Source organism: Pongo abelii, chromosome 21 (assembly GCF_028885655.2).
Source record: "Pongo abelii isolate AG06213 chromosome 21, NHGRI_mPonAbe1-v2.0_pri, whole genome shotgun sequence".
Classification (NCBI taxonomy): Eukaryota; Metazoa; Chordata; class Mammalia; order Primates; family Hominidae; genus Pongo; species Pongo abelii.
Window position 1 is genome coordinate 37321002 of NC_072006.2, and position 286044 is coordinate 37607045.

Consider the following 286044-nt stretch of genomic DNA (forward strand, 5'->3'; position numbering starts at 1 on the left):
AGTCAGTTTGAGGAGAAAGCCAAGTCAAGTCATGGAAAGAAACAGAGGCCTGGAGATTTCTTTTGAGCACCTAGATTCAGCCATGCCTGAAATCCGTTTGCCTGCTAGTTACATGAGCCAATGACTCTCTTTCACATCTAAGTCAGTTTGGGTTGTGTTTTCAATTACAAATATAACCCAAAGAATCCCGACAAATGCAACTGACAAACATTTCAGTTTATTGGCAAGCCATAGTGGGAAACCAGAGATGAACCCCCGAGTGAACTTGGCCTCCTGGAGTTGACAATGGAGGAGAGACAGCTGTGGGTGTGTAGGCAAGGAAGACACCTGTTCAAAAATGACAAGGCAGAACGTGAGAAAAGGTCAGCTGGGTGGCTCAATGAAGGCTTTATATAAGAGGTGCTTGCAGGATGGGGAGAATTTGCAGGGGGGTGACATCCTCAGACCTGGCCCTTGGCACTGAGAAGAGCTGATGCAAAGAAATTCTGAGAGGCCAGAGAGGAGGCTTTGGGAATTGTCCAGCAGAAACAGAGAAGTCTGACAGAGGTGGTAAGCCAAGACCCCACAGACACAAGTCCTTCAAGGGTCCCAGAAGAAAACACAAAGAGCTATGGTACTCCTCCCACGGTTTTGGTTTTTTTGTTTTTTTGAGACGGGGTCTCGTTCCGTCGCCTAGGCTGGAGTACAATGGTGAGATCTTGGCTCACTTCAACCTCTGCTTCCTGGGTTCAAGTGATTCCCCTGCCTCAGCCTCCTGAGTAGTTGGGACTACAGGCACCTGCCACCACGCCCGGCTAATTTTTGTATTTTTAGTAGAGACGGGATTTCAACATGTTGGCCAGGCTGGTCTCGAACTCCTGACCTCCGGTGATCTACCCGCCTCGGCCTCCCAAAGTGCTGGAATGACAGGCGTGAGCCTCTGTGCCCAGCCTCTCCCATGGTTTTTATTCCCCCTTTTGATTGAGTGGCCACCACACGATGCTCCAGGATTCTGCATTCCCCCTTTTATTTAATGCCTCCCCAGTCCCTACTGGCCAGGATTAGCATCGATTTTAGAGAGCAGAAGACACTGTCTCAGACAGCGGCCGTGCCTTGCCTAACATCACACAGCTGGCCAGTGGCGGAGTCTGGAATGAGGCTCTGCCCTCTTTCCCACCCTTAATCCTGCCGCTGGGCACGGTACTTGAGTTATCTTTACTGAGCACTTATGATGTGCCCGACACTGGGCTAACTCTTTTCCAGGCTTAAGTCCCAGATCAGCTATGTCAGGCAGATGATCATGGTCACCATTTTGCAAATGAGGAAATGGAGGCCCAGAGAGGCAATGTCACTTTTCCAGAGTCACACGGCTAGAAAGCAGCAGGGTTAGGACCCAAACTGAGGTCTGGCTGGTTACCCAAAGCCCCTGCAAGACAAATATACCCAGACTTAGCCACGTTTTGGGATCCTCCCATCATTTGTCTTCTATATGATCTGTCTCCGCCTACCCCACAGTGTCATAGCACTTCCTCTTTCAACTCCCAAAGTGCTCAGTTCGACCCCATTCAGTGCTGAAAGGAAGGACCTTCACCAGGGCTGGGCACTGTGCCAGGGACAGCAGCTCCCCATTTGCTTGGGGCCATCAATGCACAGAAAATTTGCAAGAACTGTACCTGCTTTGTGGAAAGTGATTGTCAGTATGCATGTTGGCCTCTACCCCTGCCGGTGGGGTCTGAGGGTGGACACATGTGGGGGTGCTCTGTGGGGCCCAGAGCCCCACATAGGACAGGACCCAGGTGAGACACTCTGTAAGTGTGTGATGAATGAATGAATGACAGGATGGGTGGGTGGAGGGAAGGAAGGACTCTTCTTGCTGATTCTGGGTCTCATCTCCTACATTCATCTATTCAGTCTGTGGATTAACTTGCTTTTTTCACTTTAATTAATTGTGGTATTTATTGGGATCCACCAAAAGCCAGGCCCCAGGCTGGCTGCTGAGGACACACAGATGGCAGAGTCATGGTCCCCAACCTTAAGGAGCCCCAGTCCAGCGGAGGAGAAAGGGCTAACCCACATCCCTTCAACCAATAAGCTTTTATGAAGGGATTTCTCTGATACAGGCTTGGGGCTGGGGTTGCTAGCGCAATGGAGATGAATCGGAAGGATCCACATAGCCCTGGGGGGATTCCGACGATTAGAATATAAATGGCAGTGCTGCCGGGCACGGTGGCTCATGCCTGTAATCCCAGCACTTTGGGAGGCTAAAGTGGGCGGATTACTTGAAGTCAGGAGTTTGAGACCAGCCTGGCCAAAAGGTAAAACTCCGTCTCTACTAAAAATGCAAAAATTAGCAGGGCGTGGTGGTGCACGCTTGTAATCCCAGCTACTCAGGTGGCTGAGGCAGGAGACTCACTTGAACCCGGGAGGTGGAGGTTGCAGTGAGCCGAGATGGACTTTGTTTAAAAAAAATATATATATATGTATAGTATAAATGGCAGTGCACTGTGAGTAGCTCAGAGCATGGACTCCGGAGCCAGGCCTTCTGAGTTGAAGTCCCAGCTCTGCCACTTACTAGGTGTGTGACCTTAGGCAATACACATTACCTCTCTGTGCCTCAGTTTCCTTGTTTATAAAATGGGAATAAGACAGTCCCTGCCTCTGGTTGCTGGGAGGAGTAAATGGAGAGACTATGCCTTCTTGCCAGACATGGGCTGATTGAATCAGCTCACCTACTGCCCTGGAGTTGGCCTGTCTCTGGGACAAGGACTGAGCTTCAGACATCTTTGACTCCATCACAGGGCTTGGGGTGCCCGCTAAAGGGCTGTCAAAAGCATGAGTGGCTCCAGCAGAAAATAATTTGCACTTGTAAAGTGAATGAACAATAAATAAATGGACAGATGACTAGGTACAGGGCCAGGCCCACTTTAGCAGGGAGGATCTGGAAGATGAGACAGGGCACAGACAGACTGAGGGGTCAAATTCCAGGAAGTGAGGTGAGAACAGGGAGGTACCCAGAGAGCTCGCTCGTGTCAAGAGGCCCACCCACCTGGGGAAGACAGACAGTCAATGCCCATGAGGGGAACCAGACCCTGTGCTGGGTACTGGGACCTCGGAGATGGTGTGGTCTTGCCCTCAGAGAGTGGGACTGGTGAGACGTGGCTGGCCTCCCTCCCTCCCTTCTTCTCTTCCTCTTCTCCTCCCTCTCTTCTTCTCTCTCCACATCCCCTCTCTTTCTTTCTTCCTTCCCTCTCTCCTTTCCTGGCTTTCTTCCCTCCCTCCTTCCCTCTCTTTCCTTCTTCTTTCCCTCCCTCTCTTTTTCCTTCCTCTCTCTTTTTTCCTACTTCTCTCTCTCTCTTTTTCCTTTCTTTCGCCCTTCTTTCCAGCCACAAACATCATTTGACTCCTGCTGTAGACCAGACCCTGTGCCAGCTCTGGGGGAACGAAGGTGAACGAAGACAAGGTGCCCAGACTTCAAAGGACCCAGGGGAGGACTCTGACCTGGTGAAAACTCCTTTAAATTTTCTCTGGGAGTGTTGGATGAAGCATTCAGGGAACATTCCATGGGACAGGAGGAAGAAGACTCCAGCCTGCAGTGGGGCAAGGCCTCCTCCATCAGTCAGTCCATAGGAAGTGGCTCTCCATATTCTAGGGGCAGGACCTGAGTGGGGTCTATTAGTGTCCAGATGTGGAATCTGGGACTTAAGGAAATACTTGAGAGCTGAAAGAATGAAATGTGTCACCTCCAAAATCAGAAGAAAACCCGGCAAATTCAAAATTACTAAAAGTTGAATTGAAGGTCTTCAGACTGTAACATTGTGACAACTTTATTAATTGCTCTATTTAGCAGTCACAGGAAGGACAGTAACGTGTGAACATGTTTTGTTGCTTTGATCTTTCTTATTTGCCCAGAATTCCTGAGTAGGCAGTTCAAGTGTGAGAAACTAGGACTTACTAGAAATTGGATGGATGATTCGTACTTGACTGATTTCACAGGCAAAATGGTGACAAGCCTTTCAGCAATTTTACTAGCAAAATAAGGCAATTACCTTTGATGGGTGCAATGGGAGTGCACAGCTGTGTGTTTGTTATCTGGAGAAGGGGTGGGGGCTGCTTCTGTCCACGGGGAGAAGGAAGGTCAGTGGGGCAGTCTGGTCAGCTGAGCACGCCCCAGCCTGGCTGGCCCCTTGTGCAACCCCAGCCCTGTCACTCGCTTTCTCTGGTCTCAGTAGGCTGCATGACCTCTTAGGCTGTTTCTAGCCAGGGCACTGAGCCAGGTATGGAAAAAGATACCAGCTTGGAGCTTAAGCCTGGGCCAGTGGGACCAGGAAGCTGCCCCAGCTGGGGATTAGCAGTCACGCTGGGGGTAGGATGTCCTAGTCTTGGCACAGCTAATCTTTAATGCCTCGCTGGGAATTTTCAATAAGAAATTCATCTCGCGACCCTCATGGCTGGGGCCTTTGTCCCTAAGAGGCAAACATCTTCCATGTGAGAAGACTTTGTGTAACCTGGAGAGGGAAGAAGAGGAGGAGGAGGAGCACACAGGAGGAGTTGTCACTGCTTCTCTTTCCGGAATGACTCAGACCAGCCAGCCTGAACCTCGGGTGACCTCTGAGGATCCCAACCTCCCCACCCACCAAGGACCCTATATTATATATTATATAATATTAATCTTATGACAGATGCTCCTCATTTTATTTTATTTTTGTTTGTTTTGTTTGGGACAGAGTTTCGCTCTTTTGCCCAGGCTAGAGTGAAGTAGCACAATCTTGGGTCACTGCAACATCCATCCCCTGGGTTCAAGTGATTCTCCTGCTTCAGCCTCCAGAATAGCTGGGATTACAGATGCCTGCCCCCACATCCGACTAGATTTTGTATTTTTAGTAGAGACGGGGTTTCACCATGTTGGCCAGGCTGGTCTCGAACTCCTGACCTCAGGTCATCTGCCTGCCTCAGCCTCCCAAAGTGCTGGGATTACAGGCGTGAACCACCATGCCTGGCCATATGGTCCTCATTTTATAATGGGTTGTGTCCCAATAAACCCTTAGTAAAGTTGAAATATTGAAGTCAAACCATCGTAAGCCAGGACCATATGTGCACATATTCATCAGCATCATCTTTGCCATCTTTGCTGCTGCCGTGCATCAAGGGCCTACCCTATGCTAAGCCTTCATGGGTATTACACTACTTGGACCTCACAGCATGCCTTTGAGGTAAGCACTGTTCTTAGTCCCATTTCACAGATAAAGAGCCTGAGGCTCAGCAAGGTGCAGTCTCTGGCCCAGGTCACACGGCCAGCAACCAGCAGAGAGCGAGTATTCAAGCCCAGGACAGCCAAGCCCAGTGCCAGGCTCTGAGCACTGCCCTCAAAGCCCCTCACCATCGTTTTGATTTCCTAGGTCCTTGCCTGTCCACCATGCCTCTGAGATCCAGGAACAGGGTGTTTACCCATTTTACAGATGAGGCAACTGAGGCCTGGGCCAACACCAGGTCTCGAGGTCACTGCATCATGCTCAGCACCCTGGGCTGTGTTCCTGGGCTGGGACAAATTGCCTTCACAAGATTTCAGCACAGCCCTTGGCTCTGTGCTTCACAACTGGGGGAAGAGCGGGGCTCAGACGTTTGCAGAACCCAGTGTCAGGCAGCCAGGGAAGGAGGTGTGACAACCATTCAAGACCACAGGCAAGACCCCAGCAGGGGTCTAATGGTCTGGGCTCTTGGGGCCTGGCCATCACCTTCTCCCTGCAGCCGCCCAGCTCTGTGCTGTAACAGCGGAGCCGTGGTCAGCGTAGGAACAGCCAGCTCCTGGAGCCACTGGTCTTGTCCCACCCTTTGCTTGGTTGCATCATTTTGAGGACAGGCCCCCCAGGTCCTTGCTGAATTGCAGGTGGGTGAGCAGAAGGGCAGAGACCCATGGTGACCCTGAGCTCTGTGCCAGTCCTTCCCAGCCTGAGGCCAATTGGGCATCCACCCGAGTTTCCTGTGCTGTTCCGGGTTGACACAGGCCCAATGCAGCAGGCGTTACAACCAACCCAAACATCAGTGGCCAAAGCAAAAACAGGATATTCAGGCCCGGGGACTCTCCCTCTCTGCTAACTGACCTCAGCCTGATATGGGTGGAAGGGTCTTCCCTGGTAGCCCAAATGCCTGGTTCCTGTCCTTGCAAGTATGGACAAGCCACCTCCCTCTCTGAACTTCAGCTTTCTCAACTGGAAAATGGAGCTCTGAAAACCTGCCTTACAGAGTTTTCATAAAGACTAACAGAAAAGTGCATCTAAAGTGCCCTTTAGGGACACCAAGCCCAGTGTCAGCACAAGCAGCTGCCAGGTATCTGCTGCACCTGCCGGGTGCAGACCCCTGGGGTCAGGACGCTGTGCACTGGGAGGCTGTCTGACTCCTTGTGGGCCACAATTCTAGACCCATCTCTGTCCCTGTCTTGCTGAATGACCCCAGGCTGGTGGCTTCCCCTCTCTGAGCCTCAGTTTCCAAATGATGACGGAGTTAGACTGGATGGTCATTATGGGTCCTCCTGCCAGGACAGTCTCCAATTCATTCATTCTCAGTCTTCTCCCCAGTCCTCACCCACAAGGACCAAGAACCACCACCTTGGTAGCTGCAGGCTCCATGAGGACCTGGTCTTAGTCTTGGCGGAAAGCCCTCTCCATAGCCATCCATTTCAATTCAAGCATCCTGGGTGACCTTTGAGTTGGAAATCTCTCTCTCTGCTCATCCTGGAGAGGGGTTATTTTCCTTGGAGTGTCCTTGGATGATCCCAGAACCAAGGCTTGCTTCTGTGGGCAGCCTTCCATCCCATCTCCGCCATATAAGAGCCGCCACCATTCAGCAGAATCCCAGCAGACTGTGCAGGGGGGCAAGGATTTCATGAGCATCCTCCTCTAAACCTGTGAGTGGCGTGCTTCCCCCAGTGGCACCACACATGGTGGTCTTCAGAAGGTTTTGGGGGCAAGAGGCAGAGGGGTGGGATTGCTTGGGTTAGCTAATATTTTGAATACAGCAGAGATAATCAGTATATCTCTAAATTTGCTCTAAATAGCAAGTTAGTGATGAGTACTCACTAAAGATTCCATTTCTCTCTGGGCAATTCTTACTCCTGTTCTTCCCATGACTGTCCGGGTGTCAAGACAAATAGCAAATCAGAGCAAATTTAGAGAGCTATAGATTGTATTAAAATAAGTGTCAAACTAATGAACAACGCAGGATCATGAGGTGGTCTCCATTGATTTGTTCATACTTTTATTCAACAAATGTTTATTGGTTTACTGTACTGTACTAGGTGCAGGCTTTTTACTGGCGCCTGAGGATTCGACAGTGAAATAAGTCACAGTCCTTCCTCTAAGGAGTTCACAGCCTGGTAGGAAAGGTGGTCAAATCATCAGGGAAGTGTTACCCAGGACCTTGATCAGGATAATGAAGGCAGCAAGGTGGGACTCCCCAACCTAGAATCTGGAGAGGGGCCTACAGTAGGCTTCACAGAGGGCATGATGTAGGAATTGACCTAAGTGGAAAAGCAAAGAAGAAAAATATTTTAGGCAGAGAAGACAGCGTATGAAAAGGAACTTTGTGTCAAGAGTATGGGCTTGGAGTCAAGTCCGACTTTTCAAATCCCAGCTCCTCTGCTCACTAGCTGTGTGTCTCCGGGCAAGTTGCTGTAGCTTTCTGAACTTGGCTGCCCATTTGTAAAATAGGAAGTAACCACATCTATCTTAATGGAATGCTAAATGTTAAGAGTGATGGGAACTCACTGAAGAGTCCATTTCCCTCTGGGCAGTTCTCACTCCTGTTCTTCCCATGACTGTCCAGGTGTCAAGACAAAAGATGCTTCAGCTTTGGAAACTTGTTCTCCTGTGCGGTGTGCTCACTGGGACCTCAGAGTCTCTTCTTGACAATCTTGGCAATGACCTAAGCAATGTCGTGGATAAGCTGGAACCTGTTCTTCACGATGGACTTGAGGCAGTTGACAATACTCTTAAAGGTAAGTCAACAAGGGTGATGAACAGTGTCACCTAAATTAGCCTCCTAAACACTATGCCTGCATTACCAGAGGCTGCCACCAGGGGCTACTCTTCATGGGTGGTTTACTGAGAAAAGTGGCTATTCAATTCCTGTCTCATTCGTTTATCTTTCTAGAAACAAGCAATGCCACAATGAATATCCTTTTACGTATTATACCTGATAAACGTGCATAAGATAAATTCCTACAAGTGGGATTTCAAAAGTTCAAAAACTATGCTGTTGACAAATAATCTCCTATGTTAACACTTTCTCCAACAGTCTATGAGAGTGCCTTTTTTCCCCACTCCTTTTCCAGCACTGGGTATGGACAATTTTAAATATTCTGCCTGTCTCACAGATGAAAAGCTATAACTTATTTCACTTTGCATTCCTCTAATTATGAAGGAGCCCTCTTCTTTTTTCATATATTTACTATGTACTTACATATTTTAACTTGAGGATTTTGTCTATATTCTTAGCATATTTTTCTTTTGGGTTATTTAATATTCTTTTATTGACTTGTGTTAATTCAGTGAAAATTAAGGAAATTATCCCTACCTAGCCTTGGTATCTGTAAAGCTACCTACCTTTATATTTATTTATACCTCCTTTTTATGTTAACCTATTAAAATAACTTGGCTTTCTTTTTGTTTTATGGAAACATTAGCAGCACATCAAAAACAGTTTTTGTAGGAGGAGGTAACTTCTGCAAATGGCTGCCTTTCAAACCTTGTCAAGGGCTTAGGTAACTTTCAAAGATGCAGAAAGGACTCACACTCTAATTTCACAGTTGAGAAAACTGAGGCCCAGAGACAGAAATGTCTAAACCAAAGTCACCTCGTGAATTATACGATCAGATGTAGTTATATCACCAATTTTATTTAAAGTGTCATTCTCTGAATCATTATAACTAGGTAGATATTGTCCATTACAGAGCCAAGTTACAATATTATGATTACATCTCTTTTCTTATATGATATAGTCTTTTGTTTTTCCTTAAGTTAGTAATTGCCCTGTTGTTTCTCACTTGAATTATTTTCTTCTCATATATACTTAATTATTTTCATGAGCATCATCCTGTATCTATCATGACATTTATTATTTTTTGAGACAAGGTCTCACTCTGTCACCCAAGCTAGAGTACACTGCCAGCCTCAACCTCCTGGGCTCAACAGATCCTCCCACCTCAGCCTCCCCAGTAGCCAGGACTACAGGTGCACACCACCACACCTGGCTAAGTTTTACATTTTTTGTAGCAATGGAGTCTCACCATTTTTCCCAGGCTGGTCTCGAACTCCCGGCCTCAAGTGATCCTCCTGCCTTGGCCTCCCGAAGTACTGGGATTACAGGCGTGAGCCACCACACCCAGTCATGACATTTATTCTCATCCCTTTGTTCTCCAGAGACCTATCATAAAGACACTTTGTCCTCTCCTCCTGTAAGAATTATTGCTTTCTTTTGGTGCAATTGCTTTTGGTGTCATGAAGTCTTTGCCCATACCTATGTCCTGAATGGTATTGCCTAGGTTTTTTATGGTTTTGGGTTTTACATTTAAGTATTAAACCATCTTGAGTTAATTTTTTAATAAGGTATAAAGAAGGGATCCGGTTCCAGTTTTCTGTACACGTCTAGCCAGTTCTCCCAGCACCATTTATTAAGTACAGAATCCTTTCCCCACTGCTTGTTTTTGTCAAGTTTGTTGAAGATCAGATTGTTGTAGACATGTGGTGTTATTTCTGAAGTCTCTGTTCTGTTCCATTGGTCTATATGTCTGTTTTGGTACCAGTACCATGCTGTTTTGCTTACTGTATCCTCATAGTAGAGTTTGAAGCCAGATAGCATGATGCCTCCAGATTTGTTCTTTTTGCTTAGGATTGTCTTGCTATACGTGCTCTTTTTTTGGTTCCATATGAAATTTAAAGTAGTTTTTTTTTTTTCTAATTCTGTGAAGAAAGTCAATGGTAGTTTGATGGGAATAGCAATGAATCTATAAATTACTTTGGGCAGTATGGCCATTTTCACAATATTGTTTCTTCCTATCCATGAGCATGGAAAATTGACAAATGGGATCTAATTAAACTGAAAAGCTTCTGCACAGCAAAAGAAACTAGCATTAGAGTGAACAGGCAACCTACAGAATGGGAGAACATTTTTGCAATCTATCTATCTGACAAAGGTCTAATATCCGCAATCTACAAGGAACTTAAACAAATTTACAAGAAAAAAACAAACAACCCTATCAGAAAGTGTGCAAAGGATATGAACAGACACTTCTCAAAAGAAGACATTTATGTGGCCAACAAACATATGAAAAAAAGCTCATCATCACTGATCATTAGAGAAATGCAAATCAAAACCACAATGAGATGCCATCTCACACCAGTAAGAATGGCAATTATTAAAAAGTCAGGAAACAATAGATGTTGGCAAGGCTGTGGAGAAATAGGAACACTTTTGCCCTATTGGTGGGACTGTAAATTAGTTCAACCATTGAGGAAGACAGTGTGGTGATTCCTCAAGGATCTAGAACCAGAAATACCATTTGACCCAGCAATCCCATTACTGGGTATATCCCCAAAGGAATATAAATCATTCTACTATAAAGACACATGTACACATATGTTTATTGCAGCACTATTTACAATAGCAAAGACATGGAACCAACCCAAATGCCCATCAGTGATAGACTGGATAAAGAAAATGTGGTACATATACACCATGGAATACTATGCAGCCATAAAAAAGAATGAGATCATGTCCTCTGCAGGGACATGGATGAAGCCAGAAGCCATCATCCTCAGCAAACTAACACAGGAACAGAAAACCAAACACTGCATGTTCTCATTCATAAGTGGGAGTTTAATGATGAGAACACATGGATGCAAGGAGGCGAACAACACACACTGGGGCCATTTGGGGGCTTGTGGGCAAGGGGAGGGAGACAATTAGGACAAATACCTAATGCATGTGGGGCTTAAAACCTAGATGACAGGTTGATAGGTGCAGCAAACTACCATGGCACATGTATACCTATGTAACAAACCTGCACATTCTGCACGTGTATCCCGGAACTTAAAGTTAAAAAAATAATAATTATTATTATTGCTTTGTGGGCCTGCTGCAAAGCTGTCATTCTGGGACTCTCATTTGCCAGTTTCATGGATTGGAGCCATTTTTTCTCCTTGATTCTAGATTTTTCATTTCTTGAGTGTATTCTCTCATTCTTTCTAGTTTTTCAAACTCACATGAGCATCTCACTTAGCACAATAGACCCCTAAGTCACTCCTAGACACTGGTGTGCAATCAATATCAATTGCCTGGCCAATTGGTTGATTGCACTGTTGATAAATAATCAGTATATATTATTAATAGTACGGAGGCAGCATGGAGGAAACAAGAGTTCCCTGGCTGTGTGGCTAGACACATTTCTTAACCTTCTAGAGCCTTTATTTCCTTAGCTATAAAAAAAAAGACAATGACAATATCTACTTCACTGAGTTGTTATAAAGATTAAATGAAATAACATAGGCAAACAGTCTTACCCGGTACCTGGAGCATCGTAGCTACTTCGTAAGTGGTGCATGACACAAAATGGCGTTTGTTTTTGGCAGGCATCCTTGAGAAACTGAAGGTCGACCTAGGGGTGCTTCAGAAATCCAGTGCTTGGCAACTGGCCAAGCAGAAGGCCCAGGAAGCTGAGAAATTGCTGAACAATGTCATTTCTAAGCTGCTTCCAACTAATACGGACATTTTTGGGTGAGTTGGTGCTTCAGGGTGGAGATCTTTGCTCTAAGAAAAGGGAACACATATCTTCGAGGAGGTAAGTTTAAGATGAAAGACAGAGGGACAAGCCTCATTCCCCTCCCACAGAGCCAAGGTGGTCTGAGTGAGGTCAGACCTACCAGAGCTTGAGTAAATTAGAGGCAGGGCTACAGGGTCAATCTGGGCATCTTACGGGTTCGGGCTTCCGTGTTCTTTAATTTCAGGGTCAGGGTGAAGGTTATATTCATCCTTACCTCTACCTGTTTGCTGGTACGCAAAGTCCCTTTCCAAGGAATAAAACTTTTCTTTTCCATATATAACGGGGGTAAAAGCCCAGATCCCCTTAGAGGAAGGGAAACTGGAGTCTTCACCACATAACCCCAGGCAGTGGATCCACTCATATACTTTTATTATTATTATTGTTATTATTATTATTTTTTGAGATAGAGTTTCACTCTTCTTGCCCAGGCTGGAGTGCAATGGCACGATCTTGGCTCACTGCAGCCTCGCCTCCCGGGTTCAAGTGATTCTCCTGCCTCAGCCTCCTGAGTAGATGGGATTAGAGGCATGCACCACCACACCCGGCTAATTTTGTATATTTAGTAGAGACGGGGTTTCTCCATGTTGGTCAGGCTGGTCTCGAACTCCCGACCTCAGGAGATCCGCCTGCCTCAGCCTCCCAAAGTGCTGGGATTACAGGTGTGAGTCACCGTGCCCGACCCCACTCATGAACTTTTACAGTCAGACAGTTCTGGCCTCAAAATCTGCCTCTGGCACTTACTCCCCTAGGAATCTGGGGGAAAATCACACCAGCCTGAGCCTCAATGTGCTGTGCCATAAAATGGAGAGAATCAAACCTCTGAACAGGGCTATAGTAAAGACTAAAGAAGGCAAGGCTGATGAGACCCAAACGCTCAGCTCGAGGCTGGCCCAGGGAAGTGCTTGGCAAGTGGCTGTCATGAGGAGTGACGAGGGTGAATTGTGGGTTTCACACAGGTTGAAAATCAGCAACTCCCTCATCTTGGATGTCAAAGCTGAACCGATCGATGATGGCAAAGGCCTTGACCTGAGCTTCCCTGTCACCGCGAATGTCACTGTGGCCGGGTGAGTATGCGCTAGAATCTGAGATTTGGGAAAGGCAGTGCAACCTGGCCGATGGATGCCCAACCTGGGAATCAGGCACCTCCTCCCGCTGCTGGGTGACCTTGGGCCTCAGTTTCCCAATCTGTGAGTGACAGAACCCTTCTGGGTCTAAGATCTCAACCCTTAAAATGTTCTAGAGAACTCTGGCCATAACCAAGTATCTTTTAAAAACAATGCTCCATTGAATATAGTTTTGAAATCATGACATTTATCTGGTTTTAAAATTTGAAAAGTTGAGAAAACAAACATTTATCATTCTTTGGCAAAATGCAAAATTTCCTCCAGCATTATTTTGTCTCTCAAGATTCTCTCTAAGTTGCAGTGACCATTACAGAAAAATTCATATATTAATACACAGTGTACAATAAAGTGTGTATGTGCAAAATATAAGTTTAAACTCTTTTAAGTTTAGCTGGGAGTGGTGGCTTATACCTGTAATCCCAGCAATTTGAGAAACTGAGGTGTGAGGATTGCTTGAGCTCAGGAGTTCGTGACCAGCCAGGACAATATGGCAAAACCCTGTGTCTACAAAAAATACAAAAATTAACCAGGTGTGGCAGCACACACCTGTAGTCCAAGCTACTTGGGAGGCTGAGGCAAGAGGATTGCTTGAGCCGGAGAGGTCGAGGCTGCAGTGAGCCCTGATTGCACCACTGCATTCCAGCCTGGGTGACAGAGTGAGATCCTGTCTCACAAAAAATAAAAAATTTTAATTTTAAAGGAGATAGACAAGAAATGAGCATGTGTGAAAGCACTTCTGTAAACTACATGCACTAATGATGCCACCCATTATTTAGCTATGAGATCTTGGGATAGTTACTTAACCTCTCTGTACCAAGGTTTCCTCATTCAGAAAATAGGGATAGTAATAAATGAATCCAGGTAAAATACTTTTTTAAAGTATCTACACATAAATTGTTGTCAATAAATGTTAACTATTATTATTTTACCTATTAGTGTAATGTTGTATAAAAAATTCATATGAGCTAAACCCAAGTGGCCAGGAGAAGAAGCCCCTAATATAAACATGTAAATCTCACAGAGGATATGGACCATGTTGATATTACCTGGGCCATGTTGACATTACACATAGACATTCTGACTCATGTCCACACAGGTGGAGGAACCCAACTGGGCAACAGACAGGAACTTCTAGACTTTGTTCACTGTGCATCTTACTTCCTGCAGGCCCATCACTGGCCAGATTATCAACCTGAAAGCCTCCTTGGACCTCCTGACCGCAGTCACAATTGAAACTGATCCCCAGACACACCAGCCTGTTGCCGTCCTGGGAGAATGTGCCAGTGACCCAACCAGCATCTCACTTTCCTTGCTGGACAAGTAAGTCCCATTCATCTTAGCAGAGCTGGGCTCTCAGGGAACTTGAGGACCCCTAATTTCAGCTCTAGTCCTCTACCTAAGAGGAGGCCTAGTGGTGAAAGTGTTCAGGCTCTGGAGTCATGTTGACCTTGGTTTAGACATCAGCTCTGCCACTAACTTGTAACTTTATCACCAACTTGACCCAAGCCTGTTTTCACATCTGTAAACTGGGGGTGTTCATAATAACTACTCATAGGCTTCTGAGATGACCAGATGAGAAAATACAAATATTTAGCACACAGCCTAGAACATGCTGCCTCTCTGCCTGCTGGTTCTCTCTATCACTGAGACTGGAGTGTTGAGCTCCCCACCATAATCATGGATTTGTTCATTTCGCCTTTCAACTCTGTCAGTTTCTGCTTCATACCCTTTGGAGCTCTGTTGTTAGGTGCACGCACATTAGGATTGTTATGACTTCTTGGAGAATTGTCCCCTTTATTGTGATGTAATGTCCCTCAATAATAATAATAATAATAACGATAAAATTATATTTACCTTCTTGCCTCCAGTTGGGAGGGAGAGGGGAGAGTAAGTGCCTGCCACGGGCTCTAATTTCAGATTGTCCCCAAATCGTCCTCCACCCAGTGGAAATTTCCTGAAAGGAGATCTTGAAAACTTAATCCTCTCCATTTGACTTATTGATCCCTTTTAATCCACAAAATCTACATCTTAAGCTCTGTGCTTGAAAGAGCAGGTTTGACTCAGGCAAGAGGGTGGAAGGAGAAAGAGTGATGCTGGCCGATGGCTGGGAGAGGATGAATGACCCAGAAGCTGAGGGCTGGGGCCACTTGGCCTTGGCTGGGAGCAAGGCTGGGTCCTCAGCTCTCAGCCCCAGTGGCCATGAGCAGAGGACACTCCACTCGCCCTGCACTGAGGGATCTGAACACAGGTTGCTCAAAGACCCCTGAAAACCAAAGAAAGTTTCCATAGCCTGATGTGAGTTGCAAAGGCCGGGGTGTAAATTCAGAGGCCGGAGCCTGGCTGGGTGCTACCTTCCCAAGTAGCCTCAGGGACTCCATCCTGCTGCACTGGATCTGTGCCCACATCTGTGAGATGGCACCACTCTGCGGCTCCAGATCCTCCCAGGGCCTTTCTTTGCACTTGTGGTTCAATCCCAAGTGCTCCCCATGGTCATGAAGGCTCTGTTTGATCTGGCCCCACCCTTGTATCCCTGCACTCTCCCCTTACTCACTGTGCCCAGATACAGTGGCCTTTGTGCCGTGTCTCAGATAGGCTCTTTCCCAGCTTAAGACCTTTGCATGGGGTGCTCTGGCTACCTAGAGCACCTTCTTCTCACTCCACTTTGATGGACTTTTGCATCCTTCAGCGCCTTCACAGGGCTTCTCCTATTCTCTCTCGTAAGAGTCTAACTCTTGCCTTTAAAGCACTTGTCACAAGTTCTCAATATATATTTAATTGTATGTTCACTTCTTTCATTCTTTCAGCCAAAAATGTATTGAGGCTGGGCACAGTGGCTCCACACCGGTAATCCCAGCAGTTTGAGAGGCTGTGGTGGGCAGATCACTTGAGGTCAGAAGTTCAAGACCAGCTTAGCCAACATGGCAAAATCCTGTCTCTACTAAAAATACAAAAATTAGCCGGGGGTGGTGGCGGGAGCCTGTAATCCCAGCTACTCAGGATGCTGAGGCACAAGCATTACTTGAACCCAGGAGGCAGAGGTTGCAGTGAGCCGAGATCGTGCCACTGCACTCCAGTCTGGGTGACAGAGCAAAGCATTGTCTCAAAAAAAAAAAAAAAAAAAAACTGTATTGAGCACCTGCTATGTGCCAGGCAGGCACCATTCTGGGCTCTGGAGAACTGATTGGTGATGACAGACAAGGTCCCTGTTCTTGCAGAGCTTACCCAAGGGAAAGCTAAGCTGCCGTGGATCTGTGTCCACATCTGTGAAATGACACCACTCTACAGCTCCAAATCCTCTCAGGGCTTTTCTTTGCACTTTGGATCCAATCCAACCCAAATTCAGTCCATCAGTAAAGAACGCTCCAGGAAAATATGAGTCCTGCACAAAGCATTACCCTTAACTGGGCACTGTGATAGCAAAGCTCTCTCTTAGGTAAGCAGTCAGGGAGGGGTGCCCTGAGGAGGTGGCAATTATACTAAGAGTTGAAGGTGGGAGGAGCCAACTTTGGCAAGATTTGTTTAGGTACCACATTAGGGTATGTTTGGATCCTTAATGTTTAGGTACCAGGTTAGGGGATGTTTGTACTTTACTTATTCGGTATCTTCAGGGCCCAGCTAGGTTCCTGGTGCATAGTTGGTGCTCTGTAAATATGGGTTGAATGAATGAACGAATAAGGTCTCTGTGCTGAGAATCTCATGAGGCACTGGAGTGAACCACTGGTCAGATGTGGGATTCTAAATGATGATCCATGTGGATGGGAGGCTCTGTCTGTAGTTAGAAAAGTGCCTCCATGTCCCTGGGGTTTATCTGACTCCACAGTATTTCCCCCCTGCAACTTCTTGGCAGTTCCCCCATCTCTTGCCCACTTGACCAGACTTTAACAGTTCCCTGTGTTTTCCAGACACAGCCAAATCATCAACAAGTTCGTGAATAGCGTGATCAACACGCTGAAAAGCACCGTATCCTCCCTGGTGCAGAAGGAGGCGAGTCTCCCACTCCTTGGGGCCCAGATCCAGGCCTGGTGGGGGCAGGTGGGGGAATTTGCAGGCCTGGCTGTATCCTCTGAGCACTTTTCCTTCGGAGGAGAAAGCTTCCCCTTAGGAGGTCAGCTGGAGCTTCCTCCCCTACTAATCAGCCTGGCAGGTAGCAGGGGAGGGCAGAGGCCTGACATTAGCTGAAATTGCCAGCTCCCAAACTTGAGCGTCTCACCATATCCACGCACTACCAATATGCTTTTGTAGCTAACATCTTCAACACCATTTTACTTAAATATGTTTCTTTAGAAGCATTTATTTTAAAAAAAATTATATCCCTATCATAAATAGAAAATTAATATCACATATCATACAATCAATGGACTTATAAAATAGTTTTAATTTTTTTTCCATCTGTGCATCACCCAAAACCATAGGTACCATGTGCAGGATTACTAGGCCCAAAGTTGCAGAGATTCTAAATCAGTCATTCTGGAAGGGGACCCAGGAATGTGGGTTTATAAAAGAAAAATCCTCCAGATGGCTCTGTGACCCGCTGAACCGGAGTTTAGTTATATTCCAAAAGCGATCCTCCACCAGCTTCAGCCTCAGCTGGGCGCTTGATAGGAATGCGAAATCTCAGGCCCCATCCCAGACCTGCTGAATTGCAATCTGCGGGGAACTGTGCACACACAAGAGCATGAGATACTCTGCTCTACAACCTCAGGGCAAATGCCTCAGGGCACCATTTGACCCTTTAAAATTCCAGGGTTCCAAAGTTCAACATGGGGATGTTAACAATCTAGAATGTAGATTTTTGAGGTCCTAGAATTCTAGTGTTCTAAGGTGTTAGGATTCTAACACCCTAGGGTTTCCAGATGTAAGACTGCTGGAATCCCATTGTTCTAAAATCCTAAATTTCAGGTCAGGCGCGGTGGCTTATGCCTGTAATCCCAGCTCTTTTGAAGGTCAAGGTGGGCAGATCACTTGAGGTCAGGAGTTCAAGACCAGCCTGGCCAACATGGTGAAACTCTGTCTCTACTAAAAATACAAAAATTAGCCAGGCATGGTGGCAGGTGCCTGTAAACCCAGTTTCTTGAGAGGCTGAGGCAGGAGAATCACTTGAACCTGGGAGGCGGAGGTTGCAGTGAGCAGAGATCGTACCACTGTACTCTAGCCTGGGCAAGACAGTGAGATTCTGTCTCAAAAAAAAAAAAAAATACAATAAAACAAAATAAAATCCTAAGGTTCAAAGGTTCTAAGATCCCTAGAAATGAGCTCATCTGTGGGTGGCAAGTAATTTGTTCCCAGCTGAGAAGAATGATCTGTTCTTCCTCCTCTTGACCCTCCTCTTCCTCCTCTCTCCGGCTGTCAGATATGCCCACTGATCCGCATCTTCATCCACTCCCTGGATGTGAATGTCATTCAGCAGGTCATCGGTAAGTCAATGGGGAAGTGGGGACCTTCTGAGGCAGGCATGGAGCTCTGTGCCCACCCCATAAGCAGTTCTGGTCAGGGGACCCTGGAGAAGCAGAAGGACCCACTGTCCTAAGCAAATTGGGAGCCATGGCTTCCCCTCCACAGGCACCTGGGGGCTCCCTTTGGTTTTTGGGTCTACAGGCATGGCTGGGGTTGCTGGGGAGAAATGGAGTAAGTAAAGCTGTCAAGACCCTGGAGGTGACCCTTCTATGAAAATAGCCACAAGTCAGCCAGGAGCAGTGGCTCACACCTGTAATCCTAGCACTTTGGGAGGCTGAGGTGGGCAGACCACTTGAGTTCAGGAGTTTGAGACCAGCCTGGGTGACATGGTGAAACCCCATCTCTACTAAAAAATACAAAATTAGCCAGGCGTGGTGGCATGCACCTGGAGTCCCAGCTACTCAGGAGGCTGAGGCGGGAGGATTGCTTGAGCCCAGGAGGCGGACATTGCAGTGAGCCGACATCATGCCACTGCACTCCAGCCTGGGTGACAGAGTGAGACCCCCATCTCAAAAAAAGAAAAAAAAAAAAAAAGAAGAAGAAGAAAGGAAATAGCCACAAGTCCAGTCCCTTAAGCAGTCACTTTGTGCTCTGTACACACTATCTCACTGGATCCTTGCAACAACCCTGTGGGGTGGGTACTGTCATTGTACCCACTTTACAGGTGAACAAACTGAAGCTCAGAGAGGTGGAGCAACATCCCTGGGGTCCCACAACTGTCAGGTTACCGGCTGGAGAGCGGCATCTTTTGGAGTCTGGTCTGTATTCAATTCCAGTGGCAGAGACTAAGGCCTGCTATTGATTTTGTTTCTTCAGATAATCTTCAGCACAAAACCCAGCTGCAAACCCTCATCTGAAGAGGATGAATGAGGAGGACCACTGTGGTGCATGCTGGTGAGGAGCCAGGCTCTGTGTCCCAATGCACAGGTGCCTATGGTGAAGCAAAAGTCAAACGTGGCTTCCCTTCTTTTTGTGTTAGAAGACTGTGCCTTCATCTCAGTCATAGACTGAGCCCTGGCCCTCATCCCAGGCTAGGCCCTGATTCTGGTCACACTCTGAACACTGAGCCTTAATTACTGAACTCTGATTCTGGCCCCAGACTGAGCCTGGATCCTAGTCACAGACTAAGCTTTGATGCCAGTTATTGACTGAGCCTTAGTCTTGGTCACAGACTGAGCCCCAAACTTGGTCTCAAATGGATCCATGATTCTGATCACATATTGGGCCCTGAACCTGGCTCCAGTGGTGGCCTCCAATCAATCTTTTCACATCTGCCATTGTTCTGAAGGAGGGTGAGGGGAATGAAGATGAGTCAGTGCCAGGTGCCAATGAAAGACCCCAAACCACAGGTGCCAGTTTCTTCTTCCCAGGACTTAAACCACATGGGGTATTGTGGGAAAGAGCTGGGACACTGGAGCCAGGTCAACTTGGGTCCCATCAAGTGCCCAGTGGATGACTGACAGCTGGGTGTAAGGGCAGCCTAGCTGCAAATGTCCTAACCCCCTGTGGTCTCATTCCAGATTGGTTCCCAGTGGCTTGCCCCACCCCCTTATAGCATCTCCCTCCGGGAAGCTGCTGCCACCACCTAACCAGCATGAAAGCCTGAGTCCCACCAGAAGGACCTTCCCAGATACCCCTTCTCCTCACAGTCAGAACAACAGCCTCTACACATGTTCTCCTGCCCCTGCCAATAAAGGTCCATTTCTGCACCCTCTGTGTGGCTTGTTGCGTTACCTCCATTTGGGATTTGTTGGTGGGAACTGGGGAGGGAGGTTGGGGGCTGCAACTAGGATGGGAGAGACCTGGATCCAGAGCTAGAAGGCTCAGTGGGAATATCCAGCCCCATCTCCTGGTTCTATAAAGGGGGCCACTGAGACACAGAGAGGGCAACAAACTAGCCCAAGTCACACAGCCAGTCTGTGGCAATAGCAGACCCCTGATCTATCCATTCATGCGTTCAACAGGTATGTAGTGAACACCTACTCTGTGCCAGACAGGCAATGGGAACTGGAAAGTCACATTCTGGGGACAGCCCCCACCCAGCGCTTTCCTCCATTCCTCTCCAGGGGCCCTGAGGATTCTTGGAGAATCAGGGGACACCTAGCCTAACTGGAGTCAGGAGTATAAGGCAGAGTGATGCAGGGTCAGAGGCCTGTGACCCCATCTCCACATGCCCTGTTAGCCCTGCTGCCCTCTAGGGGTCCCACTGGAGCAGCGATGTCTTTTCCAGGTGGTGCTGAGAGTTCTCAGTCTGTAGCACCCTCACCCACCCCTCCCATCACCTGACAGCCTGTGCACCCACCTGCCAGGCTGCCTGGAGGCCCAGCCTCCCTAGTAAGGTCCAGAACCCTGGGATGCTCACCTATCCTATGGAGACCAGCTTCTCCCTCCACCCAAGGGCTCTCCATCCACACCCCAGAATGCAGCTTGGCCCATGCTGCACCAGGCTGTGGCAGAGACAGCATCACGCTGCTCACGGCAACACATCATGGGGGACTGCCTTTGTGCCGCACGTGGGCTCCATTGATTCCTTACCACTATGCACCAGGAGAACCATTATCATACCCATTTGACAGAGGAGGACTCTGAGGCTGAAGGAGGCAAAGTGACTCCTCCGGGTCACACAGTGAGCAACGGGCAGAGCCAAGCTTTGAATCCACAGCTGTAGGACCCCTGAATTTACTACAAATGAAGACACTGAGGCACAAAGAGGGCCCAGGGTCAGAGAGGTGACATCCTGGCTTCCGGGCACTTTGGCCGCTACTCTTGCCAGCCTCCAGCAGGCTCTACTTCCCTGGCCCAGGACAGATGAGGTGCTCGGGTGCTGTTCTTCTCCCCCATGTGTAGACCCTCTTCTCTTCCTTTGCTCTAGAAGGGGCAGGACACTGCCCGTTCCCTACAGTCGCATTGGCCTCAGCTGAGATGCAACACGGGCCACACACTAATGCGTGCCATCGCCTCAGGATCCCAGCAGCCTCCCCTTTCCAGTAGGGAACCCAGCCCCGGGAACCTTTGCCGATTTTGCCAAGCAGCCATCTCATTACTCTGCACAACTCTAGGAGGCAGGGACGGCTCTTGTCCCCACGAAAAACTCAAACTCAGAGAGGCCAAGGACACACAGAAGCCTGCATCCAGCTGCTAATTCCCTCGAGGGCCTCCTCTCTGAGGAAGGCAGCCTCACGGAGTCAGGTGACCTACAGGGTCCTTTGATTCCTTGAAGTGGCCTAGAGAGCCTTGGACCAGCAAGCTGAATCCTCTCCTGAGCCCCTCTGCTGAAGACCTCAGCTCTGGTTATGACTATGAGTTGCTTGACACAGGGTAAAACTGAGGACTTAGGCAGATCTGAGCTCGAGTCAGTCCCTGCCACTTTCTAGCAGTGTGATCTAGGGCAAGTTACTTAACCTCAGCTTTCTTACCTGTCAAATGGAATTAATAGTAAAATCTCCCTCACTGGGCTTGTGAGGATTAAATGAAGAGTCAGTGAGTGGAAAGTGTTTAACCAGGGCCTCACATCAAGTAAGCACAGGATAAATGTTGGCCTCTACACACTGAAACTACTGTTATGACTGCCATACTCAGGTTTGTTGATTGACTGATAAAAACACTAATATGGTAAAAGAATCGTGGCCCAAGGAGATCTTGAGTTTCTACCTTGTCTCTCTGAGGGAGGACTGCTAACTAACTCTCACTGTGCATTCTTCTCTCCCCAAGTTTTGGCTAGACACACGGACCCCAGCCAGAGACCACATCTCCCAGCCTCCCTTGCAGCTAACTGTGGCCATGTGACTAAGGTCTGGCCAATGGCATATAAGCAGAACTAATTATGCAAATTCCACTTTGGGCTTTAAAAGGAAGGGGATTCCCTTAACTTCCTCCTGGCATTCTCCCTCCTCTGCAGTTAGAAATGCGAGCAACTGGAGCAACTGCCCTGGACCCAGAGGTGGAAGCTCTGTGTTGAGTACAGCACAGCTGCTCCAGCAGCCCTAGACCACTCAGCCCTGGGCTCCTAAGGGAGAAAGGAATGAACTTGCTTATTTAAACCACTATGTTGGGGTCTTTTTGCTAAGTCTGCTTTGTCTACATTGTACCTAACTCATTCTGCCAATCTCATGCTGTGTGACCATTAGGCAGCCAACTTCCCCTCTCAGACCCCTGTTTCCATATCCCTGAAGGTTCTTCCTACTCTGACAGGACAGAAATTAATGTTTCTTCCATAACCGAAGAGGGAAGGAAAGAATAGACATTTATTAAGTTTCTACTACATGCCAGACACTGTATTAGACTGATGATGACTTTGCCTTCCAGGGAACGTTTGGTAATGTCTGGTATGAACCCCGAAAATTTGAGACAGGTCTCAGTTAATTTAGAAAGTTTATTTTACCAATGTTGAGGATGTGCGCCCATGACAGCCTCAGGAAGTCCTGAAGACATGTGCCGAAGGTGATCGGGGCACAGCTTGGTTTTACACATTTTAGGGATATATGAGACATCAACTGATATATGTAAAAAGTACATTGGTTCTGTCCAGAAACCTGGGGACAACTCAAAGCAAGGAAGGGGCTTCCAGGTCACAGGTAGGTGAGACAAATGGTTCCATTCTTTCGAGTTTCTGATAAGCCTTTCCAAAGGAGACACTCACAATATGCATCTATTTCAGTGAGCAGAGGGATGACTTTGAATAGAATGGGAGGCAGGTTTGCCCTGCATAGTTTCCAAGTAGAATTTTCCTTTTAGCTTAGTGATTTGGGGGGCCCAAGATGTTTTCCTTTCACACTGGCAATATTTTTAGTTGTCACAAATGGATGAGGTGTGTGCTACTCCAGGAGAGCATGTGAGTAGAGGCCAGGGGTGGTGCTAACCATTCCATAATACACAGGACAGCCCCTCACAACAGAAGCATCCAACCTAAAATGTCACTAGTGTTAAGAAACCCTAGGCTGGGCACGGTGGCTCACGCCTGTAATCCCAGCACTTTGGGAGGCCGAGGCAGGTGGATCATGAGGTCAGGAGATCGAGACCATCCTGGATAACATGGTGAAACCCTGTATCTACTAAAAATACAAAAAAAAAAATTAACCGGGCGTAGTGGCAGGCGCCTGTAGTCCCAGCTAGTCGGGAGGCTGAGGCAGGAGAATGGCATGAACCCGGGAGGCAGAGCTTGCAGTGAGCCGAGATCATGCCACTGCACTCCAGCCTGGGCGACAGAGCGAGACTCCGTCTCAAAAAAAAAAAAAAAAAATGACAGGACCCACTCACCTCACCCACCCCTCTAAGCCACTAGCAAAGGCAAAACTAGGTCATGAAAAGTGCTCAAAGAGGCAAGGTTTTAGACTCAGTTAGCTTCACTTCCAGGAATCTGTCCAAAAAACCTAAGTACAGATACATTTAAGCACAAAGACATAGGGGTATTCATGATGGGAATTTAAAAAACAAAAAACCTGAAACAAAAAGCAAATAATTAAACCAAGTACAAGATTAGAAATGCTGACAACATTTGTAATGGTGAGAGAGTGAGACTCCATCTCAAAAAAAAAAAAGAAACCCTGTAGTAGGCAACTGGTATTGACTGAGGACAGTGAGGGCCAGGACCCTGGGGCGCAGCCTCAGGATTCCCCACGCTTGCAGCTGGGGAGCCTGGGGTAGGCAATTTGTGGGTGAACATGTCTGCGAAGGACTTTGCCATCTGTGTTTTCAGACCTGGGGAGAAAGAACCCCGTCCCCTACCCCTCCTCCACCATTTTAGATACCCCAGAGGGACTCATTTTGGGGTTCCCACTGATGTCCAGGAAGGACACAAACCCTTCTCTGACCCCAGCCAGCTCGAGTGGCCACCTGTCTTTGCCACAGTGACCCTGCTCCCATGACCCTGCGGTGTCTTGAGCCCTCCAGGAATGGCAGGGAAAGGACGCAGAGCCAGCGGGGATACCACAGCGTCGCTGAGGAGCTGTGCCCGAAGGTGGTGCGTGTCTGGCAAGGCCCTGCAGGAGCTCCCACAGGATGGTACTGGGGAAATATGTCCACGGAGCCAAAGAGAAATTAAAAGAGGCACCAGAAGGAACTTCCTTGATTAGAGATAGCTCCCATTCAGACGACCTACTAACAATATCTGTTAAAACATCAGCTGGACCAACTAATCTTCCAATCGAATACCAAGATGGTAAATTCAGGTTGCACTCTGTCCTATGTGGCAAGTGTGGTTTCATCTGATTGACTGCTATGTTCAGATGTGCAAGGATGAGCAGACGGGCGGAAAGGCCCCAGAACAGCACTGCTCACCTTTACTGACCAAATCACTCTACCCATCAGCACTGATGAAGCAGGAAAATAGGGTCTGGAGGCAGGGAACATAAGGCCAATTCACATTTCAGCTATGACAGGAAATGTCCTCTCCATAGGGCCTACACTGAGTAAATGACTTTGTAACTTTACTTCATCCTCTTCATTTACACAGGGCATTACCCCAAGTACAGGGTATTTAAACTCACAAAAACTCTGTAACAGGGCCTTTGAGCCCCTGTGTTCGGCCCTGCTCCCACACTGTGGAGTGCACTTTCTTTTCAATAAATCTCTTCATTCCTTTCTTGCTTCGTTTGTGCGTTTTGTCCAATTCTTTGTTCAAGACGCCGAGAACCTGGACACTCTCTACCGGAAACACCATCTCTGCAGCATCTCTGTGAACCCACTGCTAACAGGCAGTGATATCTGGGAACGGCCTTTACCAACAAGACTAAAAGTTAATTGGAAGAATATCAGTTCCCGGTGTAAGTGGATTGTGTGTGTGTGTGTGTGTGTTTTTTTGTTTTTTTTTTTTTTTTGAGACTAGAGTCTTGCTCTGTTGCCCAGACTGGAGTGCAGGGTGTGATCTCAGCTCACTGCAACCTTCACCTCCCACATTCAAGCAATTCTCCTGCCTCAGCCTCCCAAGTAGCTGGGATTACAGGTGCCTGCCTCCACACCCAGCTAATTTTTTGTATTTTTAGTGGAGACAGGGTTTTGCCATGTTGGCCAGACTGGTCTCGAACTCCTGACCTCAAGTGATCCACCTGCCTCGGCCTCCCAAAGTGCTGGGATTACAGGCCTGAGCCACCGCGCCCGGCCGTGTTTCTCTTTTCCTAAACATGCCTCACATAGAGTATCTCCAAATGCAGCTATGTAAAAGAGAACCAAAACTTGAGTGACTGCTCTGAATAGCTATGCGGAATTCTTTGTAAGAACTGCTAAAGTCAGTCTGATTAAAATGCGCGAAGAGGCGGCTAGGTATTTAAAGTTTCTCCAGATATTTTCACCTAAGTGATACCTCCCTTCCCAAGGCTGACCAAGGCCAGTTGATCCTTTTAAATTAAAAATAAAATGTCCCGTGTAAAGGCTGGAGGAGTGTTTTATCAGAATGCTTTGCCTTTCTGAGGTTCCTTTCTATTAGGTCAAAGGTCTATGCTCCGGGAGGAGAGAAAGACCCCCTCATAGGAATGCTGAAGGGATGGCAGGAACTGAGCTGATCCCAGGTTTCACTGCAATTTTATAAGCCTGTTCATCAGTCTTTTTTAGGGCATTCTATATTTTGCATTCTGATGTACCTAGGAGTTAAACAGTTGTTAAACAGATCATGCTTGTGAGTATTTCTCTCTCATTTTCTACAATTAACCAAATAAACAAACAAAAAAAAAGCCCACGAAGCCCTGTATTTGTCTTTTTTTTTTTTTTTTTTGAAATGGAGTCTTGCTCTGTCACCAGACTGGAACTGGAGTGCAGGGGCGCGATCTCAGCTCACTGCAACCTCTGCCTCCCAGGTTCAAGTCATTCTCCTGCCTCAGCCTCCTGAGTAGCTGGGATTACAGGCACATGCCACCACACCCAGCTAATTTTTGTACTTTTAGTAGAGATAGGGTTTCACCATGTTGTCCAGGATGGCCTCAATCTCATGACCTCGTGATCCACCTGCCTTGACCTCCCAAAGTGCTGGGATTACAGGTGTAAGCCACCGCGCCTGGCCTGTATTTGTCTTTTTACTACATGGATGAACTCTGTCATATGAGTAAGTACTGTACTAATCCATTTTAAAGGAGCCTTATTTTGGAAATATTTCAAACTGGTGCAAATGGAAAAGGCTTTTTTCTTTTACAGCTAAAGACAAGATGTCATGCTATACAGGTACAATTTGATCTCTGTTAATAAAAACCAATGTAGATATAGACATTTTGCCATTTGAAGTAGCTGTGTCCCAACCTGTTGCCATTGATTTTTTGGAAATGGCTTTAGAAATGTCCAAGTTGGGCTGGATGCAGTGGCTCATTCCTGTAATCCCAGCACTTTGGGGGGCCAAGGCGGGCAGATCACTTGAAGCTAGGAGTTCGAGACCAGCCTGGCCAACATGGTGAAACCCGGTCTCTACTAAAAATACAAAAACTAGCCGGGCGTGGTGGCACATGCCTGTAATCCCAGCTACTTGGGAGGCTGAGGCAGGAGGATCACTTGAACCCGGGAGGCAGAGGTTGCAGTGAACTGAGATCACGCCACTGCACTCCAGCCTGGGTGAGAGTGAGACTGCGCCTCAAAAAAAAAAAAAGAAAAAGAAAAAAGAAAAAAAAAGAAATTTCCAAGATGTCCTTGAATTGTCTAACCATGGACATTGGCAGTTCTCCCTTCTATCATGTAGAATACTTCGACTTAATATTCTTCCAGATACAGAGGGATACTTGCTTGTTTTTCAAAGTGTTTATTTACTGCTGCTACTGTTTGATTACAACGTATTAAATTTTAAAACCTGTGGGAGTGGCGAGGTGGGGAAGAAATCCTGTAGTGGACCTCATACACGTTTATCTCATTGAATTCGGATTTTTTCTGAGTGATCCAGTGAATGAGTCTTTGGATAGGTGTGGCAACTCAGGGTCAGAGTGGTGAAGTGACTTGCCTGAGGCCACATGGCTGGTCAGAGGCAAAATTGCATTTAATCTGAAGTTCATCTCCTCCATAACTTTCCCCACTAGCCAAACGTGAAGGATGTGAATTTTCCTTGCTGGTTATAATTTGTGGCAATCCCACCTCCCACAGAAAATACACAAGGAGGTGCTCAAAATTTGGGGCTTCTTTCGGGCAGTAACTAACTCGGGCCGGTGCCAAGACTTAGTCTATGCTGTCCCAGCCACCTAGGACACCTTTCCTTCTCCCTCACCTGCTGGTTAAATCCTCCTCAACCTTCCAGACTCACGGCTCAGGAGTCACCGCCGAGCTAAGTGGGGACTTCTCCTTAATGTTTCCAAAAATGAGACACTGTATTTCTCGACTTTCAGGTCTAACCAAGCTACCTTGTCACCAGCGTCCAATGCAGAGAGAACACTCAAAAGTCATCAGCTTTCAATAATGTGGCTTCCACTTTTCTCATTCACCCCTCTGCCCATCTGCCTGAGGGCAGGTGCTTCACTCTTCAACAGCTCTAGTGCCTAGCAAAGGTGCAAGCAAATAACCCATGATGAATGAGTGAATGAATGAGCAAATAAATGAATGAAACTCTTCTTGACTGTACACAGACACCATCTCTGGAGCAGCTGAATGGGTGAGTAAGCAGGAAAATTCTAGCAAACCAGGATTAGGGGGTATAGGAGACCTGCATTATTTTCTGTTAACCAGAGACAGATAATGGAGGACAAAATTGATGGACTATGGGCCAAACGCATAGCTCCTAGGTGCATGACTCCAGGCTGTGGAGGGGGTAGGGCCAAGATCACCAGGACCCACTGAAGACTGATGTGGCCAATGTGGGGTGGGGGGGGGTTCCCCTCTGTGAGCCTTCCTGGGACCAGCTCTGGCTTCTTTTTCACCAAGCCCAGAACGTAAAAGTGGGGATGTGGTGAGGGCTTCCTGGGGGTGGTGATGTCCCATGAAGGAGGCTTTGGGGAAGAGGAGGATGCTTTGGGAGGGAGAGGGACATCTACCATAAGGGGATATGTGGGAAGAATCAAGGCAAAACCTAAGTGGACATGAGGTTATCCAGAGAGTAAAGCACTCAACTCTAGTGCAGGCTCTTTTGAAGCCTTTGTTCAGTTAGATCAATGCTGCCCATTCATATGGATCTTTCCAATGTTTGCCTGATTTATATAGGATAACATTTCAGGATCCAAATTGTCAACTCTATGCCTTGGAACATTTTGTTACCCCAGGAACACATCATGAAATATTTACCAAACTGGATCTTTCTGTTTACACTACAATGATAGCGTGTACATATTTCACTACATCTTTGCCAGCAGATGGAAACCTTTATTGTAAATATTTCCTCTGTGAATGGGAGTAGAATAAATTTCATAACACTGGAAAAGCCAAAGTTCTCAAATTAGGGGAGTTAATTGTTATACCAACTGGACAGACTGTTTTCTGAGCATTCTTAAAAATGGAAAAATAGCTGTAGTTTCCAGCTGGGCGGAAATACAGATCTAAGAATTTGCTTAGCTGAAATCACAATGATGCAAAAAAGTGGAACTGAGAAAAAACTGAAAAGGGATGCCAAAATTTGACAGAAGTTTATTTGTTAGACATGACTCTTATTTCTGTGTTAGCGCATGCAAGAAAAAAAATGCATTTTCAAAAAAAATATATAGGAAGGTTGTTGAGTATCTAGCTGAGCCAAGCCTGTGCTGAGCAATTCAGAGGTGACCTAAGCAGTGCCTCTCCAACCTCAGCATGCAAGGAATATGTTCCTGCTACACCTGTTGCAGGGGCTGGAGGGACTGAGAGGGGAAGAGGGCTAGACTTGTTCCCACCATCAAGAAAGTACAGCCTCTTCCTGCTGCAATAACAAAATATCTTAGACTGAGTAATTTATAAATAATAGAAGTTTACGTCTCACAGTTCTGGAGGCTGGAAGTCCAAGATCAAAGTGCCAGCAGACTTGGTGTCTGGTAAAGGCTTTCTCTCCGCTTCCAAGATGACACCTTCTCACTGCAATCACAAGAGAGAAAGGATGGAAGGGCAAAAAGGGACAAATGCTGTGTCCTCATATGGCAGAAGAGAAGTGGAGGGGCCAGGCAGCTATCTGAGGCCACCTTTATAAGGACACTGTCCTATTCATGAGTACAGAACCCTTATGACTTAATTGATTCCCAACAGGCCCCACCTCTTAATACCACTACTTTGGGGTTTAAGTTCCAACATATGAATTTTGGAGGGACACATGCATTCAAACCATGCGCTTGTTTTAAGACATCTTTGCAATTAAGGCTTTAGTGAGGTCCTAACCTTTCAAATGGTTGAGCACATCTGTTCTGAAGTCTTCAAGGAACAAACATCTTCAGTGAGATAGAGAACAGTTACCCCTACCCTGCAAGGAAACCACAGCTCTGCTTTAAATGGAGGAAATTGTGATGTAGTGTGAAGGTTACAAGCTTTCGTAGAAGGTAGAACTAGATTCAAATCCTGATTCTATTATACACTAGTTCTAGGACCTTGGGCAAGATTTGTCTTCTCTTGAGTCTTAGTTTCCTCATCTGTAAAACCAGGCGAATTAGTTCTTAGATGATGAGGATGCATTTGTGAAAATTGCCTGTCAATATGAGCTACTATTATTATAGATGGAGAGACAGAGACCATGAAAGGGCTTGGGAGCTGTCCAGCATCAAACAGCAAGAAATGGGCAGCGCCATGCTAGAACTCAAGGGTCTGGGACCACAGACCAGTAAACTGAAGCTAGGACACCCTCTGCCTCCCCACTCACAGAATACCGAGTGACTTCCTTCCTCGGAGTCACCAGGCCCATCTCGCTTATTGTACAGATGAGAAAAGCATCTCAGAGCGGAGCAGGGATGTGAATGTGACTCCTGCACACCATCTTCCCACTTGCAGCCCCCCTCGGTGCTCTCCACACTCTCTGCACCTCTCCATTTGATGGCATTTGTGATGTACAGATTCAAATATGTTGTTGACATTCCCCCGGGCCTTCCAGGCAGGAATGTTTGCTTTGGAGGTATTGGATAGATGTGGTAAAATCAAGGGCTTTCCATCAGCTTCCTAGCTGTCCATCACCCAGTGCCACGTCTCCCCCAGCAATGGGATCACTTGCCATTTATATAGTCTGCCCCCCTACAGAGTCATCGGGAATCAACCTACAGAAGCCACAGTGTCTCAACAGCACACCAGAGAAATCCAGGTAAGCACAAGGCAATGGCACTCTCCAACCTGCCTCTTCATCAGATGCTGAACCAGACTAAAGCTTTTGATACATGTTACCAGTTATTACCAATTGTGTTTGGTTCTAGCACAGAACATGAAAAATCGTGGCTTCAATCATGATGAGAAGCCCAGAGTTAGGCTGGCAGAGCCTGCTATCTCCTTCCTTGGCTACCCCTAGGATGTGGCTTTCATCAGATAACTGCTGGGCTCCAGTCGTCATGTCTTATATGTAATCGGGAAAAAGCAGGAGAGGAAAACAAAAGCATGCAATTTGCAGCTGGGTCAGCCACTCTAGAGAAGTTTTTAAGAAGCCCCAACCTACAATTTCCATTTAAAACTCATTGATCATGCCTGGTTGCAAAGAAGGTTGGGAAAGATAATTTCTTTGTTAAGCACATCTCTTCCCTCAAAAATAAAAGGATTCTGTAAATAAAAAGGGAAGAATGGGCATGTGCCCTCAGCTCTCCAAGCTTCCGTTTCCTGCTCTGTAAAGGAAGCATGTCAATAACTGTCTCATAGGATTGGGATGTTGTAAGGAATTGGGGCACTCCTCCAACACCCAGCAGGAAAGATGCTCCCTGGCCACCCTCCCCTCCTTCAGACTGTCTGTGAGTCTTCCAAGGGTACTCACTGTCAGAACCAGGGAGGGATAAAAAGGAACTTTAATTTGCAAGTCCAAAATTAACTTCTATTTAGTGGCACTAGGCTAAACAATTTTCAAAATGCTTCCTGAATTCTCCTAGTAACCTTTTTGAGTGAGATGCAGATTAAAGTATAAAAAACTAAAAGACAGGAGAGCCAGGTGCTAGCCACTAACTACAACTGGACTTAGGAAAACTTAACCCTGATCGGAGCCTCAGTGTCCCATCTGTAAAATGGGTATTGGGCCAGGTGCGGTGTCTCATGCCTGTAATCCCAGCACTTTGGGAGGCCGAGGTGGGAGGATCACGAAGTCAGCAGTTTGAGATCAGCCTGGCCAATATGGTGAAACCTGTCTCTACTAAAAATACAAAAAGTAGCTGGGCATGATGGCAAGCACCTGTAGTCCCAGCTACTAGGGAAGTTGAGGCAGAAGAATCGCTTGAACCCGGGGGGTGGAGGTTGCAGTGAACTGAGATCGTGCCACTGACTCCAGCCTGGGTGACAGAGCAAGACTCCATCTCAAAAAAAAAAAAAATGGGTGTTGGGTGGGTAGGAATGAGTCCAAATGACTCCTTTGTTTCCCCCCATCTCCTTTAGCTTCATAGAGAACCTCTCAGAGTGACCCTGAAGCTGACTCTACTTACCTGGTATCCCACGGGTACTGCCCCAAGATGCTGAAGATCTCGGGCCTCCTTATCCTCTGTTGGTTTCTTGCCCTGTTGTCTGCTCAATATTTGAATATTTAACTTGCCTGTGGGTTTATTATATTGTATATTTTAATTTCTTGGCCTTTAGTCCCTTGGTCATTTTTTAAGCATGCACGCCTTGTAAATTTTTATCGGATGCTGAATATGGTGATGAAATGACATTATCTTTTTTCCAGAAACAAAGATGGCAGAAAGATAGAGCAGAAATGGATCATGACCCTACCTAGGCTTAGCTTTGTGTTTTATTAAGTAGAACTATTTTGGTCTTGTTCTTACGTTTAGAGGGAGACTATTTCTAAGGTGTGGCCCTTTCTCCTAGAGCACAGTGCTTTATGTCTTCACTGAGAGCTTAAGATGTGTACCAAGGTTCCTCCCATCAAAGAGGCCCCACCTCCAACCAGCGCTTCCTTCCCCAGCATCACACAGTGGATGTGCTGATGTCTCTGTTCAGCTTTTTAACTTTCAGCTGCTGTTTTCTGCCACATGCCTGAGGATCCCACACTGCAAGGGTGCAGCTTAAAAAGCTGAGATTTCAAGGCTCCTTCCCTGGGGAACTTCCTCTTTGGGATTTTGCCCCTCAAGTCCCAGCCACTCTGGTAGCCCCGAATTCCAACTTCTGTCTCCTCATCCCTGTAAGATTAGCTCTTTTTGCTTGGACCCTGGTTGACATGTTGGAAAATGACCTCAGGCAAAAGCTGGGGTGAATATGGAGCCCGCCTTGAATGATGCCTCTTTCTCAAGAATCACAGGGTTTCAAATTGTGCCCATGTAGTTGCTCATGGATGTCCTCCTTTGTTTTTACAGATTTCCATCTCTTATAGTTGACTTTAATTGGGAGTGTTAGTCTGATGCAAGATACTCTGTTGTGATCAAAACCAGAACTCTGCAGATGGAACTTGAACTTAGATTTCATAGGGACTGTGCAACCCCTCATTTGGGGTTCAGGGATAGGGTGAGAAGGATGAACACAGAGAATGCTTCAATACTTATAAAAACAGGCTGGGCACGGTGGCTCACGCCTGTAATCCCGGTACTTTGGGAGGCTGACGCGGGCAGATTACCTGAGTTTAGGAGATCATGACCAGCCTGGGCAACACGGTGAAACCCTGTCTCTACTAAAATAAAATAAAAAAAAAAATTAGCCGGGTGTGGTGGCTTGCACAGAGGTTGCAGTGAGCTGAGGTTGCAGTGAGCTGAGATTGCGCCACTGCACTCCAGCCTCGGTGACAGAGCGAAACTCCATCTCAAAAACAAAACAAAACAAGACACCACACACACACACACACACAAACACACAAAACAAACAAACAAAACACACAAACAAACAAAAAGAACTTCAGGGTTGGTTATTCCTAGAAAATGCTTCACGGGTTATAATGTGGCAGGTAAACGCAGAAAAACACCTAAGGATATTCCTGCCGGTGCCATCTGGGGTAAAAACATGAAAATAGCCCAAAAGAGGAGACATTCCATGAACATCAGTCAATACGTACCTTAGAAAATTCTGCAGACAAGGAGGTAGACAGTCCTGATGTGCTGTCACCTGAATAAATGCTTCTGTAGAAGCATGACAGGCCAATCCTTGTTCTCATCATGTTACATGAATGCACACCTATGGAAAGAAAAACTTCCGAAAAAAGATACAACAGAAGTTATCTCTGTGAACTGATTTTTATTTACTTTTTTCTCTTTGTACATACCTTTATTTTCTAATTTTTCTACTTGCCTAAAAACAGATCACCCAAATTAAAATGTTAAACCAGGCCAGGTGCTGTGGCTCACGCCTATAATCCTAGCACTTTGGGAGGCCAAGTCGGATGGATCACCTGACGTCAGGAGTTCGAAACCAGCCTGGCCAACATGGTGAAACCCCATCTCTACCAAAAATATGAAAAAATTAGCTGAGCGTGGTGGCGGGTGCCTGTGATCCCAGCTACTTGGGAGGCTGAGGCAGGAGAATTGCTTGATCCCAAGAGGAGGAGATTGCAGTGAGCCAAGATCACACCATATCGCACTCCAGCCTGGGCAACAGAGTGAAGCTCTGTCTCAAAAAAAATAAATAAAAATAAATAAAATAAAATGCTAAACCAAATGGGTTACGAATTTACATGAGAATAGTGACCAGGGACTGGGCTGAGAGTCTCCTTGGAATCTGTCAAGTGTCTAAGGAGAGAATCGGTCCCTACCAGCCTCTACCTGTTAGTCTCAGGTCCCAATGGGACCATTTGCACTGGCATTTGGTTGAAGTCCCAGGAAGCCACACAAACACCTTCATGCACCTCCTTTCTAGGAGGTGTGGAGGATGTGTCAAGATCTCGAGGGCCACTCCTAGCCCAGGGAGTGTGCCATTCAAGCGGGCACAGTAAATGGGCCTGCAGTGTCCACATACTCCAGCCCTGGTCCCTCAGCCTGGGCCCTTCTTGTCTGTGCTGAGGAGCCTACTCTCTCCCACCAGTTCAGGGAGGTAAGCCCTTGAAAATGTCAAGTGAAAATCATGATCATAATGATGCATCAGTACAGTGGTGACCATTTGTGAAGCACTTACAATGTGCAAGGTACTGTGCTAAGTGCTTACGACAAGAGCAAGAGGAAGGTATGAGTTTGGATCCTCTGCATTTTCCATATGAGGAAAGCCTAAGGTATCCAGCAAGTAGGTGGCAGAGCTGGGATTCCATCCCAGGTCTGTCTGTCTCTGAAGCCAGGGCATATCACCACCACCATTTTGCTGTAAAATGAAGATAGTGTGTCCTGCATAACATCGTGTGGTGAAGCAACTTGAGCTAAATCCCACAATCCCACAGCTGCTAACAGGTGGGGGTCTTCAGAGACCATTGTCATAAGTCTAACATTATGCAGCCTCTCGCAGCAGCCATGAGCAGCCCTGCTGGGGAAGGCAGTGTCCCTGCGGGAAAAACTATATGTCCTGCTTTTGGGTGTAAATACAGGTTGTGTGGCCTTGGGCAAGTGACTTCATCTCTTGGACCCTCCCTTTCTTGCTCTAAACTATGAGGAAAAGCAGGTCCCTCCCTGAGCCTCAGTAGACCCATCTGTAAAATGGACATAGGTGAATGGGTCCATATGAGTTCTGTGGCCACTTCAGATCTAAGCTCTGGGAAGACCCTCTGAGAAAGTGTCCTTGCAAATGACCTCTTTGCCCTGATCCTCCACAGGGACCTGAGCCAAGATGCTGAATGTCTCTCGCCTCTTTGTTCTCCTCTGTGGGCTGCTTGCCTCATCCTCTGCACAGGAGGTCCTGGCTGGAGTTTCTTCCCAGCTCCTTAATGGTGAGACTGTCCTGCTTTGGGGCATGCAGAACCCTGAGCCAATGCCAGTTAAGTTCTCATTAGCAAAGTGCCTGGGACACAATTAACACTATTAATTGTTAGCCGTCCTGACTGCAACATCGTTTAATCCTCATTTTCCGAGCACTCCCTCTTTCCTGTCTCTTTGCTGTGCTTTATCTATCAAGACCCACCATCAAAGGAACCAGCTCTACATGGACTGGTCCCTGTCCCAGCCTTTGTACCTGCTGTTTCCTCTGCCTGGAACACTCTTCCCCTGCCTGTCAACATAGCTGCCTCCCTTCCTTCAGGTCTCTGCTCAAATGCCACATTTGCAGAAAGCCCTTCCTTGACCTCCTGCGTAAATGAATCCCTCACCCTGCCTTTTATTTTTTCGTCATAGGATGGACTGATATTCAGCGGCATGGTCATCGTGGTTAAAACATTGAAATTTTGGGGTATACTATTTGTGAAATATTTCCTGCTTAGAGACTCTCTAGGTGCCCGCCATTGCCCCAACCATCCCAGCTTCACCCCCAGAACTCTAGCTTCCCCATGAACGAAACAACTGTGGAGTTAACACCTGGCACAGCCCGGGGAGCCCAGGACCTGGATCCAGAGCTATGGCCAGTGCCCCTGTTGAGCTCACTGCTTGCTAAATACTTTGAAACCAACCCCTTCACAGCACTTGTTTGCACCGGAATCCTGCCTGTTCTTTTATTCTCCACTTTTTCATCTGTCTCTCCTTAGTCCCGTAAGAATGCCAGCTCCATCAGGGTGGTGCCCAGGGTGGTGAACAGACTGGGTGCATGGCCCGGGTGCATAGTAGGCCCCTGTGAATATTTGCTGGATGATTATGTCTAGAACTTGGCCCAGAGTCCAGCAAGCCAGAAATAGCTGAACTACAAGTCAGAGCCACATAGGGGACATGCTCGGAGGTCAAGGTTGTATCTGAGGATCTTCAGCATCTAAATGTCTACTTGGGTTTGGGGGTGGGGCATTCTTTACAGATTTGACTCAAGGACTCCTCAGGTCAGACTTTCTTCCCAGCCTGCAGACAATTGGCCTCCAGAAATCATTGAGTAGTGCCTTCGATGGTGTATCAGGCCTCCTGGACATCTTTGGGCCTCCACTCACCAATGAGATCGACACTGTTAGGTGAGTGGTCTCTGATCACCAACCACCCCCAGTCCAGGCTGTCCTGGTTTGTTGGATTGCTAGAGTTCTCCCCACATTTCCTGACCTTGCAGAGGCCCTTCCCTTGCAAAGAACCTTTCCAACTCTGATGGCCTGAGATCCCCTGGTTGGGAGAAACTCCCACGGTGGGAGGCTAGGGGAGGGGCTAAAGACACAGAAGTTCAGTCCCCTTGTCTGGGAAGAGGATGGCTGCTCACCAGCTGTGACAGCATCACCAATCTCCCCCTTTCTCTGAGCCTCAACATCTGCCCTGTTCAATGGGGAATAATAGCTTCTACCCTCAAGGGGCTGTCGTGAACATTAAGTGAAATAGTATGTGTAAAATGTTTGCACATCTTCCTCTCCTCAGTAAGCATCCAATCACAGGTAATAAACAACAACAACAAGAATGTGGTAATCCTAACACTAGGTGATGCTGGGCTTTAGGGTTAGACTGGCCACCAGAATATAGAAGACCTGGGTCCCTTGTCTCACAAGCATCCTAAACTCAACATGTCCAAAACTCAACTGCTGACTCCCACCTTCATCCCTGCCCCAACCTATGCCTCCCTCTGCCCAGCCCATCTTACCTAATGGCAACTCCATCCATCCAGTTGCTCTGGCCAAAAATCATGATGTCCTCCCTGGCTCCTCTGTCTCCTTTGTACCTGCCTCCAGCCTGTTGCCAAACCCTCCCTGTCACTTCTGCCTTTAAATCATACCCAGGCATCTCACCACTTTTTTTTTCCACCTCTGATGGTCTGAGCCACCATCATCACCTCACTTGACTTACAGCCCCAGGTTATCCCGCTTCCACCCACCAGCACTCATCTCCTCCATTCTGTTCTGCCAGTATCCAGAAAAATCTTTCTAAGAAGTGGAGCCGACCCTGTAACTCCCTTGTCCCAACCCTCCAATGTCTTCTCTTTGCCCTCAGAACCAAGCCCAAAGATCTTACCACTGGCGCTCAAGGCTCCCCGCAATCTGGCCCTGGCTACCTCGCTCACCTCTTCTACTAGTCTCGCCTCACTCTCTGCCTGCTAGCCACATGAAACCTGTTGCTCTTCCTCAAACACACCAGCCACATTTCAGCCTCAGGGATTTTGCGCTTGCTCTGTCTTCTTTATTTTTACTATTAATATTGTTTTGAGATAGGGTCTCACTCTGTCTCCCAGGCTGGAGTTCAGTGAGTGGTGTGACCACAGCTCACCGCAGCCTCAACCCTGGGCTCAAGCCATCCTCCTGCCTTAGCCTTCCGAATAGCTGGGACCACAGACACATGCCACCATGCCCAGCTAATTTTTTGTTTGGCTGGTTGATTTTTTGTTTTGCTTTGTTTTGTTTTCGAGACAAGGTCTCGCTCTGTCACCCAGGCTGGAGTGCAATGGCACAATCACGGCTCACCGCAGCCTTGACTTCTAGGCTTAATTGATCCTCCTGCCTTGGCCTCCCAAAGTGCTGGGATTACAGGCGTGAGCCACTGCATCCAGCCTTGCTCTGTCTTAAGCCTGTCCTTTCCTTCTCCTGGCTATCGCATGACTCATTCTCACTTCATTCATGACTCTGCCCAAACGTCACCTCCTATGATAAAACTTCCCTGACTACCCTGTCTGAAATTCCACTCTTCCCAATATCACCTTCCATCTTCCTGATCCTGTAGGGCCTTTTTTTTTCACCGTGCCTATCACTTTCTATATGTATTTATTTACTGGATTTATTCTCCTATACACACATACCTGCTCCAGCATCTGCTGTATATGGCTTTCAGTCTTATTCACTCATTGATTCCAGCCTGCTTGGTGCTGGGCAAAGTGCTGAATGTGATTATTCTGAGCTACATTAAGGTAAGAGCTTCTTTTTGCTCAGGGATATATTCCCTGTACTTATAACACATAGTAGCTTTGCAATAAACTACCTGGTTAATGAATGAGTAACCATCTTTGCATATATTCAGCTTCTTTTCTGCAAGGGACCTGCCATTGCACAAAGTGAGGTCCACCTGCAGCAGGAGCCACAGCCTCCCTGTGTTGTGCTATTTCTTCACCCAGGATACAGGTGAAAAATCCTCAACTCCTCCAAGTCTCCATTGAGAGCACCCCTCAAAGAAAGGAGGCCACTGTACGAGTACCATTCACGTCTGAGTTGATTGTGCAGTAAGTCACAGCTATAGGTCTCACAGGCTCCATCGGCTTTTGCACAGGAGTCAGGGGATGTGGGCAGAGCCCTAACCAAAGGGCTCAGCAACAGACTCTCTGTGTGGTTAGAGCAAAACATCCACCCTCTCTGGGCCTGAGTCACCCGGTGTGTAGAATGAGAGGCCTGCAGAATACTTGAGTGCTCCAAGCTTGGGGCCTCTCTGGGGAAAGCAGAAGAGTTGAGCAGATTTCCTCTCCCTGCCTCATCCAGACAGCCCCCACCTTCATTTATTTGGACTTCATTAGTCTACTTAGTTCTGATTGAATGTAACCGAAGACAAGAACACAGAATCACCTCTGGACCCAATTCCGTGGCACTATTGCCTAGAGATCACCCCAGGGGCTGCATCTGACCCACTGATATATTTTGTCTGGTTTGCATGGTGCATCTGCAGAGGCCAGGCATTCTCCAGTTCACCACAGCCTTTACCGCTCCCTGTGAAACTAATTGCCCATCTACTTCATTCATTTCCATTTCAAGCCTGGCCATCAAGGCAATGGAGTTTGAGACCTCTAGAAAAGGACTTTCCAAGGTCAGATGCAGTTTCCCAGTTTTGATAAGATGTCATACTTAGAATCAACATTTTCCTTCTTAACTGTCCCCAGAGCCAGAGGTAGCAAGTATTAGTTAGACTCCCTGAGTGCAGAACCCTCTGACTTAGCCACTGGCTGGATGCGTGACTTGGAGAAGCCATTCCCATTCTCCAGAACTGAATGGCCTCTTTTGAAAAATGAGAAAATGACCTTAACAGGGTGGTTTTGAATAACCCTAGTTCTAGAAACAAATGAGGATGTGCTAAGCTCTGAGCTTCTCTCCCACTTGCCTTACCTCTTCCCTCCTACAGGCTCCTGACCATGAAGCCCTTCACAGCTAATATCCAGTCAGATATAAAAGTCCAGATTCGTTTGGAGAAGAATGTAGGTGGCAGATATGAACTTGCCTTTGGGAACTGCAGGCTCTTGCCTGAGGCAATTTGGATCCAAACTGGAGTCCAGTGAGTTCTCAATCTGTCTTTCTCTGTGTCCAGCTGGTTATGATGACGTCCCCAGTGAGGTTTCACCTGAAAGATGTCATCAGAAAAACAATACCCTACAAAATTAGGCTTTTGTGTGTATGGTGATGTGTGTATAATAAATAGGACTTTCTGTGTCTTTAAAATTTTGTTTTTTACAAGAGTAATAATTCTATCGACACGAAAAGAGACTTACCAAATAGTACTAAGCAAAAAAAAAAGAAAGATTGCTTGGCCATTTGTTGATAGGTTATTTCTAAACTTTTTGGGCCTAACCAGGTGGCTCATGCCTATAATCTCAGTACTTTGGGAGGCCAAGGCAGGTGGATAGCTTGAGCCCAGGAGTTCAAGACCAGCCTGGGCAACATGGCAAAACCCTGTCTATACAAAAAATACAAAAATTAGCCAGGTGTGGTGGCGGGCGCCTATAGTCTCAGCTACTAGGGAGGCTGAGGTGGGAGGATCACTTGAGCCCAGGAGATTGAGGCTGCAGTGAGCCATAAGCATGCCACTGCACTCCAGCTGGGGCAACAAGCAAGACCCTGTCTCAAAAAAATTAAATTAATTAAAAAGATAAACCTTTTTCTAACATAAATAACCCAGAACATTTTGATACAGGAAACTTTTCCAAAATAGAATTATTTTCTTATTGTAGATTTTTAAGATTATTCCAAAAGTATACACAGTTCTACAACTTCTAAGTTTTAAGGCACTGCCAAACCACTCACCAAATGCCTTACCAATGGAACTGAACCAAGTGGCATGTCTGTAGCTGACACTGGGCAGTTTTGTCCCATATACAATCAATCCCAATTATTCTCTTTTTCACAACATTTATTCTTTTATACATACATACCTTCCCCAAGCATCTGCGATAGATGGCTCTCAGTCTTACTCACTCATTTATTTCAGCCTGCTTGGTGCTGGGAAAAGTGCTGAATATGATTATTCTGAGGTACGTTAAGACAAGATCTTCTTTTCACTAGGAGGAAAATCCCACAAATGCTATTATTTTCATTACTTTTACTACCAGTAGAAAAGGATTTCACCATTTCTTAGTCTCTGGTATTTCCTCTTCAGAGAAACTGTCTTCAGAGGTTTTGCCCTTTTATTAACTAGACTTTTAGTGTTTACTTCTAAATTTATAATCTCTTTTTAAAAATCTTCTTTTTAAATATTTTTTTTGAAACGGGATTTCACTCAGTTGCCCAAGCTGAAGTGCAATGGTGGTGCAATCTCGGCTCACTGCAAGCTCCGCCTCCCCAACTCAGGGATTCCTCCCATCTAGGCCTCCTGAATAGCTGAGATTACAAGCGCAGGCCACCATGCCCAGCTAATTTTTGTGTTTTTTGTAGAGACAGAGTTTCACCACGTCTCCCAGGCTGGTCTCAAACTCCTGCACCCAACTGATCTACCTGCCTCAGCCTCTCAAAGTGCTGGGATTATAGGCATGAACCACCACACCTAGCCCTTTTTAAAGTTTTTTTTTTTTTTAATTAAGGCTGATATCCACATTTAGCTGAATCCAGTGGTCATCACCAGTCCATTTTCTATCCTGTCTTCTTCTTATTTTGATTCATCTCAGTTGCTCACTGTTTCAGGAAAGATCTGGGTGTGGAATGCTTTCTGCACCCTTGCACACCTGGTCCTGTCCTCCTGACATGCTCAAACATAAGTGAGAACCAGACCAGATTCACAGCCCAACTCCCCTTCTGAAAACTCTGCAAATACCTCTCTCTCCCGTGATATACTAAAGAAAACATGTCCCTCTTTTGTGAGGAATTTGAGACCTCAGGCTGGAAGCAGTAGATCATAGCTGATTTCTATGCAAACTCTTTAAGAAATAAAGACATAAACCCTTTGACTGAGAATAAAACAGATTTACCCTCACCTGTTAAGGGTTAAGGACTGAGTCAGGAACACAGAACACAAGGACACCTTTATGCTATTTCCTGCTTCTTTCTCCTTTCTCCCAATTAAAGAACGATGTTACACTGTTCCTTCCATGAAAGCATTGGCCCTCTGGCAGAGGAGATAAGTTCTACTGTAGTATCAGGTAATCAGAGAAATGGGAAAGTGAGAAGGAAGGAGAGAACTCAGAATTGGCTAGGATGGTCAAGAAGAGCTTTCTGGAGGAAACCAGTTGGCTGGGCCTAACAAAGTGATAGAATTTGAAGAAGGCATCTCCAGAGGGAGATGCAAAATAGTCACAGAAAAGATAATGGTGAGTAACAATGATAAGGGCAAGGTGATTTAAATTGGAAGATTAATTTTAAAGAACCCTAGAGTGTGGATTGGAGCGGTAGGACACAGCTGGGTGATGGAATGCCATGAAAACAAGGAGTAGACTTGAAGAAGTTCACGGGCATTGAGCAAAGAAGTGATGGGGATAAAGGAGAGTCTGAGAGAAGTTAATCTGTTCTGCATATTTTCTGCCTTTTCATTTAGACTCGCCCCAGCAGCAAAATTTGTTGTGGCAAACATAGAGAGAAACCTGAAAAACATAGTAGCCCATGATCTGGGACAAAAAGTAAGTATGCAAACCCAGATTACTTCCATTTTTGAGCTGAGACTCAGAGCATTGGGGGGTTGGATCTTCTTAATGAAGTGGGAAGAAATCTTCCAGGAAGGAAAGTTAGGGAGAGATGGAGTGGCATCTATTAAGTTCCCATTCTGCAATCAGGCACTGGTAAAGTATTTTACAGACATTATTTAATTATTCAGGTCAAAATCAGCATCCATGTGACCAGAAGTAAGTAGATAAATCTCCCCAAAACTCAGTTTCCTTATCTGTAAGATGGAGATAAGTAATCACAAAATTAACATTCACTAAGCACGCAAACACTGCGCTAAGTATCTGAAACGAATTTTCTTATCTCATCCTCCAAACAATCTCATACTCCAGGTAACAATATCATCTTCATTTTCCAGATTTAAGTTGCAGAGAAGTCCAATGACTTACTCAAGTCTTAGAGCTACCAAGTGGCCGAGCTGGCTTGTGACCCTAGGGCAGTCTGCCCCCAAAACCCATCTACTTGGTTGTCCCCAGAATAGGTTGGCTTAGGAGGACTTGCCTTGCTCACTCCCATTTAGGTGTTATTAGTGGAGCCCTCCTCCTGATTTTTGCCTATTTCCTTGTCTTTCAGGTGTGTTCTGTGATTAATAAATGGCTCTACAACCTGGACCAGCATGTGGTTAAAGAGTTGATTAGTAAGTGCTGGAGGTGGGAAGGGACAGAAACACTCCGGAAGAAAGCTCAGAACCCTCCCTCACCCTTTGTATTTCATTTCCCCTTACCTCACTCTGGCACTTCTCCTAGACCAAAAATCTCTTTCCTGCTGAAGTAGAATGGTCCCTAATAATAACAATCTTAATAATAAACTCAGCTGACATTTACTGAGGGAGCCCAGTGTGCCAACATGAAGCACTGTGCCTGCACTAGCAATTGAACGTGCACCTTTAGCTAAGGACATGCTGGTTTCAATTCTATTCTTGTCCCCAAAGCCTAGAGCAGCTGAGATGTGAATGGAAACTTCTCCAGGGGAGAAAATCTTCCCAAATCTCCCTTTGTCCTCCTCTAAAACTGTATGATGTTAAATGATGGGCAGAAAATTAGTCTGTTTTCAACCCAGACAAACACTGCCTCCTTTCAGTAGTCCCTACCTCAAACATCCAAAGTTTTCATATCTGCCAGAACTCAAAGCAAAAAATGCAAGATTGAATCTCAGCAGCTCAGGCTCCCAGCAGGACTCCAAACTTCCTCCACAAAAAAAAAAAAAAAAAAAGGCTGAATAGAAAGATATATGCCTTCACTCACTGAATATTCACTAGTCCTGCCGAGTGCTAGATGCCAGAGTTTCTAAAATTCCTTGAGTGGCTCTCCCAGCAAGCAATTTTCTGACCTCCGCTTATTCCATTGACTGGAAAGTCACTACTTTTTTTTTTTTTTTTTTTTTTTTGTGAGATAGAATCTCACTCTATTGCCCAGGCTGGAGTGCAGTGGTGCAATCTCAGCTCACTGCAACCTCTGCCTCCAGAGTTCAAGCGATTCTTCTGCCTCAGCCTCCCAAGTAGCTGGGATTACAGGCAGGCATCACCACCCCTGGCTAATTTTTGTGTTTTTAGTAGAGATGGGGTTTCATTGTGTTGGCCAGGCTGGCCTTGAACTCCTGACTTCAAGTGATCCACCCACCTCAGCCTCCTAAAGTGCTGGGATTACAGGTGTGAGCCATCACCAGTGAGCCCGGCCAGAACTTACTACTTATGAGGTAGGAAGCTTGAGGCAACTAATGTGGGTGAGCCTAAAAACTCCCAAAGCTTGTGTTTCCAGGCCCACTCAAATGAATGAATGGGACAGCTCAACCAACACCTTCGCTCTACTATGGGCCATCACTTCAGAGAGACGGCCAGGTGACTGGAGACTCCAGCTGCAGTAATGGCACCTTTCTCCACCGTCTCATTCCAGTTTAGGAGCTCTTAAGTGATTAGCTTGGGAGGAAGTTGTTGTTCCTAATCTGTAGATAAGGAAACCAAGATCCAAGAACTTTAAGCAATTTGTCCAAGATTACTTAGTAAAAAATAATAACAATAAAAGCTAAATGTATATTAAGTGCTTTACTATGTGCCAGGCTCTTTGCAGACTTTATATATGTTAATTTAATCAGTCCACACAATTCTGTGAACTAGGTATTATCACTATCTGCGTTTTAAAGATGAGGAAACAGAAACAAAGGAAGATCAAAATGTTTGCCCATATTTCCATGGAAGAAAATGTCAGAGCCAGAGTGAACCCACATCCTCCAGCTACAGAGCCCACGCTGGTAGTCATTGTAGTGCGTGGATAAAGAACTGTCAGTTAAGTCATCCAAGACAGCCAGTGGCAAATAAGAGCTTCCAGCCTCAGCCTTCTGTCTCCACACCTTGGGCTCATTTCTCATCCCCATTCTGCTCCCAGTGCTGCTCCAAGGGGGAAACTTCCCTGGCCTCTCTGATATTCCTCCACCTCCACTGTCTGAGGTATCTCTTTTGCATTCTAGATCTGGTCCTGCTGCAGGAAAAGTACCAAGTCACCATCTAAATGTCCCCAAAGTGAAGAAGCTATGTTTGTATCAATCCGGTAAGAAACCAGAGCATGTTTCCATTTCCTAGTGATGTCCTTTGGCCTTTAGGGTCATTATAAGTGTGTTAATCATTCATTTGTTAAATTTTAGTTAAGCCTCTACTATATGCTAGACTCTATTCCACATGTTAGGAATACAGCAGTGAACAAGATGGACAAGGAATCTGGTTTCCTGGAGCTTGTATTCTAGTTGGGAATACTAACAGTGAACAAGGAAATAAATACATAGTCAACTAAATTCCAGAGGATGGTGGATATTCAGAAGAAAACAAAGCAGGAGGATGTGGGCAAAAGTAACTGGGGTGGGGGCGAAGAGAGAGAGATCAAATTAATATAGTCAGACAGAGGCTCTTTGGGGAGCAGACATTTCGGCTGAGCCCCGAATGATAAGGCAGAAGGACTTGTGCCAAGGCCCAGGAAAAAAGTATCACAAGCAAGAGGATGAACATGTGCAAAGTCCCTGAGGCAGGAATGAATGAACTTGCCTTTTTGAAGTAAAGAAAGGAGGCCGACGTGGGCTGGAGTGTGTAGGGAGCTCAGTTGTAGGAGACATCTTTACAAGAGTAATATTTGGCAGAGAAAAGGAAGGGAGTTTCTATAAAAGGAGATGTCATTATTCATTCATTTATCATGTATATATTTGCAACTGTTCGGTGCTGAATACACTCTGCTCTGGTGTCACCATCTCAAGTCTCTCAAAAATGGCACATCCATCACTCTCTTCCCTGCTTTACTTTTCTTCATACCACTCATTATTATCTGACTTCCTACTATATTATTTGCATCTTTTCTCTCCGCCTCTTAAAAGAATGTAGACCTCATGAAGTCAGGGACTTCATCTATTCCCTGTTTTATCCCAAGTTCCAGGATTACAAAAATGAATCACACTTGGCCCCTGACCTCAAGAGCTCCCAGCCTAGCAAGAGATAAAACAAATAAATCAGCAATTTCATGTGCATTGAGGTGCTCAGTTGAGGTTCTATGGAAGTAGAGAGGCAAGACCCAGTAGCCAGGGGACTTCCAGGAGTCTTTGCAGAAAAGGCAAGATTTAAACTGGGTATTGAAAAATGATAAAGACTCACTTTGTGGGAAAAGACATTATAAGCAGAGGATACCACATGTGCAAGTACACAGAAGCAGGAAAAGGTCTGATGCTCTGGGCAATGGGGAGAAGCTCTGGGTGACTGCCCATAGGAATCATGAGGGACAGAGGTATCCTCCCCTAAGGAGTAAGGATAAGCATGTAATAAGCTATGCTGTACACATGCTTTGTGAGAACAAAGTCACATGAGATGAATCAGGCTGTAAGAAGGTACAGTCCATGACAGGGGACATAAAAAATTAAGTGCCCAACACCATAATGGAATCTACATTCTTGAGTTAATTAGCTTAGTTATGTAATACTCTAAATCAATGTTATCCAATAGAAATATAACAGGAGACACACAAGCAATTTTGAATTTTCTAGCAAGGCCATCTTTAAAAGGAAAAAGGAATAGATTATATTAACCTTACTAGTTTATATTTACCCACCATATCCAAAATATTATCATTTTAACATGGAATCAATATAAAAGTAATAAAATATTTTACATTCTATTTTTGCAGTAAGTCTTTGGTGTGATGTGTATTTTATACTTACAGCACATTTCGATGTGGACTAGCTGCATTTCAAATGCTGATATCCATGAGTGACTAGTGGCTACCATATTGGACAATGCAGCTCTCTCTAAGTAAATTGGCTGGCAGTTTCAAAACCTTGAAAACCCTAGGGCATCTCATGTATTCCTGCCAATATATCTAGGCTGCCACTTAGCACAGAAATCCCAAATCTGTGACCCCCCCCCCATATTATATTCGGCTCACAGACATGTTTGGTTTAGCCTATAAAGTGTTTTATACATGTGACTGAGTTGCCAATATTAAAAGTAAGAAATATGTCTTTTGATTAACTAGGTCACCTGGTGATATTTTGTATTATTGTGTTGTGAAGTAGGCCAAGGCGACGAGGAAGAGCCACCTTAATTGATGAGAGGAAGTCCAGGGAAACAATGAGAAAACGTTATCCAGAGAGAGGCAGTGGATGGGTGTCCCGACAGGAATAGACTGCAGCACCACGGACAGCAGTCATGCCAGTGCGGAGGGAGAGGGCAGAAGCGGGAAAGGCTGTCAGTTCTGACCGGAAGAACGGGTGTGAAATTTACTAATACCTGGATTATCTCACACAGAATCAGCTTCTGCATCCTAGTCTCCTTCCCGGAATGTCCTCCACACTCCAGGACACCACCTGCGTAGATCGTGTTGATTATTCAGCTGATGCCTGGAATTGCATGACCCACCCTGGACCAAAAGATCCCCTGCTTCTCCGGGTATGGAGGTTATTTCCCTGTAAATCCTGACCAGAACCCATGTGCTGATTCCCTGTAATCTTCCCACAATAAATTTTTAGCAGCTCTGAACTGCAAACTGTCCAGCTTCTACAGCGCCATGTGGATGGGGGCAACATAGCCAGAGATGGTGGTGGGTCTGGTCATGATAACGAAAGTCTGGAAAGCAGGGGAGGATACTTGGGTTGATTTATCCATTATCTCATAAATATCTGAACACTCTGGCATGATGTTTCCCAAAGGCTAATTAAAATTTTAAAAAGGTTTCCTGTCTTGTCTGGGATGTTTTCTGAACTAATTTTGTGACCTTGGGTGGCTCCATCCTCTTGGCCACAGTCTCCTCACTGTGCAGTGGGAATGTTGATCTCATCTTCCCAGCGCTCTCAGGCAGGAACAGCCTACAAATTTGTGATTTATGGGAGAAACCTTATCCTGGCCCTGGTAACTCCATTTTTCTTCCCTGTATCACCAAACTTCCCAAAACATATGCTGCTATTCACTGCTTCTCCTTCCTCACCTTCAATCCCTGCTCAGTTTTTTTTTTTTTAAGATGGAGTTTTGCTCTGTCATCCAGGCTGGAGTGCAGTAGTGTAATCTCGGATCACTGCAACCTCCGCCTTCTGGGTTCAAGAAATTCTCCTACCTCAGCCTCCTGAGTAGCTCAGACTACAGGCGTGTGCCACCACGCCCAGCAAATCTTCGTATTTTTAGTAAAGATGGGGTTTCACCATGTCGGCCAGGCTGGTCTTGAACTCCTGGACTCAAGTGATCCACCTGCCTCAGCCTCTCAAAATGCTGGGATTACAGACGTGAGCCACTGCAACGGGCCATCATTTTTTTTTTTTTAACAATATGGCTTCCTTCTTCAAAGTATTATTCTAATTTAATTCTCATGATAAACCTAAGAAGTAACTGTTGTTTTCTCTTGAATAGGTGAGAAAACTGAGGCTCAAAGAGGTGCAGTGATGTGTGCAAGCTGCACCTCTAATAATGAGAGAGTCAGGACTCAAACCTATGTCTGCCTTAGAATGAAAGTTTGGGTCCTCACTGGGCCTGTGGGCACACTGTTCGTGTCCATATTCATGTTCCTGACCCCGTCCCCACCACTCTCACCTTGTCTCACTTGCTCTGGTCACACTGGGTTTCTCGTGCTGCCTCCTCAGCTTGTTCCGACCTCAGGGCTGAACACTGGACTGGATTTTTAACTGTCCTGTTCACTGTTTGGCACATGGAGGGGCTCAGTGAAACCTGCCAACTCCCTGATAAATGCTCCCTCCTGGGAGCTGCCACACACTGCATAATAGCATGGAGAATGTTGCCCTCAGAGTCACACAATCCCTCTCCCAAAGACAGTTCCCCAATTCCCAGAGGATCCAGGTGAAGAAATTTAGTGCTGCAGCTATCTCCAGCAACCATGAGAATTTAGGATCAGCTAAAGCAAAATGAGCAAATATTGGGTGACACATATTTGAGAAAATTAATAAAACGGGGATTGGGATCCAAAAGCGGAAAATGGAAGAAGAGAGAAAGCAAGTTTGGTCCCTTTGAGAAAGGCAGCAGGAAGCAGAAGAGAAGCCAAGTTGCTTGAAGAATAAAATTAATGATCAAACAGGTTGAATGTGCATTTTTAAAAGAAGGGCCCATGCCCGTTTCCTCTTCCTACTGGCTGACATTTAAGGGCAGGTGAGGCTGTGCCTGGCTGGTTATCCTTAATGACCTGCCTTCCTCCTTTCCTCCTGAGAACACTCCTGCTAGGTAAGCCCCGGGGCTTGACAGGTTGGTTCCTGCCCTCTTGTGGTCCAGAGTGTTCATGGTTATGGTGAGACCTGCAGTCTTCAGTCCATCTGGTGGATCAACTCTCTGAAATTGTTGGTATTTGCCAAGTGTGTCCCACAGAATCTTAGTGGCCTCTGCAGTATATAAGAGGAAATGCAGCTGGACAGAACAGGCTTGCAGACCCCTGCGGGGGAAGGTCAAGGGTTTTAAGTGAATTTATCCAGAAACAAGGTACAGCCTGTCAGAGCTAGGTGGCCCAAGTTCAAATCCTAGCTCCACATTTACCAGCTGTGTATCCTTAGACAAGTGACTCCAGAGTCAGGGCTCAACATCCATCTGCCCTTATTATTCTTCCTGCCTCTCCTTGCAATGTTTGCAGCTGGGGGAATGGGGCCTGAGGATCATGTTGGGCAGCAGAATGGGGTGTGGGATGAAGCAGTTGGTGGGGAATGAGCAACAGCTCCTCTGAGCTCCCTCCTGCAGGCCAGGCTACCTGGCTCCCATCCGAGCCCCACCCCTCCCCAGCTGGGTGGATTTGGGGATTTTACTTAACATTTCTGTGCCTCTGCAAAAGGAGGCCAATAATAACAGTACCTACTGCAAAGGGTTGTGTTGAGAATTCAATAAGTCATTACAGGTAAAGCACTTAGCTTGCCCCTAGAGCTCAGTTAGCACTCAATAACTGTTAGCTGGTATCACTGTTATTATTTCAGCTAAGTGATGTTCACACACCGTGTGCATCAGAATTGTCCAGAAGCTTATTCCCAGGCTCCCCCTCACAGAGCCTGACTCAATTCATCAGAAGTGACCTAAGAATCTGCATTTTTACAAGTCCCATCTCTCCCTTCAAAATTCGGTGATGCTCCCCTGGAAATTCCAGCTTTTCCATTTTCCCTTTGTCCTCTCCAGGCCGCCCTCAGAACCCAGAAAAGGTCAACTCTTCTTTTGTCAAACCCAATATGCCATTCAGAAACGGTCCCCACTCTCTCTTCCCCTGCCATTTTAAGGAAATTCGCCTTTGGATTAAAGTTCTAGCCCCTAGTTCTGTGTAGTTGTTAAGCATATGTATGTTAAACATATATATATAAAGAATGGAACGAATGAATGACTAGATAAATAATGAATTCCATTCCTTAGAAGAGTAACTCTCAAAGTATGGACCGAACCCCCTGCATCATCTCCCTAGGGTGTTCATTCCAAAGGCAACTCCCAGAACCTCCCCCCCAGCCCCTACTAAATCAGATTCAGGAATCTGCATTTAATGCTTCTGCCTTCTCTGCTGTTCCCTGGAGTTTGGGGACCTCTGCCTTTTGCTAGAGACTGGAATTTCCTTAGAGCCCCAAGGAGGGGAAGTGGCCACCCCAATTGGCCGTTGGAGATCACAGGTGTGCATAAGCCTTCTTGGCCCAGAGTTCTGCCAACGGAGGTTCCTGCCTCCTTGTCCCACTGGACAGCTCTTCCTGCAGCCAGGGATGTGAGACACGCCCTCTCCCTGGGCACATGGGTACAGACTTCTCATCCCATAGACAGCCACTGCTGTCTTCCTTTCTTCCTCCAACCTGCCAAGCCCTTTCCCACCTGAGGGCCTTTGCCCTCATGGTTCCCGCTGCCTGGCTCACCTTCCAAATTTTTATACTCAAGCCTGGCTCCATCTCCTCCTCTCCTCCTGGGCTCTGCTCGAATGTCACCTGAGACCTTCCCTAACCCTGGTCTAATGTGGCCTCCTTGCTATTTCCAATCTCACACTAAGCTTTTTCCCCTTAATACAATTTATGGTTATTTGGTTTCTTGTTTATTTCACCTTGTTCTGATTCCCTCACCAGCTGATAAGCTGCTGGGGAATAGGGTGACTGTTATTCCGTAGAGTCAAGCACAGTGCCTGGCGCACAGTTGGCCCACAGTAAATAATGGTTGGGTGGATGGATAAATGAATTTTTTTCAAAGTCAAACTCCTTGAAAGCCAATTTCCCAGGAGAGCAAGGGTTTTACCATTGAACCCATGGACATGCCTTAAGAGGTCCATGGCAATCCTGGTACTGTGTGCAACATTTTTTAGCTTGGTGTGTTTTTTTTCCTAAAAGACAAACCAAAGCTTCCAGTGCATTTTCAAAATGTCCCCCAAGAAGGTAAAGAAGCTTGTTTTAAGGAAAGCTATTTGGAATAGTGGAGGAGGCTGCTAATGTGTGAGGCTCAGTGGTGTTCCACAGCTCCAGTGTCCAAGGAAAACAGTGTCTGAGGCAGTCCTGGGGAAGGCAAGAGAGCCCACTGGGATGCCAGCTCAGCCTCTTCCTGGCTGGGAGCTTAGGCAGCCGCTGGGTTTCTCTGGGTCCCCGTCTCCTCACCTTTGTGGCATGAGGGCGGAATGAGACAGACCACAGAGCAGGCTTCACACAGGGAACGGGTCCCAAAGGAGAAACGCAAGCCCCGTCAGCCTCCAGGTAGTTGCTCATTAAGGAGCAGTCCTCAATCCACCACCATCCTCCCTGAGAGCACCAGCGTCGGGTGCCCAGCCAATCCGGGCTTTTTCCCTTGAATGTCAGCTAAAGAAACTCCACCTCCTCAGGGAGGTCTTTTCCCTGACATCCCTTTTCCCCCATTGGCCAGGTATCCCCTCCCTGTGCCCTCCCACGGTACCTCCCACCTCCTTCACCACTGGGCCATACTTCATAATCACATGCTCAGTTGCAGGGATAATGGAAGACTGTGTGTCTCCCCACTGGTATGTGCTATGTCCTCCATGAGGACAAGGACCCTGCCTGACCACTCTCTGTGGGATCCCAAGAGCCCACAGCTCCTGACACTCAGTGTTCAATGACTTTAGTGGTTTTATTCATTGAATGAATGACAGCAAAGCACACCATCTGAACAGCCACGTGCAAGCTCACTCCAGGACCATCACACCCTCACTGCTGTCTCAGCCTCTCTATCATTCCTGCCTGCCTTCTGGAGTTGCATTTCATTCGTGAAAGTACTTGATAGAGGTGGCTCCTGCATTCATTGCGCACGTGTCCCAGGAACCATCTCAGGATTCTTATGCTCCATGTCACTGACTCCATCAGCTTCCCTGGTTTACAGGTGAGGAAGGCTCAGAGGGGTAAGGACAAGGAGGAGGATCATCATAATAACATGGTTTTGGAGAACTGGCCCAAGCATGATTCGCTTTAATCCTCACTATAGCTCTGAGGTCTGCACTGTGATCCTTTTACAGACCTGGGAGCTGACTCCGCCAAGAGACAGAGTCAGGAGTTGAACCCTGGTCTGCGTGACCCCAAAGCACATGCTCTGGACTGCATGTGATCCTGCACCAAGTTGGCTTCAAATCCAGTCCCCAGCCCCTGAGCAGGGCCCTCTCATCCCTCCAAATCTGCTCTCTCTTGTCATGCATCAAGCTCTGAAAATCTATACCCTCCACGCTGTCCTTTCATTAGGCTCTGTGGCCCTGAGAACCACAGCCTGTGATGAGGTAGGACCAACAGCTCCCACGCCGTGTTAAGATGTCCAAAGAGCCAAGGACAACAGATTTGTTCCTCCCGACAATGCCCACTCTTCTCTGTTTTCTTGACAATAAATAACAAAATTCCAACCACTTACATAAAACCAGGAAGGCTAGAAAAATACATTTCAAAGTAAGTGATATTCTACAAACATCCCCAAGGGGAGCATGAACTCTGAGAAAGGACCTCAAATAAGGAAAGCCAACACCCTGAACCAAGGCTTTCTCAGTACAATCTCTTACAAAACCAGAATGAATTGCCCAAGAATAGCCCCAAGGCTTCTGTGAAATTTGCAAAGGATGTTCCCATCCCTCATCCACATGGGACCCTCTACGTCCCCCATAGTATGGGGAAACAGCACAGGGACAGTGACAAATGCCTTTGTCTCAGAGCTCACAGCAATGGCATGGTGGGGCCCAGACCCCCGAGACCTGTGCTGCTGCAGTGGAGTGGGGAAGAAAGAGCTGCAGGCAGTGAGGTCCAAGAGGATGCAGGGACCCTCCTGGGCCTGGGAGGTGTTGTGTGGAATGTGGCTTTTGCTCTGTGTGCAGTAGGAAATGCTGGAGGGTTTTGAGCAGAGGAGTGGCATGGTCTACCTTACTTTTTTTTTTTTTTTTGAGTTGGAGTCTTCCTCTGTTGCCAGGCTAGAGTGCAGTGTGGTGTGATCTCGGCTCACTGCAACCTCCGCCTCCCAGGTTCAAGCAATTCTCCTGCCTCAGCCTCCCGAATAGCTGGGACTACAGGCGTGTACCACCACTCCCGGCTAATTTTTGTATTTTTAGTAGAGATGGGGTTTCACCATGTTGGCCAGGCTGGTCTTGAACTCCTGACCTCATGATACGCCCGCTTTAGCCTCCCAAAGTGCTGGGATTACAGGCATGAGCCACCGCGCCCGGCCTACCTTACATCTTAAAATGACTGTTCAGGCTACTGCGTGGAAGAGATTGTAGGTGGGCACAGTTAAAAGCTGGGAAACCAGCTGGGACCCACTGGCAATAATTCAGACCAAGTTGATGGTGGTTGAGGAGTAGTTGTTAGATGAGGTCATGTTCTGGAAGTGTCAGCAAGATCTCCTGACAGATGGGTTGTGGGAGATGGGAAAAGGGGAGGAAAGGGCAGCTCCACGGGCTGGGACTGGAAAAACTAGATGGACTTGGCACCATTTCCTGAGAGTGAGGACAGGGGACTTAAACTGAATTCTCTCTGAATCCCAACCCCAGGGCTCCAAGGTCAACCTGATGCTTTGGCTTCAAGACTGTGTAAATCTTATCCAGAAAGATAAGATCCATCCATTCAGTTATTCATTCATTTGTAGCATTAACAAACATTCACCAGTACTTACCATGTGGCAAACATGGGAGGCACTGTAGACATGAGGATTAATTAGACTCATATCCTGCCCTCAAGAAACTCATAATTTGGAGGAGATTCAGAGATCAACCATCTCCACTCATCAATTCAGTCGTTTGGTCACTCAACAAACATTCATTAGCACTCAATTTCTGACAAGCAAGTATCGTGGTAGGGATTGAAGTGGTTGGTCTTGCCCTTAAGAAAGTCCTAGCCCAGTTGGAGAGCCTGGGGTTAGCCATCCTCACTCAAATGTATTCATTCGTTGGTTCACTAAAGAGTCACCAACATCCAGCCTGTGCCAGGGTCTGGGAGAGGACTCCTGTTGGATGACCCAACAATAGACTCTGGTGAGTGTCTCCAAGCAACAAGGCCTTCCTCTGGAGCCCTGGCCACCCCGCCCAGGGTTCCACCTGTTGCTCTCCCGATGTGAGCAAGCCCTGGTGGCAGCTGCCAGGGTCCAGTGCAGCCCCTCCCCACAGCATGCTGGGGGCTAATTCTGATGTCATCTTTCTGCAGAAAACCATGAGCCCATCCCTCCAGACTGCCACCCTCAAAGCCATCTGCCCAGGCCCCATCTGACACTCTTGACATCTGCAGGTCCCAGACCCTATGATGTGTCCACTCTGGAGGCTCCTCATCCTCCTCGGTTTGCTGGCCTTGCCCTTGGCACCACACAAGCAGCCTTGGCCTGGCCTGGCCAAAGCCCACAGAGACAACAAATCCACCCTGGCAAGAAGTAAGCTAAGCCCCAGGCTCTGCCTGCTGCCCACGGGGTTGGGGAGGTGGGAAGGTGCCATCTGGGCTCCACTGCTAACCTGCTGGGTGACTTCAGGTTAGTCACTTACCCTCTTCTCTTTTTCTTAGACCTCAAGTGCAGAAAATTGAGGTTGTGTTGATCATATGCCAATTTCTAGCACATCCTCATTGGCACAAATCACTGCAAGGTCCCCCTTTTGTTTTATTTTCTTATTTTCCCCCTTTATGCCTTATTCTCACTCCCATATCCCTACTGCCTTGGCAGGCATTGCAGTGTGTTTAATGGATGTATTTAAATATGCCTGTGTCCTTGTATGTACAGTACTTTAATTTACATAAATTGTATTGCCATATATATCCCATTCTGGTTTTTTACGGGTTTCACTCAACACTATGCTGTTGACATCTATGTTGCTTCAGCTGGTGCAGAAAGAGCCATAAGATTCATCCACCTCAATTTATCTGGCTGTTCCCCTCTGAATGGACATGCAGGTTGTCTCTAACTCTCCACGATTATAAACTACACTGAGATGAACCTCCTTGCAAGTGTCCCTGTTACAGCCTGTGGGAGAATTTCTCTGGGATATACCCAGAAGGAGAGTGGCTGGGTCCTGAGGTAGAGGTAAAGTCAATTTAACCAAAACTGCCAGAATCCTCTCTAGAATGGCTGTGTGGTCTACATGTGCTCCAGAAAGAAATGAGCATACCTGTCTCCCCATGTTCCCCAGCACTGCCGAGTACTGAGCTGTATCAGTCAACTAGGGCTGTCCTCATAAGACACCACAGACTGGGAATTAAACAACACATATTCATTTTCTCATAGTTCTGGAGGCTGGAAGTCCAGGATCAAGATGGAAATAGGGTTGGTTTCTGGTGAGGCCTGTCTTGCTGGCTTGCAGATGGACACCTTCTCGATGTCTCCATATAGCCTTTTCTCTGTGCATGCAGAGAAAGAGATCTCTTCTATTTCTTCTTATGAGGACACCAATCCCATCAGTTTAGGGCCACACCCTAATGACCTCGTTTAACCTTAATTAGCTCTTTAAACGCCCTATCTCCAAAGACAATCACACTGGGGGAGGAGAGGACACAATTTGATCTATGACACTATTTTTATACTTTTTTTTTTTTTTTTGGCCAGTTTGATGTGTAGTTGAGTGATAGCTACTTGTTTTAGCTTGACTTTATCTGGTGAGTGGGAAGTTTGAGCATCTTATACTTTTGTTAACCAATTTGACTTTTTTTCTTGGAGACACAGTCTCACTCTGTCACCCAGGCTGCAGTGCAGTGGCATGATTTGGCTAACTGAAACGTCCACCTCCCAGGTTCAAGCAATTCTCCTGCCTCAGCCTCCTGAGTAGCTGAGATTACAGGTGCATGCCACCATGCCCGGCTAATTTTTGTATATTTAGTGGCGATGGGGTTTCATCATGTTGGCCAGGTGGTCTCGAACCCCTAACCTCAAGTGATCTACCCACCTCGGCCTCCCAAATTGCTGGCATTACAAGTGTAAGCCACTGTGCCCGGCCCCATTTTGACTTCTTTGAATTCCCTGTTCTTACCTTTTATCCATTTTTAAATTTGCTTTTCTGGGTTTTTTTAATCCTCTTTGATTTGAAGAGACATTACTTAATTCTCAACATTAGCCCTTTGTCAGATTCATGCATTGTGAATATTTCTCCCAAACTGTCATCTGTTAACTTTGTAGGTCCTTCAATGAACAGGAATATTTTCAAATTCATCAATATTTTGTTTTATAGTTTGTGTTTGGAGAGTCTTAAGACCTTGCTCCTACCTCAGACATATTCTACTTTGTTTTTTTCTAATAGCTTTATAGTTTTACCTTTCACATTTAAGATTTTAATCCATCTCTGGAGGCTATCTTTATGCATGCCTGTGTATGTAAGGCAGAGATTCAGCTTCGCTTCTCTCCATATGACTCAGTTTCCCCAACTCATCTACTAAATGATCAAATTCCCAAAAATGAGGATTCACTGCTGAACTCCCTATGCTGTATCTGTACATCTGTTTTACACCAATAACATAATATTGTGAATACAACGTCTTTGTAAAATGCTGCTTTATCTGACAGACCTATATTCTTCCAAATTAATTTTAGAGTGTGTCAAGTTCCTTTAAAAAATTCATCTGGCCGAGCATGGTGGCTCCCTAACACTTTAAGAAGCTGAGGTGGGAGATTGCTCGAGCCTAGGAATTCAAGACCAGCCTGGGCAACATATCAAGATCCTGTCTCTACAAAAATAAAATTAGAAAATTAGCCAGGCATGGTGGCATACACCTGTAGTCCCAGCTACTTGGGAGGCTGAGGTGGGAGGATCACTTGTGCCCAGGTGTTTGAGACTGCAATGAGTTATAATTGTGCCACTGCACTCCAGCCTGGGCAACAAAGACCCTGTCTCCTAAAAAAAAAAAAAAAAAAGAAAATCAGGCTGGGCGCAGTGGCTCACGCCTGTAATCCCAGCACTTTGGGAGGCTAAAGCGGGCGTATCACGAGGTCAGGAGTTCAAGACCAGCCTGGCCAACACGGTGAAATCCCGTCTCTACTAAAAATACAAAAAATTAGCCGGGCGTGGTGGCCAGGGCCTGTAGTCCCAGCTACTCCGGAGGCCGAGGTAGGAGAATGACGTGAACCCAGGAGGCGGAGCTTGCAGTGAGTGAAGATCATGCCACTGCACTCCAGCCTGGGGGACAGAGCAAGACTCCGTCTAAAAAAAAAAAAAAAAAAAAGTCTGGAAATTTGATTGGAGTTAAAATGAATTTGTTAATTTAAAGAGAGTTGATATTTTAGACTTCCCAATCATAAACTTAGTGTATCTTTCCATTTATTCAGATTTTACTATATATCCCATAAGAAAATTTTAAAGTCCTGTCAATGTATTGAGCATGATTTATTAACGTGATTCCTAGAGAATTTATAGTTTGCCATAGTAAATGCTACCTAATCTTCTATTATATTTTCTAGTTGGAATTGCAGGTACAGATGGAAGGAAAGCTGTTGACTTCTTCTGATATTCAAAAGCCTTGCTGACCTCTTATAATTTTATTGTTTTATTTATTCTGTAGGTTTTTCTATTTAGAGGATTATATCGTCCGTAAGTAGTAATAGCTTTATCTTTTCTCTTCTAAGCCTTACACTTCCTGTGCCTTTTTCTTATCTTGCATTGTAGCCAGAGCCTTCTACAGGAATGGAAATGAATCCAGAATTCCCCTCCAAGTATATTTTCTGTAGGTTTTTGGAATATAGTGTTTATCACATTAAGCCTGTTCCTTATGCCCCTAGCTTTATGAATTTTTCTTACTCATAAGTCAGTATTGACCTTTAACAAATGTTCCTCTGCATCTAAAAGTTAATCACTTTTTTCCTCCAACCTACTAAATGATAAATTGTATTAATAGATTTTTCTGCTATTGAACCTTCCTAACACTTCTAAAATGAACGTTTCTATGATGTACTATTAGATTTTTTTTTTTTCGATGGAGTCTTGCTCTGTCACCCAGGCTGGAGTACAGTGGTGGGATCTCAGCTCACTGAAACCTCCACCTCCCAGCCTGGGTTCAAATGATTCTCCTGCCTCAGCCTCCCGAGTAGCTGGGATTACAGATGCCCCCACTACCACGCCCTACTGATTTATGTACTTTTAGTAGAGACAGGGTTTCACCATGTTGGCCAGGCTGGTCTCAAACTCCAGACCTCAGGTGATCTGCCCACCTTGGCCTCCCAAAATGTTGGGATTACAGGCGTGAGCCACTGCGTCTGGCCAAGATTTCATTAGCTAATAATTTGTTTAGGATCTTAGCAAACTTTTCATACATAAAACTGATACGTAACTTTCTTTTCTTGGTACTGTCCTTGAGGCTAGGAAAGTTATACTAACCTCAGAGAATGAATTTAACATCTTTCTGTTTTTCTATTTTCTTTCACAGTTATTTCTTTATAAAAGTTTGATAAAACTCTGCGTAAAATCTTCTAGGTTAGAAACTCTTGGAGAATGAGATCTTCAATCACCATTTTTATTTGTTAAGAAATTTCTTAATTTCTTTGGTTATGAATGTTTTCTATTTTTTCTCATCAAAACTTGGCATTTTGTGGTTTGTCATAAATGTATCCTTTTCATTTAGGTTATTGAATATATTGGTGTATAATTCTGAACCCAGGTAACCTCATTTATACAATAAGTGTGGTTAGAATGTTAGTTCATGAAGCTGCTTTTCAAACTTAAATGCTGGAAAGTATGTGAAAAGTGCTTTGACTGTGCATATGTTTATTGCTATGACAAGTAGCAGCTTCTTTGCAGTAGCCCAGAGTTCTCAGCGTAGGGCCTGATCTCAGGTAGGGTCAAGGCAGTGAAATTATATTATCAGTTAGAGTACTTAGCTGCAGGCAACAGAAAACCCAACTCAACCTGGCTTACACAATAAAAAAAGTTGTCATTTTACATAACTGAAAGTCAGAGGTAGGACAAGCTCCAGGTTTGGTTCAGTCATGAGTTCAAAGCTTACCTCCAGACTAGATTTTGTCTATTTCTCAGCTCTGCTATCATCATGGTTTTATCCTCATGCTGGTTCCCAGTGTGGTAGGAAAATTGTGACGCATGGCCATTGGCGCTATAGGCTGTCTTGCTTCTTTCCGATAGGAGAAAGAGAAAGGAATTTTCCCCTCTTGTTTGGTCTGATAGAGCCAACTGGGTCATGTGCCAACTTTGAACCCCAAAAGAGTCAGTGAGGGTGAGGCATACCTGATGGTTCAGATAATCAACAGCCTCATGTAGACCAGGAATTTAAGGGAGTACTTGAATCAAATCAGGGTTCAGATGAGGAGGATAGAATGAATAAATGGATAAATGGATGGATAGATGGACAGATGGATGGATGGATGGATGGATGGATGGATGGATGGTTGGTTGGATGGATGAATGGATGGACGGATGAGTGGATGGATGGATGAATGGATGGATGGATGGGTAGATGAATATTAGACTGGCAACCACTGGTGTCTGCTGCTCACAAATTCCCAAGCACCACTATAATCATGAACCAAGAACTACTAAGAGTTCTGGGCATACCTATAGGTTCACTCTATCCTTGAAACTATTTGTTTAATATATATCTCTCCTAGTAAACATAAAACTGGTTTGTACTCTCAGTGCCCAGCTTGGGGCCTGACACCCAGTAGATGCTCAATAAATATTTGTTGGATGAATGAATGAATGGTCTTAATATTCCTCACAAGAATCCTGTGAGGTACTGCCCCTGTTATACAGATGAAGAAGCCAAGACCCAGGGAGATGATAGAGCCAGGACTTGAATCAAGATCTGCTACTTCAGACACATTCTTGTTTGTAAGCCACAGAAACAAACGTTGCTGAAACAAACAACTCCAAGGTGCTGTCTTGGAGGAGGGAGATGGGGCATGACAAAGGTTTCTGCTGCTCTGCAGTAACCCAGAGTTCTCAGTGTGGGACCTGATCTCAGGACAGGTCAAACCAGTGAAATAATGTGCCCTGTGGTACACTCTGAGGTTCATCAGAGCTAGGTCCTCACCCCAGGCAGGAGGGTCTAGAGACAAAATAGGCAGGACTTAAGCATCTCCATAGCTTTAAAAATTTCTTCCTTTGGGAGATTTATTCTTTTCTGGTGGAAGCTCCACTGGGTCCTGCAATTTATTCTAGACATAGTGTGGAGCAATTTACATCTATTCTCTCTGCACCTACCCATTTAATTTTCTCTTCAACCAGCATTGACTCTGGTCTACATTCCATATGTTAGCTCCATGCTCCAGACTGAAATACAGTGTTGGGTGAACTTTCAACCAGAATACCCCCCTTTGAGCAGCTGTTGCCTGCCAGACCCTCTGCAGGTGTTTTTCTTTGTTTCTCACATCAATCTTGCAAAGCATAATTTCATAGATGAAGAAGGTAGATCTCCATGGGGAGGTGGTGACATGCACCACTCACTAAGCAATCAGAGCTTGCACCAGCCTGCAACCCAGGTCTCCGAATCCCAAGCCCCCCACCTTTTCCATGACACTGTGCAAAATCGGTGGTCCTTGTGCATTTCCAGTTATTGCTCAGGGTCTCATAAAGCACAACGCAGAAAGCCGAATCCAGAACATCCACTTTGGGGACAGACTGAATGCCTCAGCACAAGTGGCCCCAGGGATGGTGGGCTGGCTAATCAGCAGCAGGAAACACCAGCAGCAGCAAGAGAGCAGGTGAGACCCTGAGTTCCATCCGTGGCCCTGGAACTCTTTATAGAGCTCTAGATCGAAGGGTAGAGTTGATGGGGGGCTGGGGAGGTGCAAGGCCTGTGAAGAGGGAAGGTAGGAAGATTGAAAGAAGAGAAGGTGGAAGGCCCACACAAGGAAGAGTGGGGGCCCAGCTGCACAAATCAAAACGGTGTGGCACTGTTAGGGCCACTCTGGGGCAGCTTGCAGTCCAGGGCTCCCGCACCTGACTCTTGCCCTCAGAGCATCTGTAAAAGAATCACACTCCAAATCCCATTGCCAGGCCCTCTTTATAGTTGGGACAGCCTTGTTAGCAGGAAACCTTACCTGTTCTGAGGTCTCTCACCCTTGCGGGGCCTCTGCTCTTTCCTTGTGCAGCATCAACATCACCAACATTCAGCTGGACTATGGCGGGATCCAGATGTCATTCCATAAGGAGTGGTTCTCGGCAAACATCTCACTTGAATTTGACCTTGAATTGAGACCGTGAGTCATACAGAAGCAGCATCTGAGAGTTGCTGGCCCTCCTCGCAGGGAATCTGGGAAATTCAGATCTTTCTGATCCCAACCTAAATTCAAATCCTGGCTTCCAAAGCCACTTGCTGTGTGACCTTGGGCAAGTCACTTCACCTCTCTGAGCCTTGGTTTCGTCACCTGAAATATGGATGACAATCATTAGTCAGTGGAAGGAAGTCATTTGCTCATTCAAACCTATGAGAGATCACAACAACTGGGCTTGATTAAAGAGAGAAAGGGAGAACTGCTGTAATCATCTCATCACCCCTGCTCACCATCCTCCTGTTCAAACTATCCTTTGACATCCACTGCCCCCAAGAAAGGGAGGATGCAGCTAAATGGGAAAGATTTTTGACACAGAGATTAATTCTCAACATTTGAATTTCCAAAGGCCTATTTAAGGGGTTTTCAAAGTCACTCTGGCTACAGCTGTTTTCTCTTTAATCACTGACTTCAGGATTTAACTGGGCCTAGTTTGTTGAAAGGACTCAGAGTGCCAGGGGAAGCCCTGACGGTAGATAGTGCCCATCTTTGCCAATATGGAGATTTCTACTCTTTCTCTACCTCCTCCCCTTGCACTTCCTCCTCTTCCTCTCTCATCTGCAGGTCCTTCGATAACAACATCATAAAGATGTGTGCACACATGAGCATCGTTGTGGAGTTCTGGCTGGAGAAAGATGAGTTTGGCAGGAGGGATCTGGTGATAGGCAAATGCGATGCAGAGCCCAGCAGTGTCCACGTGGCCGTCCTCACAGAGTAAGACCTCAGCTGCCCCTCCCCAGAGCTGGGCCTCCTCCCTGATGAGCCCCAGCTGCAGCGTCACTTCCTGACCATCTCCTAAATTAGTCCAAAGCAGATTTCATCCTTCCCCCAGAATCTGCTCCTCCTCCCATGTTCCCATCCGTGATGACCCTACCACCCTCCCAGAAGCCAGACTCTTCTCCCTCCTCACTCCTCAGGCCCTTCATCACCAGTTCCCATCAATGACTTGCTAGTAGCCCTCAGCTTCTCTTATCTCCATCTCCTACTCCACTACCTGGAGCACTACAGGAACCTCCTCCTGGCTTTCCCTGGCCCGGATCTCCCCTCCTACACTCCATTCCCCATCCTGCAGCAGAAATAACTTTCTAACACAGAAATCTGGCAATGCCCAACACCCTGCTCCAAAGCCTCCAGTGGTTCCCAGTGCCCTCTGGATAAAGAGCAACTCCCAAATTTCACTCAAGGCCCTGCTTGTCCTCTCCCCTGCAATCTTTTGTGCCCTTTGTCCTCCACCAGACACCGTACATTTTCACACCACTGTGCCTTTGCACATGCTGATCTTCTTGCCTGGAATGTCCGTCCCATCTTCTCTGAAGCTCCTCCTTATCCCTCATTCATTCATATATTTCCAAAAAACCTACTGTATGCCAGCACCACACCTGATGCTAGGGATACAGTGGTGAACAAGACACAAAATACAGCTTTAATAAAGCTCCATAGACTGGCTGACCAAGTCTTTCAATTTCAACTGACTGTAAGTCCCTTGAAGGCAAGACTTGTGCCTGATTTATCTCTGTAATTCCGGAATGCTGAAAGCAATGAAGACCTCAGTGGATGTCTGTTCATTTATTCATCAGATATTCATTGAGCACCTAGATTGTACCAGACTTTCATGGGAGGACAGTGTAAGGGAAAAACTCTGGAATCTGGTGCTCTGTTGCCATGTTTCTAATATAACCAGCATTTATTAGCTGTGTGACCTTGGGCAAAGTCTGAGCTACCCCTTTGACGATCGCTGACAATGATACTTCCGGCATGGGGCTGAGTGAGGATTAAAAGACTGTGGAAGGTGTACTCAACACATACCTCCTGGCTTTAATATTGCCTGGATTGCTCTGTTCTGTTCTGTACCTCTACCTTTCTTTCTAGGGCTATCCCACCAAAGATGAATCAGTTTCTCTACAACCTCAAAGAGGACCTGCAAAAAGTTCTCCCACACCTGGTAGAAAGTCAGGTAAGCTTAGAAAAAACTTTGCATCTTGAGCATCCTTGAGTCTGAGGGTTAAGGCATATCCACTGGCAATTTAGCAAAGGATTTCAAACATTGGGTTTTAGAGCTTGAAAAGTCTCAATTTAAAATTTCAGTTTGGCCATGAGTTTTGCCAGCCTATCCTTGAGCAAGAGACTTTGCCTCCCTGAGCCTCAGTGTTCCTACCTGTAGCATGGGAACCACCATAGTCCCTATCTTATATGATGAGGATTTGTGGAGACAAAGCGTGGAAGTGTTGTGCATGACACTGAGCAGGTAGTTGGCGCCCACGGCAAGGGAGCTGCCCTGGCCACGATTCCTACTGGAAAAATCCCATGGAGTTGAAGTTTCCTGCTATAGGCACTTCAGTTTTCCTTTTCCAGCCCCTGGCCTGATCCTTCTCTCTGTGCTGATGGTCCAGGTATGTCCTCTGATCGGTGAAATCCTCGGACAGCTGGATGTGAAACTGTTGAAAAGCCTCATAGGTGAGTGTCTGGTCCATCCAGTGAGGACTCCTTAGGACTGGCAAGTGGCTGAAAGAGGTACCCCCAGCCCTGGAGCCCCCAGGGAGGCCTGCTAAGGGGCGTCTGCATGTGCTGTGAGAACACTTTAGAGGTGACCATATTATGATGACCACACTATCCCCCAAGAGAGCTGGGACAGCAGAACGTGCCCCTACCAAGCAGGCTGTGCCCTGCCAAGTCACTGAAGTCATCAGGTTACCAGAGATTCTAGCTGCTTCCAAGATCTCCACCCAATCCAGTAGGGAGCACTGGCCCCACCCCAAACCTGAGACCATCTCTACTCCAGTTACCGATAAACAGTTACAGTTCCCATATAGAGCTCATAGACTAGTGAAGTGAAGACACCAAGAAGCAAATAATTCAGCATCATTTGGGGAGGGTTTTCACGTGAACGCTCCCAGCACCTGCCTTTGGTCACCATGGATGGATGAGGGTTTCCCTTCGGTGTGGGAGTTGGGAGGTGGGCACGCTGGTGACAGATGCTACCTCTTCTCCTTACAGAACAGGAGGCTGCTCATGAACCAACCCACAATGAATCCAGCCAACCCTCTGCATGCCAGGCTGGAGAGTCCCCCAGCTGACTACTGCTGATCAGAAGGAAAGTCCACATCTTGGGACCTTAAGTCTCCCTTAGAGTGGGGCTTCTGCTACCCTAAGAACTTTACCCCAGGCCTTGTGGACACCCCATCCTCTCCTACAATAAACTCTAGCTCTGAAGGGTGCACAGGTCCCTCCCACCTGGGCCCCGGGGTTTAGGTCTAGAAGTCAGACCTGATGAAGTATCCTCCTGAGAACAAATATCCCTATGGTTGCTCATTAGCCCAGAAATACCAGGACAAAAAAAAATGCAGGGAGGGTCCTGTTGAGATTTCTCATTCTCTCATTCTTTCATTCCATATTTACTGAGCACCTAATATGTGTCAAGAATACTGCTGGGCTCCAAGGGGGTGTAGAGAAAGGGCGAGAGAGTGGAAAAGTGAAACCATGGGCACTAAACACATCTGAGCTCACCTTCAATTCAGCCCAACTGGCAGTTCCATGAGGGTGTAGGTGCCATGCACCATGGTGACCCATGAATCCCAGCCCCAGCATACAGCTGGCACAGAGTGCATGCTCAGTAAATATTTGTGGCTCAATGAGTGGATGGATTCTAGTCTTAGGATCCACTAGCTGCATTTGGGACAAAGCTTGTTACCTTTCGGTCTTCATCATTTGCAAAATGGGAATAGAAATCTTGCAAGATGTGGCGCAACAGAAGCCATCCCATGCTGCTGGTGGGAAATAAATTCTACCACCACTTTGTAAAGCATCTCCTAAAGTTAAACACAGGCTTGCTTTACAACTCAGCAATTCCACTACCTAGTGTATTCTCAACAAAAACACATGCACGTGTGGAGCAAAAGGCAAGGAAGTTCATAGCAGCAATGTCCATCATAACCCCAAACTCAACATCCCCCCATGCCCATCAAAAGAATGAATAAATAGAATGGGCAGAGCACCCACTGGAATCTCTATAGTGATGGAAATGACCTACAATTGCACACAGCACGTGGATGAATCTCATAAACAGAATGTTACATGACAGAAGCCATACGCAAAAGGGCATGTGTTGCATCTCCCATTTATGTGAGTCCAAAAACAGAAAAACTAATCCGTGCCGCCAGAGATAAGATAGTGGTTACCTTGGGGCAAGGGTTAGGTGCTAGGAGGGCATTGAAGGGGGCTTCTGGAGAGCTCATAGCAGTCTGTTTCCTGATCTAGGTGCTGGGTATGGGAAGGGACGTTTGGTTTCTGAAAACTCATTGAGGTATTTACATATACGCATTTTTCTTATGTGTAATGTACTTTAACAATTTTGACAATAAAAATACTGGTCGGTTGTGATGGCTCACACCTGTAATCCCAACATTTTGGGAGGCTGAGGATGGAGGATTGCTTGAGGCCAGGAGTTCGAGACCAGCCTAGGCAACGCAGCAAGACCCTATGTCTACGAAAAGCTTGAAAAATTAGCTGGAGGTAGTGGCACACACCTGTAGTCCCAGTTACTTGGGAGGCTAAGGCAGGAGGATTGCTTGAGCCTAGGAGTTCAAGGTTACAGTGAGCTATGATTGCAACACTGTACTCCAGCCTGGATGATAGAGCAAGACCTTGTCTCTCTAAAAAGTCCATATATGTATTTATAATGCAGGATGCTTTTAAGGAGTAAAGCCATGAAAAACCATTTGCAGTATATTTCACATGTGATGGGTTCATGGGAAATGCTTATTAAATGTCACTTAATCCAGCCAGGCACGGTGGCTCATACCTGTAATCCCAGCACTTTGGGAGGCCAAGGTGGGTGGATCATTTGAGCTCAGGAGTTTGAGACCAGCCTGGCCAACATGGTGAAACCCCATCTCTACTAAAAACACAAAAATTAGCTAGGCGTGGTGGCAGGTGCCTGTAATTCCAGCTACTCAGGAAGCTGAGGCAGGAGAATTGCCTGAACCCAGGAGGCAGAGGTTCAGTGAGCCAAGTTCGTTCCACTGCACTCCAGTCTGGGCAACAGAGTGAGACTCCATCTCAAAAAAAAAAAAATGTCAATTAATCCATTGTTAATGATTTGACTGTTGACTATTCAATTATTAAATATGGATTCCCACTCTCCTCCAACCAAGAGTTGAAAAAGCAACCTGAGAAATCAAGGGAAAATAACACACACATATTAATTACAGTAGCACACACATTAAGCACTTGTTACATACAGAGCTTCTTGGTGCTCAGAGCTTACATCCAGCATCTTATCAATGCCTCCCAGCAACCCCACCAGATACAAAATTTCAGCTCACTTTATGCATGAGAAGCCTGAGGCTCGGAGAAATAAAGTCACTTGTCTAAGGTCACACAGTAAGGAAATGGCCAAAATGACTGCACTCAGGCAGCCAGCTCTAGAGCCCACACTCTAAACCACTGTGAATCCTCCCTCCCGGTCTTCCCTTCCTTCCTTCCAACACCCCTCACCCCACCACACACACACACACATGCACACACACAAGCGGGGGCTGATGAAATATGTGTTCAGTGGGACTGACAAGCTCAAATAAGGAAATGTCAACAGCTCAGAGATGAGAATAGGGCGGGAGAATCTCGCGTCTCTGTCTTTCAATTCAAGCTCCCTAATCCGAAATGCTTCATCGGGGATTTGCAACCCTAAATGCTAGTGTTCTCCTTGCCAGCTGTGAGCTTGTGGGGTTCTTCCTGCTCATGATTCAAAGAGCAAACACAGGAGGGCCAGGCCTGGTCCCCAACAAGGCTGCCTGGTTCACTGGTGAAGGCAGCTTTTGTCTGCCTTCCTCCTGACCTTCCTGGGCTGGTGCAGGAATTCCTGTAGGGACCTCCTTGGGTTTCTGACATTCTGTTTTCATTTTAAGGTTCATGGAGCATGGACTCATTACATTTCCTCCCAGAAGAGCTTGTTGGACAATGGACCTCTATTAGGATACTGGGGTTCACACTGGGGGACGGTTTAAGGCCCAAATGCAGCCCCAAATGTTCAGAAACTCAGTCCTGGCTCTGCCCCTCTGAGCTTTATAACTTCCATGCCCTCCCACTACTGGGCACTGACTCTGTGCCAGGTATTGGGCTGGGAGCTACATGTGTTTTTTCCCCAAATTGTAGCCCTCCCACAGCCCTAGGAGGTGGAGGTCGTTAGCTCCATGACATAAGCAAGGACACTGAGGCTCAAAGAGGGGGTGCAACAAAGCATTTCTAGAGATCTGTCGTATCACATCATGCCTACAGTTAACAATGCTGTATTGTACACTTAAAACTTTGTTAAGGCCAGGCGCGGTGGCTCACGCCTGTAAATCCCAACACTTTGGGAGGCTGAGGTGGGCGGATCACCTGAGGTCAGGAGTTTGAGGCCAGTCTGATCAACCTGGTGAAACCCCATCTCTACCAAAAATATTAATACAAAAATTAGCTGGGTGTGGTGGCACACACCTATAATCCCAGCTACTCGGGAGGCTGAGGCACGAGGAATCACTTGAGCCTGAGAGGCAGAAGTTATAGTGAGCCGAGATCATGCCACTGCACTCCTGCTTGGGAGACAGAGCAAGACAAAGAAGGAAGGAAGGAAGGAAGGAAGGAAGGAAGGAAGGAAGGAAGGAAGGAAAGAAAGAAACTGTTAAAAAGAAAAAAAAAAAAAACCTCGGTGGATCTCATGTTAAGTGTTCTTACTACAATAAAAATTTTTTAAGGCCATGCACGGTGGCTTACACCTGTAATCCCAGCACTTTGGGCAGCCAAGGCAGGTAGACCACTTGAGCCCAGGAGTTCGGGCGAGCCTATGCAACATGGCAAAACCCTGTCTCTACAAAAACATGAAAATTAGCCAGGTGTAGTGGTGCATACCTGCAGTCCCAGCTACCCAGAAGGCTGAAGTGAGAGGATCACCTGAGCTCAAGAGGTCGAGGCTGCAGTGAACTGTGATGGCGCCACTACGGTTCAGCCTAGGTGACAGAGCGAAACTGTCTCAAAAGAAAAAAAAGGGGGGGTTGGCAGGGGAAGCTCTCCATCAACAGGAGGGCTCCAGGGAAGATGGGCAGGTGCTTTCTGAACTGAAAACTGTGATGCAAACTTGCACTTGAAGTAGGAGCACTGAAACCCCAGATGACAGTCTGACTTCACCTCTTCCCAGCTGAGATGACCCTGGGCAGGTCACAGCCCTCCTTGAGCCTCAGTTTCCCCACAGGCTTGTTACAGGTGGCATAAAGCTCTAGTGTCTCACAAAAGGTTGTTCATCATTAGTAGTAGTATTTTTTTTTTTTTGCACTTTAAAAGCAAGTGCAAAGATTAATCTCAAAAGCAAGGGGAGTTTGCCTGAAGCAAACCCTACTTGAGAATATATATTTTTTTCATCTAAGTTGGGGTTCCTGGCTCTCTGGGAATGCTCTGGAGCTTCCAAGGCCATCTGAAGACCCTCTCTAACTCAGTCCCCATCCTGAACTTTCTCCTGGGGAGCAGATCCCGCATCCCATTCTCACATTCTGGAGAACAGACCTTGCATAGGTCAGAGCCCTTTGAAAAATCAAACCAATTCTGCCCTTTAGAAATGGATCTTTTTTTTTTTTTTTTTTTTTGAGACAGAGTCTCACTCTGTCACCCAGACTGGAGTGCAGTAGCTCGATCTCAGCTCACTGTAACCTCTGCCTCCCAGGCTCAAGCAGTTCTCCTGCCTCAGCCTCCCAAGTAGCTGGGTTTACAGGTGCGCGCAACTAATGCCCACCTAATTTTTGTATTTTTAGTAGAGATGGGATTTCGCCATGTTGGCCAGGCTGGTCTTGAACTCCTGACCTCAAATGATCCACCCGCCTGGGCCTCCCAAAGTGCTGAGATTACAGATGTGAGCCACCACACCCGGCCAGAAATGGATCTCTTGATTGACAAAACAACCTGAGCAAAGGCTTCCAAACACAATTGCAATCTGAGAAGCAGGAAGGAAAGGCACCACCTACAGTTTCTGAGAAACACATGGAGAGGGTATTGACATCACCAGAGTGGGGAAAACCTCTTGAAATGTTCGTGGTGTGTCCTTCCACTTGTTTCCTGGTGCCCTGAGACCTTTCCCCTGTTCAGGGCAGGGAGCATGCCATCCCTGTGGCCACAAGGAAGGGCAGTTTCAACAGAAGCAGAAACAAGGCTCTTGACTTTCAAGAGCCTGGGTTTTTGATAAAGTGGTAGTGACAGAAAACAAACAGGTGGTTGCCAGCAGATGGGGGCAGGGTGTGACTGTAAAGGGACCCATGAGAGTGCTTTTTGGGAGGATGGAACTGTTCTTTACCCTGATTATAATGGTGGCTGGCTATACATGTGGTAAGACTCAAAGGACCATACCACTAAAAGAAGTCAATTTTACTGTAAGTTTTTTTGTTTTTATAGTCTTGGCTTTTGACTTGTTAAACTCAGGGCATAGGAGAGTCTGAGAACAGCACACACACAATGAAGCTGAAGCAAGTCTTTCTGCCCACAAGACTAGAAAATGCCCTATGTTGGGTTGGTGAAGTGTGAGGGTCCAGGAGAACTGGAAGGAGCATAGTTCTGGTGGGTTCTGATGGTGCCTCTGTCCCTTGCTGCTCCCAGGCAGACCTGAGCATGGGATGAAGGGAACAGAATCCCAAGCACATGTATGGGATCCAGAGACAGAGGGCGTCTGTGTCCATGCTCCCTCCCAGAGCCAGAAGAGGGCATGAGACCCCAGGGAGAGAAGGGTAATGGGAGGGTCTAGGTGGATCCAGGCAGGTGGGCTTGGGCAGCCCCTCACAGTCCTGTATCAGGCCCAAGGAACTGGTGAACAGCAGAACAATTCTGTGTCTTACAAAGGAGTTGAAAGTAAATGCTAAATCCGAAGGGACCTTTCACCAGGAGGGAAGTACAGTGTCTCTGCAATCTAGGGGCAGATGGCACATGGCTGTCTCCTGCATTGCCAGCCAAAAACAGGGAAAGGCAGCCTCCTTGGTACAAACAAAGTCCCTAGCACAGACATGAAACCCCAGGGGGAAATGGGGACATTTCTGTTCCTGAGCAAAATGGCATTTGAAATGGTAAAGTATAGATAAATCAGAAAGATGTGTGGATGCCTGAGTTTATGAACTGTGATTCATACCAGCTCCCCAGACATCATCTCCCCATAGCCCTGTGAGGCAGATTTTATTCTACCCATTTTACAGGTGAGGAAACTGAATGAAGTTCAGGGAACTGGACTGACTTGCCCAGGGTCGTAGGATTTGAACCAGGGCTGTTTGAGCCCAAATTCACCCACTTTCTGCTGCAATACAGACACAGCCTCCTGGCCTCAAACCAGAGGGTGTAAGCTTTCATTAACTAGCTGCACAAACTCTACTAATTCCTTGCCTTATCTGCCTCAGTTTCCCCCACAAAGATAGTAGCAACCTGACCCAACCCACAAGAGTTATACGATGGGACCACTGTGAGGATGACTGCCATGTCCAAGATACGGGCAGAGTCCAGCAAGTACCTTGAATGGATAATTAAGTTCAAAGCCACGGCCCCAAACCCTTGGAGGCACCACCCAGACTCTGGAGAGCAGTGGAGCAGGCCGGTGAAGGCCTAGTGTGAAGGAGGCAGTGTGGCCCACTGATTACCAGGGACTCAGACAGACACGGAGGGTGGCGGGGTCAATTGACTCCAACACTCCCTCGCTGTGTGTCCCCAGGAAGCAGTCACCCTTTCTGATCCTCAGCCTCCTCATCCAATGTATGAGAGACAACAATACCAACCACTCCTGAAGAAGATGAGGTTCAAATATGGAGAGCACCTGGCATGCAGTCAGTGCTTAATAAATGCACATTTCTTCCTTCTCTCTCCACTTTTGCTTATAAGGTGTTAGGTTTTGCAGGGTAAGAGCTGCGCTCACTGGTCCAGGACCTTGGGCTTCCTGTGTCTTCATTTTTTCATCTGCTAAACAGACTCCAAGGGCCCCAGTGGTGGGGTTAAATGCCTGATTACTCCATTTAGGGAAAGGTAGAAGAAAGGGTAGGATAGAGACCAGGATGCCAAAGGATCCCTCAGGCCTGGGAACCTGGAGAGACTTTTCCAGGATGTAAAAGAGAAGTGGCCGGGCGCTGTGGCTCACGCCTGTAATCCCAGCACTTTGGGAGGCCGAGGTAGGTGGATCACCTGAGGTCAGGAGTTCGAGGCCAGCCTGACCAACATGGTGAAACCCCGTCTCTACTAAAAATACAAAAACTTTGCCAGGCATGGTGGCACTCGCCTATAGTCCCAGCTACTCAGGAGGCTGAGGCAGGAGAATCGCTTGAACCCGGGAGGTGGAGGTTGTCATGAGCCGAGATCATACCACTGCACTCTAGCCGGGGAGACAGAGTAAGACTGTCTCAAAAAATAAAATAAAAATTAAGTGAAATTTTAAAAAATAAAAAGGGAAGCATGAAAGCGTAAAGTTCACAGGTGGGGAAATCAAAATGGCCAGCAAGTGTGGGGAGGCACCTTCATCTCTCAGCGCAGTGATTCAGGGAAAGGACCCGAGTGTGAATGTCTCACCCCAGGCCAGCAGTGCGTCTCTGGACAGCTCGCCTCACACTCAGCCTCAGTTTCCCCCTTATAGAATAGGAGTACGGGGTTGTGAGGATTTTGTGAGATGCTGCATGTGAACACCACGGCAGGCCAGGCATACAGCAGGAGCTCGGCCAGTGTCTGCTGTTGGCGTTGATTTTGTTGTTTCCGTTGTTTTCATTCTCCGGTGAGTTGCGTTCTAACTCTGCTGCACCCTCTCTGGGTCTTTGGGCACTTGTCCCCACTGGATCTCAGTTTCCTCCTCTATAAAAGAGGAGCAGTAAACTCTGCCTCTCAGGGTTCTTATGAGGACAGAGAGCTCCTGACGTGCAATAGGGGCTCTGAAAACAGGAGACCTATGCCGTGGAATGGAGACATACCCCAGAATTAGGATGCAGTGTGACTCTTTCGACATTTTAGGAGAAAGAATCCTCCAATTGGAGCAAAAAAATTAAAGCAGGAGAGGAAAAGGGCCAAGAGATGAGACTGAGGTCCCTTCCTGGGCTCTATCTGGCTGTCTATCTGGCTGCTCCTTTCAATGCTCCAGGCTACCTTGGGAGCATGGGTCCCCAACCTTGGCTCTGCTCAGGAAACCATAAAGTCTTGAGTAACATCCCATCTCAGATTTTTCTCTGTTTATCTTGTCGACCAAATAGCTTAACTGTCTCACCTGCTAATGTGATTGGCAATTATTTACTTTGGAGAGCCCTGAAAGACACTGCCAGATTGCAGAATTCTCAATTATTTAGAAACCCATCACCCAACACACGCTTCCTGGTCCCCATACTATAAAAGAGGCTGCCTCCTCGGCAGAAGTGAGTGGGGGAGAGAGAGGAGACCAGGACAGCTGCTGAGACCTCTAAGAAGTCCAGGTAAGAGCCATCCATTCTGCAGCCCCTCTGCTACCCTTGACAGCAGGGATCTCAGGCTCCTCACTGTGGGGCAGGCAGACCGTACTCAAGATCACTCACTGGGGGCCGTGCAAGAGAAACAGACCTGGCCGATGTCAGGGATGTGGGGATGGCCATTTGCTCTGCTGTCATAAGAGACCAGTAACATTGATATAGAAATGAGCACTATTAATGCCCTAAATGAAAGCCTCTAAGACATAAGTTTTAGCTTGAGGTTACCAATGTGGATACAGATGATCCAGAAACCTCCTAAAATTCTTCACCCAATTTTATACATTTTGATGCATTTTTCTGAGACTAGGATCTTTAGCTTCCATTGGATTCATAAAGGGTCTGTTGCCCAAAAGAGATTCAGAGGCTGTGGTCAAAATTACCTCCCTAAGAAGGGCACAACTGGCTCTTTGGACCAAAAGACCTTTCATTTCCAGCCTTCCACCACAAGGATGGAGCTTTAGCTGAGTCAGTCAATAGATGGAATTTTGCACAAAGCTGCCAGTTGTCTCCAAATTGTAGGTACTAGTGCTGGCTCTGGACAACTTTGCTGGCTGCCAAATAGACCTGTGAGAGGTCTGCAAGCCAAACCTCGGGGTTGACCAGAATTCCATCCAGGGCAGCTTGAAGGAGAAGAGAAAGGTGTGAAAATGATAGAATACATGTTTGTGTGTTGGGTGAGGGGCGGGTTGGGAGACCTGCCTTCAACCACAGCTCTGCCATCAATTTATTGTATGACCTTGGGAAAGTCACTACCCCTCTTTGGTCCCCTGGTTCTTTGTATGCAGTGAAGGCTTTGATGGCCCCAGGAATTCCCCAACACAGGTCTGCATGAGATGGTGGCTGTGGCCATGCAACTCCTGTATTGTGTGCCTTTCAAGGGCATCCACCAACCATCATGGCCTGAGCTCAGGCCAAAGGACTGAACAGGGATGATCTAAAACAGCTCAATTCTTTAGCACTTGCATGTTTAACGCTTCTCATTTGCTTTGTCTGAAGAGCAGCAATGATTCAAACCATTGAAGCCAGCCCGATTGGAGAATAAATCTGATGGTTACTTAATTTAACAGAGGGTTCACCTGGCTCTAGCTTCTAATCCTCTGTCCACTATGTACTTGTGACCTTGGTGAAAGTTACCCACACTCCGTAGTACATGAGTGGGTTTCAAGAAGGGATGGGAGTCTATTTGAAACTCCCAACTGCAAACTCACTTGACATCTGTGAGCCTTGGTTTCTCCTACTGGAAAATCAGACAAGTGAACTGTGGGCAAGATGGAGTGAGGTGAGGCTGGGATTCTTGGCAAGAAGGAAAAAAACCCTCTTCTTTGGAATGTGGTGGAGTGGGGCTGTCTCCTTTTTAGGCCCCTGATCAGTGGTCCTCACCTGTGCAATGCAGGTAACAGGTGCCCATGTCTTAGGGTTGTGATGAAGATGAAATTGTGTAAAGCAGTCAGCCTGTTGCCTGGCAAGCAGAAATTGTTCAGCAGTGTTAGCTATTACTAGTGACCTCCTGGTGTTCTGGGGAGCAAACAACTCCACCCCCAGGTGTCAGGGGCAGGTGGTAGATAAATTCCTCTCTGATGCCCATGCCATGTTGGACTTGTCATTCTGGCCACAGATACTAAGAGCAAAGATGTTTCAAACTGGGGGCCTCATTGTCTTCTACGGGCTGTTAGCCCAGACCATGGCCCAGTTTGAAGGCCTGCCCGTGCCCCTGGACCAGACCCTGCCCTTGAATGTAAATCCAGCCCGGCCCTGGCCTGTGAAACCAGCCCTGCCCTTGAGTCCCATAGGTCTTGCAGGAAGCTTGACAAATGGTGAGTATGTGACAACCTCTTTCAGGTATGTGTATGTACGTGTGTGTGTGTGTGTGCATGTGTGTGTCCAACCCTGCAAAGTGGAGAGGGACAGGGCTGGATGGGGGAGGGGGCCTGAGGATCTGGAATTGTCAGATCTGACCCCCAGAGACCCTTACACCCATTTCCAGCCCTCAGCAATGGCTTGCTCTCTGGGGGCCTGTTGGGCATTCTGGAAAACCTTCCACTCCTGGACATCCTGAAGCCTGGAGGAGGTATTTCCGGCGGCCTCCTTGGGGGACTGCTTGGAAAAGTGACGTCAGTGATCCCTGGCCTGAACAACATCATTGAGTGAGTTGTCCTAAAATAGAGCTTTGGTCTCTGCCAGGGAACCCCAGGTGAAGATCTGCCAGCCCCAGGCAGTGACCCTGAAGCAGTGAGGGAGAGGCCTGAAGATGGAGCCAGGACTCAGTTCTGAGACCCATCTCCAGTCTGGCAGGGACACCAATCCTCCCCAAACCAGCAATGCCCTCAGTTCTAGGCATGTCCTGAGGCCCTAGCATCATCTGTAATCCTCACCACAACCCTTTGAGGTCGGTTTAATAATCTCCAGTTTGCAAATGGGAAAACCAAAGCACAGAGGTGCCTGTGTTCATGCTGCTAGAGTGATGCCAAGTGAGTAAGGCTCTCACTCTACTATCCTAACTCCAAAGCCAAGGCTATTCCCACTACACTGTGGTCATTTTGTTCTCTGCATCTGTGAAATCCCTTAGAACACAGACAGCCTTTGATGTAAGCGAGAGTGTAACCTTCCCACCTTGATGATATCAATGTGATGAAGAACAGTGTGATGTCCATGAAAAGGTCCAACATGGTGCTTCCCATGAGACACCCAAGACCTCGCAAAGCAAAAAGCAAGAATGGAAGCTCGATGCCAGTGAGCCGGGAGAGCCTAGTTCCTGGATAGGACTGCATCAAAGCCATTTCCAAAATCCTAGCCACCCAGGGTCTCGCTCCCTGACTTGGAGACAGACAGACTTCTTGACTTCGATTTTCAAATATACTTGTTGGATGACCTGGGACAGGACACCCTGTCTCTCTGTGCTTGGTTTCTCCATCTGTAAAATATAGATTATAGAACCCGCAGAGAAAGTGTACTGGGAGGACTGGAAAAGGTGTAAATCACCTGGCATAGTGGCTGGCTCAGTGAATGGCCTCACCCATCAAATTGCCTCCCTGCTTGATGGGTGAGGTCATAGGGCTGGCTTCTCCTGGAGACAACAGGGTGTGATGATGGATGGATGGTTGGAAAGATAGGACAATGGGAGAATGGCTTCCTTCCACCCTTTCTGCACTCTCCCTGACTTCCTGCTCTGCAATCCCCATGATAAACATTGGTGATCGGCCACCTGACAGGGTGGGTGATTCTTACCCATAAATGTTTGTGCAGATTTACTTCCAGTTGCACCTGCATCATCCATTCATCCACTGACCAATCCATCATCCAGTTACCCATCCTTCTACCTAATCACTTACTCTTCCATCCATGCACCCACATATCCACTACCCACCTTCCCATCAATCCAGTCAACTAATATGAAGTAGCCACTTTCTTTGTAAGGCTCTTAGCTGGCATACAGGATGCAAATATAATCCAGACACAGTTGCTGTCCTGAATACCTCATAGACTGGAGGTGAGGAAATGGCCCTGTGTGTGTGTCAGATCTGTTCCAGGGCAGAGGCTGGAAAAGACCTGGTGTGTGACTCAGAACCCACGTGGCTTAGGCTGCAAGACTCCCCTCCCATCTCCCTATCCTGGGTGGGAAGCTCTACCTCTGGGATGGGTACTGTTAGGTTAAAGATGGTTTCTGGGTTTGGAGCTAGAGGAGCTGATGTTTCCCCCTCCAATATTACTCCCTGGACAGCATAAAGGTCACTGACCCCCAGCTGCTGGAACTTGGCCTTGTGCAGAGCCCTGATGGCCACCGTCTCTATGTCACCATCCCTCTCGGCATAAAGCTCCAAGTGAATACGTGAGTGGGTCCCAAGAGGGGGTGAGAGGATGGCTTACCAAGGGAGACCCTGGTGACCATGGGTAACCATAGCGGGGGTATTGGAGTCTAACAGACCTGAGCCTCCAACTTCAGCTCATTTGCTGCTATGCTAAGTGGCCTTGGGTCACTTGGGAAACTCACTTGACCTCTTGAGCCTTTGTCTCTCCTGCTAGAAAATGAGATAAGTACAACTGTGGGCAAGATGGAGTGAGGTAAGGCTAGCATTCTTGGCAAGGAGAAAATAATCCTCTTCCTTGGAATGTGATGGAGCTAGATACCAGTGGGGCTGTCTCCTTTGCAGGCCCCTGGTTGGTGCAAGTCTGTTGAGGCTGGCTGTGAAGCTGAACATCACTGCAGAAATCTTAGCTGTGAGAGATAAGCAGGAGAGGATCCACCTGGTCCTTGGTGACTGCATCCATTCCCCTGGAAGCCTGCAAATTTCTCTGCTTGATGGGTGAGGCCAGAGGAGCAGCTTCTCCTGCCCAGAGATGACAGGGTGTGATGCTGGATGGATGATTGGAAAGCTGGGACAATGACAGAATAGATGAGTGAGAGGCTGAAAGGGTGGGAAAATGGATGGGAAGGAGGGAGCTTGGAAAGATGGATGGATGGATGGATGGATGGATGGATGGATGGACAGAGATGGTTAGATGGTTAGGTTGATGGAGAGAAGGATGAATAGATGGATGGATGGATAGATAGATAGATAGATAGATAGATAGATGATAGATAGATAGATAGATAGATAGATAGATAGATAGATAGATAGATGATAGAGATAGATAAGTAGTACTTATTCCTTCTTAGACCAAGCTAACCAATTTTATGCTGGATCTAGCAACAAGAAATTGGAGTTTAAGCCCTGCATATTACAGAGGAATGGGGATAGAGGGCTTCCTGTGTGAACCTGAGTAGTGCTTCTCCAATTTAGTTCTAAGCTTACTTATCTGCAATATGGAACTGCACTGGAGTTATTGATAGAATCTACCAAGATAATAGGTGTGAAAGTGCTTTGTCCCAGTAAGGGGTAAAATAGACATGGATCCCAACTAGGTTATTTATTTCAGTTACCTGTCACATAGGGAGACTGTGTCAAACCTACTACGCAAAAGTTGCCCACGTGGTTAACTTTTAATGAACACATACATTGGGGTTCACATGTGTCATCTCATTGGATCATAATGACAACTACATACTAAGTAGTATCCATTCATTTATAGACTCTGCAAAGCCTTATTGGCACCTGCTTTTTCTGAGAACCATGTGTTTATCCTACACATACCTGTGTGTTCACTGCTGTACACAAATGTAACTCTCTTTCAATAGGACCCTTGCTGTTGGCCTGCACATGGGTGTAGATAGACAAGGCTTGGCTTTAGTGACTGAGTGTTGAGACTGTGGGGTTCACAGTGGCCCCCTCTGGAGCCTTCTCCACACTATCTCCAGGTCCCTGCATCACCCATGACTTTTCTCTTTCAGACTTGGCCCCCTCCCCATTCAAGGTCTTCTGGACAGCCTCACAGGGATCTTGAATAAAGTCCTGCCTGAGTTGGTTCAGGGCAACGTAAGTGGGCAAGGTGGGGATCCCCTGATCCTCAGGTTTTAGAGCTTCTTGCACTAAAACAAAGCCCTGAGCTGAGTGGGTCCGAGTCCCTCAATTTGATAAGCAACTTCCATTCATCAATCTATTTGTCCATTGATCCATCTGTCCATGTTTCTTCTTTACATCTTTCCAAATGCATTGATGAGTCTCTGCTCTAGGCCAGGCGCTGCCTGTCCACACTGAAGCTGAAATGGATTGGCCCCTGTTCTGAGAAATTGGAGAAGTTCCCTGTCCAGCCTTCTATGGCCACAGACAGTCTTCCAACCTATGCTTAGGTGTCTCCTATAACCAGGGCACTCCACTCCACTTAGAATCAGATGTGATGTCACAGGGTGAACACTGGGCTTGTTGTGTGATTTGGGGCCCTTCACAACATCCCTCATGCCTCCAGTTTCTCCTCGGGCATGTGTGACCATTGATCTGTGGAACTGCTTAGAATCACTTTTACACAGAAAAACGACAGGAAATTTCCCCCAGAGAACCCCCACTAGGGATTCTGCTGCTCCAGGGTGCCACTCTGCCTAACTCCCCTCTCTGCCCCTGGCCAGGTGTGCCCTCTGGTCAATGAGGTTCTCAGTGGCTTGGACATCACCCTGGTGCATGACATTGTCAGTAAGTACCTGCTTTCAAGCCCTCTGTCCCTCTCTGCAGGAGCAGCAACTTCCCCAAAGAGTTTTTTCCCTGCACACCCTAGGATACTAGGTCCCTCTGGCCTCAACTCTCTCTATTTTGGGCTTCATTTTCCCCCGAATAATCCAGATAATTTTGAGATAGACACCGTGCCTCCTGCCTCAGCCCTGACACTGAGGACAGCTGGGCTGGTTGGTAGAAGGAGGCCTGGCTTCCTCCAAGCATGCTGAACACAGTCGGATCTCCAGAGGCCTCCATTCCCTGGCCCCCCACCTTGAGGAATGTGGATTCCTTCACGCTGAGATCATGACTTTCGTCTGTTTTTTTATTGTTTGTTTGTTTGTTTGTTTAGACATGCTGATCCATGGACTACAGTTTGTCATCAAGGTCTAAGCCTTCCAGGAAGAGGCCTGGCCTCTGCTGAGCTGGTAAGTGCCCCTCCCCACACCCCAGGATTTTGGGGGCTGGCTGTTCTTCTCCTGGTAGAAGGCAGACGGGAGCTTGAGACAGTGACATCCAAAGAAAGAGACAAACATCTACAGAGGTATACACAGGGATACACAAAGAAATCCACAGAAAAGCTGACAGAGGTGGAAGGATGCAGGCAGCACAGCAACACAGCTACCAAGAGAAACACACATACAAATGCCCAGACACATTGCCACTGATACAGATGCACACAGTCTCACACCAGCACACTCACACATATGCACACATCAGTGGACTCACCACACACAAGTACACGTGGATACACAGACACACACTCACTCAAACACATGCTCACAGAGCCCTGACTCCAGGCCTGATGCCTTGCCCAGGGTCTCAGCCTCCTCCTGTCCCTCTGGGGCATGAGTTTGACGATGAGTCAATACCAGTAACACTCACTGACCTTGAGTCTCCATCCTGATTAGGGTCTTCCCCCAACAGAACTATTTCTTGCTGCTCAATCCATTCCCTCTAGCCCAGCTTCCCAGTGCTCACAGATGGCTGGCCCATGTGCTGGAAGATGACACAGTTGCCTTCTCTCCAAGGAACCTGCTCCCTCTCCTTTCCCACCAGGCGTGTGTAGCATCCCACGTGCCTCACCTAATAAAATGGCTCTTCTTCTGCATCAGGGGCCTTGTCATCCTTCACCATCCCTTGAGGGCTCATGGGTTGGAAACAGCCCTGGCCTGGGTGGTTGGGGCCATAGCACAGAGTTTGGTGCCTATTTTGTAAATCTGAATAGTCTTGAGCAGGTCAGGGAGATGTTCAAGTGTGTGTGGATTTCAGAAGGCTTTCCCAGGTGTCCTTAGAAAGGGCGGATAAGGCATTCAGCGTAGATATAATACTCCAGGTACGGTTAATGACGTACAAGTTTGCCACACCAGGAATGAAAATGGCAGATTTGTATTAGGGAAATGCAAATTAAAACTACAATGAAGTCCAGGTGCCGTGACTCACATCTGTAATCCCAGCACTTTGGGAGGCCAAGACAGGCGGATCACTTAAGGGCAGAAGTTCAAGACCAGCCTGACTGACATGTCAAAACCCTATCTCTACTAAAAATACAAAAATTCGCCAAGGGTGGTGAAAAATTACCACAGTAGCCTGTGGTCCCAGCTACTCGAGAGGCTGAGGTGGGAGAATTGCTTGAGCCCAGGAGGTGGAGGTTGCAGTGAGCCAAGATCGTGCCACTGCACTCCAGTCTGGGTGAGAAAGTGAGACCCTGTCAAAAAAAATTTTAATTTAATTTTTAAAAACACCCAATAAGATACCATCTCACACCAGTCAGAACAGCTATTGTTAAAAGGTCAAAAAATAGCAGGTGCCAACGAGGTTGCAGAGAAAAGGAATGCTTATACTGCTGGTGGGAAAGTAAATTAGCTCAGCCACTGTGGAAAGCAGTCGGGAGATTTTTTAAAGAACTTAAAACGGAGCTACCATTCCACCAAGCAATCCCATTACTGGGCGTATACCCAAAGGAATATAAATCCTTCTACCAAAAAGACACACACACATTCATTGCAGCACTATTCACAATAGCAAAGACATAGAATCAACCTAGATGTCCATCAATGGTGGATTGGGTAAAGAAAATATGGTACATATACACCATGGAATACTATACAGTTGCTAAAAACTGAGATCATGGCCTTTGCAGCAACATGGATGCAGCTGGAGGCAATTATCCTAAGTGAATCAACGAAGAAACAGAAAACCAAGTATCTTGTGTTCTCACTTACAAGTGGGAGCTAAACATTGAGTACACATGGACACAAAGAAGGAAGTAATACACACCGGACCTATCTGAGGGTAGAAGGTGGGAGGAGAGTGAGGACTGAAAAACTACCTATGGGTACTATGCTGATTATCCGGATGACACAATTATCTGTACAACAAACCCCCACAACACACAGTTTACCCATGTAACATGTACCCCTTGAATCTAAAATAAAAGTTGGAAAGAAAAGAAGAAAATGGCAGATTTGAGAGATGTTCAGGAGGTGGATCTGGAAGGATGTGGGCAAGGGTGTAGGTGAGGTGCATGTCCAGGTGTCAGGCTGAGGAGCCAAGGCTACCTGGGGATCTGGGAGGATGAACTGATTCCAGCAGACAAAGTATTCCCTTAGCTGTGGCTACTCTGTGTGGAAATGCCTGGGACACCCGGAGGATCCATCCAGGAAGCCGACGGTACACAAGTCACTTACCGCCGATCTTTTGCTTCATTGTATGCAGTCATACTGACCTGTTGTCAATTCTCTGAGTAAGAGGAGGACAAAAAATGACCGAGGACGAAATGGAAAGGACAAAATGGTGCAAAGTGTTCACTGCTGGGGCTTTGAGAAAGATAAAACTAGAGCTGTAAGTAAGCAGCAGCTTCTTGATATCCTGGGTTGGAGTCATATTGTTGGAGGAAGAAGCCTGAGTTTAAGGAACTGAGAAGAGGAGGGGAGGTGAGGAAGTTGAGTCTGTGTATGCAGATAAGATTTATGAGGCCAGGCGCAGTGGTTCATGCCTGTAATCCTAGCACTTTGGGAAGCCGAAGTGGGTGAGTCACTTGAGCTCAGGAGTTTGAGATCAGCCTGGGCAACATAAGGAGATCCTATCTCTACAAAAAAAAAAAAAAAGAGAGAGAGAGAGAGAGAGAAAGAAATTAGCCAGGTATGGTGACATGTGACTGTAGTCCCAGCTACTTGAGGGGCTGAGGCAGGAGGATCGCTTGAGCCCTGGAGGTCAAGAGTGCAGTGAGCCATGTTCACGCCACTGCACTCCAGCCTGGGTGACAAAGCAAGACCCTGTCTCAAAAAAAAGAAAAAAAGAAAGAAAAGAAAAGATTTATGAAATACTGGCTGTGAGAAGGAAAAAGAATGGGGCTACCCAGACTGAAGGACTCTGACCCCCCTCAAATAAAAAGTACATACGCTCTGATTGTTGAGGTCTTCAGGGACTAGTCCAATCCTTTCATTACACAGATGAGATACTGAGGCCTTGGGGTTGTGCGAATGACTTGCCCAAGGCCACGGGGAGACAAAAGGGCCAATCAAAGACTGGAAACATCCCAGACTTTACAGAAAACCATGTCCCTTGCTCTTTGGAGACCTTGTTGAGCTCGTGAGAATGAGCAGATTCAAGTTCATGTTTCTCAAATCTCTGATTCTAAGGGTAATAAACCAGGGACCTACCCATTCCTCAACCCCTGTCAAACATCAATCATCAAGTCCAGACCTGCCACTATCTCCACCTACTGTTGCCTCCAATCAACATGGCATCATAGAAGGACAGTCGCATAGCTCAGACTTCGAGATTTGTTGTGTGACACCATCATGTGTCTTCAGGGAGAATTTAAGAAAGGAAGCATATTCCTTCCTTAGCATATTTAAGAAAGGAGTCAGAAGGTAAGGAAGTTCCCTCTTCCTTAACCCTATAAGGAAAGTAACTTTGAGATGATCAATCTATTTTTTGTCCCCTGCTTCTGCTTCTTTTATACCTATAAAGCCCATCTCTGCTCAGCTCACAGGAGCTCACAGGAGCCTTTCTAAATCTTTAGATGGGATGCTGCCTAATTTGCTAATCTCTAAGAAAAGCCCATTAGAACATATTCCTATGTTTAAGGTAAACTTTGTGAACAGGGTATTCAGTACCTGTGGATCTGAACCCATACTGAGGGTCACTCTCCTACTGGGGCCCCCATCAGATTGGCAACACGTCACATGTAGACTATTCATGCCTGGAGGGAAAGCTCCAAGTACACTGGTGGCAGGTCCAAAGTGCTTTAAATCCCCACCTACAGATGCCACTGCTAATCTTCACCAGTGAGTTGTCAATCTAGGCACTACTAGGTACTCTAATGAAACAAAGGGGAAAGATTTGTTTCCCCATCCTCTACCCTCTTCTCATACTTTGTGGCTGGAGGTGTTTCTGTCTATTACATGGGGTGCTGGCTGTCCAGGTATTACACCCCAGGCTGTGTGTCCCCATCCTGAGACCACCTCTGTGGACACCCATTGCCCTTCCTGCTTGACCCAGAACTTTTAGCCTCAATTGTCCAGTCCAGGAAGGGAGATCACATACTGCACAAATTTAACAGGTCTGATAATGTTGCCCACCTGAGTGGAAGGATCAGATGTCCCTGGAGCCACTAGTGGGACCCTAACATCCTGGTACTGCTTGGTCTCATCCACTCCCCCTTGGACTCCCATAAAAGAGAGGTGCCCAGGGGAAGCATCACCACCAGATTAGAGTTAGGGGGGCCCATCTAGGGTATTATGACAGCCTGAACCACAAGCTACCCCAGAGACGTGCACTCCATAGGGAAAAGGAAAAAAAGAATTGTTGAGAACACTGAGACCGGAATTTCACAGGCACAGCCTAATCAAGCACTGCCTGGTCCATGTCCACCTCAAGCCCCACCAAACACAGTGTTTCCCAGTATGTGCTGCAGTGTTTACTGTGCATCCTGCCCTAATCAGGCAGGGGTACCAGCCCATTAGCAGACCACCTTAATGTCCTTTCTTCAGTTGCTACTTGAGTCAGCCACTCCATCATTCACTGGCTCCATTGGCCTGCAGGTGATATGAGCTCAAACTCATATTCCATGAGTTTGAGTTCATTGTTGTGTTGCTTGGGCAGTAAAATATATTCTTTGGTCAGAGCGAAGTCCCACAGGGTATCCAAAAACATGACATAGTTCTTTTCAAGAGCATCTATGGTAGTTTCACAGTTCACATGTTGGTCTAGAATGGCAATAGCACAGCCTGAGTAGGTGTCAATGGCATTGAGGACATGAGTGCCCATGGCGGGAGGCCAGAGGCCCATTGTGGTCAGTCTGCCACACCAGGGCAGTTTCTAGCCCTTAGTTAATGTATCCCAATTCCTCTCTTTGAACAATTTGTGCCCCTTGGCAAAAATCACAAGGTTGTACTGTGTCCCTAGTCTCGGCATCTTCCAGGATGCTCGTTCTTGCATCTGAGGCAGATGTCTTAGTCCATTTTGTGCTGCTATAAGGAAATACCTGAGGCTGGGTAGTTTCTAAAGAAAAGAGGTTTATCTGGCTCACAGTTCTGCAGGGTGTACAAGAAACATGGTGCCAGCATCTGCTCAGCTTCTGGAGAGGTCTTTTGTGTGGTGACACAACTTGGCAGAGAAGACCAAAGGGGAAGCAGGCACGTGCTGAGAAGGGCCAAACTTGAGGGGTGTCCTGACTTTATAACAACCCTCTCCCATGGGTGCTAATACATCCTCCCAGAACCAATCCAGTCCTGTGAGAGCAAGAACTCCATCACTACCGGGAGAATGACACTAAGTCATCAGTGAGAGATCCACCCCCATGACCCAAACACCTCCCACTGGGCCCCACCTCCCAACACCATCACTTCCGGCGATCAAACAAATGATATCCAAACCACAGCAGTGGACTTTCAGTGGTCGATTGTTGCTAGCTGTGGGGCACAAGCTTAACTGGCACAAGACTTCCATCCATATTCCATTTTAAAAGGTCCTTTGCTGTGAGTATCCACAGGAGTGACAAACATTTATCCCTTCCCGGCAGCAAGCTGCTGTCATAGTTTTTGTTCCCACACAGGGGATCCTGTGATGGTTCAGTCACTCAGTCACCATTCTCCTGATCAGGTGGCTAGGCTGTTGGCAATGGCCCTCGAGTCAGTGAAAATGTAACAAGATATGGTGGTAGGAATGGCCTCCACAGCTGTCATCACTGCACATAATTCAGCTCATTAGGCAGAATGTCCAATTCCAATCCCAGCCAAAAGATGGCCGTCTGCTGGCCGGGGAGCAACTGCAGCCCAGTGGACCCCGTTTGCCTTTAGTTTTGCAGAGCCATCAGTAAACCAGGTCATACTGTCAGTAGGCACATCTTTGAATCTTGGGTCCCAGGTAGCCACAGGAGGGTTCAGAGCATCCCCCTGTGGGTTGCTTGGTGTTTCTGGGAAGCTGGCTATTTGTTCATGGAGGCTACTGGTCCTAGTTGACTTGGATGTACCATTTCCATTTAATGATTGAGCTCTGTTGAGCTTGTACGCTTTTGTTGGTGGGATTTGTAAGCACCCCAGTACATGTCACAGCATCACAGGTGGCACACCTGCCATAAAATGCTCAGTCTCCTCTAGTGCCCGATAGCAAGCAAGGAGTTGCCCTTCAAAAGGGGTGTATCTGGTGGCCACCACAGGCAAGTCATGTATCCAATAGCCAAGAGGCTGGTATACCCCAGTGGCAGTTTCCTGTTGCCACAGATTCCAATCAGCATGCTTGGCGGTCATGGACGCGTGCAGTCTCATTGAGCTAGCAGGCTCCAAAGGCAGTACTTGAGCCATGGCTTGTTGAACTGCTTCCAAGTCCTGCTGCTGCAAGGGGCCCCATTCAAAATTGGTGGTTTTGTGGGTCACCTTGACTAAGAAGGCCAAAAGAACACCCAGATAGGGCATATGCTGTCTCCTGTACACAAATAGGCCTATCAGCTATTGGGCCTCCCGTTTATTCGTGGGTGTCACCAGAGCCAACAATTGTACTGGGGATACTTTTTTGGCTTCCTATACAAGTGACCCCTAGGACTTACACCTGTCGTGCCGAGTCCTGGACTTTATCTGGATTTATAGTCCAGCCAACACAAGTTATTGTATCAATGGCCTGTTTTTCAGTAAGCCCTACTATCAGGATGTCATTTATGCAATGGATGACTAAATCTTCTATGAGGACTTGGGCTTGTTGAGGGTCAAGCCCCACCCACTAGTGGCATATCGCAGGGGAATTGAGGTATCCCTGTGGAAGAATAGTGAAAGTATTATGCAGGCAGTTCCTTGTGAATGCAAATTGGTCACAAGGGGATTGAGTAAAAGCACTAACCAAGTTAATAACAGCATGCTAATCTCCAGTAAGGGTTCCCACTGTCCCAGTGACAGTGATGACATCTGACACCTCATGGGCCCAGGGCAAACCCCAACATTCAGCCTGCATTCTGTCTACCATCAGCCACCATACCCTGGAGGCTTTTCAATCAGCCAGACTGAGCTGTTACATTGACAGGGTAGTTTGCAACATTCCTGCAGGAGCGCATCCCAAATTCGCAGAGTAATATCCTGTTCTCCACTTGGTATGCAGTACTGTATTAGTGGAATAATCCACTGAGGCTTGGGGAATTTAGATGGCAGGTAGAGTGGACACACCTCACTGTTATAGCTCAAATTCTCAGCTGTGAGGGGAAATACCCCCTCAGACAGTGGGATGTTCTGTGCTACAAGCAGCCAAAATATCAATGTCTGTAATGCACTCAGCACAAGGAACCATGGTCACCAGCACTCAAAATGGCTCAAAGAGCCTTATTTGCAAGCACATAAGTACCACAAGCAGGTAAGCACCATGGATCACCATGTTAACCCCCAAACCATCCAATGTCATCAGTTTAATTTTTCCCCTAAGGAAATCCAGAAATACTGTCATATGGGCACAAGTATCCAGGAGCCCCAGAAAAGTCTGAATCTCTTTCTTTTCCCATTTATCTTGACAGGGGTATAAGATCACTGGTCTCCAGTGGGAAGCCAGGGGCCTTGGCCCCATTCCTAACTGTGCCATTCAGCCTGAGACATTTGAGTCTGCAATATCCCTTTATCAAACAAACACACCATCCAGGCTGTATAAGACTTTCTGGCTTTTGTCCACATCTTCCCTTTTATTGTCTGATGTCCTCTTCAGAGAATGACCTCATTTCAATAGTCTAGTTTTCAGCAATGCCTTCTGTTGTTCAGCACTTTTTGGAAACAGGCCTTACTTGAGGCCTGCAAGCAACCTGGACCAGGCAGGATTCCCTGCACAGGATCCCCCATTCCCCCCAGACATCATCTGTGGCCCCTGGGACACCATGGGAGTTGACATTATGTTCCATTTATCCCTGGGCAGCGAGCACCTCAGTCAGTCTATGACCCCTCAGAGGAGCTGGTACCACCCTTGGGCAATGGGGCTGACAAGCCCTTGCCTTTCCACCATGTGATGGTCTATTTCCTTGGCAACCCTGCACACTGTGTCAAACTGTTAAGCTGAACATCCTGCACCAGTGACCAGTCCCAGGGGAGAGGGACACCATGCACAGGTTACCAACCCCAGGAGAGGGCTCCAAACACTTCTGCCCATTTCGTCTTGGTATGGGAGTCACCAAGGAAAACACAACACTTTACTTATGTAGAGAAGAGACAAAGCAAAATCAGCTTCAATCGTATGCATTTGTCTCCCATGCCAGCAGATCCCCCCAACAGCCAATGCAAGGCAATTGGCTATGGACACCCCTCTCATGCCACGGATGGACTCTGACTCCTCTCCTGTGGAGTTGGAAATACCAAAAGCTGGGAGCATATCTGAGGGCCATTGACATACACATTTAAGCAGGACAAAGGGGCACACATTCAGTCTAAAACAGGGAAATATATTCCCATGCAGGACCTGGAACAGGCCACATGAGCCCTTTATCTCTTGGTAAGGAAGTGTTCCAAGCCCAAGACCCATTCTTATTTGGCTGAGTGGGGGTCGAAAGGCTGCATGCACGAGACTGGTTTTCCCAACACAATCATTAGCTGACCAGTAAGCTAACTAAGCAGACACTGCAGTAGCCACACATGACAAAGAATACAGACTTTACAGAATTCATTCAGAAAAATCAATAAACAAACAACTACAAGAACAAGTAACAATCAAAAACTCTGGAGAGGAGGGAGAATCCAATTTCTGAAACTGCCATGTTATATTATTTAAAATACCAGTGTTCAACAACAACAAAAAAATGAGATACGCAAAGAAAGAAGGAGTATGACTTCCCAAGTATGACAGCCATAGAAGCTATCTCTGAAGAATCTCAGACATTGAACTTACTAGAAAAAGACTTTAAATCAGCAATTTAAAATATGTTCAAAGAACATATGTCTAAGAAACCATGCCTTAGAACTAAAGGAAAATATCAAAATGATGTCTCACAAATAGAGAATATCAGTAAAATTACAGAAATTGTTTTAAAGAACCAAATAAAAAACTGAAGTTTAGAAGCATAATAACAAATAAAAAATTCACTAGAGGGGCTAACCAGCAGATTTTAGCAGGCTGAATAAACAGAAAACTTTTTTTTTTTTTTTTGAGATGGAGTCTAGCTCTGTTGCCCAGGCTGGAGTGCAGTGGCGCGATCTTGGCTCACTGCAAGCTCCGCCTTCCGGGTTCACGCCATTCTCCTGCCTCAGCCTACCAAGCAGCTGGGACTACAGGTGCCCGCCACCACGCCCGGCTAATTTTGTTGTATTTTTTTTTAGTAGAGATGGGGTTTCACCATGTTAGCCAGGATAGTCTCGATCTCCTGACCTCAAGTGATCTGCCTGCCTTGGCCTCCCAAAGTGCTGGGATTACAGGCGTGAGCCACCGCGCCCGGCCCAGAAAACTTGTTTTAATTTTTTATTTTAATTTTTGTAGGTACATAATAGGTACTATATATCTACATATAGTATATATAGTATATACATATATATACTATACACACACACATATATATTTATATGTATATATATGGTACATGAAATCAATTTTGGTTTTTTGGTTTTTGTTTTTTTGATATGGAGTCTCTCTCTATCACCCAGGTTGGAGTGCAGTGGCACAATCTCAGTTCACTGCAACCTCCATGTCCCAGGTTCAAGCAATTCTCCTGCTTCAGCCTCCCTAGTAGCTAGGACTACAGGTATGCACCACCACACCTGGCTTATTTTTTGCATTTTTAGTAGAGATGAGGTTTCACCATGTTGGCCAGGCTGGTCTCAAACAGCTGACCTCAGGTGATCCACCCACCTCAGCCTCCCAAAGTACTGGGATTACAGGCATAAGCCACCAAGCCCAGCCATGGAATGTTTTAATACAGGCACACAATGCTTAATAACCACATCATATAAAATGGAGTATCCATCCCCTCAAGGATTTATCCTTTGTGTTACAAACAATCTAATTATACTCTTTTAGTTATTTTTAAATGTATAATTAAATTATTATTGACTATAGTCAACCTGTTATGCTATCAAATGCTGGGTCTTATTCATTCTTTCTAACTATTTTTTGGTCCTCATTAACCATCCCCACCTGCCCCCATCCTTGCATTACCCTTCCTAGCCTCTGGTAACCATCCTGCTGCTCTCTATGACCATGAGTTTAATTGTTTTGATTTTTAGATCCCACAAGTCAGTGAGAATACACAATGTTTGTCTTTCTGTGCCTGGCTTACTTCACTTAGCATAATGACCTTTAGTTTCATCCATGTTGTTGCAAATGACAGGATCTTATCCTTTTTATGGATGAATAGTACTCCATTGTGAATAAGTACCATTGTGAATAATATCCATTCATCTGTTGATGGAAACTTAGGTTGCTTCTAAATTTTGGCTATTATGAACAGTGCTGTGACAAATTTGAGAGTGCAGGTGTCTCTCCAATATACTGAGAATCAGAAAACTTGAAGGTTAGTCAATTGGGTTTATCCAGTCTGAGGAACAGAAATTTAAAAATAGAATGAAGAAAATAAAAACAGTGTGTCAAAAGACTGTGGCCACCATAAGCATGCTAACATACATATCATAGGAATTCCAGAAGAAAAGGAGATAGAGATGGGGATGGAGGGAGAACATTTGAAAAAAAATACTGGGCCAGGTATGGTGGCTCACACCTGTAATCCCAGAACTTTGGGAGGCCATGTGGATGGATCATGTGAGGTCAGGAGTTCAAGACCAGCCTGGCCAACATGGTGAAACCTTGCCTCTACTAAAAAAATAGCCAGGCATGGTGATGCACACCTGTAGTCCCAGCTACTAGGGAGGTTGAGGCATGAGAATAACTTGAACCCAGGAGGCAGAGGTTGCAGTGAGCCAAGATCACATCACTGTATTCCAGCCTGAGTGACAGAGTGAGACTCTGTCTCCAAACAAAAAGAAAGAAATAAAGAAAGAGTGGCTGAAATTTCCCCAAATTTTATGAAAAACCTTAATCTATACATCCAAGAAGTTCAACAAAATCCAAGTAGGATAAACTCAAAGAAATCTACATTTAGACACATAATAATCAAACTGTCAAGAGACAAGGACAGAAAGAATCTTAAAAGCAGCAAGAGAGAAGTGACTCGCCAAGTACATTAAAGCCTCAATAAGATTAACAGTTGATTTCTTATCAGAAACAATGGTGGTAAGAAGGCAGTTGCATAACGTTCAAAGTTCTGAAAGAAAAAAAGACTGTCAACAAAAAATTCTATATCCAGAAAAACTAATATTCAAAAATGAAGGAAAAATTAAGGGATTCCTACATCAACAAAAACTGAGAGAATCTGACACTAATAAACATGGCTTAAAGGAAGTCCTTCAGGCTGAAATGAAAGAGTACTAGTCAACAATTTAAATCTAAAGGAAGAAGTAAAGAACATCAGTACCAATAACTACATAGTTAAATATAAAAGACAATATAAATGTATTTTTTGTTTGTAACTCTTTTTGTTCACCTGACTAAAAGACAACTATATAAAACAATACTTAGATGTGTCAACGAGCATACAAATGTATAAATATGTAATCTGTATGGCAATACCAGCATAAAGAAAAGGGGTAACAGAGGTATATAGGAACAAGATTCCTATATACCATTGAAATTAAATTCACATTAATTGAAATAGACTGTTCTATGTTAACTATAATTCCTAGGGCAACTATTGAGAAAATAACTAAAAATATATAGTAAAAGAAATGACAAGAGAATTAAAGTGGGACACTAGAAAATATCTATTTAGATAACAAGAAGTAATAATTGAGGCATAGAGCTACACATAAGACATAAAACATATAAAAAACAAATAGCAAAATGCTATGAGTAAATCCTATTCTTTTCTATCAGTAATTTAATTAAATGTAAATGGATTAAACTTGCCAATTGAAACCAGATATTGGCAGAATGGATTTTAAAAACATAATCCAGTTATATTCTTTCTACAAGAGACACATTTTAGTGTCAAAGATAAAAACAGATTGAAAGCAAAAGAATGAAAAAAAAGGTATGCCATGCAAACAGTGACCAAAAGAAGGCTGGAGCGGCTATACTAACGTCAGATAAAGTAGACTTTATGACGAACACAGTTACGTGATACAAAGAACATTTATAACGATAAAGGGGTCAATCCCTCGAGAAGATATAACAAGTATAAACATGTATGCAACTAACGAGAGAGCCCCAAAATACATGAAACCAAAATTGTCAAAATTAAAGGAAAAAATTAAAAATTCAACAAAAATAGCAAGAAACTTAAACACTCAATTTTCAATAATAGATAGAACAACTAGACAGAGGATCAACCAGAGATGGAAGATTTGAACAGCACTACAAAACCACCTAGAGCTAACAGACATCTATAGAACACTTTTTCCAACAATAGCAGAATGTACATTCTTGCCAAGCACACATGGAGCATTCTCCTATCAGAATAGAACATATGTTAGGCCATAAAACAGTTTCAATACCTCTAAAAAGATGGAAATCATACAAAGTATGTTATCTGACCACAATGGAATGAAATTAGAAATTAATAACAGAAGGAAATTTGGTAAATTTACAAATATGTGGAGATTAAAAACACTGTTGGCTGAGCCAGCTTTAAAGATGGGCTGGATGCAAAATGTGACTATCAGTTTCAGACTTCTGTAATAGAAATCATCCTAGCTGGGTTGCTAAGCATGAGATGAAGTTCTTGGTCAGGTGCAGTGGCTCATGCCTGTAATTCCAACACTTTGGGAGGCCAAGGCAGGGGTTACCTGCAAAGGAAGTAAAACCAGGTTGGCCCCAGGTTTTTTTCCTACAAGATATTAGAAGACAAGAGTTCTCAATGGAGATGGGAAGAAGGCTGAGAGTAAAGGATTCAGATCAATAGTGTTTTCATATTGCTTATGAAAGTAATAAACAAGAATAAGCTATCTACTTAAGTGTTCAAGGAATCAAAAATGATCCTATACATCTGTCCATTTTTAAAAAGCAAGCAACTGGGAAATGAGTCTAACTTAACTTGTGATAGGAAGAGATACAGAATAAAAATGACCAATGATGGTTTTGGGAACTGGTTAAAACCTAACATATTTTAAAACTCCCTAAATTTGGGACACTACTACATGCCTAATTGGATGACCCAAAAAAAGAAAAAAAGAAAAAAAAGAAAGAAAAAGAAACCTGACAATACTGAGTGAGGTGAAAACACAGAGCCAGTGAAACTCTCATACATTCCTGGTGGGAATGAAAAACAGTGTGGCCCCTCTGGAAGATGGTATGGTAGTTTCTTAAAATGTTAAGCCGATAAGAGGTGGACACACCAATATCTCCCCTTGGAGGCCATGGAAAGTGAGTCATGGACTCAGGTCATGTGGCAGCAGCTCTACTATCACCTTGCCCAGCTTCCCAAGGGTCAGCCTAGGGCCCATCTCCGCAGAAGATCACAGCCCCTGCATGGCACTGCAGCCACCACAGGCCTCTGCCCAGTAACCATGGATCCCACAGCCACAGCAAAAACCAAAGAACACCCCAACATTCCACATGGAACCCAGGTATTAACTGGAAGCCTGGATTGGTCTCTTTTATGGTCAGTTAGAAAAGAAAATTTAGGCTGGGCGCAGTGGCTCATGCCTGTATTCCCAGCACTTTGGGAGGCCAAGGCGGGCGGATCATCTGAGGTCAGGGATTCGAGACCAGCCTGGCCAACATGGTGAAACCACATCTTTACTAAAAATACAAAAATTAGCCGGACGTAGTGGTGGGCGCCTGTAATCCCAGCTACTCGGGAGGCTGAGGCAGGAGAATCGCTTGAACCCAGGAGGAGGAATTCCTCAGTTGTAGTGAGCTGAAATCATGCCATTGCACTCCAGCCTGGGTGACAACAGTGAAACTTTGTCTCAAAAAAAAAAAAAGGAAAGGAAAGAAGAAAATTTATAAATAAAATACGTTTTGTCCATTACTGCTAATGATCATTCTTCTTTTCCTTTCTCACTGTTTTTGTAACTATATAAAATTAAAATGTAGTAAAATGTGCACATGTTAAATGCATGGCTTTATAGAGTTTTAAACTTTATATTCCTTATAGTATACCACACCCTTATCAATATATAGATCATGTCTATTAACACATAAAATATTTCCTTGTGGCCAGGTGCTGTGGCGCATGCTTGTAATCCCAGAGCTTTGGGAGGCTGAGGTGGGCAGGTCACTTGAGGTCAGGAGTTCAAGACCAGCCTGGCCAACATGGCAAAACCCCATCACTGCTAAAAATACAAAAATTAGCCAAGCATGGTGGCAAATGCTTGTAGTCCCAGCTACTCTGGAGGCTGAGGCACAAGAATCACTTGAACCTAGGAGGCAGACGCTGCAGTGAGCTGAGATTGCACCACTGCACTCCAGCCTGGGTGACACAGTGAGACTGTCACCAAAAAAAAAGAAAAAGAAAAAAAAATCTCCTTGTAACTTTTTAACCAATACCCACTCATTCTACCATATGCAGCCCCTGTTTTGATTTCTAGTAACATACATTATTTTAGCCATTTCTTCAACTCCATAAAAATTAATCACAATGTATACTTGGAAAAAAATGTTAAACACACACTTAACATATGACCCAGCAACCCTACTTCTAGATTTTTAGGCTAGAGGAATGAAATATGCTCACACCAAAACCTGTTCCTTCATGTTTGGGGATTTTTTTTTTGGCGGGGCGGGGCGGGGAGTGGGGGTGGCATTTGGTTTTGTGTGTGTGTGTGTGTGTGTGTGTGTGTGTGTGTCAGAGTCTCACTCTGTTGCCCAGGCTGGAGTGCAGTGGCATGATCTTGGCTCACTGCAACCTCTGCCTCCCAGGTTCAAGTGATTCTCATGCCTCAGCCTCCCGAGTAGCTGGAATTACAGATGCACGCGACCATAGCCAGCTAATTCTTCTGTATTTTTAGTAGAGACAGGGTTTCACTATGTTGGCCAGGCTGGTCTTAAACTCCTGACCTCAAGTGATCTACCCACCGTGGCCTCCCAAAGTGCTGGGATTACAAGCGTGAGCCAACGTACCTAAGCCCTGTTCCTTAATGTTTATAGCAACTTCGTTCACAATATCCCAAAACTGGAAACAACCCAAATGCCTTTCATTCGGTGAATAAACAAACTTCAGTACATCTATACCACAGAATACTACTTGGCAATGAAGAGGAATAGATATTGGTTTACACAACAACTTGAATGAAGTTAGGAAGAGGATCTGAATTCTAATTGTCTGCCTGAGGGATGATTTGATAGGTATCAAAGGTCAAGACATGCCACTATAAAGCAGGAAAAAGATATGAACTTTTATTTGTTTAAAGCTCAAGTTTGTGATGCAGATAAATTCTGAAAAATATAAGACGAATAAAAACCCAGGAAACTCACTTATAGATCATTCATACTTTAAATTATGACTTCCTTCCGAATTTCCCTGCCACTATTGTTTTCAGAACCCTCAGAGAGCTTCCTCATTCACTGTGTCCAGGGTTTTTGTTTCATTCAGCAGGAAATACAGGGTGGAGCGGCTTACTCCATCCATTTCCACTCTCCCATTTGTAAAACCAGCTGGATTACGGCAGATGAGGGTGGACCTCCAGAAATTTGACACAGTGCCCTGACTGTTGTAGTATCTTTACTGGAACAGCCCAGTGCAGCCTTAGGTACTTAGTATGGAGCTATTAACCTGGAAAATGTGTTCTTTTCAATACTCAAGGTAACAAGCTCAGAAGCAAATTGCACTCACTTGGGATAAATAACAGTACACACTCAGTCTTGCCCCTGCTCACTCTTGCTCTTAAAACAAGTTATCCATGGCTAGGCACAGTGGCTCTCACCTGTAATCCCAGCACTTTGGGAGGCTGAGGTGGGTTGATCGCTTTGAGCTCAGGAGTTTGAGACCAGCCTGGGCAACATAATGAAACCTCGTCTCTACTAAAAATACAAAAATTAGCTGGGCGTGGTCCTAGCTACTCAGGAAGCTGAGGCATGAGAATTGCTTGAACCCAGGAGGCGGAGTTTGCAGTGAGCCGAGATCGCACCACTGCACTCAAGCCTAGGTGACAGAGTGAGACCCTGTCTCAAAAAAAAAAAAAAAAAAAAAAAAATTGCTGATTTCTTTAGGGCATTGTCTCCATAAACTTTTCATAAAGCATCAATGATTTCACTGTTCAGCCATCCAAGTTTCACCATAAATTTGATGTGTATTCTTGCTTCAATTTTAGCAGGATTCACGCGGCTTTGACAGGGTTTTTTTTTTAAGTGATGTCTTATCCTTCTTAGTGCCTCAAACTAGATCCCGTTCAACACGTTATAACAAATTAGTTCAAGTTTATTTTGGTGCAAAAGGAATTTGGAAATGCAGGCATAGTTTCTTCATAATATGCATTTTCCATAAGCTTTTTGGAGACCTTCATAGGATAAGAGATCTATTGTAGAGATTTGATCTTACAGAACCGTGGGAGTGGGTTAAATAGTCCTTGTTAGGCTGTCGTTTTGCATCTGGTGCTGGAGCTTCAAGCCAGCAGGGCGGGTAGACAGGAAGAGGAGATGGATGTGAAGTGAGGAAGAACAAAGAAAAACTGAAACCTGCTTTAGGTTCTCTGCACCTCCAAGTCCACAGATGCAGGGGCACAAGGAAGGTTTCCTGCTCCTTCAGTGAACACATTTGAGAGTCTGGGCGTTGGGTAAGGCCGTGGAATAGGAGCCAGAGACGGGGTGCTAGTCCAGACACTGCCCCCACTGTGTGTGACCCTGAATGCAAAGTAGCCAAGACCAGTCACAATCCCACAGCCCTCTTTTTTTTTTTTTTTTTTTTTTCTTGAAATGGAGTCTTGCCCTGTTGCCCAGGCTGGAGTGCAGTGGTGCGATCTTGGCTCACTGCAAGCTCCACCTCCTGGGTTCATACCATTCTCCTGCCTCAGCCTCCTGAGTAGCTGGGACTACAAGCACCCGCCACCACACCCGGCTAATTTTTTGTATTTTTAGCAGAGACAGGGTTTCACCGTGTTAGCCAGGATGGTCTCGATCTCCTGACCTCGTGATCTGCCCACCTCGGCCTCCCAAAGTTCTCAGATTCCCACGGCCCTCTTGAGTATGAACAGCAGCGCAACTGCAGAACTCATTGCACGACATCCTCCTCTTTGGGGCTCAGTCTTCCAAGGTAAGAAATGGGAAGCTTTTAGCTGTCGGGTCTTTGCTTCAGATGAAACTCTGTCCCCAGGAAGATCACCACTTGACGTATGCTAAAGCTAAACGTAGCTCCCTTAGTTTCTCCCTTGTATTAGTTATCTATCACTAATACATAACAAGGTATCCCAAAACTTCGTGGCTTAAAATAACATGTATTATCTCACAGTTTCTGTGGGTCAGGAATATAGAAACTGCTTAGCTGGGTGGCTCTGGCTCTTGCGAGGCTGGAGTCAGGATGTTTGCCACGATCATCCAAAGGCTTGACTAGAGCCCCAGAGAATACAAGACGGTTCATATACATGGCTGTGGCTGGAGAATTCTCAGTTCCTGGCCACCAGAATCTCTGCGCTGGGCTGCTTGAGTGTCCTCACAACATGGCAGCCGGCTTCCCCAAAACACGTGATCCAAGAGAGCAAGAGAGAGAAAGAAGGAAGCTGCAGTACCTCTTTTTGACCTCACCTCAGAAGTCACACACCATCACTTTGTGCCATAACCTATTCACTAGAAGTGAGTAAATCCACCACACATGCAAGGAGAGGAGAACGAGGCTCTCCCTCTTAAGAGGGAGCATCAAAGAATTGTGGATATATTATAAACAACTATATTCCCCTCCATTCCGGATGTTACCCTGGGCATATCCTTCAATGGCCAAAGTCCCAGGAGCAGGCTTTCTTAAATAAATGAGTCTTTCCTCCTTAGGTAAATTCTTCAATCTCCCTTGAAAGTGCAAATGGCTATAGTCCAGGGTTTTTGTTTTCTATTCTTTTGATTATTCATTTAATGGTAATTTTTCCTTCCTGCTTCATTCAGACCAGATAAAAACAGAAATACTCTAGTGGAAGTGGGGGTGAGGGGAACAGTTTCAACATCTCTGCCATCTGTCATGTCTCCTCCAGTGTTGGCAGGCATGAGATGACTTAGATGGTTCCCAGATACAGCATGAAACAACCTTGAGTCACTAAGGGGAAATGTTTCTGTTCCTTTTATAATTCTTCTTTCCTTATTCTGATTGCAACTAGGAAAGAGTGTCAGTTGGGAGCTAGCCTGTCTTGAATGCTCTGGGTGATGCGGCCGCAACCTCTTTTTTATGAAAGAGAGAGGAAAAGAGGGAGAGAGAGAGAGAGAGAGAGAGAGAGAGAGAGAGAGAGAGAGAGAGAGTGAGAGAGCTGGACTCCAGTTCTTCTTCTCACCACATTATCCAGGAAAACTTAATAACATTTTTCTCTTCCATTTGCATCTATTTAGCAGTTACCCTGTATTTCAAGAAGTTAATGGTGAAACTTAAAATATGTAAAATTTCCTGTTATATTATACTAGATTTCTTTAAAAATAGGAAGACACCCAAAAGGAAAATATTAAGTAAATAAAAGTAATGGTTGCCTGTATATGGCACAAGTCGCAGAGGTGATATGTGAACGACTGGAATTCGGGGAGCTTAGGGACCATGCCTCCAATGCCTGACCAGCCTGGCTACTGGATTTCCTGAAGCCAAGCTCTCCAGGCCCCTAACCTTGCGCCAGCGCTCACACTGTATGTCCTGTGGCCACTAGAGGAAGCTGTTGCACATATATGTACTTCCCAGCTACCACTCTGGGGATGAACACTAACATCTATGTAGCAGTAACTCCTTTAAGGATCGCATCTAATCTTCCCAGAGATGGGGTCTCTAAGGCCCAAAGTCACAGAGCTTGTGAGCAGCTGATCCAGAATCCAAATCCCAGCAGTCAGACTCTGGAGCTCAGGCTATTTGTCATAGGTTGAAAACTAATGAGCTCCAGCCAAATCTGATGCATTGTTATTTTTTTAGATTTTGCTTTGAATGCTTGATTGTTCTCCAGTTGGATGCTAAATACAAATGCACTCATCATATCCCCCAACTAGCATACCAAGTTGTCTTACATTAACTGTTTAGCTCCTAAAGCAGATTTTCAGATTTACCAGTAAAAATACAGGACACCCAGTAAAATTTACATTTCAAATCAATGACAAATAATTTCTAGTGTAAGTATGTCCCAAATATTTCATGGGACATACTTACACTAAAAAAAAATTCATCATGTATCTGAAGTTTAAATATAACTGGGCTTTCTATATTTTACCTGTCAACCTTACTGATATGGTTTGGCTGTGTCCCTACCCAAATCTCATCTCTGTAGTTCCCATAATCCCCACAGATCATAGGAGGCACCAGGTGGAGATAATTGAATCATGGGGGCAGTTTCCCCCATCCTGTTCTTGTGATAGCAAGTTAGTTCTCATGAGAGCTGATGGTTTTCTGAGGGGCTTCCCCCTTCACTGGGCACTCATGCTCTCTCCTGCCGCCTTGTGAAGAGGTGCCTTCTGCCATGATTGTAAGTTTCCTAAGGCCTCCCCAGCTGTGCAGAACCATGAGTCAATTAAACCTCTTTCTTTATAAATTACCCAGTCTTGGGTATTTCTTCATAGCAACGTGAGAACTTACGCTTACTCTAAAAGCATCTTTGCATTTGAAACTCCTGCTCTGTCCCTCATTCCCCCACAAAGGGGAATATTTATAGAGAATCTACTATGTGCTAGTTTTGAGTGGGATGCAGAGAAACAAAAGGCTCTGCAGCAGGCTGCAAACAGCCCTGATGCTTCAGCTATGTGGTGGTCAGGCAGACCCCCCCATGGTACTGAAACTCTCTGGGTTCTATAAAGATGCCATGTGGACTTTCTGGCAAGCCCCACTGAGGGAGTCACAGACTGCTAGATTTCTGGAGCAAAGCCATGCTGCCTTCAGCAGGGAACTGTATACCATGAGAAAAACAGCTTCTGACATGCTACAGGGCCCTGGTCAGGAAGGGGCACCTGATCACAGGGCATCAGTAACCATGAGGCCAGAAGTGCCCATCAGGAACTGGTCACTGTCATCCACCAAGTCATCAGGTCAGCAGGACCAATAGCAATCCTTCATCAGGCAGAAGTGATGTCTGATCTAGTGGGGGCTCAAAAAGGTCCAGGGGTCACAAGTAAGCTACTCAGACCTTCGCGTCACCTACTAGTGTTGCACCCAGCTTCTCCTTGGGTACACACCCATGGCCCCATAGATGTTCCCGAGGATCAGCTGATGGAGAAGGAAAAATTCTAAGCTTGATTCATGAGTAGGTCAGCTCAGTATGTTAGAGGAAGCCACAAATGGACGATGTTTCACACCCTCAGGAGTGACCCTGAAAGACAGCAACCTGAGGAAATATCCCCAGGAGTAAAGCTTCAGGCTGTGTACTTGCTCATCCACTTTCACAAAAGAAACAACTGGAGGTAAGATTTATAGGCCAGGTGCGGTGGCTCATACCTATAATCCCAGCACTTTGGGAGGCCAAGGTGGGAGATCACCTGAGCCCAGGGGTTTGAGACCAACCTGGGCAATGTGACAAAACCCTCTCTCTACAAAATATAAAAAATGAGCCAGGCAAGGTGGTGTACGCCTGTAGTCCCAGCTACTCAGGAGGCTGAGGTGGGAGAATCACTTGAGCCTGGGAAGCTGAAGCTGTAGTGGGTCATGATTATGCCACTAAACTTCAGCATGGGTGACAGAGAGATGCAGTCACAAAAAAAAAAAATTTACAGACACTTGGGCTGGGGAAAATGGTTTAATTGTTTAGTCAGGGACCTGGAAGAAACAAGATTGCAAGACTGGGGACACCAAGGCTGATCTAGTAACTGCCAGTGAGTGTATGACCTGTCAACCACAGACAAACACTGACCTCCTCCTATGGTAACAACCATTCAAGAGCTCAACCAGCCAGTCTGTGGCAAGTTGATTACAATAGACCCCTTCAGTCCTGGAAAAGGTATTGATCCACCCTGACTAGGACTGGCGTATATTTTCAGAAAGGGTTTGCCTTTCCTACCTGCTAAGCCTAAACAGCCATCACTAAACAAGGGCTGACAGAATGTCTGATTCACTGACACCAGGTCCCACACATCATCACCTTGGACCAATGGAGCCACTTCAGCAAAGGCATTGTGAAGTGGGCACGTGGTTGTGAGATCCACTGATTTTACTATGTATCACACCATCCAGAAGCTGCCAGTCTGGTAGAATGATGGGAAGGCTCTTGAAGAGGCACAATCTTGTGGGTGATACACTGCAAGGATGCAATATGGTACTGTCTACTGCTGTGTAACAAATTATCCCAAACTCAGGACTCTAAAATAATAAACGTTTGTTATTTAATGGTTTTTTTGAATCAAGAATTTGGGAGCTGCTGGACTGGGCATTCTGGCTCTGAGTCTGTTATGAGGTTGCAGTTGAGTTGTTGGCTGGCACTGCAGTTTCATCTGAAGGCTCGACTGAGTGAACCTGCTTTCAAGTTTACTCAAGCGGTTGTTGGTCTTCCTCAGTTCCTCACCGGCCATTGACCAGAGGCCTTTCCTCACCATGTGAGCCTCTCCACAGGTGGCATTGTCCTAATAGTATGGTGGCTGGCTTTCCCTAGAGTATGTGATCCAAGAGCTCAACATGGAACCCACAGTCTTATAACCTAATCTCAGAAATGACATAGTACAACTTCTGCCATATTCTATTGGTCACACAGACTACCCTGGTACAGAGTGAAAGGGGACAACACAAGGGTGTGGATACCAGGAGGTGGGGAATTGGAGGCAACCTTGCAGGCTGGCTGCCATGGGCATTATCCCTTAGGATGTGACATACACCTTAAACCCTGGGCTATTTTATGATGCTGGGTACTCGGTACATAGAATGCATTGGTCTAGAAATCAAGTACAAGTATATCCCATTCATCATCACCTCCAGTGACTCACATGGAGACTTTGAACTTTCCATTCCCAGAACTTTAGTCTCTGTGAGCCTAGAGTCTCTGGTTTGCAGAGCCAGAAGGATCCTTTCTCTAGGGAACTCAATGAGGATCTCACTAAACTTCAAGCTACCACTGTCATTGGGTTGCTTTGGGCTTTTCATGCCAGTAGACCAGCAGATGAAGAAGGAGTTTTCATGACTGCAGGGGTAATAAACCCTGAGGACGCAGGTGGCTGGGGAAAAGGAGGAATGTGTTTGAAACTCAGGTCATCCATGGGATGTCTCCCATAGTCCCATGCCCAGCTTGGACTCTAAAGAGACAAGGATAATAACCACAGCTTGATGACCAGGGTGCTCAGATCCTTCAGATATGAGGTCCCGATCACCCCACCAAGACAAGCCACCTGGACAACAGGATTGCTGAGGATGAGGGCAATTTGGAATGCATAGTAGAGGAGGGAGACTGTGAGTATCTGCGCAGTCTTATCATCAATTGCAACATTAGAGACTCTTGTTGGTCTCGAAAGTTTCCCGTGAATTATGACTGGATTAGTCTACACAGGCTGCCATGACAAAATACCACAGACTGGGTGGCTTAGACAACAGAAATTTATTTTCTCATGGTTTTGGAGGCTGGAAGTCCAAGATCAAGGTGCCAGCAGGACTGATTACCCCCGAGACCTCTCCTCTTTGGCTTGCAGATGGCCACTGCTATGGTTTGAATATGTCCCCCTGCCCCACCAAAATTCATGTGTTGAAACTTAATAGCCAATGTGATAGTATTAACAAGTGAGGCTCTTAAGAGGTGATTAGGTTTGAAGGCTCCTCTTTCATGAATGGGATCAGTGCCCATATAAAACAGCCTGATGGAGAAAGCCCCTTTTTGCCCTTCTGCCTTCCACCACGTGAGCACACAGTGTTCCTTCACTCAAGAGGATACAGCACTCGAGGCACCACCTTGGAAGCAGAGACCAGCCCTCACCACATAATGAACCTGCTGGTACCTTGATCTTGGACTTCCTGGCACCCAGAACTGTGAGAAATGGATTTCTGATCTTGATAAATTACCTAGTCTCAGGTAATGTTATAATGTTATAGCAGCACAAATGGACTAAAATAACTGCCCTCTTGCTGCCTCTTCACATGGCCATACCTTGTGGCTCTCTGTGTGTCCTAACCTCCTCTTCTCATAAGGACACTCGTCAGATTAAATTAAGGCCTGCCCTAAGGCCAGTCGCGGTGGCTCATGCCTGTAATCCCAGCACTTTGGGAGGCCAAGGCAGGAGGATCACTTGAGGTCAGGGGCTCAAGACCAGCCTGGGCAACATGGTGAAACCCCCATCTCTACAAAAAATACAAAAATTAACCGGGTGTGGTGTCATGTGTCTGTAGTCCTAGCTACTCGGGAGGCTGATGTAAGAGAATCTCTTGAGTCCAGGAGGCTGAGGCTGCAATGAGCTGTGTTCATGCCGCTGCACTCCAGCCTGGGTGACAAAGTGAGACCCTCTCTCAAAAAATAAAATAAAATAAGGGTGGCCCTAACAGCCTCATTTTAACTTGATCAGCTCTTTAACAGCCCCTATGTCCAAATACAGTCCCATTCTGAGATACTGGGAGTTAGGGTTCAACATATGAATTTGGGAGATACAATTCAGTCCATAACAGTGACCAAGCAGAATCCTGGAGCACCTGTGCCTGAAGAGAGTGAATTTGATGTGTAAGAGGTGGACTGTAGACACCGGCATTGCCCTACAGATCCCCTGCACTGGGCACTAACCCCCAGCTGCTGTCAGTGAGGGCTAACAACCCACAGCTTCCTCCCTCTCTAGGGAAGTGCCATCAACTGACAGGAGGGCACCTCTAAGTTAGGCTCATCCCCTTAAGGGACAGCCCACAGCCAATGACTGACTAAGAGTGAAGAAGGCTATCTCCCTTGCTGCAAGATGGAGCAACTCTCTTGTGAGCTATCTGCGCCAGAGCCCCCAATACCAGATGTCCCTGAGACCACATGTTGCTCTGCTCCTCCGCCACCCCACCCTGCTTCCTTCCCTCCCTTATAACTTTTCACAGAAGAGCATTCCCCCAGTAAATCACATTCCCCAGGATCCCCATTCCAGGCTCCACCTCTCAGGAACATGATCCAAAACAGGTATGAGCAGGTAGTTCACAGAAAAGAAAACCTGAATGCCCAATCATCATAGGCAAAAGCGCTCAGACATATCTGTAATCTAAGAAGTCTGGCTAGGCGCGGTAGCTCACGCCTGTAATCCCAACAATTTGGGAGGCTGAGGTGGGCAGACCACTTGAGGTTAGGAGTTCGAGAACAGCCTGGCCAACATGGTGAAACTCCTTCTCTACTAAAAATACAAAAATTAGCCAGGCGTGGTGGTGCATGCCTGTAATCCCAGCCACTCAGGAGGCTGAGGCAAGAGATTTGCTTGAACCCGGGAGGCAGAGATTGCAGTGAGCTGAGATTGTGCCACTGCAACTCCAGCCTGGGTGACAGAGAGATACTTCGTCTCAAAACAAACAAACAAACAAACAAACAAATCCAAAGCAAGGCAGGGTGGGTGGCTCACACCTGTAATCCCAGCACTTTGGGAGGCCAAGAGAGGAGGATTGCTTGAGCCCAGGAGTTCAAGACCAGCCTGGGCAACCCCAGGCTCTACTAAAGAGACCCCGTCTCTACTAAAATTTTTAAAAAATTAGCCAGGCATGGTGGCCACATGCCTGTGGTCCCAGCTATTCAGGAGGCTGAGGTGAGAGGATTGTTTGAGTCCAGGAGGTCAAGGCTGCAGTGAGCTGTGATTGTGCCACTGCACTCCAGCCTGGGCAACAGAGCAAGACCCTGCCTCAAAAAAAAAAAAAAGAAAAGAAAAAGAAAGAAATTCAAAGTACGTCAATAAATTAGACTATTAACGTTACACATTAGCCAGGGGCGCAGGCACTCTCAGGGCTTATCAATAGAAATAGTCACCAAGGATGGCAATTTGCCAGTATCTAAAACTAAAACGTGAGTGACCTTAAACCCAGCAACCCCACACCCAGGAACTCGCCCTGACACGTGCCCAAGGCTGACGGAGAAATAGGAAACCCCTTTACAGAACAGGCAATCAGAGCTACAGTTGAAATAGTGGAAGGTATCGCTGGGGCACTGAGGAGGAAGTGACTTCATGTGAGCAAGGTGCATATTATTGGAGACAAGGGGGAAAGTGATGGTATGATACAGCCTGTGAAATGAAATATTAAAACTATATGTGCCAATATGGGAAAACTTCCAAAACATGTTCATGAACGAGACGGGGAACAAGGTGCAAAACCTAATATCCAGTTTGATCCTCCAACAATGATTGTAAAAGAACAAGTCCTTTCTGGAAGGACAGGCAAGAAAGGGTTTACAATGATTAAACTACAGGGAGCAGAGTGGGCTGGGGTAAGGAGCTCGTATGTCTTGCTTCACTCACTATCCTTCTGCACTGGTAGAATTTTCATCCTGTCCATGAATCACTTTTCCCGAAACATTTTATTATGAAAATATTCATACATGCAGAAAATTTAAAATAATTGTTTAGTAAGCACCCATATACCCACTAACTAGATTCTATAATTAATATTTTGCTATACTTGCCTTATATATCTGCCTATCTATCCATCCTTCCATCCAGCCTTCCGTCTAACCAACTCATTTTTCGATGCATTTCAAGTAAATTAAAAGTGGCAATTTACTTTATCACTAAATATTTCAGGATGCTGGCCAGGCATGGTGGCTCAGGCCTGTAATCCCAGCAGTTTGGGAGGCTGAGGCAGGTGGATCACCTCTGGTCAGGAGTTCAAGACCAGCCTGGCCAACATGGTGAAACCTCCTGTCTACTAAAAATACAAAAATTAGCCAGGCATGATGGTGCACACCTGTAATCCCAGCTACTCAGGAGGCTGAGGCAGGAGAATTGCTTGAACCTGTGAGGCAGATGTTGCAGTGAGCTGAGATCACACCATTGCACTTTAGCCTACGCAACGAGAGTGGAAAAAAGAGTGAAGGAGAGAGAGAGAGAGAGAGAGAGAGAAAATATATTTTTTTTTTCAAGATGCATTCCATTAACAAGAGTTTAATATTTGTTTCTTTTTTAACTTCAAGATAAAAATCTTTCAGTGTATCTATTTCTAACTTTTATACTTTATATCTGGTTTAGTTTGGTTTGGTTTGGATTTGGTTTTAGAAATGTGGTCTCACTCTGTCACCGAGGCTGGAGTGCAGTGGTGCAATCTTGGCTCACTGGGCTCAAGCGAGTCTCCTACTTCAGCTGCTAGAGTAGCTGGGACTGCAAGCACATACTGCCAGGCCCAGTTAATTTTGTTATTGTTGTTGGAGAGACGAGGTCTTGCTATGTTGCCCAGGCTTGCCTTGAACTCCTGGCCTCAAGTGATCCTCCTGCCTCGGCCTCCCAAAGTACTGGGATAACAAGTGTGAGCCACTGAGCCAGCCTTTAATTTTTTTTTAAAGACTGCAGGTATAGGTTCATTGCTTCACTTTCCACTAGCACTTATTGAGCTCCTACTGTGTGCCATACAGTGTGGCAATGTGCTGGGGCAGCAGAGTGGATATGAGCTGATGTTTCTGAGAGCTTACCATTCAGGGAAGGGGGCAAGGGAGGCAGATGATAAGCACATAAACACAAACATAAATAAGATCATTGCAGGCTGCGATGGGAGCTGCAAAGGCCATAAAGTGGGAAGAAGTAAGAGAGAAAGATTGTAGGGCTGGAGACAGGGAGTGCAGGAAGAAAATGTAAGATCCAGCAGATCCCTGATGGATGAGAAGATCCAGGGTGCATTCCATTGTCAACACATGCTGGCTATTCCTTAGAGAAAGCCTCTTTGTCTCTCTGACCCTCAGTTTCCGCATCTCTGTTTCAGGGATAACATCTCTTCCTCATGGGTTGTCATGGGGATTAAATGAAGGTGTTGATGTGCTTCACACGGGGCCCAGCACACATGAGCATGCAGCGAACATCAGCAGCCATCACAGTTGCCACTGCTGCCACTGTCCATGCTGTTAAATCCATCGCAAGCTGGAGACGCAGGCATAGATCTGATGGGTGCCTTCCTCATGGAGTTTACAGTCCAGAGGCTGAGACAGTTACAGAACAAGGTGGTCACAGCTGCAGGAGAACTTGCTGGAAAGTGGCACTAAGGAGGGAATGACTTGAGTGAGATATCCAGGAAGACTTCCTGCAGGAGGCGACACCTAAGCTCAGGCTAAAAAAATAAATAAATAACTGGTACATCACCAGATGGGCAAGGGCAGGAGCACATCCTAAACTGAAAAACCAGCCCATGTAAAAGCAGAGAAAAATGAACAGACCTGATGCATGCAGGAGAAATCACTGGAGTCAATGTAGTAGGAAAATTAAATGGGAGAAGGTGAGGCTGGAGAGACAAGGGCCGGACAGTGGAGGGCTTGAATACGAAGCTTTGAGCTGGACTTTCTACTAAGAGCCGTAGGAAGCCAGCAGACTGAAATTAAAAAGACTCACAGTGCCAAACATTGGTAATGGAGTGAAGCAACCAGAGCTCCCATACACTACAGGTGGGAGTATAAAGTGATGCAGCCACTTTGGGGAAAGTTCTGGTGGTTTCTTACAAAACGAATCATACACCTACCCTAGGAGCTGGCAATCCCACTTCAAGAGAAATGATAACATGTATTCACAAAAAGACTTGTACAAGACTGTTCATAGAAACTGTATTCAGAATAGCCCCAAACCGGAAGCAACCCAAGTGTCCATCAACAGGATGAAAATGACTAAACACATTGTGGTATATCCACACAATGGGATACTGTGTTTCTATAAAAAGGCATAAACTACCAAGAGCTGCAGCAATGTGAATGAATATCAAAAGCATTGTGCTGGGTGAAAGAAGGCAGACACAAAATAGTACATATTGTATGTTCCATTTATATGGAATCTTAGACAAAACTAATCCATAGTGGGGAAAAAAATGAGAACGTCACCCTCACTGTGGAGGAAGAGTGGGGATTGGTTGGGAAGGGGCGAACAGAACTTTCCGGGTCGATGGGGAGATTGTGAATCTTGATGGGGTTTGGGTTACACAGGTGCATACATCTGTCGAAACTCTGCAAATGGGCACTTAGGATCTGCGCTTTTTGTTGCGTATTGAGATATTTTCCTTTGTAGTTCTTAATGACTCCAGAGAGTTCTCTGGCTAACGATTGGTCCCGCCTATGTTGGCAATGTTGACGATCTCTTCAACAGTTACATGTCCACTGTGCTTAATGTGCTTCTGTTTTTCTCTGTCTCTGAGTGGTCCTTTGACAGCTTTGATGGTCTAGGCAGAGGCAGAAGGTACTGCTTCAGTCTGGGCCTGTCTGTCCCAAATGATCAGTTTCCCTGTAATCCTTAAACGCTTCCTGACACCAATTGCCTTGGTGATATCATCACCAACCATTTTTTAGGAGACAGCCCCAGGGTGCCCATCTTGGTGGCCAGGGCAGATGTGGCACAACTTCCCCACCAGTGCACATCAGGTACAAGACTCTGATTTCCTTGGGGTTGAACTTGGGCCGTGTGAAGGACGTGGCTGGTGTCGCTTGAACCCGGATGCTGAGTGCTCAAAGAAAGTTGCACCTTGTTCTCCTCTGAGCAGAAAACCCAACTGTAAACAAATATTGAACTTTAGGCTGAAGTACCTAGAAGGGAGGGTACAGATGTCTACAACTTACTTCGAAATGCATCAGATAAGATGGACAAATGGATAGATATTTAAAGAAGTGCCATAAAAGGTAAATGGTAGAATTTAGGTGTTGGATATAGTGTTCTCTGTAAAACTAACTTTTCTCTATTTTGAAATTTTTCATTGTAAACTATTGGAGGGAGGAAAGATGGTGCTGGCTACAGTGATGGAAAATGAATTTGAGGGGCCCAGATGAGATTCAGGGAAGCCAGTGAGGAGACTGTGGCGATTTTCCCAGGCAAGAAATGAGGAGGCCTGGGGGGAGAACAGGGTAGTGGGGTAGAGAGGAGGGAGGGCCAGAGGCATCGTTTCTTGGGAGACTCAGGAGACGAGGGGCGCAGTGAGAAATGAGGGGAGACAGATCAGAAGTCAGGCCTAGCCTGCAAGGAAACCCAGGAGTGGCCTCTCTCAGGAGCAGCAGATGCTGAAAGTGCAGAAAGGTGAGGGGGGCTGGGGAAAGCAGCGGTCCCGAATGCTCCTTTCCAATGCTAAGGAAAACAGTGAATGAGCATCTGTGATGCCCCTACCTTTCAGTGGGCATCCTCACTCACCCACTCCATGGGGCTGGGCTCCTAGTTGCCTCTTTCTCCTCTCCTGGGAGACTTGCTGATTACGTGAGTAAATGTTAGCACAGGAACCCAACCCCTGTGCACAACTTCAAGGGAGGTGCCCTGTGGTTGCCCCATGCTTCCCTTCTGGCCACCAGGAATCAGGACAAGCAAAGAACATGACATTCACAGTCCAGGGAGGTCACGCAATCCGGAAAAGGTACAAAGGGTTTGGAGAACTCGCTTCATTTGGTTTGGGAGCCTCCACAGGTGGACACGGTAAGAGATCTTAATCTGACTCACATGCTCTCAAAAAGAGAGCAAAGGCATTTCTTGATGCATCCTAGAGAGCTTGGTTGAGGGTTGCCTGGAAGTGTGGGCTGCCTACCATGCCATTGGTGGTGGTGGGAAAATGATTCACCTTCCTACTCTCTCTCAGTTGTTCTGAAGATATCACAGAGAAAGGCTCGGCACAGGGCTGAAATGTCTTCAATGCCTCTCCAACCACTCGCTACCTTTCCCTTTAGAAAAAAAGCAGGCAACATTTGCTAGCCAGAGTTCAACAAAATGCTTCTATTTGTTTTCACTGTGACTTTGGAAAGGGCATTTCACCTCTGTAAACAACATCACTTGCCATAAACAGTCAGTGATGATGGGACTATAGTGATGATGATAAGGGCGACAAGTTTAATGAGTACTTATCACGTGCCAAGTGCTCTTGGGAGTAAAAGAGAACCTGGCACGTGATAAGTAATCATTAAGCTTCATCGCCACCCTTATTATGGTCACTATAGTCCCGTCACCACTGGCTATTTATGGCAAGTGATATTGTTTTTTTCACTTTGGGTAGCATACACAGTTTTCTGTTAGAAATAGATCTAATTGGCCGGGCACAGTGGCTCACACCTGTAATCCCAGCACTTTGTGAGGCCGAGGCAGGCGGATCATCTGAAGTCGGGAGTTTGAGACTAGCCTGACCAACATGGAGAAACCCCATCTCTACTAAAAATACAAAATTAGCCAGGCGTGTTGGCGCATGCTTGTAATCCCAGCTACTCGGGAGGCTGAGGCAGGAGAATCGCTTGAACCTGGGAGGCGGAGGTTGCGGTGAGCCAAGATCACACCATTGCACTCCAGCCTGGGCAACAAGAGCGAAACTCCGTATAAAAAAAGAAAGAAAGAAAGAAAGAGAGAGAGAGAAAGAAAGGGAGAGAGAGAGAGAAAGAAAGAAAGAAAGAAAGAAAGAAAGAAAGAAAGAAAGAAAGAAAGAAAGAAAGAAAGAAAGAAAAGAGAAATAGATCAAATTTATTTGAGTTTTCAAAAGTGATTTCATTTACCAAGATACATGCTAAGTCCATAAAAACCCAGGCATTGGCAGATATGGAGAAGCTAAAGGTAGTTGTCAGGGGTAGATGAGGACAGTATATAAATGACAGGTGCTTGGGAGATGCTGGCCTGAGGTGAAGAGCATGGGCTTTGCAGTCAGATAGACCTGAGTTTATATCCTGGCTTTTTGTCACAGTAGCTGTGTGACCTCAAGCAAGTTACCAGGCCTTTCTGTATCTCCGTTTCCCTCTCTGTGCCATAGGGGATAACAGTGAACCTGCAGGTCTGAGGCTCAGCTAGGCCGGTAGCGAGCACTCAGGAATGGGAGGGCCATTGGCCGGGCACGGTGGCTCACGCCTGTAATCCCAGCACTTTGGGAGGCCGAGGCAGGTGGATCACTTGAGACCAGGAGTTCGAGACCAACCTTCCCAACGTGGTGAAACCCTGTCTCCATTAAAAATATAAAAATTAGCCTGGCGTCATGGCACACGCCTGTAATCTCAGCTACTCAGGAGGCTGAGGCAGGAGAATCACTTGAACCCGGAAAGCAGAGGTTGCAGTGAGCTGAGATCACGCCACTGCACTCCAAAACAGAGCAAGACTCTGTCTCAAAAAGAAAAGAAAAGAAAAGAAAAAATAAATAGTAGGGCTATTTATAGTCTATATTTCATAAAACTCCCTTCCTTTCATACATTGTTGGCCCCCAAAACTGTGTTCCAAAGTCAAATGCATGGAAGATGAATAGAGGGAGGGTCACGTGTGTGTGTGTGTGCGTGTGTGTGTGTGTGTGTGTGTGTGGCGGGGGTGTTGGGTGTTGGTTGGGGGAGGGCATCCAGGGTGTTCCCAGGAGGCTGAAACCTCTCATGAGCCTCTGATGGTCTCGTTTCAGGATCCTACATATGTTCTTATTTTTGTTCCGCATCCCCATGACTGAGATAATCGCACACTGTGACTGTATATTTATTTGTCTGTTTCTTGCTCTCCCTCTGTCTCTGTCTCCCCAGGATACTGTGAGCCCCAGGAGGGCAGGGGCTGATCTGTGGGCTCCCTACTATATCCAAGGCACCCAGCTCTGTGTCCACACAGAGGGTGTGTAAGGTGTGTTTGCTGACTGACTAACTGACCTGCTAGCTGACTGTCTCTGTCTCTGCCACCAGTCTTGAATTATTAAAGAAAATGAGAGGGTTGGGAGAGAAATACTGGGGAACTGACCCCTAAAATCATACAAGCCCTGCAACATAGCAAAGTCTTAGGCTCTAGCCTGCTCCAGCCTCTCTGGCCCTGCCCTGGGCTGCTAGTGGAACCTCTCCCGCCCTCCTGACCTGGAGAGACTGGAGATGGGGTGGGGGTGGGGGCTGCCCCAAGAATCTATCTCCAAGCATGGCCATTTGAGGGAAGATGAGGCTAAACCTCCAAGCACTCCAAACTGAGGCTCCCAACTTGAGGGATTCAGCTGCCCCCAGAGGCCTGGTCCAGTGATTCCCCCATCTCCCAGGGTCCTGCCCATTTCCCAAGCCCCCCACTCACATAGCCACACCATTTTCAAGGACAGGTAGCCACTGGTATGTGAGAGTTCTCACAACAGCTGAACTTTGTAAGCCACACCTTCCTGTCTTCCTTTATCTAGTTACAGCTAAACAATATGACACGATATCAATCAGAGCAACTGCAATACCAGTCATAGAAATCCCAGTGTCAAGAGCTCCTTCTGGGGTTCCCTGCTCTGCTTTAAGTGAGCATGCTGTGAGTATGTCCCAGCTCCTGTTCCCTGCAGCACCGCTGTTGTGAAGGCGAAGTGAGTTAACACCACGCTCAGAGCAGGGGCTGGAAAGAGGACCTGCTCATCTGATTGGGTGGTTTCCATGTCAAGGCCAGGCACAGCACAGGCCGACAGCTGGGGCCCAGAGCCCCTTTTGCCAGGCACAGACTGCAGGCACAGAGAGGTGAGGACATTTGCCTGAGGCCACACAGTAGGGGCGGGTCACCACGTAGTATGTCCAGGTGCACTCTCCACAGGCCCCACAGCTCCCTCCTGAGCTTCGGAAAGCACCCAAGAGATGGGCAGAGAGAGGAGAGAGAGAGTGGGTAAGAGAGAGACGGGGCAGGGACAGGCCGAGGACGAGGGAAGGAGAGACAGAAAGAGAAGGGGATGGCAAGAGCAAGACAGAGACCTCTGGGAAAGCCAGAGAGTGAAGACAAGCAGGCTACCCGAGGCCTGGTTTTGAGGATCTGAGCACACTGTCCCCTGCCTGGGGGGAGGCTCCATGCAGTCCACAGCGTTCTGGGAGGCACTGAGGGCCTCAGGACCCCAGCCCTGCTTGTGCTCCATTCCCATCCCCAATCCCATCTCACCTCCAGCCCCTGGTTCTGGTTCCTCATGAGAACATCCCCAGCTCACGTTCCCTGCCACCCACCCCACTTCCTTCCCCTCCAGCCCACCTTCCCTGCCACCCACCCCACTCCCTTCCCCTTCAAGCGACTCAGGCAAGCTACCAGACACTCTTTCCAAAACTCACCCTCCTTCCTTTGCCCCTGAAAGGCTCCCACCCTGGAACGCCCTGCCCTCTTAACACATCCCTGTCCCTTAAGCCCAGATCAAATGTCACCTCTTCCAGGAAGCCTTCTGTGAATTATTCCCCAGGGAAGCATTGTGATGCCATTGCTGATAGCAGCAACAAAAGCCCAGTCATGCCAGTTCCACAACCACCAGGAAAGAAAGAAAGAAATCATTTTTCCCCTCCCCAATCAGGCAGGGTATCCCCTTCTGGGCCCCACCGAGCTGGCAGCGACTGTCACACACGAGGCAGGTGCCAGCCTCCCTCTCTCTCAGTGCTGACCACACCATCTGTGTGTTTGCCCCTGTTCTACTGTTTGACATACTTGACCTGTGCTGGCCTTATTAAGCCCAGCCTGTCTGCACCCTGGCATTTGTATTGCTCGTCTGGCCCTAATAACAATCCCTGTGTCACCTCTATCCTGGTACTTTGCACACTTGGTCAAGGCTCACGGCAGTGAAAGCAACACATCACCCTGCCTGGGTTCCCGTTCCTAGAGCTCTGAGCCCACGCACATGCTGCCCACGTGGATGAAAATCCCAGCACTCAGCCTGCTGCCTGCATCCACCTCTGTTGGGTCACCCAACACACCTTCATCAACTGGACTGTGGGCCCCACGAGGGCAGAGATCTGGTCTTTGTCTCCCCCCAAGAGCTAGGACAGCTTCTGACTTAGCCAGGGTTCGTTTGCACTGAATTTAATCTATTCCTGTCCCACAAAAGAGGGATTATGTTGTGAGGTTCCAGTAATGATTTCTTTATTTCTTTCCCGGTGATTCCGGGACCGGCATGACTGGGCTTTTGTTGCTGCTAACAGCGATGGCATCACAATAATTCCTCAGAGTCCCAGGTTGGTGGGGGCTGTGGGTCGGGCATTGGGAAAGGAATGAGGTTTCCTCCACTCCCTTGTCCTGCGCCCAACCTTTATTGACTCATTTGCAAGCCATTTAGTGGGGTTGTTTACATATCCAATGCATATATTTAGTGTAAACATTTTTTTTAATTCTGAAAAATACCAAGAAGATGGTGAAAGTGACCTGTGATCACACCACCAAGAAACATGTACTGTTGATGCATTTCCTTCCAGTATTTTTTTCTAGATTAAAAAAATTTTTGTTGTTGTTAAAAAATAGAAGAAACAGTTTCCCTTTTCACTTACTTCCGTTGGTTGGTCTACATTGTTTTGTGATGGCTGCCTGGTGGCCCACGGTTTATTTAATAAATCCCATTGCTGGACGTTAAGGCGGGTCCTACTTTAGGGCTATTCCAGGTAAGGCTGCAGTGAGCATCCTCACAGTTCTCTGTGCTCAAACCACTGGCCAGTTCCCTTGGCAGAACCTCCACTGACCCTGGGTCAATGGATTTGATCTTCATAACAACATACTTGACCTCAGAAACAGCCCAGTTCTCATTGCATAAGAACTGAGCCCCTTCCACTATAAGCAAAGGTCATCACAGCCAGCCTGGCCACAGCATCGTGGAGCCCAACATCTTTATTCTACAGCTGGGGAGACCGAGGCCCAGAGAGTACTGACTTATCCAAAACCAGCCCAAAGGTAGTGGCAAACTCCATGTCATCTAGGGATTTTCTCCCCACTCCATTATATTCAATATTTTGCAAGAAAATCCATAATCTCTAACAAGGATGCTGGTGGGATGTAGCAAGGATGAAGCATCTGTGTCTGCTCATGGCCGACATTGTTAATCAATCACCACATTCTCTTCTGCTGAGCCCAGACCCTTGAGAGCTTCAAGAGCCATCACCAGGCAGCTGAAATTGGTACAAGAGCAAAATGCTTCTACCATGCTGGTGGAGCATCTTTGGTGGCAACAATTGAGGACCTGAGCTTCTTTAGGAGTGACTTGAATTCTTGCTTTCCTTCTTTCTTTCGAGCCAGTGACAGTTGGCAAGGCATCTGATTTCCATCTGTCCACGTCATCAGAAACCCTCTGGTTTTCCGCATGACTGCAATCTTCCCAAGAGAGCTTGGCCCTCGTTCCGGCTGGAGGTGGTAGGGCAGGCTGGGTCAGTGAGTGGAGCATGGGCTCTCAATTCAGACGGAAATGGGTCCCAATCCTGGCCCTCTGCTTTATGGTTGTGGGACCTTAGGCAAGTCAATTCCCTTCTCCAAGATCCTACTTCATCTGGAAAATGGGAGGATAAAAACCCTTATTTTCTCCTCTCATGGCCTCAGTTTGGTGATCTGTAGAACGGAGATGATCTTTTCCACTCTGCCATCTTGCTGTGTCTGAGCATCCAGCTTTGATTTAACATCAGATTATCTCCCCACCCCTAACCAAGTCTTCTGTGGATCAGCTTGGTGGGAAAGGGGAGAAGAGGTGTGTGTTCCCTCCCTGCACTTCCCTCTCCTTCTCTCTCTCTCTCTCTCTCTCTCCATCCAGAAGGAAGAAAAGAGGCAGGAGAATTTTCCTTTGACTGATATTGTTGCCAGGTAGTTCCCAACTCTCTGGGGAGCCCAAAAAGTGTTGAGAGCCAAGTCTTGTCGGCACCTTTGAGGAGGTAGTCTTACCTCCCTGTGGGGCTTACTGAGCTGCACCCCCCACACCAGGGCAGAGCCCCTTTGATGGCTAACTGTCCCGCAGGCCACCCCAGCCACTCCCAGCCCCTGGTTCTCTAGCGTCCTCTCCAGGTGGTGATACTAGGAAGGACTTCAAGCAGCCCTAGACCGATCTCCGTCTCGCAGGGTCCACACCCGGCCCTGGGAAAACACACACACACATGCGCTTTGACCCTGCCCAGAGGGAACAGAGAGCAGTAATTTTCCACTTACGGAAGTCACTTTGCCCAACATGACTTCAACGCATCAGGAGACACAACCCAGTCCATTGCAAGCTCCAACTCCAGGGGACACAAACCTCAAGCCCCCAAGTGGTCCCTGAAAAGGTCCCTCCTGCTAGGCCTGCATTGAGGTCCAAACACCTCCTGCCCTCCTCCCTGGGAGAGGAGGAGGGACCACAGCTGTCTCCCAAGAAATACCTCTGCCATCTTCTTCCTGTCCCTTCTTGGACCTTTTGTTGCCTTAATCTGGGTCAGGGCCCCCTGCATGAGAGACCCAGGAGCTGTGCAACTGGTTTTTAGCCACGGCTTGAGCTGTGGCCCAGGCCCTCTCCTTGGTATACAGCATCTGGGAAATCATGGTGCCTAGAACAACACTCAAGTTTTCAGACCCAGTTCCAGTAAATGCTAGTAAGGACACCCTCAGTGTGCAGCAAAAAGAGCCCTACCTTAGAAAGGGTGGTCCCCTTGTCCCCTGCCCCCCCACCCCACCCCAGGAGGCAACACTGAAGCTGAGACTTGGTGAAAAAGAAGAAGCCAGAACGAGAGCTGGAAGGAGAGTGCTCCTAGGATAAGACCAGCATGTGCACAGGCCCTGGGGTGGGAGTGAGAGGAGCGAGGGATGAAGTAAAGAGAGGTGAGGGCTGAAAGGTGGCCAGCAGCCAAACATGCTGGGAAGAAGACATCCGGGCCAGGTGGAGCAGCAGTCAGGCAGCTTTATGCAGATGTCGCGTTCTTTTTTGTGTGTGTGAGACAGTCTTGCTCTGTTGCCCGGGCGGGAGTGCTGTGGTGCGATCTTGGCTCACTGCAACCTCCGCCTCCTGGGTTCGAGTGGTTCCCCTGCCTCAGCCTTCTGAGTAACTGGGTCTACAGGCGCGTGCCACCTGAAAACCATGCCCGTCTAATTTTTTTATTTTTTATTTTTTATTTTTATTAGAGACAGGGTTTCAGCATGTTGACCAGGCTGATCTCAAACTCCTGACCTCAGGTGATCCACCAGTATTTGCCTCCCAAAGTGCTGGTATTACAGGTGTGAATTTACCACTTGCTGAATTCTCTGATGTTTCAAGCGTTTCTCATGACCTTACGAGACCCTCAAAATAGTCCCATTTCACAAAGGAGGAAACAGTCTCATAGAGAAGAAGCAATTTTCCCAAGGCTGACAGCTATCAGTACAGGAGCAGGAATCTGAGCCACGTCTGTCGGCCTCCACAGGCTTCCTCCTGCACTCCTGCGCTTCTTCCCAGACAGGGCACAATTAGGTTTTCAGGGAGGTGAAGGGGGTACTCCAGAAAGAGGACACGGCACAAAAAGGCCTAGGAGCTGAAGAGATGTGGAGCCAAGGCCAAGAGACCCCAGCAGCCTGAGGAGGGGCCACGCAGTACTGAGGGCAGGTGTGGGGTCTGGGGACCATGGGCCTGCAGAGATGCAGCCAGCCTTGCTGTCCCAGAATGTGGCAGGAAGCAGGAGCTGATGTGGCCCCAGGTCCTGGCATTGGGCCCCAGCATCCCACAGAGGGGCATTGTCCATGGGCAGTGGGCATGGCCAGCTGGGAAGCCAAGCAGGGGCATTTGCCTCTCTGGAGATGTGCCCAAGGGATTGGCAGGGTCCTCCCAGGAGCTCTCTCGAAACACCTCACCTTTAGGTATTCAGGGCTTTTGGTGTGTTTGCAAACATGGCAGGACAGCAAACGCTCTTCACCTTGTTCGTCTTGTCAAAAAGCAGGAAGAAGAGACCAGCCGGGGCCTGGCCACATACTTTGTGACCTCAGAACACTTACTGCCCCTATCTTGTCCACTGAAGATGGAGACAGGATTCAACAATGGCCATCCCAGCTCTAAACCACAATTCCATTCTTCTAGACCAAAACCGGGTAGCAAGGATAATTCCCCAGATGACATCAAAAGACCATGTCGGTGTCACCACCACCTCCAGTGCTAAGTTGAAGTCTCTGGGGAAGGACAGTGTGGCAGTTAAGAGGGTCTGGTCTAGACTGATGATCAGGCTCAGGTCCTAAAGCTGGAATCCCTGGTCATGTGACCTTGAGCAAGTCACTCGCCTCTCTGAGCCTCAGGTGCCCTCTGTAACATTAAGGCTGCTGATGCCCACCTCTGGGTGACTGTGCAGGCTGTGTGAGCCAAGGCCTGGGCCCAGGTGGTGGATGACAGGGTCCTGCTGGGCTCCGACATTCGTCCTTTGGGTTCATGGTCATCCCTCCTTATCCTTTTGGTCCGCAAGTGCTCATGGAGATTCCTAAAGATGCAGACAAGGTAGAGCAGGTTTTAATTGCTGCAGAAGAATGAATGAATGAAATGAAAGCCCATGCTAAGCACTGTGTAGGCATGTACTTCAACTCATGCTCTTAACAACCTATGAGGAGGAGCTACTATTATCCCCATACTATAGATGAGGTCATTGGGGCCCAGAGAGGTGAAGTACCTTGCCCAAGGGCACACAGCAAAGCAGTGGCAAAAATAGGATTCAAATCTGTTCTCCTGGGTGAATTAATTGATGGGATGTGTATCCCTGATGCATTTAGGAATAAGGGGTGGGAAAGGCTACTCCTTCCTTTTCCCAAATTGATTATCTGGGCTAAACAATTGTTGTAATCCCTCTACAAAGGCTCATCCTATTATAAGCAATAATAATATTAATGGCAACAGCCACTCACATTTATGGAGTGTTTATTCTGCTATATGCACTGTGCTTCTCTCAGCCTGGACCTTCCTTTCTCCAAATCTCAGGAAGCTGGAGTCCCAAGGCTGCCTCCGGGCGGGGCTGTGGTTCACCAGAAGCCACAAATATTTACCTTGGAGGCCTCAGCCTGGTCTGAGGCCTCTGCCCAAAGACAAAGCCTGTGCTGGGGTGTGCAGGATATAAGGTTGGACTTCCAGACCCACTGCCCGGGAGAAGAGAGGAGCGGGCCGAGGACTCCAGCGTGCCCAGGTAAAAGTAGGGAAGGGGCTGAAAGCCAAGGTTGCCAGGAAGGTTCTGAGCTAGAGATGCCTGTTGGGGTCAGGTCAGGAGCACAGGGGAGGCTCGCCCTCAGGGAAGGGCCCTCGGTGAGTCAGGATCCGCTGAGGGTCAGGGCCAGGTGTAGAGAGATGCCCAGCTCCCTCGCCCAGAGGACCAAAGGGCAGTGACGAAGGGATGGGGCTGGCTGAGTGTTTTCCTGACCTCGTCCTAGTGACATAAACCCACTCTGCACATACCAGTTGCTCTGTCCCAGCTGTGCTGCGGCGGTGCTGGGACAAAAGAAGCATGAGACGCAGACTCTGTCCCTCAAAGAACTCCCAGTGTAGGACAATGTGGTGCCCAAGGAAGACCCAGGGACATGGGAGTGGAGGACAGTCAAAGAAGGGTTCCTGGAAGAGGTGACGTGTTGGTTGCAAAGCCGAGTAGAAGGCGATTGGGCAAAGGAGGAGAGAAAGATATTCCACGAACGGGAACTAGCAGAAGCAAAGGCCGGGAAAGGAGGTGCCATATGACAGGGGCGTGTGGGGTGCCTGGATCTGGGGGAGGAAAGTCTTTTCCACAGGAGGGAAACAGGGATGCTACCATCCTCATGGGTCCCTGGGTTCCTCTGATCCAAAGAGGACTGAGCAGTGTGTACAGATAATGCAGGACAGACAGAGTCAAGGTATTTGCAAGAAAAATATGGAGTGGGGCCACAGGGGCACCTGGATGCCAGGGTTCAGCTCTGTCTTCTGGCTTTGGCTGCAATGTGTCTCCTTCTGACTCCAATATTAGTAATGGTACCTGTCATAATCATCGTGGAAGCTACCATCTACTGAACTCTTGGCCATGCCAGGGCACAAATAGATTGTCTCATTTAATCTTCCCAAAAAGCCTGTGACATAAGTACTATAATTATTCCCCATTTTATAGATGAGAAAATGGAGGCTCAGAAAGGGTAAGTCACTTGTCAAAGATCACAGAGCAAGTGGTAGAGGCAGGCCTCCAACTAGGGTTCATCTGGCTGCCAAGCCAATAATATTTTCCCCTCCACCCTCAGGCCTCCTAATGCTAACCTTTTCAGCTTAGCAGTCTCAGATTTCCAATTTTTTGGGGCTTCCAGAGGCTATGCATTTATTCGGCAGCCATTTATTAAGCACCTGCTCTATGCCAAACACTATACTGGATGCCAGGGACACAGCAGGGAGCAGGCAGACCTATCCCTCCCTCCCAGAGCTCACAGCTGGGTCAGGGAGGCAGAGGCTGAATCATTACTGCAAGGGTCTCAGAAGAGCTCACACCGCTTCAGGGCACAGGAGACACATGTCATCCGGATGCCACATTTGTCTTTGGCAACAAGAAACCCACATGCTAAACCAAGCGAGGGGCTCAGATCTCTGCAGCGTCTCCCCTCCCTCCAAGCAGGACAATCCACAGGGGCAGGAGCTTCCATGGGGGGCTGGCAGGCAGAGCCAGGGTGCGAGTTGGAGAGCTCGGGACTGGATTACAGGTGTTGATGCCACACCCCTGTGGAGGGAGGGGACAGTGCAGCCAAGGGGCCAGAATACCCCCAAGCTCCTCTCCCTGGCATGAGCCACAGGGCCCTTTCTCTCTCTCTCTCTCTCTCTCTCTCTCTCTCTCTCTCTGCCCTTCTTTTCCTGGCTCCAAGAAGCCATTCAGTCCCTCCCCAGCCCCCTTAGTATTGCAGATTAAGCAAACAGCTTTTTCACAACTTTGAGTCCTACCTGGCTCCTCATTTCCTTCCTGCCTCCAACCTTCATGTCTTGGGCCCCAGGACAACATTTCTCCAAGTGTGGTCCAGGTTCCCTGTCTGCAGGACAGGGGAAGCTTTATAGGGAAAGTGAAAAATCTTGGCAGGGTTTTAAAGGATGAATAGGAGTTCATCAGGGAGATATGGGAGGAGAAAAGCATTCCAGGAAGGAAGGAAGAGCAAGAGCAAAGGCATGGACACAGGAGAGAACAGAGTATGTTCTGAGACCTTCCAACTGCTTGGAACTTGCTAGAACAAGGGGAGAGAAAGCAGGAGGTGAGGTCAGCAGAGGGTGAACCATAGAGGGTTTTAAGTGTCAGACTGAGGGGTGGCAGACACGGGAAGCAGAAGTTCTTTGTTCTGAGCATTGTTGCTGGATTTTCTGTAAGAAAATAGCTAATACAGGCTGGGCGCAGTGGCTCACACTTGTAATCCCAGCATTTTGGGAGGCCAAGGTGGGCGGATCACGAGGTCAGGAGATGGAGACCATCCTGGCTAACATGGTGAAACCCCGTCTCTACTAAAAATACAAAAAAAAAAAATTAGCTTGGCGCGGTGGTGGGTGTCTGTAGTCCCAACTACTCAGGAGGCTGAGGCAGGAGAATGGCATGAACCCAGGAGGCGGAGCTTGCAGTGAGCCAAGATGGCACCACTGCACTCCAGCCTGGGTGACAGAGCGAGACACTGTCTCAAAAAAAAAAAAAGAAAATAGCTAATACATTCCAAGTTCTTACCATGTGAAGGACACTTTGCTAAATGCTTTCCAGATATTAACTCATTTAATCCCTCAACTCTGGGAAGCTGGGGTCATTATCCCCATTTGTCTGATAAGAAAACTGAGGCACAAAGAGGTTAAGTTGATTGCCTAAGGCTACACAGCTAGCCCAAGCAGTTAAACACTGCACTAAACAGCCTCTCTTGGACACCGTGCCCCAGGTCACCGGGCATCATGGGCCTGCCCTTGGCCCCTCTGCCTCAGGGCCCTCTGTGCTCACCCCAGGTCTGGCATCCTGCACTTCTGCTCTCTGACACCTGGGAAGATGGTCGGCCGGTGGACCTTCACCCTTCTCTGTGGTTTGCTGGCAGCCACCTTGATCCAAGCCACCCTCAGTCCCACTGCAGTTCTCATCCTCGGCCCAAAAGTCATCAAAGAAAGTAAGTTTTGTCCCTCTGGACCTGGCTGCCATCAGACAAGGGGGTAGGTGGAGCAGCTTCCCAAAGGAGAGAGAGAGTTCCTCATCACGAGGGATGTGCGTGGCTGAGATCCCAGAACGTGAGTGAACATGGGTGGGGGTTTGTAAAGGTCTGGAGAGTCTGTGATCTCAAGAGTCCACGATTCCAAGAACCCCTTCTTAAATTCCACAATTCCCAAAACCCTGAGTTTCCACAGCCTCCAGAAGGGGCATGCGGCCACTGCGTGCAGTGATGCAGCTGCCTCTCCCACTGCCTTCACCTGAAATCCCATCATCAGAGCACCCCGTCTTAGTTAGACCCAGTGTGCTCCTCCTCCCCAGAGCAGAGACCCTTCACTGCAAGTGTGGCAGCCTGGGTCCCAGGCACAGTGTATCACTTTCCAGCTCTGGGGCACTGGGCCAGTCCCTGAGCCTCAGCTTCCACCTCGGGACACAAATAAGAGGGCCTTCCTCACTGGGTCGTTGGAATTGACTAGAGCTTTATGAATGCTATGACCATGCTTCTCAACCTCAGCACTTCTGATGCTGTGGACCAAACAACTATTTATTATGGGGGTGGGTGTTCTGGGCACTTTAGGATGTTTAACAGCATCCCTAATCCAACTGTGACAACCAAAAAGCTCTCCAGACACTGACAAATGTCTCTCAGGGGACAAAATCATCTCAGTGGAGAACGACTGTTCTAAAGTCTCATCCCCTTAGAGGGGACTCACCTGTCAGCTCTGGAGGCCACTTGAGCACTTAGAGGACCAGACCTCTGCATTCAGGGTGACTAGGGGCCTGGGTCATGGCCAGAGGGGCAGGGGCAGGTCCTGTGGGATCAACAGGCTCTGTAGCCAGAGGATGGATTCCCAATTAAAGATGGGAAGCAGAGAGCTCTGAGAGGTTGGAGGGAGGCAGAGGTGGCCTGGATCCACACTGTGAAGCTCAAGCATGTGGAATTTCAGCCAGAAGGAGCTTAGAGATGAACAACCATGCTTTAGGCTCTCCTATAAGGAGTTGTGTACAAGTGGTTGGTTTTGAAGGTGATCCCAGAAACACCTACAGGAGTGTGGGGAGGCAAGGCAGGAAAGGGAAGACATCCCATGAGGGGTGCATGTCCAAGCCAGTTACCACTGTGGCGACTGGAGCTCAGTCCTGCCTAGCAACTGCATCTGTTAGGGCCATTCAGGAGACAGAAACCACACAGTAATCCCAACAGGTAAGTTTAATGTAAAGAAGTATTACCAGGGGATTGGAGGAATGAGGAATTGGCTAAGAGGGAAAAAAGACAGAGCTCTAAAGGATAACCTAGGGATGGAGGGGGTAGCCAAGGACAGAGCAAGCTCAGAGGTAGAGAATCCTCCCCAGCCCTCATTGTAGAGGGTGCGGTTGAAGCCCACTGTGTGGTGGAGAAGTTTGCTGGCTTGTCCCAGGCCAGAGCTGGTCCACAGTTGGCAATCTGAGGCTAGTGGGTAGAGAACTACCTTCCAGGGAGCCAATAAAATTCTCTGGGAAGCTGCCCCTGGAGGAAGGGGGCTGCTGTTAACTCACGGGGAAGCTGTCTCTGGGGAACTGCCTAGAAGCTAGCCAGGGTGCCTGCAGAACTCACTCAGCAAAAGCCACTGGGCAGTGACACCATAGGAACCTGGCAAGAGGAGCACACCAGAGCCATGAAGGGAATCCTCTTCCTCCCCCATGCCCCTCCAGAGTCTCCACTGAAAGGGCTTAACACTGTGCCAAATGGCAAAAAAGAAATATTCACTGGGCCCAGTTCCATTACCAAAGAGCAGGCAAAGTGGGTGGATTTGCAGCTGAGAGGCCATAACCCAGGAGCTCTGATACACAATGAGAGACACACATCTGAGCCATCCTGCCTGAGGGGTGAGGGAGCTGGGGTATTGATACACCAACTCTCACCAATCACTGGTTGAAGTCTGCTCCTGGGGCATCAGCTCTCCAGCACTTCTGACCTGCTCTGCACATGAGCCGGATGGGCTCTAGCTGCTCACAAAAAGCCAGCTAGGACAAGAACCCAGGGCTCCTGACCCCTACACCTCTGTCCTGGTTCCTCCTTCCTCTGCTCAGCACCTGAGGCTTTTTGGACAACACATCCATAGGATATGGATGCCAGACAATTGTTAACAAGTGTGCTTTGGCAGCAAAACAGCCCCAAACAGAGTTTTGAGGGTTCCCTGCCTGTTGGACCTAGAAGTGCTTGCAACTGGCTCAGGGGACGAGTGCAGGTCCAGGTGCTGAGTGCAGGTCCAGGTGCTGAGTGCAGTGGCCGACACTCCCCACAGAGGCTGGCAATGCTCAGGGGTGTGAATGGTCCCAGCCTCACTCCTGATGTGAAAACGACCCATCTGGGCTACTGTTCTCAAGGCTACATCTATACAGTAGGGACTGGCAGGCTGGTCCTGACCTCTACCACAGTAGAGGTCTACACCCTCGCCCTACCTCAGGGAGCCTCGAGTGATACCCCTCCCCAGCCTGGAGCCCCCACCAAGCCTTCCTTCTTGCCCCTCCTCCTGGGCCCTAACCCTGGGGTCTGCTTCCAGAGCTGACACAGGAGCTGAAGGACCACAACGCCACCAGCATCCTGCAGCAGCTGCCGCTGCTCAGTGCCATGCGGGAAAAGCCAGCCGGAGGCATCCCTGTGCTGGGCAGCCTGGTGAACACAATCCTGAAGCACATCATCTGGTGAGTGGAGTGGGACCACACCAAGAGCTAGCCCCTTCCCACACCTTTGCCCAGGACACACTTTGCATGCTCAGTCAACCAGTCTGCAAGCATCGACTTGTGTCGGATCACAAAGAGTGGATCAAACAAAGCCCCTCCATCAAAAAGTTCCCAGAATAGTTAACAAGAACCATAAGACAGTGACACAGGAACCCTAATACAACAACCCCAGAGCAAGGCCGGGGACAGTGGCTCAAGCCTGTAATCCCAGCACTTTGGGAGGCCAAGGTGGGCAGATCACCTGAGGTTAGGAGTTCGAGACCAGCCTAGCCAACATGGCAAAACCCCATCTCTACTAAAAATACAAAAATTAGCTGGGCATGGTGGCAGAAGCCTGTAATCCTAGCTACTCAGGAGGCTGAGGCAGGAGAATCACTTGAACCTGGGAAGTGGAAGTTGCAGTGAGCCAAGATGGCGCCATTGCACTCCAACCTGGGTGACAAGAGTGAGACTCTGTCTCAAAAAAAAAAAAACAACCCCAGAGCAAGGTTGTCTGGGGTGGCACAGGGAAGGGATGAGGTGATGCTTCTCACTGGAGGTGACAGTGGAGCCGATGACTCAATGCTCACCAGGAGACAAGAAGCAAATGGCATCCAGGTAGAAGAATCAGCCTGGGCAAAGGCATGGAGAAGTGACAGTCGGTCAGAATGGTTAGAGCTCAAACCTCAAGGCAAGGAGTAAGGGATCAGCAGTGTCAGGTCACAGAGGGTCTTATGAGTCAGCTCAAGGAGCTGGGAGTCACCACCTAGAAGAGAAGGCACCATGATAGCATTGTGAGCAGGAGTGGAGGGGAGGGATGGAGGCAAGACCATCTGGAGAGGAGTCGGTGGGCAGGGCCAGGGTCCCGCTGCTGCCTAGGCACCCCAGGGAGATGGAAAAGAGAGAGAGAGTGGATTTGGGAACAATGAGCGGGAGGCATGATTCTGATCTCTCTAAACCTCATCCAGGCTGAAGGTCACCACAGCTAACATCCTCCAGCTGCAGGTGAAGCCCTCGGCCAATGATCACGAGCTGCTAGTCAAGATCCCCCTGGACATGGTGGCCGGACTCAACACGTGAGTGACCCCTCCAACAAGTACAGTAGGCTTGATAGGCTCATCTGCTCGTTCCCCCTCCCTCGCCCCCACCATGCGGGTGTCTGGAAAAGAGAGTTCCAAGCAGAGAGAAGAGCAAGTGCAGAGGCCCTGCAGCAGCAGTGTACTTGCCTTGCTCAAAGGATGGCAAAGACAGGGGAAAGAGAGCGGGGGCATGGTGGGAGATAAGGCCAGCAGGCAGCCAAGGCCAGATCATGCAAGGCATCTTGGGAGAAGATAAGGACTGGCTTTTGCTGAGTAAGACATGAGCCAGGGAGGATTCTGAGCAGAGGAGGGATATGCTATGCTTTAACATTTTTAAAGACTCCTGGCTGCTGGGGGGAAAAAAGACTTTCTGGGGGCAAGAGTGGAGACAGGAAGGCTATCCCAAAGCTACTGCAACAATTCAGGAGGAGATAATGATGGCTTAGACCAGGGTTTGGGGCAGGGAGGTGCTGAGAAGTTGATTGGATCCTGGATATGTTTTGGAGGTAGGCAGGGACACCAGGATATCCCGGGGAACTGAATATGTGTGCGTATTCAGGGGGAAAGAGAGAGAAGTCAAGGATGACTCCAAGAGTTCTGCCTGCATCACTGGCAGGATGGAGTGGTCAGTAACCAAGACAGGCAAGGCCCTGAGAGGAGCAGTTCTGGGGAAGAGCCAGTCCAGTGTTGCATGCGCTAAACTTGAGAAGCCCGTGAGACATCGGAGTAGGGGGCTGGGGGTAAGTTTGGAAGATGTCAGCAGATGAAAGAAGTTTCAACCAAACAGGACTCTGAAAACTAAGCCTGGGACATGCTGGGGTGAAGCTGGGTGGAGATGAGGAAAAACCAGCAAAGGAGACTGAGGAAGGAGGTGAGGGCTGGAAGACAGAGATGGACGGCAGGGTTGCTCCAGCCCGAGCTTGCCTGGTGCTCACATGGTCAGGTGCCTCCACCCGCTAGGCCCCTGGTCAAGACCATCGTGGAGTTCCACATGACGACTGAGGCCCAAGCTATCGTCCACATGGACACCAGTGCAAGTGGCCCCACCCGCCCGGTCCTCAGTGACTGTGCCACCAGCCATGGGAGCCTGCGCATCCAACTGCTGCATAAGTGAGTGTCACTGGCTGCCAGCCGGGCTCCCATCCTGCCTGGAAGGAACGCCAGGCAGTGGACTTCCCCCATTTTACAAATGGAGAACGCTGAGGCCTAGAGAAAGAAAGGGACTTATCCCCTCCTGATTCCTGATCTGGGGCTCCTTCCAGGGAATCTGTGATGCCAAGAGAAGTTCAGGACATCAAGGTCGGAAGCAACCATCGTGGGTTTCAGGCATGACACCGGGAGGTGGGGCAAATCTTTGAAGCGGGAGGCCTAGAAGCTCCTCCTCCAAACACCAGGGCAGGCGTAGGTGGAGCCAGGGGCAAAAACACAGGCTTTGGGTCAGGCCAACACCTTATCTTCATTTGCTCTCCGGGTGATGGTGGCTAAGTGGCCACCCTGTGTCTCACTTTCCTCAGCTGTAAAGTGCAGGTAATGACACCTTCCAGGCAGTGGTGAGAAAACTGATCAGACAACAGCCATCAAGCACTCAGAACGGTGCATGCGCACGGTGGTGCCAAAAAACATGGCGCCCCCCCCTTCCCTTCTTAGCAGGAGGACAGGGAGAAAAGCCAGCTCCCATCATCCCAATGCCCAGCATAAAGTTCCAATAACAACACCCAGCCGCTGCTCTCTGATAACTCTTTGCCACTGCCTACACCTGGCTCAGAGGCTACTCCCAGCCCCGTCTCTAACACATCCTGTGACCTTGGGCAGGTTCCTTCCTCCCCTAGACTCAGCTTCCCCCTCTGTAAAATAGAGGAGGGGGTGATCATCCCTGACCCTTCCTAATGTCTCTCGTGCTCTCTTCCCTGAAAGGCTCTCCTTCCTGGTGAACGCCTTAGCTAAGCAGGTCATGAACCTCCTAGTGCCAGCCCTGCCCAATCTAGTGAAAAACCAGGTGAGTGGAATCAGGGCCTCTCTGGCCTGTGGACATTGCGCCCCCTGTGGGGCTTGCGCGGAACTGCAAGTTGGTGCTAAGTGACTGAAGTCTCCTTGGGTGGGCTGTGCTGAAAGAATTATCTGGGGCTGGATAGCAAAGAGTCATGGAGTGGGGTGGGCCATTGACCCAGGCAGACAGTTGAGGTCAAGGTCATGGGACTGCTAAAAGTCAGCCAGGAGCCCTTGAACAGTGATGTGCTGATAAATTTTTAGCAATGGTCTCTGGAGGGGTTGTTCAGGGGAGGCAACCCTGATTTGTAGCTTTTGCGGATTTCCCTGGTGGAAATACTCCCTTTGGGGCCAATGTTAGGCGACCAGTGTGATGTCACTGAACAGAGTTGGGAAAAGATGTACAATAGCGCACGATTGTATATTTCCACTAAACAGTTACATAAACATGACCTCAGGAGTAATAGTAGTAAAATACAGCAAAATAATTATGAAGCAATGCGTTTTAAATTTTTATTAAATTTGTTTTAATATAATTTATTTAATTGTAAGTTTATATGTCTAATTTGTAACAATGTCTGGGCTTAGCACCCAGCTCAGAAATTTGTGGCAATTTAACAATTGGTTCTCAAAAGCTAGTACAAGCTGGCTCTAGCATGGCACTGTCACACATCAATCTGGCTGTGGTATTCAGGGCTGCACCACCCACCAGGTCCTGTTGGATTTTTCTTCTGAGTCAGTAAACACAGGTGACTCTCACTTTAGTTGCCCCTATTTGTCACAGGTATACTAAAACTTTGTAAATTGAATTCATCCACATTAATCAGTGATTTCCACTGTAAATTCCAAGATGTGTTCCTAACAATGGGCCACCTGATCTAGGGTCAAAACACCTTGTCAAATAGCTAATATTTCTTGGAATAAGACTTTTTTCTTTGATTTTTGTTTTTGTTTGTTTGTTTTGAGACAGAGTCTTGCGCTGTCGCCCAGGCGGGAGTGCAGTCGCGTAATCTCAGCTCACTGCAACCTCCGCCTCTCAGGTTCAAGCAATTCTTGTGCCTCAGCCTCCCAAGTGGCTGGGATTACAGACGAGCACCACCAGGCATGGCTAATTTTTATATTTTTAGTAGAGACAAGGTTTTCACCATGTTGGCCAGGCTGGTCTCAAACCCCTGACCTCAGGTGATCCGCCTGCCTCAGCCTCTCAAAGTGCTGGGATTATAGGCATGAGCCACTGTGCCTGGCGACTTTTTTCTTTGAAAAGATGATGTAGTAACTGAAAAAATTGGGGGAAAAAATCCATAATCCTTTTACTTTCATCCAGGAGCGCTTTAATCTCTTGCAGATTGCCTTCCCACCTCCATCCACATGCACTAGTATTTTTAAGAGGCTGCTCTTGGTGTCAGCCTTTAAATCAGATCTACGTTTCGAAGTCATTATACAATACTTGTGATTATTAAATAGGTATATTGTATTTAATAATTTATGAAAACATTCCAGGAAATCCTTTTTAAAATAACGTGATTTTATTAAGAGCACTTTAAAATGGCAGTAGCAATATTTAAAACAGTATTTTAGGCCAGGGCCAGTGGCTCACGCCTGTAATCTCAGCACTTTGGCAGGTCGAGGCGGGAGGATCACCTGAGCCCAGGAGTTTGAGACTTGCCTGGGAAACATAGAGAAACCCCATCTCTACAAAAAAATAAAAAATTACAATAGCTGGGCATGATGGTGTGTCCCTATGGTCCCACCGCACTCCAGCCTGGGCGACAGAGAGAAACTCTATCTCAAAAAAAAAAAAAATTAATTAAAAATAAATAAATAAATAAAATGGGGATGATGGAATGACTTGCTTTATATTATCGTGAGTATTCCATAAGATGCATGAAAAAAATCTGGCTAGGCTGGTCATGGTGGCTTACTCCTGTAATCCCAGCACTTTGGGAGGCCAAGGCAGGAGGATTCCCTGAGATCAGGAGCTTGAGACCAGCCTGGCCAACATGGTGAAACCCCATCTCTACTAAAAATACAAAAATTAGCCGGACATGGTGGTGGGTGCCTGTAATCCCAGTTACTCGGGAGGATGAGGCAGGAGAATTGGAGAGGATGAGGCAGGAGAATCGCTTGAACCCGGGAGGTGGAGGTTGCAGTGAGCCGAGATTGCACCACTGCACTCCAGCCTGGGTGACAGAGTGAGACTCGAAAGCAGAAAGAGAAAGAAAGAAAAGAAAGAAAAGAAAGAAAAGAAAGAAAGAAAGGAAGGAAGGAAGGAAGGAAGGAAGAAGGAAAGAAAGGGGGAAAGAAGGAAGGAGGGAAGGAAGGAAGGAAGGAAGGAAAGAGAGGAAAGGAAGGGAGGGAGGGAAGGAGGAAGGAAGAAAGGAAGGAAAAAGAGAGAGGGAAGGAAGGAAGGAAAGAGAGAGAGAGAGAGAGAAGGAAGGAAGGGGAAGGGAAGGAAGGAAGGAGGGAAAAAGAGAGAGAGGGAAGGAAGGAAGAAAGGAAGGAAGGAAGGGGAAGGGAAGGAAGGAAGGAGGGAAAAAGAGAGAGAGAGGGAAGGAAGGAAGGAGGGAAAGAGAGAGAGAGAGGGAAGGAAGGGAGGGAGGGAGGAAGGGAAAATGTGGAAATCTTTTTCAGTGTAAATCCATGGGTCTCAACCCTCGTTGCACATCAGAGCCATCAGAATCTCAGAAACCTTTAAAAAATACTAATGGCTAGGCCCTACCCCAGATTCAGAAGTAACTGGTCTGGGTGAGTCCTATATCCCAGAGGACTCTACTGTGTAGCCAGGGTTGAGACCTGCTGATAGAAATGAAGGATGGGGAATTGTGGGATAAAATGCAGAGGTTCCCCGGGACACCTTTCCGGTGAGAAACAGGCTCCCCTGGCAGTGCCTGCTGGGAGTCTCTGAGCCGAGAGTCTTCCATCCTCTCTAGGCTCTAGATCAGCAATGCAGCCAGGAGCAGGGAACGGTTATTCATAGGAGTTAACATTTCTCAGATGCATTGTCATTCCTCAAGAGTATTAAGGGGTGGTCAACAAGACAAAAATGTCCTCAATAATCTTGGAGCACTGCCCTGAAAAGTGAGTCAAATGTTTGACCTTCTCCCTAAGCAGAACAGCTCAGTTCAGGGTTAGGTTAGGTCAGAGTTTCTCAACCTTGGTGGTACTGACATTTTGGGCTGGATAATTCTTTGTCTGGGGGCTGTCCTATGCACAGTAGGATGTTTAGCTGCATCCCTGGCCTCTACCCACTAGATGCCAGTAACACCCTCATCCCTTCCAAGTTGTGACAACTAAAAATGTCTCTAGAAATTTCCAATTGTCTCCTTGGGGACAAAATCGCCCCCTGTTGAGGACTGCTGGCAATTTTAGGAAGAGAAGTGCCTGGTGAGCAAAGGGATGTGTTGGGCTAGAAAGCCACAAAGGGCACAAAGAGATTGCCCAGGAGTCTGGTCGGGTCTGCCTTGCTGGCCTCTGTTCCAGAGTCTGACAAGTGGAAAGAAATCAGTAGCAACTTGCTGTATGAATAAACAAATTCTCCATTTAACTTTTTTTTTTTCTTTTAAAGTAGAGTCTTGCTCTGTCACCCAGGCTGGAGTGCAGTGGCACGATTCCAGCTCACTGCAACCTCCACCTCCCAGGTTCAAGCAATTCTTGTGCTTCAGCCAACCAAGTAGCTGGGATTACAGGAGTGCACCACCATGCCTGGCTTTTTGTATCTTTAGTAGAGATGAGGTTTCACCACGCTGGCCAGGCTGGTCTCAAACTCCTGGCCTCAAGCAATCCACCCACCTTGGCCTCCCAAAGTGCTGGGATTACAGGCATGAGCCATTGCGCCCGGCCTCCATTTCACTCTCATGGAAAACATAGACACCTGTGAGCAAGACAAGAAGTCAGAGAGGGAGGGCTGCTGGCAGGCCAAGCACACCCTGGGCACAGGGCAAGGGACAAACCACTGCAAAAGTTCCCAGGTGGCCCTGCAGGCTGGGGTGAACACATGAATGAATCCTCAACCCATGGATGGAAACTGGCTGGCCGTGGGCACAGCAGTAGGACTCAGGCCAGGTGGGCCAGGCACAGGTTCCTGTGGGGCTGCATTCTGGCCCCTCCCTGATGGAGCCCCTTGCTTATGCTGTTGCAGCTGTGTCCCGTGATCGAGGCTTCCTTCAATGGCATGTATGCAGACCTCCTGCAGCTGGTGAAGGGTAGGTGCTCTGCTCTCTCTCCCACTTTTTCCTTTACTATGGAGCTGGCCTCCAGACCCTGACTCCACCAAGGGAAGGCCTCCCCAAGTCAGGCCTGAGCTGCAACTCAGGCCCAGAAGCAGGTGAGACAAGCACCAGTTGATCTCTGCTCAAGATGAGCAGACAGAAATTCGCCACGACTAGGACTTCATGAGCTCTTACTATTTGTGCAGTTGTCAGGTCAGCGGATGCCCCAAGTTCAAATCCCAGCTCTGCCCCGACTTGCTCCATGACTTTGGGAAAGCTACTTTACCTCCTCATCCTCGGTTTCCTCATCCATAAAATGGGGCTTAACCATCCCTACATCATAGGATTGTTAGTGAGGAATAAAAGTTTACAGGAAAGTTCTGGGCACATAGCAGGTGTTCCCCTTGGCACAGAGAAGCACTTACAAATGCATGCTAAATGGATGGATGGATGGATGGATGGACAGACAGAAGATGCTAAGACTACAAGCATGAGCCATCACATGCAGCCCCTGGACTAGTTTTTACGGATACTTTGGAAAACTGCAGCATCAAATAGTTCTATCCATCTCGTTGCAGTTTTAAATTTTCCCTCCATCCAAAGGGTTTGAGGTATCTGAGAAGTTAAAGCATGGGTTAAAAACTGAGATATCTGGTTTAAAAAATAAAAATCAGAGATGATTTGAAGGGCAAAGATGGAAGGAAGTCATTTCTCCCTCCCCCAGCATAGCAGATACGGGAGGGCACAGGCTCCTGCCCCCACATCAGAACTCTGCCTTGCTCAGGCCCTCAGAGTGGAAACTGGCAGGGAAGAAGAAAAGTCTACCAACTGCTGTTTGGGATCAGAAGAGGCTCATTCCAAGGGCGACCATAGAGGAGAAGGGAGAGCAGCATGCACTGAGGACCACAGGGCATCTACCATGGGCCCCCCTCCCGCTGGGTGTTTTGTAGGCACGTCTCACTGACTTCTCAGACAACTCCATGAGGTAGCAGTCATGACCCCCCTTCACTGTGATGAAACCGGCTCCGAGCAATTAAGTCACTGTCCAAGTTCACAGAGGCAGTTGGTGATAGAGGAAGACTTGAGTTCCGAGCGAGTGTCATTCGGATTGAGCCGTTACTAGGTGCCAGTTCTATACATGAAGCAGGAATTACTATTCTACCGCCGTTTCTTTCCTTTTTTTTTCTTTTTTTAAAGTAATTTTTACAGGAGTCATGCTCATCGTCTCTATGTCCTTCCGATTTTAGTACATGTGCTGCCCTGGCGGGCACTATACCCTCATTTTAAGACAAGGAAACAGATTCAGAGGCGAGAAGAGACCAGACAAGGTCACTGGGGCTCAAACCGAAGTCCAGCTGGCTCCTCCGCTGCCCCGAGGACGGGCCCGGAGGTCTCCCTGGAGCGGTAGGCGGCCGGTCCCTGGCCCTCCAACACTCCCCATTCTCGGCCACACACCCGGGCAGGTGACACGCCACCGCCACCTGGCGGCCAAGTGGGGAATTCTGACGTGAACACGAGACCTTTGGGGGAGCAGAGGAGCCAGTTTGGATTTCGGAGTAGATGTTACCAGGCCTCTGGCTTCCAGCCTAAGCTTCCTTGAGATCCAGCTGCTCATAGGGTGTCCAGACCCAGAACCTTCTGCGTGGGGGATGCGGCTTTCAGTCTGGTAGGGGCGGTGGAGTGTTCCAAACAATAGTTCAGTTCCGTTCCAAACCGGGACTTTGGCATAAAACCGACTGGGTTCCCATGCTCTCATAGTATGGCTTTGAACAGGTCATTTCCCTTTCCTCAGCCTTGGTTTCCCCACCTGTAAAAGGGGGTAATAATAAGACCTACTTCCCAACGTTATCATGCAGATGAACCAGCTAACATGCAGAGGCCTGGCACTTAGTGGATACTCGATAAATGTCACCGTCATCACTGTTTGCATCATTATTATCAACATCATTATTACCTGCTCCTCCCTAGCTGCCTCCCATGCAACAGTACAGCTCCACCTGGAAGCAGCCCCCCAACTTCCCCCTCCAGTACTGCCCTCCACCCTCACAGAACTTTCTTCTTGTCCTTGAGCAGTGCCCATTTCCCTCAGCATTGACCGTCTGGAGTTTGACCTTCTGTATCCTGCCATCAAGGGTGACACCATTCAGCTCTACCTGGGGGTGAGTGTCCCAGGACCTTGAGGGTGAAGTGGGGACATTGCTGCCCTTCTCTGACCACCAGGAGTCAGATAGCATGGGCCTGTAAATCCTGGTCACCATTAGGGCACACGGGCTGATCTAGAAAAATCATTGCAGGCTGAATAAGTCCCATGCAAGTTTGTTTCGTTTTGTTTTTTTGAGACTGAGTCTCACTCTGTCACCCAGAGTGACATGGGGGGGCCAGAGTGGGGACACTGAGCCCTCAGCCTTTCTCTCAGGCAAGTCCCTGCCAATCCCCAAACCTATGACAACCTTGAAACAAAAGCCAAGGATCAAGAAACACAGACCTAAGTTTCTCTCCCAGCTCTATGACTCCCTGGCTATGTGACTTTGGGCAAGTTCCTTCACCTCCCTGAGCCTCAGTTTCCTTGTCTGCAAAATGTCAGTAATAATGGCCACTGAGGAGAGGATGAAATGAGACCACACCGTGCCTGGCAGACCGGAAGTGCCCAGTAACTGTCAGCTCCCTGTCCAATGTGGAGCTGCACAGCCATGCTGTGGCTGGACGCCCTGAAGGGCCAGACCATCCTGGTAGCATGAATCCCAGACTAGGTTTGTTTTGTTTTGTTTTTTTGAAACTGAGTCTCACTCTGTCACCCAGGCTGAAGTGGAGTGGTGCCATCACAGCTCACTGCAGCCTTGACCTCCTGGGCTCAAGCGATCCTCTCACCTCAACCTCCTGAGTAGCTGGGACTGCAGGCACTCGCCACCACGCCCAGCTAATTTTTTGTATTTTTTGTAAAGATGGGGTTCCACCATGTTGCCCAGGCTGGTCTCAAACTCCTGGGCTCAAATGATCCTCCCACTTCAGCCTCCCAAAATGCTAAGATTACAAGCATGAGCCACACGCCTGGCCCCTGGACTTAGTTTCTATGGATCCTTTGGAAAACTGCAGCATCAAATAGTTTCTTCCATTTTGTTGTAGTTTTTAATTTTCCCTCCATCCAAAGGGTTTGAGGTATCTGAGAAGTTGAAGCATGGGGGAAAAAACTAAGATATCTGGTATAAAAAATAAAAGCCAGAGATTATCCGAGGGGCAAAGATGGAGCAGATGTTGCCAGGCACCTGAGTTCCAGGCTAAGCTTCCTGGCAACAAATGCAAAAAAAGGAAACAGGCTGAATGGTGTCATTTCCTTCTAGGTTGTTATTGGGTAAGCTGCAGAGTTAAAATTCTTAGCCGACTCCCTGCTTTGTCTCCTCAGGCCAAGTTGTTGGACTCACAGGGAAAGGTGACCAAGTGGTTCAATAACTCTGCAGCTTCGCTGACAATGCCCACCCTGGACAACACCCCATTCAGCCTCATCCTGAGTCAGGATGTGGTGAAAGCTGCAGTGGCTGCTGCTCTCACTCCAGAAGAATTCATGGTCCTGTTGGACTCTGTGGTAAACCTCAGCACAAGACAGAGAATAGGGCCGCCCAGGCTGCATCATAGGAATTTCCTGAACACAGGGTGCCCCTAAGCAGGAATCCTCCATCGGGCTCAGTTTAATGGAGATCTCACTCCCTCCCCTAATAGACCCTGCCTCTGACATAGCTCTAAACCTAAAATCCTCCGTGTAACATCCAGCCCCAGTTATGGTTCTGCGCTCTAGAATCTGATGCAAATGTTTCCTCTACCAAATAACAGTCTTGTGAAATCAAAAGGCATCTTAGATATGCAGTAGTCCAGGGGTGATAAATACATCTCAGATAGTGAGTAGTCCAGGGATGGCGACTGTGCCACTGCTCACCACTATGACACTCATGGCAGACATCACTAATCTATCAGGGCTCTCCTTCCTACTGAGTCTGGATGCTGACACAACCTTGGAATCCTTATTAACAGGGCACAGCCGATAACCACCACCAGTCAACTACGTTGTGCCACCTCCTCCCGGGTGACTGATGGGGAAATTGAGGTCCAGAGGGGGAAAGGGTTGGTCCAACGTTATGGGAGGATGGCAGGACTTCAGGGCAGCTGACAGACAACCAATAACCAAGCTCTCAGGGGACTGGGATGGCGAGAAAATAGGGAGTGGTCACCAACTAGCACATTCATGATTGCAGTAAGAATGAAATCACCTCTCTATGTCCTCTGAGATCAGGAAGCTGCCCCCAGACCCACAACCATCACCAGCCCACAGTAAAAGTCTAGGCCAGCAGGACCCCATGCCCCATAGAAGCTGACCTAGGGACTGTTTTTCCACCAATGACAGACACATGGCTTGGGTCACTGGGCCCACCCAGCTTTTCTGGGGTCCTGGAAAACCTTCTTCCTAGCAGTGGGGCGCAGGAGATGTGCCTCCCTGTGCCCTCCAACTGACCTTCTCTGGCTCCTCTCACCCTCAGCTTCCTGAGATTGCCCACCGGCTGAAGTCAAGCATCGGGCTGATCAATGAAGAGGTTGGTCCGTTTGCCATCCGCAGCTTGAGGGGTCTTTGCTGTGGTCTGGACACAGGCCTTTGGGGAGGAGAATCTGGTGGGACTAGTGTTTCATTCCAGCACTGGGACACTCAAACCACATCCCTGTCTGCACAGAGATTTCAGTCTAGCAGGCCAGTTTGAGTGAAGCAAATCATCACATGGATAGTATTTCCATTACAGGTGCAAGTAACACAGGACAGGTTCTAGGGGCCATGAGAATACTCTGGGCCCCTGATATAGTCTGGGACATCAGGGAGGCCTCCCTGAAGGGAAGGGTATTCCAGATAGAGGAAACAGGAGACCAAAGGCTGCCAGGTAGGGAGAACAACACAACATTCAAGGATCTGCAAGAAGGACAGGGTGGCTGGAGCACGAGAGGGAGCAGGGAGCCCAGGAAGGCAGGCAGGGGCCGGGCCACACAGGGCCTGTGGGCCGTGGTTGGCACTTGGGAGGCCACATGTGGGTCTGATCTCCTTCCAGGCTGCAGATAAGCTGAGGTCTACCCAGATCGTGAAGATCCTAACTCAGGACACTCCCGAGTTTTTTATAGACCAAGGCCATGCCAAGGTGGCCCAACTGATCGTGCTGGAAGTATTTCCCTCCAGTGAAGCCCTCCGCCCTTTGTTCACCCTGGGCATCGTGAGTTCAGTTGTCTGCGATATTGGCAGCAACCAGGGGGACCCTTCTGTCTACTTTTCCTGTTCGCCCTCTTGCTTTGTTAAACATTTCCACCACTCTCATCACTTAGCAGGGACAGGGGACAGAGAGCTCTGAACCAAGAGCCAGGAGCTTTGTGGGTCCAATTCTAACCTGTGACCTTATTAGTCAGGAATCTCTGGACAGAAACGCAACTCATATGCACAAAAGGAATTGTATTAGCTCCTATAACCAAAAAGTCTAGATGCTATTGGCTTCAGGAATAGCTGGACCCAGGTGCTCAAACAATATCCTCTTCATTCTCCTCTCTCCCACCTAGCAGCCTTGTTTTCCTCTGTGCTGCCTTCATCCTCAGGCAAGCTATTCCCTCATGGAAGTGCCCCAGGCTGCATTAGGCTCATATCCTATCAGCTTGGCAATCATAGCAGGAAGAACCTATCTTTCCAATAGTTCCGGCAAACATCTCAGGGCTGACTCTCACTGAATGAGCCTGAGTCGGTTGCCCATTCTTGAGCCAATCAGTGTGTCCAGAAAAATGGAATATGAAAACTTCCTGAGCTGGGCCACCTACACACTAGGGTAAGGGAGTGAGGGCTCTATGAATAGTGGCTGCTTTCATCGTCGTCATCATCATCATCATCATTCCCCACAGCAAGCCTAGATTGTCATCTGTTAAATGGGGAGTGGATGCAAGTACTATCATCTCATTTAACAGATGAGAAAGGTGAGGCCCAGAGAGGTCAAACCCTTTGCCAAGGTCACAGAGCCAGGAACTGAGATTCAGACCCCAGAGCCTCTCTGCACAACCCCTAACTCCACACTCGGATCCTCTTAAGAACAATGGGGCCTGGGCTTCTCTTGTTGCAGGAAGCCAGCTCGGAAGCTCAGTTTTACACCAAAGGTGACCAACTTATACTCAACTTGAATAACATCAGGTAAACACACAAATCATCGTGAAGATTCTGCTGATGGAAATGAGTCCCGCCCGGTGACCATGGGTTTCTTTAAACACCGACTGTGTGGCTGCCAGGTGAAGGCGGCTCTGGGGTGGGCAGGGAGGTCCTTCCCGGATGCTCCTGCTGACAAGGACCGCATGTGACAGAATGGGGAGGAAAATGAAGCGGGCTTTGCAGCAGCCACAGCACAGGCAAACCCTGGCCACAGGCAGCCCGCTCTGGACACCTCCCAGGCCGTGGCAGTGACAGTCACCCGGCACAGAAGGGCAGGGCTCCAGCTGCCTCCTGCACCCCGCCTATTCTCCCTCCCCACCACTTTCCGGTGGCCCCAGAGTGAGTGCAGGGGCTGCCAGCTGGAGCCTCTGGGGACAAGTCAGGCCCAGGGCTCTTTTGATCAGCCCACATAGGGCTGGGCTGTTTAATATAAATCGGTTGTGCACATATCAAATCAGACTATCTGGCTGCCCTGTGCCCACAATCCTACATAGCAACAAACTGTTGAGCCAGGAATTGGGGCGCCCTTTGAAGGGGCTTGGGCCTCCTTGTCCACCACAGCCCTGACTCCTGAGGTTGATTTTTCTGCTCATTGGACTGCTATTTGTTTTCTGTGTCCCCTCTATACCCCCCACGCCACCCCTGCCATTGGAATGCAAGCTCCACGAGGCAAGGACTTTATGTGGTTCACTGGAGCCCGCACTGTGCCTGGCACATAATAGGTGCTCAATAAATCGCTGTTGAATGAGTGGATAGTGAATGAGTGGGACTCCAGGGGCCGCTCTCACAGGCATCTTCCATTGCAGCTCTGATCGGATCCAGCTGATGAACTCTGGGATTGGCTGGTTCCAAGTAAGTGTTAACAGGTGGTGCCTGAGGGCACAGGGGATGGCCTGGAACGGTCCACTCTCAAAAGAGACACTGCCCAGGATTTGCTTCAAACAAGGTCCCCACAGAAGCACCATGGAGGGCTGGCCGGTCTCCACCAAAGTCCAACTTCCCGGCTCGAGTGTTTACAGAGAACCCACCGTGTGTCAGACACAGCTGAGAACACACACGCACACACAAATACACTCACAGATACACACTTTCTTTCAGTGACGTTTTGATCCTGAATTAGAACCCAAGTGCCCTTGACTCACAATCTCATTCTGCGCACGTAGACGCGCCTCAGTGCCCCTAGACATCCCCTTCCTGCTGGGAGTCAGACCAAACCCCAATACCTCAGTCTGACGTGTTTTCTCTGGTTTTTGTGATTTGTTTTTCACTATTTTTGACTTTTTTTTTTTTTTTTTTTTTGAGATGGAGTCTCGCTCTGTCACCCAGGCTGGAGTGCAATGGTGCAATCTCGGCTCACTGCAACCTCCACCTCCCTGGTTCAAGCAATTCTCCTGCCTCAGCTTCCCGAGTAGCTGGGACTACAGGCGCGCGCCACCATGCCTGGCTAATTTTTTGTATTTTTAATAGAGACAGGGTTTCACCGTGTTAGCCAGGATGGTCTCGATCTCCTGACCTCATGATCTGCCCGCCTCGGCTTCCCAAAGTGCTGGGATTACAGGTGTGAGCCACCACGCCCGGCGACAATATTTTAAAACAAGGAGAGTTCCACATGCAAATCAGGATTTCTGGCTTCCCTCCAGAAGTCAGAAGTTCAGGCAATGCAGGGCAAAATTCCCTCAGGGCAAATTCAGCTGCAACAGAGTGGTGGGGCCCCTGAGGATGGGGCATCCTCCAATGCACCCCAATCCCCCCATCTACCAGGCCCCAGGGGCGGCTGAGTTCATGCCCCAACCCAGCCCATCTGGTCCCTGGGAGCCCCCACAGCTCTGATCAGCAGGGGACTTGGAATTCCTACATGTCCACCAGCCACCTCACCCATGGGGAGGAGCCACGCCCACGCGGAATGACGGGGGGATCTTCGGATGCTCAGCCAGGGTGACAGTGCCCCTTCTCTCTCATACAGCCTGATGTTCTAAAAAACATCATCACTGAGATCATCCTCTCCATCCTGCTGCCGAACCAGAATGGTGCGTACCTCTGCCATCTGTGCCGCCTCTCTCCCCAGGGCTTGGCTTTACTTCCCCTGCCCTCATCTCCATGAATGGGGCCCCTTTCATTCATCTCCCAGCCATTCCTCAGAGCCTACTTCAAAATCTGCCTCCTCCCAAGAACCTTCTCAGCCCCGTTCCTTTGCTAGTGCCAGAGGCTGGGCTTGTAAAGATGAACCAAGCAGTGGGCTAGCCTTGCAGGGCTGGAAGGAGACAGAGGTGTAAGCAGACAATGAGAGCAACGAGAGAGGTGTAAGAGACAACTGGAGGTGCCTCAGCAGACCCTGTTCCCCCCTCTTGCTAGTGCCTGGCCTAGGTCAAGCTGCACGATCCTTCTGAGCCTCAGTTTCTCCATCTGTAAAATGGGGACATAGAAGTACCTTCTTCAGAGGCACAAATCAGGAGGTGCCTGGCACAGTCAGTGCCCAACACTCTAGTTCAGCCCCAGGTTGAATGAGGGGTGGGAAGAGTTTGTAACCTATACCAGCTCCACCTTTTTAATTTCTTTATTTTATTAGACTGGAAAATCTCAAAGTATAGAAACTTCTGCTGGGGATAATGGGAGCCCCTGATGGTTCTTGAGCAAGAGTGTAAGAGAATGTGAGGACTGCATTTTGTGAGGGTCCAGAAGCCAGTGCCAGAGGCAAAGGGAGGGTAGATGAGGCTGGGTTGATGCTGGGGCCAGAGAACAGGCAAGCAGAGGCAGAGGGGGCTGTCTGATCAGGCCTGCCAGGCTGGGGCTCCCCTTCAGGAACCCTGAGCCTGCCCCTGGCTGCCCAGTCTCACCCCAGGCCCATCAGTTTCTGACTATGTTTGTTATTTCAGGCAAATTAAGATCTGGGGTCCCAGTGTCATTGGTGAAGGCCTTGGGATTCGAGGCAGCTGAGTCCTCACTGACCAAGGTGAGTGGGTGTGGCCCTAAACATCCTGCCCCAGGGAGGGCACAGCCACTGAGAGCCCTGGCTGGGAGGTGGGGCCTGCACTCCAACCCCAGCCTGCAGGTGACCTTGGGCAAGTCCCTTCCCCTCTCAGGGCCTCACCTCCTCATCTGCAAGTGAGAAGGTTGGCTGTGCTGAGGATGGGACCCTCCTAGCCTGGGATCAGTACACTTTTTCCACCCCCTTGTCATTCATTCATTCATTCATTCATTTAGTAAATATTTTTCGAGGGTCTTCTACACGCAAGGCATGCCTCTGAGTGCTTGAGGCCACTGAAATGAACTAATGGAAAACACTCCCATTTTTTTCAAGCCTACCTTCTAGCAGAAGAGGCAGACACACAAGCCCTAAAGATATAACATCAGGCTGAGTGGAGGAAGGCTGAGAAGAAAAGTAAAGCAGGCTCAGGAGGAGAGAGTGATGTCAGGGAAGGGGGTGCTGTTTCAGATGGGGTGGTCAGGGAGGGCCTCTCTGAGGAGGTAACATTTGAGCCAATACCTGAGGAGGTGAGGGGTGAGCCCTGTGGGTAGCTGGGAGGAGTGTCCTGTCAGAGGGACAGGGTATTAGGCCGTTCTCTCACTGCTATAAAGAAATACCTGAGGCCGGGGTCAGTGGCTTGTGCCTATAATCCCAGCACTTTGGGAGGCCAAGGTGGGCAGATTGTCTGAGGTCAAGAGTTCAAGACCAGCCTGGCCAACATGGCAAAACCCAGTCTCTACTAAAAATACAAAAATTAGCTGGGCATGATGGCGGACACCTGTAATCCCAGCTACTCGGGAGGCTGAGGCAGGAGAATTGCTTGAACCCAGGAGGCGGAGGTTGCAGTGAGCCGAGATGACGCCATTGCACTCCAGCCTGGGCAATAAGAGCAAAACTCCATCTCAAAAAAAAAAAAAAGAAAGAAAGAAAATAAATAAATACTTGAGACTGGGTAATTCATAAAGAAAAGAGGTTTAATTGGCTCACAGTTCTGCAGGCTGTATAGGAAACATGCTGGCATCTGCTCGGCTTCTGGGAAGGCCTCAGGAAGCTTCCAATCATGGCAGAAGGCGAAGGGGAAGCTTGCACATCACATGGCCCAAGCAGGAGCAAGGGGTGGGAGGCACTACACACTTTAATAAAACAACCAGATCTCACGAGAACACACCATCACAAGAACAGCACCAAGGGGATGGCGCTAAACCATTCACAAGAAACCAGCCCCATGATCCAATCAGCTTAGGCCCCACCTCTAACATCGGGTGCCACAGTTCTACATGAGATTTGGGCAGGGACAGAGATCCAAACCATATCAGATGTGCAAAGGCCCTGAGGCAGGGATTGTTGGTGTTCCAGGAAAGATGAGGAAGGAGGCCCAGGATCTGAGGCAGCATCCAGGGCAGGTACCTCATAGGCCTGAGATGCACATGCACACACACACACACATACATACACAAACACACACCTTTATACACCTATGCACATACATGCATACACATATGCACACCTTTATACACCTATACACATACATACACACACATACACATACACACACACACACCTTTATATACCTATACACGTACATACACACACACATATACACTGCACACATACACATATACACACACATACACACCACACACACACTACACACACACATATACACACACATAATACACCACACACATATACACTACACACACATACACATATACACACACACCACACACATACACACGTAAACACACATACACACATACATACACAGAGATGCACATGTACACATATACACACATATACACACTACACATGCACATACACATACACACACACACTCACCATGTAGCCAGATGGTCTCAGCTCAAGGCCAGGATCATGTCCATCTTGTCCATGGCTCTGTCCCCGGTGCTCAGCATGGCCTGGCACACAGTAGGTGTTCAATAAATGCTTGGTGAGCAAATGACTCTCCGTGGCATCTGCTGGGGAGAGGATCTATGGCAGTGTCACCCTCGCTCCCAAATACTACCCTTAAGAAGAACAGCCCACAGTCACTGTGTGCCAGGCTCTGGGGCATCTCTCCCCCTCTAGAGTGGAGCCAAAACTCCAAGAAGGCAGGGGTTTCTGTCTGCTTTGTTCTCCGTTGTGATCAGTGGCTGCACACAATAGGTGTTTAGTAAATGCCTGCTAACTGAGATGGGCACCTTACTGTCATTAGCTCATGCAGAGGAGGGGCCCAAAGCAGTGGGTGATCAAGGCAGGTGCTGAATGCAAATCCCACTTCTGCCACCTACTGAGTGCGTGACTTTGGAAAGGGGCTTTTGCCATCTTCAAGTCTCAGTGTCCCCATCTGCAAAATGGAGATGACATCAGGACCTGGTGTGGCATTAATGTTCACACACAGACCCTCCACCCCTGACCCTTCCAAGAATTCTGTATTTGTGGGTTCAGGGTCATGGTCCCCCAATGCCAGCAGTCACCTTATGGAGGACAAAACCAGCATAAACCACAAGGCAAAAGGTTAAAGAAACCTGTTTTCTGACTTTTCGCCTCCAATTCCAGGATGCCCTTGTGCTTACTCCAGCCTCCTTGGGGAAAACCACCTCGCCTGTCTCCCAGTGAAGACTTGGATGGCGGCCATCAGGGAAGGCTGGGTCCCAGCTGGGAGTATGGGTGTGAGCTCTATAGACCATCCCTCTCTGCAATCAATAAACACTTCTCTGTGATGCCTGCAGTCTGGAGTTTCTTTGTCCCGGCACAGGAGTCATTTTGCCCCTGGCAGGCTTGGGGACTGGATGGCTGAGCCACACCCGGGTCACGTTCAGGCACATCTGAGCCAATCTGGGTGATGTCTGGGCCACATGTGGATGATGTCCACAGTCTTGAGCACCTCCCTGTGCTTCAGGAATCAGAAAGCCAGCTCTTCCCACCTGCCTTCATGTCAGCCTCACGACCGTCTTCAGTGAGATGGCTTTTAGGGTGGGGGACATATGTTTTGTTTATCTTGGCAGTGTGGTGGACAGAGGACCCTCTGAAAAATGTGAATCTGGGGGCAGATGAACTAGGCTTGGAGCTCTGGCCTGGCCTCTTAATGCTTCTTTGACTCTGGGATGTAGTTTCCCCTCTGTGGGCCTCAGTTTCCTTCTCCATAAAATGGGGATAGTCATTGTCTCTGCGTTGGAGGGCTTTGATGAGGAGTAAATAAGAGAACAGTTCCAGGTATATGGTAGGTACTCAGACAATGTCATCTATGGGTGAAGTCATTACTGCTGTTGCCTGGCCTCTGGAGTGTTCAGCCTTATCACCAAAGCACCATCCTGCTCAGACAGTGCATGACTGCCTTGTCTTTCTGGCCTCCCTGATGTCAGGATGCTTGGGACAGACAATAGGGTCCCTGTTCTCCAGACCTCAGGCCTGCCCAGTACCTTCAGTTACACGAGGGCCTTGCAGGAAGGGATAGGGTAGGCATCCCAGGAAAATGCATTGCTCATCATGAGAGTGCAAACAGGCATAAGAACAGCTCACAGCCCAGAAGGGCAGCCAGGGACATTGGCCAGGCCAAGAGGGACACAGAGGGGCCAGGCCACAGCCTTGCGCAAGGTGCTTACGCCATTGTCAATGACCACTTACCCAACAGCTGCCGAGTGCCAGGGCTGTGTGGAAGCTCCCCACGCATCCCAGCTCCCAGCCGAACAGTTGCCCAGTGCCAGGGCTATGTGGAAGCTCCCCACGCATCCCAGATCCCAGCCACACTTTGGGTAGGATTTTGTTCCCCACGCATCACATTCCATTATTTTTCTAAATCATATTAAATCTGCATTTGAACTCCCATTCACAAAGGAAGCGACAAAGTTCATCTTCATCTTGCCCAGGGTTGGACTCTTCTGGCTCCCTAGGGTCATAAAGGATCTTTTGGGGGCTTCCAGGGAGCCTAGAGGATGGGGTAGCCCCTCTAGTCCGAGTCCCACCTGGTCCCGATGAAGGGATCCCTGTCCCAGTCCACGTGACCCTGTCAGAGGCAAGTAGCTCCTCCACCCCAGCCAAGCGGGGCACAGGGATCCTTCTCCAAAACAGCCCAAGCCGTGTATCCTCCAGGTTCCGTCACCCACATCCTCTGGGGCTTCCTGGGGGTCAGCAGATAAATAACCCTGGCTTCCTCACCCTTTGAGGGAGGGAACAACTCTAGGACACCTGCTGTAGACAGGCTCCCAGCTCCCCAGCGAGACTGGGCCCCAGCTGCCCATGCTGGTAACCAGGGTGCTGACATAGTTGTTTTTTTTTGGGGGGGGGTGGTTTTGGGTTTTGTTTTGTTTTGTTTTTTGAGACAAGGTCTTGCTCTGTTGCCCAGGCTGGAGTACAATGACACAATCTCAGTTTACTGCAGCCTCAAACTCCTAGATTCAAGTTATCTTCCCGCCTCAACATTCCAAGTAGCTTGAATTATAGGTGTGCACCACCATGCCCGGCCCAATATGCTCTTTATAGGTTGCCTCACCTCCCCACCTCATTTCCCCACTCCCTTACCAGTGTTCCCTGGGTTCATCTCCCAAATCAACTACCTGCACTCCAGTCCTGTTCTCAGGGTCTGCTTCTGGTGAACCTGAATCAAGACAGCCATTTGCTCCAGGCAGGCACCATTCTAAGGATCTTCCAGACCTTCGCTCACACCACCTTCCCCAGCGCCTGTGGCACAGGCTCCCCTCACACCTGCACCTGACAAATGAAGAAACCAAGGCTCTGACAACTCTGCACCACTCCCAAGCAGCCCCTAACTATTACCCCACACCGCCTCCTTCTTCTCTCTGCTCCTTTATCACCTACCCACTTGGGTTTCCACCTCCCCCCCCAAAAAAAGAGGGGTTGTTCTCCTGTGCCAGCCTCCTGATTTGGGCCTTGAAACACAACCACCCTCCATGAACTGCTGAGGCTCCCCCAGACTGGGAATTCCACGACTCCACTGCCTTGCTGGGCTGCAGGAGGAAAACTCCTCAATTTCCTGCTGTGTTAGCAGCAGCAGCAAAGAGAAAACACCAAGAGATCTCATTAAATCATCATGCCTTGCAGGAATTAGTACTGTGTTTGTCTTACAGATGGGAGATGAAGTAACAAACAGCTGGTGACGTGATGGGGCTGGGGCGGGAACCCAGGCCTCACCCACTTTGCCCTGAGCCTCCCAGCTGAATCAACAGCAGGTTACAGATCCAATTTTCTTTCTTTATTTCTTTCTTTTCTTTTTTTTTTTTTTTTTTGAGACAGAGTCTCACCCTGTCGCCCAGGCTAAAGTACAGTGGTGCAATCTCTGCTCACTGCAAACTCCGCATTCCCGGGCTCAAGCAATTCTCCTGCTTCAGACTGCCGAGTAGCTGGGATTACAAGCATGCGCCATCACGCCCGGCTGATTTTTGTGTTATTAGTAGAGACGGGGTTTCACCAGGCTGGTCTCGAACTCCTGACCTCAAGTGATCCACCTGTCTCGGCCTCCCAAAGTGCTGGGATTACAGGCATGAGCCACCGCGCCCGGCCCCAGTTTTCTTATTCTTCAAAATAACGGTAACAACCAGCAGCCTCTGCTCCCAGCACAGTGTTATCTACTTCCTGTGAGGTGAGCATTCCCCTTTTACAGATCAATAAACTGAGGCTCAGAGAGAGGCAGTAACAGTGTCTTGCCCATCTCCGTGTCCTGCCTAGGGGTTCCCTTTTGTGGAAGACACGCCCATGAAACCTCCCATCTCTCAGCAGAGATTAGTCAATGAGGTAAGCATATGGAGGCCATGGGGCTCCGGTCTTTTTCATTTACAGACCAGATTTGGGAAGGAAAGAAGACCTCAGTGCTTCCACTAACATCCTGCACCTTCCTGGTGACTCAGGTGAGCAATTAACCCAAGAGCCTTTCTCTGCCCTTGGCAGGAGGAAGACAGCCCTTCACAATAATATTGAGACCCAGTTTGCAGAAATGAAGGGGACTTGTCAACTCTTAAAGCATCTTCTAACCCAAAAAATCTGAGATTCTAAAATAAGAATATCCCATCTAATCTATGCTGCCAAATCATATTAGGTTAATGCAGCAACCTAATACTGACACTAGCCCTTTGCTTTTGACATTAGCCAAAATGAGAACTTCAGAGCTGCCATTGCCCTTGTGCTTCCTGCACAGCTGCTGTCTTCTAGACCCCACCCTTCAGGCCAGGCGCGGTGGCTCATGCCTGTAATCCCAGCACTTTGGGAGGCTGAGGCAGGCAGATCATGAGGTCAAGAGATCAAGACCAGCCTGGCCAACATGGTGAAACCCCATCTCTATTAAAAATACAAAAATTAGCCAGACGTGGTGGCATGCACCTGCAGTCCCAGCTGCTCAGGAGGCTGAGGCAGGAGAATCGCTTGAACTCGGGAGGCGGAGGTTGCAGTGAGCCGAGATCATGCCACTGCGCTCTAGCTTGGGCGACAGAGCGAGACTCCATCTCAAAAAAAGAAAAAAAAAAAAAAAAAGAACTTGCCCTTCCACTGTCAGCTTCTCTGTCCTAGGTCTCCAGCCAAAGAACACAGTTTAACACCTGCTCTGTCCATGCCTCTGAGTTGTGAAAGGGAAAGACATTAACCCCAGGAGGAAGCCCTATGAGAAATCTAAAAGCCACCTAGAGATGAGTCACACCTGCCATTGGGGTGACCATACTAGACAGCAGTTAATGAAGCCGTCAATGCTGACACAGCCAGCTGTGCACACTCACAGTGGGGATGCCAGGATTCCCACATCAAAGGACCCTGGCCCAGCAGTTTGGTTGGGAGCTAGGTCTCCTAGTCTTGGAGCTGCGTGGCATAGTGACACCAAATTTCTCTTTCACTGAGTGGTCAGACCACTCTCTGGGCCCTGATTTCAAATCCCAGCTTTATCATGGACATGCTGTGTGACCCAGAGCAAGGTACTTAATGTCTCTGAGTCTCAGTTTTCTCACCTATAAAATGGAAGTTAAAAGAAATAACTTTTTGAACACTTCCTATATGCTAGGCCCTGTACTAAGTTGCCTCAACGAACCTTCACCATACCCAAAAGACATAAATGGATCTATCATTCCCATGTTACAGACATGAAAAGTGAGGCTCAGAAGAGAAAGCCACTTGCCCACAGTCACACAGCTCCTGATTGAAGGTGGCGGTTTGAACCCAGGCCTGTCTGGCTGCAGAGACCATGCCATTGGTGACCACGTCATAGTAAAAACTGATGGCATGGACAACCTAGACAGAAAGGGCATAGGTCCTGAGACTCGGCAGAGCTTGAAAGTAATTTTAAAATTAAAAAAATTTTTAAAAGACTATAGAGAATGGCTACCAGAAGTTGGACCCTAGAGCCTCCCTGCCTGGCCCTTGCCACCCACCTACTCTCTTCCCTTTGCCTCACCCCCACACAATCACTCCCGTGGGTTCTATGACTGCCACATCCTGTACTAGGAGCCCCCTCAGGGCCCCTCCCGAGAGCTGGGGACCCTGCCAGGGCTCCACAGCTCCAATGATGTTCCAAAGGGAAATTACCCACCCTCAAAGCCACAGGGCCCCACCCGCCTCCTCCCTAAAGCCTGTTGGTCCAGGGCTCAGGGCCTGCCCCTCAAGCCTCAGTTTTGGCCAGAAGCCCCTTGCCACCCAGTGCCAAAAGGACCTCTCCCTCCACTGAAGAGCTCCTCTGAGCCGCAAGCCCGGCCAAGGGGCTGGACTTCCTGCCTGGTTACCCACCCGCCTGGGCTTCCGAGCTCAGGTTAAAAAAGTTGTCTTTCTGGGAAGCTGGAGACAGAGGCCAAGGAGAGATTCCAGATAACCACATTCTTGGAGATGTACGGCCAAGGAGGTCAACGGGGCATTTCTCAAATATTTCCTGAGCACCTATAAAAATGTTGTGAAGTGGCACATAGATTTTTTAGCACCAGGAGAGCCTGGGCCGGAATGCCGGCTCTGCCACTAACTACCTGTGTCACCTTGGGTAAGTTATTTCTCCATTCTTAGCCTCAGTTTCATCATCTGTATCTTGGGCCTGATATCAATGATCTGAGACCATTGGGGCGAGGACTCAATGATGCGATGAAGCTTGTGCAGCTCTCAGCATGGTGCCTGGCACATAGTATGGACTCCAGAAGTCAGGGCTGGTATGGCTGGCTCAACCCAGGATGTGGAGAGGGTGGAAAGATGAGTGTGCTGTGCTGAGGGCAATGGGGGAAAGAGATCTGACTTGAGTGAACTGATAGAGAAAAGTGTCTGACACGGAGACTGACTAAGTGCTGGTTGGATGAATAGTGGATGCATTTGACGTCAGCTTGGAAGAGCAAATGCCACAAGCACAAATTTCACAGCCCAATACAAAGCAGTTTGTATATGCAAACAAACACAAAACCATTCTCTTTCTGTTATCCGATTTGGTCACTGTTTTGAACTCCTGTGCCACCAAGTAGCAAAAAACTGGATACTCAAGGCAATGCCAGGACATTCTAAGGTACTCCAGCGTAGGCTTAGCCACTTCAGGGGTCTCCTCGCCTTGCTCAAGGGCAGCGTCTACCCTCTGGGTGGCTTCTTCATGGGCATGGCATGGAGGGCAATGGTAGTTCCTCTGCGGGCCCTGTTTACACTGACATCTGCCCTAGAGATGTCTGCATTTTGGCTGGTCCCTGCCTTGCAGTTCCAGAAGCTTTGTTTCCTAGTGGAATGCTCCTGCACACCCAGACAGCCCCTGCCTGCAGATTCTGGAGTCCCAGCTATGCCCTTTCAGACACGTGGCAGGGCTGAGGTTCTGCTGGTACGAACTGGTACAAATGCAGTGTTTGGAATATTTCCCTGCTAGCTGGTAAAGATCTGTAGCTTTAAGCCCCCCAGGTGCCTACCCCTACCACTTCTCTGACACCTCCCCCAGAACCCCTATCCCATAGCATCCTCAAGATCCAGAAGCCTCCAGTGTTAAAAGAGAGTGCTAGGCTATGAGGAATGACTCACACTTGTAATCGCGGCACTTTGGGAGGCCAACGAAGGAGGATCGCTTGAGTCCAAGGATTCGAGACCAAACTGGGCAACACAGTGAAATCTCGCCTCTACTAAAAATACAAAAATTAGCTGTGCATAGTGGCACGCTCCTGTAGTCTCAGCTACTTGGAGGCTGAGGCAGGAGGATTCCTTGAGTCTGGGAAGTCGAGGCTGCAGTGAGCCAAGACTGTGCCACTACACTCCAGCCTGGGTGACAAGGCAAGACCCTGTCTCAAAAAAAAGGGGGAAGTGATACATCCTTTAACCTCTCACAATGTCATCCAGCCATATGAACAGCTGTTGGGCACTCACTGCTTGCTAAGTGCTTTGCACATATTATGGAACATATTCCTCACAACGACCTAGAATTGTCCCCATTTTACAGATGAGAAAACTGAGGCATGGTGAGGTGCTGTGACTTGCTCAGGTCCCACCCTCAGGAAGTGACAGGGCCCAGCTTTGAAGCCAGCCCACACTCGAGAAGGGCACTCCAGGCTGAGGGATCCACAAGCACCAATGTACAGTGGCAGGAAGTGCAGGCTGTGTTCGAGGACTAGCAGATCTGGAGCTGGGGGCAGAGGCAAGGGAAGGAAAGCTGGAGAGATGGTCCTAGGAGAGGCAGAGCTGGGAGATACACAGTGACAGGGCCCCAGTGAGGACGTCAAGGTTCCCACCTCTGTGTCTGCAGGTCCTGGCCAAGAGGATGCTGCTGCTCTGGATGTCACTGCTTGCTGGACGCTGCTGCCCCAGGCCCAGGGGAAGGCCCAGCACCTACTCTGCCTGCGGAGCCACTAGAATCAGCGGGAAACAGGTAAATGTTAAGGGGTGAGCATCAGAGGCAGGAACTCAGGAAAGGCCAGGGGTGGCAGACAGCACCACCTCCCTGCTCAACGCTTCTCTACAGGCCTCCCCCTTGCCACAGAATGCACCTTCCCTCACCCAGAGCTGATCCTGTCTCTGCCCTGCTCTAACACTTGCCATGGCTCCTCAGTGCCCTCAGGAGAACCTCTGACCCCCTTATCCTGGCATTCAAGGCCCTGCGTCTCCAGCCTCTTCCACTGCCTCCTTCCCTGACCGCCCCCACAGACTTCACAGGTCCCTCCTGTGCTAGGCTGTTCCTCTGGCCTGAAATGTCTTTCCCTCCTGCTCAACCTGGTGCATCTGGGCCCATGCTTGAAGGCAAAGTTCTAACCACCTCCTCTGGGAATGCCTCTCTGTTTCCCCAGGCAAAAGGGATCTCTCCTTCCTCTGAGTTCCCACAGCAGCCCTTTGGTGAAGCCTCCTCTGCGGCCTTATCCAAGTGTGCTGCACCTGCTGTCCCATCTGTCTGTAGGGCTGGTTGCCTCTGTCCCTAACTCCTGACTGAGCTGTTTGTCATCCATCCAGCCCCATCCCCGCTCACCACGCTGTAGCCTCACTTATCTTTCTGTTTCCTACCATGCCAGGCTCACCAGCACCTCAGGGCCTTTGCACGTTCTGTTCCCTCTGCCGCCATGGCTCTCCCCGAGATCAGCCTGCATGATGGATTCCTCCACCTCACTCAGGCCTCAGCTCAGAGGCCTCCTCCTCAGAGAGGCCCTTCCTTTTCACCCCATCAGAAACAGATCTTCACCCGTCATGCTCCGACTCCACTGTAGTTTTTCTTTTTGCAGCACAGATCACTCTGGAATATTGCCTTGCTTGCTGATCTGAGTGCTCGGCTTTTGTCTCTCTCCCTACCAGGAAGTAAACTCTATGAGGGCAGAAGCCACACTGCTTCCGTCCCCTGAGCCCAGGAGAGAGTAAGAGCTCAGTAAGTGCTGGCTGCCAAATGACTGAGTGAATTTGGTGAAAGGCTGAATGAACGGTACAGCCCCACACTGAAGCGGGGCTTGCATCCTCAGACAGTTTAGACCTGTTCTCAGAGCACTGCATCCTGGACTGCACGCTCAGCCTGCCTATGACAGGGGCCAGGAGCAAAGGTGTTGCTGTCCTGGACCACCTGCCCTTTGTATGCAAACGCCTCTCCAAGAAGAGCAGTGGGCTGGACCTGTCACAGGTCAGTCGGGGACCTGCTTTCAGGGAAGAGCCTCCCCCTGCTGTGGGAGCTACTCCAGGCAGGTGGATAAGTGGAGGGCTAGGACTGCCTCTGGCCTTTCCTGGTACCCTGAGCGACTGTGTTCTCAGCACGGTGTCTTTGGAGGTTCTCTATAGCCTGGAAAGTGCTAAGCAAGCCTACTTTTCTTGACCCTAAGTCTCTCCAAGCTGCTTGAAATCTTCCTAGGAAGAAAGTAGGGTCTCATTCTGAGACCTCAGCCCGGCAGCCCTCCTGCTCTCTACATTCAGCCTACAACTGGGTTTTTTGCAAACCTACATAGGTTTTTGAAAAATATTTTTAATGAATTGCCAACATATAAAAATGAAGGTTTTAATCAAAATCTGGGTTTCCCAATTGTATTAGATAGTGAGGACTGCCATAACAAACTACTATTAATACAAACTGAGCAGCCTGGACAACAGAAACATATTGTCACCAGGCACAGTGGCTGACATCAGTAATCCCAGCACTTTGGGAGGCCAAGATGGGCAGATCATTTGAGCCTAGGAGTTCAAAACCAGCCTGGGCAACATGACGAAACCCCAACTCCACAAAAAATACAAAAATTAGCCAGGCATGGTGACGCGTGCCTGTAGTCCCAGCTACCCTGGAATCTGAGGTGTGAGGATCACCTGAGCCCGGGAGTTCAAGGCTGCAGCAATCCATGATTGTGACACTGCGACTCCAGCCTGGGCAACAGAGTAAGACTCTGTCTCAAAACAAAACCTCCAGGTAAGGTAAGGGGGCTCGCTCCTGTAATCCCAGCACTTTGGGAGGCCAAGGTGGGTGGATCACTTGAGATCAGGAGTTCGAGAACAGCCTGGTCAACATGGTAAAGCCCCATCTCTAATAAAAATACAAAAATTAGCCAGGCGTGATGGCACCCACCTGTAATTCCAGCTGACTGGGAGGCTGAGGCAGAAGAATCACCTGAACCTGGGAGGCAGAGGTTGCAGTAAGCCAAGATCACACCACTGCAGTCCAATCTGGGCAACAGAGCAAGACTCCATCTCAAAAACAAACAAACAAACAAACAAAACCCACCAGAGCTGGCACAGTGACACACACTTGTAGTCCCAGGTTCTCAGGAGGCTGGGGAGGAGGATCGCTTGAGCCCAGGAGTTTGAGGCTGTAATGTGATTGCACCTGTGAACAGCCAATGCATTCCAGCCTGGACAACATAGCGAGACACCATCTCAAAAAAAATCCGTGCTAAAGGCAGGTATACAGCAGGGAGCCTGACCCAGCCAAGTTTTCCTCCGGCATTTGAATTTGTTGCTGCCTCTTCCCGTGGGCACCAGATGAGTCACCAGCTTGTACCTAATGTTCAAAAAATACCTAAAACTCGGCTCCTCTCAGCTCAGGGAGGTGCTGGTAGCTGATGGTGCAGAAGGGAGAGAGCAGATGGGTCCTGAGCAGATGGCAGAGGGCTCACCTGCCACCTTGCCTTCCCTGACTCTTGCTGACCTGCTTCTCTTTTGCAGTTGCTTACGCTCCTCTACTGTTCCCTCCCCCATTTTATAGAGGCTGACACTGAGGCCCAGAGAAGGGAAAGGACTTGCCTGGGTCGTCAAGCCTTGGAGACTGGAACTAGAGCTCAGCATTCTACAGCCGGGCAGAGGGCAAGGGAAGGGGTTGTCCCAAAGCTGCTCCCACCCCTCCTGGGGTCTGCCCCTATTCCAGCAGATCCAGATACCCACACCCCACAGAGTCACAGAGGCCTGGCCAGGCCACACCAACATCCTCCATGCCTCTCACAGGTTGGTCATAGAAGACGCCAAAAGACCTGAGATCACCCTGCAAATCCTAAGCGATAGCCTGCTGCAGGTCACGTTGCTCTGCAAGCTGTACCTCTCACTCCAGGAGTAAAGTACACATGGGCACTTCTGCATCACCCACATGGGTGCCAGGCAGACCAACCCCTCACTGCCATGAATCAAGAGGCACCCATGCAGGGCTAGCAAAAGTCACGTGCCTCATGTCACCACATGATCCTTTCCACTTGGGCATGTTTCAAAGCCATTTTTACTGATAAGGAAACTGAAGCACAGAGTGGGAGAGGAACCTGCCCAGGAACACACAGTAAGTCAGTGGTGCAGGTTGGATAAAACCCTCTGACTTTCGTGCCAGGGGACGTGAGCCCATCTGAGCAAATGGGCAGGACAGTGTATTAACAGGATGACCCGAGGAGGGTATGGTTCAAGCACGCCTTGGAGTCTGGCACTCCTGGGCTGGGCAACTTGGGCAAGGGGCGTCCATTCTCTGGGCTTCAGCTTCCTCATCTATAAAATGGGTATAATTGGCCAGGCACGATGGCTCAGGCCTGTAATACCAGCACTTTGGGAAGCCGAGGTGGGCAGATCACTTGAGGTGAGGAGTTTGAGACTAGCCTGGCCAACATGGTGAAACCTTGTCTCTACTAAAAACACAAAAATTAGCCGGGCATGGTGGTGGGCGCCTGTAATCCCAGCTACTTGAGAGGCTGAGGAAGGAGAATCCCTTGAACCTGGGAGATGGAGGTTGCAGTGAGCTGAGATTGAGCCACTGCACTCCAGCCTGGGCGACAGAGCAAGACTCCGTCTCAAAAAAAAAAAAGATATAATTCTGGTTTCCTGCTTCCTGCTGCACTAGGCTGTTGTGAGAGTTCACCTGCAAAATTCTGAACTGCAGCAGATTGGACAGACCAGAGGTTGCAAACACAACAGCCAACAGAGGCAGTGATACAAACCAGTGTTTGCAAGTAAAACAGAAATATTCCTAAATGCCCTTTAGGAATGTGTCCACTCTTGTTTTTCTTGTAAAATATGGCTTTCTTCATCTAGCTTCCACCTTTCTTTCTTATTTTTTATTTTTTTCAGAGAGAGTCTTGCTCTGTTGCCCAGGCTGGAGTGCAGTGGCGCAATCTGGGCTCGCCGCAACCTCTGCCTCCCGGATTCAAGCAATTCTCATGCCTCAGGCTCCCGAGTAGCTGGGATCACAGGCACGCACCACCACACCTGGCTAATTTTTTTATTTTTAGTAAAGACAGGGTTTTACTGTGTTGGCCAGGCTGGTTTCAAACTCCTGGCCTCAAGTGATCCACCCGCCTCAGCCTTCCAAAGTGCCGGGATTACAGGGGTGAGCCACTGCACCTGGCCGAGCTTCCCCCTTTTAATAGAGACGTGAGTACAAAGATATTTCTTTGATAGACACGTGGACACAGAGAAATATTTCTCCGCTATATGGTAAATATATCATTCCCCTTGTAAGGATAGTGCAGTAAAAATGGAACATGACCACTGGCCTGGTGGGGACCACAGCAAACTAGAGAGCATGTGGCCCATCTCAACGTCACCCTCAGCCCCAGATGTTTGCCACTCTGTGAGACCAGGGGATCCAGTGTTGTCAGATCTTCCGGGTTTTCCATATTTTTAATGAATCCTCCTAGTTTTTAATTTGAGCCCTTCAGGCAACAGCAGGCTATCGGCTTGTGACCTCTGGCCTCAACTTTGGGCTCTGCACTTTCATCTGCCCAAATACACTGTCCCTACAGGATCCTGCAGCTGAAAGTCATCAAGAGCATTCACATTGGAGTATGGCTGGAACAGACAGGGAATAACACCAAGGTGGCTTTCGAGGAGTGAGGAGTGCCACAGTGCCACAGCCCACCTGGACACTTGAGCATTGAGGCTCTGCAGCAGTGAGTACGTGCCTGCTCCAGAGCTTCCACTGGGCAGGGCTGGATGCCAGCCCTTTCTTTCTTTCTTTTTTTTTTTTTTTTTGAGACTGAGTCTTGCTCTGTTGCCCAGGCTGGAGTGCAGTGGCACAATCTTGGCACACTGGAACCTCCGCCTCCCAGGCTCAAGCAATTCTCCTGCCTCAGCCTCCCAAGTAGCTGGGATTAAAGGCACCTACCACACCTGGCTAATTTTTGTATTTTTAGTACAGACGGGGTTTCACCATATTGGCCAAGCTGCTCTCTAACCCCTGACCTCAAGTGATCTGCCCGCCTCGGCCTCCCAAAGTGCCAGGATTACAGGCGTGAGCTACCTTGCCTGGCCAGATGCCAGCCCTTTCTGCACTGATCCTTCCCTGAAACTCCGGGCTGGGACTGCCTCTCCCCAGCTAGTTGTCTGGAGTGGCCGGAGCACTGGGAACAGGGTCATCTCCAAGGCCACAGATGGCACCCATCAGCATCTCCTTCCTCCATGTCAAATGTCATTGCTAAGAGCTGAGGTTCAAGCCTCAGCTTGGACGCTTCCTAACAATGGGGCCTGGCCAAGTTATTTGACCTCTAGGAGCCTCAGTTTCCTCACCAGTAAAATGTAATGGCTCATAGTACCCAGCCAGCATGGCTGGTTGTGGAGAAAAAAAAATGAGCTAACTCATATGACTCACTTAGCACAGAGCCTACCACATAAGATGATCACGATCTATCATTCTTATGTTTACCCAACACGAAACCTCCAAGAATCCTTCTATGACCACTGTCAGGTGTGACCTCTCCCTGCTCAGAAATTCCAGAGACCTTTATCAGAAAGAGAAATAAAGAGACAGAGGCAGGTGGGGCGCCATGGCTTACACTTGTAATCCCAGCACTTTGGGAGGCGGAGGAAGGTGGATTACCTGAGGTCAGGAGTTCAAGACCAGCCTGGCCAACATGGTGAAACCCTGTCTCTACTAAAAATACAAAAATTAGCCAGGCATGGTGGCAGGCACCTATAATCCCAGCTACTTGGGAGGCTGAGCAGGAGAATCACTTCAACTCAGAGGCAGAGGTTGCAGTTAGCTGAGATCACACCACTGCACTCCAGCCTGGGTGACAGAGCAAGACTCTATCTCAAAAAAAAAAAAAAAAAAGAGACAGAGACAGAGAGAGAAGTAGGAAGAAATAAAGAGAAGCAGGAGAAAATCAGGGAGAGAGAAAGCAAGAAGGCAAGCAGAAACAGAAAGAGGGGAAGAGAAGAAAGAAGGGGCGGGAGGAGGAAGGCAGGGAAGGAGCAGCCACTGGAGCCCCTATGCCACACAGGCCTAGAGGGGGCTTCCTCAGCCCTGCCCTGACTCGCCCTCCTGGCCGCAGTCTGCCAGCCATGGTGTGTCAGACCCCACCAGCCACCCTCTCCGCTTCCTCTAGGATGGACACCCTCCTGGTGAACAAAGCCCAGCTCCTGTCCACTGCTCCTTCCCCATCCTGATGGAATGACAGGAGGTGGATTGGGAGGACAGGAGGCTTTGACTGGACAGGAAGGAGGCACTGTAAACAAAGGCGCAGAGAAAGAAATGGGCCAAATGAGGGAGAAGCAGGGAAACCGGGCTCCTGGGTCCGAAGCCCAGCTCTACCTCTTCCCGTGTGCAGGATCTTGAATAATTCACTTCCCCTCTCTGGGCTTTAGTCTCCTCATCTGTCAAATGATGAAAATGACAGTCCCCATCTTATGGCAGTGTCGTGAGGTTCAAATGAGATTGTGCATGTTGATGTGCAGGGCTGTGTCTAGCACATAGGGAGCCTGCAAATATGTTTGCTGTAACCAGTTGCCCAGGGAGGCCCTTCCCACTGAATTTCTTCTTCCTTCATTTCTGTGAAGCTTGTGGCCCCCTGCAGCCCGAGCCAGAGAGCCTCAAGGCCTGAGCACCTGGCCCCCCAGCCCTTCCCAACGTGGGGAAGGTCTTTTGGCGTGGCAGACCTGGTCTTTTGGCTGGAAGTCTACAATGACATCTGTTCTGCCTCCACACCAGCAAGGAGTTCCACGTGGACCCCCAGGACTCCACAGTGAGTGCTAGAAGAAGGGGAAAGGGGGTGGGGAGAACTATTACTGCTCCATTTTTCACGTTAGGAAACCAAGGCCCAGATGGGGAATATGACTGGTCCAAGGTTACGCAGCAGGTAGGATCAGGGCTAGAGCCAGATCTCCTGCCTCCCCGCTGGGCTGTCCATCACACACAGGAATGGCAGCTCTGAGACAGTCAGAAGTGAGCATGTCATTCCACATCTACAGAAATTCTTACACCAGTGGGCAAGGGCATTCTTTGTATTTTACTAGTTACGTGGTGAAAAATAAATTTAACTTAGCTAGGCGTGGTGGTACACACCTATAGTCCCAGCTACTGGGGAGGCTGAAGCAACAGAATTGCTTGAACCTGGGAGGCAGAGGCTGCAGTGAGCCAAGATCATACCACTGCACTCCAGCCTGGGCGACAGAGTGAGACCCTGTCAGCTTTGTTGTATGTATAGAAATTTTCATAATAAAATGTCAGGAGAAAAATCACTGAAACAATACAAAGTTAACCTGTCCAGATAAATCACAGTGAGAAACCTCCTCTTACACTGGGACAGACCAGTGGCAGGTGGTACATCCAGTAGTTACAGCTCATTGAGCCCCACTGAGCTCCCTCCCCACCCAGCCAGCTCAGAGCCCGTCTGCAGGATTTTAAAGACCATCACACACTTTGCCCCTTTTCCAGGCTGCAGACCTCATTCAGCTATTGTCACGGATTGAGCTGGAGCCCAGGCCCAGGGTGGGTGTGTTGCCAGCTCCTCCTCCAGAACCCCAGCCAGGGTCTCAGGGGAGATTCTGGGACAGGACTGGGCCAGGTCAGGCCACATTGGCGTGTTCCCTTTGGCCAGGGTTTCCTGCCGTGGACTCCGAAAATCACTGCACCTGCTACACAGGTGTTGTGAGGATTTAATGAGATGATGTAAGTAAGGCACTGAGCTCAGGGCTCAGCTCAGGTGACCATGGCCCTGTGCCTGCCATTACTATTTACTCCTGAATAAGACCCAAGCCTGCTGGGGGGATACCTAGATAATGGTGGGCAGCGACTCTGCACAAGCCCCTCCCACTACATCAGTGCAACCTTCCAGTAACCCTGCACCATCACCCCCTTTTACAAGTGAGCAAACTGAGGCTCAGCAAGGTGAGCTCACTCGCCCAAGCTCACATCGCTCAGTAAATGGCAGAACCAGGATTGGAACCCTGTCCCTGACTCCAAGATCCATGCTCAATGTCCTTTCTCCAAAGGGTTTCAGAACACAGCCCCTGATAGACAAGCAATAACAATAACCACAACAGCTGACAAGTATATGGCAGTACTAGGTGCCGGGTTCTTTTCTAAGCACTTTATACAAATTAACTCATTGAATCTTCACAACAACCTCTGGGGTAGGTGCAATTATTATCCCTATTTTACAGGTGTGAAAATCAAAGCACAGAGAGATTAAGAAACTTACCTCAGGCCACACAGCTTCCCAGTGGTGGAGCTAGAACTCCGGTTCCAAAACTCTATACTCTTACCTGCTATGTGTGTTCAGGAGAAGGAGGATGTTATCCCACCTCCAAGAAGCTCAGGGAGGGTAAGTGACCTGGCCAAGGTCACACCGCAAGTTGCTGCAGTGCTAGAACAGAACCCCGACCCTTGACTCCTAAGGTAGCCTTGCCCCTGTTCTTCCAAGCTGGGAGCTGAGGGAAGCCATCCTTGGTCACTGCCTGCACCTTTTCTGCTTTAATTTCACCCAGGCTTCCAGTCAGTCCAGAGGGAGCATACAACTGACCATCAACACCCCTGATCCTTCCATGGCCCGCCTTGACGGCCACATGGCCACTGACATCCAGCTGGGCTTGCTAGTGCTACTGGGGCCCAGCATCACCTCCTCTGTCTCAGTTTCCTGGGTGAGTGTATTAGTCTATTTTCATGCTGCTGATAAAGACATACTCAAGACTGGGTAATGAAAAAGGGGTTTAAGGGACTCACAGTTCCACGTGGCTGAGGAGGCTTCACAATCATGTCAGAAGGTGAAAGACACGTCTTACATGGCAGCAGACAAGAGAGAATGAGAACGAAGCGAAAGGGGTTTCCCCTGATAAAACCATCCGATCTCGTGAGACTTATTAACTACCATGAGAAAAGTATGGAGGAAACTGCCCCCAGGATTCAATTATCCCCCACTGGGTCCCTCCCACAACAGGTGGGAATCATGGGAGTTACAATTCATGATGAGACTCAGGTGGAGACACAGCCAATCATATCAGTTAGTGAGACTCAAAGGTCTTTGTTCCCTAGGGGGCCTGGGTCTGCTGTGAGGACTCCTCCAGGGCCAGAGAGCTGTGCCCGCTGCTAAAATGTTAAAATACTTTAACACCTGCACCCCTTTGTTCACCTCTGGTGCTCCACAAGGACCTCAGCAACTAAAGGATTCTGCCTCCAAGACCCTCAGCTCGGCACCCTTGCCAGGTGGTGGTTAAGCCCTTTGACTGCCTCCCTTGGGCGTGATGGCATCAAAAGCCAACACAGGAGGAAGGCCAGAGGCCTGGAGCTCATGGAGAGCTGCGGTGTTTCTCCACTCCCGTAGAGAGAGGGTTACCCAGGCTAGAGAGGGCGGGGCCCTGGGAGGAAATCTGGGGAAATACAGCCTCCCAAAAGTTTCAGCTTCTCTATTCTGAGCCCCCTTGGGATTCCTATTTCCCGTTCCACGGACTTTGAAGTTGAGAAGGTGCCTCAAATAAGGGGTCACGAGGGTCCCCACCATGGGTGAGCCACATGGCATCCATGGGGAAACAGTATCCTGGGGTCTTAGTTGACATGATTCTGCGGCAAAAAAACAAACAAACAAACTGGTCATCTCTGGCTGCTGGGAATCGCTTCTCGGCTTTTCTTGGCGAAGATCATGTATTGTATCTGGCTGGTGGGGTAACATCCTATTTCTGGCTTATAAGGTGATCATGTGAGTTACGGAGGCCCATAGACAACCCCCTCAAAACCAAAGGGTCCTCTGGCTTCCAGGCAACAGTAATTCTAGAGCCAAGTGACTCTCATTACAAAAGGCTGTCCCTCCACTGGGCTGAGTCCCTCCCGCTGTGTCCAGCCCTGGCCCCCCTGCCATCCAAGAGCACCCAGCACCCACCTGTGCCCCCACCCACGGCAAGGCCCACACATGCCTGGTCTGGATCAACATGAACCAGTAGCTGGAGAAGACAATGACACAGGGTGGGGGTGAGGGCCAGATGAGAAGGGACCAACCCCGAACAAGCATTCCTGGGGGCTGGGGGTCAAGGGAGTCCCTCCAGCTAGAAAACAAATTCTTCTCCTGTTCTGACCTAATTTCAAATCTTCATAGAAACATTTTTTGAAGGCTGCATTTTCCCTAAGAAATCAGGAACTACATGGCCAGCCATGATGGCTCACGCCTGTAATCCCAGTACTTTGGGAGGCCAAGGCAGGCAGATCACAAGGTCAGGAGACAGAGACCATCCTGGCTAGAGCAGTGAAACCCCGTCTCTACTAAAAATACAAAAAATTAGCCGGGCATGGTAGTACACACCTGTAATCCCAGCTACTCAGGAGGCTGAGGCAGGAGAATTGCTTGAACCTGAGAGGCAGAGGCGGCAGTGAGCCGATATTGTGCCACCGCACTCCAGCCTGGGCGACAGAGCGAGACTCCGTCTCAAAAAAAAAAAAAAAAAAAAATAGAAATCAGGAACTACAATCCAGTTCACTCTAAATAGCTAATGTTTTTTGTTTTGGATGTTCAGAAAAAATAACATGGAAATGAGGTCACAACACCCTCTCTCCCTCCTATAAACCTCGATTCTGCTGGCAGCAGGCATGGAGACTTGCTCCCGTTAACCACACGCTGTCTTCCGTATCTCCTCTGGCTTCCAGGCAGTGGTGATTCTAGAGCCCAGCGACTCTCATTACAAAAGGCTGTCCCTCCACTGAGCTGAACCCCTCCTGCTATGTCCAGTCCTGGCCCCCATGCCATCCAGGAGCACCCAGCACCCATCTGTGCCCCCACCCACGGCCAGGCCCTCACGCGCATGGTCCGGGTGATATGGGAGACAGCGTGTGGTTAGGGGTGCAAGTCTCCATGCCTGCTGCCAGCAGAACCGAGGTTTACAGGAGGGAGAGAGGGGTGTTATGATCCGCAGCTCACTGAGCACTGCACCCCCAAACAGCTGCCGTGACTTTAAAAAGTGATCTGTTTTCTCTGGCAGCACCATAGTCACACTGGGCCCCTACCCCGCTGGCCTCAAGGAGCAGGTGAGTCCCTTCCACTCCCCATGGTCCTGAAGGACCCATAAGCAGGCAAAAAAAAAAAAAAAAAAAAAGGCCCCAAGTCATGGATGTAGCTGGGTTGAAAGCCTCATTCACTTTCTAGTCCTGAATTCCTCTTGCAGTGGAGCCGTCCATGCCCACTGGGGGGTGGGGAGGGCCTCTGGCTTAAACTGTTCATTTCATACACTTAACAAATATTTACTGAGCACCTACTATGTGCCTATCATTGTCTTAGGTACTTGGGATGTGTCAGGGAAAAACACAAAAGTCCCTCACGTTTGTGGACCTCAGAGCTCTGGCCCTGGGGTCCCACAAACCGACCAGTTTCCTCTTCCCCAGGGTTCTTCTGCTAAGATGCAGAGACCCTGCAGTCATTGCCACCTGGGTGTGGGTGTCTCTTTTTCAGGCCCCTCGGTTTTTCCCAGTCCCTTCACTCTCTGGCCTAGTGGCTCCAGTGTCCTTCAAAAGTGGAGTCCCCAGGCCAGGCGTGGTGGCTCACACCTCTAATCCCGGCACTTTGGGAGGCCGAAGCAGGAAGATCACTTGAGGTCAGGAATCTGAGACCAGCCTGGCCAATATGGTGAAACCCTATCTCTACTAAAAATACAAAAGTTAGCCAGGTGTGGTGGCGCCCATCTGTAACCCCAGCTAACTTGGGAAGCTGAGGCAGGAGAAGGGCTTGAACCTGGGAGGCAGAGGTTGCAGTGAGCCGAGACCATGCCCCAGCACTCCAGCCTGGGCGACAGAGCGAGACTATGTCTCAAAAAAAAAAAAAAAAAGTGGAGTCCCCAGGGCTTCTGATCCCCTGTGAGCATCTGAACACTGGTGTCCCATCCTTCCTCAGGCCAGAATCTGCTGACCCAGCTGAAATGTCCTTCCTGTTCCTCTGTCATCTGTTGCAGGAAGGACATCCAGGGGCCCTTCTCTTATAGGTTTTGAAGAGGGTGTTTCTGCCCATCACAACAGTGAGCCCCACTTTCTCTGTCACACTCACATACCATACTCAGAGCAGCATTAAACGTCTCCAAGACAGCTGGCTTCTGCCTGGGGTTGGCTAAAAACTGCCCACAGGTGGCCGGGCATGGTGGCTCACACCTGGAATCCTCCCACTTTAGGAGGCCAATGCAGGAGGATCACTTGAGCTCAGGAGTTCGAGACCAGCCTGGGCAACATGGCAAGACCCTGTCTCTACAAAAATATTTTTTTAATTAAAGAATTGCCCACAGGCAAGGCAGAGGAGGCAGGGTAGAGACGCTGAAATCTGGGGAGTGTCATATGAGGGGACTGCAGAAGGGACCATGGGTGCCCTCCTATTCTTCACCCGGGCAGCAAGCAATGATGGAAGCTTAGAACTGGGACAAGTGCGCAGGGAGGGCTTCTCGAGGTGGGTGGAGGTTGGCATGTTGGAAATCGGAATGGAAAAGGCCCTCAGAGGTGATGGCACCCACAGCTCACATCTCCAACACCTGCAGGGGCAGGCGGGTAACACCCACGTGAAGCGGCCCAGGTGGGGCCTTTGGTGAACACGCCCCCGCCCAGTGGGCGGCTCCACTCTGCTTGGTCGAATGTTCTCAGCACAGCAGAACCGCAGATTATCTTTGAGAGACACCAGAAAGCTGAACTTTCTGAGATTTCACCCCCATCTTTACATATCAGCAACAAAACTAAACTCTTCCAAACACCATTGCCTTGGTTTTTGGGCTCCCTCAGAAGCAGACCCTGAGCTGGGGAAGTGAAGGTGGCTTCGGGGGAGGTGATGCCAGGAAGATGGAGGGAGGAGGACTGAGTGCTAGAGTGTGTGCAGAGCTTCTCTGCTCCGTAGATCTCGGGGCTTCTGACACGGTTTGTGTAACAATCCCCCATTCACCCACGTGATGATTTGGTGAGTGCCTGTGTCCCCAGCCAGACAGTGAGCTGCCCCAGGGCAGGGACCCCTCGGTTTCTTGTTGCATCTCCAGCACCCTGTCCAGTACTTCGCATGCAGGAGGCACTCAAGAAATACATGCAGGATAAACAGCTCAGACCTCACTCATCCGAGAAATCACCTGAGATCCCTCCCCACCAGGCCCAGAGAGATTAAGTGATTTATTCAAGGTCACACAGCAAGTCTGCAGAGCTGAGCCCAGAACCCTGGCTTCCCCAACAGAGCTTCTCCCTGAGCTCCGACTCAAGTGACACTAGAGGAGCCGGCAGGTAACAACAATTAGGCCAGCAAGGGGGTATCGGACCCTCCCCTGAGCTCTAAGTGATGATGGGGCATGGGTTGGGGCAAAGGCTGGTCAGCGTAGGAGAGGGAGCAGGAGGGGCCCAGGCCAGGCCCCCAAGGTCAAATCTGGGAGACTCAGTTTGCCAAAAATCAATTGCCAGCCAAATGGCTAACTCACTGAAACTCAAATTGCAAAATGACCAGTTCTCCAAGTTTACCAAATTTACTCATTTCCCAAAATCTTGCTTTAAGGATAATGTTTCATGTATTTTATAAGCATTTGTGAATATTTCCTTTTTTGATATATTCAATGGATATTTTCTTATTAATATGACCAAATTTCTAATGTTTTAAGGTTAATTTTTTAGTTTATTCTGACTTGTTTCTAATCCTTTTTTGAGGACATTTTCTGTTTCTGCCAACATTTTAGCATTTTTCGGGGGGAACATATAGTGTTTCGGGCCATTCCCCTCAATTAAAAAATAATAAAATTCACTAACAGATTTATAAGAATCCTTCAACAAAGTGAACATTCCTTAAAATGTTGCTGAGAAGAATGTGTTCAGTCACTGAATAGGTTCAAGGAACATTTCCCTTAATAAGGTTCTTAGTGAATGGGTGGAGCAGCCCTTTAGAGACCAGCTTTCCCAGCTGGAGCTGCTTGCTGTTCAGGGGCTGCCTGATGGGGGATGGAGATGGTCCCCACTGAGCAGGGGTGGGGGAACACACCCTGTCCCTTCCCCATTCTGAGCAGCGGAGCAGCCAGGGACCACCTCTGCCCACCAGGGCACTAAGGTCCCCTGCCCGCCCCTCTAGCAGAGCTGCTCAGAGAACACAGCCTCCCTGTGCCCAACATCAGGGGTCCTTCCACCAGGCCCAAAGGGACCTCTCAGAGGTAAGGCTGGGGAAAAAGAGCTGCCTGAGAAGCACATTGGGTGGTCGTGGCTATAAGTGCCTTTGAGCCCTAGAGGTGCCTCATCTCATCCTGCAGAGGAAGAAGCTGAGGAGGCGCTTCTGTGTTCCGGCCCTCAGCCTTCTTACCTCGCCTCCTCTCAAAGCCATCCTGCATGTGACTCCCCACTTACAGATGAGGAAACCGAGGCTCCCAGGGGCTGCACCAGTCCCTCAGAGCCCCTGCACCAGTCCCTCTCCAGAGCGCAGGGCTCCTGGAGAGCATCAATGCCCCACACAAATGACCTTCACAATGAGCTCCATGAAGCTGATGCTGTAATTCCCCCCCACTTAACAATAGAGAGAACTAAGGCTCAGAGAGTCAGAGAAATGTGCCCAGGGCAGCAGAGCCGGGATCCAGGGATCCAACGGGGGTTCATCTGACTTCAAAGTCTGTACCCTTAACCCCAACCACCCACCTCCCTAGAACTCCAGACCCCAGAACAGGGCTGTTGCCTCTGATGCCTGCTGTCTGTGAACCGCAGAGGGTGGGAACGAGGGCCTGCCCGAGGGCACCCAAACACCGGGGAGGCAAAATGCAGCAGAGACCAGAGGGTAGAGAAAAACCAGCGAAGGAACCACAGAGGAACCCCCAGGAGAGTTTGCCAGCTCTGAATCTGCCCCTGGAGCTGCCCTGCCTGCCCAGCCCTCCTCCCTTCCCGCTGTGGGCTGAACCTGAGAACAGGTGGATAGGGGTCAGGGAAATGGGTGGGGCTTAGAGATGCCCTTCATTTCTTCATCTCTTACCTTTCAAAGATTCCCATCTATAAACAGCAGAACAGGAGGGACCAAGTAGAGACAATCATACGGAACCTCCTGGCTGCGTGACCACAGGCAAGCTGCTGACCCTGTCTGAGCCTATTGTTCATATCTGGAAAATGGGGATAAAGAAAATTCTGGCCAGGCGCGGTGGCTCATGCCTATAATCCCAGCAGTTTGGGAGGCCGAGGTGGGTGGATCACGAGGTCAGGAGTTCGAGACCAGCCTGGCCGAGAGACCAGCCTGGCCAATATGGTGAAACCCCATCTCTACTAAAAATACAAAAAATGAGCCAGGCGTGGTGGTGTGCACCTGTAGTCCCAGCTACTTGAGAGGCTGAGGCAGGAGAATTGCTTGAACCCCAGGAGGTGGAGGTTGCAGCGAGCCAATAGCACACCACTGCACTCCAGCCTGGGCAACAGAGCAAGACTCTGTCTCAAAGTAATAATAATAATAATAATAATAATAATTCTCCCTAGGAGCTGGAAGTCAGGGCTTTCCTTACAAACATGAGGAAGTGTTAGGACCACTGTGTTCAGCCAGCCCTGCTCAGGCACTTAACAGAACTCAACCCTGATCCCACACAGAGAGACCCTGCGCTGCACAAAGGGAGGCGGGAGGGGCCAGAAGCAGTGTGCCTCATCAAACCCCTGCTTCCAGCCCCACCCTGCAGACCCCTCTCCTAGATTCAGCCGCTGGTGTCCCTAGTAGGGAGGGGAGGCCCAGATGCACTCCAGTGAGGACCACAGGGGCCACTACAGGGCCTGCAAGGGCTGGGCTGCTCCAAAAATGATGCTGCAAATCCTGGCCAGGTGGACCCGTCTGCTCAGAGTGCACCCAGCGTGGGCAGGGCCCACCTGTGCTCTGAATATCAGAGAGGAGCAGAGCCAGGACCCAGCCTGAGCCTTGAACCAGCCCCAGCAGCTGTCTCCTAACTGGCCTGTGAGAAGCAAGGGAAGAGAAGGCAGATGAGCTCATTGGCTTACTCGCTGAGTTACCTCCCGGCTTCTTCACGCTCTTGTGCAGGCCACACGTGACACAACTGCAGGGTGCACCACTCGTAGTAGTTTACATGAACCATGCCACCTGGAGTTGGGCAGTGCACAACCTACACATCCTTACATGGCTGCCCTGATGATGACCCACTCATTCATTCACCATCACTCATTCAGTCAGTCAGTACACCTCACTGACTGCTCTGTGCCTGGCCCGGTGCTGGGCAATGCTGAGACAAAAAGACGAATTAGACTCAGCCCCGGAACCCTCCAGGAGCTCCCATTCTGGTGGAAAACAATAGGTGCAGGAGCAGACAGATTCCAGCAGCATAGTCGGGGGTCTGGCAGAGGTTTGGGCATTGTGGGTGGCAACGTGTGAGAGGCTCTAGCTGGTAAGCAGCCCACCTCAGGGTGACCCCGGCAGGACAAACCCCGACACAGAAATGTTAGAGAGCCCTCGACACGTAGGCTCTCGAGAAGAGTTCCCAGAGTCTGATCTGTTCCTTCCTTCGCAAGCTTTCCTGAGATTCCCCCTCCCCCTCCTTTCTCTCCCCTTGTCCAGGGGTACCTAACTCTGCCCTCTTCATCCAGGGGAAAGTGTATCCTTAGGACACACACGGCCGCTCTAAGGTGTAGTGGGAGCAGCCTCAGGCAGAGCTGGTGTTTTGGGCATCAAGGACAAAGATGGTGGGGAACGTGGCTCTGCTTCTACCCACAGGATTACCTGCTGCTGACCGTTCCGGGCAAGTAGTGGTTTCTGACTGAGAGCCAGTCCCACCCCCCGCCACGAGTTCTCCAGCCCCTGACGGCCTGCAAAGGGCCACAGTATTCCAAAACCTCAGTTGCAATACAGAGGGTTCTTGCCTGAGCAAGAGTCGGTTCTGAGTGTGCTAAGGGGTTATGTGAGGAGGAGAGACTCTCTTGAAATATTTAAATGCAGTCTTTTTCCCCCTGATATTTATTGGTTTCCCATGGCCCCTGAGAAAGGAATTCTGAATTCTATATTCAGTGTCTCCAGGAAGGAAGAGTTCCCCAGAAAATGGTGAAGAGGCCTTTGAGTTTCAAAAGTCCCAGCCCTGACAGGATGGGGTGTGGAGGGGACACAGGGAACCACGCACACTGGAAAGCCTCGCTGATGGAGAGGGAGGAAGAAAGCAGGAAAGATGGGGGGCTTAGGGGTCTCTAAGAAAGTGGGAACCACAGAAGCCCAGAGATGCTTGGGAGGCCCTGAGTGCAGAGGAAAGGAGCTGAGGGAGGCAGCAAGACCCCCAGGCTGGGAGCTGGGTTCAAGTGGGTGGTTGTGAGACAACCACACCCCAGAGTCCCCAGGCCCACAAGGCATGGCACACGCCCAAGAACAGTGCCATCGTGGACGCGAGCCCAGGACACACACACGCCCCGCGCCAGCTCCCCTCACCCACATGGCCCTGGCAAGGCAGGGCAGTGAAAAGAAAAAGACCCCACCCCAGAGGGCCTTGCAGTCAAAATGTGCACGGTAGCATGGTCGCCGGGGCAGAGAGAAGGCAAAGCACAGAGCGCCCCACCCACAGGCACCTGTCGCTGTCCACAGCAGGTAGGCCTGGCCCCGGGAAAAGGCAGATGAGGAGAAAATTCACACTGATTGTGATAAAATCCCCGGGAGCAGCAGGATGGAGGCTCGTGGCAGCCTCTGTCTTGGGAGTGAGCATGTGTTCAGCTCCCTGGTAGCCCTGGCTGGCCTCAGAAAACCAGAGTTTCGCGGGGGCCCTTCTCCACCACACAGCCCAAACCGTGGAGGCTTTCATGGGTCTGGGGCAGGGTCGCTGTCCTGCAGCAGAAGGTTGGGGTTCAGAGCGAGCCTCGCTGTGGGTTCTTTACGTGGCTCCCTGATCTGTTTTATTTATGAACCACAAGCCCAACCTTGAAGGGAAAAAAGACCCCAGTGGGCAGCCCCAGAGGTCTTGACCTAGAGGGCAGGACCACCCTGCACATGAACTTGCAAAGTCTCCCAGCCCTTGTTGTGCATATATGACACGACTAAGATTGGGTGGAGGCTGGAAGACAAGCTGAACCCTCACCCCAAGCCCAGAGATTTCCCACCCATGTGTGAGCTCGGTGCCCGGCACATGGTAGATACTTGGTACAAAATGCTTGAATGGAGAATTCCTTGGGACCCTGAAGAAGCTGGGCAGGCCTTGGCCTCCTCAGCCAGGATGGCCTGTCCAGACACCGGCAAGCCTCTCCCACCCACCACGAAAGCCCCTCGATCCCCTCCCCAGATTTCCACAGATGCATCTTCTGTGGTGCATCTCACTTTGCAGTTTGCAGGCTCACGCACCTGTCTTCCCATCAGATCTTCAGATAACACTGGCTGGTGCCAGACAGGGAGTGTGATTATTCCTATTTGTAAGGTGGTGAGGACCACGGATGGATAGGAGGGTGGGTAGATGGAAGGATGGGTAGATGGATTGTGGCTGGCTGGCTGGCTGGCTGGATGGATGGATGGATGGATGGATGGGAAGGTAGGAAGATGGATGGTGGATGGATAGATGGATGGATAGGAGGGTGGGTAGATGGATGGTGGATGGACGAATGAATGTAAGGATGGATAGGTGGATGGTGGATGGATGAATGGATGGGAGGGTGGGTAGATGGATGATGGATGGATGGATGAATAGATGGATGGATAGGAGGGTGGGTAGATGGATAGTGGATGGGTGAATGGATGGGAGGATGGTTAGATGGACTGTGGATGGATGAATGGATGGGAGGATTGGGTAGATGGATGGTGGATGGATGGATAGGAAGGTAGGAAGATGGATGGTGGATGGATAGATGGATGGATGGATAGGAGGGTGGGCAGATGGATGGTGGATGAACGAATTCATCATCACTAATCTAGCCCCACTCCCAGCTGAGACACACAGTCGCTGCAACCAAGAAGAGAGGCAGGAGTCAAGGATTTCAGATTCCCCATTTTCATACAAATATTTTTCAGAATAAATAACTCTTACCTATTTATTAGAGCAAAGAGCTCTTCTAAGTGATACCTTAAAACAAACGAAACCTAGTTTGAAATGTTACATGGAATCAAACTGCTTTTTTTATCCAAAGTAAATTCATAATTCAGACATTTCACTAATTGACATCTTCCTCCGCAAGATATCCAAGTGCTTGAGGTCAACAAGAGCAAGCCAGATCTCAGATGGATCAAGAATCTTGAACATATTCACATTATTTGAAATGCATATGATTAATTCCCACTTCTAGGAATTTCCTAGAGAAATAATCAGAGATGGCCAGGCACGGTGGCTCGTGCCTGCAATCCCAGCAATTTGGGAAGCCGAGGTGGGCAGATCACCTGAGGTCGGGAGTTCGAGACCAGCCTGACTAACATGGTGAAACCCCGTCTCTACTAAAAATACAAAAAAAAATTAGCCTGGTATAGTGGTGGGCACCTGTAATCCCAGCTACTTGGGAGGCTTAGGCAGGAGAATCGCTTGAACCCAGGAGGCAGAGGTTGCAGTGAGCCGAGATCATGCCATTGCACTCCAGCCTGGGCAACAGAGCAAGACTCTGTCTCAAAAAAAAAAGAAAAGAAAAGAAAAGAAAAAATCAGAGATGCAGACAAAGATGGTTACCATAGCACTGGTTTTATGGTGAAAATTTGAGAGCAATCTAAATGTCCAACAATACAAGATTTATTTTTAAGATAAATTCCTAATAAAAAATTTGTACAGACATTAAAATAATGTTTTAAAAGAGCATTCATAAGAAAATACAAGAAGACTAGGATACAAACCTATTTAGAGATGGTCTGAAAATTAAATATACATATATAAAATAAATGAGCTGGGCACGGTGGCTCACGCCTGTAATCCCAACACTATGGGAGGCCAAGGCAAGCAGATTGCTTGAGCTCATGAGTTCGAGACCAGCTTGGGCAGCATGACGAAACCTCATCACTATAAAAAATACCAAAAAAATTAGCCGGGCATGGTGGTGCATGCCTGTAGTCCCAGCAACTCGAGTGGCTGAGATGGAAGGGTGGCTTGAACCTGGGAGGCGGAGGTTGCAGTGAGCTGGGATGGTGCCACTGCACTCCAGCTCAGGCAATGGAGCCAGGCCTTGTCTCAATAAATAAATAAACTCAAAATGTAGGCTGTGATTGTCAGACAGCCTGAGTGGTAGGATCGCAGGTTACTTTTATTTTATTCTTAATACTGTTTCCAAAACTTTTATGGTGAACATGGTTGACTTTTATGATTGGGGTAAAATGTTCTCATTCATTCAATAATTGTAGGGATAGGTATCGACACTTACTTTGTGCCACATGAGCAAAACACAGCAAGAATGGTTTCTGCCCTCAAAACTTGTGATGGAGACAACATTAAATAACTCAGCCAATAAAAAGACAAAGGACTACAAATTCCAATGAGAGCCAAGAAGGAAAACTACAGGGTGCCAGAAGAGAGAAGAATGGCAGTGTGGCTGGGCACGGTGGCTCATGTCTATAATCCCAGAACTCTGGGAGATTGAGGAAGGCAATCACTTGAGGCCAGGAGTTCAAGACCAGCCTGGCCAACACGGTGAAACCCCATCTCTACTAAAAACACAAAAATTAGCCAGGCGTGGTGGCACTTGCCTGTGGTCCCAGCTACTAGGGAGGCTGAGGCAGGAGAATCGCTTGAACACGAAGGCGGAGGCTGCAGTGAGCCAAGATCGTGCCACTGCACTCCAGGCTGGGTGACAGAGTGAGGCTCTGTCTCAAAATAAAAACAATGGCTGGGGTAGCCTACTTTAGAAGAGGTGGCTGGGGAAGGCCTTTTGAAGGAGAAGCTGTTCGAGCTGAGACCTGCAGTGTGAGTGAGCCAGGTAAAACGTGGAGGAAAAGGTTCTGGGCAGTGGGAACAGAATGTGCAAAGGTCCTGGGGTGGAAATAAGGTGGGTCTATCTGAGAAACTAACAGAAAGCCAGTGCAGACAGTGAAATAAGCAAGAAGTGGTAGGAAATGAGGTTGGAGAGGCAGGCAGAGGTCCAACTGCACAGGGTCTCAAGGGCTAGGCCAAAAATATGGGCACCATTCTGTGCGGAATGGTGATTCACTATTTTAAGCAGGAGAGTGATGTGATCTGAATATGTCAGACTGTTTTTTTCTTAAGAGAAGGGGTCTCACTATGTTGCCCAGGCTTGCCTGGAGCTCCTGGGTTCAAGCAATCCTCCTGCCTCAGATTCCTAATGTCATGCATTTTTAGGAGAAAAGAGATTGAGCCAGAGCTACAAAGCTACAGACTCCCAGAGCTTTGGGGGAAATCCAGTGCTGTTTTATTGTGAGACGTCAGGGATCAACCCTGAGGTGTTCAAACCAACTACCCTGAGGGAGCTCATATCTCTGCCCAGTGTTGTTCTGAAGCGCGGTGGAGACAGGAGAAAGGAAGGCTGAAGGTGGAGGAAACTCCCTGTTTCACATCAGCTATCACTTTAGGCACTCAGAGCCACTGTCTTCTCTGATTCCCGTAAGCCCCATCAAAGAGAAGCAGACAGGGACTTGTTAGCCTATTTGACAGACAGAGAAACTGAGGCTCAGAGGAGCTGGCCCATTCATTCGTGCATTCCTTCATTCGTGCATTTACTGCATGCTAGGTGGAGACAGGGATGTGCAAGACGAGTGAGACACACCCCAGCCCTCAGGCATCTCATGGACTAGTGGATCAAGAAGACAAGGGGCATATCCTAGGACAAGGCTTTGCTCCAGACATGTCTGCGTTTGAATCTCGGCCCTGCCACTTCTGTAGAGAAGTAACTTAACTTCTCTGAGCCGCAGTTTCTTCACGTCTAAATGGGGAAAGTGGTGATGCTGCTGAGGAGGAAGACGGGGGAGGAAGAGGAGGAGGAGCAAGGAGGAAGATAGGTTGTTGTAAGAGTGGAAAGCATTTGCTGAGTGCTCAATAGTGGGAGTTTGGAGGTTGTGGCCAACTCCTTCTGACCCAAGTTTTAGTGTGATTTCCATGACACACCCCGTCTCTCCATCCTGGGCAGTGTTAGTTCTCCCTTATGTGAAACCCAAGCTGGCTGAGCCCACAGGCAAATGCCGCCATAGTGACACTGGAGCTATTCAGAGCCAACCTGTTGCCCTTCTATAAAAGATACCCACTGGCATCCTGAATGCACGACAGAATGTGTACCCAGCGCGTGGAAAGACGCAGGGGGTGCTCAGAGGAGAAGCAGCAGAACCAGAGTGCCCATGAGGCACATGTCCTCTGGGAAGGAAGGGAAAGCCCCTCTTGGGACAGACACAGTCAACTTTGACTTACGAAGCAGAAACCACAGGCCTAACCCTGAGTGTTGACAACTGTGAGCAACTGGATGGAAAAGAAACAGCCAAAACTGAAACATCTGCAAACACGTCTTAAATACAGTACTTCGCCTTTGAAACCTCTTACACATTTGTGACAAGGTTTGTTCACATATCTAGTTTGGGAGCATGTGTCCAGAAAACTTTATCCCCCCCATTGAAAATGAAACTTCAGGCCAGGTGCAATGGCTCACACCTGTAATCCCCGCACTTTGGGAGGCTGAGGAGGGTGGATCACTTGAGGTCAGGAATTCAAGACCAGCCTGGGAAATATAGTGAAACCTTGTCTCTACAAAAAATACAAAAATTAGCCGGGCTTGGTGGCCTATAATCCCAGCTACTTGGGGGGCTGGGGTGGGAGGATCACGTGAGCCCAGGAGGCAGAGGTTGTAGTGAGCCAAGATCATGCCACTGCACTCCAGCCTGGGTGACAGAGTGAGACCCTGTCTCAAAAAAGAAGAAACTTCAGAGTGAGGTTAAAATGTCTCTATACCTGCTTTCTGTCTAGTAAAAGCATTCTAAATGATCCATTTTTAGGGGGAGATAAAGAAACATAACCCCCCAAAATCCATATTTTACTGTTCCAAACAAAGTGTAAATAGTTGTGAAAATCTAGATTCTGTAGATGGGAGAATGGCATAGAATCTGAGCGAAAGGTAGAAAAAGACCTGAGCATGGCTGATGCAATAGTAAATAACAATGATGATAGTAGATTATGGAGACTCACATATCCTAGGCAGGGTGACATATTTCATCTTGTTTAATCCTCACAGCAACCCTATGATAGGCATGATTTCATCCCCACTTCATAGATAAGGAAACTAAGGAATAAAATATTAGATAATGTCCCAAGGCCACACAGCCAGGAGGCAGCAGAACCAAGATTCACATCAAGGCCTGTCTGGCCCCAAACTCTGTGACCAGAAACTCTTTCTTTTCCTAAACCATTGGTTCCTCACCATTTATACATCACAAGGCCCATCAAGAATCTCATTAAAGCAACGTGGGGGTATCATTGAGCCCAGGAGTTTGAAACCAGCCTGGGCAACATAGTGAGATCCCATCTCTACTGAAAACATAGGAAAAAGCTAGCTGGGCATGGTAACATGAACCTGTAGTCTCGGTTACTTAGGAAGCTGAGGTGGGAGGATGGCTTGAGCCCAAGAAGGTCAAGGCTGCAGTGAGCTGTGATGGCGCCACTACATTCCAGCCTGGGCAACAAAGCGAGACCCTATCTCAAAAAAAACAAAAGAATCTCATTAAACATATCTCTGAGAAGTGAACATTAACACCAAATTTTATATGCAACTTCAGAGGGTCCAGGGACACAAACTGCCTGCGGTAGCCCCCTGTGACCTCATGTGACTGACAGAGATCTGAGACTGATTATGCCAGAGGACTGAGCCAAGGAAGGCAGGCCATGACTTCTGAGTTCCAGGGGCCTAGGCAGACACAGACAAGTACATAAAAAGATAAAAGCATAAACATGTACGCAGACGTGTGTGCGTCACTAAAGACACACCTAGGAAAGGTCAGAATCCTGAAGTTTCTGGCCCTAGGAGATCCTCGGCTCAGCCTGGCCTATTGTGATCTCCTCACACAGAGGCCATTAAGAGTTGGCAGCTGCATTATCACTGGTCATTGTGATCTCAGCCAAGACTTGGCTAGCCTTGAAAAGGACTTCCCTTCAAAGAGTCTGCAGGTCAAATTACTTAGGGCTCAGGGACAAGCTGGCCCTTGTTCCCAGCTGATAAGCCACCTTATGTCACATAATCCACCATGGGGACCCTGGATTAGTGGAAGTCAATGGCTGCCCCACCTCCTAAAGTTAAAGAGGAGAGAGACAAAGAAGCAGGAAGCCCCGAGGCCCATCGGAGGCTGCCTCCAGGATGTGCCCCTTCCCCTTCGCGACCTCTGCGGTTGGGTTCATTGTTTGAGTTCAGAGAATCATTTGAGGCACCAAACTCAAGGGCCACACCCATCAATGGGTGGCACAAATTTCATCTCAAAGATGATTCAATTTCCCTCAAATGTCCAAGAAAAATAACACCCAGGACAGTTGAGTTTTGTCTCCTACTTATCATCATGAATAAAACTCTAAGTTCTTCCCTCTGAGAAAAGGCCAACTGACATTTGATGCAAAGGTCTACGTATCTAATACAAAGGTCTATGCACTGTCTGTTCAGCAATGTCCAAAGTGGAGCGTTTGACAAATGAAACCGTAGTTGAGGTTCACGGCATGAGAACCGCAGTGGAGCTGGAGAGGTCCTGCAGCCTAGGGAGGGCCAGGCAGCAGACATACTGAGCCTGCTTGAAAGCAGGACCCCAGTCCAATGCCCAGCCTGCAGGTCCCTGAAGTGGGCATTCACCACCCCCTGAGGCAAAATCAGCTTCCTCACCTGGACTCTTGCTTTGTAAGCTGTGGTTACACCAAACAGCATGATAGGACGCACAAAACAAAATCACAAATCTTCAAGAGGTGGGAACCTAGAATGATGACTGGGCCTTCTCCTGCTATACAGGGAAAGCCTCAGGCCCAAAGAATAGGTTCTAGAATTTGGGGAGCCATTCAATGAGATAACAGGTAAGAAGGAGCCCTGTCCAAAGACTAGATTTTTTTTTTTTTTTTTTTTTTTTTTGAGACAGGGTCTTGCCCTGTTACCCAGGCTGGAGTGCAGTGGTACGATTAAGGTTCACTGCAGCCTCGACCTCCTGGGCTCAAGCGATCCTCCAGACTCAGCCTCCCGAGTAGCTGGGACCACAGGCACATGCCACCACGCCTAGATAATTTTTGTATTTTTGTGGAGACAGGGTTTCGCCATGCTGCCCAGGCTGGTCTTTCACTCGTGAGCTCAAGCAATCCACCTGCCTTGGCCTCCCAAAGTGTTGGCATTACAGGCGTGAGTCATTGCTCCCAGCTGAATTTCTTAAATATAAATGACAACCTCAGCAGCTTAGTGACACCATTCAAGTCTCATTCCAGGGGCAACCAGGGGAAGCAAAGTGGGCTGAGCCAGTTATGTAACTCCCAAGCTTAAACCCCTCCACCCTCCAATCACCCTGAAAACAAAATCCAAAGTCTACCACAGTGTATCCCTCAGGATGCATCTGGTCACAGGCAACAGAAAACAGGCTCTTATTGATTATTTCACCTGGAAGGTGTTCAGAGCAGGGCAGCTCCTTGTCTTGTAACATCTGTGGATCAACATCTTCCTTCCCATCTCTCTACTGTCTCCTTCATCTTCAGCCAAGCTCTCACCCCTAGAGCTACTCAAGCTCATGCCCATTCAGGTTTTTTATATTTTCCAACCACCCTGCATCCATTACTCACTCCCCAGGTCTTTGCATGGCTCGATCCATCATCATGTCACCCACGTCTGGGATAAAATGTCACTCAGCACAGAGGTGTGGGTCCAAAGGAATCTCACCCCCTCTTCTCCATCATCTTTGTTTCTCTTTCTTCACACATGTATCATTATCAAGACTTATCGGGCCGGGTGCTGTGGCTCGCATCTGTAATCCCAGCACTTTGGGAGGCCAAGGCAGGTGGATTCCTTGAGTCCAGGAATTTGAGACCAGCCTGGGCAACATGGCGAAACCCTGTCTCTACTAAAAATAGAAAAATTAGCTGGGCGTGGTACCACGCACCTATAGTCCCAGCTACTTGGGAGGTGAGAGGATTGCTTGAACCCAGGAGGCAAAGGTTGCAGTGAGCCAAGATCATACCACTGCACTCCAGCCTGGGAGACAGAGCGAGACTCTGTCTCAAAAAAAAAAAAGAATTGTCCTGTTATCAGTCTCAAAAAAAAAAGAATTGTCCTGTTATCAGTGTCCTCCACTAAGGGGTGAACTCCATGAGGGAGGACACAGTATGGCATGTCCCCTGCCTGATCCCCACCACCCACCGCAGTACCTGGCAGGGAGAAAGTGCAGGGGCCGTTTGCTGAAAGAATGCATGTGTTGCACACATGCCGGAACCCTGACAATTTCCAACTTCATTTCCAGAAAGGAAAAGTCGGTACTGGAAGATCATTTTATGTCCGGTAGAACGATCCAAGTCCAAATCCTAGAACAGCTCCAGACTTCTGGGTGTCTTGGGGCATGTGACCTCTGCTCTAGAACTCAGTGTCCTCACCTACAAAATGAGGGTGCAGAATGGACTAGACTAGTGGTTCTCCAATCTGGGCCGCCTGCAGAGAGGCCTTCTAAAACAAATTCCTCCACCTCCACCCTTACTTATTAAAGCAGTATCCAGAAGTTGGGGAAGAGAGGAACCAAGAATTAAAACCTGTAACATACGCACCAAGGTGATAATGATGTCTATCGGGACCAGGTTCTTCTGAACTCAGAGGTACTGGAATAAAGGGCAGGCCCAGGCCCACGGCTGCCACATGGACTCTCCAGAGAACCTTCCAGATGCTCTGCCCAAGCCCAGTTCATGCAGCTCCCGGAACCAGCTTCCTTTCCCTCCGAGCCTGATCCATGCTCATTCACTCATCCCTGGGATGGGCTAGGAGTGTCAGTCTCTCCCAGGTGACCATCAGCAGCCTTAGAGCCGGAACCCTGTCTGTGATATGCAATGTTCTACTACTGTCCAGAAACACTGCCTGGCACAATATGTGTCTAAGGGAATGAAGGAATGAACAAGAGCATGCAGGCCCATTACTGTGGGGCTTTTTGGAGCCTACAATGAATTAAGATGCTCAGACAGGCCGGACACAGTGGCTTCCCCCTGTAATGCCAGCACTTTGGGAGGCAGAGGCAGGTGGATTGCTTGAGGCCAGGAGTTCAAGACCTGCCTGGCTGACATGGCAAAACCCCATCTCTACTAAAAATACAAAAATTAGCCAGGCATGGTGGTGCACACCTGTAGTCCCAGCTGCTCAGGAGGCTGAGGCAGGAGAATCGCTTGAACCCAGGAGACAGAAGTTGCAGTGAGCCGAGATTGCGCCACTGCACTCCAGCCTGGGTGACAGAATGGACTCTGTCTCAAAAAAAAAAAAGTCACTCAGAGAATCTCCAGAAGAGGAGAGGCCCACCTCTACCCTGTGCAGTCAGGCCCAGAGCCCTGGCCCATGAAACAGAGGTTGGGACACATTTGCCATAGGGAACAGGGACTGCCCCATGCCAGGAATGGGGGAGGCAGTCAGTACTGTATGAATGCACAAGAATGTCATGTATCTTGGGGGCTGATTGAACCCAATAGACAGGAGCCATCTACTCTACTTACTTCAGGCACATTTGGACTGAATTAACTACCCAGACGCATTCATAAGGTTTTTTCCTTTCTGTCAACTCTTTTTTTTGAGACAGAGTCTTGCTCTGTCACCCAGGCTGGAGTGCAGAGGTGCAATCTCGGCTCACTGCAAGCTCCGCCTCCTGGGTTCCAGTGATTCTCCTGCCTCTACCTCCTGAGTAGCTGGGATTACAGGCGTGTGCCACCACGCCTGGCTAATTTTTTGTATTTTTGGTAGAGATGGGGTTTCACCATGTCAGCCAGGATGGTCTCAATCTCCTGACCTCATGATCTGCCCAACTCGGCCTCCCAAAGTGCTAGGATTACAGCATGAGTCACCGCGTCTGACCCTTTCTGTCAACTTCTATACTAAATTATTTATCTGCTTCTTCTAATCTTCCCAACAACCTTCTCCCAGGAGAGATGAATGCCCCAAACTCACCTCAGGGCCACCCACTCACTACAGAGCCTGTGAACACTTTTCTCTCTACCTGGGATGTTTCTCTGCAGGGTGATCATAGATCACCTCAATAACACCCGCTCATCCTTCAGACAGCAGCTCTCACATCACCTCCTAAGGGAAGCCCTCCCAGATTTCTCTTGTTCCCTCACAGAACTGGGCTCCTTTCTCTCAGAACACACCCTTTCTTCACTCTTCACTAGTCCCTCAATAAATAGTGGCGTACACTGAATTACTTCATTCACATCTGTCCCACGCATAAAACTGGAAGAGCCCCGCCACCAGAGACAGGGTTGGGTCTTTCCCACCTGCCAGAGCCTGGCACATTTGTAACCAGAGAAGTGCACGATGGTAATGGAAGCCAAGGACCACACAACTGGCAAGCGGCCTACCCAGGATCTGAGCCCAGAACTTTCTGACTCCAGGCCAGGCGTGGTGGCTCATGCCTGTAATCCCAGCACTTTGGGAGGTGGATCACCTGAGGTCAGGAGTTTGAGACCAGCCTAGCCAACATGGCGAAACCCCATCTCTACTAAAAATACAAAAATTAGCCGGGCGTGGTGGCGCACGCCTGTAATCCCAGCTACTTGGGAAGCTGAGGCACAAGAATCATTTGAACCCCGGAGGCGGAGGTTGCAGTGAGCCAAGATTGCGCCGCTGAACTCCAGCCTGGGAAGCAAGAGTGAAACTCCATCTCAAAAAAACAAAACTTTCTGACTCCAGTGTCCAAAGTCAGTGGCTCAGCAGCTCCTGGACTCAGTGCTGAGTGCCATCCATGCCCAGAGCACAGCACAGGCACCAGAGAGGGCTCTCCCGGGGCTGCTACCTGCCAGCCTCTCAGGTCCCTCTGCCGTGTCACTCTCTAGTGCCCCAATGGCTCCTAACGGCTTAAAATGGAGGATTAAAATCAGGAAATGTCAGTGGGCTGGTTCATGTTCTTGACTTTGTCCCACAAAAGAATCTGAGAGCTAGTCCAAAGTAAAAGTAAACAAAAGGGTTATTATAAAGCAGGCTGGGCACGGTGGCTCACGCCTGTAATCTCAGCACTTTGGGAAGCCAAGATGGGTAGGTCACCTGAGGTCAGGAGTTCGAGACCAGCCTGGCTAACATGGCAAAACCCCGTTTCTACTAAAAATACAAAAATTAGCCGGTGTGGTGGTGTACACCTGTAATTCCAGCTACTAAGAAGGCTGAGGCAGGAGAATCGCTTGAACCTGGGAGGTGGAAGTTGCAGTGAGCCAAGATCACATTATTGCACTCCAGCCTGGTGACAGAACAAAATTCCGTCTCAAAAAAAAAAAGAGTTTATTACAAAGCAAAAGAACCCTCTGACAGCTCATCAAAAGTGAGACAGCTCCGTGTGATGGGAAGGATCTTCCTTTATGGGAGATTTGCATGATTTTTCATCAAGGGGCAAGAAAGAGGGGCTGCTGTGAAGCACGTTGGGGGTGCTTTGTGAGGCCTGCATATGCAGTGGCTGTACGCGCTATTACATGCATCGCATGTCTCATTAAAATCTTAAATCTCTACCCATGGGTATAGCTAAACTAAGGTTTTTTTAGCATCAAAAAGAGCCTAGGTCAGTTTGAGGCCATTAATTCCAGGTTTCCGCACCTGTGCAGGCCTGGGGATTTTTTTTCCCTCAGTTCTTGCTCCTCTCTGCTACAGGATGTGTTTAACCACAAGCCCCAGATGCAGTTCATGGAATGCCAAGTGGCTTGTTCTTGCCATAAATTTGATGTGTTTTTTTTAAGAGAGGCTCTACTATTTAACCTACTTCAGAGAGACAGACACCTGGCCTGCCCGCCCCCTTCACAAGAAGCTCCAAGCACTCTGAACATCTTTCAGGAAGACACTGGCAATGTTGCAGCAATGAGAAGGGGATGATTTGGAAGGCAGCCTGAATCATGCTGCCCTTATCAGCATGCTTGGATTGTGTCCCTTCTTGTCTGACTTTTCAGACAGACATTGGGCTATAAAATTGGGATGCAGCTCTGTCATCAACAGTCTGGAAGCAGGAGCAGAAGGAAAGGCAGCTTCCGAAAACTTGGACCCATCCACCCCAGGCAAGATAAGAACTTGATGCGTCGAACGGGCAAAAGAGAAGGTCCAGCTCTCAGGTGGGAGCCAGCAATGCACAGTCCATCTAAGGACCGATAACGAGGGTTTATGCGTTTTTTGATCGCTTTAGCAATGTCCCTCCCTTGCTGAAATGCACTCTGCCTAGCACAGGGAAGGTAGTTGACAACTGCCTGTTATGCATTGGTTTTCAGAGAATGGATTTAGTCCTGGGATTCTCAAAAGGTTTCACTCAAGTCAAAGTCTGACAATATTGCCATCAACTCAGTCACAGGCATAGATTTTTTTTTCTGTGAAAGTATGCTTAGATGTCATGTGAGATACGAGGCTGAATTTCCCACAGATCAGAGTAAAATTTTAAAAATTAATGAAGCTGTGTTGAGATTTTTTTCATAAGGCCTAATTAATTCAAACTGAAGAATTCCCACTGGCTTCATTCAGATTGTACCCTTCCTCACATTCCTGCCATAGTTGCTCTTCTTTTTTAGGGATAGAGTCTCAATCTGTTGTTCAGGCTGGAGTGCAGTGGTGTGAACTTGTCTCACTGCAGCCTCAACTTCCTAGGCTCAACCGATCCTCCCACCTCAGCCCCCCAAGTAGCTGAGATTACAGGTGTGAACCACCATGCCCAGCTAATTTTTTTTTTTTTTTTTTTTTTTTTTTTTTGTAGAGACGGGGTCTCACCCTGTTGCCCAGGCTGGGATAGACACTTTTTTAGGGTATTGGCAAATGGCAAATGGCTTGCTTTTGTTAATGCCTATACATGGCAAGGGCAAAGATTCACAACCCAGCCTGGCGCGGTGGCTCACACCCATAATCCCAGCACTTTGGGAGGCCAAGGCGAGTCGATCGCCTGAGGTCAAGAGTTGGAGACCAGCCTGACCAACATAGTGAAACCTCCTCTCTACTAAAAATACAAAAATTAGCTGGGTGTGGTGGTGCGCACCTGTAATCCCAGCCACTCAGGAGGCTGAGGCACGAGAGTCGCTTGAGCCTGGGAGGTAGAGGCTGCAGTGAGCCAAGATTGCTCCACTGCACTCCAGCCTGGGTGACAGAGCGAGACCTTGTGGCGGGGAAAAAAGGCCCCCAACCCAATTTTACAAAACAAGCTCACCTTGCCTCATCAAGGTGAAATGCCAGGGGACACAAACCTCCACCTCACCCTAAACATTAGAGGGAAAAACTTGGGAATCACACTTTTGGAGGAAAGTGAGGGTCAGAGGTGGGGATCAATCTCTGAAAGTCACCCAGCACAGCTCAGACTCAAACAGGGGTCTCCTGACTGGGTGTGGACCCAGCTCTCTGCCTCCTCTCTGAGTCTCAGAATCCTCAGAGTGAGCTGACATATGCACATACCCCAGTGACAAGAGATAGACCTGAGAGTGCAGCTGCAGGATTCAGAACTCTCCAGTTCCCCAGCTGGTGATTCAGATGGCTCCAGGGATGTGACAGAGGAAGGTGGCATGAGAATATGTGACCTGAAGGTAACACCAGTGAGCAGGGCTTGGCCTGTACTTAAACGCAATGACCATCCTGGAGAGTAGGTCTATGCACAGTTGAAAAGAAGTAGGGAGGTCAAGGCGGGCGGATCACAAGCTCAGGAGTTCGAAACCAGCCTGGCCAACATGGCGAAACCCTGTCTCTACTAAAAATACAAAAATTAGCTGGGCGTGATGGCAGGCACCTGTAATCCCAGCTAGTCAGGAGGCTGAGGCAGGAGAATTGCTTGAACCCGGGAGGCGGAGGTTGCAGTGAGCCAAGATCATGCCATTGCACTCCAGCCTGGGTGACAAGAGCAAGACTCCGCCTCAAAAAAAAAAAAAAAGAAAAAGAAAAGTAGGAAAAAGCCCTTTCTTCAAGACATTGACTGCTACATACTGCAACATTTTCCCATGACTGCAGCATACAGACTAGAATATCTACGATGGGAATGGCACCGTCCCGCAAGGGCCAGGACCCTAGTATGTGGACGTCCTACACAAACGTACATGGCGACCCAGTGGTTCCTGGGGAATGTGGTGTCTGAAGAAGCCCTCCTTTGCAGGTATCAGCCACCACGATGCTGACTCTCTGGGTCCTGGCTGTCATGTTGGCGGTCCAGGAAGAAGCACTTGGCCAGCTGGAGCTTGCAGATAGGCCTTCCCTAATACCCACTTTGCCTGTCTGTTTTCCACCTGGATTGCTCCCTGGAAGTCTGTCAGCCTCAAAAGTCCCTCTACCCAGAAAATACCCAGCGAGGACCAAAGGAGGCAGGTGTCCACCCATCACCAAGTACTTCATATCTGGCAGCAAACTCGAAGACGATAAGTAAGGGCTACACACCCTTGGTCCTTTCAGCCCCCCACACAGGCTTCTCATTCCTAAGCTCAGCGGGGTGTTCTGCCTTCTGAACATGTGGGTCCCGAACATGAGGGGGCATTGGACTCACCTTAGGAGCTTGTGATAGAACAGATGCCCAGGCCCCCCTAGCCATTCTGGTCCGGCACTACTGCAGTGGGCCTGAGAGTCTGGCTTCCTCATCTGCTCCAAGATGGCACTGAGGCTGCTTGTCCAGGGTCCACACGTAGGTTAGGGCTGGTCTACACAACCCTGGAGGAGGGAACTCTCCCACCCGGCAGACTGTCTGATTACCTCCCATTCATGTGTCTCTTCTCACCTGGAGACTGTGCGGAGAGACTGCCCAGCCCCTCCCTGCTGAGCCCCAGGGCTCACCCAGACTCCCACGGGTGCTGAAACCTCAACCCGCTTTAACAGGAGCCAGGAAGTGGGAAATCTGGGCCCCGCCATCACCCCCTTGACCAGACTTGCTCTCTCCAAACCCCCTTTGTTCACTCACTCCCTGAGTCTCACCTCCTGCATTAGACAATGAGGAATTCGTTCCTCCAAGAACCCCGCAGAGGGTGAGGGCAGAGCAACTCAGGAATTTAAGGCTCAGCAAAGAAGTGACTCCCAATGAGGAGCCAGAAGGAGAGGGGATTTACTAGCAAATGAAGGCCAGCAGGAAGGCGCTCAGTGCTCTGACGCCAGCCTCGCAGCCATGGCCCACCGCAGCCATCCAGGATGAGAGGACAAGGCCACACAGGGAGACCTGGCACATGCTGTGTGACCAAAGGGCCAGCCCCACAGCTCCAAAGCGGACTGCTTTGACTCAGGAAGAACATGTGCTTTGCTCTTCCAGCAGCCTTCCTTGGTACAAAATACTTCAAATATATAGAAAAAAGGCCAGACATGGTTAAAAAAAAAAAAAAAAAAAAAAAAAAAAAGACAGCTTTGTACCCATCACAGTGATTTGGAGGTAATGGTGGTTAATTTTGGTTGCTTTGTTTTGTTTGTGTTTGTGTTTGTGTTGAGACAGGGTCTTGCTCTGTTGCCTAGGCTGCAGTCCAGTGGCATGAGGCCCCTTCACTCCATGCCCAAATCCCTTTAGATGTACTCAACAGCAGGCTGATCTCATAGTAGTTGCTAATAAATGGTAGCTCTTAACAAGGGCACAGGCAAATTTCTCTGACACCAGGCTGTCCTTGGAGCAGGCAGTAGCAAGCACTGTTTTTTTCCAGGAGGCACCATATACAGTTCCTATGGACCCCTCAATTCAAAGGTGCCAGCTGCCTGGCAGGGAAGCTTCTGGCTGAACCAACTGGGAAGGCCACAGCAAGGATGTGTCTCTTGACCCTTTTCAGATATGAATGCCACCTTGCCCCCGCAGATTGAGAAGATTCTGAAGTGTGAGAAGGTTAACTTGGCTGGTTTGCTTGGAACCATATTATCCACAGTGAGCGACTTGGACCTGCTATCTCTATTAGACCTCACTTCACCCCTTGATATACTTGGAGGTGCCAGCCTCAGTGGTATCCTAGGTGAGGGAAATGGCGGCAAGTCCTCGAACCTTCCATTGCTCTCAGAACTCACTGGTGCTGTCAGTGGTCTGCTACCCCAGGGGACGGAGGGTCTGGTGAGCCTACTACCCACTGGTTCAGACAAGAACCTTGTAAAAGGACTCTTCGGTGGCACTGGTCTCTCCACTCTCCAGCGGCCTCTGAAGGATGTGACCGACAAAGTCCAAGACCTCAAAGAGTCTGCTCGGGGCGTGCTGCCCTCAGGCATCAGCAACGCACTCCCAGACCTGCTGAAAAATGCTGACCTGGAACAGCTCTTGCTGGGGTAAGTGCTTCCTTGACCCTATGGCTTCTCCACCAGAAACCTGCTGATTTGGATGCTCATGTTCAACTTCCAACAGTCCCACAGGTTGGGATGGGTATATTGCTTGAGATTGATATATTTCACCAGAAATATTCTTGCTCTATGCTGCGCCTGTATCCTTTCAGGAGGAAACAGGATCAAGATTTTTGAGCTTATAGGCCTGGGAAGATTAGACAGCTGAGGGGTCAAGGGACTGGATGGTGGCTTGGTAGGCTGTTAATTGTCTGCTTCAAAGGCATTTCTCCTGCTGTCCAGGCTGATTCGTTGAAACAGGACTGACTCTTGATGCTTTTGCTTTGCAGATTACAGGTTGAAAAAGTAACTGTGGAGAGCATGAAGTCAACCATGACAGGCAATGGGATCCATGTCCAAGCCACGACTACGGCCTTCATAGGTGGAAAAGGGTGAGTCTGTGCCCACAGCAATCCACTGGGTCACCCTGCCCCAGGGTTGTAAGGTCCAGTGAGCAAAGGCCAGGTAGAAACAACAGAGAGGACAGCAGCATGGATGAGGATGGGGCAAAGCGGGCACTGCACATAGCTGTCCCTCTGCCCCAGTGCAGGCGGGCAAGGCAAGAGAATGGTCCAGGGAGCCTCATCCTCCAATAATGTGAACAAATATGTTGATGGACTGGGCGTGGTGGCTCACGCCTGTAATCCCAGCACTTTGGGAGGCCTAGGCAGGCAGACCATGAGGTCAGGAGATCGAGCCCATCCTGGATAACACAGTGAAACCCCATCTCTACTAAAAATACAAAAAAATAGCTGGGCGTGGTGGTGGGCGCCTGTAGTCCCAGCTACTCGGGAGGCTGAGGCAGGAGAACAGCGTGAACCTGGGAGGCGGAGGTTGCAGTGAGCCGAGATCGTGCCACTGCACTCCAGTCTGGGTGACAGAGCGAGACTCCATCTCAAAAAAAAAAAAAAGAAAATGACAGGACCCACTCACCCCACCCACCCCTCTAAGCCGCTAGGGAAGGCAAAACTAGGTCATGAAAAGTGCTGAAAGAGGCAAGGTTTTAGTCTCAGTTAGCTTCACTTCCAGGAATCTGTCCAAAAAACCTAAGTACAGATACATTTAAGCACAAAGACATAGGGGTATTCATGATGGGAATTTAAAAAACAAAAAACCTGAAACAAAAAGCAAATAATTAAACCAAGTACAAGATTAGAAATGCTGACAATATTTATAATGGTATACAGAAATGCTTGTGAAGTTTTTTTGTTTTGTTTTGTTTTTGAGACAGGGTCTCACTCTGTCACCGGGGCTGGAGTGCAGAGGCACAATCACAGCTCACTTCAGCCTGGATCTCCTCGGCTCAGGTGATCCTCCCACCTCAGCCTCTCAAGTAGTTGGAACTACAGGTCTGTGCCAAGGTGCTCAGCTAACTTCTTATTTTTTTTAAATTTTTTGTGGAGACCAGGTCTTGCTATATTGCTCAGGCTGGTCTCAAACTCCTGGGCTCAAGCAATCCTCCTGCCTGGGCCTCCCAAAGTGCTGGGATTACAGGTGTGAGCCACCGCACCCAGCTATTGTTAGTTTTATTTTATTTTATTTTGAGATGGAGTCTCATTCTGTCGCCCAAGCTGGAGTGCAGTGGCGCGATCTTGGCTCGCTGCAAACTCCGCCTCCTGGATTCAAATGATTTTTCTGCCTCAGCCTCCCAAGTAGCTGGGACTACAGGTGCACACCACTACACCTGGCTAATTTTTTTGTTGTTTTAGTAAAGACTGGGTTTCACCATGTTCATCAGGCTGGTCTCAAACTCCTGACCTCAAATGATCTGCCTGCCTCGGCCTCCCAAAGTGCTGGGATTACAGGTGTGCACCACCATGCCCGGCTATTGTTAGTTTTTAAACTAACAATAGCAAAGTTTACTTTGCTGAACCTTCTAACTTTCCTGCTATGTGGAGTTTGCATTTCATAAGCAGGGGGAAATGCATATTAACCAATGAAGGTCAGAATATCCATGAAAGGAAATTACAGACAAGATGGGCTTTGGAATGTGGGAAGGAATGAGGGCCTGCCAGGCTGACAGCGCATGTACAGGAAGGTAAGGAATGTGACTGTTGGCCAGGCGAGGTGGCTCACACCTGGAATCTCAGCACTTTGGGAGGGCAAGGTGAGTGGATCACTTGAATCCAGGAGTTGGAGACCAGCCTGGGCAACATGATGAAATCCTGTCCCTAGAAAAAATCCAAAAATCAGTCAGGCATGGTGGCATGTGCCTGTAGTCCTAGCTACTAGGGAGGCTGAGGTGGAAGGATCACTTGGATAGGAGGAGGCAGAGGTTGCAGTGAGCTGAGATTGCACCGCTGCACTCCAGCCTGGCAACAGAGTGAGACTGTGTCTCAAAAAAAAAAAAGTGACACAGATGCACATACACACACACACATACACACACACACGTCTTACTGGAAGAAACACTTTTAAACAAGGGCCATTCACCTGAAAAATAATGAGTGTGGCTTCTCCTGGAAAGTCAGAGATCTGGGTGCCCTGAGCCTCACTGCATGGGGTCCACGGGCAGCCGAAGCTCAGCAGCAGCTCCTCCTTCACCAGGTGCCTGCCCTCAGGGCACTGCAAACCTCACCACACTGATGGTCCCCCACCACAGCAGAGTTGGGGAGGTCAACAGCCACGTGTCCTCAGACTCCTCCCACAGCAATACCTTCGGGACCACCTCACCCTCCACCTCCCCAGTCAGACCTCCAAAGGCATTGAAATGGGTGTCAGTCTCATGTGATTACAGAGATTTTTTTTCTGTTTTTTCACTCTAGGCTAAAGCCCACTTTAACAAAAATACAGTCACTGTGCCTGGAAGTTCTCTCTCTTCAGATACTAAAAATGTCAGCGTTTCCCTAATTCTGTCCTACACGATGCTGAAGGTCATCATCACTCACACTGCCAAGCAGAGCTCTGTGCAGGTAAGGGCCATCCACAGGGCCCGGCATGGCTCAGCACTTTCCTTAAGCTCAGCCAGTCAGCCTCTGACAGCAAGAAGGTGGGGGTGAAAGTGGATTCTGAACGTTCTTTCAGGTTAATACACGATTGCCATGGGATGCACCTTTTCCCTTCATTGTCATGTAAATGGGTCCTGGTTTATGTTGGTGGAAAGCACAGAACAGGGACATGGGAGGAAAAATGTGGTCTGAAGCCGGGTGAGGTGGCTTATGCCAGTAATCCCCACACTTTGGGAGGCCGAGGCAGGCAAATTGCTTGAGTCCAGGAGTTCAAGACCAGCGTGGACAACATGTTGTCACCTTATCTCTACAAAAAATTAGCCAGGCGTGGTGGTGCATGCCTGTAAGTCCCAGCTACTTGGGAGGCTGAGGCAGGAGGATCACCAGAGCCAGGGAGGTTGAGGCTCAGTGAGCTGTGATTGCACCACTATACTGCAGCCTGGGTGACAGAGTGAGACCTTGTCTCAAAAAAAAAAAAAGTGGGGGAGGAGGGGTTCTAAGTGCCATCTGTGTGCCAGGGACAAAACCAGGTATCTTTACATAACTAACATCATTTCGTCCTCAAAACAGCACTAGGATGTAGGGTTTCTTCTCCCCATTTTACAGATGACCAGAGTGAGGGAAGGAAGCACCAACAGTCACAGAATGAGCAGAAAACACATGGCAGTTGTTCATTTGCTACCCGTCCTGGAAGTGGCAGAGAGAATAGTAGCAATAGTAACAATCATAATTGACTTTTCTCTATGTGCCAGGCTCTCTTTGAAACAAAATATAATTTTTTTAAGAGTGTGTCCCAAAATGATCAAATGATCAAGTGCAGAACTCTCTTCCCACAAGGGCATACAGAGAGACAGGCTTCAGATTGGACAAGGTGTAATAGAAAAGTAAGATTTTACATGTTGCATGGCCCCACCATCCTTCAAAGAAAGGAAACATTACCAAGGTGAATGTTTAGAAATAGACCTTGTCTGTCATGGTCACACCAGCTGCACCAGCACCCAGGTGACCAACTTACACCAGATGATCAATAAATATTTGTATGAATGATCTGAATGATGCAAGAGTGTCTCATACTGCAACATCCTGCAGCCCTTCCTCACCACACTCTAAATGACAACTTCTTTCCAACGGAGAAATAACCTGGATGCAAGAATCACCAAACTAACCTACTCCCAGCGGCCAGACAATAAAATCCAAGCCAGCTACTGGGTTAGCATCACCAAGGACGGTGGGAGCTTTGTCACCGGGCAAACGGTGAGTGCTGAGAAATGAATCAGAGCAGAGTTGAGAGGAAGAATTGCAAGGAGCAGTGTTTAGTGGGATGAGTTACTCCCTAAACCCTGAGGCTCAGAGTGTCTGGGTGTCCCTAGGATAAGGGAGACCAGCCAGGCTAGTGGGCTCAGCCCCCAAGGGAAGAATGGAGTGAGCAGGTTGGCTTAGGAGGAGAAGGCCAGGCAGACAACCCTCTGACCTGGGACCCTGTTGGCCATCGTGCAGTGTGACATGTTTGCTGAGTAGCCAGGCCAAGGTGTTATTGTTAACTCATGCTCATTTTGTATTAATTCAGGACTTAATCATCTCATTCATAAGCAAGATTTCGAAAGACAAACTGATCACAGACATCGAACTTCTGAGGTACTGTCTATAACTACATAATCTACCTGTCTATATAAGAGATGATCTAAGGTCTGATAAAAATCACATAACCGGCTGGGTGCAGTGGCTCACGCCTGTAATCCCAGCACTTTGGGAGGCCGAGGTGGGTGGATCACGAGGTCAGGAGTTTGAGACCATCCTGGCCAACTTGGTGAAACCCTGTCTCTACTAAAAATACAAAAATTAGCTGGGTGTGATGGCAGGTGCCTATAATCCCAGGAGGCTGAGGCAGGAGAATTGCTTGAACCCGGGAGGCAGCGGGTGCAGTGAGCCGAGATCATGCCATTGCACTCTAGCTCTGGGCAACAGAGCAAGACTCCATCTCTAAGAAAAAAAAAAAAACTACATAAGCAAAATAATCACAAGGTTCTTGGGAAGTATCTGCAAAATTACAGGGAATCACGATGGAGTTTTGAACTCACATGCTGTTGTTCATCTTACATTGACTCTTTCTGCTCAGTAGTTTCCAATTTATAAGTGACTTTAAGGAGCAACTGACATCCACTTAGCTCTACAATGGAGTTGTATTTTTACCTGAATCTAATATTTCTCTGTACTTTGTTTCCTGACAGCTCTGAACACAATACAACACCCCCCAAGGCTGTAAGTTTCTTATGTTTTCAATATATTTATTGATGGTACGTGAGAAAAGATTGTAGTGCCAGGCGCTCAGTGCCACACACACTCTGGAAAGAAAAGGTCAGGAATGGCCAGGCATGGTGGCTCACACCCATAATCCCAGGAATTTGGGAGGACGGGGTGGTTGGATCACCTGAGGTCAGGAATTCGAAACCAGCCTGGCCAACATGGTGAAACCCCGTCTCTATAAAAATACAAAAATTAGCCAGGCGTGGTGGCAGGTGCCCGTAATCTCAGCTACTCGGGAGGCTGAGGCAGAAGAATCACTTCAACCCACAAGGCAAAGCCAAGATCGCACCACTGCACTCCAGCATGGGCAACAGGAGCAAGACTCCATCTTAAAAAAAAAAAAAAAAAAAAAAAAACAGAAAGAAAAAGAAGTTCAGGAAGACGAGACCACAGACGGTGTGGAGTGGGACAGCGGCTCCAAACCTAGGCTCTCTCTCAGGAAGCTCTTCAAACACAGCTACCCACACCCACTGTGTCTTCCACACTCAGGTGCTGACCCCAGCAGGGCCTGGAATCCAGGCCTTTGTGGTGTCCTGGTGTACCTGACGCACCAGCAAGCGTTGCAATTCACGGAAAGGAAGAAAATATGACCTACACCAAGCTTGTCCAACCCGCAGCCACAGGCCACATGTGGCCCAGGACAGCTTTGAATGCGGGCCAACAAAAATTCCTAAACTTTCTCAAAATATTATGTGATTTTTTTTTTAGCTCATCAACTTTTACAGTGCATTTTATGTGTGGCCCAAGACAATTCTTCTTCCAATGTGGCCTAGGAAAGCTGAAAGATTGGACACCCCCTGATAACTAGACTCTAATCTAGCTAGGCTCAGGAGAGCTTCTCAGAATCAGAGGCAGCTATCCCTGGCCTCAGCTCTCCCATCAGCGATTTTCAACCCATGTTCCATGGAGCAAGCATGTAGATCACCTCAGAACAGCCTGGGAGGGAGAGGAGCGTGCAGAGTGAGGGAAGGCTCCAGTGACCAGGCTCCAGCAACAGAGACGGGAACTGGTGCATTTCCCCCACCAACTCCATTTTTAAGACATTGGATCTTGAGCATGTTCAAATCTTTTTTTTTCTTTTTCCTTTTTTTTGAGACAGAGTCTCACTCTGTCACCCAGGCTGGAGTGCCTTGGTGCAATCTCGGCTCACTGCAACCTCCATTTCCCTGGTTCAAGCGATTCTCCCACCTCAGCCTCCCAAATAGCTGGGATTACAGGCATGTGCCTCCACATCTGGCTAATTTTTGTATTTTTAGTAGAGATAGTGTTTCACCATGCTGGTCAGGCTGGTCTCGAACTCCTGACCTCAGGTGATCCTCCTGCCTTGGCCTCCCAAAGTGCTGGGATTACAGGTGTGAGCCACCGTACCCAGCTGGCTCAAATCTTAAATCAACAAATGTTTAGTGACCACCTGCTACGTGCCCAGCCCTGCAAATGCCACATGAAGTAGTAATGAGGTGTCTAACTCTAGGAACTGACATTCTAGTGTGCAGACCGAATGGGGACATACAAACACATTTTTTAAAAGGCAAAAAGTATTGAGTCTCTCAGTCACATATTAGGTGGAGGCACAAAATGGGTGCCCAAAGGTGAACAGCCTCATCACTTTACAACTGAACAGTTTATGAGCTGGGTCCCCTATATCAGTCCTGAAATAATGGGGACTCATTGAGAGAAAAACTCTGGAGATGATCACTAGCCCAGGGCACCCTTTGTCTCAATTTGACCAGGCGGCTACATGACACGCCAGGCTGTGTGCTCAGTGAAAGCAACGTAGAAGGCATGATCCCCAACCTCATACAACTACCCACCTGACAGGGGACAAAGACCTTCATGCAACTAGCTGTCAACAGGTCATGAAGAAGACACAGTAGAGAGAGCACCAAGTGGGAGGCAGAGGGTGAGTTTACTGAAAAAGTGATGCCTGAACTCAGCCTTCAAAGAGGAGCAGGAGTTTATCACACAAAACAAAAGTGTATGGCCAGGAACAGTGGCTCATGCCTGTAATCCCAGCACTTTGGGATGCCAAGGCAGGTAGATCATGAGGTCAGGAGGTCAAGACTAGCCTGGCCAACATGGTGAAACCCCATCTCTAGTAAAAATACAAAAAATTAGCTGGGCATGGTGGTGCACACCTGTAATCCCAGCTACTCAGGAGGCTGAGACAGGAGAATCGCTTGAACCCAGAAGGCAGAAGTTGCGGTGAGCCAAGATCGCACCATTGCACTCCATCCTGGGTAACAGAGTGAGACTCTGTCTCAAAAAAAAAAAAAAAATGCATACCAGAGAGAGGGAACCAGGTGTGCAAAGGAAAGGCAGTGTAGACTCACGGGGCCTGCTGGGCAACACTGGAAGAAGAATTGTCTTGGGTCACACATAAAATACACTAACACAAATGACAGCTAATGAGCTGTTAAAAAAAAATTGCAAAATAATCTCATGCAGTGAGCAGCATGCAGGAAAAGGGAAGGTGGAAAGACCACTAGCAGGACCACCAGATCTGGTAGGGGCTGGCATCCATTGCAAAGGAGGCAGCAGCGTTCAGCAATAACCAATCCTCCCTATCACTGAATCACCACCCTGAAATCACAGGGCTGTACCACTGTGTCTGCAGCAGCATCCAGCACTTAATAGGAACCCAACAAACTATATTCAAGGAGCCACTTAAAGCAGCACGACCTACTGAAGGGCCTTTGAAAAACAACAAAGACTTAGCGGTCTGAAGGATGGATTGAGATCCACCTCCCTGCCTGGCCATGTCCAGGAACAGACTTTCTTACTAGAAAAAAAATCTGCCTGTACAGAGGCCCTAAGACTGATTTCCCTGACTGTGACAACTAGCTGTGGACTACCAGATGATACTGATGCAAATGCTCCTCCTGTCTCTTGCAGATTGACCAGGTACAAAAGGAGATGGCTGAGGTTCTGAAGAAGTTCTGGTCCGGCCTTACTGGTATGTTGCATTAACAACCTGAACACCTACAAGAGTCAGTGGCAGAGGAGAGGCACCAGGGTGTTAGCCACACTGCAGAGTGTGCTGCAATACTGAGCACAAGGTCATCCCATCATCAGGTAGACCATAGGGTACTTTTATGGTCAGATAGCGGCTTCAGCACCCTTAGATGGCAAAAAATGAAAGCCAAATCAAAATGCCTCTTCTATAGCTCCTAAAGAAATCCCTGCCTACAGGCCGGGCGCAGTGGCTCACGCCTGTAATCCCAGCACCTTGGGAGGCCAAGGCAGGCGGATCACGAGGTCAATAGATGAAGACCATCATGGCCAACAAAGTGAAACCCCGTCTCTATTAAAAATACAAAAATTAGCTGGGCGTGGTGGCATGCCTGTAATCCCAGCTACTCAGGAGACTAAGGTAGGAGAATAGCTTGAACCTGGGAGTCGGAGGTTGCAGTGAGCTGAGATCATGCCACTGCACTCCAGCCTGGTGACAGAGCGAGACTCCATCTCAAAAAAAGAAAAAAGAAAACAAAAAAAGAAATCCCTGCCTACTAGGTGTCTTCAGGACCAACACTCTCATCACGCTTAGAGGAAACATAGGCCTGGGCACCTAGTCTCGCAGACATTAGGAGTTTCAGAAATCAAGAGGCTGAGATATTAACTCTTATGACCACCAAAGATGATGATGCAACATGCTGTCCGCACATATTTCTGGTTAACTCTAACCAAAGGGGTTCAAAATAGCGCAAATAACACTGAAACAGCAGGGCCTCACTAGTGTGGTTTCTTAAGGCAGTGAGGACAGACATGCTAGCGTTATCACCTGGTATCAATATTTGGATCCCTGGCTGGGCATGGTGGTGGCTCAAGACTGTAATTCCAACACTTTGCGAGGCTGAGGCAGGAGAATCACTTGAACCCAGGAGTTCGAGACCAGCCTGGGCAATATAGCAAGACCCCCATCTCTACAAAAAAAAAAATTTAATTAGCCAGGCGTGGTGGCATGGATCTATAGTCCGAGCTATTTGGGAGGCTGAAGCAGGAGGATCACTTGAACCCAGGAGTTCTAGGCCAGCCTGGGCAACATATCGAGACTCAGTCAAAAAAAAAAAAAAGAAAGAGAGAGGGAGAGAGAAAGAAAAAAGAAAGAAAGAAAGAAAGAGAGAGAGAAAGAAAGGAAGGAAGGAAGGAAAAAGAGTACAGCTGGGCACAAGGCAGGAGGATCACCTGAGGCCAGGAATTCAAGACCAGCCTGGGCAACAAAAGGGAGACCCTGTCTCTACAAAAAAATAAAAAATAAAAATCTTTAAATTAGCCAGGTGTGGTGGCATAAGCCTATATTCCCAGCTACTTGAGAGGCTGAGGCTACTTGAGAGCAGGAGGAACACTTGAGCCCAGTAATTTGAGGTTGCAGTGAGCTATGATCTATGATCGTGCCACTGCACTCCAGCCTGGGTGACAGAGTGAGACCTTGCCTCTTAAAAAAAAAAAGGAAAAAAATGCCAGGTTTCCACCTCGGCTTTGGATATTCACCAGGTTTCAACCTGGTTCTGGAGTCTTCTCTTCCTGGCTACTCTACTCTCACCTTCCCACACCCTCCAACAGCCTGGGAGAGACTATCCAGGCCTTTACTCAGATCGCTCTGTTGAATGGGCAGGGAAGAGATTTTCTGGTTATTGTTCTTTTGACTCATGAGATGTTCCTTCTTTATTTCAGAACATGTTAAACAATGGGATATACCAACACCAGTAATCTCAAACCTTCTAAACAATGTCAATTCTGAAGTGCTTAACTCGGTAAGAGGGAGGAATACAAATATTTTCTTTTTGCCTTAACACCCACTGTGTGCTTGGATCTTCAGAGAAATGAGTGGGGCCAGAGAGGCCAGCATCACAGTCTGTTCCTAGCTGCCTTCTCTGCTTCATCCATCCTCTACACTCTCTCTCTCCAAGTCAGAATTATTGCCTACTGTACTTTCAGGCACCACACGAGTCCTAACCTAACACGAAGTCACTCTTGATCATATATAATCAAATAATCTGTCCCACGGTCCACATGAGGATTCTCATGCTTACTGAATATATCTCAATCATTTCTTTGGAAATTTCACCACTATACATATCTGACTCTTCCTCACTGTCCCCTGTTGCCTTCCTAGAGCCTCTCATTCTCTGCCGCTGTGATTCAAATTTCCCTTTCTTCGCCTCTATCTGACCCCCAATCCAGAGACAATTCGAAGGAGACCCTGCTTCCTTTATTCAACTTTGTCACAAGTAAAAGGTTAAATGATGAGGATGAGCCTGGGAAGATATGAGAGAGTAAAGTTTAGAATCTCCATAACCCTTAGATGGTCCTGTCTCAATAAATCTGCATAACGAGTATGAAATCTGACCATGAAGACATCAACTTCTTTCATTTTAGCTCAAATCTCACAAGTCGTACATTCCTGTTTTTACTTAACCCCAAACGTCATGTATCTGTGGCCAAATCAATGACTACAGTGTGGTAAAATCAGCATTTGCCTCCATGTTAGTTTCCCCCCACCCCCACCCCCCCAAGCTCTCACACTCGGTGGCTACAAGTGCCTGGGACACACTGCTTAACCTCAAGTCACCCTTGAGTCAATCCCATGAATGCCAACTGAAGTACAGCTACAGGGGACAGAAGCTCAGCCAAAACTGACCGGGTTAAGCAACAACAATAAAATCTATAGGTCTTGCAGGTCCAGCAATGGTACTAGTTTCAGCAGTGGCTTGACTGAGGGTCTGAATGATGACGCCATAATCAATCACCTCAGCTCTACTATTTCTGGATGAGCTCTGTCTTGCCTCTGCATGGAAGTCCCGCCTCCCAGGAGCTTCACCCTCCATTTCCTTCCCTAATAGTTCAAACAACAATCATCCAGAAATAGTCTCTGGGACTCCCATTGGCCTGACTTTGTCCATAACCCACCCCTGAAGCAAGCACTGCAATCAGAGAGATAGAGTGTCCTGGTTGGCTCAGACTGTACCTGCAGCCAGCTGATGTATTTTGGTGCAAAATTTATTGTTTTCTCTCTCCACAGAAAGACCTTCAGGCAGCAAAGTGAACCTAGCATAGTGGAAGACAGGCAATGTTCCAGAACAAAAGCCAGAAACACTCTGTAACACTCTCCCACAAAATACTGAGCAAAAGACATCCTCATAATTAAGGAACCAAGTAGAGTTAGTGTGCTTAAAATGTCAACTATCCTTTGGAATTTCACCAACTACCTTGAATTAACACATACAAGAAAGGCAAAAATTCAGGGATTTTTGGCATTTTTGTAATCATCTCTTTAATAAATAACCTGTTTTTATGAAAGAAAAAAAAAATGACTCACTTGTCTTCCATTCCTGCAAAAGGAAATTTCTGCAAATAGGAAATTATTTGTGTGTTTATGACTAGTTAAAGTATTTCTAACTTGGGGCGTAAGAATTAATGATATGAATGATGAGGCCACAAAACCCACTATGAATACACATACTGCACTAGAGGACAACTATGACAATGACTATGATGTTTCTTGCTGTTTCTGCTCCTCACCTCCCCAAGTCCAAATGCTTTGTTTAGTATATTGGCACAATGTGAAAATCATACGGGGGATAGGTCCAACATCTCTATGTTAAGTGATATGGACACAGTTGTTTGATTACCTGTTTGAGTATATACCTGGGAACCCCAAATATCTGAGACAGGTCTCCAGTCTCCATTAATTTACTTTTATTTTTTTGAGACAGAGTCTCTGTCACCCAGGCTGGAGTGCAGTGGTGCGATCTCGGCTCACTGCAACCTCTGCCTCCCAGGTTCCAGCGATTCTCCTACCTCAGCCTCCCGAGTAGCTGGAGTTACAGATGCCTGCCACCATGTCTGGCTAATTTTTGTGTTTTTAGTAGAGACAGGGTTTCATCATGTTGGCCAGGCTGGTTTTGAACTGCTGACCTCAGATGATACACCCACCTCGGCCTCCCAAAGTGCTGGGATTACAGGCATGAGCCACAACGACCAGCCTGCAGTTCATTTAGAAAGTTTATTTTGCCAAGATTGAGGATGTGTGCTTGTGACACAGCCTCAGGAGGTCCTGACAACATGTGCCAAAGGTTATCAGGGCACAGCTTGGTTTTATACATTTTAAAGAGACATGAAATATCAATCAATATATGTAAGATGTACATTGATTCCATCCAGAAAGGTGGAACAATTCAAGCAGGGAGGGGGCTTCCAGGCCACAGGTAGGTGAGAGACAAACAGTTGCATTCTTTTGAGTTTCTGATTAGCCTTTCCAAGGGAGGCAATCAGATATGCATTTATCTCAGTGAGCATAGGGATGACTTTGAATAGAATGGGAGGCAGGTTTGCCCTAAGCAGTTCCCAGCTTGACTTTTCCCTTTAGCTTAGTGATTTGGGGGCCCCAAGGTTTATTTTTCCTTTCACATTTCCCCCCTTTTCTTTTTAAAATCTTTGGAGTGGCCAGGTGTGGTGGCTTACACCTGTAATCCCAGCACTTTGAGAGGCCGAGGCGGGTGGATCACCCAAGGTGAGGAGTTTGAGACCAGCCTGACCAACATGATGAAACCCCATCTCTACTAAAAATACAAAACTAGCTGGGCATGGTGGTGTGAGCCTGTGGTCACAGCTACTTGGGAGGCTGAGGCAGGAGAATCACTTGAACCCTAAAGGCAGAGGTTGCAGTGAGCCAAGATTGTACCATTGCACTCTAGCCTGGGCAACAAGAGCGAAATTCTGTCTCAAATAAATACATACATACATAAAATAAAATATTTTGGAGAAAGTATTTTAAAATAAAATGAGTCTCTGGTTTCAGGTTTCATCTGCTCTATCATGGCTAGGATAATTTATTCCTAGACAGGTAGGTCCCAAATTATTAAGAAAACTCATTTTTGGCAGGTTGTGAAGTGTCATGTCCTATGAAGAAAATATAGGGGGAGGAAGGGATAAAAACAACAACAAACAAAAGAACAATCCTGGAAAATGGATATAAGCCATATTACTCTGAAGTCCATACATCAGTAGGCAGGTATGAAAGTGGCTTATGTATGTAGATAGGTTGCTGTTATTTTCTTCTGCAATTTAAGTTATTTCCTTCTGCAGTTTTAAGTTGTCTAGCTTCAGTTTGCAGGGCTTTAATAAAGCAAAGCTTAGTTTTCAGTGATTTCAAATTAGGAAAAAATGGAGGAAAAGGAAAAGAAAAAAGGAACAAATTGAAAACATTATTTTGGAGACTGGTAGCCAGGAATAATTAGACTTCAGTCTAAACTGTAGAAAATAATAAAAACTGAAAAACGTTAGGCAAAACTAAACTCTAACAACAGGTGTACTATAGTTTTTGAAACAATTTTTCCCTCTCCAGTTTCCCATTTTTACTAAAGACAAATCATAGTAGGACTGATTTGCTTTATCATACTTGGCCAGATTATTTGTATAAAGTGCAGCAAGAATAATTATTTTTCACATAGGCTTTTAAAATTGGCTTTGATGGAACTTTACTCCATAGAGGGAATCTCAGATAAGACCTTTTTAAAGCCGAGCCCAGTCATAGATTGGTGCCATCAAATACATATGAGTTGGGTGAATTCCTCTCCTCCTGAGGTCCCAAGATAACTTGTGGCTCCTGGGCCCGTCAGAAAATGACATTCTTTACTTACCACAGGTCAAGAACCCTGTACAGGCACCGTGTAGACAAGGGGTGAGGCCAGTTTTCTGAAGGGGATTTTATTGGCTCTATATGTCAACTTTGATTCTTTAAAGGAAAGCACACCATTCCAGTCAGTCTTGGTAAAACAACCAGTTTCTCCAATTGTGTCCTGTTACAAATAAAAACAGGTTCTTATTGCACTTATGCAAATAACTATATTGCCATAAGTTAAGAGTACTCACAAATAGTTTCCAAATTCTGGAGAAATAATGTAGAGAGAAACAAATATGCTCCAAGTTTTGTTCATAGGAATATATGTTACTTAATTGTTAAAAGCTGTCAATAGCACAAAAGAAAAGTTTCCTTGACTCTGAAAAACAAAACAAAGGATCAGCAAGGTTTTAAGCAAAAAGTAAAAAAGATTACTTCAGTCTTCTGTTAGTTCAATCCATGCAGTTAATTCCTGTTCTGCTTAATATTCATGAACATTTTAGCTCTCCATTAGTTCTGAACATTTTTCCTCTCATCTGATGTCACAGTTTTTTTTGTTTTGTTTTATTTTGTTTTGTTTTGTTTTGCTTTTTTTGAGACAGAGTTTCACTCTTGTTGCCCAGGCTGGAGTGCAATGGCAAGATCTTGGCTCACTGCAACCTCTGCCTCCTGGGTTCAAGTGATTCTCCTGCCTGACCCTCCCAAGTAGGTGGGGTTACAGGCATGCACCACCACCCCTGGCTAATTTTTTTTGTGTGTATTTTTAGTAGAGACAGGGTTTCTCTATGTTGGTCAGGCTGGTCTCGAACTCCCGACCTCAGGTCATCCGCCCACCTCAGCCTCCCAAAGTGCTGGGATTACAGGCATGAGCCACTGCACCAGGCCCCTGTTAGAGTTTTATAGATGATTCTAAAACCACTTTTTAAAGAGGACCAAAACAAGACAACACAATTGTCTGTGGATGACAAAAAGTTTTAGGGCAGCCATAGTCAAAGACATAATTGACAAGTAAATTTGTTACATTTGTGGCACACAATAATTTAACATAACAATTATAATTATTACTGTTAATGTACACTAAGTCATATCAGAATTATAGGAGTTTACCACAATTTTGGAACACATACCAATAATACATTTATACAAATACAACCCAAAGAAAGCCAAAAACCATTTCATATTTGACAATGAGTCCTGTATTATATATATTCCTGTATAATTTTTTTTAATTTACTTTTTTTGAGATGGAGTCTCACTCTGCCACCCTGGCTGGAGTGCAGTGTTATGATATTGGCCCACTGCAACCTCTGCCTCCTGGGTTCAAAAATTCTGCCTCAGACTTCCAAGTAGCTGGAATTACAGGTGTGCACCACCATACCCAGCTAATTTTTTTTTTTTTTTTTTTTGTATTTTTAGTAGAGACAGGGTTTCACCATGTTGGCCAGGCTGGTCTCAAACTCCTGACCTCAAATAATCAACCCACCTCTGCCTCCCAAAGTGCTGGGATTACAGGTGTGAGCCACTATGCCCGATTAGTATAATTTTTACACCAAATGAGCCAAACATGTAATTTTTGGACTTTAGGGAATCTAATATCTTAAATAATTAATTAGGTCAGAAAAAGATGAAATTTATAATTTGATTTTGGACAGTTTGTCAAATATCAAAGGTTTAAGACACTTGAAGTCTGAGGGTGGTGGCTCACGCCTGTAATCCCAGCACTTTGGGAGGCTGAAGCAGGTGGATCACAAGGTCAGGAGTTCAAGACCACCCTGGCCAACACGGTGAAACCTCGTCTCTACTAAAAATACAAAACTTAGCCAGGTGTGGTGGCAGGCACTGTAATCCCAGCTACTCAGGAGGCTGAGGCAGGAGAATCACTTGAACCTGGGCAACAGAGGTTGCAGTGAGCCGAGATCATGCCACTGCACTCCAGCCTGGGCAATAGAGTGAGACTCCATCTCAAAAAAAAAAAGACACTTGATATCACACTATTACAAAATAGGATCACAAGTCATTGTAAAATAAGTCATTCATTAGCCAAAGTGATAACTCAAGGATTTTGAAAAAAAGGCAAAAACCTTCATTCTTTGAGAGAGGAGACTTAATTTTCCAAAGAATAAGCCCTAATAAAAACAACATGAAGCAATTAAATTTGTTTTTCAAAATTGTATTAACTATAAAATTTTAATCTTGACCATAAGATATAACTTCCATAAGCCCTTTATAATCTTTATAACCTTTATTAAGGAGCTGGTTAATGCTTCAAGAAAACCTTGTTAATCTGACACAGAAGCCCACCTGCGGGTCTTGCATCCATGTGACTTTGACATTAACGGTTAATTTATAGAGAAACTGGACTTATTTTATCTCTCAAAATTGGCCCTTACAATCTCATGTGCCCACCTCTTGCATGATAGTCCCTGGGCCTTGAGGAGTTGAATAGCTTTAATTTCTGGACCTGTGTCTCAGGAATGCAGTTTATTTTTATTGGCATCCTCTATTGGGCCTGAAGATGAGGCTTTAATTGCTGTCAGTGTTTTGGATTTAGCAGGACTTGGTGTTCTTTTTAAACCCAGGAGTCAAAACCCTGTAACTCAATGTCACAATGACTTTAAAAGCACATACAGAAAGACACATGGATGTAATAACCTTAATTTTTAAAAAATATTTGTAATTTCAGTTTTTTTCCTAAGCAAGCCAAACTTAATAATAGTGGCACAGGAATTATTTCAATAAAACATAAAATCTGTTAGGCCAGTTACCAAAAGACAAAAGACCTTCTGCAGTGCACAGAATATTATGCTGAAAGAAAACATTTCCTTTAGACCTTTAAGAAAACACTGTTAGCATCAGGCCACAAAAAACAGAACTGGAGGGGAAAAAAAAGTATATGAGCTGAAAATCAGTTGAAGCAAAGTGTTACTATTTCATGCCTTTTAAAAGGGCAGAGAAAGGCCGGGCGCGGTGGCTCATGCCTGTAATCCCAGCATTTTGGGAGGCTGAGGTGGGTAGATCACAAGGTCAGGAGTTTGAGACCAGCCTGACCAACATGGTGAAACCCTGTCTCTACTACAAATACAAAAATGAGCCAGGTGTGGTGGCACGCGCCTGTAATCCCAGCTACTCAGGAGGCTGAGGCAGGAGAATAGCTTGAACCTGGAAAGTGGAGGTTGTAGTGAGCCAAGATTGTACCACTGCACTCCAGCCTGGGCGACACAGCAAGACTCTGTCTCAAAAAAAAAAAAAGAAAAAAAAGGGCAAAGAAAACTGAAAACTGAAAATGGTGAGATGCAATAAAAGTTGAACTTTGGGTTTAAAAACAATTAAAATTTTGGCCAGGTGTGGTGGCTCACATCTGTAATCCCAGCACTCTGGGAGGCCAAGGCGGGAGGCTCACCTGAGGTCCAGAATTCGAGACCAGCTTGGTCAACATGGTGAAACCCCGTCTCTACTAAAAATACAAAAAATTAGCTGGCCATGGTGGCAGGCTCCCAGCTACTTGGGAGGCTGAGGCAGGAGAATCGCTTAAACCTGGAAGGCAGAGGTTGCAGTGAGCCAAGATCATGCCATTGTACTCCAGCCTGGGCAACAAGAGTGAAACTCTGTCTCAAAAAAAAAAAAAAGGAAAATATCTTATAATTTATTAAGAGTAAATTAATCCCTTAAGAAAATTTTATTGTTCCAATCAATTATTTAGTGTATAGTGATTTTTAAAACATCTCTAGAAAGACCATTATAATTTCTCTTTAATTATAGACAACTTGATTATATAAAAGTTTTTGGTTTTGTTTTAATACTCTTTTTGTGACTCTTGTAATATATATTATATAATATATATTATATATAATTTATATTATATATTTTTTATATTATATATTATATAATATAAATTATATAATATATAATATATAATATAAAATATATAATATATAATATAATATAGATAATATATATTATATATAATATAATATATAATCTATAATATATATTATATTATATATAATATAATATATTATATATTATATAATTTAGATTATATATTATATATTATATAATTTAGATTATATATTATATATTATATAATTTAGATTATATATTATATAATATATAATATAATATAATATATAAATTATATATAACATATAACATATATTATATATAATATAATATATATGTTATATAATATAACATATATTATATATAATATATAATATATATTATATAATATAAATTATAATATGTATTATATATTATATATACATATATTTATAAATATATTTATATATAAAATATATAATACATATTATGTATTATATATTATAAAACATACATATGTCTTATATATTATATATAATTTATTTTAGACAGTCTCTTTCTGTCACCCAGGCTGGAGTTAGTGGCATGATCATGGCTTACAGCCACCTTGACCTCCTGGGCTCAAGCAATCCTCTGCCTCATCCTCTTGGGTAGCTAGGACCACAGGAGTGTGCCTCTACACCTGGCTAATTTTTTATTTTTTGTAGAGACAGGGTCTCACTATGTTGCTCAGGCTGATCTCGAGCTTCTGGACTCGGCAATCCTCCCACCTAGGCCTCCCAAAGTACTGGGATTACAGGTGTGAGTCCCCACGCCCAGCCCATAAGAAATATTAAGAATAGGTAAATCCATAGAAACTGAATACAGCGTGTTGGTCTCCTGGAGCGCAGGGTAGGGTAATGTTGAGTAAATGCTTAATGAGTATGGTTGGGTTTTTTTTTTTTTTTTTTTTGGCAATGATAGAAATGTTTGGAACTAGACAGAGGTGATGGTTGCACAACACTGTGAAAGTACTAAATGCCACTGAATTGCTCCCTGAAGAAAGGTTAATTTTATGTTACACATATTTCACCTCTATTTAAAAAACAAAAATCCTTCCAACCCGCAGTAGCTCCATGTACACCTAGCACCCAGATGTTGGTTTCTAATACCATTTTTTATCAAAGTAATCAATCAGGGCTCCTTGGAGAAATGTCTCATTCTAGGACTAGGGAGGAAATATAAAAGATAATCCTAGAGCATCTTATAGTTCCTGAAAGTAAAAGATAAGTAAAAAAATAAGGAAATAAAACCAGAGTTGATGGAGATATGCCAAAGGGATGCCGGGCTGACTGAAAGAGCTTCCAAAGGCCAAAGCGGGAACAATTTGACCAACAAAATTAAGTAGTGTTGGATTATAACCCAAAGTATAAAATAAATATCCAGCAGTACCTACTGATATATTATTTAATAAATAAATGGGGAAGAACAGACAAATCTCAGTGAAGAATACCAAATGATTTATGTAAGAGTAAAGTGGCTGGGTGCAGTGGCTCACGCCTGTAATCCTAGCACTTTGGGAGGCCGAGATGGGCGGATCACCTGAGGTCAGGAGTTCGAGACCAGCCTGGCCAACATGGTGAAACCCCATCTCTACTAAAAATACAAAAATTAGCCGGGTGTGGTGGCGGGCACCTGTAAACCCAGCTACTTGGGAGGCTGAGGCAGAAGAGTCACCTGAACCCGGAAGATGGAGGTTGCAGTGAGCCAAGATCGCGCCACTGCACTCCAGCCTGGGGCGACAGAGTAAGACTCACTCTCAAAAAAAAAAAAGAGTAGAGCATAACTTTCTACTCTTTAAGTATCCACTTCACTAGTGACTTTCCAAGACTGTAGTGTGAAAAGGGAGAAGAACAAAAAAACCCCACAACTTTGCAATGAAGAAATCTGACAAACGCTACCTTAAGACAGGTGATCGACGTTAATATGAACAGTGATAAGTCATAATAATAATATGTATCCTTATTATGATGTGAAGAGAACATCACAAAACATGATAGAACTGCAAGGAGGAAAGAGACAAATCCACGATCACTTTCAGAAATGTCAATATCCCCCTCTCAATAGTCAATAGAACAACTTGACAGATAATAAGCAAGGATATTATAGACTTAAACAACCTGAATTGACTCACTTATAGAACTCTCTCCCCAACAACAGAATACATACTCTTCTCAAATATGCATTGACCACTTACCTAGACAGATCATAATCTGAGCCATTAAACAAGTCTCAATATATTCAAATGATTAAAGTCATACAAAATATGTTCTATGACTACAATGGAATTAAATTAGAAATCATTAACATAAAGATCTCAGGAAAATCCCCACATATTTGGAAATTTTAAAACCTAGTTCTAACTAACCCACTGGTCAAAGAAGAAATCAAAGAAAATTTTGATTTGGCGATGGTTCCACAGGTGTATGTGGAAAACTTATCTGCGTCAAACCACCTGCGTCAAAACTCATCAGGCCAGACACTGTGGCTCACATCTGTAATCCCAACACTTTGGGAGGCCAAGGTGGGAGAATCCCTTAAGCCCAGGAGTTCCAGGCTGCAGTGAGTGATGATCACACCACCACACTCCAGCCTGGGAGACAGAGCAAGACTTTGTCTCAAAAAAAAAACAACAAACTTATCAAATTGTTCACTTTAAAAATGTACACATCAGCTGAGCGCAGTAGCTCATGCCTGTAATCCCAGCACTTTGGGAGGCTGAGGTGGGTGGATCACCTGAGGTCAGGAGTTCGAGACCAACCTGACCAACATGGAGAAACCCCATCTCTACTAAAAATACAAAATTAGCCAGGCGTGGTGGCGCATGCCTATAATCCCAGCTACTCAGGAGGCTGACGCAGGGGAATCGCTTGAACCCAGGAGGCGGAGGTTGCAGTGAGCCGCGATCAATCGCACCATTGCACTCCAGCCTGGGCAACAAAAGCAAAACTCCATCTCAAAAAAAAAAAAAGAAAAGAAGAAATGTACACATCAATTGTATGTAAATTACACATACCTCAATAAAGCTGTTAATAGTGTGTATGGTATACAATCATTTGTGTAAAATAATCACAAATATAAATCATTTTATACACAGAGATTATCTCTGAAAAGATACATTAGAAAACAATTAATGTGCTGGATTTTGTAAAAGGGAACTAGGGGATTAGTAGGAGGGAAGCTGATTGATTACAGATACCTACAGTATTGTTTCGATTATTTACCATATGTATGTTTTACCTTTTGTTGTTTGTTTTTGAGACAGGGTCTCACTCTGTCACCCAGACTGGAGTGCAGTGGTGCACTCTCAGCTCACTGCAGCCTCCACCTCCTGGGTTCAAGCCATTCTCCCGCCTCAGCCTCCCGAATAGCTGGGATTACAGGCATGTGCCACCACGCCTGGCTAATTTGTGTATTTTTAGCAGAGACGGGGTTTCGCCATGTTGGCCAGGCTCGTCTCAAACTCCAGACCTCAAGTCATCCACCCGCCTTGACCTCCCAAAGTGCTGGGATTACAGGCGTGAGCCACCATACCCAGCCTGTTTTACCTTTTTATAAAAATTGAAATAATTTCAAAACCTGTTTTAAGTGCCTTCTGAAGAAAGGACTAGGGTAAGGAACCATCACAAATAAATGTTCTCAGTAGAAGACGGACCCTAAGAGTAGAAACCAATCCTTGAGCGCCAAACCAGCACCTGAGGAAGAGCTTCCTGTTGTGCAGGTAAATGGAGAAGGTCTAAAGAACATCATGGCCAGACACACAATAAAAGCCCCAGCATATCCTAATATACACAATCTGTTTGAGAAGCAAAATCTTTTGATGATCTCTCCCATTTGATAAGAGCTTATAATGTTCCACGGACTGTGCTAAACTCTCTAGAAGCATGACTGTGTCACTGAATTCCACGTGAGATATGCATGTTATTATCCTCATGTTTCACATCAAAAAACCAAGCCAGGCTGGGCACAGTGGCTCACGCCTGTAATCCCAGCACTTTGGGAGGCCGAGGCAGGCGGATCACTTGAAGTCAGGAAGGAGTTCAAGACCAGCCTGGCCAACACGGTGAAACTCTTTCTCTACTAAAAATAAAATAAAAAATTAGCTGGGCACAGTGGCAGGTGCCTGTAATCCCAGCTACTCGGGAGGCTGAGGCAGGAGAATCGCTTGAACCCAGGAGGCAGAGGTTGCAGTGAGCCAAGATCGTGCCACTGCACTCCAGCCTGGGTGACAGAGCGAGGCTCCACCTCAAAAAAAAAAAAAACAAAAAACACAAGACAGAGAATAAATTAACACTCAATTTCAGACAACTCTCAAGCAATAAAGTGGGGATGTGAACCAAAGTCCTCTGACTCCAAAAATTCCATGCTACCATCTCTTGGATTTCTTGATACCCACAGAATAAAATAACCTTGGTGGTGAAGGGGGCTGAGAACCACTAATCGAAACCTACTAATAGGTCCAAAGGAAAAGAGACATAATTTTTTCAAAGCCTAATAAGTAATGACATCTTTTGTTGTTGTTGTTGTTGTTGTTTTGAGATGGAGATTCGCTCGTCGCCCAGGTTGGAGTGCAATGGCGCGATCTCGGCTCACTGCAACCTCCACCTTCTGGGTTCAAGCAATTCTCCCGCCCCAGCCTCCCAAATTGCTGGGATTACAGGCGCCCACCACCATGCCCAGCTAATTTTTTTGTTATTTTTAGTAGAGACAGGGTTTCGCATGTTGGCAAGGCTGGTCTTGAACTCCTGACCTCAGGTGATGCACCTGCCTCGACCTCCCAAAGTGCTGGGATTACAGGCGTGAGCCACTGTGCCCCGCCTGGTAATGACATTTTCTAAAACTCCAAGTGCTGTCAGACCTCACAAGCTAAAAAAGAGGTCCACTGGTGGCAAAGGCCAGGGAGGCTTTGGAGGCAAGGAGGCTTCCAAGGAGGCAGAGGAGGAAGAAGAGACCACAGCTACAGGAAAGAAGATGAAGTTTGAAAAGCTTCTTCTCTGCTTGTTTTTCCTCTTCCATTTGAAAGGACTCGGGTTTTCACTCTGTGCCTGATCCATCACAGAGCCTTCTGAGGACATTCCAAGATTGTCTACAGTCCTGTGGTCCACTTGGAAATTCAGACAGATAATATTTCAAGGGGATAGTTGGTTTTGACTGAATACTCATGAAAACTTTTAAAGAAATGAGTGATAGAGCTAACCCATATCTGTAAGTTTTGATGGTTTTTCTTGTTTTTTAGATAAAGGGTCTTGCTCTGTCACCCAGGCTAGAGTGTGGCGGTGTAATCGTGGCTCACTGCAGCCTCTATCTCCTGGGCTCAAGTGATCCTTCTACCTCAGCCTCTCAAGTAGCTGGGACTACAAGGCCTGCACCACCACACCCAGCTAATTTTTTTTTTTTTTTTTTTCCTGTAAAGTCAGGGTCTTGCCACATTGCTCAGGTTGGTCTCCAACTCCTGGGCTCAAGCAATCCACCCGCCTCAGCCTCCCAAAGTGGTGGAATTACTGGTATGAGCCACTATCCCCAGCTTAAGTTTTGAATTAATAGTTTCTTTTTTGTTGTTGTTGAGGCAAAGTCTTGCTCTGTCCCCCAGGCTGGAGGGCAGTGGCATGACCTCAGCTTACTGCAGCCTCCACCTCCCAGGTTCAGTGATTCTCCTGCCTCACTCTCCTGAGTAGCTGGGACTACAGGTGCCTGCCACCATGCCCGGCTAACTTTTGGATTTTTCTTTAGCAGAGTCAGGGTTTCATCATGTTAACCAGGCTGGTCTTGAGCTCCTGAGCTCAAGTGATCCACCTGCCTCAGCCTCCCAAAGTGCTGGGATTACAGGTGTGAGCCACCGCACCCAGACAATATTGTTTCATCTCATGTAAAAAAAAAAAATTTTTTCCAACAAATAATTTTTTTATGTTAGGGGTTGTAAAGGAAAGCAGAGAGTTTTATCAAGTTTTTTGCTTGAGTGGCTTTAGAACAATTTAAAAGTCAACTTTGGTGCCAGATAAAAAGAGGTCCATGAGGGAAATCCTCAGGTAAAACATGCAAAATAAAGTGCAGTGAGAGGCAGCTAAGTCAGTGGCATCCAATGCAAATGTCAGAAAGGTCGAGAGCAGTTTTCCCAAGCAAATGGTTCTCCCCACCTTCCTCTCCTTCAGTCTCTGCCTCCTAGGGCCCAGGGGAGAAAACCAGAGAGGGAGCAGTGTCCACAGGAGAAACTGGGTTGGGAAACACTTAACACAGACTGCAGGGAAAACTCCAGAAATACTAACCAAGGTAAAAATGAAGTCAAAGTGAGAGACAAAGGGTTAACTTTAGTTTAGGTAAATTTAATGACTGTAAAAGCTGTTCACATAGCAGCTTTAAAGAGACACGTTTTCCACTGACATAAAGTTGCTTCGCCCCTTGCAGCTTATCTCCACCTTCATGACCTCTTTCCTCAGTGGCCAGCAATGTCTCCCCTTCCTGTTGGGGAGGACTGCCCAAGTCAGCTCTGAGGCCATCTTCTCAGGTCAGCAATATGCAGAGGAGTCCCTCAGAGTGGTCCTGCAGAGAACATGTCCCCTAAGTGTCTGAGAGCTGGCCGAGGTGATCTGAAAGAAACCAGGCAGAAGAAGGCAAAGTAACTAGGACTGTAGCACTGGGACTTCACGTGGAGCCTCCAGAGGAGAAGCCCCCAAAAGGAATCTGATGGAGGCGACCGGCTGGCAGAGACCACATGGCTCCTGTGTGCCCCCGATCCTGGCAGGAAGCGAGGTCTCATGGAATGGCAATGGATACAATTTAAGAAGTCAAAGCAGGTCAGTCCCAGCCACTTCTCCCTTTTCTCTTGGAAGATGGCTCCTCCTCAGCTCTAACCATAAAATTCAGGTGAAACTGCCCATCACAGGCTCTGCCCTCCTAACTCCAAGGCTGAGCCAGTCAAATCCTTCCTTAGGATATTTACAGCCAACATTTGGTGAGAAATGTTCTCTCTCCTCCAATTGAGAGCTGAAAGAATGTGACCCCAGAATTATCTGTGGTCACATTTCTTACCATAAGAACAAGTTGGTCCATTAGTAAATACTTACTAAGTACATATTTTGTACCCGGAATTGCCCTAGGTGCTAGAAGATAAACAAAAATAAACAAACAGAAACAAAACAGGCATTTTCCCTGCCCTTAAAGGAACTTCTGTGGATGCTCTAGGGCATCAGTCTGTGTCTGCCTAACCCATCAGTCCGTGTCCTGCCAGCTTCTGGTTCTGAGGCGAAGTAGACATGAGAACAAGACAGGGAAGGTGGCAGTAGCAGAACTGGGCAGCGTGAGAGAGAAGGCAGAAGAAAGGAAGAAATGGAAGGAGAGAATAAGAGAAGCATATCACCAGTGAAAGGGAGAAAGAAAGGGAGGGAAAATCCCACAGCCATATAGCTGATCTGTGAGTCCAGGGAAAAGACCCAAGAAACTTGAGCACGTGTAAGTTAGAGAGGCCTGAGCCGTCAGAGATCACAAAGAAAATGTTGATCTCTGACAGGGAACACTCTCTACTTACTCGAAATCACTTACACCTCCTGGCCTCTCTGCAGCAAGAAACTACATGCCACTGCATGCTCCAAACTCACCGAATTCCCACAAAGAACCTTCCAGGGCAGAAGAATAGGTAAGAAGAATAAGAAGGCATTAGTAAGGAGCAGTCTAAAATCCAATCCAAAGTGCCATTCCATTGTACTGGTTGAGAGGAGATTTTTATTTTACTAAAATGTGTCTCTAGGAAAAAACTTTATTACCACAAATATCCAAACCAACACTCATTTCACAGTGCAAGCCAAAAGCCCAAAAGGACTCCTCACCTTCACCAGCACGTAGTCCCCAGGCTGGGCTCTGACCCTGAGCCCAGGGTTATTGACAACCTCCATCTCTGCATCAGGGAAGATCACCTTAAGGTTTCCATCATTCCTGCCACACAGGTCAGTGGCAGAGCGTTTACTGAGCTGCAGAAAGAAGAGAGAAGAGTTCGTGGATTTGTCACAGTCGTAAGTTCTTGGAGGGTAGAAACTGTGCCTTCTCTGTCTCAGATCCCCGAGAGTCTGACCCACAGAGCACTCCTTAACCAAGGAATCACTGAAGACTCAGTGTTTGCTGCTGCTTCACCAGCAAGGGCAGTGTATGGCCCACAATAGAAACACTGTAAAGTTTTGCTAACCATATTGTAATGAATCAATTAATCAATGACTCTGTGCAGAACTGCCTTCTGCAGGAATGGACCTCCAACAGGCCTAAAGCCAGAGACTTATGAGTGATGCATTTGGAAAACCAACTTTCACTTTACCCAGTCTCATACTAGTCACTCATGAATGTTCTGGGATTGTTTGGCCTGGATGACTTGCCGTTACTGAATAGACAGATTGAAAGGCAGAATCTCCAACACAACACACAGAAGACAGAGTCAGGAAGATACTAACATCACTATGATGGGATTAACTTCTAGAGTCTACAGAAACCCTTCTCTTCCAGCCATGGTAAACAGACAGAAACAAGTTTACCCTTCAGCCTTATAAATAATAACCAGCAAGTTGGGTAAAATATATGAAACAACTGTTTTCGGATACTGGACAAAAGATCATACAAGACTGTGAACTGTGAGAGAAGGAAAACAAAGTGAGTCCCCCAATCACCCCTGCTTTCTGCCAGAAGGTACATGCCAGACGGGAGCCTGTGAAGCAGGAGGGGAGAGCTCAAGCACAGCACAGTCGTCCTCCCTGCACTGAAGAGAGAGGGATCAAGGTTCAGGGAGACTGAAATAGTTAGAAACTGTGAAGCAAATTCTAGACAGGAGGGAGCAAAGCGGAAAAATAATTTCAGAAATATGCAGGGGGTCCTTATGAGTCTTCGCTGAACACTAACACTTGCACGTGTAGCATAAAACTCCATGAAGTCAGGCAAAGTGAGTAACCTGGGAACTCTCCATTGAACAGTTCCCAGAACTCACACGTGGCCCGGAATCCACCACCAAATAGAAGAGTTTATGGATTTGTCACAGTCATAAGTTCTTGGAGGGTGGAAATTGTGCTCATCGGTTCCTTGGGATATATTCACTAGCAATTCCTGACAGAAGACCACATCTTAGTAGTGAGACTAAACTATCCAGAGAATAAAAAAGTTTTTCTGGCCGGGTGCAGTGGCTCACGCCTGTAATTCCAGCACTTTGGGAGGCTGAGGCGAGTGAATCACCTGAGGTCAGGAGTTTGAGGCCAACCTGGACAACATGGCAAAACCCCGTCTCTACTGAAAACACAAAAATTAGCTGGGCGTGGTGGCACACATCTGTAGTCCCAGCGACTCGGGAGACTGAGGCAGGAGAATCGCTTAAACCTGGGAGGCAGAGGTTGCAGTGAGCCGAGATCAGGCCACTGCACTCCAGTGTGGGCAATAGAGTGAGCCTCTGTCTCAAAAAAAAAAAAAAAAAGAAGGAAGGGAGGGGAGGGAAGGAACAATCTCTGTGACCTCTGGGACAATATCAAGTGGTGGGACACATGTGTAATTCAAGTACTGAAGTGGTGGAGGTAGGTGGAAGAGGAAGCAGAGCAAAAAAATCTGAAGAGTAACAGGTGAAATTTTTCCAGATTTGATGAAAACTATAACCCCAGAAACTACGAAGCCTCAAAAAAATCCCAAAGAAAACACAAAGTTACGGGTAAACACAAAGAAAACCACCCCCAGCCACATCAAATTCCTAAAAACAGTGATACAGCAAAATCTTAAAAGCAGCCAAAGAAAATGGCATAGAGTAAAGAAGAATGACCACAAACCTGTCAGAATCACCTATGTCAGAAGTCAACAGAATGATATCTTCAAAATGTCAACCTAAAAGTTAACACTCAGTGAAATATATTTTTAAAAGGAAGGTGAAATAAAGATCTTTTCAGACAAACAGAAGCTGAGCGGCATCACTGCCAAAAGACCTGCATTACAAGCAATGTTAAAGGAAGCCTTTCAAGCACAAACAAAACGATGCCCGGTGGAAACATGAACGTACACAAGGGATGAAGAATGCCAGAAATAGTAAATGAGTGGGTAAATACAGACTTTCTCTCATTTTTTAAAGTTCCTTTAAACGATAATTGTTTAAAGCAAAAATAACAATGATTTAAGGATACAAAAGTAAAACTCTGTAACAATAGCACAAAAGGAGGAGGAAGGGACAGAAGTATATCACTATAAGAATCTTACATTATACATACTGAGTGGTACCCAGTTTGGGGTTAAAATAATGGGCCAAAGAGAATCCAAAGGGCACATAATCTGCCATTAGAAAATCAAGCTCTGACAACGTGCTATATTCTTAAGTAATCAAAGACACGGAAGGAGTTCAGTCTTCAAATGAATACCGCTTTAGGGAAACAACCTTCAGCTGAGATTTAGAGGCTCTACTATTCCCTACAAAATACTTACTAGTTACAAAAGGAAAGAGTAACTTTACAGTCAAGAAGGCTGGCAGACAGTATCTTCCATGTTTTCAAAGTTAACATCATCAGTAATGAGACAAATCAAAATTGTATGCCACCTCATAGGATACAATTAGAATACAACATCCTCTCTCTGGTATTCCTGCCAAAGAATGCATAACCTGAATCTTATCATGAAAATACATCAAATTATGGACAATCTACAAAATAACTGGCCTGTAATCTTTAAGTGTCAAGGTCATGGAAGTCAAAGAAATAATGAGGAACCATCCTAGACTAAAGGAGACTAGAAAGACATGACAGCTAAATGCAACATATGATACTAAACCAAATCCTTTTCCTATAAAGGACAGTTCGAAGACAACTGGAGAAACTTACATGGGGTCTCAGGATTGGATGGTAGTAATCTAACAAGGTTAATTTCCTGATTTTCATAGTTGTACTACAGTTATCTAGGAGAATGTCCCTGTTTGTACAAGATAAACATTACAGTATTTGGGGGTTTGGGGACATCAGGGCAGCAAGTTACTCTGAAATGATTCAAGGGGAAAAAAAGTTCTTTATAATACATTTGGAACTTATCTATGGGTTTGCAGTTGTTTTACAATAATTTTTTTTTAAAAAAAGAGAGTTCAGGCCACTGCAGTGGCTCATGCCTGTAATCCCAGAACTTTGGGAGGCTGAGGTAGGAGGATTGCATGAGGCAAGGAGTTTGAGACCAACCTGGGCAACAGAGCAAAACCCCATCTCTACAAAAAATCTGAAACATTAGCCAGGCGTGGTTGTACACATTGTAGTACCAGCTACTCGGGAGGCTGAAGCAGGAGGGTCACGTGAGCCCAAGGAGTTCAAGGTTACAGTGAGCTATCATTACACCACCACACTCCAGTCAGGAGACAGAATGAGAGACTTTGTCTCAAAAAATATAAAAAATAAATAATAAAATCAATTAAATTGAGATTTCAGGTTCTATGACTTGAAAAAAACCAAGTGTAAAAGAACATTCATGAGACAAACAGGGAAATTAGAACACTGAGCAAATATTTGGTAATATTAAGAAAATTGGAAGTGCTTTGGAAATCTAAAAAGAATATTAAGACATTTTTGTCAATTATTGTCAGGTATGATAATAGCATTTTGTTTATAATTTTTTTTAAGTCCTTATCTTCTAGACATATATACTGAAATATTTACTGAAGAAATATCTTTTTTTTTCTTTTTTGAGATGGAGTCTCACTGTGTGACCCAGGTTGGAGTGCAGTGGCACGATCTTGGCTCACTGCAACCTCTGCCTCCCAGGTTCAAGCAATTCTCTGCCTCAGCCTCCCAAGTAACTGGGATTACAGGTGCCTGCCACCACACTTGGCTAATTTTTGTATTTTTAGTAGAGACGGGGTTTCACCATCTTGGCCAGGCTGGTCCTGAACTCCTGACCTCATGACCCACCCGCCTCAGCCTCCCAAAGTGCTGGGATTACAGACGTAAGCCACTGCGCCTGGCCTGAAGAGATATCTTATACTTGCTTTAAAATCACCCACCAGGTGCGGTGGAAATGAAACAAGATTAGTCAAGTATTGACAACTATTTTTTGGCTTTTTTTTTTGAGACGGAGTTTCACTTTTGTTGCCCAGGCTAGAGTACAATGGCATGATCTCGGCTCACCACAACCTCTGCCTCCCAGGTTCAAGCCATTCTCTTGCCTCAGCCTCCCAAGTAGCTGGGATTACAGGCATGTGCCACCATGCCCAGCTAATTTTGTATCTTTAATAGAGATGGGGTTTCTCCATGTTGGTCAGGCTGGTCTCCAACTCCCAACTTCAGGTGATCCACCCGCCTCAGCCTTCCAAAGTGGTGGGAGTCCAGGCATGAGCCACCGTGCCCGGCCTCCTTTTTTTTTTTTGATACAGACTCTCGCTGTGTCACCCAGGCTGGAGTAAAGTGGCACAATCTCATCTTACTGCACCCTCGACCTCCTGGGTTCACGCAATCTTCTCACATCAGCTTCTCAAGTAGCTGTGACTACAGGTGTGCGCCACCATACCTGACTACCTGACTAATTTTTATTTTTTATTTAATTGGTAGAGATTAGGTTTCACCATGTTGCCTGAGCTGGTCTTGAACTTCTGGGCTCACGCAATCCTCCAGCCTTGGCCTTCCAAAGTGCTGGGATCACAGGCTTGAGCCACCACGCCCAGCAGTATTGGCATTTGTTGAGGCTGGCTAATAGGTATGCCAGCATTCATTATACTACTCTCTATATGGTTTTTTTTGTTTATTTGGGTTTTTTTGAAACAGAGTCTCACTCTGTTGCCCAGGCTGGAGTGCAATGGCCCGATCTCAGCTCAATGCAACCTCCGCCTCTAGGTTCAAGCAATTCTCCCATCTCAGCCTCCTGAGTAGCTGGGACTACAGGTGTGCACCACCATACCCAACTAATTTTTGTATTTTTAGTAGAGATGGGGATTCACCACATTGGCCAGGCTGATCTCAAACTCCTGACCTCAAGTGATCTACCCACCTTGGCCCCCCAAAGTGCTGGGATTACAGGCATGAGCCACTGCACCCAGCCTCTATATCTATATATGTTTAAAATTCTCTATAATGTAAAAAAAAAAAAAAAGGCAGGGTGATTATAGACTCTGGAGAGAGAGCTGTATCAAATTCTGACTCTGCTACACACTAGCTGTGTAACCTTAGGGAAGTTATGCTCTGTCTCTGAGCTCAGTACCCTCATGCACAAAAGGGAGCTAGTAACAGCACCTTTCTCCAAGGACAGTGGTGGCACTCTGTGCTGATGGCCATAAAGTGCGCAGTTCCTGGCAGACAGTAAATGCTGTGTGATGTGAGCCATTATAATCTTTTCTGCCACTCTGCACATAGCAACTTAGCGTTTTAAACTGGCCATGTCTGGAGGAAAGAAAGTCTCCTCTAAGAGAAAGCAACGACTCCAACTGCTAGCTTGAAAAACCCATTTATTCTCTAGCCCCAAGTAAGTAATGGCTATGTTGGATGTATAAGAAAGAGCTTTGTGGTCGAGAGCGGTGGCTCACACCTGTAATCCCAGCTCTTTGGGAGGCCGAGGTAGGTGGAACACCTGACGTCAGGAGTTTGAGACCAGCCTGGCCAACATGGTGAAATCCCGTCTCTACTAAAAATACAAAAATTAGCTGGGTGTGGTAGTAGGTGCCTGCAATCCCAGCTACTCTGGAGGCTGAGGCAGGAGAATTGCTTGAGCCTGGGAGACAGAGGTTGCAGTAAGCCAAGATCATGCCACTGCACTCCAGCCTAAGTGAAAGAGTGAGACTCTATCTCAAAAAAAAAAAAGGCCAGGCATGGTGGCTCATGCCCATAATCCTAGCACTTCAGGAGGCTGAGGTGGGCAGATAACTTCGAGACCAGCCTGGCCAACATAATGAAACCCCGTCTCTACTAAAAAAATACAAAAATTAGCCAGGCATGGTGACACACACCTGTAATCCCAGCTACTCGGGAGGCAGAGACAAGAGAATCGCTTGAACCTGGGAAGCAGAGGTTGCAGTGGGCCAAGACTGTGCCACAGCACTCCAGCCTGGGCAAAAGAGTGAGACTCTGTCTCAAAAAAAGAAAAGAAATACTTAGGTGTAAATCTAACAAAATAGGGACAAAATCTGTATACTGAAAACTACAAAAACTTTGATTTAAAACATCAGCCTGTAATCCCAGCTACTTGGGAGGCTGAGGCAGGAGAATCACTTGAGCCCAGCAGTTTGAGTCCAGCCTAGGCAACATAATGAGGAAAAAAAATCAAAGATCTAAGGTTCTGAAACATAAAAAACAACATAACACACACACATATGGCCTCACCCCTTCCACTAGCACCAACTGGGTACAGCCCACAGAGGTCTGATTGGCTTTTGTTGCTTCTTCTCGGAAGACAGTGATAAGTTCCTCCAAACGCCTTAATTTTACCTCTTTCGGAACATCGTCCTTCAGCCTATGATATGCCCGTGTCTTCTATTAAAAAAAAAAAAAAGAGAGAAGATGGAGGTCACCAAGGACTTGTAGAATCTATTCTTAATGCACAGAGGGGGACCATGTTCATTCTACCTACAAGTAACAGACATATGTAGAGAAACCCAAGGCAGAGGCAAGAGGTTTCTCTGGCTCTGGGAGCATTCCAAGATAAAAATGTAGTGGAGTCACATTTTTGCAAGGGTTAAATTCTAAATTTAGCACATTAAAATCATAGACTCAAAATTACTCTTGATATTTATCCTAACGTTACACTTGTACATATACCAAATGACTCACATATACTAGGTTACTCAGCAGCACTATTTATAAAGACGTAAGATGCAATGCAGCCTAAATGTTTCAATAGGCAAGTAGTCACAGAAATTATGGTTTATCTATACAATGGAATATTGTACAGCTGTTAAACAGAATGATAGTTCTATATGTACTAATGTGGATTGTTCTCCAAAATCTGTTACTTGAAATAAGCAAAGTACAGATCAACACATATAATATAACTTTAGTGTAGACAGAATACATACAGGCATGCTTATAAATGCATGAAATATCCCCAGGAAGTTACAAAAGAAATTGCTAAGAGTGGTTGCCTTCAGGGAAGGAACTAAAAAACTAGGCAACCTGGGAAGAAGGAAGAACTACTCATGTACAGCACTTAACCTTTTGAATTTTATACCACAAGCATGTATTACCTAGTCCAAAAGAAAAAAGGGAATTCATCCTTAAAACACCTTTAAATCATCCAAAACCACAGTGTGTATTATATCTTCAAGACATGAGCTCATGCTCAGTACAGCTGGAGAACCACTGAGCTAGACAAAAGTATGGAATAAAAGGAATATCTATATACCAAAGTCTGGACATTCAAACCAATCTACCTTGAAGAGAAGTATCCACAGAGGAAAATGGAGAATCCTAAAAATATTGCAGAGTTTACTCCATTCTGTCTTACTACTAACAACAATAACTTACCTCTGTTGTGCATTTACTATGCATGAAACACAATTATAACTGCTTTAAACATATTATCTTACTTAATCCCCAGAACAACCCTATGAGGTTGGTACTAATGTTGGAAACAAAGACATTTGCCCAATGTCACATAGTTATTAAGCAGCAGAGGCACAATTTGAGTGCTTGCTCTCATCCACTATGTTGTTGATTAAGTTCCTATAACCTTAACCCTAACTTAGGAATTAGGTCCCAAAGTGAACATTCATATTCACTGACCATAGGATGCTTCTGCCACAAGCTGAAAATCCATTTCCCATCCCTAGGATTTTTTTTTTTCTTTTTTGAGACAGGGTCTCACTCTGTTGCCAAACTGGAGTGCAGTGGCACAATCCTGGATCACCACAGCTTCAACCTCCCAGGCTCAAGTGATCCTCCCACTTCAGCCTCCCAAATAGCTGGGATCACAGGCATGTGCCACCACACTTGGCTAATTTTTTTTTTTTTTTTGGTAGAGAAGGGTCTCCCTATGTTACCCAGGTTGGTCTCAAACTCCTGGGCTTAAGTGATCCTCCCACCTCTACCAATCCTAGTATTAAAAAGAATTTCTCAGGCCGGGCACAGTGGCTCATGCCTGTAATCCCAGTACTTTAGGAGGCCAAGGTGGTGGATCACCTGAGGTCGGGAGTTTGAGACCCACCTGACCAACATGGAGAAACCCCGTCTCTACTAAAAATACAAAATTAGCCGGGCGTGGTGGCACATGCCTATAATCCTAGCTACTTGGAAGGCTGAGGCAGGAGAAAAACTTGAACCCGGAAGGTGGAGGTTGTGGTGAGCTGAGATCGTGCCATTGCACTTCAGCCTGGGCAACAAGAGCAAGACTCCGTCTCAAAAAATTAAAAAAAAAGAATTTCTCTTGGGAGGCTGAGGTGGGTGGATCACGAGGTCGAGAGATCAAGACCATCCTGGCCAACAGGGTAAAACCCTGTCTCTACTAAAAAATACAAAAATTAGCCAGGTGTGGTGGCATGCACCAGTAATCCCAGCTACTCGGGAGGCTGAGGCAGGAGGATTGCTTGAACCCGGGAGGCGGAGGTTGCTGTGAGCCAAGATCACGCCACTGCCCTCCAGCCTGGCGACAGAGCAAGACTCTGTCTCAAAAAAAAAAAAAAAAAAAAGAATTTCTCTTGCATATTTGTGATGTCCATGGAAAAGAAGCAAAATAGAAGGGGTCGGGCACGGTGGCTCACGCCTGTAATCCCAGCACTTTGGGAAGCCGAGGCGGGCAGATCACGAGGTCAGGAGATTGAGACCATCCTGGCTAATGCGGTGAAACCCCATCTCTACTAAAAATACAAAAAATTAGCCGGGCGTGGTGGCGGGTGCCTGTAGTCCCAGCTACTTGGGAGGCTGAGGCAGGAGAATGACATGAACCCAGGAGGCAGAGCTTGCAGTGAGCCGAGATCACGCAACTGCACTCCAGCCTGGGTGACAGAGCAAGACTGAGACTCCATCTCAAAAAAAAAGAAGCAAAACAGAAACTAACAGCTCCTCTGAAGCTTCATCTCTCCAAAACACTAAAAGATACGTGAATATGATACATACTTTGGCACAGTTACGTTGCCCACAGAACACTACACAGTGGCTTTAAAACGAATTAGTTGAGGTGTCATGACTCACGCCTGTAATCTCAGCACTTTGAGAGAGCGTGGTGAAAGGACTGCCTGAGCCAGGAGTTTGAGACCAACCTGGACAGCACAGAAAGACACTGCCTCTTAAAAAAACAAAAAAATTAGTTTGGTTGATGGCAGCTCAGTAACAATGACAATAAAGTCATGGGTTCAGTCATTCGTCAGCCAGCTTCTCTGAGCCCCCTGGCCACAGGGGGCCTTCAACCTCCTGCCCAAACACAAGCACATTGCCACAAAGGTGACTGAGGGAATGAGGAGTGAACCATGCAAATCCACGCCTACAATCAAGAAAATGACAGCCAACCAGGACTATCCTTCTCTGCAGGAAAAGTGCACTAATCTCTCCTTCTTTCCTAATCTCCTTCTGCTTTGCCTGGGAATCTGCTTTGTTTCCTGGGAAGCCTCCAAGTGAGTTCACTTGCCTAGGAAAACAGAAATTAGGAATCACTGAGGATGGCTGGGAAGATGACCAGGGGCCCCTGTAAAATAAATCACATCTGCAGACCAAAAAGGAGTTCTGCATGTTAAGAAACAATTTTAGGTTTCTTGTAAAGAAAAGGTTTTCTCCTTCCATATTCAAATTGTAAACAATCTAAACATAATTTTAAAATATTTTAATGAAGAGGAATACTGGCACAGTAATCATGTATCATCAAATTGCTGAACTATTTCAAAGAGTAGACAGAGTGGACTAGAAAAATGAATGGAAGTGAATCGTAAGAGCCTGTGGTTTCTCAAGGACTGCCTTGCCACCACTCTCTTTTCTGCCCAGTTCTCTCAAATCTCCCCCAGACTGGTCAGGAATGATGTCAGTCCTCCCCAACCCCAGGGCTCACCTGTCTCATGCTGTAGGCAAAGAGGAAGCCCATGTTGTACCGAACTTCCCGGAGCAAAGAGACTGTCTGAACATGATCTTCCTCCGTCTCACCACAAAAGCCAGCAATGAAGTCGCTGCTGAGGCTCACACCTGTGACACACAGCAAAGGATGACAGGTCACTGCCTGCTGTCTACCTTCAAGGGAGGCCTTCAGCATATGTGGATTACAAGGGAGGCATAGCAACTGTAAGGTCCTCCCTAGGACCATTCATAAGTAAAACAAAATACTACAGAGTAAGGCGGGATAGGCCTGTTCATCCACAGCATTCCATGACAGAGACCAGCTTCTTGGCCTACATTTCCCCTAAGCACTAGAAAAGGTATCTCCACTTCCAATGCTGCATTTAGGGACACAGTAGGGAGTCCACATTTTCATATCAGTCCTCTTACCAGTGAAAACCTTGTGGTGCTTCATACAAAAATATATTTCTGAATTTGGTTTGATACAATGGTCATCTAAGACAGTAGTAGCGGTTGGGTGCGGTAGCTCACCCCTGTAATCCCAGCACTTTGAGAGGCCAAGGTGGGCGGATCACTTGAGGTCAGGAGTTCAAGACCAGCCTGGCCAACATGGCAAAATCTCATCTCTACAAAAAATACAAAAATTAGCCAGGCAGGGTGGTATTCAAGTGTAGTCCCAGCTACTCAGGAGGCTGAGGTATGAGGATCACCTGAGCCCAGGGAGGTCAAGGCTGCAGGGAACTGTGTTCATGCCACTGCATTCCAGCCTGGGTGACAGAATGATAACCTATCCCCCCAAAAAAAATTATTCCAATGACCCAATGAGGTGAGTACTATTAACTCCATTTTACAGATGAGAAAGCTGCATCCCACAGAAATGAAGTCTCTTATCTGCTATCACACAGCCTGTAACAGTGGAGCTTGACCCATAGCCACATACCTAGCCTCTGCATTACCCTGCCCCATCAAAACGAAAGTATTTGTGCATAAAAGTTAAAATAATTAGGCCAGGTGCAGTGGCTCATGCCTGTAATCCCACCACTTTGGCAGGCTGAGGCAGGCAGATCACTTGAGGTCAGGAGTTCGGGACCAGCCTGGGCAACATGGTGAAACCCCATCTCTACAAAAAAATACAAAAATTAGCTGGGCATGGTTGCCTGTAGTCCCGGCTACTTGGGAGGCTGAGGCACGAGAATCGCTTGAACCTGGCAGGCAGAAGCTGCAGTGAGCCGAGATTGCACCACTGTACTCTAGCCTGGGCAACAGAGCAAGATTCTGTCTCAAATTAAAAAAAAAGTTGTAATAATTAGAAATTTGAGGAAAAATGTATACACCCTCAACCAAATCTAAACTAAAAGACTACAGAGTATTTTATTAGGAGGAAGGGGCCAGAGAAGGGGAATATGGAATAAGATAATACAAAAGGAATTATCTCTAAAATTTACAGTAATAAGTTGCCATAAAGCTAGTTAGAAAAAGTACACATTTTAAAAGATATCAATTGTTCTCAAATCAGAACTAATTTAGACATAACTTTGCCACCTTACAAGATAAGATAAGGTCTTTCCTCTATGTCCAGAAATACAAAGACCATAGAAAAGGAATCTCTATAGCCTTGAGGCCACAAGGTGATCCCCACCTAAGTATTTCCAGCAGGACTAAGACAACAAAAAATCAGAAAGACATAAAAGAAAGAATACAAGGAGAGAGAAAGACAAAGAAGAAGAGCACAAAAGGTATGAAATTGTGTCACAAGGAAATGCCAAAGGTGTTGACAGTTGCCTGTATCTAACCACAAGGCTGGTCACTGGTAGAGTAACATGCTCAGCAGAATGAGTTTCTTAAATGTACCTGGAATAGATTCTCTAATATGGTGAACTAACTCCACATAAGCTTCTCTTGAATATCTGCAATAAAGAACAAAAGGAAAAGGCCTACATAAATCCAACCTTTTTAAATGAATGCTATAAAAAGATAACACTATGAATTCCCACATGTAATCACTTCTCATCCACATGGCAGGGCACACGAGTAAATTAAAGTATCCAAAAGAGCCCTTTTGATCCAAGCTGTATCTTCTAATCTAATCTAGAGCCTGTGAATTTTTATTTAAGGACATAAACTATTTTTTTTTTTTTTTTTTTTTTTTGAGACAGAGTCTCGCTCTGTCTCTCAGGCTGGAGTGCAATGGCACAATCTCGGTTCACTGCAACTCAAACTCCTGGGCTCAAGTGATCCTTCCACCTCAGCCTCTTGAGTAGCTGGGACCACAGATGTGCGCCACCACACCCAGCTAGTGTGTGTGTGTGTATATGTGTGTGTGTGTAGAGAGAGTGGGTTTCGCCATGTTGCCCAGGTGTGTGTGTGTGTGTGTGTGTGTAGGGGCTGGGTTTCACCATGTTGCCCAGGTGTGTGCATGTGTGTGTTTATAGGGACTGGGTTTCACCATGTTGCCCAGGTGTGTGTGTGTGTGTGTGTGTTTGTGTGTGTAGAGACTGGGTTTCCCCATGTTGCCCAGGTGTGTGTGTGTGTAAAGACTGGATTTCCCCATGTTGCCCAAGCTGGTCTATTCTCAAACTACTGAGCTCAGGCAATCTGCCCACCTCGGCCTCCCAAAGTGCTTGGATTCAGGCAGAAGCCACAGTGCCTGGCCAGCATAAACTATTCTAAATAGCTTTTTTTATTTAACTAATAAATCTAGACAGATTAAACATTTTAGAGGACCTTAAAACACTATGCCCTGTGGAAAACAAGACAAAGCACTAATTCCATACAGCTTGCCTTGGGACAGATTCTCCCTTCAGTCTCATCTGTGTAATACTTATTATTCTCAAAGAAAGTGAACACAGAGAGCGACATTTAAATTCCAAGATGTAACAAAACCTTAATGTTAACATTAAAGAATTAAAATCTCAGAGTGTGCCACACCATAGGTGCTTAATTTAAAAAAAAAAACAAAAACATACTAAACAGTGAAAATGGGTGACCCAGTCCTTAGCCTATGTTATGGAGTTAGTGAAGCAAGCTCCAGTGCCCCTTGGCTTAGTCATACAATAAATACTTACTGTCACACGGTAGCTGCTCAGTAAATATTTATGCTTTTTAAACTAAACAGCGAAAATGGGTGACCAGTCCTTAGCCTTTGCTTATGAAGTGAGCAGAAGCAAACTCCAGTGCCTAGTGGCTTAGTCATACAATAAATATTTACTGAGCAGCTACTTTGTGCCACACACTACGCTAGGTTCTTGGCAACGAAGACACTGGTCATTAAGGAAACATGGAAAAGTGGGGGTTGCCCCCTCTCCAAGCAAGTCTGACCCCCTCCGCATGGCCTCCAACACACGGCTGCTTCCACTCTGGGCTGGCAGGTGGATCTGTTTACAGATGTTCTCTCTCTCATGAATCAGCTGCAGAACCTGATGAAACAGAACACATTATAGTTAATCACAATCTCACCAAAGAACCTTACAGAAAGCAACACTGCTCTTACTATGTATCCTCCAAGGTCAATTTTCACATAATTAAGAGGTTAATTAAACCAGACACAAAAAATCACCTATTCCCTAACTTTCGTTCCAGCCCCGTTCTATCTGTCCCAGACATTTCACCTGATGGCATCTCTGCTTTCAAAGAGTAGAGAGAAGAAAGTAAGCAGAGGTCAGATTAAAGCCATGGAGCTGAATACACGTAGTGCTGACACTAGGGTCGGCAGGCAAAGTAGGAAAAAAATGGCACTTCTTTCATCTAGCTTACAAAGTAGTCACTTTCTTTTTTTTGAGACAGAGTATCACTCCGCCGCCCAGGCTGGAGTACAGTGGTGCCATCTCCACTCACTGCAACCTCTGTCTCCTGGGTTCAAGCGATTCTCCTGCCTCAGCCTCCCCAGTAGCAGGGATTACAGGCGCAAACCACCACACCTGGCTAACTTTTGTATTTTTAGTAGAGATGATGTTGCCCAGGCTGGGCTAGAAATACTGACCTCAAGTGATCCGCCTGCCTCAGCCTCCCAAAGTGCGGGGATTACAGGCGTGAGCCACCATGCCCAGCCCAAACTAGGCACTTTTAAAGATACCATCAGGTCAGGTGTCATGACTCACCTCTGTAATCCCAGCACTTTGGGAAGCCAAGGCAGGAGGATTGCTTGAGGCCAAGAGTTCAAGACCAGCCTGAACAACATAGCAAGACCTTGGGTCTATTTTTTTTTTTTAATTTTTAAAAGAAGAAAAAAGGAAAAAAATATATACCATCAAAAAACTGATACTAGGGGAAAATATTTGAAAACATATTGACAAAGGATTTGAATCAAGAATACATAAAGAGGCTGGGCGCGGTGGCTCACACTTGCAATCCCAGCACTTTGGGAGGCTGAGGTGGGCAAATCATTTGAGGTCAGCAGTTCGAGACCAGCCTGGCCAACATGGTAAAACCCCGTCTCTGCTAAAAATACAAAAATTAGCTGGACATGGTGGTGTGCACCTGTAATCCCAGCTACTCAGGAGGCTGAGGCAGGAGAATCACTTGAACCCAGGAGGCAGAGGTTGCAGTGAGGCCAGATCACACCACTGCGCTCTTGCCTGGGTGACAGAGCGAAACTCCAAACATCTCAAAAAAAAAAAAAAAAAAAAAAAGGAAAAAGAAAAGAAAAGAAAACATAAAGAGAACAGAGTCCAGTCTCTCTCCTCCATTGCAAGAAAGGCTCCTTTGCAATGGTCAAAAAAATAAAGGATATGTAAAGAACTTTTACAACTCAATAAGAAGACAATCCAGACGAAAAAAGATGAAAGTGGGGGCCAAAAGAAAGACTTTTCACTGAAACAAAAAACCTCCAAAAAAAGGTTTCAGATGTGCGCTACCTACTCCATGCCAGGCACTGTGCTAAGTACCTTTGACACAATATAGGCATACCTCAGAGATATCACAGGTTCGGTTCCAGATCACCACAATGACAAAAATATTGCAATAAAGGGAGTGACACAAACTTTTTGGTTTCCCAGTGCAAATAAAAGTTATATTTACTCTATACTGCAGTCTATTAAGTGAAAACAATGTACATACCTTAATTTCATTATATTTATATTTTTTTAATATATTGAGATAGGGTCTCACTCTATCATCCTCGCTAGAGTGCAATGAAACTGTAGCTCACCCCAACCTTGAACTCCTAGGCCAAGCGATTCTCCTGTTCCGGCCTCCCAAGTAACTATGACGACAGGCATGTGCCACCATGCCCAGCTAATTTTTTTATTTAAAAATTATAGGGCCGGGTGCAGTGGCTCACGCCTGTAATCCCAGCACTTTAGGAGGCCAAGGCGCGTGGATCACAAGGTCAAGAGTTCGAGACCAGCCTGGCCAACATCTCTACTAAGTCTCTACTAAGAATACAAAAATTAGCCAGGCATGGTGGTGCGTGCCTGTAGTCCCAGCTACTTGGGAGGCAAGGCAGGAGAACTGCTTGAACCTGGGAGGCAGAGGTTGCAGTGAGCTGAGATCGCACCACCGCACTCCAGCCTGGGTGACAGAGCAAGACTCAGTCTCGAAAAAAAATAAAAATAAAAAAATAAAATAAAAACTATAAAGTTGTTATGTTGCCTGGGCTGGTGTCCAACTTGTAGGCTCAAGTGATTCTCCTGCCTCAACCTCCCAAAGTGCTGGGATTATAGGGATGAGCCACCACTGAATATTTTAAGCTCACTGTTGAGACCTACTGCTTAGGAAAAAAGATTCCTTTCTAAATATGACTGTTCATTGACAATGCACCTAGTCATCCCAGAGCTCTGAAAGAGATGTACAAGGAGATTATTAGTGTTGTTTTTATGCCTGCTAACACAATATCCATTTTGCAGCCCATGGATCAAGGAGTAATTTCAACTTTCAAGCCCTATTATTTTAATTTTTAGTTTATATAAGATCAATTCTTATTATTTAAGAAATATATTTCATAAAGCTATAGCTGTCATAGACAGTGACTTCTGTGATGGAACTGGGCAGAGTAAACTGAAAACATTCCAGAAAGAATTCATCATTCTAGATGCCATTAAGAACATTAATGATTCATGGGAAGAGGTCGAAATGTCAACATTAATAGGAGTTTGGAAGACACTGATTTCAACATTCATGGATGATTTTGAGGGGCTCACGACTTCGGTGGAGGAAGTAACATCCTCTTTAGCATCATTCTTAAGGGCCCTAGGATTTTCAGAATGGCAAATCAGCACTGGCTTCAACTTAAAGTCACCAGCTGCCTTGGCCCCTAACAAGAGAGTCTGGCTGGGCGCAGTGGCTCACGCCTGTGATCCCAGCACTTTGAGAGGCCTAGGTGGGAGAACTGCTTGAGGTCAGGTGTTCAAGACCAGCCTGGGCAATACAGCAAGACCCCACCTCTAATTTTTTTAAAAGGAAACGAGACACAGTCAGCCTGTCCTTTGAAGCTTTGAAGAATGGCACTGATTTCTCTTCTCTAGCTATGGAAGTCCCAGATGACATCTTCTTCCACTAGAAGACTGTTCATTTACACTGCAAATCTGTTGTTTAGTAGAACCACCTTCATCATTGATCTTAGCTAAATCTTCTGGATAACTTGCACAGCTTCTACATCAGCACTATGGCTTCCCCTTGCACTTTGAAGTTAGAGAGATGGCTTCTTCCCTCAAACCTTGTAAGTCAACCTCTGCTAGCTTCAAACGTTTCTTCTTCAGCTTCCTCACCTCTCTTGGCCTTCAGAGAACTGAAGAGAGGTAAGGCCTTGCTCTGGATTAGGCTTTGGCTTAAGGCAGTGCTGCGGCTTCTTTGATCTTCTCTCTAGATTACTAAAGCTTTCTCCATATCAGCAAAAAGGCTGGGTTTTGTTGTTAGTGGTTTTTTGGGGTTTTGTTTTTGTTTTTGTTTTTTTTGAGATGGAGTCTCACTCTATTGCCCAGGCTGGAATGCAGTGGCACAATCTCGGCTCACTGCAACCTCTGCCTCCCAGGTTCAAGCAATTCTCCTGCCTCAGCCTCCCAAGCAGCTAGGATTACAGGTCTGCACGACCAAACCCAGCCAATTTTTCTATTTTTAGTAGAGACAGCGTTTTGCCATGTTGGCCAGGCTGGTGTAGAACTCCTGACCTCAGGTGATCCACCCACCTTGGCCTTCCAAAGTGCTGGGATTAAAGGTGTGAGTCACTGTGCCCGGCCTGTGAGCCACCACACCCGGCCAAAAAGGCTGTTTTCTTATCATTCATGTGTTCAGTGGAATAGTACTTTTAATTTCCTTCATGAACTTTTCCTTTGCATTTACAACTTGGCTGGTTGACATAAGAGGTCTAGCTTTCAGCCTAGCTCAGCTTTCAGCCTAGCTCAGCTTTCAACATGATTTCCTAAGTAAGCTTAAACATTTCTGGCTTTTGATTTCAAGTGAGAGCCATGCAACCCTTCCCTTCACTTGAGCACTTTAGAGGCCATTGTAGGGTGATTAAATGGCCCAATTTCAATATTGTTGTGTCTCAGGGAATAGGGAGGCCTGAGGAAAGGGAGAGAGATGGGGGAATGGCCATCTGTGGAGCAGTCAGAACACACACACCATTTACCAATTTAGATCACTGTCTTATGTGGGTGTGGCTCATGGTGTCCCGAAACAATTTTAAGAATAACATTAAATAGCACTGATCACAGATCACCATAACAGACATAATAATAATGAAGTTTGAAATATTGCAAAAATTACCAAACTATGACACAGAGACATGAAGTAAGCACATGCTGTTGGAAAAATGGTGCTGACAGACTTATTCAGAGTTGCCACAAACCTTCCATTTGTTAAAAATAACTCCATAATATCTGTAGAGTGCAATAAAACAAGGTATGCCTTTGTATCTATTTCACAACAATCCAAAGCAGGAGGTAACTGTTAACCCCTTATTAACCCCATTTTACAGATAAAGATGAAAAGTTGAAAACATCACATGCTCACTGGTAAAGCGGTGGAAAAGCTGAGATTTGAACCCGGGTCTGTCTGAGGCGAAAGTCTGGGCTGTTTCCCAGAGCACCACATCACCTCCTTCCTGTCCGCCCCACACCACCATTACCGCCCCACCACCATTATTACCACTCAGCTGCCCACTTTGTAACAAATCCTCTCTGTATAGCCCTCACGGTCCCGCAGGTGGTCTTAACCTCCTGCTGAATATCAGTCCTACCTCCACTCCCACCTTGGCAGACTTCTTTTTCGAGACAGAGTCTCGCTATCTCACCCAGGATGGAGTGCAGTGGTGCGATCTCGGCTCACTGCAGCCTTGACTTCCTGGGCTCACGTGATTCTCCCACCTCAGTCTCCCAAGTAGCTGGAACTACAGTCATATGCCACCTCAGTCTCCCAAGTAGTTGGAACTACAGTCGTATGCCACCCCACCCGGCTAATTTTTTGTATTTGCAGTAGAGATGGGGTTTCGCCATGTTGCCCAGGCTGGTTTCCAACTCCTGAGCTCAAGCAATCCACCTGCCTCAGCCTCTCCAAGTGTTGAGACTATTGGTGTAAGCCCCATGCCCAGCCACTAGCGGACTTCAAATCTTCCAAGGACCAGCAGATCCAGAGGGTGATGCAGCAATACCCCACAGGATCCCTAAGCAGGACTCCAGGTCTCTGCTGCATCCCTACTGGGTCCAGCCTTTGGCATGCTCAAGAATACTAATATCAGTTTGTCACAGCTAACCTGACACTCACCTCATCGGGAAAATCCTTGGGATGGGGAGAGGTAAAACGGATCCTCATTTCAGGATCTACTCTGGAGACCTGATCCAGAAGATGAGCAAAACGAAGTCCTCCTTGCTTGGTTTTATAGTTGGTGGTAAAGCCATGGCTGAGATTGGTAGGCACTGCATTGTTGAACTGGACCTCTGAATTGTCCCGAAAACTATTAACATTCTGACCAAGAAGTGTGACTTCTTTCAGCCCCTAAACACGGGAAAATATATTGGAATTTTAAAACTTTTGGGTAGCTTCATAAAAAAACACTAATTAAAAATTAGCTGAAATTAACAAATCTTCTGTTTTAAACAAAAGAAAAATCAAACCTACCAAGAGTCACCTATAAATGTGTTGTGTCTATAACCGAATAATTTCAAGCTTAGACATCTTACCTAAAGACCTAAACTTCATAATAAAGCCTTATATAAAAATTAATCTTCAAAACATTATTTAGAATCAAAACTGGAAACAAACTCAATAATCCACAATAATGGTTAATTTATGATAGATCTGTCATTTGAATGTTATACACCATGACTATATAAAGTATTCTCACCAAAAATATTTAACCTAAACTAATCAAGCTTTTACACCTAACTTCCAGTTACCAGAATTCAGGGAGATATATTAAATGACAACATGAGGTAAAAATCAGACAAAGGAGACTCATGTCTGATCTCTTCAAAAAGTTAATGCATCATTTAAAGCAAACAACAACAACAACAAAATAAAAGAGCTGTTTTAGATTTTTTTCTTCTTCTTCTTCTTGAGAAAGGGTCTCCCTCTGTTGCCCAGGCTGGAGTGCAGCAGCACGATCATAGCTCACTGCAGCCTCAACCTCCCAGGCTTAAACAATCCTCCTGCCTCAGCCTCCCAAGTAGCTGGGACTACTTTTTTTTACTTTTGTAGAGATGGGATTTCACCATGTTGCACAGACTGGTTTTAAACTCCTAAACTCAAGCAATCCTCCCACCTCAGCCTCCCAAAGTGTCTGGCTTAAATAACTATTGATTTTCATACATATGACAATGATATCATGGTTATGAAGAGAAAAATTGTTACTCATAGGAGATACATACTGAAGTATCTAGGGGCAAGTGTCCTGAGGTCTACAAATTACTTCAAATGGTTCAGAAAAAATACATGTATGGGTGCATGGAGATAGGTGTATGACAAAATGTTAATAATCACGTTTTTCTATTATACTAGTCTTTCTATTTGTCTGTTTGAAAATTTATATTATAGGCCAGGTGCAGTGGCTCCCTCCTGAAATCCCAGCACTTTGGGAGGCCAAGGTGGGCAGATCACAAGGTCAGGAGTTCAGACCAGCCTGGCTAACATAGTGAAACCCTGTCTCTACTAAAAATACAAAAAATTAGCTGGGCGTGGTGGCAGGCACCTAATCCCAGCTACTAAGGAGGGTGAGGCAGGAGAATCGCTTGAACCCGGGAGGCAGAGGCTGCAGTGAGCCGAGACCATGCCACTGCACTCCAGCCTGGGCAACAGAGCGAGACTCCATCTCAAAAAATAGAAATATTATATTATAAAGTTTCACAAATAATGGTTGCTAAAAAAGACTTGTTTTGTAACTTTATTTTGACATAATTTCAATTTACAGACAAACTGCAATATTAAAAGAATTCCCATATACTCTTTGCCCAAATTCATCAAATGTTAACACTGCACCCCATTTGTTTATCATTCACATTCAGATACTCATATACACTCTCTCAACACACATGACATTTTTTTTAAGCCTTCTGAGAAAAAGTCGCAGATATCATACTCTTTTACTCCCAAATATTTTAGTATATATTTCCTAAAAACAAGGGCATTCTCCTATATAATTTCAGGACAATTATCAATAATTGTCCTGATACTATTATCTAATCTACTTTCTATAAATCAGATGTTACCAATAGTCCAAATAATGTTTTGTTGTTGTTGTTGTTGTTATTTTTGTTTTTTGAGACAAAGTCTCACTCTGTTGCCCAGGCTGGAGTCCACTAGCGCGATCTTGGCTCACTGCAATCTCCGCCTCCCAGGTTCAAGCGATTCTCCTGCTTCAGCCTCCTGAGTAGCTGGGACTACAGGCGTGTGTCACCACGCCAGGCTAACTTTTTGTATTTTTTAGTAGAGACAGGTTTTGCCAAGCTGCCCAGGCTAGTCTCAAACTCTGGAGCTCAGGCAATCTGCACACCACGGCCTCCCAAAATGCTAGGATTACAGGTGTGAGCCACCATACCAGGCCCAAATAATGTTCTTTATAACATTTTTTTCCCTGATCAGAATCCCAATCGAGGACCATGCAATGCATTTAGTTGTCATAACTCCAGTCTCCATAAAGGCTATTTATTTGTATAAGTCGTGACATACTGTTAATCTAAAAAGCAGGATATACTAAATGCAATGTGGATCCTGGATTGGATCCTGGAAACGAAATAAGACATTAGTGGAGAAACTGGCAAAATCCAAATAAAGTCTGAAGAGAGTTAATAGTAACATACCAATATTAATCTCTTAGTTTTTGCTTTGTTTGTTTTGTAATAGAGACAGCAGCTCCCTGTGTTGCCCAGGCTGGTCTTGAACTCCTACGCTCAAGGCACCTTCCTGCCTTGGCCTCCCAAAGTGCTGGGATTACAGCACCAAAAAATGTACCAAAGAAAGATGGCAACGCTTGAGGAAACTCTCTTTGCAACTTTCCTATAAATGTAAAGTCATTCCAAAACAAAAAGTTTATTAAAAAGTAGGATATAAAACTAAGTAAAATACACACACATATATAAAAAGACATACAAACCAAATGCAGAATGACTTAAGGAACAATTGGGGAACTCCAAATAAGGATGAACTGGAATGAGACAGTATTTAGCAATTTTTGTTAATCTTACTGGAAGAACTAATGGTATTAAAAATATTTTTGGCCAGGCACGGTGGCTCATGCCTGTAATCCTAGCAGTTTAGGAGGCCAAGGCGGGTAGATCACCTGAGGTCAGGAGTTCGAGACCAGCCTGCCCAACATGGTGAAACCCCGTCTCTACTAAAAATACAAAAATGAGCTGAGTATGGTGGCGCATGCCTGCAGTCCCAGTTACTCAGGAGGCTGAAGCAGAAGAATCACATGAACCCAGGAGGCGGAGGTTGCAGTGAGCTGAGATCGTGCCATTGTACTCCAGCATGGGCAAAAAAAGCAAAATTCCGTCTCTCAATAAATAAATAAAATAAAATAAAAATATTCTTTAGCAGCACATGGTGGTGCGTGCCTATAATCCCAGCTACTCAGGAGGCTGAGGCAGGAGGATCACTTGAGTCCCAGGGGCAGAGGTTGCAGTGAGCCAAGATCATAACACTGCACTCCAGCCTGGGCAACAGAACAAGACTCTGTCTCAAAATAAATAAATAAGTAAATAAATAAATAGGCCAGGCACAGTGGCTCATACCTGTAATCCCAGCCCTTTGGGAGGCTGAGCTGGGTGAATTACCTGAGGTTAGGAGTTTGAGACTAGCCTGGCCAACATGGTGAAACCCCATATCTACTAAAAATACAAAATTAGCTGGGTGTAGTGGTGCACATCTGTAATCCCAGCTACTTGGGAGGCTGAGGCAGGAGAATCACTTGAACCTGGGAGGCGGAGGTTGTGGTGAGCCAAGATTGTGCCATTGCACTCCAGCCTGGGCAAAAAGAGCAAAACTCCATCTCAAAAATAAATAAGTAAGTAAGTAATAAAAAGATTTTTAAATTTTTAAAAAAGAAAATATCCTTATTTTTTAGAGATGCATTCTTAAGGATGAAATGACATGCTCTACTTTGAAATACGTTTTCAATAAGAAAAAAATAAATGAGGCCAGGCGTGGTGGGCTCACATCTGTAATCCCAGCACTTTGGGAGGCCGAGGCGGGTGGATCACTTGAGATCAGGAGTTTGAGACCAGCCTAACATGGTGAAACGCTGTCTCTATTAAAAATACAAAAATTAAGCCAGGCGCAGTGGCTCTCACCTGTAATCCCAATACTTTGGGAGGCCGAGGCAGGAGGATCACCTGAGGTCAGGAGATCGAGACCAGCCTGAACAACATGGAGAAACCCCGCCTCTACTTAAAAAATACAAAATTAGCCAGGCGTGGTGGCGCATGCCTATAATCCCAGCTACTCGGGAGGCTGAGGCAGGAGAATCGTTTGAACCCGGGAGGCGGAGGTTGTGGTGAGCCGAGATCACACCATTGCACTCCAGCCTGGGTAATAAGAGAAAAACTCTGTCTCAAAAAAAAAAAAAAAAAAAAAAATAGCCGGGTGTGGTGCCAGGCACCTATAATCCCAGCTACTCAGGAGGATAAGGCAGGAGAATCACTTGAATCTGGGAGGTGGAGGCTGCAGTGAGCCAAGATCATACCACTACACTCCAGCCAAAAAAAAATAAAAAATAAAAGTAAATGAAACAAATATGGCAAAATGCAACAATTGTTAAATTTAGGTGATTGTTAGCTGGGGCAGAGGGGTCATTATACTATTCCCTCTTTTCAGTATATTTAAGTATTTTTCATATAAAAAGATTAAAAAGACTTTTTATAAAAGTTGTTTATTTAGAAGACTTCCAATAGACAACCATTGTTTGAATGAATAAATGGACATTCTGTTAAAGGTACAATATTCTATACTCTTTGCAACTGTAGTTTAAAAAATCTAAATGAACGAAAAAATCTTTAAAAATTACTAAACAAGCAAAATCATTAAGTGACTAACAGATACTTTAAAATACAAGTAAAATCTTAATTTTCCACAAGTCTATGGCCTTGAATTCACTAAGATTCACTTTAATGTTATTAAGTTCCTTCTTTTATAGGCAAATGGCCTAGAAAGGTTGGGGAGTTTTGTCACCATCTCAATCTATTTAAACAGAATGTCTCTATCCTGAAAGAGTGAGTTTTGGTACTGAGGGAGAGCTGGAAGGGGAGAGGAAGGAGACAACTTTAGACCAGGAAGCACTTGGAGAAGTGGGGTATGGAGAATGCCTCACAGAGCAGGGGAGCAGCTAGGGGCCAAATCAGGGAACTGATTATCTGGGGGTAGGGCAAGAGAAGACAGCACTGCCAGAATGTGAGGATGAGAGCAAACTGGTGACTTAGAACTAGAGCAGGGAGGCCAGGCACAGTGGCTCATGACTGTAATCCCAGCACTTTGGGAGGCCAAGACAGTACGATTACTTGATCCCAGGAGTTCTAGACCAGCCTGGGCAACATAGTGAGACCTCATCTCTACAAATAATTTAAAAATTCACTGGGCGTGGTGGCACCTACCTGTGATCCCAGCTACTTGGGAGGCTGAAGTGGGAGAACTGCTTGAGTCCAGGCAGGTGACGTGGCAGTGAGCTCTGACCACACCACCGTACTCCAGCTTGGGTGACAGAGTGAAAGCCCGTATCAAAAATAAAAAATAAAAAAAGAACTGGGGCAGGGGCTACCCTGGCCCTCTCCCATGATTCCTGAGCCAAACAAGTAAGGAAGCAGGGAGACACCACTGTTAGGAAAAGCCACCATATTCCCACCTATTGTCCTCTTCTGCAGGGGTAGCAGATTCAGGCCTGGGGCTAAGGAAAAGACCTCCTCAAAATCTGAGGACCAGCTCCCAGTGGGAGAAAGAGGAGCAGATCTCCCCTGTGGCTTCTGATCTGCCTTACTCCCCTCATCTATTCTGTCCCTCAACTAGTGAGCTGGCACAGTGATAAAATGAACAATAAATCTGGGAGTTTTTCCTGGAAGAGACAAATTCATAATTCCTCGAAAACTTAGCTATGTGCCAGGTAATTTAAAAACTTTTCCTCCAATCCTTCTAATAACCCTGCAAGCAAGGTATTCTTTTATTCTCTTTTCATAGATGAGGAAACTGCATTACGACGACAGTTAAATTGACATGCCTAGGAACCAAGCCAGAATTCACACTCCATCACCTGACTGTAATCCCATGCCCTCTCCATCCACCATGCTGCCTCCATAGTGGAGCTCTGTAATTTGTGGGCAATAAACCAATGATGTACACCCAAGTGGTTCTTTCTGGCCAGGCATGGTCCTAAACTTCAATAAGTCAGAGACAGCATAGGCTCAAAACTACAAAGGTTATCCTCATCCTCCCCCAAACATGTTCACAGCAAGAAAGCCTAGAGAACTCTTCACCTGCTCAGAAAGCTTCTTCACTTCCTCTAGAATGGAGGCAATAGGCCGACTCCTCTCCCTGCCCCGGGTGAAAGGAACAATGCAGTAGCTACACATGTTGTCACAGCCTCGCATGATCGACCTGGAGAAGAAAGTACCAGAACTTAGTAACAGTAGCAGGGTGTGCTGGTGTGACCCAAGGAGCAGGTCTCAGCTTCAATAGCATTATTCTTTGGCTCTGAATCCTCTTGCCACAATGCTCACACTGGACCAATCTAAGATCTAAGCACTAAAGCAGACCTTTTTTATCTTTAAAAATTGGTATCTAATCACAGAATATAAACCAAACTATAACCAGTGGGACAGTGACTAGCCTGAGGAAGCACAGCGGTGAGGGGCTAGAATACACACTTACCACACTTGGACTTTCTACTGTTTTTTTGTTTTGTTTTGTTTGAGACGGCGTCTCACTCTGTCGCCAGGCTGGAGTGCAGTGGCACAATCTTGGCTCACTGCAACCTCCACCTCCCAGGTTCAAGTGATTCTCCTGCCTCAGCCTCCCAAGTAGCTGGGACTACAGGCGCCCACCACCACGCCTGGCTAATTTTTGTATTTTTAGTAGAGACGGGATTTCTCCATGTTGGCCAGGATGGTCTCGATCTCTTGACCTCGTGATCCACCCACCTCAGCCTCCCAAAGTGCTGGGATTACAGGCGTGAGCCACCGCACCTGGCCCCTCTACTGTTTTTAAATTCTTTTTTCCAGACAGCCTGAATATGTTTGTACCTACTGTTTTTATGAGTATATTATCTGAACTTTTTACATCCAGACCAGAAAAAAATAAATATTATAAAGTGTGTGCATATGTGTGCATATAGGGCAAGGAGACCCTGGATTTAAAACACAGAATTCTACATTTTTCACGCCTTCCTAATCCAACTGTTAGGTATCTAAGTTAAATCACTCTCTTTAATTCACATCCTGTATGTGAAAGCCTCAATCTATCTGAAGGAAATAATTACTGCTATGTATCAAAGACATTCACTGAAGAATTATGTAATAAATGTTAGCGATTATTTTTACTAAGCATTCCAACAAGAGAATATTATATAGCCATTAAAATAAACAGAGGTTGACAAACTTTTCTGTAAAAAAAAAAAAAACCCGATAGTAAATATTTGAGACTTAGCAGGCTATAGTCTCTGTCCCAACTATTTAACCTTGCTTTAGTGGCAAAAGCAGCCAGAGGCAATATGTGAATAAATGGGCATGCTTGTATTCCAATAAAACCTTATTTACAAAAAGAGGTAGTAAGCTATTTGGCAACCTCTGTTACAGAAAATTTAATGTCATGGCCAGGCGCAGTGGCTCACCCTTATAATCCCAGGATTTTGGAAGACTGAGGCGGGAGGATCACCCAAGCTCAGGAGTTTGAGACCAGCCTGGGCAATATAGTGAGACCCTATTTCTGTAAAAATTCAAAAAAAAATTAGCTGGGTGTGGTGGTGCACACCTGTAGTCCCAGCCACTTGGGGGACTAAAGCAAGAGCCCAGGAGGTCAAGGCTGCAGTGAGCCCTGATCATGACACTGCACTCCAGCCTGGGTGACAAGAGTAAGACCCTGTCTCAAAAAAAAAAAAAAAAAGTGTGAAAGAAAGAAGAGGCTTATTCCCTATCTCTTAGGCAGTGACTCACACAAAGGCAGACGTGGCACTGGCGCTTGTCTGGACTGGCATGACATCAGCATAGGTCTCGTCCAGAGAGAGCAGCACGTTGGCAGCTTGCTGGCCCGACTCAGCAACAGCCAGCAGCCGGGGAAGGTCCCGGTAGGCATCAGGACCAGCCAAAATATCTACCATTTTCTCTCTGTTGAGAATCTCCTCCTTCAACCTCTCAGCCATGCAGCCTGGAAGGGAAAAAGAAACAAGCACCTTTCCCCAAATTCACCTGGTGTTTAATGGCTTCTTCTTATTCCACTTTATCCCTAGCTGGGATTAAAGACCAGGGCACAGAAAACTTCTCTAAGAATTGAGTATCATCCTTCAAATTTAACCAACACTCCCATCGCACTGGAGCCTGCATCTCCCTATATAAGAAAACCACAGAAAACGGTTCCAGAGCAATTCAATTAAATGCTCAGAAAAACATTAAACCACCAGCCAGGTGCGGTGGCTCATGGCTGTAATCCCCTCACTTTGGGAGGCCGAGGCAGGCGGATCACCTGAGGTTGAGAGTTCAGCCTGACCAACATAGAGAAACCCCGTCTCTACTAAAAATACAAAATTACCCAGGCATGGTGGCACATGCCTGTAATCTCAGCTACTCGGGAGGCTGAGGGGCAGGAGAATCGCTTGAACCCAGGAGCCAGAGGTTGCGGTGGGCCAAGATCGCACCATTGTACTCCAGCCTGGGCAACAAGGGCGAAACTCCGTCTCAAAAAAAAAAAAAAAAAATTAAACCACCACCCACAAACCTTTCAAGACATGAACCATGTCTTCTTTCAACTGAAAATTACTTAGTGCTGAAATAAAAAGTATTTTGTGTCTGGAACTTACTTACCCACAACTACACTTGAACCCTTTCCCTCTCTTCTAGCCTATAATACTTGCTAAAACCTATAAGAAATGAGTGAGCCATTTATGCTGTTATCTTCCATATCCTAAAAAAATTATGTTATTAAAGTTATAATATCTTAAAGTCCACTTTATTACAAATACCCTTTGAAAACATTTAACGGCTATTCTTGTTTGTATGCCCATGTTCATAGCACTATTATCCACAATAGCCAAAAGGTGCAAGCAACCCAAGTGTCTATTAATGAATGAAGAGATATTTGCATCTACGCAAAGCCAGTTAAATAAATAAATAATTTTTCAATGAACAAACAAAATGTACTACATATACACAATGGAATTTTGTTTTTTTTTTCACAATGGAGTATTACTCAGCCTTATAAAGGAAGGAAATTCTGGCCAGGTGCTATGGCTCACACCTGTAATCCCAGCATTTTGGGAGGCCAAGGAGGGTGGATCACTTGAGCCCAGGAGTTCAGGATCAGCCTTGGCAACACAGTGAGACCCACAACTCTACAAAAAATAAAAAAATTAGTCAGTCCTCGTGGCACGTGCCTGCAGTCCCAGCTACTCAGAAGGCTGAGGCAGGAGGACTGCTTGAGCCTGGGAGTTTGAGGCTGCAGTGAGCCATGATCACGCCACTGCACTCCAGCCTGGGCGACAAACTGAGACCCTGTCACCAAAAAAAAAAAAAAAAAGAAGAAGGAATTTCTGACACACGCTACAACAGGTAACCTCATGAACCCTGAGGACATTATGATAAGCCAAATAAGACAGTCACAAAAAAGACAAAATTGTATGGTTCCACTTACATGAGGTATCTAGAGTAGTCAGATTCATAAACAGAAAGTAGAATGGTGACTGCCAGGGGCTGAGGGAAGGAGGAATGGGGAGCGTGTGTTCAATGGATATGTAGTCTCAGTTTGGGAAGAGAAAAAAGTCCTGCAGATAGATGGTGGTGATGGGTGCAAAACAATGTGAATATACTTAGTGCCATAGAAATATACTATTAAAAAGGATTAAAATGGTAATTTCATATATATTTTACTACAGTTTTTTAAATTATTCTTGGGATTTCTGAAATTCTTAGTAGATATACACCCTGAGGCTTCTACAGTGAAGGAACTGAAATGGAACAGAACATTTCAGCTGACCCTTCCATCCTCCTGCGTCAATTACTACATGGATCTGATAACTAAATATGCTCCATCTGTGTGTGGACCCATCGTTAGGAGAGATTAATTTAACTATTCCACAATGGAGATAGTCTGTTTTTCCATAATGTTAAATATATTAACTAAATTCTGAGACAGAAGAGGGTAGAGAATATTTATTTTTGAAATGTCTCCAGTCATATAGATCAGAACTGCCCAACATAACTTTCTAATAAGATGATAGGCCTGGTGCAGTGGCTCACACCTATAATCCCAGCACTCTGGGAGATTGAGGCAAGAGGATCACACTTCAGCCCAGAAGTTCAAGACCAGCCTGGGCAATATAGCAAGACCCTGTTTCTACAAAAGGTCAAAAAATTAGCTAAGTGTGGTTGTACACACCTGTAGACCTAGCTACCCAGGAGGCTGAGGTGAGAGGATCATTTGAGCCCAGGAGTTGGAGGCTGCAATGAGCCATGATCATGCCACTCCAGTCTGGGCAACAGCGTGAGACTGTTAAAAAAAAAAAAAAAAAAAAAAAAAAGGATGACAGAGTGTGCTGGATGGAAAAATAATTGTGCTGTACAAACTGGTAGCCCCTAGTCATGTGGTCATGTGTGGCAACTGAGAAGTTGAAATGTGGCTAATGGAACTAAAGAAATGAATTTTAAATTTTACTTAATTATAGGTAAATTTAAATAGCTACATGTGGCTAGTGGTTACCATATTGGTGAGGCAGACCTAAATCTTCACTTGAGCTTGCTTCAGGAGTCAGAATGAAAGGTACCCACATTAGAAACTCGTGCGGTCAGGCCAGGCACGGTGGCTCACGCCTGTAATCCCAACACTTTGGGAGGCCGAGGCAGGCGGATCACCTGAGGTCAGGAGTTCGAGACCAGCCTGACCAACATGGAGAAACCCGTCTCTACTAAAAATACAAAATTAGCCAGGCATGGTGGTGCAAGCCTGTAATCCCAGCTACCCGGGAGGCTGAGGCAGGAGAATCACTTGCATCCAGGAGGCAGAAGTTGCGGTGAGCCAAGATCCCGCCATTGCACTCCAGCCTGGACAACAAGAGCGAAACTCCATCTCAAAGAAAAAAAAAGAAATTCATGCTGTCCCTTCAGATTCCAACTCTATCCATAACTCTGTGCTACCATGAGCCACATTAGACTCTAGGCAGCATATACCACTTTCTGAGCACCTATTACTTCAAGGAACTATGGAAAGCCCTTTCATGAACTTTATCTCATTTAATCCTGTCACCTCTGGCAGTAAGTACAAGAATCGCATGGGATATATAGATTTCTTCAGACACTGGGAATCCAGCCTCTAAAGGAAACACTAGCAAATAAAGCCACATAGAGTCCAAGTTTCAAAGCTGACAAAATGTGCAAATTACCAGATACCTAGAATTCCAATCCTCAGAGGAACCCGGGAGCGGGGCCGCCTTGTCTTCAAGGCTTTAAGCTGATGTAAACGGTTCCAGATGGTCTGCTCAGCCTTCTCCCTACAGAGATCAAAAGAGGCAAGACTGAACCAAAAATAAACCACAGAGGAATCCAAGAGAGTAGGACAGTGGGAAGAAAATAAAAACCACCTTCAACCCTTTAAATCAAGCTTTTCCAACCTGCAGCCCACGGGCCGCATGCAGCCAGGATGGCTTTGAATGCAGCCCAACACAAATTCATAAACTTTTGTAAAACATTATGAGATTTTTTTTTTGCAATTTTTTTTTTTTTAACTCATCAGCTATTATTAGTGTTAGTGTATCTTATGTGTAGCCCAAGACAATTCTTCTTCTTCCAATGTGGCCCAGGAAGTCAAAAGATTAGACAGTCCTGCCTGAAATGTGTATCTACCATTTAGACTTGGGGAAGGTAGGTAGGGGGCCACCTGAAGAAGTAACACTTGCTATAATTTACCTTTCCTAAAATGACATCCTTCCTACACATCTTCAAATCCTGACAAGCCTTTAAGCCAAACTCAAAAACAATCTACTTCACAAGGCCTTCCAGTTCTCCTCTGTTGGAGAGTTTGTCCTCCCTTTAACTGCCCTTCAACTTTTTTTTTTTATGATTCCAGATCCTAATGCCCTTCTACTTTAACTAGATTTTTCCCTGTACTTAGCAATTTCTCCTTTTATTTATTTATTTTTTTTTTTTTTGAGATGGAGTCTTGCTTTGTCACCAGGCTGGAGTGCAACAGCGCAATCTTGGCTCACTGCAACCTCCAACTCCCTGGTTCAAGCAATTATCCTGCCTCAGCCTCCTGAGTAGCTGGGATTACAGGCGTGCACCACCACGCCTGGCTAATTTTTGTATTTTTAGTAGAGACGGGGTTTCACTATGTTGGCCAGGCTGGTCTTGAACTCCTGACCTCATGATAGGCCCACTCTGACCTCCCAAAGTGCTGGGATTACAGGTGTGAGCAACCGTGCCTGGCCAGCAATTTATCTTTTATTTTTCTTTGTAGATACAGGGCTTTTTTGTGCCCAGGCTAGTCTTGAATAGTTCACTGCAGCCTTGAACTCCTGGACTCAAGTGACCCTCCCACCTCGGCCTCCAAGAGTGCTGGGATTATAGGTGTGACCCACTATACCCAGCCTCATTGTTTGATTTTTTTTGAACTAGCATTTTCTGCCAGATGTTGGAGCTATTTGTTCATCTATCTTAGTTCCCATATCAGACTAGGCTCCTTAAAGCCAGGCCATGGAAGAAGGGTTCATTTCTGAATCACCCAAAGCACATAGTTCGGTGTCAAGCAGCAGAGGCCTACAGAAGAAAAATGTCAGATGAATTAATTGAGGGTATAGCCAGATATGGAAACATTAACACTAGCATGTCTTGAACACAGAAACAAAGTGAGAAAGGAGGTACGTTCACCTCTGATGGGAGTCACCCATCTCTACTCAAAACTCTCCCCGAGCCTATGACTACATCCTACCCCGGGCAGCTATATTATAAACACATGCCATTAGTTACAAAACAAAGCTCAGGAAGAGCTGAGTGGCTCAGCACATTCTTGGTTTCCTCATCTATAACAGCACCAACCACACAGGGTTGTTGTAATCATTAAATTTGTTAATGCATTATGTTACTCACTCAGAACCTGACACCACGGTACATGCTCAGCCGATGTCAGCCAGTTGTATAAAGACTATCTCCACTGTGGGAAAACTGCAAGTCCTACTGCCACGGGGCCACTGGCTCATCTCCATAGACAGCCAGGCCAGGCACTGTTAGCTCTGACTTATTACATAAAATACATTCACTCCTAGGAAAAGAACAAATTCGCACCTGATAGAGCACGTGACAAGGAGAATCACATCTGCCTGAATGGAGAGAAAGGAAAATTACAATCTTGGATATTAGCCTTGTACAATTCCTGCCCTACAGCTCTTTATTATTTTTTTTTCCTTTTCTTTTTTTTTTTTTGAGACAGAGTCTCACTCTGTTTCCCAGGCTGGAGTGCAGTGGGGCAATCTCGGCTCACTGCAACCTCCACCTCCCAAGCGGTTCAAGCAATTCTCCTGCCTCAGCCTGGGATTACAGGTGCCCACCACCACACCCAGCTAGTTTTTGTATTTTTAGTAGAGATGGGGTTTTACCATGTTGGCCAGGCTAGTCTCGAACTCCTGACCTCAAGTGATCCACCCGCCTTGGCCTCCCAAAGTGCTAGGATTACAGGCATGAGCCACTGCACCCAGCCTATTATTTTTCTTTAACTATTTTTTCCTTTTTTTTTTTTAATAGAGAAGGGAGTCTCACTCATTTGCCCAGGCTGAAGAGCAATAGCATAACCACAGCTCACTGCAGCCTCATACTCCTGTCTTCAAGCAATCCTCCTGCCTTGGCCTCCCAAAGTCCTGGGATTACAGGCATGGTGACCCACACCTGGACATTTTAACCATTTTTAAGGGTACAGTCCTGTGGCATTAAGAACATCTGCAATTTCATAACTATGCATTTTCCATAACTTTTTCATCTTCTGCAACTAAAACTCTGTACTCATTAAACAGTAACTCTCCAACTTCCCTCCCCACAGCCAATTCTTAACTTAGGTCCTCGTCTGAAGGTGCACATCACCATAAAAGTTTCAAAAATAGCTGGAACAAAAGTACAACTCAGTCCCATGGTGAACACTTCACCCAAGGGAACTCTCTCTCACCAGGAGGCACCCTACTCCTGAAACTACACCTAAGAACTGGCACAAATGCAGAATCTTGCCCAGGTCCAGGAAACAAAGGAAATAGGAAATGCATGTACCTCTTGGAGGTTACTGGTCCGCAGGTAGCCACTCTTCTGTAAGATGGACCAGGCTATCTCTGTGTCATTCACATTCATCTGGCAGCCATAGGTCTCGAGGTAGACTGCAGTGAGAGGTTGGGGGAAATCCACGGTAGACAGACAACAAGGGGTCTCATGTCTCAAAAGGTCTCCTTCCCAACTGCTCTAGAAATATCTGAGGCATCTGGTTATCCACTAAGTCCCCTATTGCCTCAATCCTAAGATAACATGAATTGCCAGATGTACCCCCAAATTAATGATAGACCTTCAGAACAAAAGAAATACCATATTAGGCTGGGCACAGTGGTTCATGCCTAAAATCCCAGTACTTTGGGAGACTGAGACAGGAGGATTACTTGAGCCCAGGAGTTTGACCAGCCAGGGCAACATAGGGAGACCCTGTCTCTATAAAAAATTTAAAAATTAGCCAAGTGATACATGCCTGTGGTTCCAGCTACTCAGGAGGCTGAGGTAGAATTGCTTGAGCCCAGGAGACTAAGACTGCAGTGAGCCATGATCACACTACTGCACTCAGCCTGGGCAACAGAGTGAGACCTTGTCTCAAACAAACAAACAAACAAAAAATACCACATTATATATCCACACCAATTACAAGCCATGTTATCTTTTAAATGAGGAAAGCATGTACCTGAGAATCAAGGAAATATAGTTATAAAAACAATTAGAAAAGGAAGGACTAGGCCAGGCGTGGTGGCTCACGCCTGTAATCCCAGCACTTTGGGAGGCCAAGGCGGGCGGATCACTTGAGGTCAGGAGTTTGAGACCAGCCTGGCCAACATGGTGAAACCCATGTCTCCACTAAAAATACAAAAATTAGCCAGGTGTGGTGGCATGCACCTGTAATCCCAGCTACTCAGGAGGCTGAGGCAGGAGAATCACTTGAACCCAGGAGGCAAAGGTTGCAGTGAGCTGAGATCGCACCACTGTGCTCCAGCCTGGGCGAGAGAGCGAGTCTCAAAAAAAAAAAAAAAAGAAGAAAAGAAAAGGAAGGACTAGCTGACAGTGTTCATCAGCCTGAAGGGAAAATAAGTTTAAATCCACATGTTACATTCCTCCTCAAAATGAAGAGGTTTTCCAGCCTCTGGAAGTAGCAGCAGTGGCCAGAGGGTACATAAAGTCACAAAATTAAAATGAGGCATCTTCTTACAGTAACTTCATCTTAAATGAAAGCAAGGCTATATTATTAAGTAAAACAAATTTTGTACACAGTTGTAAGAATATGAATTTCACATTCTGGCAGCTTCAAACTATATTCCAAGATCAACCCCTGTCCCCACCAGCAGGTCTTATTTCCAGACTCCAATAAATTCCAACTAAAAGTTGAGAGCGGAATGATAATCAGCTTTTGCTCAAATGATTCTCCCACCTCAGCCTCTTGGGTAGCTAGGACTACAGGTGCATGCTATCATACCTGGCTAATTTTTTATTTTTTTGTAGAGACGGTGTTTCACCATGTTACCCAGGCTGTTCTTGAACTCCTGGGCTCAAGCAATCCACCCATCTCGGCCTCGCAAAGTGCTGGGATTACAGGCATGAGCCACAGTGCCCAGCCGAGTTTCTTGATATTAATATTACTTGGTGGAGTCTGATGATTCCCACAGCCTTCCCACACTGTTAACCTTCCAAGCCAGGTCTGTAATAAAAGAATCATGCCAGGAATGAAAGAATGGAGCAAGGCAGGAAGCCCAAAGGAATAAGAGAAGTAAAACCAACCTTTTCTCTGCCTTCCAAGAAGTTCATCCATCGTGAGATAGGGAGGTGGGTCTTCCACTTCTGTAGACAGCTTCTCCTGAGGAGCTGAGGCACTTTTTAAAAAATGTTGAAAAGTCGGTCCAGTGGCCAGCCTGGAGCTGAAATCCTTCTGAGCTCCATCCTCCTGCCTCTCTGGACTGGGACACATGGTACTAGAGAGACTGCTGTGTACCCTGCACATCCTCAGTGACAGCCAAGACACGGAGGCCAATGGTCCCCACCCCAGAGACCTCGGCACTTGGAGGACACACTGTAAAGGGTGCATGGCACTAAACAGCCCACGGTCTGCAAAAGAATGACAGACATCACCAGCATTTATTGAACACTATGGACAGGACACTGCTGTGAGCACTTCAAGTGTATACATCAATTTACCCCTCACAAAAGCCCATGAAGAAGGTACTCCTAATAATATGACCTCTGTTTTACAGTTGAAAAAAACTGAGGCAATGTGCCCAAGACCACACAAAGGAATGCCAGAGATGAGATGCAAATCCAGGCAGTGTTTTCAAAACAACGAGTGGTAGAGATGAGATGGAAAGCCCTGACAAAATGACAAAATAGCACCTTGTGCCAAGACCAGTTCCCAAGGCTTTAAGTGTATTAACTCATTAAATCTTTACAGCAATCCTAGGAAGCAGACACTATTATTGTTCCTATTCCGAAAGAGATAGGTTGAGAAACTCACCTAAGCTCCTACAGCCAGTAAGCAGTCAAACAAGGACTCAGGTAAAAATCCATATGGATGCAAAGCCCGTGCCAATACCCATCTTGCTACACTGCCTCTTAATATTGTGAAAACCACTCACTGTCTGAGGGCATCTTCCTTTGAGTTCCTTCAGAAGGAAAGCATCTAATGTGAGGGCATTGTATGCCTGATCAGTGACTCTTTCTTCCCTTCAAGAGTCTTGGCTGGGCGCAGCCACTTATGCCTGTAATCCCAGGACTTTGGGAGGCCGAGGTAGGAGGATCATTTGAGGTCAGGAGTTCAAGACCAGCCTGGGCAACATGGCAAAACCCCGTTTCTACTAAAAATACAAAAGTTAGCCAGATGTGGTGGCAAGCACCTATAGTCCCAACTACTCAGGAGGCTGAGGCAGGAGAATCGCTTGAATCCAGGAAGCAGAAGTTGCTATGAACCGAGGTTGCACCACTGTACTACAGTCTGGACAACAGAGCAAAACTCTGTCTCCAAAAAAAAAAAAAAAAAAAAAAAAGGGTTTCAAACTACTACCTTCAAATTTTCCACCCAGACCCTCTCACACTTGGTTTAGCAAATAACACAACCTTTATAGAGAACAATTTGCCACTTTCTATCAAAATTACAAGTGTGCAAACCATCTGACAAAGCATTTCCACTCATATTTATCCTGCAGATAAATCTATACACATACAAAAGACCTATGTATAAAGACATTCAGTCTAGGCACGGTGGCTCACGCCTGTAATCCCAGCACTTTGGGACGCTGAGGCTGGTGGATCACTTGAGGCCAGGAGTTCGAGACCAGCCTGGCTAACACAGTGAAACCTCATCTCTACTAAAAATACAAAAAATTAGCTGGATGTGGTGGCACACACCTGTACTCTGAGCTACCCGGGAGGCTGAGGCATGAGAATCTCTTGAGCTCAGGAGGAGAAGGTTGCAGTGAGCCAAGATCACACCACTGCACTCTAGCCTGGGCAACAGAGTGAGATTGTCTCAAAAAATAAAAATAAAAGATATTCAATGCAACAGTGTTTCTAATAGTAAAGGAAAGGGAAAGATCTAAATGTTATCAATAAAGGACTAGTTAAGTAAGTTCTGGTACATCCATACAATGGAACAAGATACAACTGTTAGAAACCAAGTCTGGTGGCCGGGTGCAGTGGCTCATGCCTGTAATCCCAGCATTTTGGGAAGCTGAGACAAAAACATCACTTGAGCCAGGAATTCGAGACCAGCCTGGGTAACATAGTGAGACCCATCTCTATAAAAATAACAAAAAATAGCCGAGCACAGTGATGCACACCTGTAGTCCCAGCTACTCAGGAGGTTGAGATGAAAGGATTGCTTGAGCCCAGGAGATCAATGCTGCAGTAAGCCATAATCGCACCACTGCACTCCAGCCTGGGTGACAGAGTAAGACCCTATCTCAAAAAAAAAAATAAAAATAAAAAAAAGTGAGGCTGAACCTATACATGACAAAGGCAAGGAAGCAAAATGCTCCATGCTACCTACATTATACTATTGTTGAATCTGTGGGGAAAGAGGGTGGGAATATTGAGGTACCTATTTGCAGGTATATACAATATCTCTAGAATGCGTAAGAAACAATAGTTGCCTCCCAGGAAGACTTAGGTGACTAAGGTACAGGAGACGAAGCCATACTATTTACTTTTTTTTTTTTTTAATTTTCTGACTAAGGAAGAATTCTAGGATCACCATATATTTTTAATGGACCCCACACGTATGGCCTACCACACTCCAGCCATGCCACACTTCTTTGTATTAATCTTCACTAGCTTATAGGATTTTACACATGCTGTTCTCTGGCTGGTATTTATCTTCTCTCTAGTGGCCTACGGTACTTTCAGCTTTCTTCCTCTGGGAAGCCTGCTCTGGCCATCACCCCCGGAGTCTAGCTGGGGTCCTCCTCTGGGTTCTCAAAGCTCTCTTCTACCTCTCCATCACAAGACTCATCACACTTTGCTGTTAATTATTACTGACACTTCTGCCAGCCCTAGTAAACTGGCAGGTTTCTGCAAGCAGGGAACAAGTATCATTCATTTCTATACCTTCACCATCTCCCATTGTGGTAGCTGCCTCACGGCAGGTGCTAAACATCAGTGGTTCCCAACCTTTTTGGTACTAGGAATTGGTTTCATGGAAGACAATTTTTCCACAGACAGGGAAGCAGGGGTGTGTTGAAACTGTTCCACCTCAGGCATTTAGATTCTCACAAGGAGCATGCAATCTTGAGCCGGTGCGGTGGCTCACATCTATAATCCCAGCACTTTGGGAGGCCGAGGCAGGTGGATTGCTTGAGCTCAGGAATTTGAGACCAGCCTGGGCAACATGGCAAGACCATGTTAATTTGTTGTCTCTACAACAAATTAAAAAATAAAAAATTAGTCAGCCATTGTGGTGTGTGCCTGTAATCCCAGCAACGTGGGAAGCTGAGGTAGGAGGATCACTTGAGCCGGGGAGGCAGAGATTGCAGTGAGCTGAGATTGCACCACCGCACTCCAGCCTGGGCAACAGAGAGAGCGATGCTGAGATTGCGCCACCGCACTCCAGCCTGGGCAACAGAGAGCAACCCTGTCTCAAAAAAAAAAAAAAAAAAAAAAAGGAAATGGAATGCACAAATTAGATCCCTTGCATACACACAGTTCACAATAGGGTTTGCGTTCCTGAGAAACTAATGCCGCGGCCAATCTGACGGGAGGCAGAGCTCAGGCAGTAATGCCAGCTTGCTGCTCACCTCCTGCTGTGCAACCCGGTTCCTCACAGGCCACGGACAGGTACCATTCTACCACCTAGGGTTAGGGGAACCCTGCTATACATGTGTAAAGAGCAGATGTGGCCCATCACCTTTCCAATGAGATCACCTGCCACATCTGCTACTAGCACTTAGGAGCAATGTCAACCCAGTTTCAAGAGTCAGAGAACAGCCTTAAAGTGTGAGCTTTAAAATCGCTCCTTTCTACTCCATAATTGCTGTGTGACCTTTGGCAAGACAAATTTCTGTCTCTGAGCCGCCAATTCCACATGTGTAAAATAAGGATAAAAGCAGCACCTACCCCCCCAGAAGTGTTATAAGAATAAGATATTAAAAACCCAACTTGAGATACAGTAGGCGTTCACTAACTGCACATTCACACATTCACAGCCCACACCCCCTTTCACCGAGAGTATTAGAGCATCCTGGTTAAGATATGAACTCCACTAACAATACAAAACTTAGCCGGGTGTGGTGGTATGCGCCTGTAATCCTAGCTACCCAGGAGGCTGAGGCAGAAGAATCGCTGGAACTCGCGGGGCAGGGGCTACAGTGAGCCGAGATCGCGTCACTGCACTCCAGCCTGGGCGACAGAGCAAGACTCCGTCTCAAACAAAAAAAAAAAAAACAGTATGGACCCTAGAGTCAGAATCTGCCCCACTGCTGCCAAGCCAGCTAAACCTTAGGCACTTGTCTTAAACTCTGGGAGCCTCTAGATGGGGATAATAGCACCTATCTCCATAAGCCTTCTGTGGGATCAAATGCAATAATACAAGCAAAATGCTTTGCATAACGCAATGTAGAAGCCTCTCTGGAGGCTGGAAATTAATTCTGACAGTCGGCAATGAGGCTGGAACAATAGCGTACAACATCCCAAACATTTTATTGGCTGGTTACAATGCGTTAGGCATGGTGCAAAGCATTTTCCGCGAATTATTACCTATAACCCTCACGGCAACCCTGTGAGGCAGGCTGTACTGTCAACCCCACTTCACGGGTGGCGAAGTGAAGCCTTGGAAGAAGTAGAGGTGACCTGTCCAAGGTCACACGGGGTTAGGCGGCGGGGTTAGGGTACGAACCCCTACAGCCTGACGCCAGGCCCCACGCCATAACCACCGTGCCATCCTCCCTCTTGAACACCGTGCGCTTCCCGGGATCCGCGGCCCCTCCTGCCCCAGGCGCCAGTCAAAAGCGTGTGCGCAGCCCACCCCGGCGGGCGCGCTGCTCACCTACCGCAGCAGCAACAGTGCCCGGGGTGCCGCAGCGTAAGTTCTGCCAGCAAGTCGGGTTCCCTCACAGGTCCGCCGCTGCGCCCATACACAAGCGACTTCCGTTCCGCCGCTACTTCAGGCCGGGTCATTCTAACGGAAGTGCTTCCTTTTTGCAGTCCGGGTGGACCCAAAGCTCCGTGGCGGTGCTGAACTTTAGGGCAGCCACTAGCCACGGACTTAAGCGGCAATTGAGCGCCTCAAAGTGGGTGAGTGCAAATCAAATGTGCGCTAAATGTCAGATACACCGGATGTGGAAGAAGAAATGTCAAATAGTGTCAAATAGTTCATAAATATAATGTTTATATTGATTATGTGCTGCAATAATTGTTGGGATATATTGGGTTAAATAAGTACACTCGTTGATTTTTTTTTTTTTATTTGTAGCTATGGTGGTAGAAATATTTGAATTAAGTTCACCTGTTGTTTCTTTTTACTTTTTCGATGTGGCTAGCAGGGGAAAAAATAATATGGTGTGATCATGGCTCACTGCAGCTTCCGCCTCCCATGCTAAAGCAATCCACCTCAGCCTCCCAAGTGGCTGGGACTACAGGCAGGCGCCACCACGCCCAGCTAAATTTTTTTTTTATTTTTTTTGTAGAGACGGGTCTCCCCATGTTGCCCAGGCTGGTCTCAAACTCCTACCTAGGCACAAGCCATCCACCCACCTTGGCCTCCCAAAGTGCTGGGATTGTAGGCGTGAGCCACCGTGCCGGTCCTTACTGGGAAATTTTAAGTCACCTAAGAGGTTCACGCTGTATTTCTATTGGAGGGTACTGCCCTGTAGGTTAATGACTTCCTGATTCACATCTCCAGCTGGACCCTCCCTGAAGTTCCAGAGCCATAGCTCAGCCGCCTACTTGACAACCCTTCTTGGGTGTCTGACGACCATCTCTAACTTATACAGAACTCTTCATTTCCACACACGCATCTTCACCAAAAACCTGTACCTGTCATTCTGGCCAATCTCAGTAAATGGCCCAACCATCCTTCCAGGTGCACTAGGAGGAACTGAATGGTCATTTTCTTCACCTCCCTCGATCCGCACATTCTATCTGTCAGCAAGCCCTGTCAACTCTGACTACAAAATGTCAAATCTGTCTACTCGGTAGCTACAACTACCCAGGCCAGCATTGTCTCATCAGAAACAATCACAGTAGCCTGCTAACGGTCACCTTGTCTCCTGAGAACAGTTTCCCACACATAGCCTAAGGGAATTTGTGTTTGTTTTATTAAATCAAATTGTATCACTCCTCTCCTGAAAACTCTCCGTGGCAGGCCAGGCCAGGCATGGTGGGTCACACCTGTAATCCCAGCACTTTGGGAGGCCAAAGTGGGCAGATTGCTTGAGCCCAGGAGTTCTGGACTAGCCTGAGCAACATGATGAAACCCCATCTCTACAAAAAACACAAAAATTAGCCCGGCATGGTGGCGGGTGCCTGTGATCCCAGCTACTCAGAAGGCTGAGGCTCGGAGGATTGCTTGAGCCAGGGAAGTTGAGGCGGCAGTGAACCATGATCTCAACACTGCACTCCAGCCTGGGTACCAGAATGAGACCATATCTCGAAAAAGGAAAAAACAAAAACAGCCAGGCACGGTGGCTCACGCCTGTAATCCCAGCACTTTGGGAGGCTGAGGTGGGTGGATCATGAGGTCAAGAGTTCGAGACCAGCCTGGCCAAAATGATAAAACCCCGTCTCTACTAAAAATAAAAAATAATAGCTGGGCATGGTGCCGCGTGCCTGTAGTCCCAGCTACTTGGGAGGCTGAGGCAGGACAATTGCTTGAACCTGGGACGCGGAGATTGCAGTGAGCCAAGATCGAGCCACTGCACTCCGGCCTGGGCGACAGAGCAAGACTCCGTCTCAAAAAAAAAAAAAGAAAGAAAAAAACAAAAACAAAAAGCTTAAGAGCTTTCCATTGCCCTTGCAATAAAATCCACATTTCCTGCTGTGTCCTAGGGGCCTGCATCATGTGGCCCCTGCTTACTTTTTTTTTTTTTCTTTTTTTTTGAGACGGCATCTCACTCACTCTGTCGCCCAGGCTGGAGTGCTGTGGTGCAATCTCAGCTCACTGCAACATCTGCCTCCCAGGTTCAAGCGACTCTCCTGCCTCAGCCTCCCAAGTAGCTGGGATTACAGGCGTGCACCACCACGCCAAACTAATTTTTCTATTTTTAGTAGAGCAGGGTTTCACCATGTTGGCCAGATTGGTCTCAAACTCCTGGCCTCAAGTGATCTGCCCACTTTGACCTCCTAAAGTGCTAGGATTACAGGCGAGCACCACCACGCCTGGCTGATTTTTGTTTTTACTAGAGATGGGGTTTCGCCATGTTGGCCAGGCTGCTCTCAAACTCCTGGCCTCAAGTGATCCTCCCACCTCAGCCTCCCAAAGTGCTGGAATTACAAGCATGAGCCACCATGTCTGGCCCCCTGCTTACTTTTACTTCTCCAACCCACATACTTCTTACTTCTCCTACTGTGTTCGCTCTAGTCGACTATACTTCAACTACATTTTATTTTGCTCCTTCAATATCCCAAGCAAATGTTTATTTCAGACCCTCTCTTCTTTTTTTTTTTTTTTTTTTTTTTTTTTTTCTTTTTTGGGATGGAGTTTTGCTCTGTTACCCAGGCTGGAGTGCAATGGCATGATCTCGGCTCACTACAACCTCCGCCTCCCGGGTTCAAGCAATTATCCTGCCTCAGCCTCCCAAGTAGCTAGGATTACAGGCATGCGACACGACGCCCACAGAGCCTCTCTTCTTACTATTATCTTTCTGGAATGCTCTTCTCCAAAATTGTTTCATGGCTGGCCCCTTCTCATCCTTTAGGTCTCAGCATAAATATCAGCTCTTCAGAGAGACCCTCTCTGACCACTTCATATAAACTACACCATCACTTCTCATATTATTTTCTTCACCATATTTGTCACTATTCAAAATGTTGGCATTACTTATTTTCTTATCATTGCCTGTTCCCTGGACTATCAGCTAGGGAGGGACATGTGGTGTCTTGTTCATGGCTTTATCCCCATGATCTACACAGGGTCTGACTCATAGAAGGGCTTAATGAAAATTTGTTGAATGAATAAATGACTGCTTTCTGTCTTAGTTTGGGCTCCCCAGAAGCAGACCCTGAAACAAGTATTTTTTTTTTTAGACCGAGTCTCACTCTGTTACACAGGCTGGAGTGTAGTGGCCCAATCTCGGCTCACTACAACCTCCACCTCCTGGGTTCAAGCAATTCTCCTGCCTCAGCCTCCCGAGTAACTGGGATTACAGGCACGCGCCACCACGCCTGGCTAATTTTTGTATTTTTAGTAGAGACGGGGTTTTACCATATTGGCCAGGCTGGTCTCTAAATCCCCACCTGAGGTGATCCACCCACCTTGGCCTCCCAAAGTGCTGGGATTACAGGCATGAGCTACTGTGCCCAGCTCCTGAGAAAAGTATTTGAGTGCAGGTAGTTGATTTGCAAAGCAATCTCAGGAAACACTGGTAGGGTAGTAGGGGAGTGAAACAGGGAAGGGGAGACAGCCAATAAACATTGTTATCAAGCAACTTTCTTGCAGGCATCTAGGTCTTAATCCTGCTGGAGAACACTGGGAAATAATGCAGAACACTGTGCTGGTTAATTATTTGTGTCAACTTGACTGGGCCACAGGTTGCCCAGATATCTGGTTAAACATTATTTCTGGGTGTTTCTTGAGGAAGAGATTAGCTTTGGTGAACTGAGTAGGCTGCCCTCCGCAATCTGGATGGACATCATCTAACCCCTTGGGGACCCAAATAGGACAGGAAGGCAGAGCAAGGTTGAATTCTCTCTCTGCCTGACTGCTTAAGCTGAGACATTGGTCTTCTTCTGCCCTTGGACTGGGACTTAAACACCATTGGCACTCCTGATTCTCAGTCTTTTAGTTTCAAACTGGAATTTACACCACCACCTTTCCTCAGTGTGCAGCTTGCAGACGGCAAATTGTAGGACTTCTCGGCCTCTATAATCACCTAAGCCAATTCCTTATAATAAATCTCATTCTAGATATAGAAATATACATATAGTGGCCAGGCACAGTGGCTCATGTCTGTAATCCCAGCACTTTGGGAGGCCAAGGTGGGAAGATCACTGGAGGTCAGGAGTTCGAGACCAGCCTGGCCAACATGGTAAAACTCCATCTCTAATAAAAATACAAAAATTATGGCCAGGCATGGTGGCTCACACCTGTAATCCCAGCACTTTGAGAGGCCGAGGCAGGTGGATCACCTGAGGTCAGGAGTTCGAGACCAGCCTGGCCAACATGGTGAAACCCCCATCTCTACTAAAAATACAAAAAAATTAGCCGGGCATGGTGGCGAGCGCCTGTAATCCCAGCTGCTCAGGAGGCTGAGGCAAGAGAATTGCTTGAGGCCAAGACAGGAGGATTGCTTGAGTTCAGGAGTGTGAGACCAGCCTGGGTAACATGGCAAGACCCCATCCCTACAACAAATTAAAAAATAAAAAATTAGCCAGCCATGGTGGTACAGTCCTGTAGTCCTAGCAACTTGGGAGGCTGAGGTAGGAGGATCACTTGAGCCTGGGAGGCCGAGGCTGCAGTGAGCTGAGATCCCACAACTGCACTCCAGCCTGGGCAACAAAGCGAGACCCCACCTCAAAAACAAAAAATAGGGCAGGGGTCGGTGTTCCAAGTGAAGGCACTAGACTGCTGATGGCCAGAAGGAAAAGGAGTGAGTCTTTGGTGGTTTGGGATGTTGCTGAAAATTTAGTGGATAAGCTGAGAAAGTTTCATTTTCACAAAGAAACAATGCTGCCATTATAAGTAAGCTAAAAGTGATTGCCTCAAAGTTAAGTTACCTGGTCTTTTTTTTTTTTGAGACAGAGTCACACTCTGGGGCCCAGGCTGGAGTGCAGTAGCACAATCTCTGCTCGCTGCAAACTCCACCTCCAGGGTTCAAATGATTCTCCTGTCTCAGCCTCCCGAGTAGCTGAGATTACAAGTGCACACCACCATACCCGGCTAATTTGTTGTTGTTGTTGTTTGTTTTGTTTGTTTTTTTGAGACTGAGTCTCACTCTGTTACCCAGGCTGGAGTGCAGTGGCGCGATCTCGGCTCACCGCAACCTTCACCTCCCAGGTTCAAGCAATTCTCTTGCCTCAGCCTCCTGAGTAGCTGGAATTACAGGCAGGTGCCACCATGCCCTGCTAATTTTTGTAATTTTAGTAGCAAAAGGGTTTCACCATGTTGGCCAGGCTGGTCTTGAACTCCTGACCTCAGGTGATCCGCCCACCTCACCCTCCCAGAGTGCTGGGATTACAGGCATGAGCCATCACACCAGGCACATCATCTTTGTTTTATCTTGTTGCTACATTGAAGAAACTGAACCTTTCGAAAGTTTAAAAAAAAAAAAGTTCTGGGCTTGGCACAGTGTCCTAGCACTTTGGGAAGCTGATGCAGGAGGATCACTTGAGGTCAGGAGTTTAAAACCAGCCTGGCCAACATGGTGAAACCCTATCTCTACTAAAAATATAAAACATTAGTGGGGCGTGGTGGCGGGCACCTGTAATCCCAGCTACTTGGGAGGCTGAGGCAGGAGAATTGCTTGAACTGGGAGGTAGAGGTTGCAGTGAGCTGAGATCCCGCCTGGGTGACAGAGCAAGACTCCGTCTCAGAAAAAAAAAAAAGTTCTCCATCATTGCTGTTGTCATTGTGATTTTAGGTAGGGATTCATAACCACCGCCCACTCACATCCAGCCAACACATCACAGTTTCCGAAGTACCAAACACATTCCACTCCACCTCCCTTCTGCAGGAAAGGGTCCTGAAGCTCTCTAAGATGGCTTTGACATGGGTCCACAAATTCTTTGACATTCCTTTCTTCAAGAGGTGGAGCCTAATTCCCCTCCCTCTGAGTGTGGACTGAATTTGGTGACTCATTTCTAATGAATAGAACAAAGCAGAAGCAACACTGTATAGCTTCCAAGACTGGGTCATAAGAGGTACTGTTTGTGGCTTCCTCCTTGCTCTCTCTTCTGTCTCACTGTGGGGAAAGCCAACTGCCATATCATGAGAAAACTCAAGCAGCAGCTCTAGGGTTAGCCCTACATGGTGAGGAACTGAGACCTCCTACCCACAGCCATGTGCATGAGCAGTATTGGAATGGATCCTCCAGCCCCAGTCAAGCCTTCGGATGACTGCAGCCCTAGCCAACAACTTGACTGCAACCTCATGAGTGACCCTGAGACAAGAACAGCCCAGCTTAGCCCCTCTCAAATTCCTGACCCACAGAACCTAAGAGATAATGAATATTTGTCATTTTAAGCCACGAATTTTGGGGTAATTTGTCACACAACAATAGATAACCAATACACTGTCTTTGGCCCATGTGGTAAAGGTCTGTTCTTCTCCAGGGAAAGGTGCCCCATTCCTTGGTCTGGTCCATCTTGGGACTGCAGGGGCCACCCCAGGACCCAAAGGCCAAGGCACAGACCACAGACACTGGGCCGGCCTGCCTGTGTGCTCACAGGCTGTTTATTTATCCAACAGTAAGGAGGAGAGAGAGAGGATGAAGAGAAAAACCAGACTCCCCACGGTGGCAGGGCTGAGGGGAAAAACAAACAGAAAGTCTCCTCTTCTTTCTCTTGCTGCTGACCCCAGGGGACTCCAGCTTTAGATGGGACCTCTGGGGGTGGCTTAGGGGCCTCAAGGAGGCCTGGCAGCTCAGCTGTTGGCTGGAGTCAGGATCCGCACAGGGGCAGGTCCCAGACTCGGAATGGCTTCTGTGTACACAAAATATCTCTCGCAAAAGGCACTGGTGGAGGGGGGCAGCAGGAAGGCCACCCCATCACAGGCAGAGTCCACTCTGTCCTGGGTCTGGGTCCTGGGCCCCAAGACCAATCCAGTCTCCCTCAGGGGTGGGGTCTCGGAGGCCCTTGTTCCTCTCCTCTCCCTTCCCTCAGCCCAGGGGTGAGCAGGCAGTCGGTGGAGGCCCAGCTCAGGCCATGTCATGGACACCCCTCTTCAGGGCTAGTGCATCCGGCGACTTCTAGGCCAACAGCCCGAGGCGGGTGACTTTGGCCGACAGGAAGGAGTGGATGATGAAGACTATGGTTTTGGGACACGAGTGCAGGTCCAGCTGCTGGAGGGTGGATGGAGAGAAGAGTCAGGGCCCTGGCCAGCCTGGCCTCCAAGAGTGCACACCCCCTCCTCCCCAGGGTGCAGAGGCAGCCCCTCACTCACAATCTCGCCTTCAGCACCTCCAAAGTCCAGGAAAAGGAGACTGGCGCCATCATCTGAAGACATCTGCAGCTTCTCGAAGGGCTGTCGCAAGAGCACAGCTCGGGCTGCACCTGGCTCAGCCGCCCACAGTGTGAAGCCCTTGTCGATGTGCACAGACAGGCTGCAGGGACGCCCATTCCACGTGCAGGCTGCAGGGAGGGCACATAGGTACAGGCACAGCTGGCACCTCAGAGACTACACCCCAACCTCCAACCCCCACCGCAGCTTACAAAGTGGGGCCTGAATGCCTCCAGGGATGGGAGGCTCACTGTTTGTCGTGGCACCTGTACACCCACCCTGCAGAGAGTCATCACCCCCACCCTCAGAGGACCTACACCCACTTCCAGTCCCACTTCCAGCAGCACAAGTAGAAAGGGGGAGCTTAAAATGTGCCATGGACAGGAGGCTCACTCCTGATAAAGACATCATCAGATCTACCAAGCACCGCCCTTGGAGACCTGCAGAGTTACCCAGCTAAATTTAAATTTCAGATAAACAATGACTAATTCAGGCATACTTCTATGAAAAAAGTATTCATTGTTAACCTGAAATTCAAATGAGGCTGGGTGTCCTGTATTTATTTCCTCTGGCAACCCTACCCCAAGTGCCATCTCTCACATCCTCACCAGCAGATTGACAAAGCTGGGGCAAGAAAACCCCAGGGAGAAGAGTCTCTGCCTGCTAGGGCACCTGCACATCCAAAACAGAGGGGCCCAAACCCAACTTCCTTTTTTTTTTTTTTTTTTTGGAGAAACAGTCTCACTCTGTTACCCAGGCTGGAGTGCAGTGGGCGCAATCTCGGCTCACCACAACCTCTACCTCCCGGGTTCAGGTGATTCTTGTGCCACAGCTTCCTGCGTAGCTGGGACTACAGGCACCTAGTACCATGCCCGGCTAATTTTTGTATTATTATTATTTTTTTTTTTTTTTTTGAGACAGTCTTGCTCTGTCGCCCAGGCTGGAGTGCAGTGGTGCAATCTGGGCCCACTACAACCTCCGCCTCCCAGATTCAAGCAATTCTCCTGCCTCAGCCTCCCGAGTAGCTAGGACTACAGGCGCCCACCACCATGCCCAGCTAATTTTTGTATTTTTAGTAGAGACAGGGTTTCACCATTTTGGCCAGGCTGGTCTCGAACTGCTGACCTCAAGTGATCCACCCGCCTCAGCCTCCCAAAGTGCTGGAATTACAGGCATGAGCCACCACACCCGGCCAATTTTTGTATTATTAGTAGAGACAGGGTCTTGCCATGTTGGCCAGGCTGGTCTCGAACTTCTGACCTTAGCTGATCCACCCACCTTGACCTCCAAACCCCATTTTCTATCCCCTCCTGAAGTGCCCTAAAGAAGGAAGCTTGAATGCCCCTGGGGATAAGAGGCTTATTACCAGAGGGATACTCCCAGATCCTCCCAGCACACCTGTAGACACCTCCTGCACACCCTCGGCGGCCCGGTGACAGCCATCCACCAGCTGGCGGGTCCAGGCAGCCAGCTCCTGCGGTGACTCCACGCTGAACAGGTGAGTTTCCACACCGTGACGCGTGCCCGTGCGCAGGGCAAAAGAGAGCTCTGCATCGTAGGGCACTGAGCCCTTGGAGGGGCCTGAGTGCACCAGTCTGGGGGTTGGGGGCAGAGGGCTGAGCATGAGGCCTCGGGCAGGGGGCAAATAGTTCTGGGCAAAGGGGCCAGTGACCTGGGAAGAAACCCTGTAAATCCTTTACCACCTAACAGGACAGGACTCCCCAGGGGGCACTGATTGACTCAGCAGGAGACATCTCCTGCCACCCTCCCCGTCGCTCCCTTGGCTCTGGCTATACTGATATCGTCACACACACCTAGCACATGCCTGCCTCAGCACCTTTGCATATGCTCTTCCCTCTGCCTATACACGCTTCCCTGATTATCTGCACGGCTCACTCCCTCACTTCCTTCAGATGTTAGTTTAAATGTCACCTCCTCTGAGAAGCCTTCCCTGACCTCCCAGTCCAAAATAGCACCCTTGTCACTCACTAGCCTTACTTTTTAATCATGGTACCAGAAATTGTATTTTTTATTATTTGTTTTGGTTGGTTTTTGACTGTCTTTTTCACTAGAATGTCAGCTAGGTTAGAAATTTTGATCTTGTGTTCACCACTGTATTCCCAGTAACTAAAACCATGCCTGACCACAGTAGGTGCTCAATAAACTTTTGTTGCCTGACTTCAATCACTTGATTAGGTAGACAGTCCAGGACCTAGTTATCCCTAGTAGCCAACAGGCTCCTGACACATGGGCCAGAGCCAGCCTGAGGTAAGGAGACATGGGTAACAAGGACTTCAGACCCCTGCAGCTTGACTCTCACTTGCTGTGTGGCCTTGGTAAGCCAACTGCCCCTCTCTGGGGCAGACCTAAGAGTTCTGCCCCATATCCCTCTTTGTTCCTCCCTCCACCCAGTCTTTCTCCTATAGCTCAGTTCCCCCCCACCCACCCAGATTGCTGCTGACACCAGCCTTCCACTTTCCAGCCCTAAGCTGGAGACCCTTGAGTCCCCAAGCTTCCTATCCAAGCTCCCTCTCTCCATCCCACATACACTCTGGACTTAACTCAGCATCTTGCTCCAGCCTCCTCCCTTTCCACCCCCACCCCCAGTCCCACGCTCACCCAGACACAAGCTCCAAACTTCCTGTTCATTCCGGACCCCTCCTTCACCCACCCCATCTGGCAAGCACGGAGCCCTGTTAATTTTACTCCCATGTGGTTTCCAATGCCAATGCTGCCTTTCTTCCCCATCTGCTCCTGCCACCCACCTCCACCTCCCCCAGCCACCATCATCTCTCCTGCACGACTGCAGCACCTCCCCACTTCCATCCTGCACTCTCCGCTGCATTCTCCACGTGGCAGCCACAGGGATTCTCTTACAGCAACCAGAGCACCTCGCTCCCCAGCTTAAACCCTTCAACATTACCAAACTCTTAAGATAAAGCTAACATTCCTTAATCAGGCAATAGAAGCTCTGCAAGATCAGGCCCTGCCAACTCCCTTCTCTCCATTTCCTGCATGAATTCTGGTCATCACAACCTCATAGCTCCATGAACATGCTATAGCCCTTCATGCTTCTGTACCTTTGACCATGATGTTCTCTCTGCATGGGATGCTCTTTTACTCTTTCTTAAACAGAAAACTTCTACTCATCCATCAAATCCAGCTCAAATGTCACCTCCTCCCTGAGGCCTTCCTCTACTACCCCAAAAGAGTTAAGTGGCCCCTAGAAACCCTGCACTGTAATGGCTGTTCCTGGGTCTGTCTCCCCAACCAGACAAGGTTCTCTCTGGAGGCAGAAGCTGTTGGGGTCAGCTCTGTGCCCTCTGAACCATGCAGCACAAGGCATAAGTGTCAGTGAATGCGTGGCTAGTGGGGACCTTATATCCTTTTGTTCCAAGCACCCATTTTACAGATGAGGAAACGGAGGCCCAGACAGGGCAGAGACTTGCTTCAGGTCACCTGGGGAATAGCTGAGGGTGGACAGGGCTGGAGTTCCCAGCTTCTGGGGCCCTGCTGGAGCATCTCCTGGCAAGTTCTGGGGGAGACATACTGCCCCTGCCCGTGGGTACCTGGTGGCGATGAGTGGGGCAGTACGGGCTGGCCGGCTCAGGGCCTCACGGGTCTCGGGGAGAGACGAGTAGAGGAGCAGTTCCTTTTCAGTTAGCAGGGCCAGGGTGGGGGCTGTGCCCCCACTGGGCAGCTGCAGGGAACAAAACAGCAGTGAGGATGGGTGGGGGAAGTGAGGGCAGAGGGCCAGGGCGGGGTGAGGTGGCCAGGGGCACTGGGAACAGGGCCAGCTCCAAAGGAGCGGAAGAGAGGGAGGGATAGGTCCCAGGCCCAGCAGGCACCTGCTCAGTTAGCCAGCCAATCTGCTTGATGTCCTGGCTCCCAGCTGTGCTGGTGGCTGCCAACAGTGCCTGCAGCTCATCCTTGACCCGCGGCATCAGAGCGTTGACCTGGGCTTGGATGGCAGTCGCCCATGACCTCGCACTAGCCTCATCCTTGGCCCTCACGAAGAGGGTGTCTTGGCCATCTGCAGAGCAGATCTCCAGATACCTGCAGGCACAAATGGGTGGAGACAAGGACCTGACCATTAGGCTGCAGCTGCCCAACCCTGGCCCAAGAAATCCCACCCACCACCAAACCAGGAGAAACCAGGGGGATGTCCATGAGACAATCAGGAGCGACCCTCACTGCTGGGCTCCAGCCACAGTTGCTGGGGCCTCATGGGGCATAGGAACAAGAGAGTGTGACATACACACACGTATTCGTACATTTTGTGGGGTTTTTGTTGTTGTTTTGAAACAGAGCATCGCTTTGTCACCCAGGCTGCACTGCAATGGCTCAACCTCCGCCTCCCCGGTTCAAGCGATTCTCCTGCCTCAGCCTCCCAAGTAGCTGGGATTACAGGCGCACGCCACCACACCCAGATAATTTTTGTATTTTGTATTTTTAATAGAGACGGGGTTTCATCATGTTGGCCAGGATGGTCTCGATCTCCTGACCCCATGATCTGCCTGCCTCAGCCTCCCAAAATGCTGGGATTACAGGCATGAGCCACCGTGCCTGGCCTTATTTTTTTTATTTTTAGTAGAGATGGGGGTTTCACCATGTTGGCCAGGCTGGTCTCGAACTCCTGACCTCAAATGATCACCCCGCCTTGGCCCTCCAAAGTGCTGGGATTACAGGCATGAGCCACCGTGCCCGGCCTACACGTATGCAGATACACACAAATATACACACACACTCAAACATGGGTGTGATGGGGCCTAAATTATTGCTGTGTGGCCATTCCTAATCTTGCCCCTTTCTCCTGGTTTCTAAGGAACATCCTTTTCTGGGCCAGCTCCCAGGTTCTCCTTGTTGCATAGAACCAAACTAATTCACTAATAAGAGCAGGAAAAAAAAAAAAAAACTAAGCTGGGCATGGTGGCTCACGCCTGTAATCCCAGAACTTCGGGAGACTGAGCCAGGACAATGGCTTGAGCCCAGGAGTTCGAGACCAGCCTGGACAACAAAGTGAGACACTCATCTCTAAAAAAGAAAAATAATTTTTTTTTTAATTAGCCAGGCATGGTGACATGTGCCTGTAGTCCCAGCTACTTAGAGGCTGAGGCAGGAGAATCACTTGAGCCCAGGAGTTTGAGGCTGCAGTAAGCTATAAGGGTGCCACTGCACTCCAACCTAGATGACAGCACAAGACCTCATCTTAAAAAACAGAAAAACAGACCAGGTGCAGTGGCTCACACCTGTGATCTCAGCACTTTGGGAGGCCAAGGCGGGCGGATCACCTGAGGTAGGAAGTTCAAGACCAGCCTGACCAACATGGAGAAACCCTGTCTCTACTAAAAATACAAAATTAGCTGGGTGTGGTGGCACATGCCTGTAATCCCAGCTACTAGGGAGGCTGAGGCAGGAGAATCACTTGAACTCAGGAGGTGGAGGGTGTAGTGAGCCGAGATCATGCCATTGCACTCCAGCCTGGGCAACAAGAGCGAAACTCCATCTCAAAAAAAAAATGGAAAAACAAAACAACAACAAAACTAAACTAAAGAGGCTTGAGGCCAGGCATGGTGGCTCACGCCTGTAATCCCAGCACTTTGGGAAGCTGAGCCAGGCAGATCACTTGAGGCCAGGAGTTCAAAACCAGCCTAGCCAACAGGGCAAAACCCCATCTCTTCTAAAAACACAAAAAAATTAGCCAGACGTCCTGGGGGGCACCTGTAGTCCCAGCTACTTGGGAGGCTGAGGCACTAGAATCACTTGAACCCGGGAGGTGGAGGTTGCAGTGAGCTGAGATCGCACCACTGCACTCCAGCCTGGGTGACAGAGCGAGATCCCCCATCTCAAAAAGGAATAATAAATTATTGTTTTCTAAACCACTAAATTTTAGGGATGGTTTATGATACAGCAACAGATAGCCAAAATACCAGGAGAAAAGACTCTTTGGCTTTTGTCTTCTTTCTGCCTGGAATATGAACACAATTGTTGGGATACAGCCACCATCCTGCCTCCACGAAGAAGAAAACCGCCCATAATTAAAATGGCAGAGCAGGAAGCTAGAAGCCTGGTTCCTTGATGGCATCCTTGAGCATCTACAGCAGCCTGAATAGCTGACCCCTGGACTTCTTTTTAAACATGTGGGAAAATTAACCCCTTTTATTGAAGTCATTGCTTGTTGGAGTTTCTGTACTTGCAGCCTAATGCAATCCTAACACTGAGTAAAAGTTTGAAGTAGTTTTCATTACATTTTGGTTGCCAGGCTGTATCCCTATGACTGGGATACTACACTGACAGTGGGCCTTATGGAACCCCAGTTATATTCAGGTTACCTATGTAGCTACTCAGGCATGTACATGTTCAAACACATATGCACACACCCATGTGCATACACATACAAATAACATAAACACAAACACAGGTGCAAATCTATACTCATATACATGCAAATGCTCTCATATATACATACAAGCACTTGCATTTACATGTCATCTACATGTGCACACACTTAGAAACATATACACACATGTTTCAGGTAATGTCTGGGATCAGGCTGGGAATCTAAGGTTCTGTGAGTCTCTGGAAGGACTAATATTACCTCACCTTCACCCTCACAAAAGGCCCTTCCGGGCCGGGCATGGTGGCTCACCCCTGTAATCCCAGCACTTTGGGAGCCCGAGGTGGGTGGATCTTGAGGTCAGGAGTTTGAGATCAGCCTGGCCAATGTGGTGAAACCCTGTCTCTAGTAAAAATACAGCCGGGCGCGGTGGCTCATGCCTGTAATCCTAGCACTTTGGGAGGCCGAGGCAGGCAGAATGCCTGAGCTCAGGAGTTCAAGACCAGCCTGGGCAACATGGTGAACCCCCGTCTCTGCTAAAATACAAAAAGAAAAATTAGCCAGGCATGGCGGCATGCACCTATAGTCCCAGCTACTCAGGAGGCTGAGGCAGGAGAATTGCTTGAACCTGGGAGGCGGAGGTTGCAGTGAGCCAAGATTGTACCACTGCACTCCAGCCTGGCAACAGAGCAAGACTCCGTCTCAAAAAAATAAATAAATAAATACAAAAATTAGTCTATGAAAAATACAGGCGATGGCTCATGCCTATAATCCTAGCACTTCGGGAGGCTGAGGCAGGCGGATCACCTGAGGTCAGAAGTTCCAAACCAGCCTGACCAACATGGTGAAACCCCATCTCTAATAAAAATACAAAATTAGCTGGGCATGTTGGCAGGTGCCTGTAATCCCAGCTACTCAGAAGTCTGAGGCAGGAGAATTGCTTGAACCCAGGAGAAGGCGACTGCAGTGAGCCAAGATTGCACCACTGCACTCCAGCCTGGGCAACAGAGCGATCGATACTCCGTCTCAAAAACAAAAACAAAAGCTCTCTGTAGAGCATCTGCAAGTGACCTGTGACTCACCAGTTCTTGCCTCATGGTGGCAGGCAAGAGGTGTGGCATTGAGTGAGACCAAGGGATTTGGATGCTGGACGTTAACCAGCCCTCCCAGCCAATGTTGGGCATTTGCTTGGCATTGAACCTAGGCTGTCACTAGGACCCACAGCCCAAGCTTGTAATGCGTATACCACTTAAGCATCACCTCCAACACTGCATATCCCACTTGACCAAATATGCTCCATTCAGCCACCACCATCACTCAGGCATCTTGCAGCTTCCAAAGCAGAAGGGACTACCAGGAATGAGGCAAGTGCCACCCTTTCTGGTTGTGTGATCTCAAGCAGGTTACTCCCCCTCTCTGTCCTCATCTATAAAATGGAGGTGAGCCGGGAACGATGGCTCATGCCTGTAATCCCAGCACTTTGGGAGGCCAAGGCAGGCAGATCACCTGAGGTCAGGAGTGCGAAACCAGCCTGGCCAACATGGTGAAACCCCTTCTCTACAAAAAATACAAAAGTTAGGCAGGGCACGGTAGCTCACGCCTATAATCCCAGCACTTTGGGAGGCCGAGGCGGGCGGATCACGAGGTCAGGAGTTCATGACCAGCCTGACCAACATGGAGAAACCCCGTCTCTACTAAAAATACAAAAAATTAGCCCGGCGTGATGGCGGGTGCCTGTAATCCCAGCTACTTGGGAGGCTGAGGCAGGAGAATGGCGTGAACCCGGAAGGCAGAGGTTTCAGTGAGCCAAGATCACGCCATTGCACTCCAGCCAGGGCGACAGAGCGAGACTCGATCTCAAAAAAAAAAAAAAAAAAAAAAGTTAGCCAGGTGTGGTGGTGGGCGCCTGTAGTCCCAGCTACTTGGGAGGCTTAGGCAGGAGAATCACTTGAACCCGGGAGGCAGAGATTGCAGTAAGCCAAGATCATTGCACCACTGCACTCCAGCCTGGGCAACAGAGCGAAACTCTGGCTCAAAAATAGTAATAAAATAAAATAAAATGAAGGTGAAATAATAAGACTTTCCCATTGGGCCTCTGTGAGAGCTAAATAATATTGCACATGGAAAGCACTCAACAGAGTGCTGGGTACACAGTAAACACTCAGTAAATGTTAGGAGGTATCAGTATTATCAATGAACTGTTAAAGGCTGCTCAGATGTGAAGGATGTAACCTTCCATGGCCCTGATAAAAAGGTTACCAGACATCTCAGAGCTCCAGCAGAGTAGGAAGAGACGAGAAGATCAGTGAGTCCAACAACCTTATCTCACAATGGAGAATCTAAAGGTCAGTGAGGAAAAGGGCCTAGTTCAAAGAGAACCAGGACTGGAACGCAGAGTTCTTCCCCAGACCAAGTTCATCTCCAGATGTGAGCTTCCCAGAGGAAGAAATGAGAAGCAAAGCACACCATCATCTCCATAGCTTCACTCAGGCTTCCAGTCAATCTATTTTTTAAGCACCTACTATGTTCTGGCATTGTGCTGGTCATTCATACAACACAGAGGTGTCTTTCCGTTGGTCCCACCACCTGACGCCAGGGCATCTGTCCATCTGAGTTGCCCCCCACCCCAGCCTTACCTGGGCTCCGGGTCAGTGGGGGTGCACCTCTTCGAGACATATGCCATCTTCAAGGACACGTGTTTGGCCTCGCTGAGGTTCCGGGGTGTGGGGCCAGGGGAGGAAGGCTGCCGCTGAAGGGGTGAGGCAGGAGGTGAGTCCCAGCCGACCGAGGTCCCACCAGCAGAGTTCTTGAAATACGGTGAGACGTCCTTCATATACTTGACTGATTGGGAGAGACATCAGCAGTCACCACTGTGACATGGGCTCCCAGCACATATCACAGTTGTCACTAATTTATTAAGAGTTTAATTTACGTGTCACTATTAGACCCTTAGTAAGCAAGAGTCCAGTAGTGATATTAATAAATTCTTCTAGGTTAAAGTCTCTGACGGGGCAGTGGAGCAGAAAATACTGTATCCCTTCTCTCTATCCCTATATAGAGATAGGGCCCCCCTATATCCCTTCTCTCATTTTCCCCATAGTTGATAGACATACAGCCACCTGGAAGAAAGACTCTATTTCCCAGCCTCCTTTGCAGTGAGGTGTGGCCATGTGACTTTTTTTTTTTTTTTTGAGACAGTTTCTCTCTGTCACCCAGACTAGAGTGCCATGGTGTGATCGCAGCTCACTACGGCCTCAATCTCCCAGATCAATCAATCCTCCCACCTCAGCTCCCCAAGTTGCTGGGTCTACAGCTACGCACCACCACACCCAGCTATTAATTTTTTGTAGAGATGGGGTCACGCCATGTTGCTGGTCTTGAACTCCTAGACACTGTATACAAGAAGGTAGTTACAAGACTTTCCCAGGCTGGGCATGTTGGCTTATGCCTGTAATCCTAGCACTTTGGGAGGCCAAGGCAGGCAGATCATTTGAGGTCAAAAGTTTGAAACCAGCCTGACCAACATGGTAAAACCCCATCTCTACTAAAAATACAAAAACTAGCCGGGCGTGGTGGCTCGCACCTGTAATCCCAGCTACTGGGGAGGCTAAGGCAGGAGAATCACTTGAACCCGGGAGGAGGAGGTTGCAGTGAGCCAAGATTGCGCCACTGTACTCCAGCCTGGGCAACAGAGCAAGACTCTGTCTCAAAAAAAAAAAAAAAAAAAAAGACTCCCAGGCTGGGCATGGTGGCTCACACCTGTAATTCCAGCACTTTGGGAGGCCAAGGCAGTGTGGATCACTTGATGTAAGGAGGTCAAGATCACCCTGGCCAACAAGGTGAAACCCTGTCTCTACTAATAATACAAAAGTTAGCTGGGCAGGGTGGTGCATGCCTGTAATCCCAGCTGCTCGAGAAGCTGAGGCATGAGAATCACTTGAACATGGGAAGCAAAGGTTGCAATAAGCCAAGATTGTGCACTCCAGCCTGGACGATGAAGTACGACTGTCTCTGAAAAAAAAAGATGACTTTCCCAAGACCTTGTCTCTCTTCTCCCAACAAAGATATACCCTCTATGGGTATATCTATGGGTGCCTGATGCCTGCTAGCCCGTGGGCAGCCTCTCTTCCTCTGCTCTCAACCACACCTGCTCCCAGGGCCATCTGGCTTGCTAGCTATCTGACGTCCGCAGTCAAAGCCCAGCCAACGTGCCCTGTGAGTGGACAGCCTAGGAAGGAGTTAGGAAGTAATTCTTGGCCCACCTCCCTGGAAGAACCAGATAAGAAGCTATTTCTGTCACAGGAGATGCCTCTGAGGCTCAGATAGGATTCAAAGCAAACGGGGACAAATAAGAGGGAGTTACAAACCCTATTGGGGTTGGGATAGAAGCAATGTTGAAAGAAACCAGGGCCGGGTTTTTTTGGGAGAAGCAAGCCTAGGTCTGACTTTTGGGGACTAGGACTCAAATGACTTATCATCACTGTAGCAATGACTTACCCCAGGACTGACTATTGGATTATGTCTCAAAGGGCAGCAGAAGTGGGACGTGTCACAGCCTACTTGACAGCCAAAAACCATCTCCCCTCTTTTTCCTTTGCTAAGAGAACCCTGAGCCCTAGAGGCTCAGCTTCTCCCCAGCTTAGAGGGAGAATCTTGATTGGTCAAATCTAATCATGATCATTCCATCCTTCTTGCTTGTGATTGGTTTAGAAAGGGGCAAATGATACAGTTCTGGCCAATGAGATGTGAGGAAAAAAACATTGCCTTCCTTTTCTCCTCCGTTAGCCTTTCAAAGTTGCTGGGAGGGAGCTTGTTCCTAGCGCAACGAAAGCCACTTTTTTTTTTTTTTCTTTTTTTTTGAGACAGAGTCTCACTCTGTCGCCCAGGCTGGAGTGCAGTGGTGCAATATTGGCTCACTGCAACCTCTGCCTCCTGGGTTCAAGCGAATCTCCTGCCTCAGCCTCCCAAGTAGCTAGGATTACAGGTGCGTACCACCACACCCAGCTAATTTTTGTATTTTTAGTAGAGATGGGGTTTCGCCATGTTGGCCAGGCTGGTCTTGAACTCCTGACCTCAGGTGCTCTGCCGGCCTCAGCCTCCAAAAGTGCTGGGATTATAGGCGTGAGCCACTGTGCCCAGCCTACTTTTTGACCACAAAGTTTGGGGTCCACACATTGAGGATGGTGAAGCAGAAAGATGGAGAGACCTGAGTTTTTAATGATACCATGAGCCCCTAAATTAATCTTCCCTGGAGCCATGCTGTCTCAAGATGTTCAGGAGGATAACACATTTTCTTCGATGTTTAAACCTCATTGAATTGGATTCCTGTTACTTGCAGTCAAAAGCATCCTGACAAATACAGCCCCCAATGGTGCAACTGCTACATCTCCTTGCTACAAGTGGCCACATCCCTCCCCTGCTCAAAGCCCTGCTCTGGCTCCCCTGCACCCTTCGCCTAATTTCAATGCCCTCTAGGACGTGGGCCCTGCCCACAGGTCCTGTCTTCCTCCCTGGCTTCACTTCTTGCCATATCCCTAATCTCACCCTCTGGTCCAATCATACTAACTACTCACAGGCTGTATGAGCTTCCAAACTTCCACACTATTGAAAATGCAGTTCCTGGCCTTGTGCGGTGGCTCACGTCTGTAATCCCAGCACTTTGGGAGGCCACAGTGGGTGGATCACTTGAGCTCAGGAGTTTGAGATGAGCCTGGCCAACATGGCGAAACCCCGTCCTTACTAAAAATACAGAAAAAAATTAGCTGGGCGTGGTGGCGGGCACCTGTAATCCCAGCTACTTGGGAGGCTGAGGCAGGAGAATTGCATGAAGCCGGGAGGCAGAGGTTCCAGTGAGCCAAGATCGTGCCACTGCACTCCAGCCTGAGGGACAGAGCAAGACTCCGTCTCAAAAAAAAAAAAAAAAAAGAAAAGAAAAGAAAGAAAGAAAAAAGAAAAAGAAAGAAAGTAAAATTTAAAAAAAAATTAGCCAGGTGTGGTGACACATGCCTGTGATCCCAGCTACTCAAGAGGCTGAGGCAGGAGGATCCCTTGAACCCAGCAGGCAGAGGCTGCAGCAAGCCATGATTATGCCATTGCACTCCAGTCTGGGTAACAGAGTGATACCCTGTCTCAAAAAAAAAAAGAGAGAAAGAAAATGCAATTCCCTCTGGAGTCAGATGCTCTTGGTTTTGAATTCCAGCTCCAGCACTGTCTAACTGTGTAACCATGGACAAGGTCATTTACCTCTCTGGGCCTCAATCTACTAGTCAATAAAAGATGAATAGGGCTGGGCACAGTGGCTCACGCCTGTAATCCCAGCACTTTGGGAGGCTGAGGCGGGAGGATCACCTGAGGCTGGGAGTTCAAGACCACCTGGCCAACATGGCGAAACCCCGTCTCTACTAAAAATACAAAAATTAGCCAGGCCATGGTAGTGTGCACCTGTAATCCCAGCTACTCAGGAGGCTGAGGCAGGAGAATTGCTTGAACCCAGGAGGCAGAGGCTGCAGTGAGCCAAGATTGTGCCACCGCACTCCAGCCTGGGCAACAAGAGTGAAACCCCGTCTCAAAAAATAATAATAAAAATAAAAATAATAAAATAATAAAAATAAAAGATGAATAACTACAGCCAGACATGGTGGCTCACGCCTGTAATCCCAGCACTTTGGGAGCCTGAGGCAGGCAGGCTGCTTGAGCCCAGGAGTTCAAGACCAGGTTGGGCAACATAGCAAAACCTTGTCTCTACCAAAAACACAAAACATTAGCCAGGCATGGTAGTTAGTGCGCCCATAGTCCCAGCTACTCAGGAAACTGAGGTGGGAGGATTGCTTGAGCACAGGAGGCAGAGGTTGCAGTGAGCCAAGATTATGCCACCGCACTCCAGCCTGGGCGACAGAGCGAGACCCTGTCTCAAAAAAAAAAAAAAAAAAAAAAAAATTCTACCTCAGAGAGATGTCAGGATTAAATAAAATATTGTAAGGCAGGTGGTGAGTATTAAGGACTCAAGAAATAGGTGTTTCTCACTTATCAGTCTTCCTTGCCCACACTTCCTAGGTCTCTAATTCTGTGTGTTGGGGTTGTCTCCTCCACAAAACTGGGAACTCCTAAAAGAAATGGCAGGGAGCGGTGGCTCATGCCTGTAACCCCAGCACTTGGGAGGCCGAGGCAGGTAGATCACAACGTTAGGAGATCAAGACCATCTTGGCCAACATGGTGAAACCTTGTCTCTACTAAAAATACAAAAATTAGCTGGGCATGGTGGCGTGCGCCTATAGTCCCAGCTTCTCAGGAGGCTGAGGCAGGAGAATCGTTTGAACCCAGGAGGTGGAAGTTGCAGTGAGCTGAGACCATGCCATTGCACTGCAGCCTGGCAACAGAGCAAGACTCTGTCTCAAAAAAAAAAAAAGAAAAAGAAAGAAAGAAACTGGGCTTGCTCTTCAAACCCAGAGTTGGCCAGGCAGTAGCTCACACCTGTAGTCCCAGCACTTGGGGAGGCTGAGGCAGTCAGATCGCTTGAGCCTAGGAGTTTGAGCGCAGCCTGGGCAACATGGCAAAACCCTGTCTCTACCAAAAATACGAAAAACTAGCTGGGCATGGTGATGTGCATCTGTAGTCCTAGGTACTTGGGAGGGTGAGGTGGGAGGCTTGCTTGAGCCCAGAAGATTGAGGCTGTAGTCAGCCTGGATAACAGAGCAAGACCCGTTTCAAACAAACCAATCAACCCAGAGTCAGTGTTATGTGAATGGAAAAATGAATGCCAGGGCAGGACAGGCTCATTTACCAGGAGGGAAGAGGTGCCATAGCCCAGGAGACAGGCCCAGCTCAGAGGTCACGTCCTCTGAGGTGACCTTCCCAGATGCTCAGTCTGGATCCATCACACCCATCACCTCCGCAGTCCCCTACGCCTCACTCCCCTGTGATTGTCTGTGTAGGGTCTGTGTCCCCAACCAGGCTGAGAGCACTCTGAGGGCAGGGACCTGGTCTGACTCTTCTCTGTGTCCCCAGAATCCAGCAGAGATCTCATACGCTATGTGCTCAGCAAATGAACATTTGTCAACTTTGAAGCCAGAGAAACTGCCAGATCCCCTGCTCACCCAGCCATCCCAGATCTGGGTCCCCCTCCTTTCCCACAGGAACATGCTATAAATGGACAGCATACCATCTGATGCCAGAATCAGGGCTTGCATTTCACAAACCAAGTGGCCTGTCCCAGAGTGGGGGTGGGGTCCTGGGGGCCCCGGAGTGTGGCCATAAATAGCCCAACTCTGAGGCCTCCTCCCCTCTCTGATTTCTGCCTGAGTCACCCGACAAGGCAGGGTGGGGCTACCAAAGCCTGTGGCTTAGAGAGCTGAGGGCACGACCACAGCTCCGTGGCCAGCATTCTCGAGATCCCAAAGATAGGCCCGGCCACTGCCCCCACCCTCCCCAGCCAAGCCCCTGGCCTGGGAGCCTGATAAGCAGTGACACATGGGCCCTTCCTCCTCAGGGAAGCTGAGGCACCTATAAACAGAGGCCCCAATTTCCAGGGACCTCCAGCTCTGCCAAGGAGGGAAGCCAGGATCTGGCTCTTGCCCCAAAGAGCCAGGAATAGATTCCACTGGAAACACATGGAAGAGAAACAGGGCAGGATCACTCACCAGGCCCAGTATAAGTGGACTGGGGGTCACATATGCGTTGCTGAGAGAAGGGAACACATCTGTTTGGGCAACAGGATCTCCAGTACTTATCCCAGTAAATGTCTGTGACTGAATGTCCTGGCTAAAGGGAAGCCTGTCCTCTAAGCTCAAGCTGTTCCTTGTCTGTTCAGTGGGTGGTCATTTACTTACCCCTGCTTGAAATTAGATGATAAAGCCATTTGTTTACTAGCCCATGGCCTTTCTCCCCTAACCAGAATGTCAGTTCCCTGAGAGCAGGGGCTACCCTGTTTTCCAGTTCACTAGGGTATCCTCACCATCAAGAATAGTACCTGACGGCCGGGCGCAGTGGCTCACATCTGTATTCCCAACACTTTGGGAGGCCAAGGCGAGCGGATCACCTGAGGTCAGGAGTTGGAGACCAGCCTGACCAACATGGTGAAACTCTGTCTCTACTAAAAATACAAAATTAGCTGGGTGTGGTTGTGCATGCCTGTAATCCCAGCTACTTGGGAGGCTGAGGCAGGAGAGTGGCTTGAACGAGGGAGGCAGAGGTTGTAGTGAGCCAAGCAAGATTGTACCATTGCACTCCAGCCTGGGCAACAAGAGTGAAACGCCATCTCAAAAAAAAAAAAAAGAAAGAAAGAAAAAAAGAAAATAGTACCTGACATATACCAGGTAAGCAGTAAAAGAAATCTGGGCCAGGCACAGTGGCTCACACCTGTAGTTCCAGGACTTTGGAAGCCTTAGGTGGGAGGATTGCTTGAGCCCAGGAGTTTGAAATCAGCCTGGGTGACATAGGGAGACCCTGTCTTGAAAAAATTGAAAAAAAAAATTTCGAGACAGGGACTCACTCTCGCCCAGGCTGGAGTGCAGTGGTATGATCACAGCTCACTGCAGTCTTGACCTCCTAGGCTTAAGCGATCCTCCCACCTCAGCCTTCCCAGTAGCTGGGATCAGAGGCTTATGTTATTATGCCTGGCTAATTTTTTTATTTTTTGTAGAGATGGGGTTTTGTCATGTTGCCCAGGCTAGTCTCAAACTCCTGGGCTCAAGCAATCCACCCACCTCAACTCCAGTGTGCTGGGATTACAGGTATGAGCCACCGTGCCTGGCCTACAAAAAAATTTTTAAAAACTAGGCCGGGCACAGTGGCTCATGCCTGTAATCCCAGCACTTTGGGGGGCCGACGCGGGCAGATCACGAGGTCAGGAGATTAAGACCATCCTGGCTAACACAGTGAAACCCTGTCTCTACTAAAAATACAAAAAATTAGCCAGAAGTGGTGGCACGTGCCTGTAGTCCCAGCCACTCGGGAGGCTGAGGCAGGAGAATCACTTGAACCCAGGAGGCAGAGGTTGCAGTGAGCCGAGATCACGCCACTGCAGTCCAGCCTGGTGACAGAGCGAAACTCCATCTCAAAAAAAAAAAATTAGCCGGGCATGGTACAGCACACCTGTAGCCCCATCTACTCAGGAGGCTGAGATGGGAGGATCACTTGAGCCAGGGAGGTCAAGGCTGCTATGATCATGTGACTACACTCCGTCCTGGGTGACAGAACAAGACCCTGTATCTATAAATAAGTACATAAGTAAATAAAAGAAAAAAATGTGTTAGATGAATGAACACTGAAAGGCCTGGGGCTTCTCAGTGTGGAGCAAAAACATTGAAAGTGGGTCCGGGGCCGGGCATGGTGGCTCACGCCTATAATTCCAGCACTGTGGGAGGCCGAGGCAGGGGGATCTTTTGAGCCCAGGAGTTCAAGACCAGCCTGGACAACATAGCGAAACCCCATCTCTACTAAATATACAAAAAATTAGCCAGGTGTGGTAGTGTGCAGCTATAGTCCTACCTACTAGGGAGGCTGAGATGGGAGGATTACTTGAGCCCGGAAGGCAGAGGTTGCAGTGAGCCATGATTGTGCCACAGCACTCCAGCCTGGGCCACAGAGTGAGAACCTGTCTAAAAAAAAAGGAAAGAAAGAAAGTGGGCCCTGGAGTGAGGCAGGCTTGTAATAACGTCCTTGCTCTGTGACCTTGGACAAGTGACTTGACCTCTGCGAGCCTCTGTTTCCTTATTTTAAAAATGGAAGGGCCGGGCACAGTGGCTCCTGCCTATAATCCCAGTGCTTTGCGAGGTCAAGGCAGGCAGATCACCTGAGGTCAGAAGTTCGAGACCAGCCTGGCCAACATGGTGAAACCCTATCTCTACTAAAAATACAAAAAAAAATTAGCCAGGCATGCCTATAATCCCAGCTACTTGGGAGGCTGAGGCAGGAGAATCTCTTGAATCAGGAAGGCAGAGGTTGCAATGAGCCAAGATCGCACCATGGCACTCCAGCCTGGGTGACAGAGCAAGACTCCATCTCAATCAATCAATCAATCAATAAAATATTAAAAAAACAATAAAGGTAAAAATAGAAGTAAAATATATCTACTTTAAAGGGTATTAAAAGATTCAGCTGGGCCAAGCACGGTGACTCATGCCTGTAATCCCAGCACTTTGGGAGGCCGAGGTGGGCAGATCACCTGAGGGCAGGAGTTTAAGACCAGCCTGGCCAACATGGTGAAACCCTGTCTCTACGAAAAATACAAAAAAATTAGCCAGGTGTGGTGGCACACGCCTGTAATCCCAGCTACTCGGGAGGCTGAGGCAGGAGAATTGCTTGAACTCAGGAGGTGGAGGTTGCAGTGAGCCAAGATCGCCCCACTGCACTCCAGCCAGGGTGACAGACATCTCAAACAAACAAAAAAAACAAGATTCGTCTGGGCTCAGTGGCTCACACCTGTGAGCACTTTGGGAGTCCAAGGCAGGGAGATCACTTGAGCCCAGGAGTTCAAGAGCAGCCTGGCCAACATGGCAAAACTCCGTCTCTACCAAAAATACACAAAATTAGCCAGGTGTGGTGGTGCACACCTGTAATCCCAGCTACTCAGGAGGCTGAGGTGGGAGGATCACTTGAGCCCAGGAGGTTGAGGCTAAAGTGAGCTGTGATTGTGCCACTGCACTCTAGCCTGGGTGACAGAGAGAAACCCTGTCTCAAAAAAAAGAAAAAAAAAAGCCAATTTAAAAACAAATAAATAAGTGAAAGATTCAGTACCTGTAAAGCACCTTCTCCTGCCTGGCATAGAACAGGGCTGTCTGGAGACAGCAGTGTGGTTATGATTTCTGCTGTTGTTCCTAGTGTGACAGTATAAGGGGATAGGCATGTAATGTGGTGACAGACAGACAAGGATTTGAATCCAGGCCCCGTACTATCACTTGCATGAGGCAAGGTCTCTCTGAGCCTCAGTTCCTTTGCCTATATAATGGGCACTGATATGTCAGCCCTCAACTTTAACTTGAGGATTCAAGTTCCGGCTGCCCACCCATCCACCCAGGATGGTGTGAAGAGGACTTGGGATTCCACAGGCCCTGGAAGGGATGACCTTTAAGGTCTTGCTGGTCTAGCAAGGCTGAACTATAAATAGTTCCCAGACTCTGGCAGGCCCTGTAACAGGGATGACCAGCAGAGCCCAGGGGTTGCCACATTTTGGGGGATAAAATCTCACCTTACCACACCCTTGAGTAGTACAGGGGTTACAACCTATACAAGATCCCAAAAGCATGTGACCCTTTTGACCTAACAGCAACCCTTCCAGGAACCACCCTTCAGATGAGTGCTCACAGGTGCACAGAAGGCTTATAGCACTATAAGGCTAGGGACAACTTGAATATTCATGAGTAGGGGCTGCTAAAAACAAGATGTGAACTCCCTGACTGGCAGACACTCACTACTCAGTCTTGTTCATAGCTATATCCCTGGTGCCTGCATCTAGTCCTGGCACAGAGCAGGGGCTCAGTAAATATGTGTTACATGAATGAACAAATCCATGGGATTTTTTTTTTTTAATCTGTAGACATGGGGTCTTGCTATGTTGTCCAAACTGGAGTGCAGTGGCTATTCACAGGTGCATCATAGTGCACTCCGGCCTCGAATTCCTAGCCTCAAACAATCCTCCAACCTCAGCCTCAGGAGTAAATAGGACTACAGATGTGTAGTCCTCCAGCCCAATAATGGGACATCACATAACCATTAAAAAGAATGAGGGGCCAGGCACAGTGGCTCACACGTGTAATCCCAGCACTTTGGGAGGCCGATGGTGGGCAGATCACCTGAGCTCAGTAGTTCAAGACCAGCCTGGGCAACATGGCAAAATCCCATCTCCACAAAAAGCACAAAAATTTAGCTGGGTGTGGTGGTGTACACCTGTAGTCCCCAGCTACTCAGGAGGCTGAGATGGGAGGATCGCTTGAATCCAGGAGGTCGAGGCTGCAGTGAGCAATGATTGTGCCACTGCACTCCAACCTGGGCAACAGAGTGAGACACTGTCTCAAAAAAATTTTTAAATAAAAAATATTAAAAAGATAAAAAGGAATGAGACTTACATGTTCTCAACTTATTACGTAATAAAAGCAAATATGGAAACTTTCTGGAAGAAAATGTGTGAAAGTATCAACACTGGTTATCTCCATAAGATGATCCCTTTACACTCTCTTGTTGTTGGTAATTTTTTTTTAAGAGACAGTGTCTTGCTCTGTTGCCCAGATTAGAGTACAGTGGCATAATCATAGTTTGGGTACAGCCTTGAACTCCTGGGCTCAAGCAATCCTCCTACCCAGCCTCCTGAGTAGCTGGGATTACAGGTGCACAACACTATGCCCAGCTAATTTTTAAAAAAAATTTTGGCCAGGCGCAGTGGCTCACGCCTGTAATTCCAACAATCTGGGAGGCCGAGGCAGGTGGATTGCCCGAGGTCAGGATTTCGAAACCAGCCTGACCAAGACGGTGAAACCCTGTCCCTACTAAAAATACAAAAATTAGCCAGGTGTGGTGGCAGGCGCCTGTAATCCCAGCTACTTGGGAGGCTGAGGCAGGAAAACTGCTTGAACCTGGGAGACAAAGGTTGCAGTGAGCCAAGATCGTGCCCCTGCACTCCAACCTGGGCAACAAAACAAGACTCGGTCTCAAAAAAAACAAAAATTTTTTGTAGGCCAGGCACAGTGGCTTATGCCTGTAATCCCAGCACTTTGGGAGGCCTTAGGCAGATCACCTGAGGTCAGGAGTTTGAGACCAGCCTGGCCAACATGATGAAACCCCACCTATACTATATACAGAAATTAGCCAGGCATGGTGGCACATGCCTGTGATTCCAGCTACTTGGGAAGGTGAGGTAGGAAAATCGCTTGAACCCAGGAGGTGGAGGTTTCAGTGAGCCAAGATAGTCCACTGCACTCCAGCCTGGGTAACAGAGTGAGACTCCACCTAAAAAAAAAAAAAAAAAAAATTGGGCCAGGCATAGTGGCTCATGCCTGTAATCCTAGCACTTTGGGAGGCCAAGGTGGGTGGATTATCTGAGATCAGGAGTGGCAAAACACCGTCTCTACTAAAAATACAAAAATTAGCCAGACATGTTGGCGTGCGCCTGTAATCCCAGCTACTTGGGAGGCTGAGGCAGGAGAATTGCTTGAACCCAGGAGACAGAGGTTGCAGTGAGCCAAGATCACACCATCACACTCCAGCCTGGCCAACAAGAGAGAAACTCTATCTCAAAAAAACAAAAACAAAACAAAAAAAATGTAGAGATGAGGTCTTGCCATGTTTCCTAGGCTAGTCTCAAACTCCTGGTCTCAAGGGATCCTCCCACCTCAGCCTCTCAAAGTGCTGGAATTATAGGCATGAGCCACTTTTTTTTTTTTTTTTTTTTGAGACAGGGTCTCACTCTGTCACCCAAGTTGGAGTGCAATGGCACAATGTCAGCTCACTCCATCCTCCACATCCCAGGCTCAAATGATCCCTCAGCCTCAGCATCCCAAGTAGCTGGGACTACAGGAATGTGCCACCATGCCTGGCTAATTTTTGTATTTTTTTTTTTTTTGGAGAGATAGGGTTTCGCTATGTTGCTCAGGCTAAGCTGGATATTTTTGAATGAGTATGTATTACTTTTTAAATTTTCTAAAAAATCTAGTTTATTTTTCAAAAATATACCACCACATACCAAGCCATACAAGGCAGGGTTCAGAGATAATGCTCACATCAACTCGGAAGCCTAGATTCAGGGTTCCAGAATCTTAGTAATGGGAGAAAGCAGTACTTATTGAGCGCCCACTATATACTAGGGCCAAGCTCAACTCTCTCAAACACACATTCACCTAATTTCACCAATTTGATAAGATGAATTAATATCCTTATTTATGTTTATTTTTATTACTTTTTTACTTTTTTGAGACGGAGTCTCACTCTGTCGCCCAGGCTGGAGTGCCATGGTGTGATCTCAGCTCACCGCAACCTCCACCTCCTGGGCTCAAGCGATTCTCCTGCCTCAGCCTCCTGAGTAGCTGGGACTACAGGCACGCGCTAAATTTTGTATTTTTAGTAGAGATGGGGTTTCACCATGTTGACCAGGCTGGTCTTGAACTCCTGACCTCAGGTGATCCACCCGCCTCAGCCTCCCAAAGTGCTGGGATTACAGGTGTGAGACACCGTGACCAGCCATAGTATCTTTATTTAATGGGTGAGTAAACTGAGTCTCAGAGAGGTGACATAACCTGTAGTGCAGATAAGTATTTAAGAAAATGAGTTTTCGCCGGGTGCAGTGGCTCACACCTGTAATCCCAGCACTTTGGAAGGTCGAGGAGGGCAGATCACCTGAGGTCAGGAATTTGAGACCAGCCTGGCTAACATGGTGAGACCTCGTCTCTACTAAAAATACAAAAATTAGCCAGGTGTGGTGGCACACACCTGTAATCCCAGCTACTTTAGAGACTGAGGCAGAAGAATCACTTGAACTGGGGAGGCGGAGATTGCAGTGAGCCAAGATCGCGCCACTGTACTCCAGCCTGGGCAAAAGAGCGAGACTCTGTCTCACAAAAAAAAAAAAAAGAATATGGGTTTTCAGCCAGGCACACTGGCTCACACCTGTAATCACAGCACTTCAGGAGGCTGAGGCAGGAGAATCACTTGAGTCCAGGAGTTTGAGACCAACTTGGACAATATAGTGAGGCCCTGTCTCTACAAAAAATCAAAACAATAATAGCTGGGTATGGTGGTGCACACGTGTAGTCCCAGCTACTGAAGAGGCTGTGGTGGGAGGATCACTTGAGCCCAGGAAGTCGAGGCTACAGTGAGCCATGATCATGCCACTGCATTCCAGCCTGCATGACAGAGTGAGACCCTGTCTCTTACAAAATTTTTGTTTTTGATTAAAATGTATATATATGAGTTTTGGCATGTGAAAGACCTGAGCTCATATTCCATCTCTGGCACACTGTGACCTTGGGCAAGTAATGTCACCTCTCTGAGCTTCAGTGTTCTCATCTATACAATGAATAATGTACCTAATTCACAGGGGTGACATTGAGGATTCAATGAAATAACATAGGGAAGGGCCGGGCACAGTGGCTCACACCTGTAATCCCAGCACTTTGGGAGGCCGAGGCGGGTGGATCACCTGAGGTCAGGAGTTCAAGACCCGCCTGGCCAACATGGTGAAACCCCATCTGTACTAAAAATACAAAAAATTAGCCAGGTGTGGTGGCACGCGCCTGTAGTCCCAGCTACTCGGGAGGCTGAAGTAGGAGAATCGCTTGAACCAGGGAGGTGGAGGTTGCAGTGAGCCGAGATCGGGCCACTGTACTCCAGCCTGGGCAACGGAGCGAGACTCCATCTCAAAGAAAAAAACAAGCATAGGGAAGGGACTTAGCATAGTAGGTGCTCATGGTGTTGAGCACAGTGTGGATGCTCAATAAGCAGCAGATGCTACCATCCTGATTATTATCACTATTATTTCCTCTACCACCAGCAGCAGCCAGGGTCACACAGCTCATCAGGGCCAGAACCTGCCTCCAGAGGCCCACAAGGCATTTTAATCAAGGTCCGGGGAACAGGCCAGGGCTGGATTAAGCTAAGTTTTGTTTGTGGGGAGTCACATGGTCCAAAGCTATGTGTGTGCGCAGCCAAGTAAACTTTTCCTTGAGAACAATGGTCAGAACAACAGGTCTTTGCGGCCGTGGGAGAACTGAACAGGAGCTCCATTCATGCCCTCTTCCTGGGACAGGGGTCCCTCCAGCATCTCTGGGGCACAGCATGACTCAGCTAAGTTGAAATAGGGTGGCCCCAAATTAGCTACATCCATGAATGACATCCCGCTTTTGACAGTGGTGATGCATCAAACCAGATCAAAGGCAGGACACCTGGCAGTGGCCATCTTCCTGGGAAGAGCCAGTAGGGAGCTGGCCTTAGAGTTCTGAGGACTCAGAACAGAAAAGCTCAAGAGTCAGTCAAGCTCAGCATGATTCTCAAGTCCCATCTTAAACATTTAGGAAAGTCAACAGCAATTGAAAAGGTGAAAGGTAAAGTCGAAAGGGTCCAAGATATACCCCGCTGATCAGTCTCCAAACACTCACCAAGATCTAATGTATGTTGGGCTCAGTGCCAGACCTGGGGGCTCAGAGACAAGCTACACGTGGTTCCTGCCCTCAAACAGCTTCCAATTTACTAAAGAAAACAATAACAGGATTAGGCGCAGTGGCTCATGTCTATAACCCCAGCACTTTAGGAGGACTGCTAGAGCCCAGGAGTTCAAGACCAGCCTGGGCAACACAGGGAGACCCTGTTTCTATTAATTTTTTTTAATTAGGCAGGTGTAGTAGCACATGCCGTCGTCCCAGCTATTTGAGAGGCTGAGATAGGAGGATCACTTGAGCCCAGGAGTTGAGGCTGCAGTGAGCTGCGATCACACCACTGTGCTATAGGCTGGGCAACAGAGTGAGATCCTAAATAAATAAATAAAAGCCTGATCTCTATGAGGGCTATACCTTCCTTACTTTATATAAAGCACTAAAATTCACTTTATTAATTTTTTTGGTTTTTTTTGAGATAGAGACTCACTCTGTCACCCAAGCTGGAATGCAGTTGTGCAATCTTGGCTCACTGCAACCTCCACCTCCTGGGTTCAAGTGATTCTCCTGTCTCAGCCTCCTGAGTAGCTGGGATTACAGGTGCCTGCCACCACGCCCAGCTAATTTTTATATTTTTAGTAGAGATGGGGTTTCACCATTTTGGCCAGGCTGGTCTCGAACTCCCAACCTCAGGTGATTCACCCGCCTCAGCCTCCCAAAGTGCTGGGATTACAGGCATGAGCCACCTTGCCTGGCCTTAGTATTATTTTTTGGTTTTTGTGGGGTTTTTCTTTCTTTTTTTTTTTTTCTTGAGATAAGAGTTTTGCTCTTGTCACCCCAGGCTGGAGTGCAATGGTTCGATCTTGGCTCACTGCAACCTCCACCTCCCGGGTTAAAGCAATTCTCCTACCTCAGCCTCCCCAGTAGCTGGGATTACAGGCGCATGTCACCATGCTCAGCTAATTTTTGTATATTATTAGTAGAGACGGGGTTTCACCATATTGCCCAGGCTAGTCTCGAACTCCTGACCTCAGTTGATCTGCCTGCCTTGGCCTCCCAAAGTGCTAGGATTACAGGCATGAGTCACCGTGCCCGGCCAGCATTATTTTTAATGCATGACAGGCTCACTGTTGTCACAGTCCTGCCAGCCACACTGGAATGGGAGGAGGGAAGGGTGTTTTCCTTGAGGCTGTCCCTCCCTCTTCCCCCAGGCCTGGCCTCCAAGGGCCCAGGCTGGCCCTGGCTTGAGGTCTGCACACACAATGGGCCTCTCTAAGCAGCAGACAGACACATGTTGGCTGCCAGCTTGGGCCCAGACTGTGGTCACAAACACAACCCTCTAGCTGAGAACAGGATCAGGACATTTCTGCAAACCCCTGATCTAGTAGAAGAAATGTTCTAGGATGCAAGTTGGGGTTGCTGAGGCTCAGCTGAGCCCCCAACTTAGGCCAGGAAAGTAAGGCTCTAGCTGACACCTGGAGTTTGCTGGTAATGCTTGTTCTCCCAGGACATTCTCAGGGGATTCACTACCCACTGAGCTGGAAAAATATCCAGTTGCCTTGCCAAGTTCACATCCAAAAGACAGGCCATCCTTCTATGGCCCCTTGGAGGCATCCTCAGTAATGGGATGTGAGTAGGGAAATGCTGAACAATGTGGCCAGTGATTGGACTCCAGGGGAACCTAGGCCCAGAGAGGGTCCCAGGAACCCTGGCTGCTCCAGACTGGTGCAACTGCCAGGCCCGGACCTTCTCCACTCTCCAAAGTCTCAAGGACCAGCCACAGCCCAGCATCCTCCTATCCTTCAGACCTCTCTGATCAGTCTTGCCATTCAGAGATTCCTGACTCCAGTGCCTTCCACCACTCCTCCTCCCCTCTTTGTGCTATCTTGAGTGGAATGACCTCCTTCCATGAGATCTTGGGCCAGGAGAATAGGTCGAAAAAGACTTCAACTAAGGAAAAGCGGGGAAAAACATGAAGGCCACACTCTTCTTTCTCTTACCCAGGCCATAGGCAGGGTTCACCAAGGAATGATCTTGTCCTGTGAAACGTCTCAGAGAATATAAGAGCAGGGGCCCCTCAGTCCTGGGATGATACACATGTTACTTCTCTACTGCATCCGTAGTAGACATTGCTAATCAATTCCAGCTCCTTTCTGCTGAGCCCAGACAAAGCCTCCCAATCCTTCCAAATATGGAACTCACAGAACTACCAGTGGAGCTGACACTTACACTCTTTTTTTTTTTTCCTACAGAGATGAAATCTCACTGTGTTGCCCAAGCTGGTCTCGAACTCCTGGGCTCACGTGATCTGCCCACCTAAGCCTTCCAAAATGTTGGGATTACAGGCGTGAGCCACCACGCCTGCCTGAAGCTGCCACTCTAAATAAAATCTATTGATCACCTCTGATCTAGCCTAACTTCAATAGGAAAACTGAGGCCCCTAGAAGGCAAGGGTCTTACCCAAGGCCAAACAGAGATTTATTGCAGAGCAGACAGGATTTCAGGCACCAGCTTTTTTTTTTTTTTTTTGAGATGGAGTCTTGCTCTTGTCGCCCAGGCTGGAGTGCAGTGGCACAATCACGGCTCACTGCAACCTCCACCTCCCGTGTTCAAGCGATTTTCCTACCTCAGCCTCCTGAGTAGCTGGGATTACAGGCGTGCGCCACCACGGCTCAGCTAATTTTTGTACTTTTAGTAGAGACGGGGTTTCGCCATGTTGGCCAGGCTGGTCTCAAACTCCTGGCCTCAGGTGATCCACCCGCCTCAGCCTCCCAAAGTGCTGGGATTACAGGCGTGAGTCACCACCGCACCTAGCCACCGGCTTTTAAAGAGTTTCTGTAGGCCAGGCATGGTGGCTCATGTCTGTAATCCCAGCACTTTGGGAGGCCCAGGCGGGCAGATCACTGAGGCCGGGAGTTCGAGACCAGCCTGGCCAACATGGCAAAACCCTGTCTCTACTAAAAATACAAAAATTAACCGGGCCGTGGTGGTACACACCTCTAATCCCAGCTACAGGACTGAGGCAGGGAATCGCTTGAACCTGGGAGAAGGAGGTTGCAGTAAGCTGAGATTGCACTACTGCACTCCAGCCTGGGCAACAGAGTGAGACCCTGTCTCAAGAAAAAAACACAGTTTGTGTAGAGGAGATAGTGTTATGTTTTGTCTCCCCTACCACATGGTGAGCTCCTTCAGGAGAGGCCCTGGGTGTGGTTTAGCTTCTGACCCTAATATACACACCAGGGACACAGTAGGTGTCCATGAATGTTTCTTGGCTTAGTGAGGAGGAATGGATGACATGAGTTAGAGGAAAGGCTTGAGTATTCGCTCCTAAAGTGAGAAGATGCTTCAAGGTCACACATTTACAGATACTACCATCTCAAAATGACATACATGGGAACCCAGACAGATACATTCTTAATCTAAAGATGAGGAGGTGGGCCGGGCGCAGTGGCTCACGCCTGTAATCCCAGCACTTTGGGAGGCCAGGGCGGGCAGATCACGAGGTTAGGAGATCGAGACCATCCTGGCTAACATGGTGAAACCCTGTTTCTACTAAAAATACAAAAAATTAGCCGGGCATGGTGGCGGGCGCCTGTAGTCCCAGCTACTCGGGAGGCTGAGGCAGGAGAATGGCATGAACCCGGGAGGCGGAGCTTGCAGTGAGCCATGATCCCGCACTGCACTCCAACCTGGGTGACAGAGCGAGACTCTGTCTCAAAAAAATAAATAAATAAAAATAAAAAATAAAGATGAGGAGGTGAGGGGACCTCCGTGTGAATGTGGATTTGAATTGTGTCTATAGCAGAAATTTTACCATAGACTAAACTTTCAAACAACAGAAGCTAAAAGAGCTTTCAAGTCAACTAAAATATGACATTTCGATGAATGTCAGTGGTTTCAAACTGCATTGCTGACTATAAATATCAAAGTAATGAGGCATGTGGGGAAAGTCTCTTAAATCCATATCATTTATATGGCATTCTATTATTTAACTTTGCCATTAAAATATGATTGATACATTTAAGCTTTTAAGGATCAACACTCTAGAGTCAGCTTTTTTTAAGTATCAAAAAAATGCATCTAGACTGGGCACTGTGGCCTGCAATCCCAGCACTTTGGGAGACTTAGGTGGGAGGATCCCTTAAGCCCAGGAGTTGGAGACCAGCCCGGGCAACATGGTGAAACCCTGCCTCTACAAAAAATTGGCTAGGTGTGGTGGCTCACGCCTGTAATCCCAGCACTTTGGGAGGCCGAGGCAGGCAGATCACGAGGTCAAGAGTTTGAGACCAACCTGGCCAATATGGTGAAACCCTGTCTCTACTAAAAATACAAAAAAAAAAAATTAGCCAGGCGTGGTGGTGCACACCTGTAGTCCCAGCTACTCGGAAGGCTGAGGCAGAAGAATCACTTGAACCTAGAAGGTGGAGGTTGCAGTGAGCCAAGATTGCGCCACTGCACTCCAGCCTGGGTGACAGAGTGAGACTCCATCTCAAAAAAAAAAAAAAAAAAAAAAGGCCAGGTGCAGTGGCTCACACCTGTAATCCCAGCACTTTTGGAGGCCGAGGCAGGTGGATCACAAGCTCAGGAGTTTGAGACCAGCCTGGCCAATATGGTGAAACCTCATCTCTACTAAAAATAAAAAAATTAGCCAGGCATGGTGGTGGGTGCCTGTAATCCCAGCTACTCGGGAGGCGGAGGCAGAAGAATTGCTTGAACCCGGGAGACGGAGGTTGCAGTGAGCCGAGATCATGCCACTGTACTCCAGCCTGGGCAACAGAGTGAGACTCCATCTCAAAAAAAAAAAAAAAAATTAACCAGGCATGGTGGCATGCATCTGTAGTCCCAGCTATTCAGGAGGTTGAGGTGGGAGGACTGTTTGAGCCCTGGGGGGTGGAGGGTGCATTGAGCCAAGATCATACTACTGTACTCCAGCCTGGGTGACAGAGCAAGACCCTGTCTCAAAAAAAAAAAAAACAAAAAAAAAAAACAAGAAAAAAAATGCATCCATGGCATTTAAATAGATATACCTAAAATATAAAATAAAATTTTACATTTTATTTTATTTATTTAAATTTTATTTTATTTTATATCTGGGTCAACCAAGGACCCAGAACCTATTTGCTTCTGTGGCCTCTTGGACACTCCTTTAGGGAAACCAAGGCAACCCACCAGGATTTGGGCCTGGGACTCAACTCAGCAGCTTCTCTGGCCGTGTTATTCTCCATCAGCCCCCGCCACCTCCCTGTGCCTGTTCTGGGCCATAAGCCAGAGACACATTCCTCAGGCCCCCACGGGCTTCCAGAGCTGACAGAGTTTGAGGAAAGGGCTGAGCAAAGCAGAAACCTCTTGAGAGACATGGCACAAGACGGTCATGGGACAACCTCAGCAGGAGGCCTATAACAACTGATGGGGAAACTGAGGCCCACAGAGGGCAAGGCTCCCACCCAAGACCACACTGTGAGGGAACAGTGGAGAAAGCCATTCAACCAAGGTTCCCCCACAAAACTCCTCTCTGATCCTGGCTGGAAGGATTTGATGTCCTACTCTATAAAAGCCAAGGCTTCCGGGCGTGGTGGCTCATGCCTATAATCTCAGCACTTTGGGAGGCTGAGGTGGGTGGATC

General features: G+C 47.3%; 7 protein-coding genes and 2 long non-coding RNA genes across 20 annotated transcripts in view; 6 read left to right on the forward strand and 3 right to left on the reverse strand.

The window, feature by feature from the left end:
- The first annotated feature begins 7221 nt into the window (after positions 1–7221).
- On the forward strand, positions 7222–20077 carry BPIFA2 (BPI fold containing family A member 2). 5 transcript variants are annotated; one of them, XM_002830202.5, is made up of 8 exons: positions 7222–7969; positions 11601–11745; positions 12748–12855; positions 14083–14235; positions 16818–16899; positions 18266–18329; positions 19186–19263; positions 19890–20077. In XM_002830202.5, the coding sequence occupies exons 1-7, from the start codon at positions 7786–7788 to the stop codon at positions 19224–19226; spliced, it is 777 nt and encodes a 258-aa protein (XP_002830248.2). In that variant the 5' UTR covers positions 7222–7785; the 3' UTR covers positions 19227–19263; positions 19890–20077. The 5 variants fall into 5 exon arrangements, 1 of the variants encoding a protein (XP_002830248.2); XR_008517115.1 differs by lacking the exons at positions 7222–7969; positions 11601–11745; positions 12748–12855; positions 14083–14235; positions 16818–16899 and adding an exon at positions 17734–17882; XR_008517112.1 differs by lacking the exons at positions 7222–7969; positions 11601–11745; positions 12748–12855; positions 14083–14235; positions 16818–16899 and adding an exon at positions 17758–17864.
- A 10392-nt stretch (positions 20078–30469) lies between these two features.
- Positions 30470–47313, forward strand: LOC100461093 (putative BPIFA4P protein). The gene is made up of 9 exons (XM_003779333.3): positions 30470–30505; positions 35048–35161; positions 36169–36316; positions 38383–38487; positions 39375–39524; positions 41991–42072; positions 42689–42752; positions 44579–44658; positions 46890–47313. Exons 2-8 carry the CDS (start codon positions 35062–35064, stop codon positions 44617–44619), a joined length of 690 nt encoding a protein of 229 aa, XP_003779381.3. The 5' UTR covers positions 30470–30505; positions 35048–35061; the 3' UTR covers positions 44620–44658; positions 46890–47313.
- A 6702-nt stretch (positions 47314–54015) lies between these two features.
- Positions 54016–64439, forward strand: BPIFA3 (BPI fold containing family A member 3). Of its 2 annotated transcripts, XM_002830203.4 has the most exons (7): positions 54016–54407; positions 60509–60659; positions 61050–61157; positions 61794–61943; positions 63099–63183; positions 63620–63683; positions 64224–64439. In XM_002830203.4, exons 1-7 carry the CDS (start codon positions 54281–54283, stop codon positions 64301–64303), a joined length of 765 nt encoding a protein of 254 aa, XP_002830249.2. In that variant the 5' UTR covers positions 54016–54280; the 3' UTR covers positions 64304–64439. The 2 variants fall into 2 exon arrangements, with proteins under 2 accessions (XP_002830249.2, XP_054398117.1); XM_054542142.1 differs by lacking the exon at positions 64224–64439 and having other exon boundaries at positions 54055–54407; positions 63582–63683.
- Positions 64440–72609: 8170 nt separating this feature from the next.
- On the forward strand, positions 72610–79888 carry BPIFA1 (BPI fold containing family A member 1). Of its 3 annotated transcripts, none has more exons than XM_003779334.4 (9): positions 72610–72664; positions 74313–74511; positions 74682–74841; positions 76416–76523; positions 76846–76998; positions 78024–78108; positions 78696–78759; positions 79130–79205; positions 79689–79888. In XM_003779334.4, exons 2-8 carry the CDS (start codon positions 74328–74330, stop codon positions 79168–79170), a joined length of 795 nt encoding a protein of 264 aa, XP_003779382.2. In that variant the 5' UTR covers positions 72610–72664; positions 74313–74327; the 3' UTR covers positions 79171–79205; positions 79689–79888. The 3 variants fall into 3 exon arrangements, with proteins under 3 accessions (XP_003779382.2, XP_003779383.2, XP_002830251.2); XM_003779335.4 differs by having other exon boundaries at positions 79705–79888; XM_002830205.3 differs by having other exon boundaries at positions 79744–79888.
- A 27344-nt stretch (positions 79889–107232) lies between these two features.
- Positions 107233–112529, reverse strand: LOC129052206 (uncharacterized). The gene is made up of 3 exons (XR_008517117.2): positions 112434–112529; positions 108980–109112; positions 107233–107965 (listed from the first exon to the last, which is right to left on the reverse strand). It is a non-coding gene; the product is annotated as an uncharacterized LOC129052206 (long non-coding RNA).
- Positions 112530–118173: 5644 nt separating this feature from the next.
- Positions 118174–143056, forward strand: BPIFB1 (BPI fold containing family B member 1). Its single transcript, XM_054542143.2, has 16 exons — positions 118174–118214; positions 120995–121149; positions 123728–123869; positions 124856–124963; positions 125927–126076; positions 126881–126962; positions 131091–131154; positions 133234–133319; positions 134561–134740; positions 135687–135740; positions 136242–136400; positions 137286–137353; positions 138175–138220; positions 139332–139395; positions 140242–140318; positions 142893–143056. Exons 2-16 carry the CDS (start codon positions 121035–121037, stop codon positions 142950–142952), a joined length of 1455 nt encoding a protein of 484 aa, XP_054398118.2. The 5' UTR covers positions 118174–118214; positions 120995–121034; the 3' UTR covers positions 142953–143056.
- Positions 143057–208691: 65635 nt separating this feature from the next.
- CDK5RAP1 (CDK5 regulatory subunit associated protein 1) lies at positions 208692–249832 on the reverse strand. 2 transcript variants are annotated; one of them, XM_002830207.5, is made up of 14 exons: positions 249691–249832; positions 244940–245263; positions 243185–243288; positions 242216–242250; positions 240326–240426; positions 236885–237095; positions 235211–235331; positions 229020–229250; positions 223641–223738; positions 222174–222229; positions 220321–220451; positions 216672–216821; positions 210213–210353; positions 208692–208976 (listed from the first exon to the last, which is right to left on the reverse strand). In XM_002830207.5, the coding sequence occupies exons 1-14, from the start codon at positions 249815–249817 to the stop codon at positions 208896–208898; spliced, it is 1911 nt and encodes a 636-aa protein (XP_002830253.5). In that variant the 5' UTR covers positions 249818–249832; the 3' UTR covers positions 208692–208895. The 2 variants fall into 2 exon arrangements, with proteins under 2 accessions (XP_002830253.5, XP_054398121.2); XM_054542146.2 differs by having other exon boundaries at positions 249687–249781.
- On the forward strand, positions 249812–263890 carry LOC129052208 (uncharacterized). The gene is made up of 3 exons (XR_008517119.2): positions 249812–249934; positions 258329–258510; positions 262906–263890. It is a non-coding gene; the product is annotated as an uncharacterized LOC129052208 (long non-coding RNA).
- SNTA1 (syntrophin alpha 1) overlaps positions 256218–286044 on the reverse strand; it is a 35672-nt gene continuing 5845 nt past the window's right edge. The window contains exons 3-8 of one of the 4 annotated variants that reach the window (XM_054542147.2): positions 265986–266190; positions 260861–261068; positions 260582–260712; positions 258411–258607; positions 256956–257143; positions 256218–256851 (exon numbers count right to left, since the gene is read on the reverse strand). In XM_054542147.2, coding sequence (XP_054398122.2) covers positions 256762–256851; positions 256956–257143; positions 258411–258607; positions 260582–260712; positions 260861–261068; positions 265986–266190 — 1019 coding nt within the window. In that variant the 3' untranslated portion in view covers positions 256218–256761. Of the gene's footprint in view, positions 256855–256955; positions 257144–258378; positions 258608–260581; positions 260713–260860; positions 261069–265985; positions 266191–286044 lie in introns of all 4 variants that reach the window. The other 3 variants (XM_024238737.3, XM_009233498.4, XM_054542148.2) reach the window with 3 other exon arrangements.

Bases quoted from the DNA above. Each gene is read 5' to 3' on its own strand.
- BPIFA2 (XM_002830202.5), top strand. From the start codon at position 7,786: ATGACTGTCCAGGTGTCAAGACAAAAGATGCTTCAGCTTTGGAAACTT. The intron at 7,970-11,600 runs GTAAGTCAACAA...TGTTTTTGGCAG, and splicing joins AGTTGACAATACTCTTAAAG to GCATCCTTGAGAAACTGAAG. The intron at 12,856-14,082 runs GTGAGTATGCGC...TACTTCCTGCAG, and splicing joins GCGAATGTCACTGTGGCCGG to GCCCATCACTGGCCAGATTA.
- CDK5RAP1 (XM_002830207.5), bottom strand. From the start codon at position 249,817: ATGACCCGGCCTGAAGTAGCGGCGGAACGGAAGTCGCTTGTGTATGGG. The intron at 223,739-229,019 runs GTGAGTGTCAGG...CTGTTTCATCAG, and splicing joins CCAAGGATTTTCCCGATGAG to GTTCTGCAGCTGATTCATGA. The intron at 220,452-222,173 runs GTACATTTAAGA...TGTGTGTCACAG, and splicing joins TATTAGAGAATCTATTCCAG to GTGTGAGCCTCAGCAGCGAC.
- BPIFB1 (XM_054542143.2), top strand. From the start codon at position 121,035: ATGGTCGGCCGGTGGACCTTCACCCTTCTCTGTGGTTTGCTGGCAGCC. The intron at 126,077-126,880 runs GTGAGTGTCACT...CTTCCCTGAAAG, and splicing joins CGCATCCAACTGCTGCATAA to GCTCTCCTTCCTGGTGAACG. The intron at 136,401-137,285 runs GTGAGTTCAGTT...CTCTTGTTGCAG, and splicing joins CTTTGTTCACCCTGGGCATC to GAAGCCAGCTCGGAAGCTCA.
- BPIFA3 (XM_002830203.4), top strand. From the start codon at position 54,281: ATGATGTGTCCACTCTGGAGGCTCCTCATCCTCCTCGGTTTGCTGGCC. The intron at 54,408-60,508 runs GTAAGCTAAGCC...GTGCATTTCCAG, and splicing joins CAAATCCACCCTGGCAAGAA to TTATTGCTCAGGGTCTCATA. The intron at 63,684-64,223 runs GTGAGTGTCTGG...TTCTCCTTACAG, and splicing joins ACTGTTGAAAAGCCTCATAG to AACAGGAGGCTGCTCATGAA.
- BPIFA1 (XM_003779334.4), top strand. From the start codon at position 74,328: ATGTTTCAAACTGGGGGCCTCATTGTCTTCTACGGGCTGTTAGCCCAG. The intron at 74,842-76,415 runs GTGAGTTGTCCT...CTCCCTGGACAG, and splicing joins GGCCTGAACAACATCATTGA to CATAAAGGTCACTGACCCCC. The intron at 76,999-78,023 runs GTGAGGCCAGAG...TTTCTCTTTCAG, and splicing joins CAAATTTCTCTGCTTGATGG to ACTTGGCCCCCTCCCCATTC.
- LOC100461093 (XM_003779333.3), top strand. From the start codon at position 35,062: ATGCTGAATGTCTCTCGCCTCTTTGTTCTCCTCTGTGGGCTGCTTGCC. The intron at 35,162-36,168 runs GTGAGACTGTCC...CATTCTTTACAG, and splicing joins TTCTTCCCAGCTCCTTAATG to ATTTGACTCAAGGACTCCTC. The intron at 42,073-42,688 runs GTAAGTATGCAA...CTTGTCTTTCAG, and splicing joins CCCATGATCTGGGACAAAAA to GTGTGTTCTGTGATTAATAA.